Source organism: Pelophylax lessonae (genome assembly GCF_965119305.1).
Source record: "Pelophylax lessonae genome assembly, chromosome: 3".
NCBI classification, from domain to species: Eukaryota; Metazoa; Chordata; class Amphibia; order Anura; family Ranidae; genus Pelophylax; species Pelophylax lessonae.
This window is the reverse complement of record NC_138770.1, coordinates 550,288,828-550,553,775: the sequence shown is the minus strand read 5'-3', so window position 1 is coordinate 550,553,775 and position 264,948 is coordinate 550,288,828. Positions and strand designations below refer to the sequence as shown.

Below are 264,948 nucleotides of genomic sequence, written 5' to 3'. Positions count from 1 at the left end.
CTCTTTCTGTGTATATTCATTTAAACCGTTGCAACCAATTTAACATTTGAATGTCCATGTAAAAAAAACATTTCTGCAGTATCAAATGTGTGATTCTTCATGTCTCCCTCTGGATTTGTGCAAAATCTCCCTTTAATTCCAGCACATCCTACTTGTTGATCCTGCCAATATTCCTCCCGCAGAGGGCTTACGATGCTGCAAGATTGCGCCTGAAATTCCACTTGTCACCCTCTCCCCCAGCTTCTCCTGTGTGAATAACTGGGCTGTATATGCATGTCTTACACTTTGCCTGCAAACAGTTGTGACAGCCTTTAAAGCTCACCCCTTTCTTCCAGTCTCCCCACATCATTGGAACTGGTGCAGTATTGCCCAAGGTTGGGAACAACACCAACAGCCCATTCTGTTATGGAGGAGGAATGAGTGAAGTTGCGGTCCCATGTTTAATGAAAATACATGCATATTGGTGTATTACCTTACATGCTCTACACAGCCATCATGTGGCTATAACATGTGCCTTAACCATAGGAGGAGATTCAGTTATCTTAATTTAGGACAAATTAAAAATAATTACCAACCAGCTCACGATGATGATCTTTTACTTCTATCTATTTAAAAATAGTTTTTAATTCTCATGTTTGTTTTGTGGACATTTTGAGGGCTTTTAGTTTCAAGCAGTGTGCTTAAATAAGTGATTCTAAGATGCAACCCTTTTTTGTAATAGGTTTATAAATGAAATGGTATTTTCACAGATGGCTGAATCCTCTTTCACAATGACGTTCTTTGGAGAGGGCTACAGTCAGGACCAAGATCCCCAGCAAGGAAAGCCTAATATAAAAATATGCACACAAGTTTCAGGACCAGGTAAAACTTTTTTTTTTTTTCTTCCTGCTATGTTTTTAACCACTTTACCACCGGAGGATTTTCCTGCTTTACGTCCAGGCCACTTTTGCAACTTGGCACTGCGCGACTTTAACTGACAATTGCGTGGTCATGCAACGCCGTACCCAAACGAAATTTACGTCCTTTTTTCCCACAAACAAAGCTTCCTTTTGGTGGTATTTGATCACCTCTGCGCTTTTTATTTTTTGCGATATTAATAAAAAAAATAGCAAAAATTTTGTGAAAAAATTGACATTTTCTACTTTGACAGTTAAAAAATATCCAATATATTGAATCCTCAATGAACGTATTTTTAACCGCTTTAAGACTGGAAGATTTTACCCCATTCCTGACCAGGCTATATTTTGCGATTCGGCACTGCGTTACTTTAATGGACAATTGCGCGGTCGTGCGACGCTGTACCCAAATTAAACTTATGTCCTTCTTTTTCCCCACAAATGGAGCTTTCTTTTGGTGGTATTTGATCACCTGTGCGATTTTTTTTTTTTTTTTTTTTTTTTTAATTTTTGAAAAGAGCGACAATTTTGAAAAAAAAAAAAATATTTTTCACATTCAGCTATATAAGATTCCCAAAAAAAATGTAAAAATCTAAAATTTTTAACATTTTAGGCAAATTTGCTTTCTGCTACATATTTTTGGTAAAAAAAATTCACAATAAGCGTATTTAGATTGGTTTGCGCAAAAGTTATCGTTTACCAACTACGGGAAAGATTTGTCATTTTTATTGTTTATTTTTTTTTTTTTACTAGTAATGGCGGCAATCTGCGTTTTTTTTTTTTTTTTTTTTTTTTTTTTTTTTTTTTTTTTTTGAGGGACTGCGACATTGCGGCGGACAGATCGGACCCCTAACTGACATTTTTGACACTTTTGGGGGTACCAGTGACAATACTACAGTAATCAGTCCTATAAATATGCACTGTTACTGTAATAATGACACTGGCAGAGATGGGGTTAACTTTATTGGTGATCAAGGGGTTAAATTTTTGCCTCATGCTTACTGACGTGTGTGGGGGGAGGGGATTGTCTGACACAGACACAGATCACAGGTTCAGCTATGCTGAATCCTGTAATCTGTGACTGTCTGTCACATAGGAGATCCGCCAGCTTTGTTTACACAAGCGGGCGGATCTCTACACTCGATCCCAGACGATCGGGGAAGAGCGGTGGTGATCACCGCCTCTCCTCCCCTGGCCCGACTCCCGCTGTGTCTGAATGCACGCGCCGCCGAGAGGGGGAGGGATCCAGCGACGTAGGTCTATGTCGCTGGACGGCATCGAGCCACTTTCCCGCAGTACCAGCTCAGTGAGCGGTCGGCAAGTGGTTAAAAAATGTTTTTGCCATTCCGAACAGCCAACTAGGAAGTTGAAACTTGCAGATGGCCAAAAAGGGCAAGCAGAGAACAAAGGTCTGATCACTAGTATTGGTTCAGGCTCCTGTACAGATGATCTTTTCCCCATTACTGACTTACTGTGACTCCGGTGCGTCTGTGTGCACATCCCTTTGTGTAACATCACTAAGTCCAACTACAAATCTCCTGAGACTAGCAGTTATTGGCAGCAGTGCCTTGGATTTCACACTGCATATATACACAGCTATGAGACTGTAAGCACAGTAGTGCCTAAGCACTCCCATAGTGAACTGATATTTTTCAGGATGATCTCGAAACAGGTATTTATAGGATGTTTAGATATCGTTAACATGAATGTTCACTAGAACATGGCAAATCTTCACTTCTTGTGTTCAAGTTTACTTTAACACAACTTCGATGCACTGCTAGAGAGAACCCCTAAAATAGGGCTTAGGGGTTTAGAAAGAGGTACATCTCAAAGCCTAAGGCCCAAATTAACACCTATGCATTGTCAGTGCTTTTTGTTTCCTATGGAACATGTTCTGTAGTGCAAATTTGTAAAATGCAAAAAGCACTGTTTTGTTGCATACTCGCCTAGTCCTTCTGTGGAATCCTCTGATGACATGAGGGTCACAATGATTGCATGCTGCATGGAGATCCTGGGGCCAGATGGGAATGGCTTCATCTAGAGGTGCCTGGTATTGTGTAATAGTTTTTGCAGCACTTCAGATACACGTTTAATGAAGTATCGCTGTATCAGCACAGGGTAGGAATGGGATGAGTGCCGCTGTCTTTGTCACACAAGGCTGAGGGATTGACATTGATTGCTCATTACGCCCAATTCAGCTTACTATTTCATTCACATTTGATATGCCTGATGTAAAGAATAAACATTTTGTTCTCACAAAAGTTTAAAATTGCGATTCGGAGCTAATTTCTGTAAGTAAAGGATAAGGCAATATTTTTTATTTTTTTGTTTTACTTTAACCTCCCTGGTGGTATTCCCGAGTGTGGCTCGGGGAGGAATTTCAGTGCCATTAGCGGCACACTCGGGGTACCGCCAGGGAGAAATAACTGGATCCTGGAAGAGGTTATTTACCTTGTCCCCAGGATCCCGCAATGTATTCTGGCAGTGTACGGCGGCCGGATCTTTCGCCTGATGCTCTGTGCCCTGGCTTTTGTTCCCTGCGAGTGCCGCGTCGCAGGGTGGTGGAACCGGCGGCACATTCAAAAAGTAAAACATACAAACACACTGATACATTGTAATCCTAATGGATTACATTACTAAATAAAATAAATTGACCTTAGTTTGCCCCCCCAGTGGCCTTGCCTGCAGTATTACTGTACACACACACACACACACATATATATATTTATTAACTTATTTATAGTTATTTATTATATTATAGTTTATGATTTTGTGTTTCAAACGTTATCTTTACCCAAGATGTTATAAAGAACGCACAGTGAAAAAACAAATCATATGTAAATAGTTGGTTTGGGCTGCTCGTCCTTAAGAATTACATGCAAAATATTGGTACTGCTTTCAGCACCTAAAATCTGAAATAATCATACCGCCATGGAGGTAATATATTTTTATGTAAAGCTTTCCAAGTATGCATCTTTTTTTTAATTGTTTATAAATGTTACCTCACATTACAGAAGCCGGCTACGTTGCCACACCAATTGCAATGGTACAAGCTGGAGTAACTATTTTAAAGGAACCAGACTCTCTTCCAAAAAGGTTTGTGCATAGTCACGGGTAATTCAAATCTTTTCAGTGGCATGATTTTCTTTTACAGCACTGTGCCGCAACATCATTTGTTACTTTTCTTATGTTTAAAACAAATTCTGAATTGAGTAGAGAAACATTTATTGCAATTAGCATTCGTGTGATTTGTGTTTAAGATTTGACAGGAGAAATTAAGCACAGTAAGAGATTTGTTCTATAAATCTGATTTCATAATATGTGTGTGTGTGTATGTATGTGTATGTATTTTCTATATGATGATTGGACGTTTATCCCACTAACTTAATATTTATAATCTAATGCTTTATTCGTCGATGGAGTTGTTTGAGGTTGTCTTAGATGTGTAAGAGGATGATTACAAGGTCTGCTTTTGTAAAAAAAATAAAATACAATAATATATAATATATATATATATATATATATATATATATATATATATATACGTACGCACGCACACACACACACGTATACACACACACACGTGTATACACACACACGTGTATACACACACACACGTGTATACACACACACACACGTGTATACACACACACGTATACACACACACGTATACACACACACGTATACACACACACGTATACATACACACGTATACATACACACGTATACATACACACGTATACATACACACGTATATATATATATATATATATATATATATATATATATATATATATATATATATATATATATATATATATATATATATATATAATGTGTGTATGTATATGTGTGTGTGTGTGTATATATATATATATATATATATATATATATATATATATATATATATATATATATATATATATATATATATATATATATATATATATATATTATTGTATTTTATTTTTTTTACAAAAGCAGACCTTGTAATCATCCTCTTACACATCTAAGACAACCTCAAACAACTCCATCGACGAATAAAGCATTAGATTATAAATATTAAGTTAGTGGGATAAACGTCCAATCATCATATAGAAAATACATAGACCGTTAATAACAGAACTTTAGAAGGCTTTTGGAGGCTGGATGCCCATGGAGAAGCGAAAGTCCTTGCTCAGCAAGGATACAAGTCCTTAAGCCTTCGAAACACTAGCAGTTTGGGTTTTTTTCTTTCAACTAGCAGGCTGAATGGAAAAAAAAAAATGAAGCGATTTGAGAGGAGCCGCTGTACTAACAATACGCTGTTAGTACAGCGGTCCCCTCCCGCTAAGCTATTGTGTTCTGTCAGGGGGATGGCCGCCAGAACAGACCGGTCAATGCTCTCAGCCATTGGCTGAAATCGCTGATCGAATGCCGATCGACTGACCTTTCGGTCATGCCCCTTCGACAGAAGCTGGCTTGGCTGCTGTACACACGGGCTCAATGTCGTCTGGTTTCTATTGAACCATCCAATACTGCCTGTAACAGATCCCCAAATCTTGGACCAATTATTTCTGTCTTAGGTCCCCAGAATCTCCAGTGATGCAGTCCTGGCCCCTCAATTCCTCCCCAAACATCAGCCTCCAACTTGATGAAGGTTAAAACAAATGACACTTTATTCACCAACTCAACTTCCAATATATATCCAGTTTTAGGAGCTTGATTACATCATGCAAATGTATTGGATACAGAACATAATTAACATACCTGGCCATCTGGACAGACACAGGTGAATGAGACTGCAACATTACCATAATTCAACAAACCCAAAACATAGCCGAATACACATTCCTAGAAGTGTGAACACACTTAACCTCTAAACAGATGAAAGCAGGAGACATAGGCTCTCAGACAGCCCGTCTCCAATTTCAACACGCCTTATTAGAACTGTCAATACACATCCCCCCCAGTATACCAAAGCTAAGTCTTATGTCATTAGCATGTTTAGTCTCTCAGCTTTAGGCCTGTAACATTGATCCCAGTCTGAGTCTGTATCTTGGGGTGACATGGATTTGAGTCCAAAGCAACACTACTCCCATTGTCCCCCAGCATATACCCTCACACAGAGGTGTACTCCCCTACAAGCCAGGGCCCATAGTCCTTGGGTAGGAGGCTGGCCTCCACACTCCTCCAGTAGCCTGTGGCGAACGTTCCAGCAAATGGGCGTTCGTCACACTGCCCCATGGTCGGCTCCTGTGTACGGGGCTTCAGGCTTAAAACCGCCTAATGGACTCAGAAACAGAGCAGTCTGTTTAGCAAAGTCTCATTTTAATAACCTAAAATTGTAAACCAACCATTTGTGCTAAATCCACAATTTGTCTATTGTGTGTATATTCTGGAGAACAGGAGAGCATCTGTGATGGGAGAAGGGTTTTATTCCATTTTGTCTCTTGCACTGTTGAAGTAACTGAATCTGACAGCTCTATGTCTGGTGAGTTTTACGAAAGTTGTTTTTTTGTTTTCCAGGGGAGGGGTTTTCACACCTGGAGCAGCGTTTTCCAAAACCAAGCTTATTGACCGTCTGAACAAAGCTGGAATTCACTTTAATGTCATTAGCAAGACTGAGATCTGAGCATTGCTGGCATTGAAACTACATGCATGACTAGAGCACTTAAGCTTGCACATGTATAATGCTTTCTGTCCTTTCTCTGTAAAACAAAGCTAATTGCACTAATGAATGAAATAACAGAATGCTTTCCATATTTTTCATAAATTTGCATTACAGTAATTCAGCCTATAAAATATTGTAATATACGTTCCTGTGTGTGACGTTTGTTTATTTCTCCTGATAAGGTTGGCATTAAACCCCTATTTCCTAATTGGCAATGGTTGGGGAAATCTGTCTGTCCTTGCATATCATGAGACATTTGTTTTCCCTGTTTTGCACTTCAGATAAGGCGCTATAATTGAAAACTGTGCTCCAAATTGGGAGCATTGTTTTTTTTTTATACTGAACCTGATCTTCTACTGACTACACTGTTAATCATTTAGTATGAATAGTGCGTAGCTTTTTTTTTTTTTTTTTTTTTGTAAAATTCTTTCTATTGAAATTTTTTACAATGCATAAGAAGGCAACAGCTTACAAAAATGGTCACTAAGCAAAACATTGAAAATTAAAAGTAAGAAAACAAACTAAAAAAAATACCCGGACCAAACAGTACAAGTAGCATCGTCACCGTATACCAGTGTGTGGTCCCCACAAGGGTAAGAGACCAGTGAAGTACAGGCACCCCGCACAACAAATATACAGAGATAAGTCAGCATTCAAATTCCTGCCGCCCCACCCCCCAACAATCATATTAACCACTTGCTGACCAGCCGCCGTACTTATATTTGGACAGGTCAGCTCTGTCCTGCGAAACGACGTACCTGTACGTCGTTTAGTGAGACAGCTAGTGGGGGCGCGCGCCGATTGGCCACAGGGGGGGAGCCAATCAGCGGGTCCTGCGGACACCATGTCCACCGGGCACCCGCAATCGCTCCCCGTGGAGACAGAACAGCGGTCTGCCGAGATAAACAAGGCAAACCACTGTTCTGTCAGTGATTAACACAGGTTTCCTGACAGACTCCATGGCAGCATACGTATCGGGTTTGGCCCCGCCTCCAAACCTACCCATAGGACCTCACTCCCATAAATCTTTGCTCCTGTTCAGCACACGTGTTCTTTTTTTGTCCTCCAAAGGATTACCTGATATCCTACCTGAAGATGGATTCCGGGTGATGGATGGCTCTACCAGTCGGGTATGGAGCTCTCCAATAAGCCCCAGCTGCTGCGGGGTATGGAGTAGGGGCGAAGATGTATGCAGCCTTGGCCAAAAAGCCCAGCTGCTGCGGGTGGCCGGTACCCTAAGCATGAGATAAGTCCGGTGTGTGCATCCATCCCTGGTGATCTGCGGTCCGTGAGTACAAAGTCCTCCATGGCAGCTATTTTGTTTATATTATTGCTTGCTCGTGCCTTTATGTCTTACCTGGTTTTTCTCCTGCCTTCCCTGGTGGCTAGTGGTCCGGGGCCGGTCAGCGATTCACTTCCTGACCGGCCTCCGGTGCTCGCTACTGCGCATGTGCGGCGCCTCGGGAACAAGGCTTGGTTCTCGCGCATGCGCAGTGTAAGCACGGCGCATGCGCAGTAAGCTGGCGTCGGTGGCGATCGCTGATGACGTCACCAGGCGCCATATTTAAACCCCAGAGCTGTCAGCAGTGTTGTGTTTGTACACACTGCTGATACTGGGTGTTACACATACGAAAATCGTTCGTTTTTGTGGTCGTTTTGCTGTGCGCTGCCGCTCTGCCTGCTAACCTTGGTTCCTGGTGAGTACTGGCCCCAGTTTGGGAGCAACCCCCCCCCCGCTTTGCTGGTTTTTCTGACATGCTGTCCGGCTCATTCTTGTTGTAGGTCAGCATCAGAATGGAAGCTACTTTGCCCTCCGGTGGTCAGCCCGCCCCGAACAGGTATTTGGGGCTTCTTGGTGGGGTTGTGGGTTATAGGGGGTGGGGGTAGGAACTCAAGTGTTCCTAGCTTCCTGTCTGTGTTTTCTGTTTTTTCTCTTGTTCACAGCCCTCCTCGTTCAGAGACTAGGCACTCTTCTCAAAGAAGTGAAAGGCGCTCAAGCTCTCGCCACCGGCACTCTACTGGAAAGTCCCGTTCGGGCTCACATCATCGTAAAGCGTCCACTTCAGCCAGCCACGCACAGAGACCTGACAAAGCAGGTTGCAGGGGCTGTGGCGCTAGTGTCCCGGAGAGGAAGCTTTTCTGTGACAGATGTTTCTCCCAGGCTGCGGGAGAAAGGGATACTTCCGATCAACGCATTGAGGCTTTGGTCAAGAGAGTGGTAAAGGACTCTTTGGCAGAGTTGGGTGTCAGTCGTTCTCAAGACACTGCAACGGCTTCCCCAAGCCCTTCCCCTGTAGCACTACAGGTACAGGAAGATTTCGAGTCGGCCCACACAAGCCATCAGTCGATGCTCTTGTCGGGTAGCGACTCTGAAGATGAAGATCCCTGCTTGGGTTTTGAATATACCTTGGTGCCTTCCCTGGTTAAAGCGGTCAGAGAGACCTTAAATTGGGAAGAGTCAGCTGTTCCCCCTCCCAAGCAGAAGAAGTACTTCAAACAGCTCAATAAGGAGCGTGTTAATTTTCCCTTCCTGGGAGAGTTGGGTGAAATCATCTTGGAGGAGTGGAGAAAGGTGGAACGAAAGAATTCCTTAGTATCCAAGATGGCTAAACTTTACCCCTTCAAAGAGGATGATGTGAAACATCTTGAGTCTCCTCCCCTAGTTGACGCAGCAGTGATGAGACTGGTCAAGCATGTGACCCTTCCCTTAGAGGATACGGTCTCATTTAAAGACCCGTTGGACCGAAGGATGGACTCTGATTTGAAAAGAATCTACCTTACAGCAGGTATGGCCTGTAAGCCAGTCCTGGCTTTAGCCGCTCTATCCAAAGCCATGGAGTCTTGGGCTGATGTGGTAGACGAATCGGTCAGATCGGTTTCGGAGGAGGTGGCCAGAAGCGCTCCAATCCAGGAGCTTAGGCTGGGCGTGTCGTTCCTTGGGGAGGCTTCCATAGACCTGATCCGTCTATTGGCAAGAGTTATGCTGTCCTCGGTCACAGCTAAGAGAGCTCTTTGGCTCCGCCCTTGGGTTGCGGATCCGGCATCAAAGCAAGTTTGGTGCCGTATTCCCTTTGAGGGGTCCTCCCTTTTCGGGAATAAACTTGACGAGGCCATAACCCGGGCCACAGGCGGTAAGTCTGGGTTTCTTCCCCAGGATCGGCGCCAGTTCAACGTCAAGAAAGGACAGCCTACCAGAAAATTTGTGCCTGATCGGGCCAGGGAAGCTCGTTCTTATAGACCTGGTCGGGAGTTCAACCGGAACTGGAGATCCAGACAGTCTTCCAGGAAGACGACAAAGAATGTCTCCTCGGGGGACCGTGAGCCCACTAAGTCCTTTTGAAGGTGGGCCCGCTCAGACATGTCGGGTGGGTGCGCGTCTACGCTCCTTCCGACATGTCTGGGCGGCTTCGATTCAGGACCCCTGGGTCGTCAGGACGGTGTCCTCAGGCCACAAGTGGGTCTTCAAGGAGATGCCAGGCTCAAGGTTTCTGCCTACTGCCATTCCATCCCTAGAAGAAAGGCGTCAGATTTTGTTTTCTTACGTCGAAGCTCTCATGGCTCAAGGGGCTGTCATCTCCGTTCCAGAGTCCGAGCGAGGCCAAGGAATATATTCTCCGCTCTTTCTGGTCCAAAAGAAGAACGGATCATGGAGACCAGTAATAGATTTGACCTTCTTGAACAAATTCATAAAAAAAAGGTTCAAAATGGAGACCCTGTTGTCCATACAGCAGTCAGTCCAGCCGGCAGATTGGATGGTGTCCATCGACTTGAAAGACGCCTACTTTCATGTCCCTGTGGACGAAGATTTTCAAAGGTTTCTCCGGTTCGAAGTGGGAGGATTACATCTTCAGTTTATCTGTCTCCCATTCGGGCTCTCAACATCTCCACGGACCTTTTCAAAAATCTTATTGGCCGTGGTAGCCCTACTGAGATTGGAAGGTATCCGTCTTCACCACTATTTGGACGATCTCCTCCTGTTGTCCCAAGACAGAGACCAACTATTAGTCCATCTGGAGCAGGTCGTGTCCACTCTCCAGAAGTTTGGTTGGTTACTCAACAAGGAGAAGAGTCACCTGACTCCAACTCAGTCCCTGATCTACTTGGGCGCTCTGTTCGACACAGAGAAGGCGACCATTTCTCTTCCAGAGGAAAAGATAGGGACACTTCGAGACAGGATTCGCTTTGCCCTCTCATCCTCTCATCTTCAGGCACATCAATGCCTGAAGGTGATCGGGACTATGGTCGCAGTAGTCCCCATGGTGAAGTGGGCCCTGTGGAGGATGAGACCCTTCCAGAAGGGATTCCTTCAGCAATGGGATACGTGGCATCTGGATCAACGCATCTTCTTAACCCCTTCAATGAGAGCGAGTCTCCCCTGGTGGTTATGCAGAGGCCACCTGCTGAACTGCCACTCTCTGAAGCCAGCTCCGTGGGTAGTGGTTACCTCGGACGCCAGCAACATAGGCTGGGGTGCCCACTGTCTGTCGGAGGTGGCACAGGGCAGGTGGGAGTTTTCCACTCGAGGATTAGTATCCAACATACTAGAACTCCGAGCAGCATTCCAAGCTCTTCGGACATTTTCTCACCTGACAAAAGACCAACCTGTCATGCTGCGTCTGGACAACACCTCAGCAGTGGCATACATCAGGAAACAAGGGGGAACACGCAGCTGGTCCCTATTGAGGGAAGTGGAGCCGATTATGTCCTGGGCACAGAGAAATCTCTCGAATCTTTCAGCGGTTTATGTTCCAGGAGTCCAGAATGTCAAAGCAGACTTCTTGTCCAGAGTGGATCTGGACAACAACGAATGGTCCCTTCACAAGGAAACGTTCGACTGGATCCTAACATTGGGGCTCTCCCCAGAGGTAGACCTCTTCGCCTCCCCCTGCAATCACAAACTGCCGAGGTACTATTCAAGATTCAGAGATCCACAAGCATCAGGGATAGATGCACTCTCGGATCAGTGGAGATTCCACAGGGCGTACGCCTTCCCACCGATTCCGATTGTGTTACAGTTTCTTCGGAGACTCAGGTCGGAGCCAGTGGAGGTAGTGGCGGTGATTCCCTTCTGGCCGAACAGGCCATGGTTTCCCCTTCTGACGCTACTCAGTGTCCGAGACCCAATCCCGCTACCCTTCAGACCGGATCTGTTGTCCCAGGGGTCTGTACTCCATCCGTGCCCAGACCGTCTACATCTCAGGGTCTGGATGTTGAGAGGAGGAGGTTACAGGCTTTAGGCTGTCCAGATACGGCAATCTCGACATTGCTTAGTGCTAGAAGAAGCTCAACGAATAGGGTTTATCAGAGAATCTGGGAAAAATTTTCTGCACAGCTGACTACAAGGCCTGATCCTCAATCTTCAATTAAGATCCAGGATGTGTTGAGTTTTCTCCAATCAGGACTGGACTTGCCTCTATCAGTAAGTTCGCTCAGAGTCCAGGTCTCGGCTATTTCCGCTTTTACAGGGATCTCCTGGGCCACTCATGCCCTAATTCGTCAGTTCTTCCAAGGGGCAGTGAGAATCAGACCTCAGAGAAAACCCAGGTTTCCCAAGTGGGATCTGCCACTAGTTCTGGATTTCCTGGCGGGTCAGATTCAAGACACGTCTGATTCTTTGACCATAAGAGAGCTTACACTGATAACAGTGTTTCTGGTAGCTATAACCTCAGCAAAAAGAGTGTCGGAAATTGGGTCCTTTGGGACACAAGAGCCTTTCTTAACTTTTTTTCCTGACAGAGTGGTGCTCATTCCCATGCTGGATGCGAGACCAAAAAGGACCTCTGTCTTCCATGAAAACATAGAAACAGTATTACCAACCTTTAGACAGGAAGAGGAAGAATCTTCGGTTCATCCGCTGGATGTTGGAGAGTGTATTAAGAAATATTTAGATGCCACTTCCTCTTTCAGAAAATCAGAACATCTTTTTGTTACCTTCTATGGAAAAAACAAAGGTTCAAGAGCCTCGACGAGATCCATTTCCTCTTGGATCATCCAGACCATCCAGTGGGCTTATAGGGCTAAGGGCTTGACCCCTCCAGCAGTAGTTACAGCTCATTCGACGCGGAGCATCTCTACCTCCTGGGCAGTATCCAGACATGTGGCTCCTGAAGTCATCTGCAGAGCAGCATCGTGGTCCTCTATTAACACTTTTTTATCCCATTACTGTGTTGAGCCAGCGGCTCTTTCTTCTGTGAATTTCGGTTTGCAAGTCCTGTCTGTTTGACAAAATGCATTAAACTTTTCTGTTCAGCACCTGCCCACCCTGTGTGTACGGCGAGTTATTTCCCGATACGTATGCTGCCATGGAGTCTGTCAGGAAAACGGAAAATTTATATCAAATTCTTACCGTAATTTTCCTTTCCTGATGGACTCCATGGCAGCAGGAGTTCCCTCCCGGATTTCTGTGGAGGATAGTTACAGAACACGTGTGCTGAACAGGAGCAAAGATTTATGGGAGTGAGGTCCTATGGGTAGGTTTGGAGGCGGGGCCAAACCCGATACGTATGCTGCCATGGAGTCCATCAGGAAAGGAAAATTACGGTAAGTATTTGATATAAATTTTCCGTTATCCTGCGTTCCTCCTATTTAGGAACACAGGTCTCTTTGTTCATCCCCCACAATTAGAAAGAACCCCCTAGGGACACATTTAATACTTTGATCGTCCCTGGTTTTAACCACTTCCCTGTCAGTATCGTGAGTACAGTAACAATGCATATTTTTAGCACTAATTACTGTAGTAATGTGACTGGTCCCCCCAAAAGTATCAAATGACAGGTGTCTGATCTGTCCACTGCAATGTCGTGGTCCTGCTAAAAATCGCCATTACTAGTAAAAAAAAAAGACCTCTTTCCCCATTTTGTATACGTGATAACTTTTGCTCAAACCATAAATTTTCGCTTATTGGGATTTTTTTTTTTTTTTTTACCAAAATATGTAGCAGAATACATATTGGCCTAGAATGATGAAAAAATTTTATTTTTTTTATTTTTTTTACAATTGTCGCTCCTTTTTTTTGTTTATAGTGCAAAAAATAGTCACACAGGTGATCAAATAACCACCACAAAAAGAAAGCTAAATTTGTGGGGGAAAAAAAAAGACATCAATTTTATTTGGGTACATCGCTGCGCTGTTTGTCAGTTTAACGGTGCCCCAGAACACCTGTGCAGTGCGGCGATCGTGGCTGCGCCGTGTTCTAGGACATGGTGCAACCTCGATCTTGGTAAAGAGCCAATGACGTGGTTCTTTACCCATGTGATCAGCTGTGTCCCATCACAGCTGATCACATGTAAATGGGGAAATGCCGTTTATCGGCTCTCCTTGCCACACACTCAAAGCGGAGTCTAGGACAGGTAATCAGGGCACTGATCATCAGTGCCCTAATTACAGTAAAGTAAAAAAAAAAATTCTTTTTTTTTTAATTTATTTATTTTTTTTAGTAAGAAAAAAAAAAAAAAAAACCCCATTGGTGATTAAATACCATCAAAAGAAAGCTCTATTTGTGTGAAAAAAATATAAAAATTTCATTTGGCTACAGCATTGCATGACCGCGCCATTGTCATTCAAATTGTGACAGCGCTGAAAGCTGAAAATTGGCCTGGGCAGGAATGGGGTGAAATGGCCCAGTGTTGAAGTGGTTAAGTAATGCAGTGCCAAATTGCAAAAATGGCCTGGTCAGTTAAGGGGGTAAATCCTTCCGGTCCAGAAGTGGTTAACCACTTGCCGACCGCCGCACGACTATTTATTGCGGCAGTCAGCCGCTCCTGGGCAAAGTGACGTAGACCTACATCGCTCGCCCACGAGCCTGTAGGGGGCGAGCAGCGCACTCCCGCCCCTGCACATTCCCTGCCTTCCCCACGCATATGACTGGCGGCTCCGATGTCCGCCGGCCACTCGCGATCTTCCACAGGAAAGGGAGAAAGACGGACGGCTGATGTAAACACAGTCGTCTGTCATTCTCCCTGAAGTAAGCACAGAGGAGAGGCTATGCGATCCTGCTATGAAGGATCGTATGTCTGTGGTTACATAACAAGCCACGCCCCCCACAGTTAGAATCACGCCCCTAGGGACACACTTAACCCCTTGATCACCAATAAAGTTAACCTCTTCCCTGCCAGTGTCATTTTGACAGTAACAGTGCATATTTATAGCACTGATTACTGTAGTAATGTCACTGGTACTCCCAAAAGTGTTTAATTTAGGTACAGCGTCGCACGACCGCGCAATTCACGCAGTGCCGAAACGCAAAATAGGGCCTTGTCTTTGAGCAGCTAAATCCTCCTGGGCTAAAGTGGTTAAGAAACATACAGTAAATTTGCATGACAAAACAATTGGAGATCATATCAACCCTCTGGAAAAGGGAATATATCCGAAGTCTACAGCAAAGGACTTAGGGTTTCTGATTAATGAGTATATAAACCCATCAACTGAGAGCCACCTACCCACCGCTTTGTTAAACTTGGTAAATGCACCCCTACTCAAATATGTAGCTTTCTTCAGATGGACTGCTTTTTTAACCAATAATTTCCATGCCTGTAAAGATGGTGCTGATGTTTTTTTCCCAGGATGATGTAATCCTATTCCTGGCATAGAATAATGACGATGTAAGGAGAGTATGTATAGTTTTAGTAGTGGCAAGTGAATCTGCCAGGCTCAATAAACATACCTTTATAGAAAGTGAGACAGAGATGCCAGTAATTCACCTGATGCAGGCCATGGCCTCCCTGCAAAAGGGAACAATGGCTGGACGATTACAAAAAACATGTAAGAAGGGGGGCGCATGTGCGCGATCATGGAAGATGGCCGCCTGAACTCCGTGCTCCGTGCCACCGGACAACGTCCATCCGGCTTCTCAAGCACTGCCTTCCCTTAGCGACGACCCCGCTACCTCACCTGATTGCAGACATCACCGGGCACCTCAGGGTATGGGCGGCTTGTCTAAATACGGGCAGAAGCATCGATCCCATACTAAATCCGCCCAGACCGGTGGGAGGGGCAAGATGGCGCCCGAACCTCCGGAGCCAGATGATACCATGTGGCTCTCCTCTCCCCTGGCAGACAGTCTGCAGCAATTCCCCGTGGACTTGGTAAGCCCCACTCCCCCTGATCCAGAAGCCCTGCTGACTAAGTTCCGTGCCAGAGTCCACGATGAAATCGCCACGGCCTCCCGCAAACTGTTTTCTGACCTCATGCAAGGCCTTAAAGAAATAGGCCCCCGCACTAATCAGCTAGAACAGAGAATGGAACAACTCTCTGCCACCTTTAAGCAATCCCCCACCTCTGCCAACCGCAGGCTGTTGGCCCAGTGCTGTGCGGAGTTAGATTTATGTCTTACTGACGAAGCGGAGCGGACCTTGCGCTGGTCCCGCCAATTATGGTACGCCAAGGCTAACAAACCAAATGCCATGCTGGCCAATAGGTTGCGGACATTTGCCCCTAAATTGTCCCCTATTACCCTCCGCACTCGCCATAACACCCTCACAAGCAACCCCCTTTGGGTTCTGGAGGAATTTCGCAGCCGCCTCGCCAAACTGTACTCTGCCCCTGTGCAGGATGGCTCTCAGGCTGCGGAAGCCTTCTTGCACCATACCACGCTTCCTACTCTTTCTGCGTCCCATAGGACACTTATGGATCGGGATATCCAGGAATCTGAGCTGTTACAAGGAATTAAGGAATTGAAGGTGGGCAAAAAGCCGGGCCCGGATGGCTTCACTGCATTGTACTATAAGAAATTTGCTTCAGTACTGTCTCCCCCTCTAACGGCGATGTATAATGCGGTTAAGAGTGGCCAAACTCTGACCCCTGACCTCTTGACGGCGAACAACGTTATGATACCTAAACCAGATCGGGATCATTCTTCCTGGGCCAACTTTCGCCCTATATCTCTTATTAACATTGATATGAAACTCCTTAGCAGAATCTTGGCCACCCGCTTAAAACTTTTTTCTTCCCCACCTGATCAAAAAAGCCCAGGTTGGTTTTGTACCCCGATGCCAGGGAAGCAACGCTGTTAGGAGGATTATACAACTCAAACACCTCGCCCATCAGCGTAAGCTACCTGCCATGTTGCTGTCCTTAGATGTCACCAAAGCCTTTGACACCCTTTCCTGGCCATATCTCATGACTGTCCTCTGCCATTATGGGTTTGGTTCCTCCTTTTTGTCCTGGTTGGCGGCTCTTTACGAATCCCCCCCCCCCCCCGGGCCAAAATTAAATATTATGGGTTTGAATCATCCCCCTTCTCTTTTGGAAGGGGCACACGCCAGGGGTGCCCATTGTCCCCTGTCCTATTTATCCTGGCCTTGGAGCCGTTCGCAGAGGCTATCCGTTCGCACCCCAAAATTTGAAAGTTGCAGGCTCAGTACACAAAGTATCTATGTTCGCGGATGACATTTTATTGTCCCTCATCTCCCCTAGAATTTCCTTGCCCAACCTCTTGGCCCTTCTAGACTAGTTTGCTACCTTTTCTAGTCTGCATATTAACCCTGCCAAGTCTAAGGCAATGTCTGTACCCCTCCTCCCCCCCCCCCCGCTGATATCGAGGCCCTTTAAATCGGCCTTCTCTTTCCAGTGGCATAATACCTTACCGTATTTGGGGGTCAAACTCTCACCGGCTTATGGCGACCTATACGTTGTCAACTACCCACCCCTTTTTCAGCAATTGACTGATCTGCTTTCCTCTTGGTCCCACCTGTCCATGTCCTGGTTTGGCAGAATTACTGCTGTCCATATGACTTGCCTTCCAAAATTTTTTATTATTTTAGGGTGCTACCGGTCCCTATCCCAGTGCACATTCTGCGTATCCACCAGCGCAAACTCCTGAAATTTATTTGGGGTTCCTCTAGACCTCATATTAATAAAAAGATTATGTATGCCCGTAAGATATCTGGCGGTTTTTCAGTCCCCAACTTGCACGCCTATTATACCGCGACGACCATTGTCCCACTATCCCATTTACAGGACACCTTTCAAATGCCGCTGTGGGCCACGATTGATCTAGTCGATTCCCATCCAACCCCCCTTGCTTCTGTGCCCTGCCCCGGCTAACCCCAGCACCGCCCGCCGCACCTCAAACCATGCTTACTCCATTCTCTTCGTCTCTGGGACTCCGTTAAATACTCTGCCAATCTAATTTCCCCTCACCTGCCGTTACTTCAGCTTTTCCCATGCCCTATGTTTCAGCTTGGCTTTGAGAACCCTCTGCAGTTCTCTTGGTGGACGGATCATGGCTTCAGGGGGATGTCCATTCGTTATTTACCCCCACTAGGATAATTCCTTTTGGTGCTCTCAGATCTTCTCACGATATCCCCTTGCGTGAACACTACCGATATCTTCAACTTTACCACTTTTTGCAGCAGCTTATCAAACCCAAACCCTTGCCCTATACGTTAACTCCCTTCAAAAGCCTTTGCAGGGCTAGGCCCCATTCACCTGGGCTTATATCGCTCTTATACGGCTCTATCATTTCTTGTGACAAGCCCTCACTTTCCACCTACCATTCCCAATGGGAGGCAGAACTGGGGAGACGACTGGATGCAGAGGACTGGCAACACATAACCGCTCTCTAAATGTTCCCGTAATGTCTTAATTTTGGAAAATGTCTATAAAGTGTTTTACAGATGGTATTATACCCCTGCTATACTGGCCAAATTTATACCAACCTACTCTCCCTTATGTTTTTGGGGATGCTCCCATGAAGGGGCAATGGTGCATATCTGGTGGACCTGTCCTAAGGTGTGTAGACTTTTTGGATCCGGGTCTACACATTGCTTCGTAATATTTTTCATCTTAACTTGAAAAGGGATACGTATGAAGCTCTTTTATGTAAACCTATAATAGAATTGTCACGCCGACAACGTATATTGGCCCAGCATCTGTTTACTGCTTTGAAACTGATTATAGCCCAGTCCTGGAAAACCCCCCCTCCTCAGTTTCGAGGCAGTCAAGAACCGCACGAATGACATTCTGACCAATGAAAAGCTAACCGCTATAGCCAGTGATTCACATGATAAATTCCTTAAGGTGTGGGATCCCTGGATTTCATTTGTTACTCCATGCAGATTCCAAGTTGCACTTCTCTTCATTTAATTGCTCCCCGGGTGCTCGCCCGACAGGACCTACCCCTTCTCTCCCCTTTCTGCCCTCTTGTTCTCCTTTCCTTCTTCTTTTTCTCCTTTCTTTTCTTGCTCCATATTCTTCTTCTTCCTTTGTGCCTAGTCTGTCCTGGCATGTTCTGTGTCTTACGTTCAATGAGCATGTCTATCCATAGTCAGTGGAACCCTTTTTGTTCTTTTTTTTTTCTTTCTTCTTTTCCCTCGGTATGTTTCTTATGCCCTCATTTGCTTGAAGGGAAAAGTAATGTTTGCCACCTGCAGGTGGGAGACTATTTGTCCCCACTCATTTGTCCTTCATTATCTGTATACCTATGTTGTGACATCTTTGGTGCAGTTATGCCTTGCATTTGTTTCTCATGCACTTTTCTATTTTTGTTTGATGTGTTCCATTTTTCTATTGTATTCATCAACATGGACTTGTTGTATGCCTATGTTTGACATTCAATAAAATCTTTGTAAAAGAAAGGAAATTTGTTTAAAAAAAACATGTAGGAAATCTGCAGCTGGTGTGGAACCGTGCCAGCAAAGAGAAGATTGGTTTCTAAACACTTGGCTAGTCTAGCTGGTGTAAAAAATACCCTATGCAAAATTTAAAGTGTATTAAGTGGTCTCTGGTAGAGACTAATCTTAGTGAAAGGGGCTTCCCAGACAGCTTATTACTTCTCCTGTTCCAATTCCAAGCCTGGAGCCACTGTTTTTCAAACCATTCTACAGAGTCATAGCAGCAAAGCAGTTTCTGGAAAGAGGTCTCTAAATAGTGGATAGACTAATTAATCACCCCTCACCAATAACTCCATGCCGCTAGCTTCTAGGGTTGTGTGACCAGTGCCAAATTGGGACTGAAACAAGTGCCGTAGTTGTAAAAACCTGAAGAAATGGGTATTGGGTAGATGATAAAGCGCCTTTAAATCATCAAAGGACCACAGGAACCGATTAACTACAATATGCTACAATGTCTTGATGCCATATTTTGTACAGCCTTTTGAATCAGGGTATGAGTAAAAAGTTTGGATTCTTCCACAGCGGTAAATGGGGGGGGAGCTTAGAGGAAGTTTTCGATGTGCAGCCAGAGCCCACACCCCACACTTTTAATCCAGAATGCATAGAACTAGTGAGATAGGGGTTCAAAATCTCCCCCTTATCTAGTAGATGTGTCAAGTCTTCATAGGATCCCACGCAAGCCGCTTCCAGGGACATGGTGGTGTCATCAAAAGGGGTAGTTAACCAGTGATGCGCAGAAACCAATGGACGTGCCAGGAAGTACTTTAAAAAATTTGGAACTGTCAAACCTCCCTCCATGGCTGCTGTAGAATAATTATCTTCAGATGGGGTGTCCCACCATGCCAAAAAAAAAAATGAATACGATTAATGGATCTAAAAACTGTCTTTGGAATCCAAATTGGGAAATTTTTAGGTAAATATAAAAATAAAACTTTTTATCCTAATGAGTTTCATTTTACCGATTTAATGAGTGGGAGATTCTGCTAAGCATTTATCCTATTCTTAAGAATGGTAATAAGTGGGGAAACATCAGAGCAATATAACCTTGCACTGAATTAGTCACAATCAAGCCTAAGTATTTAACTTGAGACCCAATGGAGAGGGGTCTTCAAAACTGCACCCCCCAGGGCTGGATGTAAGCCGAAGAACGTAGGGCTAGTTTCAATGGCTCCATCAGGAGTGCAAATAGCCCTGGGAAGAGGGGGCATTCCTGCCTGGTGCCCCTGGAAACTGAAAGGGCCCCAGAGACCTGGCCATTCTAAGAGCTGCAACCGGATGGTCACGAAGTATGGAAATCCATTTAAGAAAGAAATACTGGACTGAGCCCCAATGCGGCCTAGAACCTGCCCCATGTAATAAAGGTTTTGGTTTTATGTTTAAAATGTATATGTAAAACCAAAACCTTTTTTTTTAAATGTGGATAGAGTATCAAAAAAAGCCTTGTTTATGTCTATGGCCCAATTCAAAGGTTTCTCTTCACTTCCTGCACCAGACTAAGGGCTCTTTCACACACTCCGTCCGCTGGACGGAGTCCGTTTTTCTCAGCGGGGGATCGAGCCGCCGATCCCCCGTTGAGCAGCAGGAGGACAGCTGTGTCTCCGCGCTGTGTGCGGAGACACAGCTGACAGTTCCCCATGCATCTCTATGGGGGAAATCGGATGTCAACGGACCGTCAGTCCGTTCTCACCCGATCCCATCCGATCCGATCCGTTGGACGGATGGAAAATAGGGTTTCCATCCGTCCAGATTTGACGGATCGGATCGGGTCGGATGTCAGCGGACATGTCTCCGCTGACATCCGATGCCCCATAGGGATGCATGGGGGGACCGTTCAGATCCGCCAAAAAAACGGACAGGCGGATCTGAACGGTCCGCCTGTGTGAAAGGGGCCTTAAGTGGAAGTGAGAGGAATACCTCAAAGCTTCCCACATCCAGGAAATTTCTGTATTACCATGCTAGTAAATACTGTCATGTTTTAAAAAATTTCCATCACTTTCTATCCTATTGAGAATAGTCACCTGGGCAAAAAGAGAGTGGATTCCCCCAGAAGGAACACATTGCAATAAAAACCTGGTAAGGATTCTGAGGGAATGCTGCAGCATGACTGCTATTCCATACAGAACAGTTTGCAAAGTGCTTCTGTCTATCCATCAGGTTGAATTCACCTTATCGCATCCCTCTTATATTTGAGAAATGCTTGGGAGTCGTTGGATATCACATTTGGTGGCCCTAAACAGAGATTTGCATCTTGAATGAACTAACACTGTCCCTTCCGTTGTAGCTACAGCTATACTAGGGCTAATTTAGAAATTAGGTAATGAGTGTGACCACAGATGAAATGACAAGTTTGCCTATCCCTGTATTATTTGTGGCATAGTTAGGAGGTTTGGCCGTTTCAGGAAGCTGCAAACATGTTCCCGAATCTTCCATCAGTTCTGTGATTCTTGGGTGCATATCGAAGTTCTTGTGCACACTGGTGTGTTTATTTAGGAATTAGGAATTGCTTTTGTCCTTCTACAAGTCAATAAGAATGCAAAAGCAGCTTGATGCAGTTTAGGACATCACAGGCATCGCACACTGATCTCAAATGCGAGCTTAATGCACCTGAAAGAACCTATCTTTTGCCCTTCTACACAAGCCCTAAAGCAAAATATCTTTGTTTAAAACCAATATAGACATTTATACGATGTCTCAGTTGCTGCCAGCTTTGGCTAGCAGCTTGCTTAATTCCTAGCCAGACACTTTTAAAGGAAAGACCCAAACCCAGTTAAACATGAGAACATTTACAATCAGCCTGAGAGACAGTCTACAGTACCCTTTATTGTCACCACCAGAAATTAGCACAGATCTTGTTACTGCTCCTCCAGGCTTTTTCATCAGAGTTGTTCTTTCCACTTAAAGAATGCCATGAATAAAACAGCTAAAAGGCACACAGTAGACTATTACCTGAAGGGAATTTGAGACCATTGGACTAAATAACATACTTTTATTCTAAACTCAACATCTGCTATATGCAACCTCTTGCCTTTTTTTCTTTACAATGGCTGCAACATCATTTTTCAGCTTGCAGATACAAGACTCAAGTTGTTGCCAAAAATCTTTAAACATTTGTGACTGCTTCTCTGTAAATAGCCGCAGCAGATAAATGTTCTCTTCTTCCTGTATAGAAAAACAAAATGCTTTGATTTCTATACACATATTGTCCATATATCATTCTGCATGTGAATGCATTACAGTATAGTTTGTATACGTACAGTTTACAAAGTGTTGATGTTTTGTTCATTGTGGATGCAGTCTTTTTGCTATAGCTCAAAAAGTGCACTGCTCGAAAAAATTAAAGGAACACTTTTGAATCAGAGTATAGCATCAAGTCAATTAACCAAATAAGGACCAGAAGGTTTTACCCCCCCCTGAATGACCGGGCCATTTTTTTGCGATATGGCACTGCGTTACTTTAACTGACAATTGCGCGGTCGGGCGGCGCTGTACCTAAAATAAAGTCGATGTCCTTTTTCTCCCACAAATAGAGCTTTGTGGTTTTTATTATTTGCACTATAAAAAAAAAAAAAAGCGACATTTCAGTAAAAAAAAAAAAATTTTTACTTTTTTGCTATAAAACCTTCCCAATAAAAAGGTTTTTAAAAATCAAATTTTTTCATCAATTTAGGCCAATATGTATTCTGCTACATATTTTTTGGTATAAAAAAAAAAATCCCAATAAGTGTATATTGATTGGGTTGGAGAAAAGTTTATCGCGTCTGCAAATTAGGGGACAGATTTGTAATTTTTATAAAAAAAAATGTTTTACTACTAATGGCGGCAATCAGCCATTTTTAGTGGGACTGTGACATTGTGGTGGACAGATTGGACACCTAACTGACACTTTTGTGGGGACCAGTGACATTACTACAGTAATCGGTGCTAAAAATATGCACTATTACTGTACTAATGACACTGGCAGGAAAGGGTTAAATGTGTCCTTGGGGGTGCTTTCTAACTGTGTGGGGGTTGTAATCACTGGATGAACACAAAGGCCTGTGTTCCTATATAGGAGGAACGAAGGATCCGGAACAACAAAGGATCCCTATGTTCACCACTGACAGAACAGCGTTCTGCCATGTTAGAACGGCAGTCTGTCGATGTAGCTTCTATGAGGAGCGATCGCGGGTGCCTGGCAGACCCGCTGCCTGGCACCTCCTCTAGCCAATTGGCGCGTGCGCAAGCCCCCACTATCTGCTACACAAAGCGACGTACTTGTACGTCGTTTCGCGTAGCAGAGCCGACCTGCCGCAGTATAACTATGGCAGCTGGTCGGTAAATAATTAAGCTCCAGGAATATTGATCTGGTCAGTTGAGTAGCAGAGGGGGTTGTTAATCAGTTCCAGCTGCTTTGGTGGTAATGAAATAACAACGGGCACTAGATGGGCAACAATGAGACAACCTGCGAAAAAAAATGTTTTTACAGATCCAGGCCACTGAAATTTTTTTCCCTACTCATCTTTTCTGACTGTTTTCAATAGTTTTGCATTTGGCTACGGTCAGTGTCACTACTGGTAGCATGAGGCTCTATTCCTGGACCCTATAGAGGTTACACAGGCAGTTCAACTCCTCCAGGATGGCACATCAATACGTGCCATTGCCAGAAGGTTTGCTGTGTCTCCCAACACAGTCTCAAGAGCATGGAGGGGATTTCAGGAGACAGGCAGTTACTCTGGGAGAGCTGGACAGGGCAAAAGAAGGTCCTCAACACATCAACAGGACCAGTATCTGCTCTTTTGTGCAAGGAGGAAAAGGATGAGCACTGCCAGAGTCCTACAAAATGACCTCCAGCAGGCCACTGGTGTGAATGTCTCTGACCAAACAGAATTCGAATTTGGTGGCCTGAGAGCCGGACATCCTCTAGTGGGCCCTGTGCTCACTACCCGGCACCATGGAGCTCAATTGGCATTTGCAATTGAACACCAGAATTGTCAGGTCCACCACTGGCGCCCTGTGCTTTTCACAGATGAAAGTAGGTTCACCCTGAGCACATGTGACCGATGTGAAAGGGTCTGGAGAAGCAGTGGAGAACGTTATGCTGCCTATAACATCATTCAGCATGGTGGTGGGTCAGAGATGGTCTGGGGAGGCAGATCCATGGACTGACGCACAGACCTCTACATGTTAGACAATGGCACCCTGACTGCCATTGGGTTTTGGGATGAAACCTTTGGACCTCAGATCCTACGCTGGTGCAGTGGGTCCTGGGTTCCTCCTGGTGCATGACAATGCCCGGCCTCGTGGCAAGGGTATGCAGCCAGTTCCTGGAGGATTAAGGAATTAATACCATTGAAAAGCCCCCACGCTAGCATTACCTAAATCCAATAGAACACCTTTGGGACATTATGTTTTGGTCCATCTGACGCCACCAGGTTGCACCTCAGTCTGTTCAGGAGCTCAGTGATGGCCTGGACCAGACCTGGGAGGAAATACCCCAGAACACCATCCGTCGTCTCATTAGGAGCATGCCTCAACGTTGTCAGGCATGCATACAAGCATGTCGGGGTCATACAAACTACTGAGTACCATTTTTAGTTGCTGCAATAAAATTTCAGCAAAATGGACTAGTCTGCTGCATAATTTTTTCACTTTGATTTTCGGGGTGTATTTGAATTCAGCCCTCTGTAGGTTGATAATTTTTATTTCCATCAAGCGATTAGGCATTCTTTCATTACTAACACATTACCCAGTCCATATCAGTATAGATATTCAGCATGAGATTTTTCCCCATTGAGATCTGATGTGTTTTCAAAGTGTTCCTTTAATTTTTTTGAGCAGTGTAGATGAAATATACAAAGGTGTGTGCATATAACCCTATAGTAAAATCACATGCATACACTAACCGCGCTAAAAGACATGTATAAATAAAATCTCAACGTGTAGTAGTCCAAAAATCATTCAAACTAAAATTTGAAAACGTCACCGGATGTGACGAAACGTGTCAGAACGTGGAACGCACAACGTGACGTGCATTGGAACGCAAGCCGGATTTACCTCCGCTCGCCACTCTGTAAGGTTTATACCATAGAGTCACGGAAACCTGTAAAACGGTCTTTACCGATCTTTGCCGAACTGTGCTTATTTGATTTTTGGAAACTTTGTCCTATCCTTATGGAATAAACCCATTTTAAAAATATTATTACACTATCTGGAGCCTTTTTATCTTCCCTTTTTATAACAACACCATACGCTGTCCTATGGAGTGGTGAGGAGGAAATTACCAACAGCACAGCCAGGAGACATTTAAAGGGGACCTACCGACAGGCTTCATTGGTCTCAGTATCGTAGGGTATATGAGACCCACGACATTCGGTAAGTCACCCATCTTCTAAATTACACTGGGAAGAAGGAATTCAGCACCTGCTCTTTATATATCACCATTGGAATTTTATTGTTGAGCACTTTTTCACTATCCTTGAAAAAATAGGAAACAACAGAATTTTGGACTTTATTGCACTTTATATACTTTATATATTTATATCACAAAGATGAACTCTTATTAACTACATATATAATTTTAAGTTTCTAATTTTGGAAGTATTATGATTATTGTTTGCACAATATTTGCACATTTGCACAAGATGAAATTTAAATGATTTAATTTCAGTCCTAGGAATATTAAGAATATATAAATTTTTATACACAATTTTGCACAATTTGCACATTTCAGCAAGCGCTGTAGATAGCCCCTACCAGGACTATATTTTTTTCAAACTAAAATAGTGCTGTGAAGGATCCAGGTGGGAAAAAACTGAAAAGGCTAAAGTGCAGGCAGTGAATGGCCGTGTGAAGAGGAGAAATCCCCTGTGATTTATACAATTATGGGATATGGCTGATAGGTGTAATTCCCTCTAATGACATATATACGGCCGTATGTACATTATTGCATGGTGGCCTGAGGAGGCTAATAGTGCAGTTAATAAGTGGCAGGAGGAAGGGGAGAAACTCCTGCATATCAACCATATCTTTAAATATGAGTATTATTTTGATATATATATGTCCATGTATGTGTATTTGGAAAGTTGTATGGTATATGTATATCTAATTATTGGTCTAAATGGCAGGTATTGTTCCTTTAGTATTAAGTGTGGGGATTATGTACTTGACCGTTTATAGAAATGTTGCGGTATTAGGTAGTACGATCCACATATCATTTGTTGCCAGACTAGTGATATGCTGGCGTTCATGCGGAGCGGTGATGAGGTTTTTTGCCCATTTGCTTCTGTCTTCCGGTGTCACTGTGGCCCCGGGAGGGATCGCCGATCGGCAGGCTTACTATAAAGAGGAGTGACGGCATTGCATGCTCAAGCCCTCCGTAGAAGTCCGCTGCGACGAAACGCGTAAGAGCGTGAGCACGCGGTGACCATAGCAACTGAGCGCCTTCATCAGACCGCTACCCGGAAGTCCGACGGCTGTATCCGAGCCACGAACGCTGAGAGCAGGGAGGGACGGTACGGCAGTAAGGAGCTCAGGGATATCAAGTAACGGCTTATTTTCATTTTAACATTGTGAGTGCATATGATTTGGGTTTTATTTAAATAAACGTGTATATATGGATTTACACTATGAGTCCTCACCATTTATTTACATGGTACGTGGCTTACTATTCATGAGGATTGACCCAAGTTCCAAGCTGATCGGTTGTCCAGTGGGGGCTGATTTGGAGTTTTGTCTTTGGCGCATATTTTTCCTCCTATAGGTACGTGGGCAATACCTGGGGGGACACGTCGGTGAGGTGGTGGTGCATGCCTTGGATGGAACCCCTCTATAAACACTTTATGAACTCATTTACAGAGTGTGTTTTTTCCCCACCTGGATCCTTTACAGCACTATTTTAGTTTGAATGATTTTTGAACTACTACACATGTTGAGATTTTATTTATACATGTCTTTTAGCGCTGTTAGTGTAATCTCTTTTACAGGATCCAGCGATGCTTCTGGCGGTACCCCGAGTGTGGCTCGGGGTTACTGCTTTTGGCTCTGAAATGTAACCCCGAGCCACGCTCGGGAATACCGCTAAGAAGGTTAAGGCAGTCTTCCTGTCCAATATTTTCTATTGTTTTGTGACTAGAAGATGCTGAGTAAATAAAACTAACAATAGGAGGAGCTGAGCTCTACCTCTAACATCAGCCAGGAGTCACGTGACCGCTGAGCTAGCCACTTGGCCCCTCCCACTGTAGCCCTGGATCATAGTAGCAGAGCGGCCAGGAGGCACGTGACTGGCCTGAAAATACAGCACAAAAAGGTATTTCGAGGATTTGTTTCTAACAAACACTTATACAGTGCAGGATGGGGGCTTAAAAGAGAGGGGCTGGCAGCAAAGCATAATTAAGGGTTACAAACCCTTTAACAATAAAGTGTATACAGTAGTACCTTTTTTACCCAGTTATTTAGAGCATTTGCAAAATTTGTTTTAAATGTTCTTACTGGTGGCTTGTAGTGTTTCAGCCGTAGGAAATGTCCTCGGATAGTGTTCATGCTTTGGTAGAAAACTTTCAGAGCTTTAGCAAAGTCTGCATCATAGCTGGCCCTGTGCACTGGAGTTCTCACTACTTCTTTTGAAGAACCTTCAGAATGTGAACTTTGAGCAGAGCTGTTGTAGCTTCTAACAACCTTTTCACAACCTAGAAAACAAGCACATTTTAATAAAATCCAGAAAGGAAGAAAATGTTACTGTATATGAGAAATATTGAAACAAATTGTATTGTAAGTACTTTTTGTAAAGTCTAGTGAATTTCTTTACATCAAGAAGGTCAGCTACCAATTTCATTGCAGTCTTGACCAATTTGACTTCTAAGGATTACTCACGGCAATCCTTACTCCTGCATTCTGGTAATGATCCTTCTATAAAGTCTCTTCCCACCTTTTTATATTAATGTTGATTTAGTACCTTTACATTCTTCTCCCCCTCCAACCTGCACATACAGTCAGACATTTCCTACCTGTCAAATAATAAACCCCTGATAAAACATAGGCTGGCCATACAATTTTCCTTCAGATTTACCAAAACCATATAATACATTGCTAAAAAAAATTAAAGGAACACTTTAAAAACACATCAGATCTCAATGGGGGAAAAATATCATGCTGGATATTTATACTGATATGGACTGGGTAATGTGTTAGTAATGAAAGGATGCCACATCGTTTAATGGAAATGAAAATCATAAACCTACACAGGGGTGATTTCAAAGACACCCCAAAAAAAATTATGCAGCAGGCTTGTCCATTTTGCTTAAATTTCATTGCAGTAACTCAAAATGGTACCTCACATGCATGTATGCATGCCTGACAATGTCAGGGCATGCTCTTGAGACAACAGATGGTGTCCTGGGGTATTTCCTCCCAGATCTGGACCAGGGCATCACTGAGCTTCTGAACAGACCAAGGTGCAACCTGCATTGGATGGACCGAAACATAATTTTCCAGAGGTGTTCTATTGGATTTAGGTCAGGCAAGTGTGGAGGCCATTCAATGGTATCAATTCCTTCATCGTGCAGGAACTGACTACAAATGAGGCCAAGCATTGTTGTGCACCATGAGGAACCCGGGACCCACTGCACCAGCGTAGAGTCTGACAATGAGTCCAAGGATTTCATCCCACACCTAATGGCAGTCAGGGTGCCATTGTGTAGCCTGTAGAGGTCTGTGCATCCCTCCATTGGTTTATGCCTTTCCAGGCCATCACTGACCCACCACCAGACCGATCATGCTAAACGATGTTACAGGCACCATAACCTTCTCCACGGCTTCTCCAGATCCTTTCACGGCAGTCACATGTGCTCAGGGTGAACCTGCTCTCATCTTTGAAAAGCACAGGGCACCAGTGGTGGACCTGCCAATTCTGGTTTTCAATGGCAAATGCCAATCAAGCTCCACGGTGCTGGGCAGTGAGCACAGGGCCCACTAGAGGACGTCAGGCCCTCAGGCCACCCTTGTGAAGTCTGTTTCTGATTGTTTGGTCAGAGACATTCACACCAGTGGCCTGCTGGAGGTCATTTTGTAGGGCTCTGGCAGTGCTCATCCTGTTCCTCCTTTCACAAACGAGCAGATACTGGTCCTGCTGATGGGTTAAAGACCTTCTATGGCCCCGTCCAGCTCTCCTAGAGTAACTGCCTGCCTCCTGGAATCTCCTTCATGCTCTTTAGACTGTACTGAGGGACACAGCAAACCTTCTGGCAATGGCACGTATTGATGTGCCATCCTGGAAGAGTTGGGTTCAAATAATTTGCTCTCAATTTGCTATATTCTTCCTATACCTCTATAGGGTTCAGGTATCTATAGTCCAGGTAGTGACACTGATCCTAGCCAAATGCAAAACTAGTGAAAAACAGTCAGAAAAGATGAGTAGGGGAAAAAAATGTTAGTGGCCTCCACCTGTAAAACCATTCCTGTTTTGGAGGTCATCTCATTGTTGCCCATCTAGTATACCTGTTGTTAATTTCATTAACACCAAAGCAGCTGAAACTGATTAACAATTCCCTCTGCTATTTAACTGACCAGATCAATATCCTAGATGTTTAATTAACTTGATGCTATACTCTGATTAAAAAGTGTTCCTTTCATTTTTTTCAGCAGTGTATAAAGGTCAAACCGAAACATTTTCAGTTTGTATGTAATCAGACAGGCCCTTGCACTACATAGTTGAAGGTAAATCTAAAATTAATTGAATAAGAAAATTGTATAATGTATGGCCAGCCTTAGTTAGATGTATTTGGCCTGATCAGCTCGAAGACACATCATTTTATTCTGTACATTTGAGGTTGTCTAATATTCTGTTTGTGAGTACTGAAGCCTTGAAAGGTTACATAGTTTGTGAGGTTGAAAAAAGACATCAGTCCATCCAGTTCAACCTATGATGTGTGTGTGTGTTTGCCGTTAACCGTACATTGAATACCCCTGTATGTTGTGGTCTTTAAGGTGCCCATCTAATAGTTTTTTGAAACTATCAATGCACCCTGCTGATGCTTGTGGAAGAGAATTCCATATCCTTACTGCTCTGACCGTGAAGAACTCCTTACATATTTTAAGGTTAAAACGTTTTTCCCCTAATTTTAGTGAGTGGCCACGTGTCTTATTGTATTCCCTTTCCCTAAAAAGTTTGTTCCTTATGCTAGGGTCATCACCAGTACAGTATTTGTACATTGATATCATATCCCCCCTCAATCGTCTCTTCTCCAGAGAGAATAAGTTCAGTGCTTGTAGTTTTTCCTCAGGTGGTGGCTAGCCCAAGTGGAATAGATAAGTTGATATGGCTAATTCTCTTTTCATAATGCTGGCTGCTTCTGACTTACTTTGATTCGCTGTCCTGGAAAATGCAGGTTAGGCTTCTCTTTACCTGCACTGTTCGCAAACCTCTTCTAAAATTGATGAAATTGGAGAAAGCCAGGAAACCAATACATTCTGAGTAACTGTCTTAGAAGGTCAACAATGACAGCTTATGTTTCTGCTAGCACAGCGTTCCTTTTAATAGTAATGTAACATTGTTTTAAATATCTGTTTCAAATTAGCGGCAAAATAATGATATCCTGGCACAGTTACAGCATTTGCATTCTGATGCGCTGGGCAGCATTGTCCAGTACAGTCCCAATGCAAAGACAAGGCAATTTGCTTTGCTTCCTATGGTGTCAGCTCATACCACTGCATTGTTGTGGTTTACATTGATAAAAAAAAGTACTGCATGCAGTACTTTTTACAGCGCAGCGGGCTGATACAGAACCCACTAAATCCCAATGCCACTGTGTGAATAAAACCTTATGAAATATCACTTGTGATATTTCAGTCAAATATCTCTTTATTCAAAGGGTTTTGAGGTACATAGTTTGATTCAGACAGTAATGAGAAAGCTGTTTTGTACCACATATAAATCTGCAGTGCAATCAAGCATAATAGGAAGAATACTAAAACACTGATCAAAGTGTAGAATCAAAAAGATATTCTAAGGCTGTTCAGGGACAATTCCTGGAAGTAACAAACGGGGCTTAAATATGGGATATGAACAAAATCAACAAAGAGGGGCAGGGAGGAAGACATCGCTAGGTAATTTTGAGAGTACCGAGGACGCTCGAAGAAAGGAATTTTTAGGAAGGCCTGGACAAGTTAATGTAATAATACTAAGGTGTGAACAGCAGCCGAGTCACAATAGGCTCTCCAACACGTCCTTGTAGTACAGACTTATTTTGGGTCTGTGCCATCTTCTGCTGCAAGGGTTTCCAATACCATAATGTTGTTGAGTTTGGGCTCACTCTAGTATGATTAGGAGAATTAGACTTCCAGTGATGCGAAAAAGCAATGTGAGCCACTAGCAAACAGTGTCTCAATGCCCTTTTTAATTTTGGAGATAGACCCAGCAATCATCAACAAAAGGGCAACCCTGGGAGTGGCCTGCACATCAGAGATAAACATGGAATTGTAAGAGGCAAAGATTTGCCACTAAAACAATGGGATCAGGTGACATCCCCACCATATGTGTAGGTAGGAGCCCTGTTTTTCTCTATGCACCTCCAACAAGTTTTAGGCGATGGGGGATGTATACCATACAAATTAAAGTGTAGGTTTACCTTTACAGAAAATCTGTAAGGTGAACTTACACTGGAACTCCTCAGCATCCCTCTCAGTCCCGCTGTACCATATCCCACGATCCCCTGCTGTCGGACACCAGGTCGCCGCTTCACCGGTCGGGGGATTTAAAATCCCCCTGGCTTAATCTCCTATCCCTACCTCCCGGTGTGTATGGATAGGAGGCATTTTAATCGTACGCACTATTGATCGACCAATATAGTTTTTTTACCGCCAATACCGATATTTTGTTCATCGGCTATCGATGTCAGCCGATATTTTTGTCTACAGGAACTTTGGTGGAGCGATTTGGGGTTCTGAAAGACCCCAAACCCCTCCTCTGCACTTAAAAGCATTCAAAACGCCAAGTTTGGCTGTTTTGAATGCTGTACGTTTTTTTAAAGCGGAGTTCCACCCTGGATTTTTTTTTTTTTTTTTTTTTTTTTTAATACCCCCGGGACAGTCAGGGCTAGTACATTCCACAATGGCTAGCCTCTGATCTGTCCCGGGTTGCACTTACCTGTTAGGACAAATACTTACCTTGAAAATGTCTTGTCCAGCGCTGCCATCTCAGATGTGGGCAGCTTGAAGCCAGCGAGATCCCCTTCGGCGTCTTCTTCCACCTTCTTTGGTCCCACGATGCTCTGCGCCGGCCCCGACGTCACTTCCGGGTCGCGCGCGTCATCCTTCTACAGCTTCTGGGCATGCCCAGAAGCTGTTTAGAAGGGGATGACGCGCGCGACCCGGAAGTGACGTCGGGGCCGGTGCAGGCGCAATGATTCCTGGGAGCTATGACGTTCAGCTCCCAGGAATCATTGCAGAGCCAGGAAGTGACGACGGGCCTCGGCCGAGGAAGGAGGAAGAAGGAAGTAAGGTAAGTATTTTTTCTTCGCTACGAGGTAAGTAAAAAAAAAAAAAAAAAATATGCGATTATCCATTTCTTTTTCAGGTGACCCGGAGCGAGAAGATGGAGGTAAGTATTAAATTAGGGTGGAACTCCACTTTAATTTGGCGCCGCCAGTACCCATGACATCGCTTCCGGGTACTCGGTGGCACCAAATTCAAAGAAATGGACACCCGGTCAGGCGGCGGCAGTGCAGATTATGACCCGGTCAGACGGTGGCGGTGAAGGTAGGATGCCCAGTGGGACAGGAGACCGGGGCGAGCCGCGGAAGGTGGCGGGAGGGGGGAACGTCCCCTCCCGCTCCTTGGAATGACAGCCGAGCGGCTTCTCAGCTGCATCGCTTGTCATTACAAGACAGCCGACCATCAGCTATCAACACCGGTACTGAGGTGATGCCTCTAGCAGCAGGCATCACCCCGGTACAAGCACTTTCCCGAAATATCGGCAATATCGGTAAATCAAAAGGCCGATTCCAATATATCGGGCAAATTCCAATATATCGGCCCTCGATATATCGGCTTTGCCGATAATCAGTCGATTACTAGTACGCATGCAAAAGAAATTACCAAATTTGAAGACAATCCATAAATAAAAATGGGGATTTGGTCCCACCATATGGCCATATAGTGCTCAAGCCCACCACTACGTCAAAGTACCCCATTATCAGTGGGTCCTACACTATCCATGAAAAAGAGATGAATCCAGCCTTTCTAACCCTTGGAGACAAAACTCCTTGCTGGGAAAGATGTGCAAATGCACTACAGGGGACTCCTCCTATATCCACTTGATAGTGGACACAGATGGAGTACAGGTGTGTGTGGGGGGTGGGGTGGGTTGCTCAACTTCGGTAGTCTGGTCAGACCGAATACATAATAAACAAGCAAAAAATTTGGGGGAGCATACCCATGTATTTCTAAAGCTGGTGCAGCTATGAACCAAAAGACATGTATTTGGTAATTTCTTTTGCATGTGTGCGCTATTCTTTTTTAATATACATGTCTTTTGGTTCATAGCTGCACCAGCTTTAGAAATACATGGGTATGCTCCCCCAAATTTTTTGCTTGATTGCTAGTACGCACCATCACATGAACGGCGCTAACCAATCAGAGTCCGCCTAGCCTGTCTTGTTAGCGCTGGAGGAGAGGAGAGAAAATCAGGAGGATTTCAAATCCCCCAGTCCAGTAAAGCAATGTCCCAGTGCCTGATAGCGGGGGATTATGGGACTCCAGTACAGCGGGCCCCAGGGAGATAGAGAGGGGGTCCAGTGTAAGTTCACCCTATAGATTTTCTGTAAAGGTGAACTTACCCTTTAAGCGGGGTCCTATACCATAATGAGATAGACAATCTTGTAGCTCTTTTCATGAAATTAAGATGGCATTGCAAGTTTACGTATAAAAATGAAACATTTCCCCCAATCGCCAGCAGGGAACGAAGTGTGCAAATAATTTTATTACTTTCAAATGCAGGGAGGTTCTGCTTTGGAAGTCCCCTCCCTCAACATGACATACAACTGAGAATAGGTATGGATAAGGGGGTGTTTTGGGAGATAAATGTCTCTAGAGGAATAAAGTATGGATCAGACTGAGGGTCAGTTCAAAGTTTGTGGAGAAAGCTTGTCAGTTGGGTCGAGGAGAGAAAATCCTGGCTACTGAAGAGGCTGAAGGAAAGTAGGTCCTGAAGGACAGGCTCATGAAGGAGTAAAGTCAGGGAGAAAATGGTGTAGTTGGGGCCAGTCTTTTCAGGATAAGAATAATATTGTGGCTGGCCGTAGACCTGGACTAAAAGGATTGTCAGCCTGCAGTGTATGATATAGAAATATGGATTTGCTAGAGAAAGGAGAGATTGGGCAAGGTAAGGGAAGGAGGAAGAAAGGGGATGATGGGGAGGAGGTAACCAAGGGAGAGCCAAAAATCTAAAGTGGAAAGATTTTGCTCCAGTTGGACCACTCATTTGTCCATTCTATGGTAGAACCAGTCTGACAGTCTATTTAACAAAGCCGCTTTACGGTATAGTTCACAGTAGGGAAGGCCTAGCCCCCTGCTGATTTAGGTTTTGTAAGGCCCGCCATTTGACTCCAAATAAATTCAGCCATCTGTGTAAGTAGTTAAATAAAGATGTTCTTAAGGAGAATGGTAGGGATTTTGTTGAATATATAGAGAAGACGTGGAATGATATCCATTTTCAACATATTAACGTGGCCAAACTAGAAAATATGTTTTGATTTCCAGCTTGATAAATCTTAAATATTTCAGTCAGGATTCTATAATAGTTGAGGTGATAAAGAGCTGAAAGATCAGAGGGGATACGTGTTCCAAGATAGGTAATGAAATAATTTTTATTTTTAAAGGGGAATTCCTGCTGGATTGCGGCCTTCAGTGATGAGGACAGCGATATGTTCAAGATTTCTCACTTGTGACATTTCAATAAAGTTCAGACAAAAAAAAACAACGGTGCAATACACAGGGGTTGGCACTTCAACACTTTGTCCTCCCAGCGCACACCAGCAGGTGTGCTTGCAAGGCGACTGCTGGTGTAAATCACCCCTTAAAGTACAAACTTTCTATTTATAATTACTAGTATTATTAGTGTTAAGTACACAAGCAACTGCTACCTATATGTAAGTGTAAATGATTTGCAAATTGCATTTTGTGAAAATAAACGGGACAAAATATTTAAACCAAAGAAAATATGCTGACCATTTGTTTGGATAATAATACATGGACTTTGAGACCTTTAACCTTCTTTGTATGTGTAAAATTAACATAACCATACAGGTCATGTGCTATGCTGGGAACTTATATAACAGACTTAAAGTGGCTGTAAATCACTACATATACCCAGTAGAGACTAGCCTAAAGTGATACATAGACATGAAACAAATCTTCCTACATAAGTTGTACCTCTATATATATGCTACAATCTCTTCTCTACAGCCATTCAAAGTGCAGAATTTATACAGCTCCTCTGAGCTTTCAGAAAGCTGAAGTTGCACTCTGCATTTTTTGTATTTCATGTCACAGAATTACAACCACTTTATTGTTTCAGCCATGCTCACATGAGCTAGGCAACTTTAACCGCTTGCCGACCGGCCAAAGTAATATTACTGCGGCAGAGCTGCTAACCTGCGTCCAGTCACGTAGTACTACGTGACTGGAGTACATGTGATTCCGGCGGTCCGGGAAACAGGGAGAAGACCTGCCTGCTTATGTAAACAAAGCAGGCAGATCTTCTGTGAGACAGGCAGGGACAGATCATCAGTTTCAGCTAAGCAGAAACTGCGATCTGTCTGTGCCTGTCACAGAACCCCCCCCCCCCCCCCACTCGCACACAAAGTTAGTAAGCATATAAGCATACATTAACCCCTTTGATCACCCACAGGGTTAACCCCTTCCCTGCCAATGGCATTATTACAGTAACAGTGCATATTTTTAGCACTGATTACTGTAGTAATGTCACTGGTACCCCCAAAAGTGTCAAAATGTCAGTTAGGGGTCCGATCTGTCCACCGCAATGTCCCAGTTCTGCAAAAAAACGCAGATCGCCGCCATTACTAGTAAAAAAAAAAAAAACAATAAAAATTACATAAATCTTTTCCGTAGTTTGTAGATGTGATAACTTTTGCGCAAACCAATCAAAAATATGTAGCAGAAAATTGGCCTAAAATGTTAAAAATTTTTGATTTTTTACATTTTTTTGGGGGAATGTCCTATAGCAGAATGTGAAAAATATTGTTTTTTTTTTCACAATTGTTGTTCTTTTTTTGCTCATAGCGCAAAAAATAAAAATCGCACATGTGATCAAATACCACCAAAAGAAAGCTCTATTTGTGAGAAAAAAAGGACGTAAATTTTGTTTGGGTACAGCACGACCGTGCAATTGTCCATTAAAGTAACGCAGTGCCGAATCGCAAAATAGGGTCTGGTCAGGAAGGGGGTAAAACCTTCTGGGGCTGAAGTGGTTAATATAACATTTAACAGTAATAATTCAACAGAAAAAGGTCAAAATGGACAAGCTATGCTGTATATGTTGGAAAATGTAACTAACTAACTATATAAATGGATTTTTGTAAGATCTTACCGTAAAATCCTTTTCTCTTAAGCTCATTGACAGACGTAGTCTTCTTGATTCTCAAGAGCTGGGTTATGTTGTCTCCGCAGGAGTAGGACTAGGCAGAAAGACAAAACGTTCTGGCTCCACCTTAGGGGCAGTCCCTGAGGGTATATCCTCCCTCTCTCTGCTACAGGGAATCAGTTCTGTTTTAAAGCAGTACAGAGAATTTAACCCAACCCAACTCAATGATAGAGGGGCGGGTACTACGTCTGTCAATGAGCTTAAGAGAAAAGGATTTTACGGTAAGATCTTACAAAAATCCATTTTTCTCTATCGCTCATTGACAGACGTAGTCTTCTTGATTCTCAAGAGCTGGGACATCCAGAAGCAGTGCCACAAAATGAGGGGTGGGATTGACAGAATCAAAATCCAATCTATAAGGCCCAACCGGAGCCAACCAGAAGTATCAAAGGACTCATCGAGTAAACAGATGAGACCTACCCCACAAATCCTCGAGGTAGACCAACAGTCTCCTCAAACAGTGGCCTGCAGGAACCTTGCGGCCAGAAGAGGCATCTGACGATGCCATCACATAAACCTTATACAATATTGTAAAGGTATGCACCGACTACTAAACAGTCGCCTTGAAAACCTGAACCACTGACACCTGATGGCGGAAGGTCCAGGAAACTCTAAGCGCCCGAGTAGAATGCGCCTTAACAGGGAACGGGGGATCCCGACCCTTAGATAAAATAAGCCTATACCACCGTCTGTCTGATCCATCTAAAGATGGTCGCAGCAGAACAGGCAACCCCTTCTTAGGGCCATCCGTGATCACAAACAGTGAACCCGTCTTACAAATTGAATCCGTAGTATTCAAGTATATCCTGATCGCCCGAACTACATCCAAGGAATGCCATGCAAATTCTCGAGGATGATTGGGCTAAGGACATAGGAAGGACAATACACTGTCCTTATTCAATGAAACTTTGAAACCACCTTAGAAGGAAGGATGGATTCGGATGAAGAACAACCTTATCCCTATGAACCACCAGATCTGGGGAACAACAGGATAATGCAGCCAGTTCTGACACCCTGCGTGCAGAAGTGATAGCCACCAGGAAGACCACCTTCTGGGATAAAGTAAGCAAGGGAATCTCCCTGATATTTTCAAAGGGAGGTGTCTGAAGAACCGACAGCACCAAATTAAGATCCCAGGATGGTAACGGCGCGTGCACTGGCAGAGCCAGGTGTCGCACCCCCTGGATGAAATTCCGCACCAAGGAATGAGTAGACAAAAGCTTCTGAAAGAAGATAGCAAATGCTGAAACCAGACCCTTGATAACACTCAAGGCCAGCTTCTGCTCAACTCCTTGTTGCAGAAAGCCAATATTCGGACTACCGAATAAAGATGTAGATGGAACCCAAGGGATTCACACCACACAATATAAGACTTCCATGTACGATGATAAATCTTTCTGGAAGTCGCTTTCCTTGTTTTAACTAGAGTAGGAATAACTGAAGCTGACAATCCCTTGTCCTTCAGCACCTGGGTCTCAATAACCAGGCCGTTTAAAAACCAGCGATCGTAAAGCAGGATGGAAGATCGGTCCCTGAGACAGTAGATCCTCCCTAAGAGGAAGTCTCCACGGGACGTCCGCCATCAGTCTGACCAAGTCGGCGTAACAAGCTCGACGAGGCCAGTCCGGAGCTGCCAGGATTACTGGAATTCCTTCCTCCTCCATCCTGCGAAGAAGTCTTGGCAGTAACCCAAGAGGAGGGAAGGCATACATTAGCTGGTATAGCCCCCACGGGGCGATCAGTGCGTCTGCGGTTTCTGCTAGAGGATCGCGGGAGCGAGCCACGAATCTCTGAACTTTCCTGTTGAATCGAGATGCCAACAGATCCATATCCGGGGTGCCCCATCGTAGGCACAACTGGTTGAAAACGTCTGGATGGAGGGACCATTCCCCCTGATCCAGAGTCTGACGGCTGAGATAATCTGCCTGCCAATTCTCCACCCCCGGAATGAACACCGCAGAGATTGCTGGAACAAATCGTTCCGCCCAGCGAAGAATGCAAGCCACTTCTTTGGCCGCTCGGACACTCTTGGTGCCCCCCTGGTGATTGACATAAGCCACGGCCGTGGCGTTGTCCGACTGGATCCGAACCGGGCTGCCCTGGAGCTGCTCGGTCCAGTGAATCAGACAAAGTCTGATTGCTCTCAGTTCCAATACATTTATCGGTAACCTGGATTCTTCCGGGGACCAAAGTCCCTGGACAGATAACTGACCGAGAATTCCTCCCCATCCGGATAGACTGGCATCCGTGGTCACTGTCGTCCAATATATTGGCAGAAATGACTTTCCCTGGCTGAGCATCGGAGACCGAAGCCACCAGACCAGAGACTCTCTGGTCTGTTTACTCAATCGGATCTGATTGTCCAGGGATTCCGGATTCCGATTCCATCTGAGAAGAATCTCTTGCTGAAGAATTCGGGTATGGGACTGGGCAAATGGGACTGCTTCGAAGGAAGCCACCATCAACCCCAGAACCCTCATGCAAGTCCGAAGGGAAGACCAGCTGTTGGATAGTAACAACTGGACTGCTGATTGAATCTTTCGGAGTTTCCCTACCGGAAGAAAAAAACTCTTGTCCTGACTGTGTCTAGAATTAGACCCAGATATTCGAGCCTCTGGGTGGGAACCAGAAATGACTTTTGCTGGTTCACCAGCCACCCGAATTCCTGTAAAGAAATCATAGTAATTTCTATGTTTTGTAGCAAGGTCTGAGGAGACTCTGCATGAAGCAGAAGATCGTCTAGGTAACCTAGAATCGATATGCCTCTTTGGCGCAGAAGTGCCAACATTGGGGCCAACACCTTCGTGAAGACCCGCGGAGCCGTGGCGAGACCGAAAGGTAACGCCACAAACTGATAGTGGTTCTCTTCTACGGAAAAGCGTAGAAACCGCAGATGTCCTGCGAAAATGGGAATGTGAAGATATGCGTCCTAGATGTCTATGGACGCTAGGACATCCCCTGGATGCAGAAAGGCTGCTACTGTGCGAATGGACTCCATTCTGAATCTTCTTATGTTGACAAAAGAATTGAGTGCCCTTAAGTCCAGAATTGGACGCACTTTGCCCTCTTTCCTGGGTATTGTAAATAGGTTTGAATAAAACCCTTGAAACCGTACTGTCCAAGGAACGTGGACTACCACTCCTTGTTGTGTAAATCTGTGACTGCTCTCCGCAGACCGTCTAAACGATCCGGGGATAGTCGGCTATAGGAAGGGAAGAATCGCGCCGGTGGGAGAGATCGAAACTCGATCTTGTACCCTGACCTTATGACTTCACAAACCCATCTGTCCGGGATTCTGGAAAGCCATGGATCCGGGAACCGGCGAAGACGTCCCCCCACCCCAGTTATGGGTGGGGGCGCACCTTCAGGCTTCGGACGGTTTATCTTCAGGTCTAGAGGGGGCGGGCTTTGCTTGCCCGACCAACGACCCCTGACGCCTCCGGCAGGAGCTTTGGAGGACTTAATTTTTGCGGTAAAAAGGTGCTCTTTCCACCCGTGAGATCCTTAATGATCTCATCTAAGTTGGCTCCAAATAGACGCTCTCCTAAAAAGGGGATATTAGCCAATGCTCTTTTGGAACCTTGGTCGGCTAACCAACCTTTTAGCCACAGTGTACGCCTGAGAACCACCGCTGAGACAGATGCTCGCGCCAATAATGAAGTGGCGTCTAACGCCGCATCACACACAAAACTGTAACCCCTGTATCATTTGTTCCAATGAATCTGATACCGCCTGAGGGACCTCTTCTAGGTCCCGGCGTAACCACTTGGTCCATACAGTTACAGCCTGCGAAACCAGACCAATAGCAATTATTGGTCTGAAAGCTGATCCAATCAAGGTAAACATGGTGCGAGACATAGCTTCTATCTTGCGATCCACTGGATCTTTAAAAGACGGAGCGTCTTCTAGAGGAATAACCGTGGCTTTATTACAATCTAGCAATTGGTGAATCCACCACAGGTGGTTCTGTCCATTTCTTAATGAGGGTTTCCTCAAACGGATAACGCCTGTTAATGCGTTTAGAAATAGTAGAAATGCGTTTTGGCAGACTCCATACTTCTTTGATTGGATTGCCAAAACATTTGGGCAATGGAAAAACCTTCGCCACTTTGATGCGTTTTTTAGTCCCAAAAGGGATTTCAGTTTCCGCTATTTCTGACGGAATACCCTGTAATCTTAAGGTTTCTTGAACAGATACAATGAGTGCGTTTACCAACGCTTCCTCTCTGGCTATGGCTGATGCCGAAACATCCTCCTCACTGTCTGAAAGGCAGTACATGAGACACCAATACCAGATGAAGTACCTGCAACTGCAGAAATAGGCTCAGAGTCTGAATCCGAGGTTTCAGATAATAAGGGGTTAGGCGGGGGTCGCTTACTTGCGCCCTGTCCCTGACAAGCCACTTCCACCCGGGACAAAAAAGTTTCCATAATAGCGGACAATGATTCAATCGTCAGTGGGGTGCTGGAGGATCCCGCAGACCCCTCGAGGGGATCCGGAGGAGATACATGAGTGGCAGGGTCCATGTAAATTCAGGACACCTTTGCCATAAAAACACAAAAAAACTTTTTTTTTTTTTTTTTTTTAATAAAAAATACCTCTTTTTTCTTTTTTTTTTTTTTTTTTTTTTTTTTTTTTAAATTTTTTTTTTTTTTTTTCTTATGTGTCTCCCCCTAGCGCAATAGCGCCCCTCAGAGTACCTGCTTCTCGATCCCACAGAGAGAGAGAGGGACCCCCAAGGCTCACCAACCGATGCAGTGCAGTTTCCAACCAACTGCAGTCAGCGTCTGTCTTACACAGACTGGAAGGAGCTGTTTGCTTTTTCCCGGGTAGAAGGACGTGGCTCCGCCCCCTGTGTACGCCTTCCGGCGTTCCCAGCTCTCCACGAGGTAGCTGGGCTCACAAAACATGGCCGCCCCCATAGAAGAGACATAAGACTCCAAAAACATGGCGGCCGGCGTGACCTGAGGACATACATGCATTTGGTCTACGGCAAAATGGCGGCGGACCGCCGAAATCGTTTTCCCAGCACATCCACCTGCATCTCTGCTAAGAGGCGATATATGGATCTACAGGAGATACACTACACATAAGGTAGGATTATACCTCCTATGTCTGCTGTAATGTTACAGTCTGCTGGGTAGAGTGTTAGCTCTTAAACCAAGTCCACTTCCCACAAACACATGCTGTATTACAAGGGGGACTTGTAAGTATCAGATATATACTGACCATATATGGAGGGGCCCATAATACATACTGCCTCATAACGAGGAAAAAAGGGAACGTTTACTCACCATACCAAACCGACAGGCACCCTCTCTTCACAATACCCTCTCCACCGGGGTGGGGGTTTGTGGACCACTCCGGACGCCTCGACTCTCTGGTTCCTGGCGTCCAAGCGAGACTTTTAACTCGCAAGGTCAGTCCCTCCACTGGGACTCCGTCGCGGCCGACCCAGCGCGGAGCTCTGGTCTGCACGCGCTCGTAGGCAGAAACCGGGATGACCACTGGATCTCAACATCCAGCCCGTCGCCCGGCCCCGCATACTTACTTGAATGTGTCGCGGCCGACCAAGCGCAATGCCATGGTCTGCGCGCGCTCGTAGGCCGGCTGGGGTGACCACAAGTGTCGCCCAGTCCGGCATTTTTGCTTGAAGATCTCACAGGAAAAAACACTGGAGAAAACTACCTAAAAAATGTCTTTTTCTTAAAGAAAAAAGTCTTGCCAGGACCAAAAGATCCCAGCAAGGAACTTAGGTCCTTACTCCTGACTAGACAGAAAAAAACTGATTCCCTGTAGCAGAGAGAGGGAGGATATACCCTCAGGGACTGCCCCTAAGGTGGAGCCAGAACGTTTTGTCTTTCTGCCTAGTCCTACTCCTGCGGAGACAACATAACCCAGCTCTTGAGAATCAAGAAGACTACGTCTGTCAATGAGCGATAGAGAAATATCTTTTTATATATATATATATATATATATATATATATATATATATATATATATATATATATATATATACACACACACACACACACACACACAGGTATATCTCAATGACCAAGACAGCACGCAGAGATACAATATAACTAACCTTGAAATTTCCACGTCTCTGGTTGCTTCAGTGACTCTTTCAGGAAGATATTCTCTTCTCTTAGGGCTCGGTTGATGTCCCTTAAAAGCTCAGACTCTTGTTCCAATTTTAATAATTTCAAATAGAGCTCAGACACTTGGCTATCTGAATCCTGAAATCCAGAAAGAGAAGTATTCTTATACTGAGTGTCTTGAATAAATCACAGCTGACATGCTCCAGGACAGAAACTAAAAATAACAAAAACATTATTGCCAAGTGGTTATGTGTGTGCAATATCTGCAGCCTGGATCATGTCAGATGGATAATTCTGCCCCTGCCAACACATCAGCAGCAAAATCATCAAACTGTGGGGACAATTTAATGGAGTCGCTCCCTCCTTGGTCTGGCTCTGGAATGCTGAACAATCTTACTCACTAGTGAGGGTAGACACCTCACTGGTTCAGCTTGCGAGTGTAGGAAAAAGTAGTTGGTCTGATGACTTGTTACTGGTGAGTTGTCACTGGCGGCAGGATCGCTTGTCTGACATCAGTCTGAAGCTGACTATACACCATACAATCCTTTTGTACAATTTAATTTGGATCAACCACCAACTATGTATTTTAAGGTTCTTGCAATCAGGAAAAAAAAAATGAATGAATTGTTTAGGTTTGTCTTCGTACTACATCTCAAAAAATTAGAATATCATCAAAAAGTGATACACATATATTATATAGATTCATTACACACAGAGTGATACATTTCAAGCATTTCTTTTTTTAGATTTTGATGATTATGATTTACAGCTAGTTAAAACCAAAACATTTTATCTCAGAAAATAGGAATATTGTGAAAAAGTTCAATATTGTAGACTTATGGTATCACACTCTCATCGGCTAATTAACTCAAAACACCTGATACATTTCCTAAACCTTTAAATGGTCTCAATCTGGTTCAGTAGGTTACACAATCATAGGGAAAACTGCTGACATGACAGTTGTTCAGAAGACAGTCATTGACACCCACCACAAGGAGGGTAAGTCACAAAAGGTCAAGTAAATCAAGAGCCACTACATACAGACATATCCAGGACATGGGCTACAACTGTCACATTTCTTGTGTCAAGCCACTCCTGAACCAGAGACAATGTCAGAAGCGTCTTACCTGGGCTAAGGAGAAAAAAGACTGGGCTGTTGCTTGGTGGTCCAAAGTCCTCTTTTTGGATGAAAGTAAATTTTGCATTTCATTTTGAAATCAAGGTCCCAGAGTCTGGAGAAAGGGTGGAGAGGCATAGAATCCAAGTTGCATGAGGTCCAGTGTGAAGTTTCTACGGTCAGTGATGATTTGGTGATCCATGTCATCTGTTGGTGTTGGTACACTGTATTTTATCAAGACCAAAGTCGGCACTGCCCTCTACCAGGAAATTTTAGAGCCCTTCATGCTTCCCTCTGCTGACTAGCTTAATGAAGATGCTGATTTCCTTTTCCAGAAGGATTTGGCACCTGCCCACACTGCCAAAATTACCAATACCTGGTAAATGATCATGGTATCACTGTGCTTGATTGGCCAGCAAACTCGTCTGACCTAAACCCCATAGAGAATCTGTGGGGTATTGTCAAGAGGAAGATGAGAGACACCAGACCCAGCAATGCAGACGAGCTGAAGGCCACTATCAAAGGAACCTGGGCTTCCATAACACCTCAGCAGTGCCACAGGCAGATCGCTTCCATGCTACGCCACTTTGATGCAGTAATTCATGCAAAAGGAGCCCTGACCAAGTATTGAGTGCATATTAAAAAATGTTCAGGGTTTGCTCCCCCAATTTTTTGCTTGTTTATTAAGTATTGAGTGCATACTATACTGTACATGGACATACTTTTCAGTAAGCCAAGATTTCTGCATTAAAAATCCTTTTTTTAATTGGTCTTATGTAATTTTCTGAGATACTGAATTTTGAGTTTTCACTAGCTGAAAGCCATAATCATCAAAATAAAAGAAAGAAATGCTTGAAATATATCACTCTGTGTGTAACGCCTCTATATAATGTAGGAGTTTCACTTTTTTAATTGAATTACTGAAATAAATTAACTTTTTGATGATATTATAATTTTTTGAGATGCACCTATAGTTGTGATAAATTCAAAGGATATTATGCAGAGAATGTGCAATTAGGTTGTAATGTGCATGGCAACCCCAAGACTTAAAGTGATTGTAAAGTCTTGTTTTTTTTTTTTATTAAAATAACAAACATGTTATACTTACCTGCTCTGTGCAGTTGGTTTTTGAACAGGGCAGCCCACATACTCCTCTTCTCTGGGCCCTCTTCGGTGTTCCTGGCTCCTCTTTCCTATTGTGTGCCCTAAGGAGCTTGCTATGGGGGCACCCAAGCTGAGCTGCAGCTCCGTGTTTCCATTCAGACATGGAGCTGCCTTCAGCACAGCCCCCTCTCTCTCCTTATTGCTATCTGAGTTTGATGGACAGCAGTGGGAGCCAATGGCGCCACTGCTGTGTCTCAGCCAATCAGGAGAGAGAGTCACGGACCGCTGAGGCATTCCTGGACAGCACTGTATTAAGTATTAGGAGGGCAGAGGGGGGCCTCTGCACACAGTAGGCTTTTTATCTTAATGCATAGAATGCAACCTTCTGACTTTACAACCCCTTTATTATTCTTTCAGTTTACATTAATAGGGCATAAAGCAAAAAAGCATAGTGTATTGTATACAACTGGTGCATTATCCCTTTAAAATATAAACATATAGGCAAAAAATCAATAATAAAAAAGCACCCCTTCACATCAGTATAAATGTAACTTGTGTAACATAATCAGAGATAATCAGTGCAATGTCCATAAACAAGTGAACAAATGTTTAACGAAAGGTTAACATACTGTATATATCAAGTGCAAAAAAATCATTAAAAGTCCACATGTTTTGCTCAGTTGTAATCCATCTCAGTGTTTCAGAGCCAAATACTTTTAATAACCACCAAGTGCACACACTCCTTACCAGAAGGAAGAAGGATAGTAAAAGTAGTAAACCAATGCGTTAACCAATAAGAGAGTGAATACAAGTGAAAGGACTGTGTAACAGAACTTAATAGCAGCTAATTTTTGCACCACATACAGTATAGAATACATAAAAATATATATAAACAAATCAGCGCTAAAAAATACACAGCAAATAACATATATTCAATCCAATAATAAAATTATGTGCATAAAATCAATTAATAATAGGCAAATCTTAATTTTATCATAAAGTGTCCATAGTGCACAAGAATGTGTCAATTCCCAAAAAAGGTTTTTGCAGTGAAAAAAAAAAATGAGTGGGTTTCTTCCATGGGATAGGTGGGGGGAAATCCCAAAAAGCCAGCAAACTGTAAACACCAAATGTGTGCAATGGCCGCTCACCATAATAACAAGGTGATACTCGCAATCTGATAGAGCTTGAGGTTATATTAGTCCTTCGCAGAGATGACCATAGAATCAATCACGGAATAGATAGCTTCTAACCAGGTGAATCAATCCTCCCCAACAACGCGTCTGAAGGAGCCGGATGACGTCACTTCCGGTTTTCGGCCGAAAGCGAAAGTATAGGATCATGATGCTGTACACATCTGGGGACCCCGCGTTCCCCTATTTTATATTGAATGCTGCAATTTTAAGTGTGAGTTACTATTTTTTAATAAATATTTGATGTTAACATACTACACTATGGAGCCGTTTATTATCATTTCATGAGCGGAGTGTTGTTGGGGACGATCCATTCACCTGGTTAGAAGCTATCTGTTCCATGATTGATCCTAAGGTGTTCCGAAACATCCCTGAATAAATGTTTGTAAATTGTGGACAATGCCTTTACCAGGGGATCCCCCCTAAGCAGGGACTCCAACCCACTTGCCCGGTCCTGGGGGCCGGCTGTGCCAAATTGAGCATTGAACGCGTGTCGAAGTTGGAAATAATGGAACAGATGTGAATTGGGGAGATGGAACTTAACCTTCAAAACATCAAACTGGTTCAAGAGAAGGGGTTCAAACTCTTGAGCAGATGGTATAGGTGCCCTTCCTCGATTACCTATATTGATCCATTTCAGTCGGACCAATGCTGGCGTTGCACGTCATCTAGGGGAACACTTCTTCATATTTGGTGGGAATGTCCACAGATCCATGAATTGTGGACTGGAATTCTTGCTCTGTACTGCAGTCTCCAGGCAACCACAGTTTCCGCGATACCGGAACTGGACCTGTTGTCTCTGTTACCCGGTTCCTTCCGGTCGATCAAGAGAGACGTCCTGTGGTTTTTCTTGGCAGCTGTTAGGACGGTGATACCCAGGCACTGGAGAACCAAACACGTATCCTCTAAACTTGAGTGGGCTCTGGAACTAGATAGACTTAGGGACATGGAAAACCTGCTGGCACGAGAGGGGGGCAGGGAAGAACGGTTCTCTGCTGTGTGGATGTCCTGGGACATGTTTCAGTGTTCGGATGCCTTTGGACCCTGGCTGGAATCACCTGTGTTGCCGGGTGCTGGGGGGCAGTAGTGGGACGCGGGCGGCCTCTCCTGATTTCCTCTACCTTCTTCACCCTCTTGGCTTACCTCTATTTTCATCCTCCTGCTTTACCCCACCTCCTTTCTTTCTATCTCTTTGGCTATCCCACTGGCACCATGCGGCAATCCTTTTTGTGTTTACTTGTTGTTTTTGGGCGCTTCTTAGCGAGACGCCTGAGTATTTATCTATGCCTTGCACACTTCACGTCTTCTTCTAATGAGACGCTTGCTATGACGGTGTCTCTACCAGTGTTATCCTTTGTTTGTCTTATCTTTTGCCTATGTTGACCCATGTTACACCACGTTGCTGTTTGTTAAGCTGCAATACAACCGTGACCCAATGGACTTGGTAGTTTATGTTTCTTACTAACAATTATTGATATTGATTGTTGTATTCACTCACTCGAAGTTCACTGTCTGTCATGGCAGGAAAAAATTTTCTGTATGTTTCTTGCTCCCTCGCTTTTCCACATATTCTGTAAAACCCTTCTTTCTCAATAAACTCAAATTGAACTAAAACATCAAACTGGAGAAGCCCCCATCCCCCGCAACATCACCTGCCTTCTAAATGTTATATTTCGTCCAGAAGGCTGGGTCAGGGTGGACCCAGAAGTGTGGCAAACAACCTTACCAGCTACCAGCCATGCTCTATTGCCCGGATTGATATAGTGAAACTATATGGTGCCCTGGGACCAGTGTTAATTTTGGCAGCAAATTTCAATTTAGTTTTAGTCTTAGTCTTAGGACTAAAATGGCATTTTAGTTTTAGTCCTATTTTAGTCTTCTGCAAGTGTTTTAGTTTTAGTCGTATTTAGTCGACTAAAACTCCAGTATATTTTAGTCGACTAAAACGCCCTACATTTTAGTAGACTAAAACTCATTTTAGTCATCTATAATCAAATGGGTGTGGTTCAATTGTAATTTGTAATGCATTATTTAAGCATTTCTCTACAATTTCCAAACTCATTATATACTACTGCTGGTCCTGGAGTGAAAAATCTAATATGTTATTATTTATGCTTTGAGCATGCACCAGTGTTAATTTTTGGCAGCAAATTTCGATTTAGTTTTAGTTATAGTCTTTTGACTAAAATGCCATTTTAGTTTTAGTCGTATTTTAGTCTTAAGACTAAAATGCCATTTTAGTTTTAGTCGTATTTTAGTCATCTGAATTGTGTTAGTCGACGAAAACGTTTTAGTCGGTTTTAGTCGACGAAATTAACACTGCCTGGGACCCCGCAGCTCTAGATGTGACAATGCCTCATAGGAGCCAACAATAGCCGCCTCTAGGGCAGTGGCCGCATCGTCGTCCGGCTATTTAGCCAACTGTGCAAAGACTAGCTGTCCTGCAAGGAAGTAATGATGAAAATCAGGAACCGCCAGCCCCCCTTGCCTCCAAGGCTGTTGTAACGTTTTTAGCTTAATTCTAGGGTTGCGTCCCTGCCATATAAAGTTTGTGATAAGACGATCAATAGTTATAAAAATATATTTTGGAATCCACACAGGGGAATTTCTAAATACGTACAAGAAGAGGGGCAAAAATGTCATTTTGAGTAAACTAATTCTGCCTTTAAGAGTCAGGGGTAGCTTTTGCCAAAGTTGTAGCTTGTGGCGAAGTTGTTGCAACAGTATAGTGACATTTAGCGTTAAAAAGTCTGAGACTGAATTGGAGATGTGTAGACCAAGGTATTTTATCCTGTCCACTGGTGGGCAATTAGTAGGGATTCTACAACATGGGGATGGCGTTCTTAGGGGGAGGATCTGGGATTTGCTCCAGTTGACCTTTAGTTCTGAAAATGTTGAAAAGAAATTCAGAATTTCCAGCACTGCCGACAAGGAAGGCTCAGAGTCACGTAGGAAAAGGACCATGTCATCTGCATAAAGTGCAATTTTCTTGGACTATTTACCCACCTGTATCCCCTGTACCTTTGTGGAATTTCTCAATGTTACCGCCAAGGGTTCAATCATCAAGGCAAAAGGCCCGGGGACAATGGACAACATTGGCGAATGCCCCTCCGTACAGGAAAGTTATCCGATAGCATGCCATTTAATTGTATAGCCGCTGTGGGATGTTGATAAAGGATATCAATCCATTTCCTAAATTCAGGGCCAAACCCAAATTCCTGTAATACGATTCCCATATACTGCCAGTCTATGGAATCAAAGGCCTTTTCTATGCCCAGAAAGACCAATATTCCACCGCTGGAGATCTCAGGTCCCAACTGGGTGTGTGTAAACACTCTTCTCAGGTTAATGTCTGTAGCTTTTTTGAGCATAAACCCCATCTGATCAGGAGAGATAAGGTGGTGAAGGACCGTCATCAGTCTGGTAGCTAGGGACTTGGTAAGTATCTTGATGTCCACATTGAGCAACGAAATAGGTCTGTATAAGGTGCACAATAAGGGATCTTTGTCGGGTTTAACTAGTAATACAATATGTGCTTCGTACATGGAGTGGGAAAGGGTACCTTTCCGTAAGCAGTCCGCATAAAGCCCAAACAACTTGGGAGCCAGGAATAGGGCGTACTGTTTGTACCACTCCACTGGCAGACCATTAGGTCCAGGCGCCTTGCCAGTGGGGAAGGATCCCAACACCAAAACCACTTCCTCCTCCCTTAAATCAGCATCCAGAAACTCCCTACCGCCCTCCGGCAAAGTAGGCAAATGAAGTGCACTGAGAACACGTGTCAAGTCCTCGCTATCGTAGGATGGTATGGGCGTATATAATGTGTTATAGAAGGACCTGAAAGTTTGTGATACATCGTCTCTGCCTGTCAATGAGTGTCAAGTGAGTGGAGCGGAATACCAGAGGGTGAGAAGGTAGCGTTAGGAAGCCAGGAAATAGCCACATAGGATATACTTAAATCGCTGAATCCCCATTAGATTAGATAGTAGGTACAATGCCCGGCGGGTGTGGAGGTGCGACTCGGTGTACATCTTGTGATATGTATGCGTTCCTCAGACATGTGATTGAGGGCGAATACAAATGCGCAAAATGTAAGCACGTTGCTTCCCTGGAAGCTCAGGTCCTGAATCTAGGGAAGCAGCTGGCAACACTGAGACGAATGTCCATACCGGAGGAGAGCCAGGATCGTACCAGTCAGGTGCAGGCAGGGGTCTGCACAGAGGTGGGCAGAGTATTGGAGGTGCAGGCATCAGAGCAGAGTAGAGGGGTGACAGTTAGGAGGGGTAGAAGGGGACAAGGCAAGGAGGCTGATCCTGGGCTGGAGCACCCCAATAGATACGCCTCGTCGTGTGATGTTGGGGAAACCAGTCAGGGACCAGCATTGCTGGAGCAGAGTGACGCCCCTAGCTACTAGGGGAAGAACTCCTCCAGTGAGGCCGGGAGAAAGGGAAAGGAAAGACAGGTGCTGGTCGTAGGGGACTCAATTATTAGAAGGACAGATAGTGTAATCTGTGACAAAGACCGTGTGCGCCGAATAGTCTGTTGTTTGCCGGGCGCTCGGGTTCGGCACATCGCGGATCGGGTGAACAGATTATTGGGTGGGGCTGGGGAAGACCCAGCTGTCATGGTACACGTGGGTACCAATGACATAGGCAGAAGAAGATGGAGAGTCCTAAACGATTTCAGGGACTTAGGCGCTAAGTTGAGGACTAGGACCTCCAAGGTAGTATTTTCCGAAATACTACCTGTACCTCGAGCCACACCAGAGAGGCAGCGGGAGATTAGGGAAGTTAACGAGTGGCTGAGGAGCTGGTGTAGTAAGGAGGGTTTCGGGTTCCTGGAGAACTGGGCCGACTTCTCAGTCGGTCACCGGCTCTTTGGTAGGGACGGATTGCACCTAAATGGGGTGGGTGCAGCCGTACTGGGTGAGAGGATGGCCAAAAAGTTAGAGGGGCTTTTAAACTAGGGAATGGGGGGGAGGGTACAGATGTAGAATTAGCCAGTGGAAAGCAAGTTTCAGAGGGCAGAAATGGGGGCATTAGCGGTAGGGTGTTCGGAGCTCCTAAACCCAGGGTGGGTACGGGGAAAAAATCAAGAGAGCAGCCTAAAAACATCAAATGAGGATAAATGTAACCGATCAAAATTACGAGGCTTGTATACCAATGCCAGAAGCCTGGCCAACAAGATGGGAGAGCTGGAGCTGCTGATGTTTGAGGAGGACTTCGATTTTGTGGGGATAACTGAGACTTGGTTTGACAGCTCTCATGACTGGATGGCGACCATTCAGGGGTATTCCCTTTATCGCAGAGATAGAGAAGGTAAAAAAAGGGGAGGGGTATGTTTGTATATTAAGAACAGTATACAGGTAAATATGAGGGATGATATTAATAATGGAGCTATAGACGAGGCAGAATCCCTATGGGTAGAGCTTCAAAGGAAAGGCACGGTGGGGAAGGTAATATTGGGCGTATGCTATAGGCCCCCCAACCAGAGAGAGGAGGGTGAGGCGGACCTCATGTTACAGATAGGATTGGCAGCAAGGATGGGAAATGTCATTATAATGGGGGACTTTAATTATCCTGATATAGTGTCACGTACCTGGGAGGAGTCTGAGTTGACGAGGTCGGCCTCTCTTATATCTCCGGCCCAGACCCCACTGAAGGTGAGACAGAGGGTGTCAAAGGCCAGGAGGGACACGAGTGCCTGCGGTTGTTGATGGATCAGGATAGGCTGCTTGTCCGGATCCTGGAAACTGGAACATGCAATGCTGTATGGAACATGTGCAGCAGATAGCCAGACAAGCACTCGGGTATTTCTGAGAGACGGAGTCAGAGTAGTAGGAAAGCCAGGGTCATCAACAGGCGGTGCAGCAGGGTACCAAATCGTAAGCAGAGCCAAAGTCAGGGACGGAGCCGGGTCAGGTTTAGCAGAGAAGCAGAAGCAGAATCCAAGTCCAAGTTCAGAACAAGCCAGGTCAGCAACAGGGAAGCATACAGGTATCATCAGGTCACAGGAAACAGCTGAAGATCAGTCAGCACAGGAAACAGGAATGAACTTCCTTTAAATAGCCTGTCTGGCACCACGCCCATTAGTCATTCTTCTGGGAATAGCCGGTGTACGGCCACGCCCCAGACGTCTCACAGGGATTCCCTGACATTGCCCCCCCCTTAAGGGCAGCCTCCGGATGCCCAACATAGACCGTTTATCCGGATGTTGTAGAAGGTAGGCTCGTAACAATCGAGGAGCATGGACGTTTGAAGCAGGCTCCCAGGAATTATCCTCAGGGCCATAGCCCTTCCACTTGATAAGAAGCTGTGTCCGACCACCCCTTCTTCTACAGTCCAGAATAGACTCCACCTCAAATTCTTCATTACCTTCGATCAAAAGGGGAGCAGGAACTTCAGATCCACGATCTGGAAAGGGGTTGGGAACTGCTGACTTCAGTAAAGAAACGTGGAACACGGGATGGATCTTCAGATTACCTGGTAAGATTAATTCGAATGCCACAGAATTAATCTTCTTCCTGATAGAAAATGGACCTAGGTATCTTGGGCCAAGCTTTTTTGAGGGACACTTTAATCTCAGGTTTGCTGTAGATAGCCAGACCTTATCCCCCGGTTTTAAATTCAAATTCCCTCTCCTTCTTCTATCAAAAAATTTTTTATTACCAGCCTGTGCCTTCAAAATGGTTTCCCGCAAAAGCTGACTGTTGGTATTAAGAAAATTTAGTCTTTCTTGTACAGCTGGTACAGCAGATTCCATAGGTAACTCAGGTAGGAAGGAGGGGTGATATCCATAATTGGCGTAGAAAGGAGACTGCTTGGTGGCGGAATGAACGGAGTTATTATAAGCAAATTCCGCTAAAGGGAGGAGTAACACCCAGTCGTCTTGAGAAAAAGAAGAGAAGCACCTTAAATATTGTTCAAGAGTTTGGTTTGTCCTCTCGGTCTGTCCATTTGTTTGTGGGTGGTAGGCAGAAGACAAACAAAGTTCAATGTTTAATGCTTCACATAAAGCTTTCCAAAACTTGGAAGTGAACTGCACCCCACGATCAGAGACAATGCTGGCTGGAATGCCATGCAATCTCACCACTTCTTTGATAAACGTGGAGGCAGTTTCGGAGGCAGAGGGAGTTCCTTTCAGAGGTATAAAGTGTGCCATCTTGGAAAGACGATCAACTACGACAAAGATAGTTGTAAACCCTTCAGATGGAGGAAGTTCCACAATAAAGTCCATAGAGATCATACTCCATGGTTTTTCAGGTACAGGGAGGGATTCCAACAGGCCCCAGGTCTTGGCCCGATCAGACTTGTTTCTGAGACACACAGAGCAGGATCTGACATAGTTTTTACAGTCCTTTAACCAATCTGGCCACCAAAAGGAACGGGAGACCAAATCAGAGGTTTTATGGATACCAAAGTGTCCAGCCAGAAGATGATCATGACACTTCTTAAGAATGGTGACCCTCAGTTGTTCGGGAATAAAAATTTGTTCCTTGTGGAAATAAAGTCCATCCCTCTGCTGGAGATGCAAGTTCACAGGAGGTGGGGAGTTTGCAACTGTCCCCTTGATCTGTGACATCAAGTCTGTTTGCAAGAGTAGGAAATTCTTAGCTGGCAAGATGGTGTCAGGTTCAGGAGGTGGAGCTGGTTCAGGAAACATGCGAGAAAGGGCATCAGGTTTGCAATTCTTAGAGCCCGGACGAAAAGTTATATGGAACACAAATCGAGAGAAGAAAAGTGCCCATCTTGCCTGTCGAGGTCTTAATCGTTTCGCGGTTCTTAAATATTCTAAGTTCTTATGGTCTGTAAAAATAAGTATAGGGTGTGCAGCCCCCTCCAGTAGGTAGCGCCATTCCTCCAGGGCAGCCTTTATGGCTAACAGTTCACGATCTCCTACGTCATAGTTCCTCTCAGAGGAGCTTAATTTTCTGGAGAAAAAGGCAATAGGGTAGAGTAGGGACTTGGCTCCTTGTCGTTGGGATAGTATAGCCCCGACCGCATTTTCAGAGGCATCCACTTCAAGTACATAGGCTAAAGCGGGATCTGGGTGTTTTAAAATGGGAGCGGAAGTAAACAGAGTCTTTAAGAGTTCAAAGGCGGCTTGAGCCTCTGGAGTCCATTTGAATGGGGTAAACTGTTTGGTCAGCTGTGTGATGGGGGATATGATGCCAGAAAAGTTCTTTATAAACTTCCTGTAAAAATTAGCGAAGCCCACAAAGCGCTGTACTGCTTTCTTGTCCTCGGGGGCAGGCCATTCCAGTACGGCAGATACCTTTTGCGGGTCCATAGCAATGCCATCCGCAGAGATAATGAGTCCCAGAAATTGGATAACCTGTTTTTCGAACTCACATTTCTCCGCCTTTGCGTAAAGATGGTGTTGGCGAAGTCTGTCCAGTACCTTCTTTACATGGTTTCTGTGTAGGTCGAGAGAACTGGAAAATACAAGGATATCATCCAAGTATACGATGATAAACAAATCAAGATAGTCCCGAAATATATCATTAACAAGATGTTGGAATGTGGCTGGGGCATTACAAAGACCGAATGGCATGACCAGATATTCGAAATGCCCAAAGCGCGTTCGAAACGCGGTTTTCCATTCGTCTCCTTCACGAATTCTGACTAGGTTGTAGGCACCCCTCAAATCAAGTTTGGAGAACACCTGTGCCCCTCGTAACCTCTGGAAAAGTTCGGGAATTAGGGGAAGAGGATAACGATTCTTGACAGTTATCTTATTGAGATCGCGATAATCCACACAGGGCCTAAGGGTATGGTCCTTTTTCTCAACAAAGAATATGCCCGCTCCTGCGGGTGAAGTGGAGGGTCGGATGAATCCTTTTTCCAGGCTTTCATTAATATAGTTACGGAGAGTCTCTAATTCGAGCTCAGAGAGAGGGTAGATCCGGCCAAAAGGTATTTCAGCCCCTGGCAACAGTTCAATGGGGCAATCGTATGTACGATGAGGAGGAAGAGAATCAGCGCTCTTTTTATTGAAAACATCCAGGTATTCGTGGTAAACTGTGGGTACCAGTTTCAAGACTTCGGGGTCCGGGTGGATACCAAGGAGAGAGGCAGCAGTAAGAGACTCCTCAGGAACACAGTGTGCCCGGCAATAGGGAGAAGAGAAGGAAATCTCGCCCGTGAGCCAATTGATGCTAGGGTTATGGGCCTTCAGCCAGGGTATACCAAGAATGACAGGAAACATGGGTGATGTTATAACGTCCAGGCAAAGGAATTCTTGATGACCAGAGGAGGAAGAGCAGAAAATTGGAGCCGTCTCTTGTGTCACTGGACCAGACTTGATACCAGAGCCATCAGCCAGGTGAACAACAAACCCTTGTTTCTTGGTACAGAGAGGAAGATTGTGTTGGGCTGCAAATGTCACATCCACAAAACAGCTACAGGCCCCAGAGTCTATAATAGCAGGAACAGAGATAGTCTTTTCAGGAAGTTTCAGATGGCAAAGCAAGGTGAGATGTGTTTGATCAGTCCTGGGTGGATGCATCATAGAAATCCAGTTAGAGGAGGTTCTGCAAGGCCTCACAGGACAAGTCTGAATGTGGTGACCGGCATCGCCACAGTAGAGGCAGAGATTGGAGCGATACCGTCGAAGACGTTCCGATGTGGACAGAGGGGATCTCTGGAAACTCTTTCGTGAAGGGTAGTGAGGTACCTCTGGGGGGTTAACGGTAATGAGAGGAGTATCAGCCCCAAACTCCGGGCGGACCAAAGGAGCCTTGTTAGTTCTTTCGGCTTGCCTCTCACGTAGCCTCCGGTCAATCTGGATGACAAGGTTCACCAGGTCTTCTAAGGCCGTTGGTACCCCCACCCTGGCAAGTTCATCCTTTAGGGCATCAGACAAGCCAAGACGGAACTGATGATGGAGGGCCGAATGGTTCCACAGAGTATCGGCACTCCATACACGGAAATCTGTCACATAATCCTCCACAGGCCTTAGGCCTTGCTTTAACTTGCTAAGCTTTGATTCAGCAGTCCGATGACAAAAAGGATCTGCGTATAGCTGGGACATGGCAGAAAAAAAAGAGTCCATGGTTGTCAAGGCTGGATCGTGTTGTTCCCGAAGATGGAAAGCCCAGGATTGGGGCTCATTCTGAAGGAGCGAGATAATAAACCCCACCTTGGTATCTTGTGAAGAGAATGTTCGAGGCAACAGGGAAAAGTATAGTTCACAAGAATTACGAAAAGTCCGAAATTTTCTTCGATTTCCAGAAAAACGTTCAGGAATGGGAACTCGAGGTTCCGGGTGGAAATCCGCCGCACAGGATGTGCTGGGCTCCGTCAGAGAAGAGTCATTTTTGCGGGCCGATAATTGATCTTCGATGCAATCCAATTTTCCTTGCAGGCTTTGTACAATGTGGGATAGTGCAGAGATCGATCGGCAAACGTTCTCCAGTGGAGAGACCTCCCTTTCAGACTCCATAGTTGGCTGACTGATACTGTCACGTACCTGGGAGGAGTCTGAGTTGACGAGGTCGGCCTCTCTTATATCTCCGGCCCAGACCCCACTGAAGGTGAGACAGAGGGTGTCAAAGGCCAGGAGGGACACGAGTGCCTGCGGTTGTTGATGGATCAGGATAGGCTGCTTGTCCGGATCCTGGAAACTGGAACATGCAATGCTGTATGGAACATGTGCAGCAGATAGCCAGACAAGCACTCGGGTATTTCTGAGAGACGGAGTCAGAATAGTAGGAAAGCCAGGGTCATCAACAGGCGGTGCAGCAGGGTACCAAATCGTAAGCAGAGCCAAAGTCAGGGACGGAGCCGGGTCAGGTTTAGCAGAGAAGCAGAAGAAGAATCCAAGTCCAAGTTCAGAACAAGCCAGGTCAGCAACAGGGAAGCATACAGGTATCATCAGGTCACAGGAAACAGCTGAAGATCAGTCAGCACAGGAAACAGGAATGAACTTCCTTTAAATAGCCTGTCTGGCACCACGCCCATTAGTCATTCTTCTGGGAATAGCCTGTGTACGGCCACGCCCCAGACGTCTCACAGGGATTCCCTGACATATAGACTGGGCAGAAGGAACCGCGCATTCAGCCAAGGCTCGGCAGTTCCTAAATGTTTTGCAGGACAATTTCATGGGTCAGATGGTGAATGCACCGACAAGAAACAATGCGGTACTTGACCTACTGATTACCAACAATACAGACCTGCTCACGGATATAGAAATACGGGACAACTTAGGGAACAGTGACCATAGGTCAATTGGTTTCAGTATTAATTACAGTAATAGGAAACACAAGGGTAATATAAGGACACTGAATTTCAAAAGAGCCAATTTCCCTAAACTGCGCTCGCTGCTAGAAAATATCAAATGGGATAGCACCCTGGGAACAAAGAACACGGAGGAAAAATGGGAGTGCTTCAAGAGCATACTTAACAAGGGGGTGGGCCAGTGCATTCCACAGGGAAATAAATTTAAAAGAGCAAAACTAAACCCTGGGTGGCTAAACTCCAACATAAAAATGTATATTAGAGCTAAAGAAAAGGCCTTTAAAAAATACAAGACTGAGGGGTCATTGGCAGCATTTAAGCACTACAAAGAGTGTAATAAGAAATGTAAAGACGAAATCAGGGCGGCTAAAATAGAACACGAGAGACATATAGGGGAGGAGAGTAAAAAGAACCCCAAGAAGTTCTTTAAGTATATAAACAGTAGGAAAGCGAGGCCAGAGCACATTGGCCCCATAAAAGATGATAAAGGAAAAATGGCCACAGAGGACAGAGAAAAGGCGGAAGTGTTAAATAATTTCTTTTCTTCAGTCTTCACAAAGGAATCGGGGGGCTACACGAACCCAGCTTGTAAGGCCGAACTAAATAATACACCTCAGGAAGTGCCGCCATGGCTAACAGAGGATAGACTTAGAGCTAAACTAGAGAAACTTAACATAAATAAATCCCCGGGAACGGATGGCTTGCACCCAAGGGTTCTTAATAAGCTCAGCCAAGTCATTGCCAGACCATTATTCTTGATCTTTAAGGATAGTTTACAGACGGGTATGGTGCCAGCTGATTGGAAAAAAGCCAACGTGGTACCAATATTTAAAAAGGTGCCGAGATATATCCCGGGTAACTATAGGCCGGTCAGCCTAACATCAGTAGTCTGCAAAATTTTGGAGGGGATGATAAGGGACCACATACAAGACTTTAGTAATGAAAACGGTATTATAAGTAGTAATCAGCATGGATTCATGAAAAATCGTTCGTGCCAAACCAATCTATTAACCTTCTACGATGAAGTGAGCTGCCACTTAGATAAAGGTAAGCCTGTGGATGTGGTGTATCTGGACTTTGCAAAGGCCTTTGACACCGTTCCCCACAAACGCTTACTGTACAAACTAAGGAAGGTAGGTATGGACCATAAGGTGAGTACCTGGATAGAGAACTGGCTCCAGGGGAGAGTACAGAGGGTGGTGATTAATGGGGAGTACTCGGATTGGGCGGGTGTGGAAAGTGGGGTCCCCCAGGGTTCTGTCCTGGGACCAATTTATTCATAAATGATCTCGAGGAGGGGATATCTAGTACAATCTCAGTATTTGCAGATGATACTAAATTAGGCTTGCCAATATCTTCTATGCAGGATGTAGAAATCTTGCAAGCAGACCTGAACAAAATAACGGGGTGGGCAACTACATGGCAGATGAGATTTAATGTTGAAAAATGTAAAGTAATGCACTTGGGGGCCAGAAACCAGAAAGCAAGCTACTCACTAGGGGGGGAACCTCTGGGTGAGTCTAGGATGGAAAGGGACCTGGGGGTACTGGTAGACAACAGGCTTGGCAGTGGCATGCTATGCAATGCCAAGCCGCCGCAAGCAAAGCCAACAGAATACTGGGTTGTATAAAAAAGGGGATTTACTCCAGAAATAAAGAGATTATTCTTCCACTCTACAAGACTCTGGTCCGGCCACATCTGGAGTATGCTGTCCAGTTCTGGGCACCGGTCCTCAGGAAGGATGTGCTGGAACTGGAGAAAGTCCAGAGAAGGGCAACAAAAATAATTAGGGGAATGGAGGACATCAGCTATGAGGAAAGACTACAAGCACTGAACCTATTCTCTCTGGAGAAGAGACGATTGAGGGGGGATATGATATCAATGTACAAATACTGTACTGGCGACCCTAGCATAAGGAACAAACTATTCAGAGAAAGGAGATACAATAAGACACGTGGCCACTCACTAAAACTTGAGGAAAGGCAGTTTAACCTTAAAGTGCGTAAGGGGTTCTTCACTGTAAGAGCGGTAAGGATGTGGAATTCTCTTCCACAAGCAGTCGTATCAGCAGGGAGCATTAATAGTTTAAAAAAACTATTAGATGGACACCTTAAAGACCACAACATACAGGGGTATACAATGTACGGTTAAAAGCAAACACACACACACATCATAGGTTGAACTGGATGGACTGATGTCTTTTTTCAACCTCAGAGTCCAAGCTGGGGAGACCGCTCCAGGTGAGACTGGGATCAGGTGCTGGTCGGATCCGCAATCCAGGATTACATCAAGCAAAAAGGAATGACCGCACTTCCGATGAAATTCAGAAAAAGGAGTGTCTTTATTCCACATCAATTAAATGGCAAATACAGGTACACACTGTGAGTGCAGGACAAAAACGGTAGACGCGTTTCACGACTGGATGTGTCTGGTGACTGGTAATGAGTAAGCGACACATCCAGTCGTGAAACGCGTCTACCGTTTTTGTCCTGCACTCACAGTGTGTACCTGTATTTGCCATTTAATTGATGTGGAATAAAGACACTCCTTTTTCTGAATTTCATCGGAAGTGCGGTCATTCCTTTTTGCTTGATTTTTTCAACCTCACTAACTATGTAACTATGTAACTAATAACTCGCCGGTCAGGGAAGTTATGCACTAGACCACCGTCTGAGGACTGCCAGTCGCTGTGAGTAGGGCCAATAATTTACCGTTCTTGTCCCCCTTTTCAAACACGTTGCACGATTTTTGTTGTAAGGAGGTAGAGGTGAGGTTTTTGGTAATAAAGATGTAATTCCTCTGTTCCCCACCCCCATGATCATGTGTGTGTGTGCTTGTGGGGTGGCCCCAGTAGTAATAACTGATGGAGTCTTATTCCCTGCCAGCCACCCCATGTGATACACACCCTGCTGGGACGTGAGGGGCAGGTTTCAAGTGGGGCGAGTATGATCTATACAGGGAGTCTCACTGCCAGTCTATTATCAGAATACATATGAGCCTTTAACTTCTGAATGATACCTGCAGGCTTTGCCAGAGCTTTCTAAATTGCTCCACCCTCTGATCTCACATTGCAGTGGGGAGAAGTTACGTTATGTCACGTGACCATGAATATCGCAGTGAAAAACAGTATTTTGGAACATTTTTTTTTTCATGTGTGCTAGAAATTTTTGATAATAATGTTAGGTTTCTTGATGTTCCTCATGACATTGTTACAGTGAGTTTAATGACATTTTAAGGCCATGTCAGATGGGGTGGCCATTTTCCCTATGGAGTTGCTTCCTTGCTGGCCTAGAATGCTGCAAAATCTCACTCACTAGGAACTCATTGGTCAGGTTAGCGAGTGAGCCTCTTGGAAATTGTAATTCGTCTCTTTGACTGGCCATACACAGTGCAAATTTCTTTCCTGCAACCACATTATTCCCTTATAAACACAGACAGTGTTGACAGGGGACTCAGCAACTGTCTTCTTCTGGCAGGGGAAGCCATCCCTGCTGGGAGAAGACAGTGATTATTGCTAGCGGCACAAGAGAGTCCAGCAGGCTGGTTGTGCCCAAGTTGATCAATCGATCAACTTGGTACATTCAGTCTGCCCATTAACAGTTCCAATCTCGGCCAGTTCCTGTTTAACCGGCCGAGATTCGAACTGTGTATGGCCGGCCTTAGTGATCTTGTCACTAGGGAGTTGTCTTCAGAGACAGGATCGCTCATCCCCAGAGGCCCCAACTCTTACTAAAGGACAAAGTTCTAACCTTCACTAGAACACCATCTCCAGGCAGTGTGTTGGCCCTGTTATTGTGTGTTGGATGTACTCTAGGCATTTAGGTGCTTGTGAAAAATGACATTCTACTAGAAATCCATGTATGCAGCAAGAAGTAGTATTATGGTATAACAGTAATAATTTAAAAGTGAATTTCATGTACATACCATCAAAGTAGATGCAGGGAGTAATGTTTTCATGTAGTCAATTAGAATATAGCCTTCCTTGGTACTTTCTATATCTGGCAGTGACCAGTCATGTTCAGTACAGCCTTCTGCAAATCCATAAGAATATGTGTTTCAGTTTGAGTCTGTTAATTTTAAATCTGGAGAAATAATGAAGTAGACAGAGAATGTCAAGAATTTTCTACAGCCTCATCTCCTTTCCAGTTAGAGATGAGTGAATAATTACATTTGCAATATATACTTCTGTGATATGATCTCCTGGTTTCTAATTTACTGGTATCAAAGTATATGTAAACCGTCACCTTGTAAAACAACCCATTCAGTTTAAAAACAAAATGGAAGGCAAAACATTTGTGTATATAGCCATGGCCAAAAGTTTTGAGAATAACACAAATATTATTTTCACAAAGGTCTGCTGCCTCCATTTTTATGATGGCTATTTGCATATACTCCAGAATGTTATTAAGAGTGATCAGATGAATTGCAATTAATTGCAAAGCCCCACTTTGCCATGAAAATTAACCTAATCCCATAAAAAACATTTCCACTGCATTTGTAAAGAAGCCTTCATGGCATCCAAGAAAGTCGAGCAAGCGTCAGGAGAGTCTCCTATAATTGATGCAGCTACGGGATCGGGGCACCACCAGTGCACAGCTTGCTCAGGAATGGCAGCAGGCAGGTGTGAGTGCATCTGAACGCACAGTGAGGTAAAGACTTTTGGAGGATGGCCTGGTGTCAAGAAGGGCAGCAAAGAAGCCCCTTCTCTCCAGGAAAAACATCAGGGACAGACTGATATTCTGCAAAAGGTACAGGGATTGGACTGCTGAGGACTGGGGTAAAGTAATTTTCTCTGAATAATCCCTTTTCCAATTGTTTGGTGGAATCCGGAAAAAAAACTTGTCCGGAGAAGAAAAGGTGAGCGCTACCATCAGTCCTGTGTCAAGACAACAGTAACGTATCCTGAGACCATTCATTGTGTGGGGTTGTTTCTCAGCCAAGGGAGTTGGCTCACTCACAATTCTGCCTAAGAACACAGCCATGAATAAAGATCTAGATGGTACAAAAACATCCTCCGACAGCAACTTCTCCCAACCATCCAGGAACAGTTTGGTGACAAATAGGGATGGGCTTGATTCGAGCATCAGCTGTTCGAGTGTTTGCTGAACACACGAACGAATGGGGCGCTCGACGGGAAGTTTGCCCACCGATGAGCGCATAATGCACTGTGCTGGTGCAGTGAATACATTACTAATGACTGGCCAAAGCATGCACATGACCTGTATGCTTTGGCCAATCACAGCACAGTGTCCTGTAAGAGCCATGATTGGGCAAAGGCAGGCTGCCTTTAGCCAATCATGGCTCACGGGCTAAGTCCATGCCCAACACTATATAAGGCTGCTGCTTACATGGCAGCCGTTTATAGTGTGTTATAATAGAGGTTAGGTAGGTAGTTAGTGGATAGTGAGTTGAGTTAGTTTAGTGCAGTCAGTGTAGTGAACAGGCATACCCAACTTTTATAATGTATAGATATGTTGTAGTCCTGGGTCCCCTTTCAGTGCTCCACAAGTTTTGTGTCCCTGTCACTTATAAAAAAGGAAATACTCTGCGCTAAGGAAAAGGTAAATTAGGCTGCAGCCTCCCTTATCTATAACCAAAAAGACTATATAAATGTAAACAAAAGGAAAAGAGGGAAATGGTGCTGCCTAATAATAGGTCCAATGGATGGAAGTATGCAAAGAGATAAGTAATAAGTGGTGATGGCAGGGATAGGTGGTGAGTATATGAAGTGTCTCACTGGTATCTGAGGCACATGAATCAAAGCAATAGACTAGAAATAGCTAGTAGCATAATAAAACCAGTAGATGGCGGTAATGGATGAATATACAATAAATCCAGGCAATAAGCTAAAAAAGTGACTAAAACAAAAGCACAATATGCAAAGATATAAGGTGTCACGTGCTGTGAAGTAATAGTGCAAAAATTAACAATGGATACAAGTGCAAATAAAAAATTAATATCACCTTAAAGTGCTGAGTGGCAAAAAAAAAATATATATATATATATATATGCTTGGTAACGAAATAGGTAATTGATAGTGGCAATAAATATCAGGTACAGTAAGTGATAAGGTACAATCTAACGGTAGAAAATAAAGAAGAGAATATATAATAAAGTGACGCTGTGCACATAAGTATCAAAAAGTGACAATATGTCAGCTGGTAGATTGGCTGACAGAAAGTAGTTAAACCAATAAAGTGACACTGTGCACTAATAAATCAAATAAAGTGGCAATAAATCAGCTAACGGAAACAGTCCATATATGGTGTTAAATTTCCATGCGGCAATCCCAGTGGTGATCCTGTGGTGGGTGATATGGTGAGGTGCTTGGTGGCCCCTAAGGTAAGTAGCAAACTCACCAGAAATACCCACCCCACACAGGGGTATAGAGCGGGTATATATAGTAGTAAAAGCAATCCCTCTGGTGGATCCTGGTTCCCTCAAGTTATCCTGATGTAAGGGTGGACCGGGAGATCCCTGTAGGGCTCCGGGATGTTCAGGGGGTTCCTCTAAAGGATATCCAAGGATCCTGTGGGGTCCACACTTGGTGGGTGGAGTAATACCTCCGGTACTCCAGGGATGTCAGTGGGTATCAGCGGGACAGTGTATTAAGTGGAAGAGCCATGTGAAGTAGGGGGAGGGCACATAGTGTAATACTGTATGGGTAGCCTTTATTTCAGTTAGGTAAAAATGGGTACTCACAATTAAGCAGACAAGTTAAAAGCAATAAATCGGGTCCCTGGAATGCAATGCGTTCCACACGAAAGCCGGAACCGGAAGTGATGTGACGGCGCCGTACGCGTTTTGTCATCAAATGTCTTCAGCAGCAAAATGGGCTTTTGTTTTCCCTGTCACTTATAGTTCATGAGCAGTGCTATGCCAAGCTGACTGAGATTTCCCATAGACGCCAATTTTAAAGACAGGGAGCAGTGCCATGTCAAGCAGACCGAGATTTCCCATAGAGGCCAATGAGCACTGAAAGCTGAAAATTGGTCTAGGCAGCAAGGGGGTGAAAGTTCCCTGTATTTAAGTGGTTAAGGGGAACCCTTGGACAGAATTTAAAAAAAAAAACGGGCATGGGGTCCCCCCTCCAAATCTATACCAGGTCCTTCGGGTCTGGTACAGATTTTAAGGGGAACTCCATGCCAAAATGAAAAAAAAAAAACTGCGTGCCCCCCCAAAATCCATACCAGACCCTTACCTGAGCAAGCAGCCTGACTTGCCAGGATGGGGGGGGGGGGATGAGCGAGCGCCCCCACCTCTCTTGAACCTTACCAGCTGTTTGCCTTCAACATGGGGAAGGTGGTTTGGGGTGCACTTTGTCCCCATGTTGATTAGGACAAGGGCCTCTTCCCGACAACCCTGGGCTGTAGTTTTGGAGGATCTGCGGGTGGGGGCTTATCAGAATCTGGAAGCCCCCTTTAACCACTTAAGCCCCGGAAGATTTTACCCCCTTCCTGACCAGGGGGTATTTTGCGATTCGGCACTGCGTGACTTTAACGGACCATTGCGCGGTCGTGCGACGCTGTACCTAAACGAATTTAAAATCCTTTTTTTCCCACAAACAGAGCTTTCTTTTGGTGGTATTTGATCACCTTTGCGATTTTTTGATCAAGCGCTATAAACAAAAAAAGAGCGACAATTTTGCAAAAATAACAATATTTTTCACATTTTTTTATATGAAATTCCCCCCCAAAAAAAATGTAAAAATCAAAATTTTTTAACATTTTCGGCCAATTTGTTTTATGCTACATATGTTTGGTAAAAAAAAAAATCGCAAAAAGCATATTTTGATTGGTTTGCGCAAAAGTTATTGCGTTTACTAACAAAGGGAAAGATTTCTGTCATTTTTGTTGTTTTTTTTTAACGCGTAATGGCGGCGATCTGCGTTTTTTTTTGCGGTACTGCGACATTGCGGCGGACAGATCAGACCCTTGACTGACATTTTTGACACTTTTGGGGTTACCAGTGACATTTCTACAGTAATCAGTGCTATACATATGCACTGTTACTGTAAAAATACACTGGCAGTGAAGGGGTTAACTTTATTTGAGAGGGAGGGGCTGTGTGTGTCCCTAGGGGCGTGATTCTAACTGTGATTGGCTGTGGCTTGAGGTGTAGGAACAATGATCAACGATCCTACTTAGTAGAACCGTGTGATCATCGTTTCTACACCGGGGAGAATGACAGGCGGCTTGTTTACATTAGCCGCCTGCCTTTCTCCCTCTCCCCCGACGATCGCCGAGTGACCGGCAGACATCGGGTCCGCCGGTCACACGCGTGGGGGGGGGGGGGGTCCGTGACCGAGCGGGAGCCCGCCTCCGGCGGCGCGCACTCGCTCCCCAGAGCCTCACAGGCTAATGACGTAGACCTAAGTTGCTCTGCCTGTGAGGGGCTGACTGCCGCAGTAAGTATACTGTGAGCAGTCGGCAAGTGGTTAACAAGGGGGCCCCCAGATCCCCCCTCCCTATGTAAATGGATATCGGATAGATCGTACCCCTACCCATTCACCAAAAAAGTGTTAAAAAAAAAAACCACAAAAGCCAGTTTTTGACAAGTCCTTTATTAAAAAATAAAAAAATAGTGTCGCCCAATGTAAATCTATCGTCAATCATGTCGCCCGCCGCACCCGAAAAATAGAAAAAAAAAAAAAAGATGCTCCCGCCTCTTTAGACCCCTCCCGGCTAATGAGCCACTTGAGCGCCGGGAGGTGTGTGAAGAGGCGGGAGCATCTTTTTTATTTTCTATTTTTCGGGTGCGGCGGGCGACATGATTGACTATGGATTTACATTGGGGGACACTATTTTTTTACTTTTATTTTTTAATAAAGGGCTTGTCAAAAACTTTTGTGTTTTTTTTTTGTACACATTATTGGTGAATGGGTAGGGGTATCTATTCACATGGGGGCGGGATCTGGGAGCCCCTTGTTAAAGGGGACTTTCAGATTCCGATAAGCTCCCCACTGGCAGACCCTGACAACCACAGCCCAGGGTTGTTCGGAAGGGGCCCTTGTCCCAATCAACAAGGGGACAAGGTGCTTTGCTCACCCCCCCCCCCCAACCCTATCTTGGCCAGCCAGGCTGCTTGCTCGGATAAGGCTCTGGTATGGATTTTGGGGGGGGACCCCATGCCATTTCTTTCAATTCTTGCACGAGGTTCCCCTTAAAATCCATACCAGTCCCTTTGGACTGGGGGGGGGGGGGAGAACCCAACGCCATTTGTTTCATTTTTTTTAAATCTGTATTGCTGGGAGCCGACAATACATTACAGCAGCGAGCAGGTTTAAATTACATTTTTTCCTTTAGGAATGTCAGTATTGCTGCAGCAGGCTACATACATCATGCAAATGCGCTACTTTACAGGCACATTATGGGGACCCCCCAGGCACGATATTTAAAGGAATTTTTAATTTTTATTATTTCACTTTAAGCATTATTAAAATCACTGCTCCTGTAAAAACAATGTTTTAAAAACATTTGTTTGCATTGATACTTGTCCCCCAGGGCAGTACCCAGGTCCCCATACACATTTTATGGCAATAACTTCCATATAAGCCTTTAAAATGAGGACTTTTTCATGTTCGTGTCCCATAGACTTTAATAGAGTTTGCATGTTCGCTAGAACTTTTTTCCTGTTCGAGATGTCCTGGTGCGAACCGAACAGGGGGATGTTCGGCCCATCACTAGTGACGAACATGCCTTATAGCAATGCATTTTCCAGCCTGATAGAGTACCTTGCTTTAAGGCAAAGTGATACCGAATTGGCTTGGGGAACAAAACATCGAAATGTTGGGTCCATGGCCAGGAAACTCCCCAGACCTTAATCCCATTGAGAACTTGTGGTTCTCAAGAGGCGGGTGAACAAAACAAAACACACAAATTCTGACAAGCATCAAGCATTGATTATGCAAGTATAGGCTGCCATCAGTCAGAATGTGGCCCAGAAGTTGATTGACAGCATGCCAAGGTGAACTGCAGAGGTCTTGAAAAAGAAGGGTCAACACTGCAAATATTGACTCTTTGCATAAACTTATTGTAATTGTCAATAAAAGCCTTTGACAGTCACGTATGAAATGCTTGTAATTATACTTCAGCATACCATAGTAACATCTGACAAAAAGATCTAAAAACATGGAAGCAGCAGACTTTGTAAAAATGTATATTTGTGTCATTCTCAAAATTGTTGGCCACGGCTATAGATATAAAACAGCATTATAAGTATTTTTTTTCTTTTTTATAAGTGATCACATTCCCTCAGTCTCAGCTGCATAAGAGCTGGGGAGGAGAAACATCGGCACCCTAAGCTTTCCAGTGAATGGCTGTGCCGGGGGAGGGGGGGCTTTTGGGATGTCAAGACAAGTCTGATGATTGGAGTTCCCAACATGGCTAGAGAACCGACCACAGTGTGGTGTTCTGCTTAGTGTGGTCAGTTTTTAATAGGTAAGCAGAGGGATGGGCAGGAACACCAGGGATTTCACACAAAAGAAGCAAGACAAAGAGAAAAGGATACTTTCATGATACATAGTACAGCAGGCACATATCAGCAATATGAAATGTTGGGTTTACATATTCTTTAAATATTTCATTCTTTTTATTTATTTATTTATTTTTTTAATAAGTTAGTCCCAGTTTTGATGATACCAGCCCTTATGCCCTCAGGATCAGGTTGGTAGTTCAAAAAGGGGGCCCAGGTAGCTACTTTCCTGTCTGGTGTAAAATGCGCGCAGGCGGCAGAAAGAGGTTAATCAACTGATAATCCCACTGAGATTTAGCTTGGAAAATATTAATTAAACATAGCTAGTGTTTTGTGGTCAAAAAGTAAATTTGTCTGGTCAGGAAGAAAACAAACATTTTTTTTTGTACTATACTTGTGTGTATATTGCACCACATATGTGTATGGGACGGTTCCGTCACATTGGTTGCAAGCGGTGGGATAGCTTCCTTACTGTGAACACTTCCAAACCACCACCGGGATCCAAGATCGGGCTAGCAGACTAAGGTCACCCAACGGAGATATGGACCTGGCATCAGAGTTGCAGGGGCTGCTGCGGATCGCCCTTCCAGCAATCCCCAGGACTGTGTCTGTGGAACAATACCTGGAGATCAGGCAGCAGGATCGGTTGGAGGTCTGGGTTTGAGCCCTCCAGGTCACTGGTATACACCAGGGCAGGTGCTTTCCAACCCCAAGGCAACGGGCCATTTCCTGGGAGAGCGTCCCCAGGAGCATTGGGTGTCCAAGTTGGACAGGCTGGTCCAGCAGGAGATAGAGCTGGACAATCGATATTGGGCTCTGCAATGGCACGCAGAGCAGGAATATTTAGGGGAGACAACACAATACTCTCTGGAGGGATATGACTTTGGTGGCCCTGGATTGCTGTGGGAGAGCCTTGCAGATGGTTTTGTGTTTGGCGATGAAGGGGAACCTACCCTTGAGGACCTGCAAGAATACAGAGAGGCAATGCTTGGGCTTGCAGGGGTCTCAGAGCTGAAACCTGATCTGGAATACTTCCTAAGGAAAGAACAACAACTGGAAAGGGCATACAGGGAACAGCTAGAACACATTCAGCAGCATGCCCCAGAATCGGCAACGGAAACTCCAGAGATTGTCGTCACCAAAGCTGAAGTGCTGACAACAGGGCAGAGCTCTGCTAGCCTCTGACCTGCACCGATTACATCTGGGTTCCACAGACAAGAGGTGGTGAACCTCGATGCCCAGACACTAATTCCAGAGACTGGGGATTTAATAGATTTTTCTGCTGAGGTAGAACAACTTGGTGAGCCTCCAAGTGAAGAGCTTGCATCAGGGCCAATTGTCACTGAGTTCTGCCCAGCACCAACAGCAGCTTCAACCTTCTTGAGAGAAGAGGCAGACGGCTTTTCTCCCACAACACTGACAGGGACATGGGATTTCCAGCCAGCAGCATCTGTGGAGTTACAAGAAATTTCTCCAGCTGAAGCGCTGACAGAGGGCCAAGACCTCTGCCCTACACTCATGGCAGTTCCAGAGGTCCAGTGTGAGAAGGTGGCGGTCACCAGCAGCAGATCATGATCCAGGGGGAGAAGGGAGAGGAGGTGTTGGTCTTCCCTCCCCAACAGTTAGCCAGGGTGGAGGAAACTGTCTTCCCTCCCCAGCAAGGATCTGTGCACCTGGGAGACAGTACCAGAGACATGTCGTCCCAGCAGCAAAATAATGGAAGGGAGATGGAGCAGCCAGCTCCCCATCCCAGCAGCATACGGCACCCCAGAATGATGTCACCAACCCATCAGAAGAGCTGGCAACAGAGAACGTGATGCTGGCCTCTGCCCTCAAATAAAAAAAGATGGATTTCTTGTGGTAGTGGATGGGACTGAAGTCTTTACCTTTATATCCCAGGGATGCTGGGCAGTCGGCCCAGATCCCCAACAGCATGACGGAGTGAGTACAGCCACCCTGACTTCTCTCCAGCGGTTGAAAGGACTCCAGGGAGAAGGGCCAGTCCACGCTTCTCCCCAGCGGCAGGTATGTTCTATGAGAGAGGCAGAGGATGGCTGGGTGAGTAATGCTCTGTTCGGGACAATTTGTTTGGCGTAGTGTGTGGATACGGGCATTGGGGGACTGGAACTATGAACTAACTTCGAAGTCAACCCGTTTGGGGTCTCCTTCTGTGTTTCCTGCCGAAAGGGGAAATATGTGATGGGAGTTGCTTTGGGCAGGTAGCTTGTGGAACCCAGATTACCCTAGAGAGAGAGGGCTGGCCCAAGATATTGTGCTGCCTGGGTCCAAAAATAAAATGCTGCCCCCCCCCCCCCGCCCAAAAAAAAAAAAAAAGATGCCTATCAAAAGGCCCCCGCATCCATCATTTTATATCATAAAAAAAACTAAAATTTAATTTTAAACACTGCACAGGGTTCAGGAGTGCTTTGCGCTCAGATTGCAGAGTTCAGGAGTGCGTTGCGCTCAGAATGCAGGGTTCAGGAGTGTGTTGCGCTCAGAATGCAGGGTTCAGGAGTGCGTTGTGCTCAGAATGCAGGGAATCCGGGGGGGGGGGGGGCGGTGATGTAAAGGGTGGAAGAGGACACTACTATGGGGGAGGCCCTGCCCATAACAGTGTCCTCGGGCCCCCTTCAAATCACTTCCCCTCCCCCCACACACACAGGAGTTTCCTCTGCCCCCCTTTTCCCCTATAGCAGGGCTAGGCACACAGTTAACCCTTTGATCACCCCTGATGTTAACTCCTTTCCAGCCAGTATCATTAGTACAGTGGCATTGCATATTTTTAGCACTGATCACTGAATAAAGCCCCGTACAAACGTACCGAATGTCGGCCGAACGATCGGCCGTCTTTTGTCCGGTGCTGTCCTGTCGGCTGAAAAGTGCTAAAGACTGCACACGAATTTTGTCGGCCAACAACAGCCGACTGCAGAAGTGATGTCATGTGATGGTTAACTTTCCGTGTCTTTTTTTTTCTCAGAGCATGCCCAGTCTTGCTAATCTGCTGTTTGTCGGCCGAATTCTGTACTGACTTGCGAACAATCGGCCGTTCTGGTGACGGCCAACAAAAATTTTATAGCCTGCACACCCGATTCTGTTCGGCCGAAAAGTCGCTGTCGGTTGTCGGAAGCATCATACTAACAAGCCGACAATCGGCCAATCGTTCGGCGGCCGAATATTTACGGCCGACAATCGCTACGTGTGTACGGGCCTTAAGTGTCACTGGTTCCCAAAAAAGTGTCAGTTAGTATCCGATTTGTCTGCCGCAATTTTGCAGTCCCACTATAAGTCGCTGATCGCTGCCATTACTAATAAACAATAAAAAAATAAATAAAAATTCCATAAATGTATCCCATAGTTTGTAGATGCTATAACTTTTGCGCAAACCAGTCAATATAAACTTATTGGGATTTTTTCACCAAAAATATGTAGCAGAATACATATTGGCCTAACTTGATGAATAAATTTGACTTTTTTTCAATTTTTATTGGATGTGTTTAATAGCAGAAAGTAAAAGTTATTATTTATTTATTTTTTTTTTTCAAAATTGTCGGTCTTCTTTTGTTTATAGCGCAAAAAATATAAACAGCAGAGGTGATCAAATACCACCAAAAGAAAGCTCTGTTTATGGGAAAAGAAGGACATAAATGTTATTGTGCAATTGTCATATAAAAGTAACGCAGTGCCATATAGCAATAAATGGCCTGGTCATGAAGGGGGGTAAATCTTCTGGAGGTCAATCTTCTGAAGTGGTTATTTGAACAACCTGAAGTTAGAAGCTGATTGGCTACCATGCACAGTTGTACCAGACTTTGCATCCTCCAGTTTTAGTAAATCAACCTCAATGTCTAGGCTTTTCCATACATGGTATATTATTTATGTATTATGTTCAGGAGTGAAAAATGAAATAGTGGAAAATATTTTTATTATGTGTTTTTTTTTGTTTGGGTAAAAATGAAATACTGTATATAACTATTTCACATTTATTCATTTGCAGCAATCAATTGATTTGTGTGAGTCCAGTGACAATCTAGAATTTTGAGTAGCTGGTTCACTGCTGTGCTGTGACTGAAGACCTGACTTCCGAATCTCAGGTTACATACACAGATCTTTACTCTGTAGTAGTCAAAGAATGCAGCGCTGCTGCGGAGCTCTCTAATAGGCAACTCAGCATGCACTGCACACATGAAAACACAATGTATTAAATATTAATTTGTACAATAAAGGTCTTTATACACATTTAAAAAAAATCTATATCAATTTATAAATGTATAACCTTTTAAAAATTGTAAAATCATATTGATTAAAAACCAACAGAGTTTCCATGTAAACCATAAAATCCAGGTGTTGTGGGATTACAGGCTAGGAATATATGTTTTTAACTTTTATATGCAAAAACATGACATGAAATACTATTGTACAATGCTTGAGAATAGTGTCTGCAGAGACTGTGAAGGTATAAGACTAGGGTACATGCAGACTGCATTTAGCTGGACTTGACATGTTCTCCTCAGTTTACTTCATTGTGCTAATCAAGAGATTATTTGTTTCTAATGAGACATGTATAGTATATCCTGAAGGGTAAATCTTTAGTTTACTCAGTAAGTAGTAAATGTATTTGAACCGAACACGCCAAGCACAGGTTGTTTTGCTATAAGGTAAAGTTGAATGCTTGCTAAAAAACTGGATTTTTGACTTACCGTAAAATCCTTTTCTCTGACGCTCATTGACAGACGCAGCTTCATATCTTCTTAGCCATTGGGTTATGCTCCTCCCATCTGGAATAGGACACGTCTATGGGGCTGTCCCTACAGCCATAGCCCCACACACTCTGCTACAGCCCTCAGTTTTGTTGCAAGCAGTGTTTAGAAGACAACAACCCCATTCCACTCATAATTAGAGGGGAGCGTGCTGTGTCTGTCAATGAACTTCAGAGAAAAGGATTTTATGGTAAGTCAAAAATCCAGTTTTCTCTATCGTTCACTGACAGATGCAGCTTCATGTCTTCTTAGCCATTGGGACGTCCCAAAGCAGTATTATCATGAGGGGAAGGAAAAACAATGCACAAGCTCAACCAGGAACAACTGAAACTCACCTAGAAAAGAGATTCACCCTCAAAGAGAAAAAAGATCTATTTTAAACAGAAGCATGCAAAACCTTGTGGCCAAAAGAGGCATCTGAAGGAACCAACACATCTACCTTGTAGAATTTTGTGAACGTGTGCACTGGTGACCACGTTGCCACCTTGCATCACTGGTGCCTGATGGCGAAAAGCCCAAGAGGCACTTAGCGCTCTAGTAGAATGTGCCTTCACCGGGAAAGGAGGAACTTCAGTGAACTTCACTTACCTTTAAGTGAATAAGCCTGAACCACCGTCTGCCTGATCCATCTGGATATGGTCGCAGCAAACACAGCCAATCCTTTTCAAGGTCCTTCGGTAAGGACAAAAAGAGAGTCTGATTTGCTGAAGGATTCAGTAGCCACCAGGTAAACTCTAATTGCCCGAACCACATCCAAAGAATGCAAAGCAAATTTCTTGGGATGCTTGGGCTTAGGACAGAGTGAAGGCAACACAATGTCTTCATTCAAATGGAAATCAGAAACCACTTTAGGAAGAAAAAATAATGGAATGGTCTCGTGCTGTCCAGTGTAGATACCTCCATCCCTGATCAAATGCGAAAAAAAGAAGGGGGTGCCCTTGTGGTGGGACTTTGAGTGAGGCATTTACACTATGTAGCTCAAAGTTGTAGGGTGGCAATAAATGTCAAATTTAATTGATACAGACGTACAAAGTATGACAACAATGTAACAGCAATATTGAAATACAACATAATGGGCATATGACATGTAACATCAATAGTACAAATAAATAAACAAACATATGTTGAACTCATATACTGTAGGAACTCGACGCGTTTCGTGAGTCTTAGTAAGCTCACTCATCAGGAGTATATATGAGATAAATTGTATCTAGGAGTAAAGCAGTAAACAGCATGTTAGTATACATGATTGTATCAGTGAGTGTGATATTGCAACATCTGTATGTGCGAACCGTAATAGGAAAACCACACTCACATGTCGCCCAAAGAAAGATGAATGGATTGATGCTCCCATAAGGCGGCGGTTGCCATGGTCTAACGGGGAGCTGACAGGACTGGTGAAAATGGTGAGCGCGGTGGGGAGCCAGGAGAGGAAACAAGAGTAGTGCGGTGGAATTTCTGGTTGGTAATAAGGCATGGGCTGAAAATACATCAATATATATCTCTCTCAACGAAGTATAAAAGTAAAAATATAATAATATAATAAATATAATAGGATAATTAAATCACTGGGTGGTATCCGAAGAGTATGAATGTATATCTATGTAAGAATCTGAGTGACTAAATATATGGGTAATAGACAGCCCAGGCACATGCTATATATAAAATAATGGATTGGATCTTGATGAATCTGTTAGAGTATGGCAATGTAGCTAAGTGTGTGGAAATGTGAAAGAAAGAAGGGAGTACGGGAACATGAGTAATGATGTGAGGACCAAAGAGAAAAAACCAAGTAGTGAAGGATAGTGGTTGAACAGAATGGGAATGGTGAGTCCACTCAGAGTGGATTCAAGGATGGAACGGAAGACAAACTTCATCTGATGCAATGAAAAAACAAAGAAGATCCTTATAAGATGGGACACCATAGTGAACATTTGAGAGGAAGATAAGGGGGGACACTAGGAAGAGGAAATGGGATGAGAATCCTCACCTGAGTACCCACAGCGCAAACACATGATTGCAGTCCTGAGCACCATGTCGTGGTGTTGGGAACAAAAGGTGTGACAAATACACCCATGTCATCCAGTGGTAATGAGGCCGACAACCACAGCCACAGATAAAAAAAACACCCGCCAAACCGTGCGGGCACCTAGCCGGCGTTCACACGTGGGGGGGGGACGCATGGTGCCGATATACAGGTGGCCCCGCCCCTAACGGGGGAGGGGGCAGCCAGAGAGAAAGACTCTCTGTTCGTATATCGCAGCTCCCGGATTAGAAACACAAACACCACCAGGGGGAGCACAACCATCATCAAAGTTGTATATGGTAGAAAATGTGTAGCCAAATAGCTGTGTGTATACAAATAGGACAGCTCAGGACCAAAGGCGGGCATGGGTGTCTTCCACCCGGGTTAAAGTTAAATAATGGAATGGTCTCGTGCTGTCCAGTGTAGATACCTCCATCCCTGATCAAATGCGAAAATGCCCGCCTTTGGTCCTGAGCTGTCCTATTTGTATACACACAGCTATTTGGCTACACATTTTCTACCATATACAACTTTGATGATGGTTGTGCTCCCCCTGGTGGTGTTTGTGTTTCTAATCCGGGAGCTGCGATATACGAACAGAGAGTCTTTCTCTCTGGCTGCCCCCTCCCCCCTTAGGGGCGGGGCCACCTGTATATCGGCACCATGCGCCCCCCCCCCCCAAGTGTGAACGCCGGCTAGGTGCCCGCACGGTTTGGCGGGTGTTTTTTTATCTGTGGCTGTGGTTGTCGGCCTCGGCCGACTCATTACCACTGGATGACATGGGTGTATTTGTCACACCTTTTGTTCCTAACACCACGACATGGTGCTCAGGACTGCAATCATGTGTTTGCGCTGTGGGTACTCAGGTGAGGATTCTCATCCCATTTCCTCTTCCTAGTGTCCCCCCTTATCTTCCTCTCAAATGTTCACTATGGTGTCCCATCTTATAAGGATCTTCTTTGTTCTTTCATTGCATCAGATGAAGTTTGTCTTCCGTTCCATCCTTGAATCCACTCTGAGTGGACTCACCATTCCCATTCTGTTCAACCACTATCCTTCACTACTTGGTTTTTTCTCTTTGGTCCTCACATCATTACTCATGTTCCCGTACTCCCTTCTTTCTTTCACATTTCCACACACTTAGCTACATTGCCATACTCTAACAGATTCATCAAGATCCAATCCATTATTTTATATATAGCATGTGCCTGGGCTGTCTATTACCCATATATTTAGTCACTCAGATTCTTACATAGATATACATTCATACTCTTCGGATACCACCCAGTGATTTAATTATCCTATTATATTTATTATATTATTATATTTTTACTTTTATACTTCGTTGAGAGAGATATATATTGATGTATTTTCAGCCCATGCCTTATTACCAACCAGAAATTCCACCGCACTACTCTTGTTTCCTCTCCTGGCTCCCCACCGCGCTCACCATTTTCACCAGTCCTGTCAGCTCCCGGTTAGACCATGGCAACCGCCGCCTTATGGGAGCATCAATCCATTCATCTTTCTTTGGGCGACATGTGAGTGTGATTTTCCGATTATGGTTCGCACATACAGATGTTGCAATATCACACTCACTGATACAATCATGTATACTAACATGCTGTTTACTGCTTTACTCCTAGATACAATTTATCTCATATATACTCCTGATGAGTGAGCTTACTAAGACTCACGAAACGCGTCGAGTTCCTACAGTATATGAGTTCAACATATGTTTGTTTATTTATTTGTACTATTGATGTTACATGTCATATGCCCATTATGTTGTATTTCAATATTGCTGTTACATTGTTGTCATACTTTGTACGTCTGTATCAATTAAATTTGCCATTTATTGCCACCCTACAACTTTGAGCTATATAGTGTAAATGCCTCACTCAAAGTCCCACCACAAGGGCACCCCCTTCTTTTTTTCGCACTTTAGGAAGAAACGACTGATTAGGTCGAAGTACCACTTTATCTCTGTGGACCACCAGATAAGGTGAACGGCAAGACAACGCCACCAGTTCAAACACCCTGCGGGCAGAAGTGATAGCCACCAAAAAGGCAACCTTCTGAGAGAATGTAAGCAGGGGAATCTCCCTAATGTTCTCAAAAGGGGGTTTTGGAAGAACCGATAACACCAAATCCAGATCCAACGGAGGTAACAGGGATCGTCTCGGAGGCGCCATATGACACACCCTCTGAATAAAAGTGCGAATCAGGGCATACGTAGCTAAAGGACATTGGAAAAACACAGCCAAAGCCGACACTTGGCCTTTGACAGTGCCCAAAGCCAAATGCTGTTCAACCCCTTTCTGAAGAAAAGTCAAAACCCTAGCTACCGAAAACAAGCGAGGGTGCACTTTCAAAGATTCACACCATGAAATGTATGATTTCCACGTACGATGATAGATCTTCCTGGAAGTCGACTTCCTGCCCTTCAACAGTGTAGGAATCACAGAGTCAGAAAGACCTCTATCCTTCGATACCTGGCTTTTAACAGCTACGCCGTTAAAACCAGTGACTGTAAAGAAGGACGGAAGATCAGCCCTTGAGACAGCTTTCTGCTTCAAAGATCTTCCCTGAGAGGAAACCTCCAAGGAGCATCAGCGACCAACCTTACCAGGTCTGCATACCAAGACCAGAGAGGCCAGTCTGGGGCCACTAGAATGACCGTAATCCCTTCCACCTCTATTCTGGGCAACAGCTTTGACAGGAGTTTCAGTGGAGGGAACGCATAGATCAGTCGATACTGACCCCAAGGAGCTACCAGTACGTCTGTGGCGTCGGCCAGAGGATCCCTTGACCTGGCCACAAACCTCTGAACCTTCTTGTTGAGACAAGAAGCAAAAAGGTTGACATTGGGTGTCCCCCACCGAACACACAGGAGGTGAAACACCTCCGGGTGCAGGGACCACTCCCCCTCATCCAACACTTGACGACTCAGGTAATCTGCCTGCCAGTTCACCACTCCTGGGATATGCATGGCGGAAAGGGCTGGAACAAAATTTTCTGCCCATTCCAGGATCTTGGCAACCTCCCGAGCCGCCAAAACACTCTTGGTGCCCCCTTGATGATGGATGTATGCCACGGTTGTGGCATTGTCCGATTCAATCCGGACCGGGCAACCTTGCAGATGAGCTGTCCAATAATTTAGGCAAAGCTTTATCGCTCTGAGCTCCAAAATATTTATCGGCAGCTTGGACTCTTCCATCGTCCAAGATCCCTGGGCACAGAGTTTCCCCAGCACTTCTCCCCAGCCTGACAGGTTGGCGTCTATGGTTACTACCGTCCAATACAACGGCAGGAAGGACTTGCCTTGGCGAAGTGACGAGTGAAGCCACCACAGAAGAGCAGACTTGGTGTTGCGACTCAACCGTATCAAAGTATCCAAGGATTTTAAATCCTTGTTCTATTTTACGAGAATCTCCTTTTGTACGGGTCTCGTGTGGAACTGAGCAAACAGAACCCCCTCGAAGGTTAATACCATCGGATCCAAGGCCCACATGCAAGTCCGCAGAGAGAACAGATTGTTTGCTAACAACAACCAGATCGCCCCCTGCAATTTTTACAACTTGTCCGTGTGGAAGAAAGACCCTCACCAAAGTGGAGTCCAGAGTCAGGCCCAGATAATCCAGTCTCATTGAAGGTATCAGAGCGGATTTTTTTAAATGGATGTTCCAACTGAACTCTTGCAGTGTTCGGACAGTGACAGTCAAGTCGACCAACAGAGCTGAGTGAGAGTCCGCCCTCAATAGGAGATCGTCCAGGTACCCCAGTACCGAAATCTCCCGTTGGCGCAGTAATGCCAACACCGGAGCCAGCACCTTCGTGAAGACCCTGGGGGCGGAGGCGAGACCAAAGGGTAACACCGCAAATTGATAATGCTCCTCTCCTATAGCAAAGCGGAGAAAACGCTGTTGTCCAGCATAGATAGGGATGTGTAGATATGTGTCCTTCATATCTATGGAGGCCAAAAAGTCTCCCTGGTGTAGGGATGCCACTACCGAATGGACATTTGAAACCTCTGCACCCGCACAAAGCAGTTCAAAGCCTTGAGGTCCAGGACTGGACACACTTTGCCTTCCTTCCTGTGCACTTGCCCTTAGAGGATTGAGGGAGAAGAGTACTCTTCCCACCCATAAGGCCTTTGATCAACTCATCTAGGGCGGATCCAAACAACCTCTCCCTGTAAAGGGAAGGTCAGAAAGAGCCTTTTTGAAAGATTGGTCCGCAGACCAGCTTTTTAGCCACAGCATGCATCTAATAGCAATCCCCACCACGGACACTCTGGCTACCAGTGGAGCCGCATCCAGCGACGCATTGCATAAATACAGAAGGGCTTGAGCCATTTGATCCAAGAGCTCAATCAGCCCCGGGAAGAGCTGTTCAATTTCCAAGACACCTTTTAGTAACTTCACCCATTCAGCGACGGTCTGTGACACCAGGGTGGTCACAAAAATTGGTTTCAATATGGAGCCCGCTATCACATGTAAATGGCTGGACAGAGACTTAATCCGTCTATCAACGGGGTCAGTAAAGGCTGGGGATTCTTCCACCGGGACCACAGTAAACTTATTCAGTCTGGAACCTGGATGATCCACCTTTGGTGGCACGGTCCACCGAGTGGAGGCTTTATCTGCGAAGGGATAATGGCGTTTAAAATGCTTGGGCACCACTAACATGTGCTTGATGCGCCCCCACTGTTCATTCACAATATTGTCAAAAAGTTCTGGACAGGGGAACACTTTGCCCGATTTCTGGGATTTGTGGGTGCCAAAAGACACCTGCGTTCCCGACACTGTAGACTCATCCACCTTTTTTAAAGTTTCTCCCACTGAAACTATAAGTGCTTCCACCAATGCGCTTTCCCGCGTAGCCATCAGAATGTGATGACACAGAACCACCAGGGTGGGGTGCCTCTGCGGCGGCCACATCTGCCTCTGAATCTGAAGATACAACAGAGGGGGAGGAAGGTAAAAGGCGCTTATGGCTAGTGTTACTTTTTAACACTAAATCCACTTTTGACACTAGGCCTTCCAAAACTGCTGTAAGAGCTGACAGGGGCTGCAACCCAGAAGGTTCCGCAGTCGGACCGAGGGAGTCTGTAGGTGAAATTTTGTCCTGGGACTCCATGTTCACTAAATTTAAAAAGATGTAGTGTCACTTTAAAAAAGTCGCATAAACGCAATTGCACCGCTGCACTGGTGGTACAGCAAGTCCCAGCCTAACACAGTCTGTTAGCAGTGTGTGTGAGGAAACCCACAAGAGACCCCAAAGGATGCTTGCAGGAACGATCTGTACAGCAGAAAGAAACGATCCGACATAGAAATTGAAAGCACCTGGGTCATGCCTAGACTGTGTGATGCCTTGCCTATGCTGTCCAGCACCGTGGACCGCAAGAAAATGGCTGCCCTATGCATTCCTATGGGCAAGATTCAGAAAATGGCTGCCCATAAATTACAATGAGGGATTCTGACATTAATGCAGGGCAAGTCTACAGCAAAATGGCGGCCCCCACGGCCCGCCATGCGGTCTCCAGGACCCTCAGGGGGGTCAGTGACAAAGGCATCGGATGGTCCCCAGGAGGGGACACCACCAGAAAAAACACCCTCCCCCCGCAGAACCGCCACAGCAGCTGCAATTTATCCGCCCCCCAAGGGTAGGAACCTGTAATGAGAGGGGGGGGACAGCTGAAGGGGGGCCAGGTATGTCCGAAAGGCCAGGGGAACCGAGTGATGCCCCTAGGGTCTGACTATTCCATGGAGGGGGCCCACGTCCACCCCGAGAACACCAGAAAAATGGGGGGACTCTTACTCACCATACCACGAATCATGTGGGTGCCACACTCCGAGCAGACTACCTCCCACCCGGGATGGAAGTGCTGCCAGCCAAGGGGTACGCTGTGACTCAGGGAATTCCAGGTTGTTTGCATCCCAGCGAGATGGTCCACTCGCGGGCTCGTCCCCGTCCATCTGTCATAGCGAGGGGGACCTTAAGGATCTAGAATATCCAGTCCGAAAGCCAACCGACTGTTGCTTGTAGTTCTCCAGGAACTCTACTTAAAAAATAAAGTACAAAAAAAGGTTCCCAAAAAATAACAGCTAAGACCGAAGTCCCAGCAGGGAACTAGGTCCTACTCCTAAACTAGGCAGAAACAAACTGAGGGCTATAGCAGAGTGGGTGGGGTTATACCTGCAGGGACAGCCGCATAGGTGCGGGGAAAGCTTTTTCCTGCCTAGTGTCCTATTCCTGATGGGAGGAGCATAACCCAATGGCTAAGAAGATATGAAGCTGTGTCTGTCAATGAATGATAGAGAAAGTATAATTTTAGTGTTAGATGTAGTAATGAAGGGTTAGAGGAGATTTCCTCCCCATTTCCTGTGTGGTTAAACCGACAGAGTTTTTAACAGTTTCTCACTTTAAACAACACAAAAATAAATGGTTTTAGCTGGCACCAGGTGTGACAGTAGAAATTAGGTATCTCTTTCTTTTTAGTTTTGCACAGAATAGGGAAAGTATATAATCCTGCTAACCGGGACTGTTATAGGGCTATCCCCTCACTTTCTGTTCAGGGGACAATGTTTCACATAAACAGGAAGTGAGAAAAAAATCTGCAACAGGGAAACAGACAAAAGAAAAAATCTTGCAGAGGTGCCAGTATTCCCTAAATAAGCTACCCCTGACAAAAGTAAAATCTGATAGGAGTTCTAATGCTTCCCCACTTTATCCAAGAAAAAAAAAAATCTTTTGGTTTAGATACAAACTCGTTATCACAAGATCCTCCATCTCATGTAACAGCAACTCTGTTTAGTTAAAGCAGCAGCTACAATAAGGGTACATGCACACAGATGTTTTCGGACACAAGGGGGCACTTGAGTAAAACTGATGACTTTTCCCACTCCCAGGGAGCTGCAAGTGGTGTGCATGGCTGTGTGGACATGTACTCCTGTAAATGTTGATGCTCTTTTGCATCAGCATTTACCCACCCATGCGTGTATGACATATTTGCTGAATTTGGAAGTCTTTGGGCAAAATACATTAAACACACATGCATGGGTAAATGCGGATGCAGAACAGCAATGGTTTCTTACAAGTACAAGTAAGTGTGTAAGCCCGTACACTTCTATGGCCAGCAGTATGACCCAGCTTCGGCTCCCTGAAGCTGGAAAAATACTGGAGTTTTACGCAAGGGCTCCTATGCGCCTAGAAATATCTGTGTGCTGGTACACTAAATGAAGTTGAGTAGGATTCTATCTGAGCACAAATCAGAAACACGGGATACATGGGCAAGACAGCAGTGACTGTCTCTCTTCTAGGCTGCTCAGGATGTGCTATTGATGACAGGTAGTCACTGTTCTTAGAAAGATTTTTTTTCTCATCTGAAATGCATCTCTAATAATAAGAGGTTAGCTGTTCAGGGATTCCCAAATACCAAAGAGTTCTGGGCACATCTGAAGTTGCAATTTAGAGACACATGGGCTATTACATCACTTGATTATAAATTATATCAATGCAACTAATTTATTATTTCCCTATCACTTCTAAGTTAAACATTATTGAAGTTAATAATAAGCAGCTAATACTAAATATCTAGAAAATAGCTTTACCTTGAAGGCCCCAGAGATCTACAACCAGTGCATTCTTCTGCATGTAGTTAAGAAATTCATTAGACACATTCAAGGCAACAAACTGCAATTTGTGATCAATCACAGGATTTACTGTTTTCCAAACTGGCTTTGTATACAGTGGCTGAGGGACATCATAAAAGCAATACCTTAAAGATAAAATTAAAATAGGTATTAGTCCAGATCATCAAGCTGCTAATGCAACTTAGGACACCTTGAAGGCAGCCGATGCATTCTAAAGTGGCCTCTCAATCAATATTATTTCATGTCATTTTAGTTTTGACTTTAATTTTGACCTAAGCACTTTTAAAACAGCTTAAGTGCTATAGCAGTTTAATGAACCATGGCCTTTGCATCAAAGACATCATTATTAATATTATTAATATAATAATATTGTTATGTTCTGATGCTGAAGGCATCGATGTAGGCTTATTAGCACATAGGGTTGGATTTCTATCACTGTAGCTTGTGTTACTGTTCAATGCAATATAATCTGCCAGGATTTATCAAAAGCTGAAGAGTGGTGCCCAGTGGTGGGAAGCTGCAAATCATGTGCGGGAGTTGCATCATCAGAAGGGGGGAAAAATGTACACAAAGATGTCACCAGCGGCTCTGGAGCAGCCTGGATGCTATCATTGATAGAATAGGGCAAATGCAGAGGTTTGTTCATATTACAAGTGCCCCACCCACCCTCATTCAGTTTTTCTCCAGGCAGCAAACCAAACCACAAATGTATCCTTTTGATGACACTGCTATATTTCCTTTAATAAAAAATTAGGCCACCAAACATCTCACACACCCAAGCTGTATCCCTCGGTTTGTGGCTTCCTTCAGCCATCGAACTCCTAGACACTGTTGGATATGAATTTGAAAAACTATGTTCCTTCCCAGCAGTTCCAAAGGATCGATAACAATGTCTTCTTCAGTTAAAGGCCTATAAAAATATGAGATGAAAGTTTAGGCTAAAGCCATTTATTTTTAGTTAAATCCACCTTATATTATTGATGGTTTTCAGTTGACATGTTTTGTTACCAGTCTGCCAAATTCAAATAAATCAAATCTAGAATTTACAAGTTTCCAGTTGTGCAACCTGGCTGAGCACTGTGCAATCAACCAATTACATCTACAATTTCAGGGTCAGAAAAATGTCTTGAAACTGTCTCCATAATTTCTTTTTAGCTGTTTGTAGGACACAGGTAGCAAAAACATGTTCAGACAAATATACAGTGTAATACTAATTTATTTATACTAATAATAATTTTGTAAAATATGTGGATTTTTCCTAAATTATTTTGGATGCTTAAACAGCAATAACTATGAATCTTTTGCTCTCAGGCTGGAAATTTTGATTGTTTTCATCCACCATTGCATATTTCAGTATCACCTGTTGCTTTCTCCATATTATAAAATACATGTAAAATCCAGACAGAGAAAGAAACCCTGATAGTGACCATGTCATAAAATACTGTAAATCAGTCAGAAGGTCAGACTGTTTAACTCTAAAACACCTGCCAAAAACTCAACTAGTGGGCTGACCCTTGAATGCATTTGGTAAAATAGTTTTAGATGCATTAATCGAATAGATATTGGAAAACATTTAACAATTATGAGCTATTGAGGAGGCACTGTTACTTTGCCTGAATAGACAAAGAAACACTGGGGCGGATTTACTAAAGACAAATAGACTGTTTGCTTTGCAAGTGAATTCTCCCTTAGCTTAGTGAATGTGATCAAATTTACTTTGCAAAGAATGCCCAATCATGTGCAGGGAAAAAAAATCTAGTTTGCTATAGAACAAATCAGTAAAAGCTAGATCCTGAATAATTGCTATGGGAAGGTCACTATTCTTTTCCCACTTGTAAGTCTCCTGCAAATATTGTATCTTTAAAATTATTGGTAAAATTAGTGCTAAAAATAGTGTCCATTTGGGAAGCACATGTCACTTTATGGCTTTTGTACAAGAGCATCTATTTGCTTTTCTCCTCATGCAGATCAAGTTGAATGCAAAAGCAACTTGAATAATATTTGAAGATGGTCAGAAACCAAGCTTTGAAGAAGCAAGAACCATCTAAATGTAAGCTAAATGCACTTGCATACTTTATTTGCCATCTAAAAAATCCTTCAGCTGGCCATACATCAGTAGCATTTCATTCACAATTTTTCGTTTTAAGTACATTTGTTTTTTTTTTTAATGGTTATTGAATGTAAAAGCAAATACAATTTATAAGTACTTTTTGAATATCATTCATTAAAGTGGTTGTTAAGCCACTGTGTCATATACCTACAATTTCCTCTGTTATGTTAAATGATGTACGTGAGCGCTGAGCGGTGCTATGAAAAAACGTGTACAGTGGCGTATTTTTAGAAAAACACATATGCTGGGGCACATCATTTAATATAACAGGGGAAATTGTAGGCATGAGACACAGTTATGAAAGCAGCAGGAGGGGAGGACCAGGGAGTGGATTGGAGTTGACAGGCAGGGAGGGGGGAGAGAGGATAGAGGAGAGCAGCATATGACGGAGGCACGTAAACTGACCACAGTGTCAGGGCTCAACAGCCAGGATCAACCAGGTATTTTAGATTATACAAAGTGCCAAATTACACAGCACAAGCTGTATAACATGCTTTAAAGGAACAGGATCAATAGTTTTTGTTTTTTAGAGTTACAACCACTTTAAGTCTCTAAATGTACTAAGAAGTTTTGCATGAATGTTTGTTTAAAAACGACTTAAACTTTAAAGTAGTGTATTGCCAGCGTTAGACATATGTCTCATATGTATGCCCTGGTATGGTGATGTGATCAAAATGTAGTACTGACTAAAAAAATAATGTATAGTATGTAGTCTTACTTCTTCAGGTTTATTTAAAATTAGACAGACTGATAGGTATTTATTGGTTGCTGCTAGCAAGCAACATTACAATTTATTGTTTGGATCAACTAAACAATATTCACTGCTTGTATCCCCAAAGCTTTTGAAACATTTTAATAATTGTGCCCACCAATATGAGCATAAAAGTACCTTCCACAGCTGGAACAGGGGGTAATATTTATCATGAGAACGGCTTCCTCTGCCCCTTCGGAATCCAGAACTTCGGTCTGTTCTTCCAACTTCATACTATAAGCTAAAGACTGAAGCCAGATGTGAGAGGATCCTAAATGTATAACCTCTACCGGGTCCCAGAATGGATCACATTTACGGTCAAAGTTGATGTCTCCATCCAGAAATCTCTGATACAATTCTTCCATCAGAAACTTCCTATTAATGAACTTGGATTTTGACCACATCCATACCTCAAATTAAACAAATATGATATTATTAATCTGAGAAAATATAAAAGATTGCCTCTGGGTATGTAGACTTATCTACGAAAATGAAAAGGTTTTTTAGAGGTTTATGTTCTATCTGTATTGGACAGAGTGTTAGGAAGTGAGGCAATTTGGAGTTAGGAAAAATGGTACAATAAAAAGAGGAAAATGTAAAAAAATTGAAAATTAAAGCTTTATTTTTTTTTCTTGGCATTCTACTCCAATTTAAATACATCTACCCTTCCATAATAAGAGAAACAAAAACACAAGAGAAAACTGAAATATAGATTTGGGGCACATTCAGTTATGTAATTTGCAGTAAAATTACACCCCGACGCAGGGCCGTCTTTTCCACTGGGCATACCCGGCGGTTGCCCGGGGGCCCCACTTGCCAAGGGGCCCCACATGGATCGATGGATTGGTGGCATGTGATGTCCCACTCCCTGGTGGTCTAGGGCCCCCCCTGTTCCGTTGTCCGCCGGGCGTCCGGGCCCCCCCCCCCCCTTGTTGCTTCCTCCCCTCCGGTCCGGAGTTCGGCGGCGGCCGTGGGTGGCTCGAGTCTGCACTGCACACACTGGTTGCTAAGGCCAGCCCGATTGGCATCTAGCAACCAGTGACGTAAGCAGCGGAGCAGACCCAGGATGCACAGCGCCGCCGCTGCAGCCGAGGACTCGGAGGTGGATCCTCCTCCTCGTCGGCTCTCCTCCTCACTCTCCTCTCCTCCGGCTCCGTCCGTCGAGTCGACCCTAGAAGAAGACTGGCTCCACCTCCGCCTCCTCCCACCTCCTCCCATGCCATGTGCAGCCGTGTAAGGTAAGGTAAGTCTGCCAGACTGCCACAGCCTGCCAGTTTTTTTTAACTCATTCTCAATTCTCATGGCATGATGTGAAGTGATAATGATGGCAATGTATGATGATGGGATCTAATCGATGTGACAGTGAGTGACACAAGAGACAGTCAGACAACTACTACCTGTCCTGGCTGGCTGGAGGATATACTACCTACTATATATTGGTCCCTGGCCTATATGTATATAGTAAGGTATATATTATCCTCCAGGTAAGTAGTTGTACTCTCTTGTAGTATAGTGTTCCCTGTAATGTGTATATAGTCTATATACATATTACAGGGAACACTATATACTACAAGAGAGTACAACTACTACCTGGAGTATATACCTTACTATATACATATTACAGGGACCAATATATACTACAAGACAAGAGACAACTACCTGGAGTATATTATATACCTTACTAACTATATACATATTACATGGAACACTATATACTACAAGAGACTCTTGTAGTATATATTGGGCCCTGTAATATGTATATAGTAAGGTATATACTCCAGGTAGTTGTCTCTTGTAGTATATATTGGTCCCTGTAATGTGTATATAGTCTATATACATATTACAGGGAACACTATATACTACAAGAGAGTACAACTACTACCTGGAGTATATACATTAATATATACATATTACAGGGACCAATATATACTACAAGATCAAAGATATAAATAACCGCGCTGAGCATGCATTCTCGTGCATGATTGTGTAGCCAGGGGGGCCCCAGTGCACTGCTTTGCCCAGGGGCCTATAAGGCTCTTAAGATGGCACTGCCCCGACGCATTGCATGGTAGTGGAAATGACAACAATGCGTGTGCATTAAAGAAGCACAAACACAAATATGGTATGAAAGACATGAATAAAAATTGTACAAAAGATTATAAGCATTATATAGAATATTGAGCAGTGTGCTGTTTTCTTGCATGCAGAAAAATACTCATACATGTATTGTACTGATACCTGTTGGGTTTTTGTGCTGGTTACTTTTACCACAATGTCTTTCTGAAGATCATAGCCTCTGGAATCTGTCAGAGCCAGATTTTTTACCTTTAGCTCAAATTTCAGGTCCTGCACAAAATGTAAAAATACCATCAAGCATAGGATTTGAGTTCTAAATGCACACACAATATTTTCATCATTCCTTCTTTGAAAATCTTCAAAACTTGTGTCAGCCTTTCCTGAAGTCTGGCTGTTCATAAATGTTGTGGCATTCAGATGTATCGTATACTTTTGTAATGTCCTCCAAAAAATACAAATGAAGGGAAAAAAGGTTAATATTACTTCCACCAAAGTTTTCAGTAGAACTATAGTTAAAAGCAAATAGTCTAAGGAGCTATTTGTTGTCATTGGGTTCCATTGCTTACCTTCGATAACTCTTCACTCATCTGATTTACTTCAGCTACCAGGGGCATCAGTTTAATATAGTCATGAAAGACAGCCAGGACACTTGGGTCAGGTTTGCCATCTTTACTGCTTATAGCACCTGGATGAAAAGAAGAATTAATCGAACCAGAAAGGCTCATATTTAAAGCCTCTCTCTTGCTATTAAAAAATAAATACATAAAAGACCAGACTGCAAAGACTATGTATAGTCAAGCAAAGAATGTGTGAGACAAGCAAGTATTAATGCTTTTCTTTTCCGACTGGGATTCTTTTTAGCTTTTTATAAAATAGCAACAAAATTGTTTTAAAGGGACTGTTGGGAGTACCTAAGACATATAAGCCAGGGGCTCATTCAGCCCACAGATTCCACCTAATACAACCACAGTCTAAAATCACTTACAGTTGTGAGACCCAGATTGAAAAATTCCAAACAGAAGGTACTGGGCATAGCTATAGAAGGAAAGAACAGTGTTTAAGAAAGAGAATGAAATCTTTCACCTAAAACCATTTCAGGGCTAATGTTAATGTGAACAAATTGGACAATTTTTTTTGTTAAACTTCAACAAATTGGACAATTTTACAGGATCCCAACTCTCTGCAAAGCCCCGGTCATGTATGTGCAGATCTCAAGGCAGCATCAGAAGAGAACATGCGCGTGCATCAATGTACAGAACAAGGTTTTTTTTTTGTCAGACGGTTGTGTGTGCAGGCATGTTTGTGGGAACATACAAATTCATATGCATTCTAATTCACATGGGCAAGCTGCATGGACAAATGGGCATGCAGGCACATGAGTACGCACACCTTATACCAGTCTTGGTGCATAAAAAAGCCTATATAAGAATAGAGCTAAGCCAAGATGTTGCTGAATGGTTTTCAGCTGTTACCCTACAGCCTGTTCCTGTGATCTGCTTAACTGTTGCTGCCTCGGCATGCTCCTGCACTTGTCTCTGCTCAGATTCCCTGTTGTAACACAGCTTGATTCTGATCTCCTCTTCATTTGCCTGCTTGTTGCTGACTTGGCTAGTGCCTGACTACAGCTCTTCTCTGCTGAATTCCTGGTATGACCTCAACCTGCCTCAAAACCACCACTCCGCTTTCTGCCTCCGGCCTGCTTCCAGACCACAACTCTGCCTTCTGCCTTTCTTCCTCGGCCTGCAGACCACAACTCTGCCTTCTGCCTTTCTTCCTCGGCCTCCAGACCACAACTCTGCCTTTCTTCCCCGGCCTGCTTTAAAACCACAAATCTGCCTTCTGCCTTGCTTTCTGCCTGCTTCCTCAATTGTTAATCGTGGTCTGTCTCTGACCACACTTTTAGCCTATCATGGGTTCAGGAGTTCTTGCCAGCTGCTGTCCAGCCTGTTTTATGACAGTGACCCCTCTTGCAGCCCTGCCCCTTGTTGATCCTCATATCAGTCTGCATGTGCACCTCAAACACACCTCTCTATGCCCACTTCCTTCACTTGTTTTCCATTACAGGGGTATTTGTATGAGAGGTGTAAAAAAAAAGCCCTTATCATCTTGGCATCTAACCAGGCACATAATATCAGAATGGCACCATATGCCAGATGTAGCAGCAGAACACTACAGGCTAGGGTGGGAAATAAGGTGAAAGAAGTGGGCTTAGATCAATGAGAAACATGATAAATATTAAGACCGCTGCCTAGGGGCTGCAGATTTGCTGCTCCCCAACAAAGTGACAGACTGTTAATCCACTGCTGGGATTTCTGAGATAAGCATGGGAGAGTTAAGAAAAGCAGTTAGCCATCCACATGAACAGGAAATCATATCTGTGGAATTGTTCTATACACAGTTTACATTATTGTGTAAAGTGAATGGTGCGCCTTCCAAAATAGTGTAAAGGTGATATACACTTAACATAAACAGTTAATCATAATATAAACCTCCTTGTGACATGAGAATGGTGATATAAAACTCAATAAGATAAAAAATCAAAATTGAATCAAAATATATATCACAATGTGTAGTGAATTATCCACAGTCCTTATGCGCAAAAAGTTCACAAATAAAAAGAAAATATAATAAAGTTCTTCGTAGGTTCCTGTGGTAACAAATATGTGAAGTGATGGAGAATCCAAAATATAATCAGTGTAGTGATGAACAACTGGTTAAATCCCTCCACCTTGTGAAATGCCTCCTTACCCGGCGGATATAAGAGAAGTGCCTTAGAATATATTCTTGTGTATTAGCTCTACAAATCTCAACATAAACACCTCCACTCATGCACCAATCCACCAGTGTGAAAGCCAATATAAGCCTCTTACCAGACACAGGAAAATAGACAGCTTTATAACGAACGGCTGAAACTGGCAAAAAATCCTCCTGTCTCTCTCAATGAGGGTAGATGGTTAACGGCTCACACGATGATTCGGCAGCATATGTAAAAAGTGTAGGGAAGCTGATAGTGCATTACCTCAAATGATTTTTATTTCACAAAACAAGATTGCACTTACATGATTCAAGTTGGTACAGGCAAGACGAATATTCTTAAAGGCAGAGGATCTCTGTATTGACTCGTGTCCGGCTGCAGCACGGACTGCGAGTGACGCAATGACGGCACGCCTACCGCTGACGCATTTCCTCCAATAGAGCTTCGACTGAGAATGGGAATTCAGTCGAAGCCCTATTGGAGGAAACGCGTCAGGAGGGAGGCGTGCCGTCATTGTGTCACTCGCAGTCCGTGCTGCAGCCGGACACGAGTCAATACAGAGATCCTCTGCCTGTAAGAATATTCGTCTTGCCTGTACCAACTTGAATCATGTAAGTGCAATCTTGTTTTGTGAAATAAAAATCATTTGAGGTAATGCACTATCAGCTTCCCTACACTTTTTACATATGCTGCCAAATCATCGTGTGAGCCGTTAACCATCTACCCTCATTGAGAGAGACAGGAGGATTTTTTGCCAGTTTCAGCCGTTGGTTATAAAGCTGTCTATTTTTCTGTGTCTGGTAAGAGGCTTATATTGGTTTTCACACTGGTGGATTGGTGCACGAGTGGAGGTGTTTATGTCGAGATTTGTACAGCTAATACACAAGAATATATGTCGAGATTTGTACAGCTAATACACAAGAATATATTCGAAGGCACTTATCTTATATCCGCCGGGTAAGGAGTCATTTCACAAGGTGGAGGGATTTAACCAGTTGTTCATCACTACACTGATTATATTTTGGATTCTCCATCACTTCACATATTTGTTACCACAGGAACCTACGAAGAACTTTATTATATTTTCTTTTTATTTGTGAACTTTTTGCACATATGGACTGTGGATAATTCACTACACATTGTGATATATATTTTGATTCAATTTTGATTTTTTATCTTATTGAGTTTTATATCACCATTCTCATGTCACAAGGAGGTTTATATTATGATTAACTGTTTATGTTAAGTGTATATCACCTTTACACTATTTTGGAAGGCGCACCATTCACTTTACACATATTATTCATCACTATTCTGGGAGCAGCCTTTCACACATCAGCGCACCCTTTTTCTTTTACACAGTTTACATTATTGTCACAGTTTACATGGGCACAAGGAAACCAGAGTTGGCTGCAAAGCAGTTTTAAATGTGTAGCTGACTACAGAAGAAATAGGTAATTTTTGTGTCTGCAGAAAATACCAAAATTGCTTATGTAGCAACTTGATTTCATTTTATGTAGGTGGAATAACTTTTTTTTTTTAAATGTAATAATAATTATTGTCATATAAATGTTACAAAGTAGATAAAACATTGCATCATTGTAGCATAGAACCAACAGTGAATCAAAAATTGGTTGTATAAGCGCTTGTTGTATACAGAACAATCGCTATTACAAGATCAGTAAAGTAAATGTAAAATAGCCAAGATGCATAGTGGGGTGATGGGTATTAACCAAGAAGATTTAAGGTTTGGATAGTAGTCCAGATGCCAGGCATAGTAAAGTGAACTCTCTTGGGTCTGACGGCTTGGGAAATGCCTAGGAATCATCTTTTAAACCAGTGTATATTTATTTAGGTTTGGTGCCTGAGTTATGAACCAATGATCTCAATCTCTATGGAATTAGATTTAGCCTTCCAAGTTGGAAAGCTAAGCAATGCTTTTAGGTGACTGTAAGGTTCATCTGAGTCTTAGCATTGGAAATGTTAGGTACCAAGGAGCCTCTCCACTTCCTAAGAATTACCAATCTACCAGTGAATAGGATATGGAAGACCATGGGCCTAAACTCTGTTGGGAAGGTGCCTAATCCTATGCGGAGTAGTGCTAATGCAGCCTTGGGTTTAGTGGAACCTGTAACCTCAGATATGAGTGTGAATGTCTTATTCCAGAAACTTTTCAGCTGTGGACAATCCTGCAATGTATGTATCAGGGATCCTACTCTTTGACAGCCTCTCCAACAAAGGTCGCCATCTATGTTTGTAAATTTCGCTAAACATACTGGGGTTAAATACCACCTATGGATTATTTTTCAGAGACTTCCCAGAAGTTTATACACTTGGTATGAGATGAATTGTAGTATATGGCCTTTAGCCACTCCAAATCTGAGAATACAGAACCCAACTCTTGCTCCCATTTTAGTAGGGAAGAGGATTTCACAATGCTGCTTTAGATTGAATGAGATTATATAGGATAGTGATACCCTTTCCTTAGGATAAGTTGAGGTCCAGTAAGACCAGGCTAAAATGGGTAGCCCAAAGGAATGGTTTGAATTTCGTTGTAGGTAGGCTTAGATTTGTAGAAGTGTGAATTGGTCTAATGGCAAAACTTTTAGAGACTTTCTGAGAGTACTGAGGGGGGTGGTGGAATTACATTTTAAAAGACTAGTCCCCCCAGAAAAGACATTAAGATATATCCAGAGTCTGGTAGTCTGTGTCACCTGCTGGTTTCTTATATCTCTTGGTTATTCCAATGGTGACACATCCCTCTCATATTTTCTGTCTCCGTTTACTCCCACTTTGGAATTTTTGGTGTTCCCACTGAACTTAGGGTGTTCCTATTTCTGTTGCATTCTGCAAAATATAAAATACATTGGACAATCCAACTAGGAGAGAGGGCTCCACTTGTGATGGCCTTATCTGGAGTACAGACTTGAAAACTTTAGCAGAGATATTTCTCCAGAAAAGTCCCTGAGAGGCACAAAATGTTGTACTTGTCTAATGTTTCTGTTTTAGGGGAAGTGACACGGAGGAGCAGAAATATGGGTTACACTTGTATTGTGGGTCACAGGACTGCCCTTTTTTTTGCTCTTCTGTGACCCAGAGTCAGCTTATAGCGGGCTATTGCCCCTTCCAGTTGACATGGCAGAGCCTATCCAGGCTAAAAGTATCCTGACAATAATAAAAGGATCCACCCAGCTGCCTAATTGACAGCTGGCTCCTCCTTTCAGCACACGTCTGAGAGCCATAGCCAGCTGCTCCCACCCCATCTACAGCCTGGTACTCAAGTGAGTGCTGGAGGAGCAGAGCAGGGAGTGGTGACTGACAGCCACTCCTTTATGCTACAAACAGACTGAGAATTGAGTGATCAGCAGTCATATGATCACTCAGTTCTCAGTTTTAGAGCCTGCATGGGAAAGCTGCAGCATCACACCAATGGATAGTACAGCGTGCAGCGCTATCAAATAAGTGATGTGAAATTATTACAAAAAAAATTAAATAAAAAGCATCACCATAACAGGTATATATAGTATAGTGACAATCTTGTGACCATAAAATAACAAAGTACTGTATTTTTTGGCGTATAAGACTACTTTTGAAACTCAAAAAAATCCCCCAAAAATGGGGGGTCATCTTATACGCCAAGTATAATATCTCCAAAGTAACCTAAGTATAAGTATTACCGGTAGATCATGTAATAGGGGGGTCGTCTTATACGCCCAGTCGTCTTATACACCGGAAAATATGGTACACAAATAAAGAAATAAGAGTCCATAACCAATGAAGATAAAACACCCAAAAGATGCACCATAAGTCCCAGCAGATGTTAGCAGTCCCGGAGGGGTCTTCCCAGTGTGAGGTAGGAAAAGGACAACACCCCTGGTCAGAATGGTATATAAATAGCTGCTTACCAGAAGTTCATGGCCATTCAACCTAATGAACTGGCCGCAAACACAACTCACAGAGCCGATGCACAAGATCCAGTAAGGTCACTCATCAGATAGTCTCAGGCAAGACAGAAGAGGGAGACCCGTGGATGGCATATAAATGAAGGCGACAGGGGAAAAAGCCACATAGCATAACCCTGATTTTAACTAAAAAGGCTTTATTAAAATTCCACTTACATAAAATCCAATATACAGGTGCATATCAACAATCGTGAAGGCTGTGGAGAGAGTGTGTCTGAATCGTGAAGGCTGTGTCTCTCCACAGCCTTCATGATTGTTGATATGCGCCTTTATATTGGATTTAATGTAAGTGGAATTTTAATAAAGCCTTTTTAGTTTAAATCAGGGTTACGCTATGTGCCTTTTTCCCCTGTCTCCTTCATTTATATGCCATCCACGGGTCTCTCTCTTCTGTCTTGCCTGAGACTATCTGATGGTAGTCTCATCTGATAAACCCCATACTTCCCCTTTATTGTCCAGACTTTGTAACCACTTTAATCAGGCCAAAGTCATAATATATAAATTACTCTGATTATGAAAGGAAGAGATGCATACCCAGTTTATCTACACTAAAACCCTCTGCTGCTGCCAGTTCAGACTGAAAGAAATCATAGTCAAACTTGCTGATGTCCTCAGAGCCACGTTCAGCTGGAAACCCAATGTAAAGATATCCACTGTTTGAACCAAGGATTAGACGGTCCTGGGGACATAAGAGTTTATATTAAAGAAAACCACAGTAATACCCCTTAACCAATGATCAAATATCAACAGGTTTAAATAATAAACATTTTCTTTTCCAGAATTGCAGATATTTTTCACTGTAAACACAAAAACCTTACCCGTGTCACATGATTTCAATAAACATACAGTATGTCAAGTGATTTATTTATTTCCATTCCATGACATATCCAAATCTATATGACAAATAAAAAGGCTGAAAAAGTAACCTTATACCATCCACAGTATCTCAGTGATACACCCCTCACATTTTTGTAAATGTTTTATTATATCTTTTCATGTGACAACACTGAAGAAATTACACTCTGCTACAATGTAAAGTAGTGAGTGTACAGCTTGTATAACAGTGTAAATTTGCTGTCTCCTCAAAACAACTCAACACACAGCCATTAATGTCTAAATCGCTGGCAACAAAAATGAGTAGACCCCCTAAGTGAAAATGTCCAAATTGGGCCCAATTAGCCATTTTCCCTCCCTGGTGTCATGTGACTCGTTAGTGTTACAAGGTCTCAGGTGTGAATGGGGAGCAGGTGTATTCGATTTGGTGTTATCACTCTCACTCTCTCATACTGGTCACTGGAAGTTCAACATGGCACCTCATGGCAAAGAACTCTCTGAGGATCTGAAGAAAAGAATTGTTGCTCTACATAATGATGGCCTAGGCCAGTGATGGCGAACCTTGGCACCCCAGATGTTTTGGAACTACATTTCCCATGATGCTCTTGCACTCTGCAGTGCAGTGGAGCATCATGGGAAATGTAGTTCCACAACATCTGGGGTGCCAAGGTTCGCCATCACTGGCCTAGGCTATAAGAAAATTGCCAAGACCCTGAAACTGACCTGCAGCACGGTGGCGAAGACCATACAGCAGTTTAACAGGACAGGTTCCACTCAGAACAGGCCTCACCATGGTCAACCAAAGCAGTTGAGCGCACGTACTCAGCGTCATATTAAGAGGTTGTCTTTGGGAAGTAGACTTATGAGTGCTGCAAGCATTGCTGCAGACGTTGAAGGGGTGGGGGGTCAGCCTGTCAGTACCCAGACCATACGCCGCACCATGCATCAAATTGGTCTGCATAGCTGTCGCCCAGAAGAAAACCTCTTCTAAAGATAATAGACTTTCAAAAAAGCATGCAAACAATTTGCTTAAGACAAGCAGACTAAGGACATGGATTACTGGATCCATGTCCTGTGGTCTGATGAGACCAAGATAAACTTATTTGGTTCAGATGGCGTCAGACGTGTGTGGCGGCAACCAGCTGAGGAGTACAAAGACAAGTGTGTCTTGCCTATAGCCAAGCATGGTGGTGGGAGTGTCATGGTCTGGGGCTGCATGAGTGCTAAACTACAGTTTATTGAGGGAACCATGAATGCCAACATGTACTGTGACATACTGAAGCAGAGCATGATCCAGAGACTGGGCCGCAGGGCAGTATTCCAACATGATAACGACCTCAAAAACACTTCAAAGATGACCACTGCCTTGCAAAAGAAGCTGAGGGTAAAGGTGATGGACTGGCCAAGCATGGCTCCAGACCTAAACCCTATTGAGCATCTTTAGGGCATCCTCAAATGGAAGGTGGAGGAGCGCAAGGTCTCTAACATCCATCAGCTCCGTGATGTCATCATGGAGGAGTGGAAGAGAACTCTAGTGGCAACCTGTGAAGTTCTGGTGAGCTCTATGCCCAAGAGGGTTAAGGCAGTGCTGGAAAATAATGGTGGCCACACAAAATATTGACACTTTAGGCCCAATTTGGACATTATCACTTAGGGATGTGCTCATTTTTGTTGCCAGCAGTTTGGACATTAATAGCTGTATGTTGAGTTAGTTTGAGGGGACAGCAACTTTACATTGTTATACAAGCTGTACACTCACTAATTTACATTGTAGCAAAGTGTCATTTCTTTAGTGTTGTCACATGAAAAGATATAATAAAATATTTACAAAAATGTGAGGGGTGTACTCATTTTTGTGAGATACTGTATATAATAGGATGGCATAAACATGTCATAATTTAAACCCAAAACTCCTTCAATAGCTTACCAGGTGTTGCAGTTTAGTGTCCATGACAATAGGGACGCCATTAACAACAACCTTAGCCTTGCCATAAGGTTTTATTAACACCTTGTTTTCAAAGTTTGTCAAAGTAGCGTGCTTTGGTAAAATTCTAAGCGAGAAAAAAAGGTACATGTAAAAATGAGATAACCATTAACCATTACCTTTTAACATCACATGCACCACATAAAAGACTTGCACATAATCTCTTTACAAGGCACCCCGAAAACTAGACTCCCAACTTGAGATGCTGTGCAACAACAGAACTATACATTCTCCTATAAGAACAGTCCAAGCTTCTGAGCAAACAATGTCTAAACTCAATTCAATGTGGGTTGATCTGCAAATTTCTGGAATGGGAAGGCCTTAACAGCCTGGTTTCACGAGTCCCAGTGCAGAGAAAGTAACCATAGGGTCTTTCACCTCCACCATTACCAGCCAATATTCAAACCATGCAGTTCTCTTCTATACCACTTAGGTCAGTGGTTCATAACTCCTGTCCTCAGGACCCACTAACAGGTTTTCAAGATAACTGAAATACATTACAGGTGATATAATTTGCTGCTCAGTGATTGCAGTATTCTAGTCTGCATCTCCCCAAGGTAATACTTAAAATCTGGCCTGTTAGTGGGTCCTGAGGACCGGAGTTAAGAACCACTGACTTAGGGTGTTGCATCCCACTTGTTATCTTCCAGACACTGATTCATGTCCTTCACAGAGCCAGGATGCCCAACACAGCAGACAGCTGTACTATATCCCTTTCCACTTTTCTAGAATGCTAAAAAAAAAAAAGAACAAAAAAAGTATCACTTTATAGAGTATATATACAGATTATCTCACATGAGTGCCCACCTTGCTTAAAAAATACAATTACACACATACAGCGAATTGAAAAAAAAATTCATACCCCTTGAAATTCTCCACATTTTGTCATGGATTTTATGTGATACACAAACACAAAGTGGCTCATAATTGTGAAGTGGAAGGAAAATGATAAATGGTTTTCAACATTTTTTACAAATAAATATTTGCAAAGTGTGGCGTGCATTTGTATTCAGTCCCCTTTACTCTGATACCCCTAACTAAAATCTAGTGGAACCAATTGCCTTTAGAAGTCACCTAATTAGTAAATAGAGTCCACCTGTGTGTAATTTATTCTCAGTATAAATACAGCTGTTCTGTGAAGCCCTCAGAGGTTTGTTAGAGAACCTTAGTAAACAAACAACACCATGAAGGCCAAGGAACACACCAGACAGGTCAGGGATAAAGTTGTGGATAAGGGTTGGTTATAAAAATTATCACAAGCTTCGAACATCTCACGGAGAACTGGTCAATCGATCATGCAAAAATGGAAAGAGTATGGCACAACTGCAAACTTACCAAGACATGGCAGTCCACCTAAACTGACAGGCCGGGCAAGGAGAGCATTAATCAGAGAAGCAGCCAAGAGGCCCATGGTAACTCTGGAAGAGCTGCAGAGATCAACAGCTCAGGTGGGAGAATCTGTCCACTGGACAACTATTAGTTATGCACTCCACTCTGGACTTTATGGAAGAGTGGCAAAAAGAAAGCCATTGTTGAAAAAAAAGCCATAAGAAGTCCTGTTTGCAGTTTGCTGGAAGCCATGTGGGGACGCATATATGTGAAAGAAGGTGCTCTGGTCAGATGAAACCAAAATTGAACTTTTTGGCCTAAAAGCAAAACGCTAGGTATGGCATATGCACTAACACCGCACATCCCCCTGAACACACCCTCCCCACCGTGAAAAATGGTGGTGGCAGCATTATGTTGTGGGGATGCTTTTCTTCAGCAGGGACAGGGAAGCTGGTCAGAGTTGATGGGAAGATGGATGGAGCCAAATACAGGGCAATTTTAGAAGAAAGCCTGTTAGAGTCTGCAAAAGATTTGAGACTGGGGCGGAGGTTCACCTTCTAGCAGGACCCTAAACATACAGTCAGAGCTACAATGGAATGGTTTAGATCAAAGCATATCCATGAGTTAGAATATAGAATGAACCAGTCAAAGTCCAGACCTAAATCCAATTGAGAATCTCTGGCAAGAAAATTGCTGTTCACAGATGCTCTCCATCCAATCTGACAGAGCTTGAGTGATTTTGCAAAGAAGAATAGGCAAAAATCTCAATCTCTAGATGTGCAAAGCTGGTAGAGACATACCCAAAAAGACCTGCAGTTGTAATTGCAGAAAAAGGTGGTTCTACAAAGCATTGACTCTGACTCAGGAGGGCTATATACAAATGCACGCCACACTTTTCAGATATTTAATTGTAAAAAATGTTAAAAACCATTTATCATTTCCACTTCACAATTATGTGACACTTTCGTGTTGGTCTATCACATAAAATCCCAATAAAATACATTTACGTTTTTGGATGTAACATGACAAAATGTACAAAATTTCAAGGGGTATGAATATTTTTTCATGGCACTGCACATTCTCATGTTCCAATATACCCCATGGAAATGCATGGAGAACATACAAACTCGATGCAATGTTTTTTTAAGAGATTGTTTAAAAAAAATGAAATATCATCAAAAGCTCTAAGCTCTATACTGTATGTCTCAAAAATTATATAAACTTCATATGGGTACAGTGATGCATGACTGAGTATTTGTCATTCAAACAGTGACAGCACTGAAAACTGCAAAATGGCCTGTGTGGGAAGAGGATGAAACAGTCAACTCTTCAAGTTAAAGTATAACTAAAGGCAATTTTTTTTTTTAGTTTTTGGAAAAAGTGGAGAGTGATTAGAACCTCTGTCATTTTTTTTTTGCTGTGTGTGTACCCGTTAGGGGAGATTCACCCTCTCTATTTGTACTGTTTACCTTTATTATTAAAAGTAAAAGAAAATACTAAAATTTGGGTTGTCCCCAGAAGAGGGGAAATTGTCCAATTGGGACACTAATTCTGGTGACCTGGGGGTCCCCAAAGAATTCTCTTAATTTTCAGGGATTTCCTCTCACTACCTGTGTGGTTATGGGACGGGAGGTGAAGGGGAATCTCAATGCAATGGGACACAGATGTAAAAAAAATTCTGACAGAAGTTATAACCATTATATCCAAAATAAAAATAATGGTATGGTATGTACTGTACCTGGAATGCATATTTATATTGCGTTACTTGTTAAGCTGAAACCTGGGCTTGCAATGGAAGCGCCTGCTGTGTAATCTATTCATTCAGCAGAAAAGTCACTATATTCTGCTTCATTAAACATATTGGGGGGAGAAGGAGTGGTTTGAAGACAGTGGCTCCACAATAGATCCAGGCACCCATCATTTTCAGAGAAGGACAGTGAAGAGAATAGTGTATCAGGTTTTGACTAGCTACTTAATACATACCCTAGTCCCCTCAAGGTAATTGCATTGGAAGGAGCCTGGCCAACATCAGATGACCCTGAAGCAAGAGAATGCAGTACATTTTATTTTAGATTTGCTGAACTACAACAAAGGGTATATTCTCTTACTAACTATGATAGTGAAAGTGAAATGGGATGGTGTACACTTTTAATATCAAGTCATTTGTAGGAAACATTTGATTTTTGACTTACTGTAAAATCCATTTCTCTGATGTTCATTGACTGACACAGCTCCTGAGCTTCTTGACCATTGGGTTATACTGCCCCTTCAGGAGTAGGACACTAGGCAGAAAAATAACTTGACTATGCCTATGGGCAGTCCCAGGAGGTATACTCCCTATCTCTGCTATAAGTACTCAGTTTTGTTACAAGCAGTGTCAGAACTTAGAATTACAACTCCACAGAGGGGTGGGTGCTATGTCCGTCAATGAACATCAGAGAAATTGATTTTACGGTAAGTCAAAAATCCCATTTTCACTTTTGTTCATTGACGGACACAGCTCCTGATCTTCTTGACCATTGGGACATCCCATAGCAGTGTCAAACATGAGGGGTGGGAACAGCAAGAAAAAATTCCCAAAGCTAAACTGTAGCCAACCAGGTAACAGGAGCTCAACCAAAACAACTGGAGCCCACCTGAAAAACATTACACCTCCACAGAGGGAACAAGCCCCCTAAACAGCAGCCTGCAAAACCTTGCAACCAAAAGAGGCATTCGCAGATGCCAACACATCCACCTTAATAACATTTTGTGAAAGTGTGCACCGACGACCAAGTACCCGCCTTGCACACCTGCGTTACTGATGCCTGATGACGGAAGGCCCAAGAAGCACTAAGCTTCCGCGTAGAGTGCGTCTTCACAGGGAAAGGAGGAACATGACTCTTAATCGATTAAGCCTGAGTCACCGTCTGTCTGATCCATCTAGAAATGGTCACAGGTGAAGCTGATAGTCCTTTCCAGAGGCACATCCGTAAGCAAAAACAGTGAGTTTGACTTCCCAAAAGACTCCGTAGCTGCCAGGTACACCCGAATAGCCCGAACCACATCCAGGGAATGTAACGCAATTTCCTTAGGATGTTTAGGCCTGGGACACAGGGAAAGCAACACAATGTCCTCATTCAGATGGAAATCAGAGACAATCTTCAGAAGGAATGACGGACAGGGGCGAAGAACCACCTTACCTTTGTGGATCACCAAATAAGGGAAACGACAAGACAGCGCCGCCAATTCCAACACCCTGCGCACAGAGGTGAAAGCCACCAAAAAGGCTACCTTCTGGGACAGCATAAGCAGGGGAATCTTCCGAATATTTTCAAAGCGAGGCTTCTCTAGAGCTGAAAGCACCAAGTTGAGATCCCAAGGCGGTAGTGGGAACCGCAAGAGTGGAGTCAAATGTCGAATCCCCTGAAAAAAAGTACACACCAGGTAGTGTGTGGCCAAGGCCCAAGGGTCATTGAAAGAAGACTGCCAAGGCCAAAACCTGGCCCTTAATAGTACTCAAGGTCAATCTCTGCTCAACCCCCTGTTGAAGGAAGGTCAAGACCTGAGCCACCGAAAAAAAGTGAGGGTGAACACCAAGTGACTCACACCACAAAATATACGCTATCCACGTACGTTCCCAGAGCAAGATCTTTTGGATCCTCCAGAAGAGGTCTTGAAAGGCTTTGAATCCCTGTCAGCCGACCCTGAGGGACGAAAAAACTTCCTATGAGCCGAGAAGGACGGGCCATGTCTGCGGCGAGGTTCCTTTCCCTTACTAGCCTGCAGAAGAAAGGTGCTCTTCCCCCCTGTGAGACTCTTAATGATGTCATCCAGTGTAGCTCCAAACAGTCAATCCCCTGAAAAGGTAGATCAGTTAAGGCTTTTTAAAAGTCTGGTCCGCAGACCAACATTAGAGCCACAAAACACGCCTAAGGACTACTTCCGAAACAGACAGTCTAGAAAGCAGGGGAGTCGCATCCAAAGAGGCTTCACAGATAAACTGTAGACCCTGGACCAACTGGTCTGCAAGCTCAGCAAAGGCCGGGGGGAGATGCTCACCTTCCAGGTCATGGCGTAAAAGCTTAGGCTACTAGGTCAGAGTTTGTGACACCAGGGCAATGGTGAAGACCAGTCTGAGTGCCGAGGCAGCCACAGTGAACATACTTCGGGCCACACCCTCTGCCTTTCTGTCAGCCGGATCCTTAGAAGCCAGCGATTCTTCTACTGGAATCATGGTTGCCTTATTCAACCTGAAAACTGGGGGATCCACCACCAGTGGAACAGTCCACTTCTTAAGGAGGGATTCTTCAAAGGGGTACCTCATTGCGAAAACGGAAACACCTTAGCCGCTCTAGACGGCTTGTGAGTGCCAAAGGGTACCGGTGCCTCCGTCGCAGCTTCAGCTGTGTCCTCAAGTCTCACTCACAAACACAATCAGTGCGTCTACCAGCGCCTTTTCGTGCATGGCTATAGGAGTGGAGGAATCATCCTCACTATTTGAGAACTCAGGACGCGTGGCCGCAGGGCCCCTCAGGGTGGGCCCTGTCCATGGTGGCCAAATCAAATTCAGTATATGAGACAGATAAAACAGGGGAAGACAGGAAGCAGTTTTTACTACCCCGTCACCCAAAAGCCACCTCCACCCAGGACACAACGGACTCTGGGACTGCCGTCAGTGCATCAATGGATGGTTGGTATCCGGAGGGCCTCGCTGGCTCTGAGAGAGGATTAGGTGGGGAAATGTGCTCCAATAACTCATAAGGGTACCTCACTAAAGTGCAAAAGAACACTGCCAAGGGATATCCCCACCATGCTGGTAACACCACCTGGTCGCCAGCAACAGAGCACCCCCATGAACCTGCAGCAGAGAGAGGGAGAGGACCCCACCAGACTCACCACCCCACCAGGCAGTCACAGGCAGCACCAGGATCAAAGCACTCCCCATGCGGCGTCCAGGAAGGAAAGAGGCCCAGGAATCAGCACCAAGGGATAAGGTGGGGCTCCCACTGAAAAAATTGCCGCCCAGAAGGCTCCAGAGTAACGGCCGCCATTAATTTCAATGCCGAACTAATGCAAAATGGCCTGCCGAGGCTACACAAATATGGCCGCCAGCCTACACAGAAAATAGGCTACAACAAAATGGCGGCTCAACGAGGCTCTCAGGGACCCAGGAGGGATCCCTTGGCCCAGATAAGACACAGAGCAAGAGGGGGGCATGGCAGGAGCCCCCCACCAGGTACAGTCCCCCCAGTCAATCGTCTGGTCACTGGCGGCACACCCCCCAGCCCCATCGCCGGTACAGCACCCTGCCCCAGCCCCAGGAGGTAGCCAGACCACCAAACAACCCCAGTACAGGTGAAGGGGGAATTGGAGGGCAGGTGGGGAGCATAGATGACCTACAGGATCATCAGACTCAAGGTGGGGGCCTAACAGGAAGGAGGGGAACCGGGGTCCAACCGTCCCAGGGAGGGGCCTGCGTCCACTCCAAAACCCTCCAGGGGGGGGGGGGGAACAGCTGCTCACCTACCAGGAACCAGGCGGGCACTGCTCCAGACAGAACCGCCATCGAAATGGGGGGGCTGTTGGCCTGAAGGAATGCTGCGTCGCAGGCCGAGACCTGTCTGTATGTGACCTCGCGAGGCGTGTAACCCACAGGACAGCCCTCTTCTGGTGGGGCTACATCGCAGCTGACCTAGTGTGGAGCTGAGGTCTGCGTGCAGTCGCTGGCCAGACTGGGGTGACCACTGGATCTAGATTATCCAGCCCGTCGCCCAGTCCGGCAGTTGATTGTAGATCTCACAGGAAAAAAACAATCTAAAAGGAAAAAAATTGCCAGGACCAGAGCTCCCAGCAAAGAACTAGGTTCTTACTCCTGACTAGGCAGAAAAAACTGAGTACCTATAGCAGAGTTCTTTTTCTGCCTAGTGTTCTACTCCTGTAGGGGGCAGTATAACCCAATGGTCAAGAAGATCAGGAGCTGTGTCCGTCAATGAACGAAAGAGAAAGCTCTGTTTTTAAAAATTCCGATATGATGGAAAGTTTTAAGTAGTTAACTTTATAAATTAGACTAACATGAATAAATGAACATAAATTAGAAATAGGACAACTTCTCCACCTGGCTGCTTTCCACTATCAATTTGCCTGAGAAAGAAGTTTGATATTGCAAATGAGAGTGAAATGCTAGTTCATCTCATTTTATCCCTCTACTGCAGATGACAAGAAGAATCTCCGCTAACTGGGAAGATAATATCCTTATTGTTACTTTTTTCTTCTATTTTCAAATTTTTAATCGCTCACCTGCTTGTGTACATTTTTTATAGTTTTTTTTTTTTTACATTTTTTATAGTTACTGATTTAATTTCATTCAGTTGTATTCTAATTTATGTTTCATATCTGTATGTTCTGTTGGTTTCTTTCTATTAGGGTTCTAGTTTCTAATTTATTGGTCGATTTTTATTTTTAAAATGTTTCAAAATAAAAAAAAATTCTGTATTTTGTCTATATTCTTTAATTGATTCAGTGGTCAGTAGACATAACAAATGTGGTCAGCAGGGGGAAGGGCAGATAATGCTACTTTGATGGTGACAGGATTATTGCCCCATTGTTGGTATCAGTGAGAGGGATAGTGTTCAATCATTGGTGACAGTGGATCAAATAGTGGCCCATCAATGGAGTCATATGGAGAAATTGTGCCCCTTTGGCTGTGTCAGAGGGAGGAATAGTGCCCCGTTGTACAAATGATAAAATTACTGAGGCTGCTGTGCTAACACATTAAGCAAAAAGCTGTGTAAATATTAAGTTCAAATATCCAACCATGTGCAGATGAAATAAGAAAACGGGGATATTCTTTTTAAATGATTGGATAATTGAAATTCATCTTTACACAGTTTATTGTGTGAACATTCTCATATCCTTAGTAAATCAGTATTAGAACAGTTTACCCCACAATTGGAAAAATGTTCTTTACACATACTGTAAGTGGTCACAGGAACCTCAACATAGGGACAATTTATTGGGCTGTTATTTAGGAAACCTTTTTATAATGTTTATTTTTCTATTTTTTCCTTTTATATTGGACAAAGAGGGTCAATAAGACAAGTTTGGGTCAGAACAACATGTGCATTATAAAGAAGCAGTATATTACCTTCTTGAATGAAGTATTTCAGCACTCCAGACAGCTGTGGGTCTTCATTTATATTCAGGAGGTAAGGAAATGACTGTATCATTCTCCTCTCCTTGAAGAGATGTAATCAAAGTTTGACTGAGAGTACAAGGACTTATTGCATAGAGCAAAGAAGGTGAGCAATTTCAATGATATTGTAGTCTAGTACCAAGTAGGGGTTCGGCCTATATTTCTGCTTTAAACTACATTCCCCTCCACAACAAAATCTTCTAGGACTCTTATAAGAACTTTTCAATGGACTCCTCAATGAGCTGTGAAGTTTGAAGAGAAGAGTGCTGGATACACATTGAGGTGCATGCCTACATATTATGAGGAGCTTATTTAGCCTGCTGACCTGGACCTGGACGCCTATGGCAGAGTAATGGGCCATACACACTATAAGATTTTCTGAAGACTTTTTCCTTTAGACTTACCAAAACCATATAATATGAGGTCAAACCTAAACACTTTCAATTTGTATACAGTCAGGCAGGCCCTTGCACTACATAGAAAAGGTAAATCTGAAGGAAATCTAACCACAAAAGTTGGATAGTGTGTATCCAGCTTAAGTAAACAAGAGGTCGGGAGGATCACAGGAAGCTCATTCACACAGCTTAGCTGGAAGCTACTGCCCATACACCAAGGGGTCCAGGTCTTTGTGAGATGCTGATATTCTTAAAAAAATTGCACCATATTAATGGGTATTTAAAAAAAACATATACAGTGATGCTAAAATGTTATGTAGTTGATGTGATCACAATTTCCTGGATGGGAGGTACCTTCTTTTGCTGTGTTACTCTTGGCCCGTTATATGGTGCATCAAAGCTAGACTGTGTGCTTTTGATGTGTCCAAAATAAATAACAATAAAAAGATACTAAAATGTAGTGCACATTTAAAAGAAGAATAATGCAAATCTGGACATGAATTTCATGATTTACACAAGGTAAAGCAAAACACAAAAGCCCTAAACCTTGAAACCGAATGTGACAGGTGAACGTCATCCAGGTGCTTTTTGGTGAACCTCCCTGTTCTTAGGTAACTAATCATACTAATTTTCGCCTTTTCTATTATACTGTGTATATGCAAAAATCTCTTCAGTAAGAACAGGTGCAATATAAAAGAGGACATCAAAAGTGAAGCATACAAAAAAAGTGCACATTGTGTAATAAAGGTGTCTTCTCTGAAGAGAAAGGACCTAAACCCTGAACCCCCCAGGGCGCAAGACTCCTGTCAGGGGTAGAGTACTCTTGATCCACACGGCCAGATATACCACATTCTCCAGGGGCCAGCTGAGGCAAGGTCTACTTGAGTACTAGTTGGTATCACCACCCCACCTCTCCACTGCATCCAGTCAGAGAAAACTTTGCATTCATTGAGTGATTTATTGTGATATTCACAATGCAGCAGGGCATCTGCTTGGTATGGGACCCAGAGTCTAGGAAAGATCTCTGTAGTAGCGGTGCATACTTACCAATCATGGTTAACCACGCCTTTCAAAATCGTGTGAAGCTTGTCATTCGAAAAGGAGCAGGAGCTTCTGTTTTTTGAGCGACAAACACGCATAGGCAACCTAGTCAAGAGAATGGGCTGGCCCTATGCGTCACACAAAATCGTGTGCAAATTGCTCTTTAAAAATCACGTAGCGGGAATGCTTCTTCCAACTATGTGATATGTAAATGGGGCCTAAGAGAGGGAGGGCATCCCTAGTGGCCAATCAGGTGTGTTGTGTGAAAATGTGGTTAAAAGGACTGTGCTGGCAGTAGGAGTGAGCAGCGGTGAGCTCATCAGTCTGCTGCTGGTTCCTTATTGTCCCATCACACTGGGTGCAGGGGGTACAGGTCACCAACCTGGCTCTGCTTTCTAGCAGAACTGTATAAATCACTGGATTTATACACTGGCTGCACAGAAATACAAATGTTTTGGAATATATGAATTTCAGCTGTGTATTTAGCAGTTCCCTGGAGTTTGTCCAGATTCATTACATGAGATTTTTAAGACGGCCACAGTTCAACCTTGAAAGATAGACAAAAAGCTAAAATGATGTAGTATATTGACCTGTGTTATTGCAGCAAACTGTTGCTCCCATTCTTTCCTGGCTTCTTGTAGCTGCATTTCCCATGTATTTTGAATTGCCTGTATTCTCAACTCATTTTCTGCAAGCAGTCGGCGTAGTTCTTCTATGATTTAAATACAGTTTAGAACGTATCAGTTACAGAACATGTGTGGCATGACAAGCAGGTGTGGTCTAAATTGTAGGTGTGGCTTAAAGGGGATTTCACCAAACAAACTGGCAGTTTGCAACTGAAAGCAAAGCAAATTTAACTTTTAGGCCAGGCATTGTTTAAAGGTGTAAATGTTTCTATTAAATTCACACCAATTTTTTTTACCACATCTATCATTTTCACAGCAAGGACAGTCCAATTCCCTTACATGTATTTATCATCAGCACTATCTAGAAAAGTGCTTTTTAGTAGATGAACATGTGGCTATGCATTCTTCTTTCCCTTCTACCTTAAGACAGGAAAAATTTGAGCAAATACGGGATGAAAAGAAAAGACAAAAGAATGTTCTAATTCTAGTTATATGAACTGCAAGGTGTACAAAAATACAACATATCAATCATACCAAATACAAGTTTATAATAATGTTTCTAATACATTTTTAATAAATAATTGTGCACATTTTAACATACTGGTCTCTTTTTCCACCCTCTTTCCTGAGCTCCCGAGTCCTGCCAGCCTTGATAAAAGCTTGTTATTTTCTGCTTTCAGCTCCTTAATAAGGCGCTCTGTGGGACTAGCATTGATAACAGCCTTGTTCTTAATCTTCTTTGCTCTAGTGCATGAGCAGAAACACAAATCAGTAAACTAACAAAAAACAATTAATTAGAATGTAAAGCTGTAACAATACAATGAGGTAGTTTGAAATAGACAATGAGGACACTGATCATGCGGCTTGCTTTTAAGCTTAGTACACACGGGCCAAATGTCAGACGGCATTGGCTGGTTAAACAGAAATCGCCCGACATTCAGCCAGTATGCACCGGAGTCGGTCCGTCAGAAGCCGGCCATTCAGCCTGCTTCTGTCAAAGAGGCATGACCGAAAAGGGTCTGCTGATCGCCTCCCTATCAGCGCTCTCAGCCAATGGCTGAGAGGGCTGACTGGGGTGTTCTGGCGAGAGGGACATCCCTCTGTCAGAACACAATAGAGCAGCAGGGGAGCTGGCTGTACTAAAGTCCAATAGTTAGTACAGCAGCTCCTCCTGAGCTGTCAGATTTTTTTTCGTTTAGCCCTGCTGGTTGAACAAAAAAAAACAAAAAACGAGTGTGTACGAGGCTTTGCTCAGCTTTGAATTGTTTCAAACTAACAGTAACATTGGTATGGAAAATGACAAACAGTTCTGTGATCCTACAGGGTCTTGTTTGCATTCCTTGCCTGGTCAAGAAGAATATTGTCCCACATCCCCCCCCCCTCCCCCCTTTTCTTTATAAATACAAGTAGTATATAAACAGCAGTCTCCAAAGTGACAATCAACTTTATTGACAGTTCTAGGTCACTCTTGCCAAGTCGGAGTAAGAGAAATGTTCTTAAGGTGAACCTGTCATCTTATTAAAAATATAATTAAAGATGTTTTTTTCCTGAGACCTTCCCAGTATGATGGGAATCTTTAGGTTCCATGTTTCCCATTCAGACAAGACAAGTTCTTTGGCAAATATAAACTTTTGTCTTCAGGCCCGGGGACAGATCATCACTTGTAGAAAGCTGTGTGGGAGTCATGCCTTCTCTCTTTATATATTATATGTTATGCTAGTCAAAAAGTGATGCTAAGCAAGAAGCAATCAGGAACCTTGATTTCCCATTTGGCAGAACTTTTAAGTGTCCAATATTTCAAGGGGAGAGGCTCAGTTTATTATCATCAATAAGATGATAGGTTTGCTTTAATACAGCATTTAGCATACCCTCACACCGACCTCTTACTGAGGCTCTAAATTAGAGGGCAAAAGCACAGCATATGAGACACATTTCCAATGTTATCAACTTCAGGTAATATGTTTCATGCTCAGCCTTCTCAAAACTCGGTAATTTACTCTGTCTCTCACCCAGTCCCCACAAACTCAAGGGATTCCCGGGTACCGCAAGCCTAGCAAAGGTCTACCCACACTTACATCAAGTCATTTGAGACACCACACTCTGCTTTTATGTGTTTTGGGTGTCAAACTACTTTCCCACATGCAGCAAACATACCCAACATTACAGATGACTGTCCTGTGTTGCTTCCAGACATGCACTTTATACTGACCCATATTCTAAGCCAGGGGTGTCCAAACTATGGCCCTTGAGCTGTTCAGGAACTACAATTCCCATGATGCATTGTAAATTTCTGACATTCAGAGACATAACTAGGCATGATGGGAATTGTAGTTCCTGAACAGCTGGAGGGCCATAGTTTGGACACAGCTGTTCTAAGCCAACAGTCTAAATGTCAGATTATCCATTAGGGACAGTTTCTTGCATACCTGGAAACTGGCTGTAGTAACCAAAACTTCTACCTGTGAAGAATATCTTACATTTGACATGAATGTAATACCTTTCAGCATATCTGAGTGTTGACAAAGTCTCCTCATAGCAGATGTCTGCTGGACTCACTGCAGCAATCTATGAAAAAAAAAACATATAATGGGTATTAAAGTTTATATTAGGGTATTTTAAAAATGCAGAAAGGAAATATGCATTCTACATTCTGGAAAGATTATAAGATTAAGTTGCATAAGAAAATAAGAGATGATATCAATAAATCTGTTGTAGCATTTACTTTTTCTTCTAGAATGTATTAAGGAGATCATGTCACCAACCTAAAAATTGCTGATAAAAGCACACACAAGTCAAGTATTTTAAATGATTACTTGTCGCATTTCCGCTTTTATAACCATTTTTATTGATCTGCAATATGTCTGTGAACTTACTAGGGAATTTGACTACTTCAGAAAGAGCCAATGCACCAAGCACATCCCCGCTAAGTTTCAATCATGTGTGAGGGATATTTAAAAATCAAATATACAAGTGCAGCGCAATCAAAATATAACTTTCCATGGATACAATGGAATAACGGATAATATACATATATCAGAGGTAAACCGTGATTGGTGTAAATACATTGAATAAGGCAATATATGTACAAAGCAAATATATATCAGTCCATAAAAAATCCTAATGGAGGAATGCAGTCAGATAGAGGAGGGGATGATCCCAGGAGTGCAGTCTAGTTGCCTTTAATCAAATACGTGATGCTCAGAGTGCTCTTAAAGACCCACCATCATGGAATGCATATGCGTTCACCTCAGGATCAAGACCCCCCCAGGGTCAGATAGCATGTATGATCACTCAAACCGCAATCTTCAAGACCTCATACAGGCTGCTTTTAAACATCCTCATGATCAAGATTCCACAGGGTCAGATAGCATACATGCTCACTCAGACCGCAGTCTTCAGGACCTCAGACAGGCTGTTATTAAACTCCCTCCGCGGTACATAGATGAATAAAGGAAGCAGAATCAATTGCTCTCCGTATGATATTTTATTATAAAAAACAAAGCAGTATAAAACTCACATTTAAGCACACTTTTCCAGACATGTACAACAGCTGCTAAGGTGTACTTCAGCATCGATAGGTGTAGCAAGATGGCCACCGGTCACGAGGTTCCCCGTAGGCGTTACGTCCAGTTGTGGGCGTGGACTTCATCAGCGGGGATTCCCACAACCGGACGTAACGCATACGGGGAACCACGTGACCGGCGGCCATCTAACTACACCTATCGATGCTGAAGTACACCTTAGCAGCTGTTGTACATGTCTGAAAACGTCTGCTTACATGTGAGTTTTATACTGCTTTGTTTTTTTTTATAATAAAATATCATACGGAGAGCACTAGACTCTGCTTCCTTTATTCATCTATGTACCGCGAGTGAGTTTAATAACAGCCTGTCTGAGGTCCTGAAGACTGCGGTCTGAGTGAGCATGCATGCTATCTGAACCTGTGGAATCTTGATCATGAGGATGTTTAAAAGCAGCCAGTTTGAGGTCTTGAAGATTGCGGTTTGAATGATCATACATGCTATCTGACCCTGTGGGGTCTTGATCCTGAGGTGAGCGCATATGCATTCCATGGTGATGGGTCTTTAAGAGCACTCTGAGCATCACGTATTTGATTAAAGGCACCTAGACTGCACTCCTGGGATCATCTCCCTCCTCTATCTGACTGCATTCCTCCATTAGGATTTTTTATGGATTGATATTTATTTGCTTTGTAAATATATTGCCTTATTCAATGTATTTACACCGATCATGGTTTACACATTTGATATATGTATGTTATCCGTTATTCCATTGCATCCATGGAAAGTTATATTTTGATTGCGCTGCACTTGTATATTTGATTTATTTGGAGGCTTTATTGAAGATTGACCTTTAGTGTTCAGCTAGCAATCTAATACACCTGTTGATTGTTCAGCGCTGAGTATATCTGTGTATTTATATTTAAAAATCAGCTAGCAAAAGATTGGGCATTCAGAGTGAGCACATGATACACAACATTACTTCAACCCATTAATACAACAAAATACGCTTAGAAAAATAGGAAATTCATATCAGTTAATTTCTAGAAGAAAAAAGTTCCACTTTAAGGACTCCTCACCCTCTTACATGCCACATTTGGCACGTCATTTTATTGGGGGGGAGCTGGTACCTAGTTTTGACAGGTACCAAGCTCCCACTTCTGCTAGTAGCGCCGCAGCGCCCCGAGCAGAATTTTCCTCTCCCCCTCCCTCTCTGCAATCTTCTAGGACATGTCACAGGTCCCAGAAGATTGCCCGGCCATTAAGGAGGTGCAGTGCAACTCGCGCATTCATGCAGTTTGCATTCAGCTGTGAAGCCTCAAGCCGTCACACCTGGGTGCCCACACTTGTAATGCCGGCTGCTGGGAAGAGGTGAGGGAGAGAACCGATGGTTTGAGCGACCGCATCGCTGGATCATGGGACAGGTAAGTGTATGTTTATTAAAAGTCAGCAGCTACACTTTGTAGCTGCAGACTTTAAATAAACACAAAAATGACTGGAACACCGCTTTAATTAAATGTGCCCTCTGCCCAAAAAAAGAATAAATACACCTTTCAAGTCCTCAGATGTGAAGGAATGCTAAAGCTTTTATTTACACAAATATTAGTATTGGAAAATGTATATTTTGCATTCATTTCTTTTATACTGTATTATATTTACAGTAAAATAATAGACAAATTTTGGTTGGTATGACAAGAACTCTAAATTTTAAAAAAGCTAACTTCAGTTAGCTGAAATTCTTACTGCATAACACTCAATGGGACCAAATATTTGTAACAAAGAGCAAACAAGGCAAGTGAAAGTGTTTAAAGATGAATTAAACAAGTGCATTAATCATTGTATTCCACTGGGCAACAAGCATAACAGAACAAAATTAACTACCTTCTACTATAAAAAGACAAACGCAGAAGGGACACGATCAGCATTCCAGATTTACAAGGAATGCAGCAAGAAATGCAAGGGAGCAATCAGGGCAGCTAAAATAGAATAGGAGAAACACTTTGCTACAGCAGGTAAAAAACACCCGCATTTTTCAAATATGTTGACAGTAAAACGATTATTAAATAACAGATAAACCCCATAATGGACAAACATGGCAAACTGGTCACAAATGACAGGTAAAAGGCAGATGTACTGAATATTTTTTCTCTTCAGTTTTTACTGATAAAAAAAGACAGCTTTGATAGTCTTAACAGTAATATTAATGTTGTTTCATCAAAGATGTTGTACCTCTGTGGCTGACTTAAAACCAGGTGCAAAAGAGACTAGAGAAACTTAATATAAACAAATCACCAGGTCCAGGTGGCTTACACCCAAGATTCCCTAGAGAGCTTAGTTTAGCTTAGTTATAGCCAAGCCACTTTTTTTTTTTTTTTTTTTACTGACTGGAAAGGTACCAACTTATTGGCATAGAGGAAATGTGGTAGCAATTTACAAAAAGGATCAAAATGTATACCAGGAAATTACAGACCAATCAGCCTAACATCAATAGTATGTATGTAGGTAAGGACTCTATGAAGAAATTTGTCTGTAATAAAGGTATCATATGTGACAAACAGCATGGATTTATGAAAGACCATTCTTGTCAGACCAACCTATTATCATTCTTTGAGGAAAAATGGACATCCAATGGTAATAGTTTTTAGATTTTGCTAAGGCATTTGATACTATACCTCATAAAATGTTTAATCTATAAAATAAGGTCTATCGGAGTTGATGAATTTAGGTGTATGTGGTTAGGAAACTGGTTACATGCGTACTTCCTCTTCCACCTAGTGGACAGATATCCCCCTGCTCTTAGGCGAGCTGATGGCCTCACTCTTTCCCCCCTCCTTTTTCTCTCTTTACTTTCTTGCTGTTCCACCTGCTCTCTCTTTTCCCTCCCTTTCCTTCTTTCTCTTCTCTAAGTGCCCAGGACATACAGTCCTGGTCAGCCGTTTAAAGCAGATTTTTCACTGCATCTGAGAACCACAAACCAAAAACACTATTTTATGATTTTTAAATATTTATACTTTTATAAAGCAAATTCCCTTATCCATCCAAATCTCCATGCTCTATTTTGATGAGAAATCAATTTGAAAAACACCCCTTAGCATTTCTTGCCGTGGCCATCTTGAGTAAGGGCAAATGATTCATGTCGCATTTACTTCCTGCACTTTGCTCAAGTATGCATGCAGGAGAGTGTGCTGAGCTGTGAAAATCCCTCCTCCCCTCCTGAAGACTCCTGGGATGTATGACATAATTTGCCTAGGCATGAAACCAGGAAGTAACTGACGAAATGTAAAAAAAAATTTTTTATTATAAGTAAATATTTTATACTTTCTTATCTATTTACTGATGTTAGCAACATGAGGATTAAAATGTTCAATGTTGTTTGGGAGAGTGAAGTTCCACTTTAATGTTGTATGTATCTTACTCACTATTTGGAATGCTGCACACCTTAAGATGGCACTTGTAACTAGATTAGGTGCTTCTTTTGGTGGGCTGTTCTTTCCCGATAAACCTTCTACTCCGGTATACTGTTAAAATTTCAGAAGTTTTGTATCTTTGTACTGTGCTAAAATACTTTAATATACTCCTCTATGTATATCTATGTCAAATTTCTGTAAGAAGTAAACTGGTTACATGAACAGTGAACAGGTACAGAGAGTTATGATAAATTATTCATTCTCTGAATGGTCTAAAGTTGTGAGTGGTGTGTCCCAGGGTTCTGTCTTGGAGCCAACGCTGTTCAATATGTTTCTTAATGATATAGAGATTACAGGAAGATTTTAATAAATAGGGGGTTGGGTAGCTACATGGCAGACGAGGTTCAATATTGAGAAAATTATGCACTTGGGTGCCAAAAATACACATGCAAAATACACATTAGGAGAGTCTCCCCCTGGGAGAATCAGTGATTGAAAAAGGCTCTGGGGGTGTTTTTTAATTCACAGACTTAGAAATAGCATGCAAAATCATGCTGCAACTAGGCTTGTGACGGTATCAGATTTTCATGCTGCGATTAATTGATTAAGGTTTTGCCACGGTATACGGTATTATCACGGTATTCTATTATTAAATTTAAATTATTAAATTTCTACCTCACTTGAATTTCATTGCTGAATTTAGGGGCTTTGGTTCACTTTTGCACATTATTATATAGTCAGTCAGTACAGACTCTGTGAACCAGGCCTAAAATAGGTCATCAAGCAGTGTCTGGCCTAACTGGTGATAACTGGTCCTGGCGCTCGGCTCCGATCCGATGGCCTGGTCATTAAGAGGGCAAATCCTTGTGGTCAAGAAGTGGTTAAACCTGAAGCAGGTGTTGTTTATAAATTACTTTACTATTGCTTTAGGCCTGGTTCACATGTATGCGGGTTGTGGTTCACATGTATGCGGGTTGGCGGTTCACATGTATGCGGGTTGGCGGCCCACATTTGCACAGGCATAGCAGCCCATTGATTTGAACGGGCTGCTATGCCCTCATTTTCCGCAGAAAAAAGGTGCATGCAGCATTTTTTTAAAATTCAGTGGCCTTGAAATCCATCCTGCTTTTGCACCATGCGACTAACCTGCAGTTCCTGCTCTGGCAAGCTTTCTGCATTTTTTGTATACATGGGCACGGCATTTAAAAACAGTTTGCGTGTGCAGCAACGGCAGGTAAGTCGCATGGTGCAAAAGAAGGATGGATTTCATGGCCACTGCATTTTTTTAAATTCTGCATGCACCTTTTTTCAGCTGAAAACGCAGGCATAGCAGCTCAAGCCCATTCACATCAATGGGCTGCTATGCCTGTGCAAATGTGGGCCCCCAACCCGCATACATGTGAACCAGGCCTAAAGCAATAGTAAAGTCATTAATAGATAAAAACACCGGTCCTCCTGCAGGTTTAACCACTTCTTTCTGGATCGCAAGGATTTGCCCCTTTAAAGACCAGGCCATCGGATCAGAGCGCCAGGACCAGTCATCACCAGGTAGGCCAGACACTGCTTGATGGCTATATAATAATGTAATGTGGGCTGCTATGCGTGTGTGTGTGTGTATATATATATATATATATATATATATATATATATATATATATATATATATATATATTTATTAGAGCTGCACGATTCTGGCCAAAATGAGAATCACGATTTTTTAGCTTGGAATAAAGATCACGATTCTCTCACGATTCTCTGTGTAAAAAAAAAAAAAAAATTGGGATAACTTACTGTTACGTTTTTTTTTTTTTTTTTTTTTATTCATTAAAGTCTATTAATTGCGTTTGAAAGACTGCTGCGCAAATACAGTGTGACATAAAATATTACAACAATCGCCATTTTTTTCTGTAGGGTCTCTGCTAAAAAAATATATAAAAAGTTTGGGGGTTCTAAGTACTTTTCTAGCAAAAAAAAAAACTGATTTTAACTTGCAAGCAACAAGTGTCAGAAAAAGATCCAGTCTTTAAGAGGTTAAACTTCCTTTCTCCCTGGCAGAGGGAAGGAAAAGATACAATGTAAACATTTTTGTTTATAGTTACTGGGAGAGCTGTGTGAGTGAATGAGTCATCCAGCTCACTGAAATGTATCAATTCACAAGTCAGACCCAGGAGCAGAGAAACTCGGTATTTTAAAAATGCCACAATAACAATACCGTGGCTATGCAATACCGCGATATATCGAATTACCGAAAACCGGCATATGTCTAGCTGCAACTAACAAAGCAATCAAAATACTGTGATGCATTAATAAGGGCATACATACAGTAGATAAATCAATAATTCTACCCTTTTACAAAACACTGGGTCAGCCTCATCTTGAATATGCAAACTCTAAGAACTGTGATAAACTGTTTACTCTAAAGTCCCTGAAGAGGACATGTGACTATGATTTGAGATTAGAAGAAAGGAGGTTTAACTTTTGATTGAGAAAGGGGTTCTTTACTGTTAGAGAAGTAAAATGTAGAATTCCCTTCCTCAAATGGTGGTAATTGCCGAGAGTGTTGACAACTTCAAAAACCTTTAGATGTCTTCCTCAGGAGGCAGAATATATAGAGCTTCGTGTTTTTAAAAAATAATATACAGGGCTATTTAAATTGCTAGAAGACAAAAAATTACTCATGCATACACACATATACACTATATTGCCATAAGTATTGGGACACCTGCCTTTACATGCACATGAACTTTAAATGCAATCCCAGTCTTAGTCCGTAGGGTTCAATATATATATATATATATATATATATATATATATATATATATATATATATATATATATATATATATTATAGACAGTGTGTCTAAGGGAATGTTTTGACCACTCTTCCAGAAGCGCATTTGTGAGGTCAGGCACTGATGTTTGACGAGAACACCTGTCTTGCAGTCTTTGCTCTAATTCATCCCAAAGGTGTTCTATGGGGTTGAGGTGCAAGCCATTTGAATTCCTCCACCCCAAACTCACTCTTTATGGACCTTGCTTTGTGTACTGGTCGAAATAATTTGGTGGAGGGGGGATTATGGTGTAGGATTGTTTTTCAGGGGCTGGGCTTGGCCCCTTAGTTCCAGTAAAGGGAACTCTTAAGATGTCAGCTTACCATTTTGGACAATTTCATGGTCCCAACTTTGTGGGAACAGTTTTGGGATGGCCCCTTCTTGTTCCAACATGACTGTGCACCAGTGCACAAAGCATTCATAAAGATATGGATGAGCGCTGAGCAATAGAACACCTTTCAGATGAACTAGAGTGGAGACTACGAGCCAGGCCTTCTCGTCCAACACCAGTGTCTGACCTCACAATTGCACTTCTGGAAGAATAGTCAAACTACCCATAGACAAGCTCCTAAACATTATGGACAGCCTTCCCAGAAGAGTTAAAGCTGTTATAGCTGCAAAGGGTGAGTCAACTCAATATTGAACCCTATGGACTAAGACTGGGATGCCATTAAAGTTCATGTGCCTGTAAAGGCAGGCATCCCAATACTTTTGGCAATATAGTGTAAGTTGAACTGGATGGAGCTGTCATTTTTTAAACTTGCAGTTGCAGACTATATAAAGGGATGTTAGACAAACATGTAGGTGCAAAGGAGGCTATAATATACCATGACAGTTCTACTGTTTCCTCCTAGAGCAGACTGCAGAAGTTTTGTCAGAACAGAATCTCTGTATGGAATGTGAAGAACTTTCTTTCCCATGGCAGCCTCTGCAAGTGCACTGAAAGAGATGATTGACAGATTAGCAGAATAATTTTAATGACAGTGACACATAAGAAAGAGAAAAAAAAAACAACAAAAAAAAACTGTGTAAATAATGGTATGTTTTTCTGACCAATGGATATGTTGAGACACTTGACACAGACACTCAAAGAAGAACGCTCCAATTCTCCAAATCCCCAGTGTGCAGAAGACAGAAGACTCAGGACCCAGGTTTAAAAAAAAAAATCTAATTGTGGGATTAGATAGAGTTCACTAAGCAGCAGAAGTTCAGAATGGGACTCGGAAGCCAGCGCCATTCGGATATTCAGGTATGACTCATGCATACTTACAATGGTCCAAGCTAGACCAATGTAAGTACAATAATCATACCTGAATGTCAGCTTTAACATTACATGCAATTCATACAGTATATTATTTTACTGGCTTTCAAGCAATAATAACCTGATAACATTTCCCAGAGTGGTCAAACTGAGGTTAACACAAGCTCCTTCTTTAAGACGATCCCCTTCAGATCCAGATGATTTTTGTCTCTCACTGCCTGCAAGATCCACCAAGTGTATGGTTGATTGTTTAGTAATATCATCTTCCAGGAATATCTGAAAAAACAAACCAAGAATAGGAAACTTTTTACATTTAAAAGAGGATTTAAAATTTATGGTACCTATAGCTTCAAAAATGTAAAACTACAGTGTAAAAAAATTAGATAGATATATAGATTATGAGATTTTCTTTCCTTTCACGTGCATGTGGAGTATCAGCGCATCCAAAGGCGTGCTCACCAATGCCCGGAACCAGAAGGAGACTGCAACCATGTGAAAATTGACTCAAGAGATGAGCCACTTGTGTGTAGCAATAATGTGCGGAGTTCATCCTTAAGGTGTTTCGTCCCAACTACACACTTGTACTGATGTATGAGTTGCATTCAGAGGGACATGCAGAGCCCTTGCTCACTCCACCAGTCCAGGGTACCTCCGCTACCTCACTCGCAATAACGCAATGAAACCCCGCCGGTCACATAGCGCGGGTCTCATACGTGTCCATGTAACTCTTTCCTTCCCGTACCTAGTGATCAGGCCCTGTACCTCCGTAACACTAGTGTGTTCCCAGTGACCGGAGGAGATGGACGCCCAAGGAGGGAGTTAGAGCACTGACCCCCTTGCTCCCGGAGGACCTGTCACCTAACCAGGTACCACACCAATGTCTGGTTGCTGTAGCTGTTCTTGCTTTCCGTTACCCATGGCAACTACCTTTTCCTCACTCATTGCCTTGCAAGTTAACCTTTCACAGCGATTATGCCTCTATGCTATAAAAAAGTGTTAAACACCTCGATCATAGTACAATCCCAGGGCCGTCTTTTCCACTGGGCATGCCCGGCGGTTGCCCGGGAGCCCCACTTGCCAAGGGGCCCCACATGGATGGTGGCATGTCCCTGGTGGTCTAGGGCCCCCCCCGTTCCGTTGTCCGCCGGCCCGGGCCCCCCCCTTATTGCTTCCTCCCCTCCGGGGCGACGGCGGCCGTGGCTCGAGTCTGCACTGCAGTGCACACTGGTTGCTAAGGCCAGCCCGATTGGCATCTAGCAACCAGTGACGTGAGCAGAGCAGACCCAGGATGCACAGCGCCGCAGCGGAGGACGATCCTCCTACTCGTCGGCTCTTCCTCCTCACTCCTCTCCTCCGGCTCCGTATCGACCCTAGAAGACTGGCTCCGCCTCCGCCTCCACCCACCTCCTCCCATGTGCAGCCGTTGTAAAGGTAAGGCTGCCACAGCCTGCCAGGCTGATTGATTAAATTATATTTTTTTTAACTCTCTCATGGCAATGATGGGATCGAATCGATGACACAAGAGACAGACAACTACCTGTCCTGGCTGGAGGATATGCCTTACTATATATTGGTCCCTGTAATATGTATATAGTAAGGTATATATTCTCCAGGTAGTAGTTGTACTCTCTTGTAGTATAGTGTTCCCTGTAATGTGTATATAGTCTATATACATATTACAGGGAACACTATATACTACAAGAGAGTACAACTACTACCTGGAGTATATACCTTACTATATACATATTACAGGGACCAATATATACTACAAGACAAGAGATAACTACCTGGAGTATATACCTTACTAACTATATACATATTACATGGAACACTATATACTACAAGAGACTCTTGTAGTATATAGTGTTCCCTGTAATATGTATATAGTAAGGTATATAGTCCAGGTAGTTGTCTCTTGTAGTATATATTGGTCCCTGTAATATGTATATAGTAAGGTATATACTCCAGGTAGTTTTACTCTCTTGTAGTATATAGTGTTCCCTGTAATGTGTATATAGTCTATATACATATTACAGGGAACACTATGTAGCACCACCCCCGCAGGAGCTGCTGATTATATTATTGGGTCTACACCCTGCCTAACAACCCAATCAAATTGGCTCGATCCCTCCTCAGGCACAACTGACCCAGAATAGGACTGGACTATCAAATAGATACACAGGTTGGAATACAATACTTCACTATGCAACAATACCTTGTTACCTTCTTGAATAGTAGTCCTTCTGGGTGACACAATGGAACAACGCACAAGATTGTAATTAACCAAACTTAGTTTACTATATATCAAATTGAATAGGGGAGATACAATACAATACAATACAAGTCCATAAAAGGTTATTTAAAACAGCTTTAAAAAGGTAAAAGAATACCCCCACACTCCTCCTGCATTAAGGCTAGACACAGTACCAGGTAGGTGGGCCTATCTGAGTCCCTCCCCCAGAGTTCTCTTCTTTCTTGTTGATCTTCGCTAGCAAGGTTATTGAATAGAGCTCATTTGTAATCCAGATTAGGAATAAAGATCAAGAGAGAGAAAACAACGAGCTGTTAGTTGTCACCGCAGGGTGTCTGCGTAACTGAGCAATAACTTCTGCGAGAGAGATAAGCCTCTGGCGACTCCTTTACAGACCTTATTGTTTGTCTATGAGTCTCCTGAGAGAGTATGGTGATAAACCCCGGGGTTTTATCACCTCCTGCTGCGCTACCGCTATCTGTAGATAAAACTGTCTCTTCAGCAGATAAAGTCAGTTATTGGGCATGTGCCCTCTCACCAACAGAAGTTTCTCCTTCGCGCGCTTCCACTGCGGTCTCAGTCCTTTGGCTATATGCCAGCCGCGCGGGGTCCTTCTGGCGGATGACTTCCGGTCTCGGCAAACAGCAGTATGACCTCCAGGAATGTGCCTCGTGCTTGAGATGGGACGGTTCCACGTCGTCCCTCCAGGCTAAAAGGCTCTGGCCCAATATCCAGTGTCAGTCCTTCACTCTCGCTCACTGGTTCCTCAGAGTCCAGCGCAGAAAGGCCCCCCTTCGCGCGCTTCTCTCTCCTTTAAATAACCTCCCCCATAGTGCCGTGCGGTGCAGCCGTGCACCCTGGATCTTGCAAAGCAGCCTGGGAGATGTAGTTTCTTCATCTTGTGAAAAGGAAGTCACAGCCCGGGAAATTCCATGCAGCTACCACTAGAGGGAGCCTAGTTCCTGGATCTTGCAAAGCAGCCTGGGAGATGTAGTTTCTTCATCTTGTGAAAAGGAAGTCACAGCCCGGGAAATTCCATGCAGCTACCACTAGAGGGAGCCTAGTTCCTTCCCACATATCAAACAGTGTCTTTAGGCATGTTTAACCCCGCTACACACTCCCCCCACTTGAGAAACTTTGGTCCCCAAAGAGGTCAACAGTATGTACCCTAGTGCATAGGTTGGCATTATACAACAAAAACATTAACATTTTGCTGAAATAAGTCAATCTGAATACATCCAATTTTGTATTCTAATAGCAGTGCAACAGTAAAACGATAAAGTGCAATTAATAAGCAAATAAGTGATTTCTACAGTGTTAATATAGTGCTGATTTCTAGTGCTTTTATATAGTGCTCCTTTAAAAAGCACATGTGCCTTTGCAATTTCTTAAACACTTACATCTTAAAGTTTGTGTTGAAAAAAAAAACATCAAAAGGTGAGAAAGAGAAAAAAACATATAGTGAGGTCAGAGCAACAAAATGTGCGCAAACATTAACTCACAAAGTAAACCAAATTGTGAACATCAAAAACTGTGCTTATTATAATAACCAAACCCAATATCCTTATGTACAAACTTAAATGCAAACGTTTTCTACTTCAATACTTTGTTCTCATGATCTCTCACAGACCCCCCAAAACTTGGGTGGCTTGTACAGTTGTGCCTGGGGGTGAGCTAGGGTTGTCCCCCACCAAATCTACAGTGGAGGAACTAGGCTGGTCAGGAGACCTTTTGGAGATAAAAACAGCTTCTTCCGAACATTCACCCAATTGATCATAGGTCAGTCTCTTAGGTGGGTGAATGACTCTCCTTTCCCTCTGTTCCCGTGGAGGCATGCTCTCAGAGGTACTAGGATCAGGCACTTCTGAGGATTCTTCCATGTCCCCCTCCTCATGTTCCAACACAGAGGCACCTGATGGTTCAAGAGAGGTCAGTTCTTCTTCAGAGAAGGGTGCAACCTCCTCCTCAGGATCTTCATCCTCAGCTGCTTCTTCTGGAAGCATATGAAAGGGTATGAATTCAGGGGCTTCTGCCCGAAGGGCTCCTCTATCAGCCAAGTCAGACGAAGACAGGGAGGCAGGTGTGGGTTCTGGCAACTGAGATGACCACAACCAGTCGGGTACCTCCTCTTCATCTTCCAAATCTTCAGATGGAGAACTTCCCTCTCCCTCATCTGGGAGCATCGTCTGAGATCTGGTAACTGGTCTGGACCGGCGAGAAGTCGAAGGGGCCGCTGACAAGTCTTCCACAGGGGGCATACGAACCACTTCAGAGAGAGGCAGCAAATGGTTCCGATGCCAAGCCTTCAATGGACCCACACTTCCCTCAGGCCGAATTTGGTACACAGGAAGGTTTGGCAGTTGCTTACAGATAACATAAGGTTGGGACTTCCAGCGGTCTGCCAACTTGTGTTTTCCCGGGACACCCAAGTTTCTCAACAAAACCCTGTCCCCTGGTTGCAGGTCATGGATCCGAACTTTTAGGTCGAAATTTTTTTTATTCCGCAGTCCACGTTGATCAGATGTGGCCTGAGCCTTGTCATAGGCCGCTTTCAGACTCTTCCGCAGTCGGTCCACATATCCTCTATGCGATGCTGAAGAGGTATGATCAGGCGAAATGCCAAAGGCCAAATCCACTGGCAACCGAGCCTCCCTTCCAAACATCAGCCGATAAGGGGAATATCCAGTAGCATCACTGACAGTGCTGTTGTAGGCATGCACAATGGCAGCTACGTGCCTGCCCCAATGCTGTTTCTTCTCTGAGCTCAAAGTCCCCAACATATCCAAAAGAGTCCTGTTAAATCGTTCAGGCTGGGCATCCCCCTGTGGATGGTAGGGAGTGGTTCTAGTCTTTTGAATGCCTAACATATCTAACAGTCTCTTGATCAGTCTGCTTTCAAAGTCCCTTCCCTGATCAGAATGGAGGCGCTGTGGTAACCCATAATGTACAAAGAACTTCTCTACAAGAACTTTGGCTACCGTTGAGGCCTTCTGATCCCTTGTTGGGAATGCTTGAGCATATCTGGTAAAATGGTCTGTTACCACAAGGACATTCCCCTGGCCACTCAGATCAGGCTCTAAGCAAAGGAAATCAATGCACACCAGCTCCATGGGTCCCTGACTTTGTAGATGGCCCATTGGGGCTGCTTGACGTGGCAGAGTCTTCCTCTGTATACACCGGACACAAGAATGACAGTATCCTTCAACTTCGGCCCTCATACAAGGCCAGTAGAACCTGTCCCTGACAAGCTGAAAGGTTCTTTCGGGCCCCAGATGGCCATGATTATCATGAAGAGCGGCCAGAACTCCCTCTCTGTATTTAGCTGGTAAGAACAGTTGCCACTTCTCCTCCAGATCTTCAGATGGACCTCTCCGGTAGGCCACTCCTTCTCTGATCTGTAACCGGGTCCACTCTCTATGCAACAGACGGGCCCCCTGAGGGGAGTCAGTTAGAAGCAACTCAGGGCTCTGGATCTCCAGGGCTTCCAAGAGAAGTTTTCCCAAAGGGTCTTCCAACTGCTCCTTCCGCAAGTCCCTTTTGGACAGCCGGGGCAAACCCTCCCCTTCAACTTGGGTCACCTGGCAGTAGCATTTGGGTACTCCGATAGCCGAAACCCCAATCTCTTCTGCTCTTGACCCTCCTCGGGATCGAAATTCAGTTCCCTGATATAGGGCACGCACCCCTTCTGGAGCCAAATGAGTCCATTCTTCCGCAGGTTCCTGTGGAACATGCAACCTTCTGGATAGGGCATCTGCATCCCTATTTCCGATTCCTGGCCGATACTTCAGGCTAAAATTGAAGCTAGAGAGGGCAGCCAACCATCGATGTCCTGTTGCATCCAGCTTGGCCGTAGTCAACAGATAGGTGAGGGGATTATTATCTGTCTTGACAATGAATTCAGCTCCGTACAGGTAGTCTTTCAATTTGTCAACCACTGCCCACTTCAAGGCCAAGAATTCAAGTTTGTGAGTAGGATAATTCCTTTCAGCAGGCAGTAGGCTTCTGCTCACATAGGCAACAGGTCGCAGATGACCCTCATGCTCCTGATAAAGTACCCCCCCCAGCCCATCTCGGCTGGCATCAACATGCAGTTCATATGGTTTTGTGGGGTCCGCATAGGCCAACACAGGGGCAGTGGTTAGGGTTTCCTTCAGCTGGACAAAGGCCCCTTCGCATTCCGGGGTCCACTGATCCTGGATGGATTCCTTAGCCTTCCGGGGGCCTATGGTGGACTTCGCCGGCTTTACCAACTCAGGGACATCATCTTCTTCATTCTTCAGGAGCTCATTTAGGGGTCGGGCAATCTGGGCGAACCCCTCCACAAACCTCCTGTAATAGGAGCAAAAGCCCAAGAATGACCGGAGTTCGGTCACATTTGTGGGTCTCGGCCAGGAAGCAACAGCATCCAGCTTGTCCGGGTCAGTGGCCACCCCTTCTTCAGACACGATATGGCCCAGGTAATGGACCGAGGACTGATAGAATTGGCACTTCTCAGGAGAAAGTTTCAGACCTTCTTCATGTAGCCTCTTCAAGACCTTTTCCAACCTCTCCTCATGTTCTTCTAAAGTTCTGCCAAACACGATAACATCATCCAAGTATACCAGTACCTCTATCAAATTCATATCTCCAACGGTCCTCTCCATCAGCCTTTGGAAGGTAGCAGGGGCCCCGGACAACCCCTGAGGCATGCGATTGAACTCAAAGAACCCCACAGGGGTGATGAAGGCTGTTTTCTCCCGATCTTCAGGGTGCATGGGGATCTGATAATACCCACTCTTTAAGTCCATCACACTGAACCACTTCGCCCCTGACAGACTCTGTAGGGCATCTTCGATTCGAGGAGTGGTATACTGGTCTGGGATGGTTCTTCTGTTCAGCGTTCGGTAGTCGATACAAAGCCTCAAAGATCCATTTTTCTTCCGGACTACCACTATCGGGGAAGCATACGGGCTCCTGGATTCTCGGATAATCCCGATCTTTTTGAGCTCTGCCAGCTGTTGACGTAGATCTTCTAAGTCACCTAAGGGGACTCGCCGGACTCTCTCCCTGAAAGGCTTGTCCTCACTCAGGCGGATCTTATGAGTGGCGCTCCTGGCACATCCCACGTCAAACTCGTCCTTAGAGAATATTTCCCTCCATCGAGCAAGTTGTGCCTTGGCCCTCTTCACCCATTCCGGCGGGAGGGCAGCGTTTCCAGAGCAAAGCTCCTCTATAGCCGCTTCACCCTGTTCCTTTTCTTTGAAATCAATGGGGGCAACTGGGGTAGCCGGGTTGACTTGGCCCAGGAGCACTCTGGCCGGTACCTTCACTGGTGTAATAGAGGTGTTTCTGACACTCACTAAAACCCTTCCACGGTTTTCCTGTAACACCTTCAAAGGGATCACCTCAGGGATCACTTCTATCCCTCTCTGTCTCTCCTTTTGACCTGATTCAAAGATAATGAAGGGACCCGGCTGTTGCCATGTGAGTTTAACAGAAGCCTTAAAACAGGCCACCTCTCCTGGCTGTAAGACCTTTTCTGCTCTATCCAGCTTCCAGAGTCGTCCAACTCCTTCTGCGGGGGTCTCTTGCTCCAACACTAATCGTTGGTAGGCCTGCCGTAGCATGGGATGGATCCTTGGCGCCTGAGCATCTTGTCCCTGGACCAGTTGTATCAGAAGGCGCCTTACCAGGTCAGTGTTTGTTCCTACGATGAGAGAGCTTTTGTTGGCCCCTGGTGGACGAGGACAGACCACCGCTAAGGTGTCGAAGGTTTCCGCTTCACCAGCCACTGATGGATCAAAGGTCAACTTGATTGGCAGATACCCGTCATAGGGAAAACTTTGGGTCCCAATACCCCATATCTCCAGATCTTCCAACTTCTGCAAAGGTAGATGGGTAAGATATTTATCATAGAAGTCTCTATACAAAAGAGTCACCTGGGCCCCTGTGTCAAGGAGGGCTCTTGTGTAAATTCCTTCCACCTGAACCGAGACCACTGGGGAGGGCCCGACCAAGTTAGTTGGGAATTCTCTTGATGTAGCCTTGTTATCTGATTCAGTTCTCTGTACCCTGGCCCTCTTCTCCTTTTTCTTCCTTGATCTAGGCCCCCGCCGAATCCGGTGTGCATTGACTTTCCTTCCCTCAGTAACCCGGAGTCTAGAACTGGGGGTGTTATATTTGGGTCTGACCCCCTGACTCAGTTTCCCTGATCCTGCACCACTTCTGGAGTCCCTTAAGACTGGCGGACACCCGGTTGACTCCTTCACCGGTGTCCTCTGAAGTTTCCCGCTGGCTCGCGAGGTTTCGCGGCAGCATTTCCTGAGCTGGGACATACCCTTCTAACATGCCCAACTCCCCCGCAGTTGAAACAAGTTAACAATCTTGCAGGCCGTGGCTCTGGATCTGTGCTGAGACTAACAGGTTCATCTGGCCTCTCCGATATACTCCCCTTGGGTAGAGTGGATACCTGACCAGTCAGGATGGACACCATTTCTATCAACTGAGACACTTGGGTCTTTAGGAGTTCAACTTGAGAGTCACCCTCTTCCACACTTATCACTCCAACCCGGGCAGTTGAGTCAAACTGCCGACTTTTCTTCTTGTTGTCCAACATGACCTCTTCCTCTCTGACCATTCGAATCAGATCGGGGTATTCTAGAATGCCGCCATCTCGACGAGTTCGTAACAGTATGGCAATGGGATCTAAAGGTTGAGCCCCTTTCAGAACCTGTCGTGCACGAGTCTCATCTATTTTCCGGGGGTCTATTCCTTTCTTTAACAGAATCTGGTGGATAATCCTATCCAGACGTTTAATGAATTCGGACAACTTCTCCCCCTCTTCTTGATAACAGTGGTCCAACTGGTAGAGAAGTTCAGCCGCGTTCTCCGTCCGACCAAACACATCTTGCAGAATGTCCAAATAATCCTGTGCAGTGCAGTTCTTCTTGCTAAGCTTTAGATTACGTACAGCCTCTAATGCAGGTCCCCTTAAACTCTCTGTGATCCTCTGCTTCTTGTGCTGTTCTGGTACCTCCCATTCCTCCAAAGCCTGAGTGGCGGTATCTAGCCACTCTTCGAACCCATCTTCTGCTGAAGGCACAGGCTGTTTCCCAGAGAATGTCCGGAGCTTCCTATATCCAGTCATCAGATAGCTCGAGGAGTCCCTGCTACATTTTGCCACAATCTCCCCTAGAACAGCACACAGTTCTGAGCTAAAAGTCGACAAAGGTGATGACTCAGGATGCCCTTCTTGGACACCTTTTTCTTGGCTGGATACCCCAGGGGTGGTGGATGAGGGACCCGCAGTAGGAACTCCTGGATGTATCAGGAAAAGTTCTGTTTGGTCAATAGTTTTTACACTGTTTCCATTGAAATAATCAGGGACCCCTTTCCTCCACTCACACAGTGCATACGTGTGTGGGGCAGTGGTGTCAGTTTTTATGTCAATCACCCAGAATTTCCTGTCTGTGGATAGTGCCCTTAAAACAGGGAGGAGCTTTTCTTCAGTCCAGGCTTCTCCCTTGATTTCAACCACCAGGCCATTTTCCACTATGACATTCTCTTCCTTGCACCACTCAGCAGCAGCGACAGGATCCATTTCTGCGTGGGAGGGGATTCTGGGGCTGAGAGGGTTGTGTTGCAGGACTGTAGAAATCCCGGACGAGCCCCCACGTGTAGCACCACCCCCGCAGGAGCTGCTGATTATATTATTGGGTCTACACCCTGCCTAACAACCCAATCAAATTGGCTCGATCCCTCCTCAGGCACAACTGACCCAGAATAGGACTGGACTATCAAATAGATACACAGGTTGGAATACAATACTTCACTATGCAACAATACCTTGTTACCTTCTTGAATAGTAGTCCTTCTGGGTGACACAATGGAACAACGCACAAGATTGTAATTAACCAAACTTAGTTTACTATATATCAAATTGAATAGGGGAGATACAATACAATACAATACAAGTCCATAAAAGGTTATTTAAAACAGCTTTAAAAAGGTAAAAGAATACCCCCACACTCCTCCTGCATTAAGGCTAGACACAGTACCAGGTAGGTGGGCCTATCTGAGTCCCTCCCCCAGAGTTCTCTTCTTTCTTGTTGATCTTCGCTAGCAAGGTTATTGAATAGAGCTCATTTGTAATCCAGATTAGGAATAAAGATCAAGAGAGAGAAAACAACGAGCTGTTAGTTGTCACCGCAGGGTGTCTGCGTAACTGAGCAATAACTTCTGCGAGAGAGATAAGCCTCTGGCGACTCCTTTACAGACCTTATTGTTTGTCTATGAGTCTCCTGAGAGAGTATGGTGATAAACCCCGGGGTTTTATCACCTCCTGCTGCGCTACCGCTATCTGTAGATAAAACTGTCTCTTCAGCAGATAAAGTCAGTTATTGGGCATGTGCCCTCTCACCAACAGAAGTTTCTCCTTCGCGCGCTTCCACTGCGGTCTCAGTCCTTTGGCTATATGCCAGCCGCGCGGGGTCCTTCTGGCGGATGACTTCCGGTCTCGGCAAACAGCAGTATGACCTCCAGGAATGTGCCTCGTGCTTGAGATGGGACGGTTCCACGTCGTCCCTCCAGGCTAAAAGGCTCTGGCCCAATATCCAGTGTCAGTCCTTCACTCTCGCTCGCTGGTTCCTCAGAGTCCAGCGCAGAAAGGCCCCCCTTCGCGCGCTTCTCTCTCCTTTAAATAACCTCCCCCATAGTGCCGTGCGGTGCAGCCGTGCACCCTGGATCTTGCAAAGCAGCCTGGGAGATGTAGTTTCTTCATCTTGTGAAAAGGAAGTCACAGCCCGGGAAATTCCATGCAGCTACCACTAGAGGGAGCCTAGTTCCTGGATCTTGCAAAGCAGCCTGGGAGATGTAGTTTCTTCATCTTGTGAAAAGGAAGTCACAGCCCGGGAAATTCCATGCAGCTACCACTAGAGGGAGCCTAGTTCCTTCCCACATATCAAACAGTGTCTTTAGGCATGTTTAACCCCGCTACAACTATATACTACAAGAGAGTACACCTACTACCTGGAGTATATACCCTACTATATACATATTACAGGGACCAATATATACTAAAAGAGACAACTACCTGGAGTATATACCTTACTATATACATATTACAGGGACCAATATATACTACAAGACAAGAGATAACTACCTGGAGTATATACCTTACTAACTATATACATATTACATGGAACACTATATACTACAAGAGACTCTTGTAGTATATAGTGTTCCCTGTAATATGTATATAGTAAGGTATATACTCCAGGTAGTTGTCTCTTGTAGTATATATTGGTCCCTGTAATATGTATATAGTAAGGTATATACTCCAGGTAGTTTTACTCTCTTGTAGTATATAGTGTTCCCTGTAATGTGTATATAGTCTATATACATATTACAGGGAACACTATATACTACAAGAGAGTACACCTACTACCTGGAGTATATACCCTACTATATACATATTACAGGGACCAATATATACTAAAAGAGACAACTACCTGGAGTATATACCTTACTATATACATATTACAGGGAATCCTATATACTACAAGAGACTCTTGTAGTACATAGTGCTCCCTGTAATATGTATATAGTAAGGTATATACTCCAGGTAGTTGTACTCTCTTGTAGTATATATTGGTCCCTGTAATATGTATATAGTAAGGTATATACCAATAAAAATAAATATCGCCTTATCGATAACTTGCATTTTTATTCTCGTGCGTGATTGTGTAGGCAGGGGGCCCCAGTGCACTGCATTGCCCAGGGGCCTATAAGGCTCTTAAGATGGCACTGTACAATCCACAAGGGAAACAGATACGTAAATATCATGACAGCTAAGAAATATCCCCTCCTTGAGGAAATCTCATGTACCCTACAATCCAGGCTCAATATGGGCACCATTTTTCAAAAAATACCCTTTAAAGTAAATCAGACATTTATTAAGATAATAAGTCATCCTTTGAATTTCACACCCTCATTGCATTTGAAGTTTTCACCCCAATAAACACAGACAATTCAGATATAAGTCTACAGGATTACACAGACAATTCTGTAATTCCTCTTCCTTCTCTCTACATCACACATAGAAAAGGATTGGTGCTTTTTTTTTTCCTACACAATTACTCCCAAACCAATAAATATAGAAATGGCTCTGCCCTCCTTCAAACCAGTGCTCATCATATCGTCACAAAGCATATTGTTATAAAATTAAATTTTATGGTCCTGAAACATTAATATGTAATGGAAAAACGTATATGATTATCTGGAGTGTTCTTCTTCTAAAATGACAGAAAAAGCCTATCCTCCTCATTTTTTTTTAATGGTTTTATTCTGATTACCCTTTTAAAAGTCAAAACTGAGGAAGGCAACAAAGTGGACTTGCTATGCTAACAAATACCACGCATATAGTGCAACGTTAGCCTTGTATAGTAACTAATGAGAATCTCATATTTTGTTTTAAAAAATCAAACTGCTTAGAATATATAAAACGCATTAATAAATTGATCGAATACTGGAATAAGGCTTATCCTTTACAGAAAGTCTACCTTTTACAACCTCAGGAAAGCTAAAGTATACTGGAAACAAAAAAAAAAAAGAATTTCCCAAAATTTGCCTGGTCACCCAAAACTTATCCCCCACTTTCCCATCACATTACAACATTTACTTTATGTCTTGATGTAATTCTTATATGTTGCACCAGACATGCAGATAATTTGCTGCAGTAAGTGAGCTGTACCTGTTTGAAGTGAATGGTGATGACCATATGGGAACGGCTGCTGCTAGAGTTCATGCTGGTTGAAGCTGTTGTTCTTGTTTTCTTCCCTTGTTCCATCAACCTTTCAATTTGTACATAGCTTTCACAAGGCACCAGTTTTAGACCATCAACATAAAACCCTTGATGCTGGTCTTCTCGCACCTTCAGTCCACCGGCTTTCTTGGTTTTAGACAGTAAATCTGTAACCTAATTAATAAATTAGTGAACATACTTTGGTTAATGAGCAGATTATCAGTATAAGTAATACCTGGGAGTAAAGGGTTTACAGTAGATCATTCTCAGACTTGTATAAAGTACTCGAAATTTCTACTTGAGTAAAAGTACAAGTGCTCGATCAAAAAGTGACTTGAGTAGAAGTGGAAGTGCTCGCAGAAAAAGTTACTTAAGTAGAAGTACTAAAGTATTCAACATTTTTTTTACTTAAGTATTGCAAGTAGTTTTTTCAAAAAATTTGCTACTTAAGTACTAAAAGTAAAAAGTACCAGTAGTTTTGAAAAAAAAATTCTACTCAAGTACTGAAAGTAGAAGTACAAGTACTGTGTTATGTAGTTATTAAAGAAAGAAGTCAAAAGTTTGAACATCATATTGTTTTTTATTATTTCAAATGATTTATTCAAATGATTAACCTGTGTTTGTTAGTAGTTTCTTGATGCACTTTAAGCGCTGTAGCACCATTTATTTGTTTGTTTCATATTTTCTTTTTATTGGAAAGATTTGGTATAGCAGCTTTTATTATACACAGCCTTTATTTTCGTATGCGCTGATTTACAAATGACATTATACACATTTTTTTGAGCTTTATGCAACCTGCCATCTACTGTTCTGGCAGTGGTAATATTTTTAAAAGTAACGAGTAACTATGCAGCACAAAAAAAAAATACTTGAGTAGAAGTATCGAAATCATCGAAAAAATGTAGTGAAGTAAAAGTAGAAGTAGGAGAAAAAAATTCTACTCTAGGAAAGTACAGATACCGCATTTCGGTACTTAAGTACAGTACTTAAGTAGTTCTACTTCATTACTATACATCTCTGATCATTCTTACTAATATTGCCTACAGTAACCAGCTAATGTGGTGGGCAGTGTTAATTTCGTCGACTAAAACCGACTAAAACGTTTTCGTCGAATAAATTAACACAATTTTAGTCGACTACAATACGACTAAAACTAAAACCATTCAGATGACTAAAATACAACTAAAACTAAAACGGCATTTTAGTCAAAAGACTATAACTAAAACTAAATCGAAATTTGCTGCTCAAAGCTTAATACCATAAATAATAACATATTAGATTTTTCACTCCAGGACCAGCAGTAGTATATAATGAGTTTGGAAATTGTAGAGAAATGCTTAAATAATTCATTACAAATTACATATGAACTACACCCATTCGATTATAGATGACTAAAATGAGTTATAGTCGACTAAAATGTAGGACGTTTTAGTCGACTAAAATGTAGGATGTTCTAATCGACTAAAATGTACTGGAGTTTTAGTCGACTAAATACGACTAAAACTAAAACACTTGCAGAAGACTAAAATGGGACTAAAACTAAAATGCCATTTCAGTCCTAAGACTAAAACTAAATTGAAATTTGCTGCCAAAATTAACACTGGTGGTGGGTCAATGCAGTTTTTTTTTTATAGACCAATATGTCTAGTTCATAATAGCAGGCATGTACAAGAATCCTTATGAGCAACATTATAGGTGACAGGTACAGTAACATTCATAAAGCAGTAAGATAATTCAGAATCTGACAGTCACCAAACATTAACTGGTGGTGAATCAATCATTGTCAGCTTTAAGCAGGAACCAGATTGGAAGGCACTGAGCATGTGAAAGATTTTTCTAGTGGCTAATCCAAAAATCTCTGCTCTTAAAAGTATAAAATAGATAACAGAGTTTGCAAAAAATGGGAATGTTATATTATTAATTCCGTTAAAGGCATTACAAACCTTCTTACCTGCACTTTGTGTTTTTTATCTGCATAAAATGTGCATTTATCATGCAGTTTCATGGTGTCATTGTGTCATTTGCTGCCCGGTATATTGTACAGCCCATAGTGGTAAATCTTCACATTCCGGTGTCAGAAGGTTTTTTTCAGATTATGGTGTTCAAACATGAGGCATGCTGTATGGCACTGCACAGGTTAGGAGCAGCCTTACATTGATTCATATTTTATACATGTAAGCGCAGGCTGGTTTTACAGAAGTCAAGCTACCAATCGACTCCTGGACACCAGCCTGTTGGATTTTTCCCTAATGATCAGTGCCGCCAGCTAACTGTATTCTGATGGCTAGTTAGGTCAATACCAGAGACATGCCCTCGTAGCCTACAATAATGGACTATAACGGCCATAGATTGGAGACAAGATTGACCAAACAGACTATAACACATCACATACATCCAGGGGATGACTGGCAACTTTTGGCCCAGGGGGCAAGTACAAACCAGAGGCCCATGGTGTAGCAACTCCAATTTGGCCCCCCTCCCACTCTCCCTCTTCCCAGCCTCCTCCTGATCCAATTCCAGGCTGAAGCTCCGCTCCAAGTACTCTCTACTCACCAACCGAATCCGGGTTCCTGACCTGGCCAGCAGGGGGCGGTTGGGAGGGGCTGGGGGAGCTGAGTTGGGGCTGGGGGGGAGGAGAGTATCCAGTGGGACATGGAACCAGCCTCTGCTCAGACACAGTTTACACAATCCATGCTGGGGGAGTGGGGCCTGCGCTCTGTTCTTGTCTTCATCCCGCACTCAGTAGGTCAGTGGCAGGGACTTTTTACTTCCTTCACCAGGAATCTTTTAGGCATGTCTTTGGCAGAAGCGGTGCAGCCTTTTTCTGGGGCATCACAGAAGCCCAGGGGGCAATTGCCCCCCTGCCCTCTGGCCCAGTCCTCCCCTTCATACATTGTATGGATTGTACCAATGTACCTGTATGTAACCTAATGCATTCATTTTTTATCTTTTATATTTCTATGTTTGGTGTGCTACTTTTCCCCTATGTTGTGGCAACACAAGTATTACTCCCATACTTTTATCTTTTTGTATAATAAAAATATGTGAATTTAATTATCTTGTCTCCAATCTATGGTGGTTATAGTCAGCTATTGTAGGATAGGGGGACGTGTCTCTGGTATTGACTTTTTGTTTGTACTTTTGTACGAGCCCAAAGTCCTTCATTGAACCTATCTCTGTATTCTGATGGCAGGGAAGTCTCCCCACTGTCAGAATACAATAGCTAAATGGGAGTGATTCCCCCATCCACATCGCTTGTTGAAGGAAAAAAAAAATTAATGTATAGCGAGCTTAAAAGAAAAGTGAGGGGATATAAAAAAAAAAAACAATCATACTCACTTAGGTGGATGCAACATTGTTCCAATGCTGCATCTGTCACCTGTTGCCTTTAAGACCAAGTACTGCGCGATCAAAGACCACTGATTGCTCAGTTCTCCGTCCTCAGTGAGCAAAGAGCCACTGACTGTCAGTCACCGCTCTCTGCTCTGCCCCTCCAGGGTTCACTGGAGTGATGGGTTGTGGAGGGGATGAAGCGGCTGACTCAGGCTCTCAGCAGAGCACTGAGAGGCTGAGCCAGCTGCCGGTCCAGGCATCTGGGTGGAACCCAACATTAAAGTTTAGATCCCTTCAGTGTCTGGACTGGCTGAGTGATGTAAGGCGACAGGGGACTTTAGCCTGCTGTTGGCTGCATATGGGTCACAGGAGTGCAGAACTAAGTGCACTCCTGTGACCCACAAGATAAGGATGGCAAAAAAAGCTTTGGCCTTAATCTATCAATTTATTCTGTATTAAATAGTGTGCATACTCACTCAGCCACTATGGAATTCATTTTCTGTATTCTGCAAAAAAAAACCTGGTTGATCCTGCTGTTCTCCATCTCCCTCCTCTGTCCATGTCCCCAGCGCAGTTGGGGATTCTGCAAAGCAATGTTGGCAGCTAGTGCACATGCTCAGTTTTCAGTGTATTTTCAAACCTAACCATTTCCTCGATCACATCTGAGCAGCCCATGTGACTATAAAGTCACACATGTGGGCATATACGCAATGGAAAATGACAGCCCACTCCCTCCCCCCTTCTTCATGCCCACTAATCAGCTAAATACAATGGGGGTGGGATATTACATTTGATTGATGGAGGCTTCACCTCCCTGTTATTCTATTGCTATTGCTGTAGGGGTGTGACACTGGTATAAATCCACTCACACTATTTTATTGCCAAAAAATAATAAAGATTTGAATTCAAATATATATTTGACAATGATGATAATAATTTATTTTTACACTGTATTCCAAAGGTTGTTGTTTTTTTTTTTTTTTTTTTAGACAGTCCAGCAGCAGAAGACTAGGAGCTTCTCCTGCTTATGTTTTCCTACAGGCAGGCTGGGAAAGAGCTGGGTCATGTGACAGCTGTATATTAATTAGAAAAAAAGGTACTTACATTTTTTCCTTAAAATAATTACAGTGCTATCATCCACATACAGAAAGAGAAAGCATAATGTAAATTGAACAGTGTGTGTTTAGTGTCACTTTAATACATGCCCTCTATAAAATAACTCCACGAAAAGCAGCACTTTAGAAGAATGTGGGTTTGTTCAAAATATGGGTAGAACACTTTTATTTTGATATGGTGCTAATGCCACACTAATAAATAAGGGCAAATACAAAAGACAAATTATTATGCAGCTCTCTTGACATGGCAGTCCAGACATCTCAAGTCTCCCGCAAATCGCGGGAGACTCCCGTTTTCTGCCCTGAGCTCACGGACACCCGCGAGCTCAGGGTGATATCCCGGCAAGCTGCGAAGCCGAGTGGAAGCAGCTGAGCTATCAGTGAGAGTGACTCATCTGTGAGTCATCCAAGCTGTGAAGCCGAGTAGAAGCAGCTGAATTGTCAGTGTGGCTCACTCACTCTGTGAGTCATCCTGACCAGCTCCGTGAAGTGAGACAGAGCCACTACTTCTGCCTGTGAGAGGAGGAGGGATACAGAGGAAACAGTAGCTTTCTCTCTACTCCTGACAGTGAGCCACGTATTTCACTGCAGCAGTTGGCCACAAGACCACATGTAACAGTAAGTATGCTAGATACATGCAGATTGATTCCTCTATGTCTCCCACTAACTGTGCTTCCTAAAACATCTGCTTTAGCACAGAAATAAATGATGGGAAAAAAAATAACAGGAGATAAAAATATTCAGCACTACAGCGGTTGTCCATAGCAACCCCTTCACTGATGTGTACTGAGAGCACAGGGGGCTTCTGGAAGCTTCTCCTCACTGCTTCTCGAACATGTGGATCTATGGTAAAGTGTTCCTGTAGACATTCTTCTTTTACATTTTGATGAAGGAATAAAACTTCTGCCATAGTCATTTTTTGTGGTCTATGTGTCTCTGGGGAAATATACCCATTATTCCACTACCAGAAAGCCAACAGGAAGTCACTGGGCTTTTCCTGAAGGGAGGGGAATTACCCATTACCTAGAGATGCACTGTAAAGTACATAGCTAAATTCAAAACTTTTTTTTTTTTGTAAACCTCTTCTGTATACTGATTCCATTTCATTTGATCATCCTTTAGTTGTGTTAAATTAGCGCCGGAGGGGGTGCGCGGCAGCGCGGGAAGAGTGCGGTGGCGCGTGTGGGGGGATTCGGCGGCGCGCGCGGGGGGATTCAGCGGCGCGAAGTGCCACCTCCCTGAAATGAGTTTTTGCAGGTTGGGATGTCTGGCAGTCTCTCGTATATACACTCACCAGCCACTTTTTTGGGTACAACTGTTCAGTTGCTTGGTAACACGAATTGCTAATTAGCCAATCACATGGCAGCAACTTAATGCATTTAGGCATCAGACAACAATCGGTTTGCATAACCAAAGAATTGCTACACAAACTGTCAGAAACTGTCTCAGGGAAGCTCATCTGCATTCTCGTCGTTCTCATCGGGGTCTCGACCCGACTGCAGTTCATCATCATAACCTACTTGAGTGGGCAAATGCTCACATTTGATGGGGCTGGCCCTTTGGAGAGGTGTTCTCTTCATGGATGAATCCCGGTTGTTCACTGTACAGGGCAGATGGCAGACAGTGTATATGGCTTTGTTTGGGTGAGTGGTTTGCTGATGTCAACGTTGTGGATCGAGTGGCCCATGGTGGCGGTGGGGTTATGGTATGGGCAGGTGTATGTTATAGACAACAAACACAGGTGCATTTTATTGATGGCATTTTTAATGCACATATCGTAACGAGATCCTGAGGCCCATCATTGTGCCATTCATCCACAACCATCACCTCATGTTGCAGCATAATAATGCATGGCCCCATGTTGCAAGGATTTGTACACAATTCCTGGAAGTTGTAAACATCCCAGTTCTTGCATGGCCAGCATACTAACTGGACATGTCACCCATTGAGCATGTTTGGGATGTTCTGGATTAGCGTATACGACAGCGTGTTCCAGGTCCTGCTAATATCCAGCAACTTCGCACAGCCATTGAAGAGGAGAGGACCAACATTCCAACCCCCCAATACATTAACTACTTGCCTACTGTGCACTTAAACCCCCTTCCCATCCAGACCAATTTTTAGCTTTCAGCGCTCTCACACTTTGACTGACAATTGCGCGGTCATGCTACACTGTACCCATATGAAATTGTTATCATTTTTTTTAACACAAATAGAGCTTTCTTTTGGTGGTATGTAATCACCTCTGGGTTTTTTATTTTTTACAAAAAAAAAGAAAAAAGACAGAAAATTTTGAAAAAAAAAAAAAGTTTTTCTTATTTTCTGCGAGTGAATTTTGAAAATAAAATTTTCTCCTTCACTGATGTGCGCTGATGAGGCGGCACTGATGGGCACTGATAGGCTGCACTGATGGGCACTGATGAGGTGGCACTTATGGGCACTGATGAGGAGGTACTAATATGCTGCACTGATGAGCACTGATAGGCGGCACTGATAGGCGGCACTGATGAGCACTGATAGGCAGCACTGATGAGCACTGATAGGCGGCACTGCTGGGCACTGAGAGGTGGCACTGCTGGGCACTGAGAGGTGGCACTGCTGGGCACTGAGAGGCAGCACTGACGGGCGGCACTGATGGCCACTGCTAGGCGGCACTGATGGGCACTGGCGGATGGCACTGATGGACACTGACGGGTGGCACTGATGAGCACTGATGGGCGGCACTGATGGGCGGCACTGATGGGCAGCACCATCAGTGCTCACACAGTGCCCATAGTGCTGCCAGTCAGTGCTCATCAGTGCCTAGATGAGCAGGCACTGATGGGCACTGACTGACAGCACTATGGGCACTGATTGTGGGCATTGATGAGGGCACTGATGGCGGGCACTGTGGGCACTGTGTGTATGTTTTTTTTTTACCTCTTGTAATCAGGGCACTGGTGATCGGTGCCCTGATTACATTTGTTCTGTGTTCCCGGCGCTGGGCAGCTCTCCCTCCTTCCTCACACTGCAGGCTCCGTGTGAGGAAGGAGCGCTGGCGATGAGAGATTATCTTATATGTTTACATATGAGATCATCTCTCATTGGACGGTCCGATCACGTGGTGAATGGCCGCTGTGATTGGCCATTCACCACGATCACACAGATTTTCCCCGATGCACGCTCGCGGGAGCGCGCGGGGAGACTGTTTCTGGGAGGCCGTATAAAGACGGCCTCCCGAAAATGTGAGTCCGTGCTGCAGCCGTATATAGGCTGTAGCGCGGATGGGAAGAAGTTAAAACTGCATATTTTAGAATGGCCTTTATTGTGGCCATCCTAAGGCACACCTGTGCAAAAATCATGCTGTCTAATAATTAGCATCTTCACATGCCACACCTGTGAAGTGCATGGATTAAAATAAATGTCAATGGAGCATGCTGTGCATGGCTCACTGAAAGTGGAAATGCATTCATAAAAAAGCCAGAGGGTTATAGGGACAGTGGTAGAGTCAGGAGAGTCTGGCGAAGGACAGAGGGAATGTAAAAGATGTGGGGATAAGTGATAAAGAATTGGCCAGATACCAGGGTGGAAAAGACATGTGAATGATTAAAGAACAGATAGAAATATAAATAATGTAGTGAGAGATAAGGTTGAAGTAAGACAGGCAGACTGGTGGAGGCAGAAAAAGGCAAGTGGGAAGACAAATATGAACGCAGTGGGGAAATATGGGCAGCGATATGGCAGATGCACAAAGGTTAGTGTATAATGAATTGATGGGATGATGCAGGACCAAGCCCCTGTACATGGGACAAAATTTTGGAAAGTCCCACCCAATCCAGGACAGTTTGGAGGTTTGAAACAAGCATTTATTGGCTTCTGTTTTTCTATAGGTTAAATAGTAAAGAAGCTGTATCAATCAAGGAAATTTTTTTTACATTTTGCATAGGTCTGGGTAGAAGTAGGTGAAACAAATTATCATGTATGGCACCCAATCTAAGCTAATATAAGAAGCTACATCTATGCTCACAGTTTTGGAGCTAACCCTGATCAAGTCATCAATGCCCTAAAGTACACTGAAGCTTTGTCCAATTTTGCTGGGGCCTGGATAAATAATGTGTATCAGGTATGAAATAGCTACCTTTCCTAGAAATGTGTCCCTGCCAAGTATTAAGGCTTGGTCTGTTGATCTCTTTTGAAGGGGAAGATCAGTCAATCTGAAATCTAATCCTTTTCCCCAGCAGAGATTAATGTGCATATCATTTTTTAAACAACTCCACACCAATGTATATATAGGGGAAAAAAAACAGTAGTTAGTGTACCAAAATCATTCCAAGGAAATACAGCTGAGAGTGACGTTTACCTGTTCATAGTATATTTCCAGCATGCTGAATGTCACCTGAAAAAAAAGGGACAATATCCATTATTACATAAAGGTATATTGTGGAAAGTGCTTTACATTAACTGGGTTCACAAGTGGATAGTTATAAATAACATAGTGAACAAAAAACATATAATGGTATATTCTCCAAAAAGTTCCTGCTACAATTTCTAAATAATAACAGCAGCACATGGAAGCTTCTCTTTCGCTGTCCTGGACGGTCTACACAAACCCAAACCATATAACATGTGACGTCTCCTTCAGGGCATTGAGAGAGATTAAGTAAAGTAACATCAAACTTACTTGCACAGCCATGCAGGTTGGTATTCACCACTAAACCACTAATGATTTTTCAAATGGTATTGCCCCCCCCCCCCCACCCACACACACACTTTTCCATGCTGGGCCTTCCTTTACCCATAGAATTTAGTTACCAGACCCCATAGCAATCAACTGGGGTGTTATGATTGTAGTTGTTTTGTTGATCTAATTTAGGCCTGCATTATCATGGCAGCAGTTACATAAAGGAGTCAAAGTGTCTGAAGTAACTGCAAAAATCGAATCACGATGATTCTTAACCTGGCCATACAATAGTAGATTTTCGAATGAACATTCCTACAAATGTTTAAAAATTCCAAGAACATTTAATGACTTGATAAATGCTGTTTAAATGTACATTCAAATATAATGTTCAAAAACTGTGCATAATAATCCCCACACCAGGTGAAACAAATGTTTTGTACTTTGATATATGTTCTTCCAGTAGTGCACCAACTCACACCACCACCAAAAATGCACACTCACCGCCAGTCCAGTGACCTTTTAATTATTTAAAGTCAATAAGCACTGTGGGATTGTCCTTATACACCTCCAAATCAATCACACCATTCCTCAGCACGTCTTCTGAGATATCATCCTATCATCTTTTAATCGCTCCAGGAACACCACAACATCAAACCACCAAAAAGAAGTAAACTAAGTGTAGTATTTTATAGCTTTGGCCATACTTCTTATTTAAACTTCCTAAATAGTAAATAAGCACAGCAGGGACTGGGGGATTGGGGAGGGTGTTAAAAGGTCACTTTGCCATATCTTATTTTTCATATTTTCACCAATGAAAATGCAATTTTAAACAAACCTATCCATTGCCTTTTTTTTGCATTATGTCTGTCCCAGTTGAGATTACTGACCTGATAACGTCTGTTATTGTCTTGGTTACTTTCAATTGCTCTGAACAACTCCTCACAGACAACTGGAATGATGCCTCGATTTGCTCCATAGCCAATCATGGAGTAGCTTTTCCCAGAACCCGTCTGCCCATAAGCAAGAAGTGTGGCATTGTAGCCTTGCCAGGCATTATCTAATACACTCTGGCCAAGGTCACAGAATACAATTTTCTAGGAAAGGAGAATAATTGCATTTCAGAAATCTAAACTTTAATTTAGAAAATTATTTTTTATTTGACCATGTTATTGTCAATTTACACAGACAACTTGCAATATGAATGATATTTTTACACGTGTACTGATATCAATATCTGTTCATGTTGTATACTGTACATACAGTGCCTTGAAAAAGTATTCATACCGCTTGAAATTTTCCACATTTTGTCATGTTACAACCAAAAAAACGTAAATGTATTTTATTGGGATTTTATGTGATACACCAGCCCAAAGGGGCACATAATTGTGAAGTGGAAGGAAAATGATAAATGGTTTTCAAAATTTTTTTACAAATAAATATCTGAAAAGTATGGCGTGCATTTGTATTCAGACCTCTTTAATCTGATACCCCTAACAAAAATCTAGTGGAACCAATTGCCTTCAGAAGTCACCTAATTAGTATATAGAGTCCACCTGTGTGCAATTTAATCTCAGTATAAATACAGCTGTTCTGTGAAGTCTGAAGAGGTTTATTAGAGAACCTTATGCCCCGTACACACGTGCAGATTATCTGCAGACTTTTGTCTGCAGACTTACCTTTTCTATGTAGTGCAAGGGCCTGCCGGATTGCATACAAATTGAAAGTGTTTAGGTTTGACCTCATATTATATGGTTTTGGTAAGTCTGCAGACAAAAGTCTGCAGATAATCTGCACGTGTGTATGGGGCATTAGTGAACAAACAGTGTCATGAAGGCCAAGGAACACACCAGACAGGTCAGGGATAAAGTTGTGGAGAAGTTTAAAGCTGGGTTAGGTTATCAAAAATATCCCAAGCTTTGAACATCTCACAGCATTGTTTAATCCATCATCCAAAAATGGAAAGAGTATGGCACAACTACAAACCTACCAAGACATGGCTGTCCACCTAAACTGACAGGCCGGGCAAGGGGAGCATTAATCAGAGAGGCAGCCAAGAGCCTCCTGGTAATTGATGGGAGAATCTGTCCATAGGACAACTATTAGTCGTGAACTCCACAAATCTGGCCTTTATGGAAGAGCTGCAAGAAGAAAGCCATTAGTGAAAAAAGCCAGAAGAAAGCCATGTGAGGGACACAGCAAACATGTGGAAGAAGGTGCTCTGGTCAGATGAGACCAAAATTTAACTTTTGGGCCTAAAAGCAAAACTCTATGTGCGGCGGAAAACTAACACTGCACATCACCCTGAACACACCATTCCCACTATGAAACATGGTGGTGGCATCATCATGTTGTGGGCACAGGGAAGCAGGGACAGGGAAGCTGGTCAGAGTTGATGGGAAGATGGATGGAGCCAAATACAGGGCAATCTTAGAAGAAAACCTGTTAAGCCCCGTACACATGTACCGAATGTCGGCCGAACGATCGGCCGTCTTTTGTCCAGTGCTGTCCTGTCGGTTAAAAAGTGCTAAAGACTGCACACGAATTTTGTCGGCCAACAACAGCCGACTGCAGAAGTGATGCCATGTGATGGTTAACTTTCCGTGTGTTTTTTCTTCTCTGAGCATGCCCAGTCTTGCTCATCTGCTGTTAGTCGGCCGAATTCTGTACTGACTGGCGAACAATCGGCCGTTCTGGTGACGGCCAACAAAAATTTTATAGCCTGCACACCCAATTCTGTTCAGCCGAAAAGTCGCAGTCGGTTGTCGGAAGCATCATACTAACAAGCCGACAATCGGCCGATCGTTCGGCGGCCGAATATTTACGCCCGACATTCGCTACGTGTGTACGGGCCCTTAGAGTCTGCAAAAGACTCGAGACTGGGACGGAGGTTCACCTTCCAGCAGGACAACGACCCTAAACATACAGCCAGAGCTACAATGGTATGGTTCAGATCAAAGCATATTCATGTGTTAGAATGGCCCGGTCAAAGTCCAGACCTAAATCCATATGGGAATCTGTGGCAAGACTTGAAAATTGCTGTTCACAGACGCTCTCCATCCAATCTGACAGAGCTTGAGCTATTTTGCAAAGAAGAATGGGCAAAAATGTCACTCTCTAGATGTGCAAAGCTGGTAGAGACATACCCAAGAAGACTTGAAGCTGTAATTGCCACAAGAGGTGGTTCTAGAAATTATTGACTGGGGGGGGGGGGCTGAATACAAATGCATGCCACACTTTTCAGATATTTATTTGTAAAAAAAACTTTGAAAGCCATTATTCATTTCCCTTCCACTTCACAATTATATGCCAATTTGTGCTGGTCTATCACAAGGATCTCCAAACTAAACCCCTTCGGCTGTTGCGGAACTATATGTCCCATGAGGCATTGTAAACTAAACTCTGACATTCACAGACATGACTAGGCATGATGGGAAATGTAGTTCCTGAACAACTGGGAGGGCCATAGTTTGGAGACCCCTGGTCTATCACATAAAATCCCAATAAAAATGGTAATTTTGACTTACCATAAAATCCATCTCTCTGATGTTCATTGACGGACAAATCTCCTGATATTCATAACCATTGGGATATACTGCCCCCTACAAGAGTAGAACACTGGGCAGAAAGGAATTCAGGCTACACCCTGTGGCAGTCCCAGGGGCTATACTCCCTCTCTTTGCTATAACTACTCAGTTTTGTTACAAGCAGTGTCAGGAGAATTATAACTCCACAGAGGGGTGGGTGCTATGTCCGTCAATGAAAATCAGAGAAATGGAGTTTACGGTAAGTCAAAAATCCCATTTTCACTTTCGTTCATCGACGGACACAGCTCCTGATATTCATAACCATTGAGACGTCCCAAAGCAGTGTTAACCATGAGGGGAGGGAACAACGAAAAATTTCCCAAGGTTAAACATTAGAAAAACCAGGCAACAAGAGCTCAACCAAATAACTGGAGCCCACCTAAAAAACAACACACCCTCAAAGAGGATTAGGTCCTCTTAAACAGCAGCCTGCAAAACCTTACGGCCAAAAGAAGCATCCGCAGATGCAAACACATCCACTTTATAAAACTTTGTAAAAGTGTGCACCAATGACCAGGTGGCCGCTTTGCAAACCTGCGTCACTGACGCCTGATGACGGAAAGCCCAGGAGGCACTAAGCGCCCTAGTAAAGTGTGCCTTGACAGGGAAAGGAGGAACCTGACCCCTGATGGAATAGGCCTAAACCACCGTCTGTCTGATCCATCTGAAAATGGTCGCAGAAGTAGCGTACAACCCTTTTCGAGCTTCCTGAAAGACACCATAGCTGTCAGGTACACCCTAATTGCCCTAATTGCCAAGGCATGCAAGGCAATTTCATTAAGATGTTTAGGCCTGGGACACAGGGAAGGCAACACAAAATCTTCATTGAAATGAAAATCAGAGACAACCCTTGGAAGGAATGACAGACAGGGACAAAGAACCACCTTATGCCTGTGAATCATCAGATAAGGTGAACAACAGGATAACGCCGCCAGTTTTGACACCCTGCGCGCAGAGGTTATAGCCACTTAAAAGGCCACCTTCTGGGACAGTGTAAGCAGGGGAATCTCCCGAATATTTTCGAAGGGAGGCTTCTGTAGAGCTGAAAGCACCAAATTAAGATCCAAGGCGGCAATGGAGCCTGCACTGGAGGAACCAAATGTCGGACACCCTGAAGAAAGGTACGCATCAGGAAGTGTGTGGCCAAAGGTCATTGGAAGAAGACCACCAAAGCCGACACCTGGCCCTTGATGGTACTCAGGGCCAATTTCTGTTCAACCCCCATCCCCCACCCCCCCGTTGATGGAAGGTCCAGATCTGAGCCACCAAGTAGAAGCGAGGAAGAACACCAATAGACTCACACAAAGAAATGTACGTCTTCCACGTACAATGGTAGATCTTCTTAGAGGTAGATTTCCTAGCTTTCAACAGTGTAGGAATCACCGACTCAGATAAACCCCTATCCTTCAGTACCCCGGGAATGTGTACGGCGGAGTGGGCTGTAACGAACTGTTCCGGATTTGATTGTCCAGAGACTGCGGAGTCTTGTCCCATTTGGTCAGAATCTCCCTTTGCAGGGACCTCTTATGGAACTGTGCAAATGGAACTGCCTCAAAGGTCACTGTCTTTGGTGGTTTGATGTTGTGGTGTTCCTGGAGCGATTAAAAGATGATAGGATGATATCTCAGAAGATGTGCTGAGGAAGCCGTCACAGCCAGCGACTGTAAAGCAGGATGGAAGATCGGTCCTTGGAAAAGCAGATCCTCCCTGAGAGGAAGCTGCCAAGAAACGTCGGCAAACAGCCGCCCCCAGATCGGTGTACCAAGCCCAGTGAGGCCAGTCTGGAGCCACTAAGATGACCGGAATCCCTTCTGCCTCGATCTTGCGTAGAGGTCTTGGTAGAAACTTGATAGGAGGGAAGGCGTAAATCAAACTATACTAACCCCACAGAGCCATAAGCGCGACTGTGGCATACGCCAGAGGATAACTTGACCGAGCCACAAACCTCTGCACCTTTCTGTTGAGCGGAGATGGCAACAAATCCACCTCGGGGGTGCCCCACCGGAAACACAGCTGATGAAACACCTCCGGATGAAGGGACCACTCCCCGTGGTCCAACGCCTGCCGACTGAGGTAATCTGATTGTCAATTTTCCACCCCGGGAATGTGTACGGCGGAGTAGGCTGTAACGAACTGTTCCGCCCACCTTAGAATGCTGGCTACCTCCAGAGCAGCCAGAAAAATTCTTGTGCCCCCTTGGTGATTGACATAAGCCGTGGCATTGTCCGATTGAATGCACACTGGACAAACCTGAAGACGATCCGTCCAATGATCCAGACACAGTCTGATTGTTCGGAGTTCCAAGACATTGATCGGGAGTCTGGACTCTTCCAGCGTCTAGATTCCCTGAGTAGAATGCTTGCCGAGGATGCCTCCCCAGTCGGATAAGCTGGCATCCGTGGTGACCACTGTCCAAAACAAGGGGAGGAAGGAATTTCCCAGCCGAAGCTCCTGAGAATGAAGTCACCATATTAGGGACTCCTTCGTGCCCTGACTCAGCCGGATTTGATTGTCCAGAGACTGCGGAGTCTTGTCCCATTTGGTCAGAATCTCCCTTTGCAGGGACCTCTTATGGAACTGTGCAAATGGAACTGCCTCAAAGGTAGACACCATCAGGCCCAGTACCCGCATGCAAGTCCCGAGAGATGACCATTTGTTGTACAGCAGGAGGTAAATTGCAGCCTGCAATTTCTGGAGTTTGTCCAGAGGAAGAAGCACTCTTCCTCTCGGCTAAGGCCTAGTCAAGAGTCAGGCCTAGATAGTCCAGCTTTGTGGACAGAATCAGAGCAGACTTCTGAAAATTCAGAATCCAGCCAAACTCCCGAAAAGTTTGTATTGTGATCTCCACCAGAGTAGAGAGGGACTCTGCTCGCAGAAGGAGATTGTCCAAGTAGCCCAATACCGCAATCCCCCATTGGCGTAACATAGCTAGCACTGGGGCTAACACTTTTGTGAAGACCCAAGGACCAGATGTGAGACTAAAGGGTAACGCCACAAACTGATAATGCTCCTCTCCCACAGAAAAGCGGAGAAACGCTGGTGACTGGTACATTTTGGAATGTGACGGTAGGCATGCTTGATATCGATAAAGGCGAGGAAATTCCCCTGATGCAGGGATGCCACCACCGTTCGAATGGACTCCATTCTTAACTTCTGTACCCGCACAAAGCAGTTTAGCGCCTTGAGGTCAAGGATTGGACGCACTTTGCCTTCCTTCCTGGGAACTGTGAACAGGTTTGAGTAAAAACCCTGAAAACTGCCCGAGGTCGGAACCGGGACAATCATCCCTTGAAGAAACAGGTCTTGTACTGCCCCAAACAGGTCCTGTAAGCGGTCCGGGGACAGACGCACGTTGGAAGGAAACAACCTTGCAGAGGGACAAGAGCAAAAAACTCAATCATGTAGCCGGGCCAAATGACTTTGTGGACCCACTTGTCTTGCACCCAGGAAGTCCACGGGTCCGGAAACCAGTGAAGACGTCCCCCCAGATACTTCTGAGGGTACACCTTCATGCAGAAGGAGCCTTGTCCCTGTGTCTGGAGAAGCCCAATCTTGGCTTGCAAGACCAGGTTCATTTGAATTGTCCAGAAGAGGCCTTGAAAGGCTTCGAGCCCTGGTCAGTCAACCATGATGGACGAAAAAACTTCTTATGAGCTGAGAAGTAAGGCCTGCATCTACAACAAGGTTCCTTTCCCTTTATAGCCTGCAGAAGAAAAGTTCTCTCCCCTCCGTGAGACCTTTAATACTATCATCCAGGGTAGCTCCAAACAGGCGATCTCCTTGAAAAGGAAGATCAGTAAGGGCATTTTTTGAAGTCTGATCCGCAGACCAGCACCCGAGTCAAAAAACACACTGAAGGACCACTGCCAAAACAGAGAGGCGAGCCATTAGGGGAGCCGCATCCAAAGAGGCATCACAGATAAACTGCAGCCCCTGGACCAGCTGGTCTGCCAGCTTGGCAAAGGCAGGGGGGAGCTGTTCCCCCTCCAGGTCACGGTGTAGGAGCTTAGTCCACTCGGTCAGAGTTTGTGAAACTAGGGCAATGGTGAATACCGGCCTCATTGTCGAACCACCCAGAGTGTACATAGTACAGGCCACAGCCTTCGCCTTCCGGTCAGCTAGGTCCTTAAAGGCCGAGGACTCTTCAACCGGAATCATGGTTGCCTTGTTTAATTTGGAAACCAGAGGGTCCACCACCGATGGCACAGTCCACTTATTAAGAAGGGACTCCTCATAGGGGTAATGCCTAGTAAAGCACTTAGTGACCCCACGGGGACACTTTGGTCGTCCCCACTCTTTAGCGACAATTCTGTCAAAATAGGCAAGGAAAGGAAACACCTTTGCCACTTGGATGGCTTGTGAGTGCCAAAGGGCACCTGCGCCTCTGTTGCAGCTTCTGCTGTGTCCTCCATCTTAAGGGTCTCACGCACAGATACAATCAGTGCATTAACCAGCGCCTTTTCGTGTGCGGTCGCAGACGTGGAGGAATCATCCTCACTATCAGAGAATTTCAGGCGCATGGTTGCAGACCCAGCAGGGTGACCCACGCCTGCAGCAGCCGAATCAGGTTCAGGATCTGATGAATGAAAGGAGATTATTCAGCGCTCAGATCTGACACAAAATGGTGAATAAGCAGCTAAACACCGGTATAGGTCAAAACTATCAATACCCAATAAGACAAATATATATAAAAAAGGTGCAGCGCTAAAATTGCATACAGTGAATCGCATTAAATGCTCGATGTATACAAAAAATGTCCATAAGTAAAATACATATGTATTAGATATAGTAGTCCCTTCAACTTCACAGAAGTATGCACAAAGATGTATTTAGGAGACCCGTGCTGTAAAGGATGAATACATGCACCAATTCAAACGTGAGTCCATCACCAAAGTAAGTACAAGCCTCTCACCTCCATCACTCGACCATTAAAGGTCATTGCACTTTAAATCAGGGTAAAAACCAGATGGACTTCTGCCAAACCCAATCTCCTGTGCTCTGCAGCGAACTCCAAGATCAATCAGCAGTTGTGCATCCCATAAAGGGAGGGGAAGAGGAAGAGGCCAGAGGTTTAACCACCAATCTTCTTCCAGGGATAATTGGAGTGGTAATGAGCAATACCAGTCCAATTACCATTGGCAAACTGTACCCTATCATAATAAGGGATACCAGACGAGCTATAGAGGCCACGGAGGCCATAGAGGTACCTTCCCATCAGGGCATCGTCCCATTCCAACTGAGAATAGGTACTTACCACTTCAAAATCAGGGAGAGGACCCCCATTTTTTAGGGGCACAGAGGACCCCTTGGAGGGACCGTCAACTGGGCCCATCAACTCCGACGGGAATCAGACCTTATAGCCCCCTCAGCACCCTCCGAATCCGTCCGGAAAACCAAAAGAAAAGAAAAAAAAAAAAAAAAAAAAGGAGGATGCAGGGGAGGTAAAAGGGTACAAAAAGCCAAAACCCCTATAGGAACAGGGATATTCAATTTGAGTGGAGTTACCCTCACAGATGATGAGATTAGGGTTTTAGACAGGGGACAAAAATATGAATAAATTTGACACATATATCAATCTTCAAAAATTTACTAGAACTCTAAGCATTAAAAAACACTTTGTGTCAAATCCAATACAAGAAAAAGTGGGGGTGGGCACTTCACACCATTCCCAGTTAAAAAACAAGTCAGTGTTTAACCCCCCGAATGTGGATACTAAAAACATTGAAGTGTTTAAAAATATGGTTTGTAGGGATCTTGACTCCCTTAAGATAAGGAAAGCTATTGATCCACAGCAGATTAGAAAAGGAATTAGGTCACTTGAGGGCAGAAAAGATCTTGTAATCCGCCCCGCCGATAAGGGGGGGGATTGGTGGTATTGAGTGGTACTTACTACCGACAAGAGATGCAGAGGTTATTAAGCGATAGATATACCTATTCCCCTCTTCCAGGTAACCCAATGTTAAGGTTTAAAAAGGAACTGGGAGCATTGATTGGCAAGGGAGAAAAATCTGGAATTTTGAGCTCTAAGGAAGCCCAGTATCTTAACCCTTTGTTTTGTAGGACCCCATCATTTATTTTCTTCCAAAAGTTCATAAACACCAGACATGTCCACCAGGCCGCCCTATTGTAAAGGGTATAGACTCCGTCACGGCAAGGCTAGGCCAATATATCGATTACTTTCTGCAGCCGTTAGTGTGTGGTACCTTAGCGTACCTTAAGGACACTAAGCATGTCATACAACTGCTCGCTGGCCTATTAGAGACCTCAGACAGTATATTGGTGACAGCAGATGTAGGGTCGCTATATACCATTATAAATCATGAAGATGCTCTGAACTCTGTGAAATGGGCTTTAAGAAAATCTGATCTACCATATAGACAACGGAAATTTCTGGTAGAATGTCTGGATTTTTGTTTGCTAAAAAATTATTTCTGGTATGACCGGGAATACTTTTTACAAGTAAAGGGAGTAGCTATGGGTGGACGGTTTGCCCCCAGTGTGGCAAATTTATTTATGTCACACTGGGAGGAGGAGGTCATCTTTACAAACCGTCCTCCCCAATTGAGCTGCTACCGTCGATTTATCGATGATCTCCTTCTTATCTGGAGAGGAGATATGACTAGCTTGCAGCAATTTATGAACCATCTCAATTCCAATAATAGAAACATTCAGCTGACATGGAATGTGAATGTCAACAGTATTGTATTCTTGGATTTAGAGATTTTTAAAGAGGATGGTTGTTTGAAAACCCACACTTACTTCAAACCAACCGACCGAAACTCGTACATACCCACTGGCAGCTGCCACCACCACCTGTGGTTGTATAATATTCCATGGGGGTAATTTTTGCGTATGAACCGTAATTGCTCCTTGGAAGAAGATTTTCGGGTCCCAGTCAAAAGTGTTAGCTTCTAGATTCTTGGAAAAGGGTTATGATCCTTCCCATATTGACAAGGAATTGTCCAGAGTCAGTGACATTGAACGAGAGACTACTCTCACAACATCCAGGAAAACAGCCCCCAGTAACGAATTCGGTTTTGTACTGGACTATAATGTCCAGTGCAGGAAATTTGAAAATATTGTTGCTAAATACTGGCCTATTTTACAACATGATAGGATATTAGGTCCAGCCCTCCCTGTAAAACCGAGATTCATTTATCGAAGAGCACCGACACTTAGAGATCGGTTAGCCCCAGGGGTGATTGATCCACCAATTAAAGCTGAAAATAGATTATTCCCGTCTTTAAAAGGATTTTATGCCTGTGGAAGGTGTGCTGCCTGTAAAACCTCTAAAGGCAACACCAGAAAAAGAAAAGAGTTCATTGCCACAGCTACGCAAGAAGTCCATGTCATTAAGGATTTTATTACCTGCGCAACAAAGGGTGTAGTCTATATGCTTGAATGTAAATGTGGGTACCAGTATGTGGGTAGAACCACAAGAGCATTACATGTACGTGTTGGTGAGCATATGAATAAGATCAGACAGGGCAAAGATAAGCATAATGTCCCAAAACATTTCAAAAGGTACCATCATTGCGATCCGACTGGATTGAAATTTTGGGGCATAGAGAAAACAACTCGTCACTGGAGGGGGGAAATTTTGTGCGACAATTAAGTCGCAGGGAATCTTTCTGGATATATCTCACAAAAGTTTTGGTTCCAGGAGGACTTAATGTAGATTTTGATTTAAATTGTTTTATTTCTAACAGATAGACTCGTTTTTTTATGTTTAAAATGTATAAATAAATAAATAATAAGGCTACCTTAGAATAGTTCGAGGCTACCAACTTGGCTCCAAAACGGCCTATTTATATATATATTATATTGTATATATTGTTTCTGTATTGGTGCTTCAAGCTGTAGCGATCATATTCGGAGTCTCGCGGGTATACGTCTTTATTCACATTATAGAATGTGATTTTTTATCAAAAAGTATTGACTTTTTGTAACAAGTTCTTTTTTAAAGAACAATTGTTTATATGTATGTTTTACATTTTTATGTTTTAAATTTTTATGCTTTTTCCTGCAGTGTGTAGGTTTTTGTACATAGACGAAGGTCATGTGCAATATTATTAATATATATTTTATATATAAAAAATTTGCTGTTGGATCTGGGGTGCCTTGTTCCGTGATTGAAAGCCCCCGGGTTCTGATTCAACATTTATTGGCTTTTTGTCCATTCCGGTGCCTCCCGGAAGCTGGGTGGGTTCCTGGCTCATAGGTGGAGATGAGTCTGTCTCCACTTCCGCCATCGGGGGAGCGTCCGGTTGCTAGGCAATAGAGTTAAAAGCGTGCGGGTGCCGCCTTCTCCTTACCCCGCTGAAGAAGTCACGCCCACTGACGCAACGCGCACGGGGAGGAGTTGTGACGTCACCCGTGACGCTCCGGAGGGATCGATGCATCGGAGCACATCTTGGCTACATGTTTACATGTTTCCCTAATGCACTAGGAAAGTGATATATATGTGAGTAGTACCTTTTAAAGCTTACAATAAAAGTCGTTTTAAAATGGAGAGCACTAGATGCACAACTGCTGATTGATCTTGGAGTTCGCTGCAGAGCACAGATCATCGGGTTTGGCAGAAGTCCATCTGGTTTTTTACCCTGATTTAAAGTGCAATGACCTTTAATGGTCGAGTGATGGAGGTGAGAGGCTTGTACTTACTTTGGTGATGGACTCACGTTTGAAGTGGTGCATGTATTCATCCTTTACAGCACGGGTCTCCTAAATACATCTTTGTGCATACTTCTGTGAAGTTGAAGGGACTACTATATCTAATACATATGTATTTTACTTATGGACATTTTTTGTATACATCGAGCATTTAATGCGATTCACTGTATGCAATTTTAGCGCTGCACCTTTTTTATATATATCAGGATCTGATGAGACAGATGAGGCAGGGAAGGCTTTTTGCTATCCCCTCGCCCGCAAGCCACCTCCACCCGGGACGCAAGGGACTCCAGGACCGCCGTTAGTGCATGGATTGATGGTTGGGACCTTGAGGGCCCCGTAGCCTCAGAGAGGGGATCAGGTGGGGAAATGTGCACCAAAGACTTCATGAATCACCAGGGGCATCCCAGAAAAAGAGTAAAACAAAGCTAAGGGACAACCCCCACCACGCTGGCAACACCACCCAGTCACCAGGCACAAAGCACCAAACGATGCTCAGCAGAGAGGGAGGGGAACCCACCAGACTCACCACCCACACAAACAGGCACCTGCAGCCACCAGGAGACTCTGCACTACACGTGCGGTGATCAGGAAGTAAAATGATCCAGGAGTCAGCACCAGGTGATGAAGAGGGACTCCCATCACCAAAATCGCCACCCACAGGACTCCACTGTCATGGCGGCCTCTATTTCCAATGGCAAACCACAAGAAAATGGCTGCCGGACTAAACAAACATGGCTGCCGTGTATAGAAACATACAGGCTACAACAAAATGGCAGCCCTGCGTGGCACCACGAGGCTTACAGGGAACAAGGAGGGAGACCAGGCCTCAAGGACAGATCCAGACAGGACGAGGGGCCATGGCAGGAGCCCCCACCAGGTACAACCCCCCCTCCGCACAATTGATCGTCCAGGCGCTGAGGACAAACCCCCCTGGCCCCCATCGCCAGTTAGCGCCCTGCCCCATCCCAGGAAAGTGGCCAATCTACCCAAAAAGCCCCAGCATGGAGGGGGGAGCAGGATGTGGGACTTGGCAAGGGGGGGTGCCTGTGGGAAGAAGGGGAACCCGGGGGTCTGACCGTCCCATGCAGGGGCCCACGTCCACCCCAAAACCCTCCAGGGGTAGAGGGGGGACAGATACTCACCATACCAGGAACCAGGCGGTCACCTCTCTAAACAGAACCCCTCTCCATTGAAATGGGGGGCTGTCGGCTGGAGGAACACTGCGACTCGGGCTGAGATCCGGTCGTATGTGACCTCGCAAGATGTTTAATTCACAGGCAAGCCCCAATCCAGTCCAGCTATGTCGAGGCCAACCTACTGCGGAGCTGAGGTCTGCAAACGCTCGCTGGCCAGACTGGGATGACCACTGGATCTAGGATTATACAGCCTGTCACCCAGTCCGGCAGTTGATTGTAGATCTCACAGTAAAAAATCTAGGAGAAAAAAAAATTATATTTAAAAATGTTTTGCCAGGACCAAAGATCCCAGCAAGGAAATAGGCCCTGACTAGGCAGAAAAATAACTGAGTGGCTATAGCAGAGAGAGGGAGTATACCCCCTGGGACTGTCCATGGGTGTAGCCAGAATTATTTTCTGTCTAGTGTCCTACTCCTGTAGGGGGCAGTATAACCCAATGGTTATGAATATCAGGAGCTGTGTCTGTCAATGAACAAAAAATAAATACTTTCATGTTTTTAGTTGTAACCTGACAAAATGTATGCATTTTTTTCAAGGCACTGTATACAATAGTGGGTACGAAAGACTTCTTTTAGGTATTTTATTCTTGGCACTGTTATCACTTAGACTATCATTCAATGTAGTGTACAGCACAGATAAGAGCAGGCATCACATTTTACATTACCATTGGATCTCTTATTGTGTTTATTCAAATAGTGATGTTATACACTATTTTAGAAATCACTGAGTAGCAGTTTATTTTTAAGTAAAAAAACTTTAATGATTCCAATTTTATTTGTTGCTTTTGTTTTTGCAGTGAAGCTTATTGAAAAAAACAGATTTACCTGGTCGGCATATCTGCTGTCTGGACCATTTGGAACTAGTGTGCCATCTGTGTTCCTCAAGAACCCACTGTGAGACCAATATGCAAGGTCAAACCTAAAAGTCTTTTCATGGCCAAGGTTCCTTGGGTCACAAATGGTAGTGCAGTTGGCTTTCATGGAAATAACACATTTACTTCCGGCATCCTTTTCTCTCTGAAGCAAAAACAGAAATGAAATAAAAATCAAGATTTTAGCTAGCTCTAGATGTGTAACACTATCTGTAAGGACTACAGGTGTGGAGATAGCTGATGTAGAAAACATTCATGATCAATTCCAAGAGGGGACCTCTATATACAGTAGATCAATGCTATACCAAATGTAGCCATCTGAGTGTTGGATTTGGGTGGGAATCTGCCACTTTATGGCCATCCAAACATTCTTTTTTTTCTTTTTGAGGAATATGTTTTATTTTCAAAGTATAATGCAGTACACATAAGAACAGGACAACAGCAAGTATCTACTCATGTTTAAGCAGCATTACAGTTCAATAATAGGTCACAATAATAGTAAGTAATAGGAAATACAGAAAATATTCAATCTTTACATACCAAGCACCATTGTGAATCACACATACAAAGGAAAATAAAAAACTGTATTGTTTTCACTGTGACCAATAAAGTTAGCATTTTATAAATTGTTCCTGTATCACTCCTTACGGTCATGTCATCCCTTATACATGATAATATTTTACCTCATATATAAAAGTTACAGTATAACAAAGGGGGATATATTCAATGATAGATTGCTATTTCAGCCAGGGATTTACATGGACAACTGTGTGCCTTGTAGGTCAGTTTATATAAAAGGATGACTTGATTGATAAGCCTTTGCCAGTGAGTTTGTTTTGGAAGATCAGGGCATTTATTTGCAAAAAAAAACAAAATGCAGAAGAAGTTTAGTGCAATAAGGCAAATCAGATTCTTCCAAATAACCTAATAAAAATCTAGCAGGTTTACAAATATTAGGTAAACTTAAGAGGTTGTCTGTGAATTCAGACCAAAATGCCCATGTAGTTTACAGTCCCAATTCATGAAAGAAGCTACCTGTGTTGGGTAAATATTTGGGGTATGAAGGATAAGGCAGTTTGGTCATTTTCTAATTCAAGTATTTTATTAGACGATACAAGAGCGATCAACAAGCTACTGATCAGGTAATGTAGATGGCAAAGTTCTCCATGCCAGGAGAAAAATAAGAAAGAAAATTGTTGACAGTACAGAACAGGGTAATGGCTCTTCTTTCAGGGGTTAACAGTGTTACAACAACTGAAAGAATCCTGGCAGGTGATGGCTGTTCACATCATTTTAAACAATTTGCCCCTTTCAAATAATATGTATGACATACAAGAAAAATGGTGATGGTATTTTTTTTGGATTACTTTGTCTCTAGAGGAGGATAAAGGTCATATGGAAGTCTAATATTTCCTGCCGGCATTCTGGTGTGGTATATACCTCTGCCACTGGGGCTTAATTCACGCAAGTTGTGGTCTTACGGTTTAGTAAAGCCATGTAGTAAGTAGAAATGAGCTTATAGTAGGGCCTTGGCTGAAGAAGCAACTGTTCTAATTAAGAGACAGATAAGGTTACACCACCAAACCTAACTGTGCGGTTGCTCCGTGCCTTATTTGTAGATAACAAAATAATGCAGACTGCGGAATGTCATATCTTTTTGGCATTCTGCAGAGGATCAAAAAGTTCCAATTTAGTATAAATTTAAAACCGATTATCCATATATTCGTATGTACAGTAAATTAGCAGTTTCTAGAGCTGCTCTTTCCATGATGTTGAATAAAGAGATATATTTATTTAGTCAGAAATTGATGCCAATGAGCAAAAAACGTAAACATTTCTGGAAGGTGATAATTCAAGTTAAAAAGAAACTGAACTCTGGAAGCTGCACCCAAAAAAGCAAGGAGATCTTATTGCTGCGCTTTATACAGCAGCGTCAACATATTTTGCAAAGTCTAGGGAAGTCACAATATTTGCATACAAAATGTTAAATCAGTCTACCCAAAAGAGTCATTTTAGTTATAGTTGGAGCCTAGTGGGCTGAATTACCCCCTGTCTTTTTAAATGTCTTAGATACCATGCCAAAATTCCTCGATGTAGGATACCATGCCATAATCCTTTGATGTCTGTCTACCGCAAAGAGTTTAACCACTTAAGGACTGCCCACCTGCAATGTACTGTGGATGGGCAGCCCATACACGCAAAGCGACGTACTGGTACATCGCTACCTGTTTTGGGTTTAGGGCACGCTCATTCACATTCCTGCTCAACCAAAGCTTCATGGCTGGGACCTGCTGATTGGCTGTGTCCAATCACAGCCCAGAGCCCTGTGTTGACAATCAACACAGGGCTCTGTACAGAGGGAACGATCTACGTATCTGTTTCTCATCCCTGCAAAACAGGGATAAGAAAGAAAGAGATCTTTTGTAAAAAACAGAGCACATTACACATTGTTAGGCACACATTTAACCCCTTGATCGCCCTAGATGTTAACCCCTTCTCAGCCAGTGTCATTAGTACAGTGACAGTGTATAGTATTATCAATGATCACTGTATTAGTGTCACTGGTGATGTCGCATCAGCCTTCCCCCCTCCCCCCTAGCATCAGTTAGTATCAGATTTCCCGCTGCACTATTGCAGTCCCATTATAAATCGCTGGTCACCGCAAATAAACATTCCAATATATGAGGGGTCTTCAAAAAGTTTCCGAACTTTAATTTATTTTATAGAGTTTAAAAAAATGGGGAAAAGAACCCTCGTATATACCATAGTTTGTACACGCTATTATTCATTATTAATAATATAATACTATTATTAATTGAATTTTTTTTTACCAAAGATATGTGGCAGAATACAAAAATTTGTGAAGCAACTAGATTTTTTTATTGTATATGTTTTATAGCAGAAAGTAAAAAATATTGTTTTTGTTTTTTTCTCAAACTTCTCGGTCTTTTTTCGGTTATATAATAAAAAATAAAAAACCCAGTGGTGATCAAATACCACCAAAAAAAAAAAAGCTACATTTATGTGAAAAAAATTATTTAAGTGCCGGTTCACACTTGTGAGATGCGGGAACGCTGCGAATATGCAGCGTGTTCCCGCATCGCATCCGCACATCTGGCAGTTCACACTGTCATATGCGATACGCAGGGGGTGTCAATTAAAAGTTAACGACACCCCCAGTTGCGATCGCATATCGCAGTGCGATCTGCAAATTCGTACAGAATCTGATGCGGCTCAAAAAAAGCCTCATGTGCGAGTTTACTGCGGATGCGCTGCGAATTCAGCCATACAAAGTGTATGGCTGAACTCGCATCCGCACAGGAGAACGCATGTAATGAAGGAGCAGTGCGCTCCGAATTACATGCGATCTCGCAAACCGCACAAGTGTGAACCGGTACCTAATGTTGTTTAATTACAGCGTTGCATAACCGTGCAATTACCAGTTAAAGTAGTGCATTGCTGAAAAGCAAAAAATGCCCTGGTCATGAAGGCGGTAAAACCTTCTAGAGCTGGGATGGTTAAACTCGAAAAACAAAAAAAATCTACAGTACGCCACATCTGGTTCCATCCATATCATCTAGAAAGCTATCCAGGTTATATAAAATAATTCTTATAACCCGTTTTAAACATGGCAATAGATCCCATCATGTACAAATGAACTTTTTAATCCAGCCTGAAAAATATCTTGCTTTAAAAAACCTATAGGATTGACTAGTTATTAGGATTTTCTTTCCACTGTCCTCCATGATTGTCTGATAATTAAAAAGTTCAGAAGGGAAAGGATACATATAAATCCTCCTAGTTTGTTTGGTTATTTTAAGGATAAAATTCTCTCTATAATAACACTAATTTATAATTAATCATTGTTTAATCACATAATGCAAAATGTATACTTACGGGAGTACCTGAAGACACTACAGAAATTCTTAGTAGAAGGCATAATTATAATATAGGGCATTACTTTAGAAATACAATATTACTTTTATTCCAATACTTTTTTTTAACTAACAGAATTGCTCTTTATTGAACACATGAATGACACATAAACATCAGGCATCCAAATGATAGAACAAAGCAGATATTTATTCCATTACTTAGAGGAAATAATTTTTTCTACATGTCACATCAGGCAGAAAAGAAGGTTTTCAGAGCAGTAAAGGAAGATAAAATAAAGGTAAGATCTTACCTTACTGAAGGGCCTCACACGTACAGCAACTTTCACACTGTCACAGTTTGGCATAGCTAAAAATTTTCAACTTACAGCAGCTGAAATAGAAACAGTAAATATCTCATAGGTCAATGTGCATTTAAAACACCATCCATGAATGCCTTTATGTCACTTGTCTAGGATTCCTTCTGAATTATTTAATGGTCCATTCATTTAAACTGTGGTATCCAATGAATGTCTCACATTACACCACTTTTACTATTTCAAACAATATATCTACTCTTGGATATTTAATTTATCAAGTCTATAATTACAGTTATTTGTAAAGTTATTTTAAAGGGAAGCCAAATATTTACTTGGCTGCCAGGTATCAAGGCCTTTCATTGGCATGTTTATACACAAAGGTAATGTAATGAAAATCACTATGTAGGTCAGCCTTAGCATTGTAAATGTATCTATCCTGTTCACACAGACTAAATGGATAACTGGGACAAAGTTTCTAAAAAAAAAAATACATCCCTCAAAGTGCATGTTTTCCAGTTCTTTTTACAGACTTACAGTCATTTTTGGTTTTCTTAAATTAGATATAAAACCGATCACCAAAATCGCATATGAGCATTAAAGGATAAGTCCACCCTAACACTAAAATCCCCGCATCTAAAGATCTCCACAATCTAACACTAAACTATCTAGCCCTGTAAAGAAGAAATCAGTATACATACCTTTTTTTAAGCCGATCCAACCCGATACCACGCTGAGCTGTCAGCCGCGGCTTCGCTGTGGAGGAGGGTGCAGAGGACACACCTGACAACGGAAGCCCCATAGTAATTCTATGGGTGACGTCACTTCTCATTCATTTCACAGCCATTGTTGGCTGTGTCCTCTGCAGAGCTTCCTCCGCTGGAGCTCGGGTTGGATCGATTTAAAAAAAGGTATGTATACTGATTACAGGCTAGATAGGTTAGTGTTAGATTGTGGTCTATAGATACAGGGATTTTAGTTTTAGGGTGGATTTATCCTTTAAGGCAGCACTCACATGGCTCTTTAGCTGTGGATAGTTTGCTGTGTTCAGAGGCAGCTAAATGCCACCTCTGGATGGACCTTTTGAAAAAAAATATTTGTGCACACATATATACTATCTGACAAAAGTGGTAAACTGCTGAAAGACTTAGAAGGAACCCACATCTCTAATATACTGAAAAAATAAGTATGAACCCCCTATGGGTGGGACTTTTTAGAACATTGAGTCCCCGTTCACACTGGGGCGACCTGTGAGGCGACCTGGTCGCCTCAAAGGTCGCCGTAGGTCGCCTTCCATAGAGAAGCTGCGGACCTGTTCTAATAGGAGAGACACAAGTCACTCCGACTTAGAAAAAGGGTCCCGGAGCTTCTTTGGGGCGACCCGGAGCGACCGTCATAGACTTCAATGTTATGAAGTCCGTGCCGGCCGCTCCGAGGTAGCGGCGCGCTGCTCGCACCGCGACCTCGGAGGTCGCCCCGGGAAGTCGGATCGCCCCAGTGTGAACGGGGCCTGAATGGAAAATGTGTAGAAAATATATAGAAAATATTTATTAAATGGATATAAATAGTAACAACAAATACAAAGGTTAAAAATAACATTCGTAATTACAGAAGACAATTACGGTTGTTACATTGATAATCTAGAATCTGTAGAATAACAGACAAAGCGCACCCAATGTGTTTCAAGATATTTGAAGGTTTTGGTACAACAGTATCAGGGGTGAAGGGTTTTGGTACAACAGTATCTATGGTTCAAAATATACATGTCAATATCTCTCATTGATACACTTGTAATACAGCAAACATTTCAATAAGAAATTTTTTTTTCACATTACAGAAATCAAAAAAAAAAAAAAAGAGAAAAGAAAAAATATATATATATATATACTGACCCACAAAAAATGTACAACCAACAACGGTAACCGCATGTGATTAAAAAGCATGCACAGGACTAATGATACTTCAGGTGCTCGAACAGCGAGAGACACAAAGGAAGGGACCAAGCTAACATGGAAGGAACCACTACACCAAAAGGGCCAGGATGGAACCTAATGTAGTACAAATGATAATCGATAGAAGACTACATATCCAATATTGGGCCACCAAAGAGGGGGTGCCTTCACCCCTGACGAAGAGAAAACTTTCAAATATCTCGAAACGTGTTGGGTGCGCTTTGTCTGTTATTCTACAGATTCTGGCTTATCAATATAACAACTGTAATTGTCTTCTGTAACTCTGCATGCTATTTTTATCCTTTGTAAATGTTGTTGCTATTATAATTATTTAATAAATATTTTCTATATATTTTCTACATATTTTCCATTCAATATACACTATCTGCAACAAAAAAATGGGCATTTACTATTTTTTGCAAAGCATTGCAACTGCGATCAGTGGATTGCAGGTACAATGCAAAAGCTCCTGCAGACTCTTCCTCTAGCTCAATGTCTGCACTGATGTTCGAGCTTTCAGCTACTGGGCTAGAGGAAGTATCAAATTGTTGCAAGTGTGGTAATCACTGCACTTGCATTTAACAGCGAACAACAAGTAAGTCTGCTGACGGGACTTGTAGTGTATTAATTCACAGATTTCTATGGAGTCGATAAGGAGCTCCAATGTTTCAGCTTAGAAGAGTGCTGCAGGCATAAAACCTGTGCCACTCTAGGTTAATCTCGAATTCAAGGCTAGGCTTGCTATCAGCATAGTCAGTACCCTACTAGGGACCAGTGCTGTGAACAGAAGGTATCAGGGAACAGGAAGGCATTAGTGTAACAAATATACTTTTTACTTCATTTGCCTGCTAACTATGGCCCCTTTCACATGGGCGGAGCGATCAGGTCCTCCTGTAAGTTTTTTTGACGGACACTATCAGACCATCCATTGCCCTCTAGGGAGCAGAGGGTATCAAACAACGTCATCTGATACAATCCTGTCTGCTAAAAACAGACGAATGGGGGTTCCATTCCCCATCTGTCTGGTGGATTGAATTGCTATCGCGTCCGCTCTGCATAAGTGAAGCGGACACAGACCTGTCATCTGCCTGCTTAGTGGGGATCAGTGGAGAGATCCCCCACTGAGCAGACAAATTCGCCAGTATCAAAGGGGCTTATGTCTACAAATTTATATTTTGCAGAACTACATACAGCTGTTGTGTAATATTTTTAGGTGATCAAATTTTACAACCTCAAAAAAGACTGTTTTTTGCATACAGGGTTCAATTCAGTGCTGGTCAGGGTGACCATAAATCCACACTACAGAGCAGGGACGTGCGGTGAGGTCAGTGACTGGTGAGGCACTGGCTAGTATAAGAGCCAGATATAACCACCACATTATTTAGTGAATAAACCCCCACATCACCATTTAGTGAATAAACCCCCACAGGGTAGCCAAGAGCTGTGAGATGAAAAATGTCATCTTCAGCCAATTGGCTTAGGCTTAAAAACCGGCATGTCAGGAAGCAGGCAGTCAATCAAATTCCCCCAGACAAATAAGCATCTGGTGAAAGGAATCTATTGGAAAGCAGATTTTTATTTTTTATTTCTGCATTTTGTAACAGCCCTGTAAATGCTGAGCTTTCACATGGCTGTTACAGAATGCAGAAATAAAAAAATAAAAATTACACTGTGCTCAATATAGCTACCAACAGTCCTAACTTTTTTTAAAACAAGTCCTTATGTTGGTTAAATTATTAAAATATGAGAACTAATGAAAGTGCCATATATAATCTATATAATAAAAGAATAGAACCTGAACCATTCTCTGATTACCGTATTTATCGGCGTATAACACGCGCCGACGTATAAAACGCACCTCAATATTTGGAGAGAAATTTCAGGAAAAAAGCTTAACTACCTCGCATCCGCGCTACAGCCTATATACGGCTGCAGCGCGGACTTGAATTTTCGGGAGGCCGTTTTTAAACGGCCTCCCAGAAAGACTCTCCCCGCGCACTCCCGCGAGCGTGCATCGGGGAGAATCTGTGTCGGCCGTGTCCCTTGGACACGGCCGATCACAGATCGTGGTGAATGGCCAATCACAGCGGCCATTCACCACGTGATCAAGCCGTCCAATGAGAGATGATCTCATATGTAAACATATGAGATCATCTCTCATCACCGGCGCTACTTCCTCACACAGAGCCTGCAGTGTGAGGAAGGAGGGGGAGCCTCACAGCGCCGGGGACACACAGCAATGTAATCAGGGCACTGATTACTAAAGGTAAAAAAAATACACAGATTGCCCCCCCATCAGTGCCCGCCATCAGTGCCCCCCATCAATGCCCACAATCAGTGCCCATAGTGCTGCCAGTCAGTGCCCATCAGTGCCTGCTCATCTAGGCACTGACTGGCAGCACTATGGGAACTGAGTGTGGGCACTGATGGTGCTGCCCATCAGTGCTCATCAGTGCCACCCGTCAGAGTCCATCAGTGCCATCCGCCAGTGCCCATCAATGCCGCCTATCAGTGCCCATCAGTGCCGCCTCTCAGTGCCCAGCAGTGCCCCCTCTCAGTGCCACCTCTCAGTGCCCAGCAGTGCCGCCTATCAGTGCTCATCAATGCCGCCTATCAGTGCCGCCTATCAATGCCACCTATCAGTGCTCATCAGTGCGGCATATTAGTACCTCCTCATCAGTGCCCATAAGTGCCACCTCATCAGTGCCCATAAGTGCCACCTCATCAGTGCCCATCAGTGCAGCCTATCAGTGCCCATCAGTGCCGCCTCATCAGCGCACATCAGTGAAGGAGAAAAATTTATTTTCAAAATTTACTCGCAGAAAATAAGAAAAACTTTTTTTTTTTTTCAAAATTTTCTGTCTTTATTCTTTTTTTTTGTAAAAAATAAAAAACCCAGAGATGATTACATACCACCAAAAGAAAGCTCTATTTGTGTGAAAAAAAATTATAAAAATTTCATATGGGTACAATGTAGCATGACCGCGCAATTGCCAGTCAAAGTGTGACAGCACTGAAAGCTAAAAATTGGCCTGGATGGGAAGGGTGTTTAAGTGCACAGTAGGCAAGTGGTTAAATTTAAAATAAACAGCTTTGAACTCAGAACATTTTTTTTTTTTTTAAATCAATCAAATGACATCTCACCAGTGCCCATGAATGCATCCTCATCAGCAGTGTCCATATATGCAGCCCACCAGCAGTGTCCATATATGCAGCCCACCAGCAGTGTCCATATATGCAGCCCACCAGCAGTGTCCATATAATGCAGCCTTTACCAGCAGTGTCCATATATGCAGCCTTTACCAGCAGTGTCCATATATGCAGCCTGTACCAGCAGTGTCCATATAATGCAGCCTGTACCAGCAGTGTCCATATCACGCAGCCTGTACCAGCAGTGTCCATATAATGCAGCCTGTACCAGCAATGTCCATATAATGCAGCCTGTACCAGCAGTGTCCATATAATGCAGCCTTTACCAGCAGTGTCCATATAATGCAGCCTTTACCAGCAGTGTCCATATAATGCAGCCTGTACCAGCAGTGTCCATATAATGCAGCCTGTACCAGCAGTGTCCATATAATGCAGCCTTTACCAGCAGTGTCCATATAATGCAGCCTTTACCAGCAGTGTCCATATAATGCAGCCTTTACCAGCAGTGTCCATATAATGCAGCCTCGCAAGCGCCGTTGGATGATTGGAACTGTCCGACTCCGAATCTGTTTTTAAAAAGGGCGGGAAGCAGCGCCGAGAGTAGAAGGGGCGGGCCGGACCGAGGAGAAGGAACGACGAGATGTCATAAGAGCAGAAGGGGGCGGGCCGGGCCGAGGAGAAGAGAGAACTAGCGAGCGCAGTCATCGGAAGTCCCGCCTTCTCTGCCGAGACGTGTGACGTCTGTCATGGGCGGGACTTCCAATGACTGTGCTCGCTAGTTCTCTCTTCTCCTCGCCCCGGCCCGCCCCCTTCTGCTCTTATGACAGCTCGTCCTTCCTTCTCCTCTGCACGGCCTGCCCCTTCTGCTCTCGGCGATGCTTCCTGGACTTTTTTTTTTTTTTTAATATCGGCATATAACACGCACTGCTGCTTTTTCCTCCATTTTTAGGAGGAAAAAGTGCGTGTTATACGCCGATAAATACGGTATATAGATTATATATAGCACCCTCATTAGTTCTCATAGTTTACTAATTTAACCAGCATAAGGACTTGTTTTAGGATATGTAAACGGCATTCAAACCACACATGTAAAGTACCGCAGCGAACTAGAGAAATAATTCTAGCACTAGACCTCCTCTATAACTCTAAACATGTAACCTGTAAAAAATTTGTAAAGCGTCTCCTTTGGAGATTTTTAAGTAGTTTGGCGCCATTCCACAAGTGTGCACAATTTTAAAGTGTGACATGTTAGGTATCTATTTACTCGGCGTAACATCATCTTTTACATTATACAAAAAAGTCTGGCTAACTTTGTTTTTTTTTTCATGAAAGTTTTTTTTTTTTTTAAATACCGTATGCGTTTGAAAAATTGCTGCTTAAATGCCGTGTGACATAGAAAATTGCAACGACCACCATTTTATTTCCTAGGGTGTCTGCTAAAAACATATATATATATATATATACTGTATATATATATATATAATGTTTGGGGGTTATGAGTAATTTTCTAGCAAGAAAATTATGATTTTTACATGTAGGAGAGAAGTGTCAGAATTGGCCTGGCTGGCAAGTGGTTTACCATAGGTAAGTACTGTAATATACAAATAATTATTATATATTGTTTTTAAGGTAATTTACTATATTTTAAAAACTGTACTCAAGCAGGTGGCTTAATGGACAAATTACTGAAGTTTGAAGGTTTAACTTCAAAACAGTAATTTCATAGTAAAGAGATAAAAAATAAATGACTATGTTATAACATATAGCATAATATTATATTATTTTGCTTGATTAAAAAAGTACCTTTTCAGCAGCAGCAGATTCTCCCTCTTCACTGTGTGAGAAAAACATTGGATTATGGGTAAACCTTATACCCATAAACCCATGTTTTTCCCTTGTAGTTAGGAGGGCTGGGCTGGAAGTGAGCATGTGTCTTTTAGACACATGCCCCCTTCTATGACACTGCAGTGAGAGGAGAGCCTCCACTGCAGCATTTTTATTGGACAGCTTGGGGGAATGGTGCTTTACCATTGGTCCAAGGCTCCAAGCTGTCCATTGAAGTCAGTGCCTCTGACAAGAAGTCAGAGGCTCTGTGAGCTCATCCTCTCAGTCTGCTGCAAACAGATTCTGACAGGCTGCACAAGGAGCCCCGTATCTCTGGAACCATAGGGTGCCTACCACCCAAATTTAGGGTATCTGTGACCCCAGGTTGCCGAGCTATGACCCTCGAAGCTCGATCATTTTTTTTTTTTTAAATGTTATGTTAATGGCAGGTGAGGCTCTGCCTCCCCTGACTGCATGTCCCTGCTACAGAGACAGCTAAACAAATTCTTCTCATGGCCCTACCTGTAAGAGAGACCTGTGACTATCTACAATGATTCTGAACTCTCCATCTGTGTGTCTGACTCTTCTTGAATTTAACTGTTACAGGGGGTACAGGGTCAGTGTCCAATAATAATGAAAAACCGTCAACCTCAAAATTGCATTGGTGAATGTCCTCACTGACTCTGCTCCGATACGTTTTGTCACAGATCATGTGACTTCCTCAAGGGGGAAAACATTATTTACAAATGCAATTTTGATGTTGAAGGTTTTTTTATTATTATTTGTAATTGTTGTACACATTAAATCTCCCCTAATGGGGCCCCTTCCACCTCCAGGCTCCACAGCAGCTGTGATGACTGCTCTGGCTATTTTTACGCCACTGGATGTCAGCTAGCCCCTAAAGTACTGTATATCTACAGTCCGAATTCTTTTTTTCATTTTGGAGTTTGGAAGGGCCCAGTTTTTTTTTTTTGTATCCCCACTGGGGAAATATTCCCTTTCTATTAGGCTGTGTATGTTGGCGCAGGTTTGTGCCGGGGGGTCCGATGAATGTCTGTTCGCCAAATCAGGTCTGAAATTTTGCCTGAATTTGCACCTGAATCGGACCCCAGCACTTTTTCAATTCCGTCTCCGGCTGCCCCAGACATGTGTGAACCAGCTCCACTGAGAGCCAGTCTCACTTGCCTGTCATGTGAATTGCATGTGGGGAAACCTGCATCCAATTCGCATATGTGTGAATCCAGTCTTAGTCCTTGTGACGTCACCGAGACTGAAAGTGAGTAAAAATCTTCAATTTTGAGTTGTCACTGGTAGAAAAATACAGGGACACTTTATGAGGTAACAACTAGTGTTGAGCGAACACGGACTGTATTATTCGTGTTCGTACCGAATAATTGGATTTTTTGTACCCGAACACGGACACGGACACTTTACTGTATGTTCGGGTAAAAATCCGTGTTCGGTCGTTTTATTTCCGGGTTTTGCATGCTTTGGCGCTCTTTTCATGGCGGGCTTTCAACAGCCAATCAACAATCGTTTAACTGGTGTGCCTTAAGCCATCCCAGCCATGCCTGCAAATGTCTCAGTAGCTGTGATTGGCCGTCTGAAGCATGTGACCAAGTCTTTATAAGTTCGAGGCAGCCGCAGCGGCGTCATTATGCTGCTTAGATTCAGGGACAGAGCACACATCAACGTGCTGGCTGCTGATTAGGGAAAGATAGGCAGGAAAAAACCATTTGTGTCCGGATAGAATTGAGGGACAGGTCGGAGTGTTTAGGCAGGGCGAGTTGTAGGCATTTTAGGGATAGAGTCTGCTGAATTATATAGGGTCAGTGTCTTCTACAAACTACAATCGATATTGCTGTGTGGGGGGTGGGGTCTGCACTCAATCCTGATCTACGATCTCTTCTCAATCCTGTTAGGGACAGAGTCTGCTGAATTTTAGGGAAACTGTGTTCTACAAACTACAATCGATATTGCTGTGTGGTGTGGGATTGGAGATAGGCAGGTGTCAGTGATCCACATCCATTTTTCTGTGTGTGAGCTGCAGTGAACACAATCTTTTTGGGCTGCAGTGAACACAATCTTTTTGGGCTGCAGTGAACACAATCTTTTTGGGCTGCAGTGAACACAATCTTTTTGGGCTGCAGTGAACACAATCTTTTTGGGCTGCAGTGAACACAATCTTTTTGGGGTGCAGTGAACAAAATCTTTTTGGGGTGCAGTGAACACAATCCTTTTTGGTGTGCAGTGAACACAATCTTTGTGGGGTGCAGTGAACAAAATCCTTTGTGGGGTGCAGTGAACACAATCTTTTTGGGGTGCAGTGAACAAAATCCTTTTTGGGGTGCAGTGAACAACATCCTTTTTGGGGTGCAGTGAACACAATCTTTTTGGGGTGCAGTGAACAAAATCCTTTGTGGGGTGCAGTGAACACAATCTTTTTGGGGTGCAGTGAACACAATCTTTTTGGGGTGGAGTGAACAACATCCTTTTTGGGGTGCAGTGAACAAAATCCTTTTTGGGGTGCAGTGAACAAAATCATTTTTGGGGTGCAGTGAACACAATCTTTTTGGGGTGCAGTGAACACAATCTTTGTGGGGTGCAGTGAACACAATCTTTTTGGGGTGGAGTGAACAACATCCTTTTTGGGGTGCAGTGAACAACATCCTTTTTGGGGTGCAGTGAACACAATCTTTTTGGGGTGCAGTGAACACAATCTTTGTGGGGTACAGTGAACAGAATCTTTGTGGGGTGCAGTGAACACAATCTTTGGGGGGTACAGTGAACACAATCTTTGTGAGGTGCAGTGAACACAATCTTTGTGGGGTGCAGTGAACACAATCATTGTGGGGTGCAGTGAACTCAATCTTTGTGGGGTACAGTGAACACAATCTCATACTGAAGGTTTGAGGGTGCTGCCTGTTCCATACTCCCCCTACTCCTAGCCTTTTAGGGGTACAAACAATAGTAATTGGGGCCTAGTGTGGTTGTGTACGTGTGATATACATACACTTTTTTGGGATCATATTTTCTATTCCGCTATTTAATCAAAAACCTTTGGGGATCAGTTAAATTGGGGGATAGTCTGTGTTGGTACGTGTGAGAGAGATCCACCTTTCCAAGTTGTTGGGGTTCATCTCATACTTCTGAAGGTTTGAGGGTGCTGCCTGTTCCATACTCCCCCTACTCCTAGCCTTTTAGGGGTACAAACAATAGTAATTGGGGCCTAGTGTGGTTGTGTACGTGTGATATACATACACTTTTTTGGGATCATATTTTCTATTCCGCTATTTAATCAAAAACCTTTGGGGATCAGTTAAATTGGGGGATAGTCTGTGTTGGTACGTGTGAGAGAGATCCACCTTTCCAAGTTGTTGGGGTTCATCTCATACTTCTGAAGGTTTGAGGGTGCTGCCTGTTCCATACCCCCCCTACTCCTAGCCTTTTAGGGGTACAAACAATAGTAATTGGGGCCTAGTGTGGTTGTGTACGTGTGATATACATACACTTTTTTGGGATCATATTTTCTATTCCGCTATTTAATCAAAAACCTTTGGGGATCAGTTAAATTGGGGGATAGTCTGTGTTGGTACGTGTGAGAGAGATCCACCTTTCCAAGTTGTTGGGGTTCATCTCATACTTCTGAAGGTTTGAGGGTGCTGCCTGTTCCATACTCCCCCTACTCCTAGCCTTTTAGGGGTACAAACAATAGTAATTGGGGCCTAGTGTGGTTGTGTACGTGTGATATACATACACTTTTTTGGGATCATATTTTCTATTCCGCTATTTAATCAAAAACCTTTGGGGATCAGTTAAATTGGGGGATAGTCTGTGTTGGTACGTGTGAGAGAGATCCACCTTTCCAAGTTGTTGGGGTTCATCTCATACTTCTGAAGGTTTGAGGGTGCTGCCTGTTCCATACTCCCCCTACTCCTAGCCTTTTAGGGGTACAAACAATAGTAATTGGGGCCTAGTGTGGTTGTGTACGTGTGATATACATACACTTTTTTGGGATCATATTTTCTATTCCGCTATTTAATCAAAAACCTTTGGGGATCAGTTAAATTGGGGGATAGTCTGTGTTGGTACGTGTGAGAGAGATCCACCTTTCCAAGTTGTTGGGGTTCATCTCATACTTCTGAAGGTTTGAGGGTGCTGCCTGTTCCATACCCCCCCTACTCCTAGCCTTTTAGGGGTACAAACAATAGTAATTGGGGCCTAGTGTGGTTGTGTACGTGTGATATACATACACTTTTTTGGGATCATATTTTCTATTCCGCTATTTAATCAAAAACCTTTGGGGATCAGTTAAATTGGGGGATAGTCTGTGTTGGTACGTGTGAGAGAGATCCACCTTTCCAAGTTGTTGGGGTTCATCTCATACTTCTGAAGGTTTGAGGGTGCTGCCTGTTCCATACTCCCCCTACTCCTAGCCTTTTAGGGGTACAAACAATAGTAATTGGGGCCTAGTGTGGTTGTGTACGTGTGATATACATACACTTTTTTGGGATCATATTTTCTATTCCGCTATTTAATCAAAAACCTTTGGGGATCAGTTAAATTGGGGGATAGTCTGTGTTGGTACGTGTGAGAGAGATCCACCTTTCCAAGTTGTTGGGGTTCATCTCATACTTCTGAAGGTTTGAGGGTGCTGCCTGTTCCATACCCCCCCTACTCCTAGCCTTTTAGGGGTACAAACAATAGTAATTGGGGCCTAGTGTGGTTGTGTACGTGTGATATACATACACTTTTTTGGGATCATATTTTCTATTCCGCTATTTAATCAAAAACCTTTGGGGATCAGTTAAATTGGGGGATAGTCTGTGTTGGTACGTGTGAGAGAGATCCACCTTTCCAAGTTGTTGGGGTTCATCTCATACTTCTGAAGGTTTGAGGGTGCTGCCTGTTCCATACTCCCCCTACTCCTAGCCTTTTAGGGGTACAAACAATAGTAATTGGGGCCTAGTGTGGTTGTGTACGTGTGATATACATACACTTTTTTGGGATCATATTTTCTATTCCGCTATTTAATCAAAAACCTTTGGGGATCAGTTAAATTGGGGGATAGTCTGTGTTGGTACGTGTGAGAGAGATCCACCTTTCCAAGTTGTTGGGGTTCATCTCATACTTCTGAAGGTTTGAGGGTGCTGCCTGTTCCATACTCCCCCTACTCCTAGCCTTTTAGGGGTACAAACAATAGTAATTGGGGCCTAGTGTGGTTGTGTACGTGTGATATACATACACTTTTTTGGGATCATATTTTCTATTCCGCTATTTAATCAAAAACCTTTGGGGATCAGTTAAATTGGGGGATAGTCTGTGTTGGTACGTGTGAGAGAGATCCACCTTTCCAAGTTGTTGGGGTTCATCTCATACTTCTGAAGGTTTGAGGGTGCTGCCTGTTCCATACTCCCCCTACTCCTAGCCTTTTAGGGGTACAAACAATAGTAATTGGGGCCTAGTGTGGTTGTGTACGTGTGATATACATACACTTTTTTGGGATCATATTTTCTATTCCGCTATTTAATCAAAAACCTTTGGGGATCAGTTAAATTGGGGGATAGTCTGTGTTGGTACGTGTGAGAGAGATCCACCTTTCCAAGTTGTTGGGGTTCATCTCATACTTCTGAAGGTTTGAGGGTGCTGCCTGTTCCATACTCCCCCTACTCCTAGCCTTTTAGGGGTACAAACAATAGTAATTGGGGCCTAGTGTGGTTGTGTACGTGTGATATACATACACTTTTTTGGGATCATATTTTCTATTCCGCTATTTAATCAAAAACCTTTGGGGATCAGTTAAATTGGGGGATAGTCTGTGTTGGTACGTGTGAGAGAGATCCACCTTTCCAAGTTGTTGAGGTTCATCTCATACTTCTGAAGGTTTGAGGGTGCTGCCTGTTCCATACTCCCCCTACTCCTAGCCTTTTAGGGGTACAAACAATAGTAATTGGGGCCTAGTGTGGTTGTGTACGTGTGATATACATACACTTTTTTGGGATCATATTTTCTATTCCGCTATTTAATCAAAAACCTTTGGGGATCAGTTAAATTGGGGGATAGTCTGTGTTGGTACGTGTGAGAGAGATCCACCTTTCCAAGTTGTTGGGGTTCATCTCATACTTCTGAAGGTTTGAGGGTGCTGCCTGTTCCATACTCCCCCTACTCCTAGCCTTTTAGGGGTACAAACAATAGTAATTGGGGCCTAGTGTGGTTGTGTACGTGTGATATACATACACTTTTTTGGGATCATATTTTCTATTCCGCTATTTAATCAAAAACCTTTGGGGATCAGTTAAATTGGGGGATAGTCTGTGTCGGTACGTGTGAGAGAGATCCACCTTTCCAAGTTGTTGGGGTTCATCTCATACTTCTGAAGGTTTGAGGGTGCTGCCTGTTCCATACCCCCCCTACTCCTCATCTAGCCTTTTAGGGGTACAAACAATAGTAATTGGGGCCTAGTGTGGTTGTGTACGTGCGAGATACATACACTTTTTTTGATCATATTTCCTATTCCGCTATTCAATAAAAACCTTTGAGGATCAATTGAATTGCGGGATAGTCTGTGTCGGTACGTGTGAGAGAGATCCACCTTTCCAAGTTGTTGGGGTTCATCTCATACTTCTGAAGGTTTGAGGGTGCTGCCTGTTCCATACCCCCCCTACTCCTCATCTAGCCTTTTAGGGGTACAAACAATAGTAATTGGGGCCTAGTGTGGTTGTGTACGTGCGAGATACATACACTTTTTTTGATCATATTTCCTATTCCGCTATTCAATAAAAACCTTTGAGGATCAATTGAATTGCGGGATAGTCTGTGTCGGTACGTGTGAGAGAGATCCACCTTTCCAAGTTGTTGGGGTTCATCTCATACTTCTGAAGGTTTGAGGGTGCTGCCTGTTCCATACCCCCCCTACTCCTCATCTAGCCTTTTAGGGGTACAAACAATAGTAATTGGGGCCTAGTGTGGTTGTGTACGTGCGAGATACATACACTTTTTTTGATCATATTTCCTATTCCGCTATTCAATAAAAACCTTTGAGGATCAATTGAATTGCGGGATAGTCTGTGTCGGTACGTGTGAGAGAGATCCACCTTTCCAAGTTGTTGGGGTTCATCTCATACTTCTGAAGGTTTGAGGGTGCTGCCTGTTCCATACCCCCCCTACTCCTCATCTAGCCTTTTAGGGGTACAAACAATAGTAATTGGGGCCTAGTGTGGTTGTGTACGTGCGAGATACATACACTTTTTTTGATCATATTTCCTATTCCGCTATTCAATAAAAACCTTTGAGGATCAATTGAATTGCGGGATAGTCTGTGTCGGTACGTGTGAGAGAGATCCACCTTTCCAAGTTGTTGGGGTTCATCTCATACTTCTGAAGGTTTGAGGGTGCTGCCTGTTCCATACCCCCCCTACTCCTCATCTAGCCTTTTAGGGGTACAAACAATAGTAATTGGGGCCTAGTGTGGTTGTGTACGTGCGAGATACATACACTTTTTTTGATCATATTTCCTATTCCGCTATTCAATAAAAACCTTTGAGGATCAATTGAATTGCGGGATAGTCTGTGTCGGTACGTGTGAGAGAGATCCACCTTTCCAAGTTGTTGGGGTTCATCTCATACTTCTGAAGGTTTGAGGGTGCTGCCTGTTCCATACCCCCCCTACTCCTCATCTAGCCTTTTAGGGGTACAAACAATAGTAATTGGGGCCTAGTGTGGTTGTGTACGTGCGAGATACATACACTTTTTTTGATCATATTTCCTATTCCGCTATTCAATAAAAACCTTTGAGGATCAATTGAATTGCGGGATAGTCTGTGTCGGTACGTGTGAGAGAGATCCACCTTTCCAAGTTGTTGGGGTTCATCTCATACTTCTGAAGGTTTGAGGGTGCTGCCTGTTCCATACCCCCCCTACTCCTCATCTAGCCTTTTAGGGGTACAAACAATAGTAATTGGGGCCTAGTGTGGTTGTGTACGTGCGAGATACATACACTTTTTTTGATCATATTTCCTATTCCGCTATTCAATAAAAACCTTTGAGGATCAATTGAATTGCGGGATAGTCTGTGTCGGTACGTGTGAGAGAGATCCACCTTTCCAAGTTGTTGGGGTTCATCTCATACTTCTGAAGGTTTGAGGGTGCTGCCTGTTCCATACCCCCCCTACTCCTCATCTAGCCTTTTAGGGGTACAAACAATAGTAATTGGGGCCTAGTGTGGTTGTGTACGTGCGAGATACATACACTTTTTTTGATCATATTTCCTATTCCGCTATTCAATAAAAACCTTTGAGGATCAATTGAATTGCGGGATAGTCTGTGTCGGTACGTGTGAGAGAGATCCACCTTTCCAAGTTGTTGGGGTTCATCTCATACTTCTGAAGGTTTGAGGGTGCTGCCTGTTCCATACCCCCCCTACTCCTAGCCTTTTAGGGGTACAAACAATAGTAATTGGGGCCTAGTGTGGTTGTGTACGTGTGATATACATACACTTTTTTGGGATCATATTTTCTATTCCGCTATTTAATCAAAAACCTTTGGGGATCAGTTAAATTGGGGGATAGTCTGTGTTGGTACGTGTGAGAGAGATCCACCTTTCCAAGTTGTTGGGGTTCATCTCATACTTCTGAAGGTTTGAGGGTGCTGCCTGTTCCATACTCCCCCTACTCCTAGCCTTTTAGGGGTACAAACAATAGTAATTGGGGCCTAGTGTGGTTGTGTACGTGTGATATACATACACTTTTTTGGGATCATATTTTCTATTCCGCTATTTAATCAAAAACCTTTGGGGATCAGTTAAATTGGGGGATAGTCTGTGTCGGTACGTGTGAGAGAGATCCACCTTTCCAAGTTGTTGGGGTTCATCTCATACTTCTGAAGGTTTGAGGGTGCTGCCTGTTCCATACCCCCCCTACTCCTCATCTAGCCTTTTAGGGGTACAAACAATAGTAATTGGGGCCTAGTGTGGTTGTGTACGTGCGAGATACATACACTTTTTTTGATCATATTTCCTATTCCGCTATTCAATAAAAACCTTTGAGGATCAATTGAATTGCGGGATAGTCTGTGTCGGTACGTGTGAGAGAGATCCACCTTTCCAAGTTGTTGGGGTTCATCTCATACTTCTGAAGGTTTGAGGGTGCTGCCTGTTCCATACCCCCCCTACTCCTCATCTAGCCTTTTAGGGGTACAAACAATAGTAATTGGGGCCTAGTGTGGTTGTGTACGTGCGAGATACATACACTTTTTTTGATCATATTTCCTATTCCGCTATTCAATAAAAACCTTTGAGGATCAATTGAATTGCGGGATAGTCTGTGTCGGTACGTGTGAGAGAGATCCACCTTTCCAAGTTGTTGGGGTTCATCTCATACTTCTGAAGGTTTGAGGGTGCTGCCTGTTCCATACCCCCCCTACTCCTCATCTAGCCTTTTAGGGGTACAAACAATAGTAATTGGGGCCTAGTGTGGTTGTGTACGTGCGAGATACATACACTTTTTTTGATCATATTTCCTATTCCGCTATTCAATAAAAACCTTTGAGGATCAATTGAATTGCGGGATAGTCTGTGTCGGTACGTGTGAGAGAGATCCACCTTTCCAAGTTGTTGGGGTTCATCTCATACTTCTGAAGGTTTGAGGGTGCTGCCTGTTCCATACCCCCCCTACTCCTCATCTAGCCTTTTAGGGGTACAAACAATAGTAATTGGGGCCTAGTGTGGTTGTGTACGTGCGAGATACATACACTTTTTTTGATCATATTTCCTATTCCGCTATTCAATAAAAACCTTTGAGGATCAATTGAATTGCGGGATAGTCTGTGTCGGTACGTGTGAGAGAGATCCACCTTTCCAAGTTGTTGGGGTTCATCTCATACTTCTGAAGGTTTGAGGGTGCTGCCTGTTCCATACCCCCCCTACTCCTCATCTAGCCTTTTAGGGGTACAAACAATAGTAATTGGGGCCTAGTGTGGTTGTGTACGTGCGAGATACATACACTTTTTTTGATCATATTTCCTATTCCGCTATTCAATAAAAACCTTTGAGGATCAATTGAATTGCGGGATAGTCTGTGTCGGTACGTGTGAGAGAGATCCACCTTTCCAAGTTGTTGGGGTTCATCTCATACTTCTGAAGGTTTGAGGGTGCTGCCTGTTCCATACCCCCCCTACTCCTCATCTAGCCTTTTAGGGGTACAAACAATAGTAATTGGGGCCTAGTGTGGTTGTGTACGTGCGAGATACATACACTTTTTTTGATCATATTTCCTACTCCGCTATTCAATAAAAACCTTTGAGGATCAATTGAATTGCGGGATAGTCTGTGTCGGTACGTGTGAGAGAGATCCACCTTTCCAAGTTGTTGGGGTTCATCTCATACTTCTGAAGGTTTGAGGGTGCTGCCTGTTCCATACCCCCCCTACTCCTCATCTAGCCTTTTAGGGGTACAAACAATAGTAATTGGGGCCTAGTGTGGTTGTGTACGTGCGAGATACATACACTTTTTTTGATCATATTTCCTATTCCGCTATTCAATAAAAACCTTTGAGGATCAATTGAATTGCGGGATAGTCTGTGTCGGTACGTGTGAGAGAGATCCACCTTTCCAAGTTGTTGGGGTTCATCTCATACTTCTGAAGGTTTGAGGGTGCTGCCTGTTCCATACCCCCCCTACTCCTAGCCTTTTAGGGGTACAAACAATAGTAATTGGGGCCTAGTGTGGTTGTGTACGTGTGATATACATACACTTTTTTGGGATCATATTTTCTATTCCGCTATTTAATCAAAAACCTTTGGGGATCAGTTAAATTGGGGGATAGTCTGTGTTGGTACGTGTGAGAGAGATCCACCTTTCCAAGTTGTTGGGGTTCATCTCATACTTCTGAAGGTTTGAGGGTGCTGCCTGTTCCATACTCCCCCTACTCCTAGCCTTTTAGGGGTACAAACAATAGTAATTGGGGCCTAGTGTGGTTGTGTACGTGTGATATACATACACTTTTTTGGGATCATATTTTCTATTCCGCTATTTAATCAAAAACCTTTGGGGATCAGTTAAATTGGGGGATAGTCTGTGTCGGTACGTGTGAGAGAGATCCACCTTTCCAAGTTGTTGGGGTTCATCTCATACTTCTGAAGGTTTGAGGGTGCTGCCTGTTCCATACCCCCCCTACTCCTCATCTAGCCTTTTAGGGGTACAAACAATAGTAATTGGGGCCTAGTGTGGTTGTGTACGTGCGAGATACATACACTTTTTTTGATCATATTTCCTATTCCGCTATTCAATAAAAACCTTTGAGGATCAATTGAATTGCGGGATAGTCTGTGTCGGTACGTGTGAGAGAGATCCACCTTTCCAAGTTGTTGGGGTTCATCTCATACTTCTGAAGGTTTGAGGGTGCTGCCTGTTCCATACCCCCCCTACTCCTCATCTAGCCTTTTAGGGGTACAAACAATAGTAATTGGGGCCTAGTGTGGTTGTGTACGTGCGAGATACATACACTTTTTTTGATCATATTTCCTATTCCGCTATTCAATAAAAACCTTTGAGGATCAATTGAATTGCGGGATAGTCTGTGTCGGTACGTGTGAGAGAGATCCACCTTTCCAAGTTGTTGGGGTTCATCTCATACTTCTGAAGGTTTGAGGGTGCTGCCTGTTCCATACCCCCCCTACTCCTCATCTAGCCTTTTAGGGGTACAAACAATAGTAATTGGGGCCTAGTGTGGTTGTGTACGTGCGAGATACATACACTTTTTTTGATCATATTTCCTATTCCGCTATTCAATAAAAACCTTTGAGGATCAATTGAATTGCGGGATAGTCTGTGTCGGTACGTGTGAGAGAGATCCACCTTTCCAAGTTGTTGGGGTTCATCTCATACTTCTGAAGGTTTGAGGGTGCTGCCTGTTCCATACCCCCCCTACTCCTCATCTAGCCTTTTAGGGGTACAAACAATAGTAATTGGGGCCTAGTGTGGTTGTGTACGTGCGAGATACATACACTTTTTTTGATCATATTTCCTATTCCGCTATTCAATAAAAACCTTTGAGGATCAATTGAATTGCGGGATAGTCTGTGTCGGTACGTGTGAGAGAGATCCACCTTTCCAAGTTGTTGGGGTTCATCTCATACTTCTGAAGGTTTGAGGGTGCTGCCTGTTCCATACCCCCCCTACTCCTCATCTAGCCTTTTAGGGGTACAAACAATAGTAATTGGGGCCTAGTGTGGTTGTGTACGTGCGAGATACATACACTTTTTTTGATCATATTTCCTATTCCGCTATTCAATAAAAACCTTTGAGGATCAATTGAATTGCGGGATAGTCTGTGTCGGTACGTGTGAGAGAGATCCACCTTTCCAAGTTGTTGGGGTTCATCTCATACTTCTGAAGGTTTGAGGGTGCTGCCTGTTCCATACTCCCCCTACTCCTAGCCTTTTAGGGGTACAAACAATAGTAATTGGGGCCTAGTGTGGTTGTGTACGTGTGATATACATACACTTTTTTTGGATCATATTTTCTATTCCGCTATTCAATAAAAACCTTTCTAGGGCAAGATCTTAAATTACAGAAATATGAGGAGACCGTCAAATAAGGGCCGTGGCCTGGGTCGTGGTGCTGCTGGTAGAGCTCCTGTTGCAAGGAGAGGACATGGTCGATCTGTGCCAGCTACACGCACAAGTGAAACACCTTCCTCAAGTGTGAGTAGGCGACAGAACCTGCATCAGTATTTGGTAGGGCATCAAACGCCCCTAGAAGTGATGAGGCCAGAACAAGTTGAGGCGATAGTAGATTGGTTTGCTGCTGACAGTGCCTCCAGTTCCTTCACATTGTCTCCCACCCAGTCTACTGCAGAAAGGTCAGAGTTGGCACCTGCAGCCAATGTCCAACCGTCTTTCACCTCACCCCCTTGCAAATCAGGCCAGCAGTCTGAGCCCCAAGCCATACAGCAGTCTCTTATTCTTTTTGAGGACTCTGTCAGCAGGGTTTCCCAGGGCCATCCACCTAGCCCTGCCCCAGAAGTGGAAGAGATTGAGTGCAGCGATGCCCAACCACTTATTTCTCAAGATGAGTACATGCAAGGATCATCGCAGCACGTCTCCGATGATGACGAAACGCAGGTGCCAACTGCTGCGGCGTTCAGCATTGTGGAGACCGACAAGGAGGGCAGGGGTGAAGACTGGGTGGAAGATGATGTGGAGGACGATGAGGTCCTCGACCCCACATGGAATGAACGTCATGCAGGTGAACTGAGTAGTTTGGAGGAAGAGGCGGTGGTCGCACAGAGCCACCAGCACAGCAGAAGAGGGAGCAGGGTGCAGAAGCGGAGCGGCCGTGCCCTAGACACTACGCCCGCTACTGCCCAACGCAGCAAGGGAACGAGCGCACCAAAGTCAGCTCAAAGGAGTTCTCTAGCGTGGAAGTTCTTTAGAAAATGTGCTGATGACAGGACACGAGTGGTTTGCACCCTGTGCAATCAGAGCTTGAAGCGAGGCATGAACCTTCTCAACCTGAGCACAACCTGCATGATCAGGCATCTAAGTGCAAAGCACGAGCTGCAGTGGAGTACACACCTTCAAAACCAAGAAACGTCTCTGGCTCATCCTGCTTCCTCTTCTGCTGCAGTCTCGGCCGCTCCAGCCACATCTGTAGTGATACCGGCACCTGCCACCCCGCAAACAGACGATCTGTCAGCAACACCACCACCTGGGTCACCAACAACCATCTCCACAATGTCCCGTGGAAGCGTTCAGCTTTCCATCTCCCAAACACTTGAGAGGAAGAGGAAGTACCCCCCTACCCACCCGCGATCCCTGGCCCTGAATGCCAGCATTTCAAAATTATTGGCCTTTGAAATGCTGTCATTCCGTCTGGTGGAGACGCACAGTTTTAAAAACCTTATGTCGGTGGCTGTCCCACAGTACGTCGTGCCCAGCCGCCACTACTTTTCCAGGCAAGCCATCCCTTCCCTGCACAACCAAGTGGGGGAAAAAATCAGGTGTGCACTGCGCAACGCCATCTGTGCCAAGGTCCACCTAACTACGGATACGTGGACCAGTAAGCACGGTCAGGGGCGTTATATCTCCCTAACGGCACACTGGGTAAATGCAGTGGCGGATGGGCCTGAGGCGGATAGCAATTTGGCGCATGTCCTTCCACCACCGAGGATTGCAGGGCGCTTCAGTTTGCCTCCTGTTCCTAACTCCTCCTACTCCGCTTCCTCATCCTCTACCGCCTCCTCATCCGGACAGCGTAACACCTTCACCACCAACTTCAGCACGGCCAGGGGTAAACGACAGCAGGCAGTTTTACAACTTGCCTGTTTGGGGGACAAACCACACACCGCGCAGGAGTTGTGGAGGAGCATGGAACAGCAGACAAATGAGTGGTTGCTGCCAGCGAGCCTCAAGCCCGGCCTGGTGGTGTGCGATAACGGGCGAAATCTCATAGCAGCTCTGGGCCTAGCCGGTTTGACGCACATCCCTTGCCTGGCGCATGTGCTGAATTTGGTGGTGCAGAGGTTCCTTAAAAACTACCCCGATATGTCAGAGCTGCTGCAGAAAGTGCGGGCCGTTTGTGCGCACTTTCGGCGTTCTCACCCTGCTGCTGCTCGCCTGGCAGCGCTGCAGCGTAACTTCGGCCTTCCCGCTCACCGCCTCATATGTGACGTGCCCACAAGGTGGAACTCCACCTTGCACATGCTGGAAAGACTGTGCGAGCAGCAGCAGGCCATAGTGGAGTTTCAGCTGCAGCACGCACGCGTGAGTCGCTCTGCGGAACAGCACCACTTCACCACCAATAACTGGGCCTCCATGCGAGACCTGTGTGCCTTGTTGCGCTGTTTTGAGTACTCCACCAACATGGCCAGTGGCAATGACGCCGTTCTCAGCTTAACTATCCCACTTCTATGCCTCCTTGAAAAAACAATTCGGGCGATGATGGAAGAGGATGTGGCACAGGATGAGGAGGAGGAGGAGGATGAAGAGGTAACATTTCCAAGGCTTTCAGGGCAGTCATTCGCAAGGGGCTCCGAGGGTGGGTTCCTGCACACGCAAACGCCAGGGACGCAATTGTCCAGCAGGGGCACAGTTCTGGAGGATGAGGAGGAGGAGGAGCTGGAGGAGGAGATGGAACCATGTTCACAGCAGGGTGGCACCCAGGCCAGCTCATGGCCATCACTGGTGCGTGGCTGGGGGGATACAGAGGACACGGACCATACACCTCCCACAGAGGACAGCCTTTCGTTGCCTCTGGGCAGCCTGGCACACATGAGCGATTACATGCTGCAGTGTCTCCACAACGACCGCCGAGTTGCCCACATTCTAACTTGTGCTGATTACTGGGTGGCCACGCTGCTGGATCCCCGTTACAAGGACAACGTACCGTCCTTAATTCACTCACTGGAGCGCGATCGCAAGATGCGCGAGTACAAGCGCACGCTGGTAGACGCCATGCTGCTGGCATTCCCATCTGACAGCGGGGCCACAGTGGAAGCACAAGGCAGAGGAGGAGGAGGAGGAGGTCGCCAACGCAACCAGGGCACCGCCAGCACCTCAGAAGGCAGGGTTAGCATGGCCGAAATGTGGAAAAGCTTTGTCAGCACGCCACAACAAACAGCAGCACCAGCAGCTCAGATGGAACGTCTTAGCAGGAGGCAGCATTTTACCAACATGGTGGAGCAGTATGTGTGCACACGCCTACATGTAGTGAATGACGGGTCTGCCCCCTTCAACTTCTGGGTCTCCAAATTGGGCACATGGCCTGAGCTTGCCCTTTACGCCTTGGAGGTGCTGGCGTGCCCTGCAGCCAGTGTATTATCTGAACGGGTATTTAGCACGGCTGGGGGCGTTATAACAGACAAGCGCAGCCGCCTGTCCAGAGACAATTTGGACAAGCTCACGTTCATTAAAATGAACCAGGCATGGATCCCACGGGACTTTTCCGTACCTTGTGCAGAATAGCAATGGATACCGACCTTACCCACCCATTGTTCCATTTTTGCTCTTTCTCACTCTTTTGGGGTGTACCCTCATTTAAAATTTGTGAAAAGAAGCAGTGTTGGCTACCTCGTCCTCCTCCTCAGGGCCAGATTAATGTAGGGGCTATTGGAGCTGCAGCTCCAGGCCCCTACCTTTTATATAGGCCCCCGGGTTGGCCATATTCACTGTTACCGCTCTTCTGTCACTTGTAAACACAGAAGTCTAGCTTCTATGCTCACTTCCCCAGGCAGCACCCTCAGAACCTCCCCACACAGCGCGAAGGCCGGACAAGGAGGGACAGTTGGCGATGCATGGATGTGTTTATGGGCTTCAGAGACAGCATCCCATGTTGAATTAGGCATGCATGGCTGCACCCTTCCTCCTCTGGGTGCATGGCAAGGCACGGCCCTAAGGCCCTTCAAAATCCTCAGCACCAAGCCCATGATGCTGTTAATCCGGCCCTGGTCCTCCTCCACCGCCGCTTCCACCTACACCGCCCATAGGTGTGCGCAGCCTATTGCATTAAGGTGTGCACCCCAAAGTTGAAATACACATGCATGTGTTTGCCAGCAGGGAGAGTAATGTATCGGGGCCATGTACCTGTAGGCAAGGAGAAATAGAGCAGAGCAGGTCCCAGGGAGATCTTTCCCATCTCCTCACTGGCAATGCTATGTGCCCTAGGTGATTAGGGTGTGCCCAGGCACACCCAGCACACCCTGTGCGCACGCCTATGTCACCGCCACATCCACCACCACCTCAACCTCCCTCCTACTCCATATGGGCCTCGTCCTTCAGAGATGAAGAAGAACATTGTTTTATTTTTCTGTTTTTTTTTGTTGTTTTAAGTTATTTCCCTATCCACATTTGTTTGCAGAGCACTTGCCATGCTCTTAATTACGTTTTGCTGCCATTTGCAGCACTCTAGCCCTTTCCTTTGGTGTTTTAGAGCCATTTTAGTGCCTTAAAGTTCGGGTCCCCATTGACTTCAATGGGGTTCGGTGTCCGGGAAAAGTTCGGTAAAAGTCCGGGACACGGACCCGGACTTTTTTTTAAAGTTCGGCCGAACCCGTCGAACACGGACATCTAGGTGTCCGCTCAACCCTAGTAACAACTGTCTAAGGGCCCATTCACACTATATGCAGTTACTGCTGTTTTTCTGCACCAGTTCAATGCCAGGCATTGCAAGGACACATTGAAAACAATTATTTTATTTGTGCCCTGTTCACAACACAATGCTCATCTGATGTCATCGCTGGTCACTGCACCACAGCTTCACGCTGCAGTAGATATGAAAAAAATGTACCTTTGATATTTCAATAAAGTTTGAAAAAAAAAAAAGGTAAACAGTGCCTTATGTTGTTACAATGCAAGGCACTGCTCCCCATCGCCAGCACAGAATGGACAGCAGCCTGCACGCCATAATGGATAGTTTTAGCATGCAAGTGTGTGTGAAGGGGCCCTAAGAGAGGATTTCTTTCAGATATACTTTAACCGCTTCACCTCTGGAAGTTTTTACCCCATTCATGACCAGGCCATTTTTGCTATTCAGCACTGCGCTACTTTAACTGGCAATTGCGCAATCCATGCAACACTGTACGCAAATAAAATGTTTATCCTTTTTTCACACAAATAGAACTTTCTTTTAGTAGTATTTGATCACCGCTGGTTTTTTTTTTTTTTTCAAGACATAAAGTAAAAATAACGAAAATTTTGAAAATTTATTAAATTGAATTTCTTCACAAATTTAAACCAAAATGTATTCTGATACATGTTGTAAGTGCTGGCATTGATGGGGCTGATTCTGCTAACACTGTGTTTTTGGGGACACTATACTATTGTGGACACTAGTTCTGATCATGATCAAGATACTGATTCATACAGACACTATATCAATAATGTCGGTGATCAGCGACAAATAGTGTGACTGTGATGGTGTGGCGGGCAATCTGGCACTGCCACTGGCTGGGAGGCACACTAACTGACACCCCTGGTGACACTAATACAGTGGTCATTGATAATACTGCACACTGTACTAATGACATTGGCTGGATGACAAGAGTGATCAGGAGGGCAATCAAGGGATTAAATGTGTACCTAACAAGTGTGTGCTGCTGCTTTTACTCACTGATCATCTGGCTGGAGACTCTCTTTGCTTTCAGTTCTGAACAGTAACTGAAAGCAGGGAGAAATCCAGCCAGATCTGTTTGTTGTGTTTAGATTTGTGATAGGCTACAGCTGATCAGCAGGTATACACCCAAAATGATTGGCTGTAACCTGCTGACAAGCTCATTCTATGTCCAATCACAGCACAGGTCAGCAGCGGGCTGTGCACATGTGAGCCTCTAAACCAGGAAGTACACCGTGACGTACGGGTACGCCGCAATGCCCGGGCCTGCCAGCAGTGGATGAACTTCTGGCGGTCGGCCAGCGGTTAACTATAAGTTAGTCTACTCCAATTTCATCTCATTATAATCTAAAACATTAACCACTTTTGTACTATGGTACATCCATAAACAGTGGATTGGCAGCCCTTTGTTTAACCAGTGCCATTTATAAACAACACTGGAGAAATAGCCAGCGGTAGATCCAGGCAGCTCAGTATAGAGAGACACTCTAATGAGCAGATCCAGGGGGCTGGGTATCATGTGATCGCTGTGATTGATTATCACAGCGATCACATGGTACTCTTTACAGTCCTCATCCATCCCCTTACCCTACAATAGAGGAAGGACAGAGATCGAGCATTTATGAACAGGCACAGAGTAAAGGGATCACCAGCTGCACATTCATCATACCTCCCAACCGTCCCGGAATCCGCGGGACTGTCCCGCAATTTGAAGGGGGTCCCGGGGTCCCCAGTAAGTGCACCGGTCTCGGGTGGGGGGGGCACAGCGCGCTGGTCATCCTGCATTAAGGGGTAACACTGGTCATTCTGCATTAAGGGGTCACGCTGGTCATTCTGCATTAAGGGGTCACACTGGTCATTCTGCATTAAGGGGTCATGCTGGTCATTCTGCATTAAGAGGTCACGCTGGTCATTCTGCATTAAGGGGTCACACTTGTCATTCTGAATTAAGGGGACACTGGTCATTCTGCATTAACGGGTCACGCTGGTCATTCTGCATTAAGGGGGCACGTTGGTCATTCTGCATTAAGGGGTCACGCTGGTTATTCTGCATTAAAGGGGGCACGCTGGTCATTCTGCATTAAAGGGGTCACGCTGGTTATTCTGCATTGAAAGGGGTCACGCTGGTTATTCTGCATTAAAGGGGTCACGCTGGTCATTCTGCATTAAAAGGGGTCACGCTGGTCTCTCTCTGCATTGAAAGGGGTCACGCTGACCATTCTGCATTGAAAGGGGTCACGTTGGTTATTCTGCATTGAAAGGGGGCACGCTGGCCATTCTGCATTGAAGGGGGCACGCTGGTCACTCTGCATTGAGGGGGGCACGCTGGTCTCTCTGCATTGAGGGGGGCACACTGGTCTCTCTGCATTGAAAGGGAGCACGCTGGTTATTCTGTATTGAAAGGGGGCACGCTGGTCATTCTGCATTGAAAGGGGGCACGCTGGTCATTCTGCATTGAAAGGGGGCACGCTGGTCTCTCTGCATTGAAAGGGGGCACGCTGGTCTCTCTGCATCGAAAGGGGGCACGATGATCTCTCTGCATTTAAGGGGGGCACGGCATGCTGGTCATTCTGCATTGAAAGGGGGAACACTGGTCATTCTGCATTGAAAGGGGGCACACTGGTCATTCTGCATTGAAGGGGGCACACTGGTCTCTCTGCATTGAAAGGGAGTACGCTGGTTATTCTGTATTGAAAGGGGGCACACCAGTCATTCTGCATTGAAAGGGGGCATGTTGGTCTCTCTGCATTGAAAGGGGACACACTGGTCTCTCTACATTGAAGGGGGGCACGGTATGCTGGTCATTCTGCATTGAAAGGGGGCACGCTGGTAATTCTGCATTGAAAGGGGGCACACTGGTCATTCTGCATTGAAGGGGGCACGCTGGTCTCTCTGCATTGAAAGGGGGCACGCTGGTCTCTCTGCATTGAAAGGGGGCACGCTGGTCTCTCTGTATTGAAAGGGGGCACGCTGGTCACTCTGCATTGAAGAGGGCACACTCTACCTTGATTACTGAAGGCCCCTTTTACACTTTTGTGACCTCAAAGTCACGCAATTTTTGACAGCGTTTTTTGCCGCAAAGCAATGCCTATTACATTTTTCTGTTTGCGCCCCCCAAAAGGGGGCATTTGGGTTGGATGGAGCTGGGGGCATTTGGGGTGGATGGAGCTGGGGTGGGCATATGGGGTGAATGGAGCTGGATGGGGGGGGTGGATGGAGCTATGGTGGGCATTTGGAGTGTTTGGAGGTTGGATGGGTGTTTGGGATAGATAGTGCTAGGGTGGGCATTTGGGGTGGATGGAGCTAGGGTGGGCATTTGAGGTGGATAGAGCTGCTGGGGGCATTTGGGGTGTATAGAGCTGGGGGGGTGGATGGTGCAGAGTCCGACCCCTGCATTCTGTACATTACATACTCCCGTCTCCTGCATTCTGTACATTACATACTCCCGTCTCCTGCATTCTGTACATTACACTCTCCTGCACTATATACACAATACTGTACATTATATACTTCTCACCAAAGTGTTCATTGTCTCAACAGTTGCTGGTTGCTATGCAGTCTCTGACTATTTTAATGAAGTTCTTCTTTAAGGTAGACTGAGCAATCAAAGCAGATTTTATGAGTACTAGGAAGTCTGGGTTTTGTTTACCCTATCCCTTAAGCCCCTCCCACTGCTAAGCAATTGGCCACACCCACAATTTGCTGCGGAACGCAACGCGCGGTGCAGGTTTTGTTTCTCTTTTAGTTTCCCTCATTGCGAAGTTCAAAAGTTGGGAGGTATGCATTCATTCATTCTGCTTCAGTAAACACTGATCTTTTAATTAACCCTTTCATGCCCTCTTCCTCTCCCACACATAGTATCTCCGTGCTGTTTCCTGTGAGCTGTATATTAACCCCTTCACCTCCCTTACCCTTCACATCTGAACATTAACCCCTTCATCTCCATACTTCCACTGTATGTGACAAGTATATTAACCCCTTCACTCCCTCATTCCTCTGTGTATAACCTGTACATTAAAGGGTTAGTTCACCTTTACCAAAAAACTGCCTATGTAGGTAAGAGGTGTTTGTAGATAAAAACAAACTGTGCACCTCTAACTGAAGGTAAATAATGCCCTTACTATAGGTGTAGGCCATTTGCGTACCCCGTGAAGCCTGACTGGAATACTCCCAGGTTGTTGCTAGGTGAGGCCTTGTCATTACTGCTCACCTTCACCATCACAGGAGTGAGCTTTTTCTCTGATTCAAATCCCCTCACATGGTTTCTACCCCCTGATGCATTAGCTCTGAGCTCAGCATTTCAGAGCTCACTCCTGTAAAGGAGAAGGTGAGCAGTAACGCTTAGGCCTCATTTAGCAACAACCCAGCAATTTCCGGGGACTATTTCAGTCAGGCTTCATGATGTACGTAAATAACCTACACCTATAGCAAGTGCATTATTCCAAACTTATAGTCAAAGCTGCAGTTTGTTTTATGTACAGACTTTCTTTACGTGTCTTGTGTAATCTGCCTGTGGCACGATCTTTCACTGGCTGTGTCCACCGGACACAGACGATGACTGATCGCTGTACCAGCCCCCGCTGCTGCTACCATGTGATCACTGTGACCAATAACAGCAGATCACATGACAATTGTAAACAATGGATTGCTTCCATTTATGCCATTCATTGTGTACAATTTTGTTGCTAGTTGTGATTGGTCACAGTGATCACATGGTACAGACAGGGCCAATCACAGCCCATCTGTACCATATGATTATCTGGGGCCAATCACACCAATACACACTGAATAAATCAGTTTCAATCAGTAAAATAGTTGCTAATACATTTAAAATTCACTGGTATAAGCAATGTAAAAAAAAAAAAAAATCCCAATCACTTTCCCAGAGTAGTTCAGTGTTACTATGGTAGCACTGTATTGCTCTGGTCACAGTATGTTAAAAAATTGAAAAAATGGCATAGAAAAGAAAAATAAATGTAAAAACTTGAAATAAAATTATTTCTATTTACATACTGTTACCAGTCAGTGTCCCTGATCAACGCCACACCAGTTATATGATGACACTGTATAGCACTGGTAACAGTGTGTAAAAAAAAAAAAAATTGTATTTTCTAAAAAGTTACAACTTAAAAAAAAACTCACCATGCCCCTTTCTAAATACCTTTGACTGACTACTTTCCAAAAAGGGGTAATTTCAGGGGTTTTTTGGTACCTCAAGTAATGAGATAGGCCATTAGAAACATCAGGATTGATAAATTTTCAAAATTGTATAACAGAAATAAAAAAAAAAAAACATGTTTATTTCAAACTTTTCGGTTTTTTTTTTGTTTATTTAGCAAAAAAAATGAAAAATCCAGTAGTGATTAAATACCACCAAAAGAAATCTCTATTTGTGTTGGAAAAAAATTGAAATGAGTAGTGTTGCATGGCTGCGCAATTATCATTCAAATTGCGCCAGGGCTGAAAGCTAAAATTTAGCTTGAGAAGGAATGGGGTGAAAGTGCCCGATATTGAAGTGGTTAATGTATCTAGTGCACCCCTATCTAGCTCTATGTTTAACGCCCTCAGTACCAGCATGTGTTCTAAAGTGATTATAAAGGCAAAAGTTTTTTTTATCCTAATGCATTCTATGCATAAAGATAAAACGCCTTCTGTGTGCAGCAGCCCCCCTAATATTTACCTGAGCCCCATCTAGATCCAGCGATGTTGAAGGAGTGCCTCAGCCGTTCGGGACTCTCCCTCCTCATTGGCTGAGACAGCAGCACAGCATCATTGACTCCTGCTGCTGCCAATCAAAGTCAATCAGCCAATGAGGAGAGAAAGTGGGTGGGCTGGACCGTGGCTCCATATCTGAATGGACACATGGAGCTCTGGCTCGGGTGCCCCTATAGCAAACTGCTCTCTGTGGGGGCACTCAACAGGGGGAGAAGATGAGGATCTGGGCTGCTCTGTGCAAAACCAACTGCACAGAGCAGGTAAGTATAACATGTTTGCTATTTTTAATAGAAAAAAAAAAAAACAAGACTTTAGTATCACTTCAATTTTCTGTGGCAAAAAAAAAAAAAAAATCATCCCTGTGAAGTGTCTACTTTCCATAAATGGCCATTGCTTGGGGGGGGGGGGGTGTACTATTCTTGCATTTTTATTTTAACAGAAAGGAAGTTTTTTTTTCTCCTTTTTATAGTGAAACTTTAACTGAAAAACAAGGAGTATTAAATACCACCAAATGAGAGCTCTATCTTAAAAAAAATTGATATACAATGAATGAGTACAGTGTTGTGTGACAGAGTAATTGTTAGTCAAAAGATCAGTGCTGAAAACTGATAAATGGCCTGGTAATGAAGAGAAATTGCAGGCTGGGACACAGGTGGTAAAATTGTATTTCTAGGGCTGGGAAAAAAACTCTTTTAAGTTTTGTATAAAGTTGGTAAGGGAAGACCGTCGTGTTGTTACTCCTGTGTCCCCATTGGGGAGAGTCATCCCTCCATCTGTGGTGATGATTGTGGTCACTGAAATTGAAAGTGAGGGGAAAATCCAAAATTTTTGAGCTGTCTCCAGAACAAAACATAAAGGGAAAAGCTTCCAGTGGGAACACCTTTTCCAGGGACAACCATCTATGAGGGGAATTCCTCACACTTTGGGTGATTTTCTCTCCTCTTGTCTCAAGGACAGGAAGTGAAGGGAAATTTCCACAATACACAGACGGCATTAGTTTAAACTAGGGATGCACCGATATCAAGAAATTGCGCAAGTATCTGTACTTGCCCAAATGCTCCTTATACTTTGCGGTGCGATTTGCGTCAATACAAAATGAATGGCGGTAAATTGCACTGCAAAGAATCGCATGCGATTTGAACAGGAATGTGGCGTGATTCCTGTCTGAATTACATGTAGTTTCCCCCAGAGCTCCTGTGTGTGTGTATATAGAGAAAGGGAAAATCGCCATCTAGTGGGCAGTTTAAAAAATGTAAGAACTCACAGTACATATCTGGCTACGTGCAAAATAATCTACATAGCTGTCCCAGTCCGCTGATGATAGGAAATCACTGCCGCTGAAGGTGCTCACAGAGCTGGAGGAGATGTAGCTGCGGTCGGCCCCCAAGCTGACATTATTTTTTCCCTATACCCACGTAGTCTCGGAACGTCTCCTCTAGCCCTGTGAGCAGCTCCAGCAGCCCTGATTTGCGATCATTAGAGGACCGGGACACCTATGCAGATCATTTGTCATGTGACCAGATATATACTGTGAGTTCTAATATTTTTTAATCACTTCCCGCCCACCGTATGCAAAATGACGGCCCCAGGGTGGTTGTGTTATCCTGACTGGGCGCCATATGACGTCCAGCAGAATAAGCTGTGAGGGCACGCAGAGCAGTGATCGGTGGTGCAGTGTGAAGCCCGGACACACCGCATCTCCAAACATGGTAAAGAGCATATGACGTAGGTTCTTTACCATGTGATCAGCTGTGTCCAATCACAGCTAGTCACATCGTAACCAGGAAGTGCTGTTTATCAGCTTTTCCCCTATTCGTGCTGACAAGGCATGAGTAGAGGAAAGCCTCTGCGACTCTCCTGACAGGAGGGGTCTGCGCTGATAATCAGCACATTGATTATCAGTGCAGACCCATCAAGGATGCCCACTAAAGACCACCAAGGATGCCAACCAGTGCCCATCAGTAATGCCTCTCAGTGGCTCCTCACCAGTGCCATCTATCAGTGTTCATGAGGTGCGGCCTATCAGTGCTGCATATCAGTGCTTCATCAGTGCTGCATATCAGTGCCTCATCATCAGTGCCTCATCATTAGTGCAGCCTCATCAGTGAAGGAGAAAATGTACTTATTTACAAATTTTTATAACAGAAATTAAAAACTTTCCGTCTTATTTTATTTGTTTAGCAAAAAATAAAACATCCAGTGGTGATCAAATACCACCATAAGAAAGCTCTATTTGTGGGAAAAAAAATGTATAAAAACGTTGTTTGGATACAGTGTTCTATAGCCGCGCAATTGTCATTCAAAATGCGTCAGCACTGAAAGCTTAAAATTGGCCTTGGCAGGGAGGGGGTGAAAGTGGTTAAACTTCCCACTAGATGGCGCTTTTTCCTTTCTATACACACACAGGTGCAGTGGGGGAAATCGCATTTGATTCTTTGCAGTGCTATTTGCATCCATTTTTTTTGTATAGACACAAACAGCACTGCAAAGTATTGGTACACGATATCGGTGAGTACTTGACCGAAAGTATTGGTACACGATGACGGCGAGTACTTGACTGAAAGTATCGGTACACGATATCGGCGAGTACTTGACCGAAAGTATCGGTACACGATATCATGAGTACTTGACCGAAAGTATCGGTACATGATATCAGTGAGTACTTGACCGAAAGTATCGATACACGATATGAGTGAGTACTTGACCGAAAGTATCGGTACATGATATCAGTGAGTACTTGACCGAAAGTATCGGTACACGATATCATGAGTACTTGACCGAAAGTATCGGTACATGATATCAGTGAGTACTTGACCGAAAGTATCGGTACACGATATCAGTGAGTACTTGACCGAAAGTATCGGTACACGATATCATGAGTACTTGACCGAAAGTATTGGTACATGATATCAGTGAGTACTTGACCGAAAGTATCGGCACACGATGATGGCGAGTACTTGACCGAAAGTATCGGTACACGATATCAGTGAGTACTTGACAGAAAGTATCGGTACACGATATCAGTGAGTACTTGACAGAAAGTATCAGTACACGATGACGGCGAGTACTTGACAGAAAGTATCGGTACACGATGACGGCGAGTACTTGACAGAAAGTATCGGCACACGATGACGGCGAGTACTTGACAGAAAGTATCGGCACACGATGACGGCGAGTACGTGACCGAAAGTATCGGTACACAATATCAGTGAATACTTGACCGAAAGTATCGGCACACGATGACGGCGAGCACTTGACCGAAAGTATCGGCACACGATATCAGTGAGTACTTGACCGAAAGTATCGGTACACGATGTTGGTGAGTATTTGACATAAAGTATCGGTACTCGTCGATAAAAAAAAACAGTATTGGTGCAACCCTAATTTTAACCCTTCTCTACTCCATCCAAAAGTATAAAAAAAAAAAAAAAAAAAAGCTATAAATACACACATACATTTAACCCTGTTCTCAATCAAGCTTTGGTCGAATTTGTGCTTCAGTGGGTTAAATACACATGCTTCCATTGCAAATATACTTTGCAGCAATGTTAATCTACGCCATCTATGAACTCGTCTGTCGTAGTTTAGTGAAGTTCCCCACACCCGCCTTTTCCGCGCCATCAGTAAACATGGCGGACTATGCTTCGCGAGATTCTCTACTGCGCATGCCCCGAACGAGCCGCGCTTGCTCTGCGTAGCCTGCTGTCCCATCTCCCCACACGTGGTAGTTGTTTGTGGTGCGGCAGATGGCAGCTTCTGTCAAAGTCATGGAACTGGGCTTCATCCAGGAGGCGGAACCATGGCGGCTGCGCAGCCCGCAGTTCCCCAGTAAGACGGGAGGTCGCCCGGCGTGGTTGGGTGAGGCGGGGGTGCCGGGCCCCGAGGCTGTACAATGCGGACTGTGCGGGAAACCCCTGGCCTTCTTATTACAGGTGTACGCCCCGTGTACTGGAAGCTTCCACCGGACCATCTTTATCTTCTGCTGCCGGGACCCCCAGTGTCATCAGGGGGCGGAGAGACGGTGCTTTAAAGGTAAGCAGAAGGTTGCAGCTCCTCCCTGTACACTCTATTCCAGCAGGCCCCGTGCAAGAGATAGCCTATTACTTTCTGCGTCCCAGGATACACAGCCACTCATTGTAATGAATGTCGGGAGGTGGGTGTACAATGTTATAAACCCTATTAAAGTAGAACTAAGGGCAAAACCTTTTTATTTTTTTTATCCCCATTAGATTTTTTTGCTATCTGTGCCCCACTGGAGTGATTTCCTATCACTTCCTGGCCCATAGCCTAAACAGGAAGTGAGAGAAAATCCCTCAAGTGAGGGAATCCCTGGTTATTCTGTCAGAAAACCCTACCCCATCAGATTTCCCTACCTACATCATTTCCGGTGCGGGTTCGTCATGCACCAGCTGTAGCCGCGTCACACGTCCTACTGTGCATGTGCGGAATAGGTAGGGAATTTTGATAACCTCGTAAGGGCTGAGGCACAAGTCCTACTGCGCATGCGCACCAACGGATCAGGCAGCGGCATCCCTTATAACAAATATACATCCGATCTCCATGGCGCACACTGCGCCCAGCCGACAATGGGACAAGCCTATTCCCTACCCACACACCCACTGTCTCATTGTCGGTTTGGCGCAGTGTGGGGCATGGAGATCGGATTGTCGGGTCGGTGCAGTTTCGGCTCGGCGCACTGTGGGCCATGGATATTGGATGGATGTTTGTTATAAGAGATCCCGCTACCCGACCCGTTGGTGCGCATGCACACTAGGACTTTTGTCTGACCCCTTACGATGCTATCAAAATTCCCTACCTATTCTGCGCATGCCCAATAGGACGTGTGACGCGGCTACAAGCTGCTGCATGACGAATCCACATCTGATCTCAACCGGAAATTACATAGGTAGGGAAATCTGATAGAACAGTTATCAGAACTGGTGTCCCCATAGGAAGATTTCGTCTCTATTCCTGTTCTGGGGACAACCCAACATTTGGTATTTTCTTTTTTCACTTTCGGTGATAAAGGTACATAAGACAAAGGGTGTATGAATCTCCCTAAAGGGGGCACAGACCATAATAACTACTTCCCGACCACCCGCCGCTTTTTTTACTGCGGCAGGGTGGCTCATCTGCGCAAACCGACGTAGATCTACAGCGGTCGCGCGGGAAGCTAGGGGGCGAGCGCTGGCACCACGCTCCCGCCCCCACTCGGCAGCGAGGAAGCCAATGCGCGGGTCAGGCAGCTCAGATTGCCGCGTGACACCCACGATCGCTCCCTGCTGAGAGGACGGTCGGCTGTTGTAACCACAGCTGACCGTTCTTCTCCCTGGAATGATCATAGAGCCCATGTGATCCTGCTATATAGGATCATATATCTCTATGGTCATCTCAGATGCCATGCCCCCCCCACAGTTAGAATCACTCCCTTAGGCTCACATTTAACCCCTTGGTCACCTATACTGTTAACCCATTCCCTGCCAGTGTCATTATTACAGTAACAGTGCACTGATTGCTGTAATAATCTCACTGGTACCCCCAAAAGTGTCCAAAATGTCAGTGGTTCGATCAGTCCACCATAATGTCGCAGTCCCGCAAAACAAAATCGCAGATCGCTGCCATTACTATTAAAAAAAAAAAATAACAAAAATCTTTGCCGTAGTTAGTAGACGCGATAACTTTTGCACAAACCAATCAAAATACGCTTATTGCGATTTTTATTTTTTTTTTACCAAAAATATGTAGCTAAAAACAAATTGGCCTAAAATGTTAAATTTTGATTTTTAATTTTTTTTTGAGAATGTCATATAGCAGAATGTGAAAAATATTATTATTTTTTTTTTTATTATTATTTCAAAATTGTCGCTGTTTTTTTGTTTATAGCGCAATAAATAAAAAATCGCACAGGTGATCAAATCCCACCAAAAGAAAGCTCTATTTGTGGGGAAAAAAAGGACGTCAATTTTATTTGGGTACAGCGTCGCACGACCGTGCAATTGTCCATTAAAGTAACGCAGTGTCGAATCGCAAAGTAGGGCCTGGTCATTAAAGCGGAGTTCCACCCAAAAGTGGAACTTCCGCTTTAGGGAGTCCTGACCCCCCGACATGCCACATTTGGCATGTCATTTTTTGGGGGGGGGAGCGGGTACCTAGTTTTGACAGGTACCCGCTCCCACTTCCGCTCGGAGCGCCGCGGCGCCCTGAGCGGAAGTTCTCCTCTCCCCCTCCCTCCCTGCAATCTTCTGGGACACGTCAGAGGTCCCAGAAGATTGCCGGCCAATCACGGCGCGCAGCGCTACTCGCGCATGCGCAGTGGGTACCCGGCTGTGAAGCCGCAAACTGTAACAGCCGGGTGCCCACAGCAGTGATGCCGGCGCCGAGGGAGAGGATCGAGGCTTCCGGCGGCCGCATCGCTGGACCGTTGGACAGGTGAGTAAATGGCTGGAACTCCGCTTTAAGGGCAAAATCCTTCCAGACTTAAAGTGGTTAAAAAATGGTTAGGTATACAAAACTTTATATAAAAAAAAATAGCGTAAAGCACTTCCCACCTGCCCTATAGTAAAATGACGGCACTTTTGTTCTGGGATAATGTCATATGATGGCGCCCCAGAACCGCAGCACAGCGGCCACGGCACAAACCTGACCTCGGTAAAGAGCTGATGATGCTGCTCTTGACCCATGTGATCAGCTGTGTCCAATCACAGCCAGTCACATTGAAACAAGAAAGTGCCATTTATCTGGTCACACTAATGCCTCGTACACACGATCAGATAATCGGACGACTTATCGTTTGCATTTTGTTGCATGATACTAGTATCGAATTCAACAATGTGAACTAAATGTATGATTTTTTTTTTTTTTTTTTTCGTACAATTCTGGAAAAGCTTCCTGGTTGCGTAGCTACCGTACGTATCGGTGCAAAAAAAAAAAAACAATGGCAGCCAGGCTTTTTCCAGGTTATTTTTGTGTTTCTGATCATGCGTGTTCTTTGTCTATCGGTTTTTAGCGGACGCACACTGTACTGATTAAACGATTGTCGTTCGTTAGGCCATCGCACGACAAAAGTTTTTGTGTTTGTCCCTTCGGACGAAATTATGTGATCGGCTGTCGAAAAGCTGTGTACTAACGATCAGATTATCGCGCGATCAATTCAAAAGCGACTTTTTTCGTACGATTATCTGATCGCGTGTATGAGGCATTAGTGTGAGGAGGGCTGCCAGCGGCATCATCTTGCAGGGGAGACCTGTACAGGTAATCAGGGCTCTGATCTGATTACAGTATAGTCCCATCAGTGACCCCAATTAGTGCACATTAGTGATGCCAGTCAATAATGCCTTTCAGTGCCTTCTCACCAGTGCTACCTATCAATGTCCATTCGTGCCACCTATTTGTGTGGCATATTGGTGCCGCCTCATCAGTGCCCTTCAGTGTGTCCTCATCAGAGCACACATCAGTGAAGGAGAAAGATTACTTATTACAGAAACTAAGAAACCTTTTAATTTTTCAGTCTTTTTTTTTTTTTTTTCAGCCAAAAAAAAACAGCAGTGAATAAATACAACCAATAGAAAGCTTATTGTGTGAAAAAAATGATAAAAACTTAATTTAGGTACAGTGTTGTATAACCGTGCAATTGTCATTCAAATTGTGACAGCGCTGAAAATGGCCGGGGCAGGAAGGGTGTAAAAGTGCTCAGTAGGCAAGTGGTTAATCTGCGTATATGTTCGGGAGTACGACCATGAACCAGACAGTCTGTCCAGGTGAATTTGGCTTTAAAGTTTAACCACTTGCCGACTGCCCTATAGCAGAATTACTGCTACAGGCCGGCCGTTCTGTGGAGAATCATGTGTAGTTATACCTGATTCTGCACTTCCGGGTAGGGGGCGTGCACACAGCAGAAGCTGATCAGCAGGTGCCAGCCAAAGGATGGCCACTGGTGCCCGCTGATCGCAGAGGAGCCACACCAGATTGAGCTCTGCATATGTAAGCAATGTCAGCAGGGATGTAATGGATTTTGTTTCCCTTCAAAGCAGAGAATAAAATCCAACGCATCCCTTACAGCCCAGAACACAGTACAGGCGTGGCCAAAAGTTTTGAGAATGACACAAAGATTAATTTTCACAAAGTCTGCTGCCTCCGTTTTTTATGATGTCAATTTGTGTATACTCCAGAATGTTATGAAGAGTGATCAGATAAACTGCAATTAATTGCTAAGTCCCTCTTTGCCATGAAAATGAACTTAATCCCATAACAACATTTCCACTGCATTTATGAAGAAGGCTTTAGAGCGCCCAAGAAAGTCCAGCAAGTGCCAGGACCATCTCCTACATTTGATTCAGCTTTGGGATCGGGGCACCACCAGTGCAGAGCTTTCTCAGGAATGGCAGCAGGCAGGTGTGAGTGCATCTACATGCATGGTGAGGTAAAGACTTTTGTAGGATGGCCTGGTGTCAAGAAGGACAGCAAAGAAGCCCCTTCTCTAGGAAAATCATCAGGGACAGGCTGGATATTCTCCAAAATGTACAGGGATTGGAATGCTGAGGACTGGGGTAAAGTTTTTTTTTTTTTTTTTTTTTTTTTTTTTTTTTTTTTATATTCTCTGATGAATCCCCTTTCCTATTGTTAGGGGCATGTGGAAAAAACCTTGTCCATAGAAGAAAAGGTGAGTGCTACCATCAGTCCTGTATCATGCCAAAAGTAAAGCATCCTGAGACCATTCATGTGTGGGGTTGCTTCTCAGCCAAGGGAGTTGGCTCACTCACAATTCTGCCATGAATAAAGAACAGTACAAAAACCTCCAAGAGCAACTTCTCCCAACCTTTCAAGAGCAGTTTGGTGAGGAACAATGCCTTTTAGAGCATGATGAAACACCTTGCCATAAGGCAAAAGTGATAATTAAGTGCCTTGGGGAACAAAACATCAAAATTTTGGGTCCATGGCCAGGAAACTTCCCAGACCTTAATCCTATTGAGAACTCCAAAAGAGGCGGTGAACGAAAAACCCCACAAATTCTAACAAACTCCAAGCATTGATTATGCAAGAATGAAAAGAAGATGGGTAAGTGAGCGATGTGGCAGGTCTGGTGTTACTAGCGTACTGTGATGAGGATATGACAATAGTAGAGGAGGGGGCTATTAAAAGTACAGAGTACAATCCAGGTAGTTGTAGTGGAGGTGAGTCTATAAAACGGCAGCCAGCTCATCAGAGTTAAAAGGAGCTCTGTATAAAAAAAGCAGATGGGGAAAAAAACATTGCTGATCTAAGTGTAGTTTGTAAGTAAAAACAGTACATTTAATAAAGGTTCCACTTACAGGACAGATGTAGGTAAACAGCATGTATAGAAGGACATCCTTCAAATCTGTTGGTCTGCACGGCGTCCTCCAGGAAACATGTTGCCGGCAGCGCCGGTGGCTTTCAGCGCTTCGTGTCCATTAGTGGAGGGAGGAACCGGGAGTTGCCCCAGAGACAGCGGTCTTTGCAGGGCGGGTTGACGTCGGGGAACGCGTTCGAGCATGCATGCTCCTTCCTCAGGCCTCCTGAATGGTCATCCTCTTCCAGGCTATAAGGCGGGGCCGGTGGGCAACAACTGACAACTCGCTGCTCCCCCCATTCCCCCGACCCCCCCCCCCCCCCCCGCTGCCTTATAGCCTGGAAGAGGATGACCGTTAAGGAGGCCTAAGGAAGGAGCACGCATGCTTCGAACGCGTGCCCCGACGTCAACCCACCCTCCATAGACTGCCGTTTACGTGGCAACTCCGGGCTCCTCTCTACTCACGGACCTGAAGCGCTGGAAGCCCCTTAGACACTGTTTTTTCCCCCTTTTATGCAAGAATGGGCCGCCATCAGTCAGGAAGGATGTGGCCCAGAAGTTGATTGACAGCATAGGGCAATTTGCAGAGGTCTCGAAAAAGAAAAGGCAACACTGCAAATATTGACTCTGCATTAACTTAAAGCAGAGTTCCACCCAGAAGTGGAACATCTGATCATCTGCTAACTCATTTGGCACCTTTCAGGGGGGGGAACGGGTACCTCTTTTTGACAGATACCCTTCCCCACTTTCGGGAGACAGCGCTGCGGCGCCTTTCCCTGGGAAGTTCGGCCCCCTCCTTCTTCCTCCGCTACTGGGCCAATTAGAAAGCACAGCAGGGAACCAGCTGTGAAGCCGAAATGCTTCACTGCCAGGTTCCCTTAGCCTGAATGGTGGTGGCAGCAGCACCCGAGAGCCTGCATCCCCGGCTCCCTGAACGGGTAAGTTCTAATATTTAAAAGTCAGCAGTATTTGTAGCTGCTGACTTTTAATTGAAATGCTTGTAATTATACTTCAGAATACCATGGTAACATCTAAAAAAAAGATCTAAAAACACTGACTTTGAAGCAGCAGACTTTATGAAAATTTAATGTGTCATTCTCAAAACTTTTGGCCATGGCTGTACACCAAAGCACTGGCTAGGCATACGGTTAACCCTCTGATTGCCCTAGCTGTTTAACCCCTTCCTTTCATTAGTACAGTAACCGTGCATATTTCTCTACCGTTCATCGACAGACGCAGCTCCATATCATCTTAGACCATTGGGTTATGCTCCTCCAATCAGGAATAGGCACTAGGCAGGAAAAAACTTTACCACGCCTATGGAGGCATAACTCCCACACACTCTGCTACAACAGCCAGTTTTTCTGCCTAGTTTAAGAAATAGGACCTAGTTCCCTGCTGGGACTTCGGTCTTAGCTAATAGGGAAGGTTTTTATTTTGTGATTTTTTTTTTTTTTTTCCACTAGTTAGAGTTCCTGGAGAACTACAAGCAATGAATAAGGCTACTGTGGTTCCGGTGGAAGAATCCCGACCTTCCCAAACCCTGTGGATAGACGGGTGGAGTCTCTATCCCGCCACTGAAACCAATCTTTGTGAATATTAGGGTGTCACAGACTGTTACTGAATGGCTGAAGTTACTAAAGGGTAACTTGGAAGCTGAGCAGCTCCCCCCCCCCCGGTGCTGGAACTAATGGACCAGGAGGCTCAAGCCCTGGTTTTCGTGTGATGCGTCTCTGGATGCGGCTCCCCTAGTGGCCAGAGTGTCGTCAGTGGGGATTGTGATTAGACGCGTGGTTAAAAAGCTGTTCTGTGGACCAGGCTTCCAAAAAGGCGTTGGTGGATCTTCCCTTTTTGCGAGAGAGGTTGTTTGGATCCTCTTTGGATGAGTTGATCAAAAGCCTTACGGATGGGAAGAGTACTCTTCTTCCTCAATCCTCTAAGGGCAAGGCGCCACGTCAGTGACAGGGGCCTTCTTTTACTGCTCATAAGCTTGTTTTTTTCGTATCTCCGAGTCGCAAGACAAAGGAAAGACGTTCAGGTCTTCTGGGAGTTCCAAGAAGCTGTGGTCAGTTAAATTAAAGACGGGCCAGTCTGGATCTGCAAACAAATCCGCTTCTGGGGTGGGGGGGACGTCTTTGCTTCTTTCCGGAACCTTGGACTTCCTTGATTCAGGACAAATGGGTTCACGAACTGATCCGATCAGGGTACAAGATCGAATTCCGGTCTCGTCCGTCGGACATATTCTTCCCATCCAATCTGCGCCTATCTCCAGATCAATCAAGGGATCTACAGGAGGCGGTACAAGATCTGCTGTCGCAAGGGGTGATTGTGCCAGTTCCCTCTCAGGAACGCTTTCAAGGGTTTTATTCAAACCGGTTTACTGTACCTCAAAGTGCGTCCAGTTCTAGATCTCGAGGCTCTGAACCGTGGGTTCAGAGGTTTCGTATAGAATCCATTCGCACGGTGGTTGCGTCACTACACCAGGGAGACTTCTTGGCCTCCATAGATATCAAGGACGCATATCTACACATCCCTATCTATGCTGGACACCAGCGGTGTTTCTTCATTTTGCAATAGCAGAAGAGCATTATCAATTTGTGGCATTACCCTTTGATCTAGACTCCGCTCCCAGGCTGGCATTGTTGCGCCAACGGGGGATAGCTGTACTGGGGTATCTGGAAGGTCTCCTGTTGAGAGCAGACACGCCTTCAGCCCTCATGAGCGACCTGACGATCACTATCCGCTCCCTACAGAAGTTCGGATGAAACATCAATTTCAAAAAATCCACCCTGATACCTTCCTTGAGATAGGATTATCTGGGCCCGACTCTGGATTCAGCTTTGGCCAGGGTCTTTCTTCCCCCGGACAAGCTGCAGAAGTTGCAGGGGGTGATCCGGTTGTTGTTGGAAAACAATCTGTCCTCTCTTCGAACTTGCATGCGGGCATGGGTCTGATAGTATCAACCTTCGAGGCGGTTCCGTTTGCTCAGTTCCATACCAGACCATTGCAGAAAGAGATTCTTTTCAAATGAAACAAGGATCCAAAGCCCTTGGACGCTTTTGATTCGGTTGAGCAACAACAAGAGATCTGCTGTTATAGTGGCTTCATTCCCCTGAACTGTGCCAGGGCAAGTCCTTTTGTTTTGGACGGTGGTGACCAGACGCCAGCCTGTCGGGCTGGGGCGGGTTACTGGGGAAGTTTGTTGCCCAGGGAACCTGGACAGTAGAAGAGTCAAAACTGCCGATTAAATGTGTTGGAGCTCAGAGCAATAAAGCTTTGTCTGAGCCACTGGACGACTCCTCTGCATGATTGTCCGGTTCAGATTCAATCGGACAAAGCCACAGTTGTGGCTTACATCAATCACCAGAGGGGCACCGAGTGTCTTGGCGGCAAAGGAGGTAGTCGAGATTTTGGCCTGGGCGGAAAAGTTTGTTCCAGCCGTCTCTGCTGTGCACATCCCGGGTGTGGACAACTGGAAAGCGAAATACCTTAGTCGTCAGGTGTTGTATCAAGGGGAGTGGTCCCTACATCCGGAGGTGTTTCATCACCTGTGTGTCCGGTGGGGGACTCCTGAGGTCGATCTGTTTTCTGCTCGTCTCAACAAGAAGGAGCCAGAGGTTCATAGGCAGATCTCGAGATCCTCTAGCCGATGCCACAGACACACTGGCTCCTTTGGGGTTAGTATCGGCTGATTTATGCCTTTCTGCTGCTGAAGCTCCTGCCAAGGCTTCTACACAGGGTAGAGGTGGAAGGGATCCCGGTCATTCGGGTGGCTCCAGACTGGCCTCGCCGGTCTTGGTAAGCAAACCTAATAAGGTTGCTCGCCGATGCCCCTTGGAGACTTTCTCTCAGGGAAGATCTGCTGTCTCAAGGTCCGATCTTCCATCCTGCTTTACAGTCGCTGGCTTTAACGGCATGGCTGTTGAAAGACAGGTGTTGAGGGATAGAGGTCTTTCTGACTATGTGATTCCTACATTATTGAAGGCTAGGTAGTCAGTCAACTACCAGGAAGATCTATCATTGTACGTGAAAAACGTACTTGTACTTGTTTTCGGTTTCTAGGGTTTTGGCAATTCTGTAGAAAGGGTTTGAACAGCGGTTGGCTTTGGGCACTATCAAAGGCCAAGTGGTGGCTTTGGCTGTATATTTCCAACGCCCTTTAGCTATGCATGCCCTTCTTCGCACTTTTATTCAGAGGGTTCGCCACATGGCTCCCCCGAGGCCATCCCTGCTACCTCTGTGGGATCTGAATTTGGTCTTATCTGTTCTTCTTCAAAAGCCTCATTTTGAGAACATTCGGGAGATTCCTCTGCTTTCATTGTCTCAGAAGGTTGCCTTTTTGGTGGCTATCACTTCTGCACACAGAGTATCTGAATTGGTGGCGTTGTCTTGCTGCTCATCTATTTGGTGGTCCACAGAGAAAGTGGTATGCCTACCAAATCAGTCCTTTCTTCCTACGGTGGTTTCTGATTTTCATCTGAATGAAGACATTGTGCTGCCTTCACTCTCTCAAGCCCAAGCATCCCAAGGAATTTGCCTTATATTCTTTGGATGTGGTTTGGGTGATCTGGGTTTACCTGGGGGTCACTGAGTCTTTTAGAAAATCAGATGCTCTTTAAGTCCTTACTGAGGGACCTCAAAGGATTGGCTGCATCTGCTGCCACCATTTCCAGATGGATCAGGCAGATGGTGGTTCAGGCTTATTTACTAAAGGGTTAGGTTCCTCCTTTCCCAGTGAGAGCACATTCTACTAGAGCGCTGAGTGCCTCTTGGGCTTTTTGCCATCAAGCATCAGTGATGCAAGTGTGCAAGGTGGCAACTTGGTCGTCTGTGCATAGGTTCGCAAAATTCTACAAAATTGATGTGTTGGCATCCTCGGATGCTTCGTTGTTCCGTTGTTCCTGGTTGAGCTCCATATTACCCGGTTGGCTAAGTTTAGCCTTTGAGGACTTACGTTCTTCTTTGCGCGTATCTTCCCACCCCTCATGTAAATACTGCTTTGGGACATCCCAATGGTCTAAGAAGATATGGAGCTGCGTCTGATAGAGAGAACTGGATTTTTGTACTTACCGTAAAATCCTTTTCTCTGAAGTTCGACAGACGCAGCACCTGCCCTTCTGCTTCTGAGTGGGGTTTTTTGTCTTCTAAACACTGCTTGCAACAAAACTGGCTGCTGTAGCAGAGTGTGTGGGAGTTATGCCTGCAGGGACAGCCCCCATAGGCGTGGTAAAGCTTTTTCCTGCCTAGTGCCTATTCCTGATTGGAGGAGCATAACCCAATGGTCTAAGAAGATATGGAGCTGCGTCTGTCGAACTTCAGAGAAAAGGTTTTTTCGGTAAGTACAAAAATCCAGTTTTATGGCACTGATCACTATATTTGTGTCACTTTTTCCCACAAAGTGTCAGATTGTCCGCCGCAATATCGTAGTCCTGCTGTAAGTCGCTGATTGCCACCATTACTTGTATTTAAAAAAAAAAACAAATGATAAAAGTTCTAATATATATGCCTTAGCTTGTAGCGAAAACCAATCCATATGTTTATTTGTATTTTTTTTACCAAAAATATGTAGCCTATACACTGGCCTAAATTTATGAAGAAATTACATTTTTTACATTTTTATTTTTTGGATAGGTTTTATAGCAGAACGTAAAAAATAGTTTTTTTTTTCCTTCTAAACGGTCAGCATTTATATGAAGAGCAATCTTCCCAATGGGACACAGATGGCAAAAAAATAACCAACATGAGTTATAACCCTCCCTTGCTCTATCCAAAATGAAAAAAGTTTTGCCTATAGATCTACTGTAAAGCCGTATTAAACCCAAAAGCAAACATTTCCTATATTGAAGCTTACCAATTCTTGCTCGTGATGGCTGCGTTCGTTTCCTGCCAGTATGTCTGTTGTTTTTCAAAAGAATAAGCTATCCTGCAGATTTAGCAGTTAGGGGGTTGAGACGAACCATTTACTAGTGCTTACAATGATCAGCTTTTATTTATGTAAAACCTTTAAGCAAGAAAGAGAAACTGCTGTAACTAATTAAAAAGTATGAGCAGGAGTTCGACTTAAATTTGTTCATTTTAAATCTGCTGACTCATCTAACACTCCTTTCCCTCCAGACTGACAATGCTGCTGCAAACCCCCTGTGCTCCTTCATCCAGAGTGAAGGTACTCTAATACAGGAGGTGTATTACTGGCTAGATCACCGGGTAAAAACAGAAGGAAAAAAAACCTAAGGCTCCATTCACACTTGTGCAACTTGTCATGCAACTTTGGACACACAAAATCACATGACAAGTTGCAGCCCATATATTTCAATAGAAGCTGTTAAAATCTATGCAAGTTTAAAAAGGTTCCTGCACTACTTTGATTTGACTTGAGTGCCATAGACTGCAATGTAAACTCTCAAAAGTCACATCTTTATGTTATCAATGTGACAGTTGAGCAACAATGAAAGTCAAAATCACATCCAAGTTGAACCCCTCCAAATTTGCAGTGTAAAGTCACAATCGGAATTGGGCGACTTTGGAGTCGCCAAGTGGAAATCCAGCCTAAAAAGATAACTAATGCCACCACCACGTTTAAAGCGGAGTTCCGGGCACAGAAATGATTTTTTGCTGAACATACCCCCGGGACAGTCAGGGCTAGCACATTCCGCAATGGCTAGCCTCTGATCTGTCCCGGTTCGCACTTACCTTTTAGAAGAAATACTTACTTAGAAAATTTCTTCCACAGCGTTTCCATCTCTGTTGTGGGCAGCTGAAGCCGGGGCGATCCTCTTCTCTGTCTTCTTCCGCGTCTTCGTGTCCCAGAATGCACTGCACCGGCCCCTCTCGTCACTTCCAGTGCGGCGCCGCATTCCTAAACAGCTTCTGGGCGGCGTCGCCCGGAAATGACGAGCGGGGCCGGTGCCGTCGCATTGATTCCTGGGAGCTATGACGTTTAGCTCCCAGGAATCATCGCGAGGCAGGAAGTGACGGGGTGAGCCGCGGCTCCAAGGGAGGAAGCAGTCAGAGGTGAGTATTTACGATCTTCAATAAAAAGGTGAGTAAACAAAAAAAATAAAAATAACTATCCAATTCCTTTTCAGGTGAGCTCTACCTAGCGGAGGGGCACAAAAAAAAAATTGTTTTTGTGCCCGGAACTCCGCTTTAAGGAATGGTAAGTTCCAATATATTACATTGCTGGTTTTGGGTTTAATACCACTTGGGCACTTGCGCATGGGCAGGTGTGTGTATATAGCGGCATAAACCTACCTAGAGCTATTCATTCATCAGCTGTCTTATCCCAGGTGTGAAAATACACCCGCAATTTACATTTTATCCCCAGAAGCGCCCTTGGGGCCCAGTCACACCATATGTGTTGAGCTGTTTGCTGTATGTCTTATGTTTAAGTTCCCACCAACACAATGATAAAAAGTAGGCAACTTACTGTTACTGATGGGCATAGTTATTATCAATCAGATGTTACCACTGTTTAGAGGGAAAACCCATTAAATACTTTTTTCTTAAATTTTTAGTTCGAAAATACAAAAATAGGGCAGTGTGAAGGGGTTAGTTTGAGCAATGGAAGGGACAAGCTCTTAAGTGAGCCTGTAACTTTAAATAGGCAAAGTACAGGTTAACTTTAATATACTACTGTGTACTTAGGCCAGAGACAGTGTGGTACAGAACAGTCCATTAGCTTGACAGGAACACCAGCATGAATTGTGTGTGATGTCTCTAAACCTGATTTCTCTTCTTTAGTTTTTCGGAACCAGCTCCCTCGGAAAAATGATACTTATTCGTATGGCCCACCGCCTGATTCACCTCCACCTGCAAGTAAAGACTCCATAAGCTTCCAGCTGAAGTGTGGCCTTCGTCTCTGCAGAGTGTGTGGCTGCTTGGGACCAAAAACATGCTCCAAATGTCATAAAGTCAATTACTGTAGCAGATTACATCAGTTGATGGATTGGAAGTTGCAGCATAAGCAACTATGTAATGAGTCATTTGGTAAGTTGAATTGGTATAATAAGGCTCTAAAATAGAAGTCCAACCTAACATTAAAATCTCTAAATCTGCAGACATGCATGTTCTAAGACTAACTTATCTCCTCGGGTTTTCACAAAGTGTTAGCCCCAGTGCTAGCCTTGTTACACCAAAAAGGGATTACGGTACTGGGCTACTTGGACGATCTCGTTCTGCAAGCAGAGTTGTCTCCTGCTCTGGCGGAAAACCTGGAGATCACAATGCGAACTCTGCTGGATTCTGGATTTTCAGAAGTCTGCTCTGGTTCCATCCACCAAGGTGGACTATCTGGGCCTGACTATGGACTCGGCGTTAGCCAGAGTGCTCCTTCCTCTGGACCAACTCCAGAAATTGCAGGCTGCGCTTCATCTCCTGCTGTCCAGCAGATGGTCATGCCTCCGTACTTGCTGGGCCTTGATGGTTCAGTTTGCACAGTTCTATACAGGGTCCCTGCAAAGGGAGATTCTGACCAAATGGGATAAGACTCCGCAGTCTCTGGACAATCAGATCCGCCTGAGTCAGGGAACAAAGGAGTCCTTGATATGGTGGCTTCATTCTCAGGTGCTTCGGCTGGGCAAATCCTTCCTCTCCTTGTATGGGATAGTGGTCACGAGGGATGCCAGCCTATCTGGCTGGGGAGGCGTCTTTTGGCAAGCATTCAGCTCAGGGGATCTGGACGCTGCAAGAGTCCAAACTTGCCTATCAATGTCTTGGAACTCCGAACGATCAGACTCTGTCTGGACCATTGGATGGATCGTCTTCAGGGTTGTCCAGTACGCATTCAGTCGGACAATGCCACGGCTGTGGCTTATGTCAATCACAAAGGGGGCATAAGAAGTGTCCTGGTGGCTCTGGAAGTAGCTGGAATTCTAAGGTGGGCAGAACGGTTCATTCCAGCCCTCTCTGCTGTAAATATTCCCGGGGTGGAAAATTGGCAGGCGGATTACCTCAGTTGGCAGGGGTTTGACCAAGGGAAGTGGCCCTTTTATTCGGAGGTGTTTCATCAGTTGGGTCTCTGGTGGGTCACCCCCGAGGTGGATCTGTTTAGCGTCTTGGCTCAACAGAAAGGTGCAGAGGTATTTGGCTCAGTGAAGGGATCCTCTGGCAGAGGCGGCCACAGACGTGCTGTTGGCCCCATGGGGTCAGTATTGTCTGATTTACGCCTTCCGTCTTGTCAAGCTTCTGCCAAGACTTCTCCACAGGAGACAGAAGGGATTCTGGTCATCTTAGTGACTCTGGACTGGCTTTGCCGGGCTTGGTACACAGCTGCTGTGGCTTGTTGTGGACATTCCTTGACAGGTTCCTCTCGGTGAAGATCTGCTGTCCAATGGACTGATTTTTCGTCCTGCTTTACAGTCGCTGGCTTTGATAGCTTGGCTGTTGAACGCCAGGTGCTGAAGGATAGGGGTTTATCTGAGCCAGTGATTCCAACGCTGTTAAAAGCTAGGAAATCTACTTCTAGGAAGATCTACCATCATACGTGGAATATGTACATTGCGTGGTGTGAGTCTCTTGGGATTCGTCCTTGCTCCTTCTCGGTGGCTTGAATCTTGACCTTCCTTCAACGGGGGGGTTAAACAGAAATTGGCCTTGAGTACCATCAAGGGCCAGGTGTCGGCTTTGGCGGTCCTCTTCCAACGACCTTTGGCCACACACTCCCTGGTGCGTGGGTGTCCGACATTTAGTTTCTCCAGTGCAGGCTTTGTTGCCGCCTTGGGATCTCAATTTAATGCTTTCGGTTCTCCAGAAGCCTCCCTTTGAGAATCTTTGGGAGATTCCCCTGCTTACGCTGTTCCAGAAGGTGGCCTCTTTGGCGGCCATCACCTCTGCGTGCAGGGTGTATGAACTGGCGGTGTTATCCTGTCGTTACCGGGTTATTCAAAGAGATAACGTGGTTCTTCGCCCCTGTCTGTTGTTCCTTCCAAAGGTTGGCTCTGATTTTCATTTGAATGAAGACGTGTTGCATTCTCTGTGCCCCAGGCCTAAACATCCGAAGGAAATTGCCTTGCATGCATTGGATGTGGTCCGGGCAATTAGGGTATACCTGGCAGCTACGGAGTCTTTCAGGAACTCAAACTCTCTTTGTGCTCACAGATGGACCTCATAAAGGGTTGTCCGCTTCCTCTGTGACCATTTCCAGATGGATCGGACAGACAGTGCTTCAGACCTCTTCCATCAGGGGACAGGTTCCTCCCTTCCCTGTCACGGCGCAATCTACTCGGGCGCTTAGTGCTTTTTGGACTTTGTCATCAAACGTCAGTGACACAGGTTTGCAAGGCGGCCACTTGGTCGTCGGTGCACACTTTCACAATGTTCTGTAAAGTGGATGTATTGGCATCTGCGGATGCATCTTTTTGCCGCAAGATTTTTTGCAGGCTGCTGTTTAAGACGGCCTGATTGACGTTCCTGACGACGTCAATCCTATGACGAAACGCCACGTCGGGCGGTACCAGACGTGTCATGACCACGCCCCCAAGCCGGTTTTTATATGATTGATTGCTGCAGCCTGTGTTTTCTCTACCGTGTATTCAAGATATGCCTGCTTGTCTCTACAAACATGTGAGTGTAATAACTTTTAGAAAATTACCTTTGTTTTAAGCGGTATCACGCTATGTGCCCTGTGTTCCCTTTTACATTTGTGGTTCCCATGTGTCTTCCTGAGAGTACATTTTGAAGGTCTTCTCTGATGATCTCCACCTGATGGGGTTAACCCCTTTATGCGCATTTGGCTTTTCCATTTGTTTGGAAGCCAACATCTGGTATGAAGTCTTTTTTCTTTTTGCTTCACTGGGGGCTACTATTTGCTTTCTCTGCCGTGAGAGGAGCGCTGTCTCCATCTGCATGCTGGGACTTGTGGTTCTTCTATAAAGCACAAAGTTTTTTTTTTTTACCATTGGATTACTATTCATGGACTTTTCATATGGACTTCTCTCTTTCAAAAATGTTTCTGGATTTATGTGCACGTTTATTGAATTTTCTTTGATATTCATTACTATTTAGCGCTACACGTTTTTTATATTATGCTGTTTAAGAGGACCTGATCCTCTTTGAGGGTGTATTTGTTTTTTCAGGTCGGCTCCAGTTGTTTTGGTTGAGCTCCTGTTGCCTGGTTGACTACCGTTTAGTCTTGGGGAATTTTTTGCTGTTCCCGCCCCTCATGTTTACCACTGCTTTGGGACGTCCCAAAGGTTAAGAATATCAGGAGCTGTGTCCATCAATAAAGGAAAGAGAAAATGGGATTTTTGACTTGCCTTAAAATCCATTTCTCTGATGTTCATTGACAGACACAGCAGCCACCCCTCTGTGGAGTAATTCTCCTGACGCTGCTTGTAACTAAACTGAGTGCCTATAGCAGAGAGAGGGAGTTTACCCCCTGGGACTGCCTATGGGCGTAGCCAGACTTCTTTTCTACCTAGTGTCCTACTCCTCCTGTAGGGGGCAGTATAACCCAGTGGTTATGAATAGAAGGAGCTGTGTCCATTAATGATCATCAGAGAAATGGATTTTACGGTAAGTCAAAAATCCCGTTATTTAGACAAAACAAGAAGAAAAAAGGACACAACAAGATCTGACACAGTTCACATATAGTTCACGCTAAAAACTTCTGGCTCCATCTTGTTTTGCATCTCAACAACTCCATTTTGTCTTAAAGTGGATGTATACCCCCAATCTGACTCTGGCACATATATCTGTAGTGTTTACTTATCTCTCTCCAAAGCACTAAGTCCTGTGTCTTTCTGCTGCTCTGTTCCTGTTATCATGATAACTTCTAACAAGCTCTCAGACACACAATAAAAGCAGCTGGAAATTTGTGTTAGGGATTGGCAGAGAGCTGGTTGATTCACAGCACAGTTCTGCAAGTTCCTTCGTTCCTCTGCCAATGTGGAGGTGGAGGGGGGGGGTGCCTTTCCTTCAATCAGCTCATTCACAGTGTATGCCTGGACTCCCCTCCCACTGCTGAAACAGGAAGAACAATTTTTAACACTGTGCACTTTCTGAACAATATAGAAAGCTGAAGACAGCAGATATACAAGTAAGGCTCCATGTACACGGGACGCTGGAAATGGCCGTTTAGGAGCAGTTGGGCGTTTTTTTCAGAAGTCCCTGAACGCAGCTCCATGTTATCTTATCTGTCCATGTACACATGGTAGTTTACAGTCATTTGCAGGCAGTTGCGTTCAGGGACTTTTTTTAGAACGCAATTATATTGCGTTCAAACGTGTGTTTCCCGACGTTTCAAACGCAGAAACGCGGCCGAACGTGACTAAACGTGACTGAACGTGATGAACCTACGTTCAGCCACGTTATACGTTTTTTTTCTTCCATTCAAAATCAATGGTTCCCTATGGGAGCCTATTGATTTGAACGGAAGTCGCACCGCAAGTCGGATCCGACTTGCGGCACGACCTGCACTGTGAGAATCTTGAGGGGGAACTCCACGCCAAAAATGGGAAAAAAAACTGCGTGGGGTTCCCCCCCAGGTTCCAAACCAGGCCCTTCGGGTCCGGAATGGAATTTGAGGGTAGCCCCACGCCGAAAAAACGGCGTGGGGTCCCCCCCAAAATCCATACCAGACCCTTATCCGAGCATGCAGCCCGGCAGGCCAGGAAAGGGGAGGGGACGAGCGAGCGGCCCCACCCCCCCTGGACCACACCAGGCCACATGCCCTCAACATGGGGGGGGGTGTTGGTGCTTTGGGGCAGGGGGAGCTCTGCACCCCCCACCTCAAAGCACCTTGCCCCCATGTTGATGAGGACAAGGGCCTCATCCCCACAACCCTGGCCGGTGGTTGTGGGGGTCTGCGGGCAGGGGGCTGATCGGAATCTGGAAGCCCCCTTTAACAAGGGGGCCCCCCAGATCCCGGACCCCCTCCCTGTGTGAATGGGTATTGGGGTACACTGTACCCCTACCCATTCACCCCATAAAAGATAGTGTATGTAAATAATGACAGGAGACGTTTTGGAAAGTTTATTAAAAATCTTCATCCGGCTCTTCGGGGTCTTCTCCTCTCCGGGGGTCTTCTGCTCTTTTGCTGTCCGCCCTTCTGCTGTCCTCTCTTCTTGTCTTCTCCTCTCCGGGGGTCTTCTGCTGTCTTCTCTCCGTGGGGTCTTCTGCTCTTTTGCTGTCCGCCCTTCTGCTGTCCTCTCCTCTCCGGGGGTCTTCTGCTGTCTTCTCTCGTGGGGTCTTCTGCTCTTTTGCTGTCCGCCCTTCTGATGTCCTCTCTTCTTGTCTTCTTCTCTCCGGTCTTCTGCTCTTGTGCTGTCGGCTGTCGGCTCTCGGCTCTCCTTCTTCCTCCGGTCCTCCTCCGACGACGTCTCCAGCGATTATGCCGGCCTCTGGTCTCTGCAGCTTATTATATAGCCATTAGGGGGCGTGGCCGCCAGATGACGTCATCGGGAGACCACGCCCCTTGTGTCACATGTGACGTCACATGTGACACAAGGGGCGTGGTCTCCCGATGACGTCATCTGGCGGCCACGCCCCTAATGGCTATATAATAAGCTGCAGAGACCAGAGGCCGGGATAATCGCTGGAGACGTCGTCGGAGGAGGACCGGAGGAAGAAGGAGAGCCGACAGCCGACAGCACAAGAGCAGAAGACCGGAGAGAAGAAGACAAGAAGAGAGGACATCAGAAGGGCGGACAGCAAAAGAGCAGAAGACCCCACGAGAGAAGACAGCAGAAGACCCCCGGAGAGGGGAGGACAGCAGAAGGGCGGACAGCAAAAGAGCAGAAGACCCCACGGAGAGAAGACAGCAGAAGACCCCCGGAGAGGAGAAGACAAGAAGAGAGGACAGCAGAAGGGCGGACAGCAAAAGAGCAGAAGACCCCCGGAGAGGAGAAGACCCCGAAGAGCCGGATGAAGATTTTTAATAAACTTTCCAAAACGTCTCCTGTCATTATTTACATACACTATCTTTTATGGGGTGAATGGGTAGGGGTACAGTGTACCCCAATACCCATTCACACAGGGAGGGTGTCCGGGATCTGGGGGGCCCCCTTGTTAAAGGGGGCTTCCAGATTCCGATCAGCCCCCTGCCCGCAGACCCCCACAACCACCGGCCAGGGTTGTGGGGATGAGGCCCTTGTCCTCATCAACATGGGGGCAAGGTGCTTTGAGGTGGGGGGTGCAGAGCTCCCCCTGCCCCAAAGCACCAACACCCCCCCCCCCCCATGTTGAGGGCATGTGGCCTGGTGTGGTCCAGGGGGGGTGGGGCCGCTCGCTCGTCCCCTCCCCTTTCCTGGGCCTGGCGTGGAGTTCCCCCTCAAGATTCTCACAGTGCAGGTCGCGCCGCAAGTCGGATCCGACTTGCGGTGCGACTTCCATTCAAATCAATAGGCTCCCATAGGGAACCATTGATTTTGAATGGAGGCAGAAAAACGCTGCTAAAAGCAACGTGGCCAAACGTGCAATAACGCAAATGGAAAAAGCTACTGAAAGCACGTTTAACAGCTGCTTTTTCCCGGCGTCAGAAATAGCTTTGCAGGACGTTTTTTCTAACGTCCCGTGTACATGGAGCCTAAAACTTTTGTAGGGGGATTTTTTATCTGTGTGTCGTCTGAGGCTGTTCCCTTCACTGGGTTTATGTGTGGGCTTACATCCACTTTAACACGGCTACAGCAAGTGGTATAAAAAATTATTATATTTTCACAATTGCATAGAAGTTACAAGTTAATTTTGACAGTATCTGTTAGGCTGGCTGGCTATACACTAGTAGAATTTTATTCAAAATTTTTTGATTTAAAGTTCGATTTTCTATTTTAGTGGTGTCAAATTGGGTGTTTGTCTTTGACCTCAGTGCCAAAAGAATTTGAAGGAGCAGAATTAAATTCTTTCTCGAGTGAACAAATATCTAACCGTGTGTGTAGTATTTATACAGTAAAGTCTATTTGTTCCAAAAACAAATGTTAAATGCAAACAAAATGTTGAAGTACCTTCACACAACATTCACCAAGTCTGTGAATGTACTGTACTGAGAATTTTTGTGCCCATGTACCAAATACCTTTTGTGATCTAACAGAATACAATTTGAATGTTGTTGGATGATAGAAATCTTTAGAACAGACCTGATGGTGCACATTCATTGGATTTTGTAGCTTGATCCTCTTCCTATTTTTTAGATGTGCAAGGTGTTCAGGTTGCAGATCATGGATTCCTGTTCCCAGAATATGAAATTGTCACAGAACCAGAGGAGACAGATTCTGATGATGACAGCACAGGAATGGAGTTGGACACTTTGACATCAGAGGACACATCCTCGTGTATTGGTAAAATGACATGTGGGGGGAAGGGTGCTTTCTGTTTTGTCCTGGTTTTTTTTTTTTTTTTTTCTTTCAAAAATGATATATCCAAAATACATGCTGTGTATGTAGTGTGAAGAAACTTACTTAGATAAGTGTTTTTTGTTTTTTTTTTCAGTGGCCTTGTTCCATTAAACTTTTGTTTTATATCTTATGTACAAATAAATTGCTTTGCAATCAGGTCCGCCTGTTAGTTTTTCAGCATAAGTTGCCGCAGTGTGAACCAGGGCTTACTAAGCATACAGGTTTTAAAAATACAAAAGTGTCCTCTATTGTAACATTACATAGAGGAAAGAGGAGAATACTAAACCCATCATGGTATCTGCATGCTAGAAAGACACATACCAAGGGAAGCCTTGTATTTCTAGCGGTGCTCTGCTACAATAAATAATCTGTGTTAGCCAGTGGTACATTGGGACATTTGTGAGGTTTTTCAGTTTAAGGCAGATGTAAATCAAGCAGGTGAGGGAGGAATAGGGAAAAAGGCTGGATGGAGGTACAGAAGAACCTTTTTTTTTTTTTGTTTTTTTTTTATAATTTTTGAAAAGACCACAGAAACAATCATTTGTGACAAAAGTAGCTGGGAAATAATAGACTAGAAAGAAACTAGGTGTGCCAAGCGCAGCATTCAGGTCTTTGTGTGTGTTTTTGACCTTTTTTATTGTGATTGAAAATTTCTGCTCATAGCTTACAATTATGTACTTTTAGAATCGTCCTTTGATGAATTAAAATTGGATGAGAATGAACTGAGTGCTATGGCAAAACAAGAAAGTAAAGACGACAAGATTTTTAACAGCTTCAAGAAACGGATTTCATCAGAACCAGAGCAGGTAACTGCGATTTTATTTTTTTTTTCCCCCCAAGGCTTCATCTACTGTATGTGTGCAATTTTAAAGCCAAACTCTAAAAGAGCAGCTAAATGCATGTGTGGAAGATGTTTTTGCATACCAAAGGATTTGTATTCCTGTGCAGCCAGTTTTTGTGATCTAGGAACCTATGCCAGATGACAAAGCAAGGTCAAGAGCCCAGCCTGCTGATTGGACTTTTATATGACCTTTATTATATTCTATGTGTATGTTATATATTGCGCTGCACTTTTTGACTTAGATTTCTCTGTATAGATTTGGTTTAATGTACCTAGAAGTGTCCAACTGGCCATCATTTGACTAGGGTTTTTCTTGAGTTCGAAACGCGCTTGATTTTTTTTGTTTTGGTACACTACCACCTTCCTGAACCATTGGCTTCTAGAGTGCTGCTTAACTACTTGCCACCCATAAGACGTCCATGGATGCCCTCCCTTTGCGGTGCAGGCATAATCCCAGTATTCTATTTTTCAGCCAGCGATTCTGATTGTAGTAGAAGTGATTAGAGTGGTCCCACCCCCTTCCACCGCCTGCCAGTTGTCCGGGGCTCTGCTGTCCGATCGCGGAGCCTGGGAGCCATGAGGCCAGCACCTACGGCTACATGAAACGGAGAGAGAGGAACTGACATTGTTCCTCTCTCTGTTACCCCGGAAACCGAGTGTCATCCTCTTTGAATATCTGGCCGTAGCAGTCAGGAAAGCAAGCTGATCAGACAGATCTGTATCTGATTGGCTGCATTGGAGGTCAGAGGAGATATTTGGGGCCTAATAGACTCCAGATCTCTCCATAAAGAGGACCTGTCACGGCCCATGCTGTCATGAAGGGATGTTGTTCATCCTTTGTGATAACAATAAAGTTTTATACAAAAAAATAGTAAAAAAAAAAAATAATAAAAAATTTGTTTTAAAGCACCCCCATTCCCCTGTGCTTACGCACGAATGTGAACGCAAATATTACTCCCGCACGCATATGTAAACCATGATTGCACCACATGACATGTTGGATATCTAATAACTCCCCCCCCCCCCCCCCCCCCACACACACACACACACAAAGCTTTCTTTTGGTGGTATTTGATCACCTCTGCGGTTTTTAGTTTTTGCGCTAAAAAAAAAAAATTTGAAAGAAACAAACATTTTTTACTTTATGCTATATAAAACGTTGCCAATATAAAAATTGAAAATAATTTTTTTTCATCAATATAGGCCAATATGTATTCTGCTACATATTTTTGATTAAAAAAAAATCCTAATAAGTGTATATCGTTAGGTTTGCGCAAAAGTTATAGCGTCTACAAACTATGGGATACATTTATGGACTTATTTTGTTTTTTGTTTTTACTAGTAATGGCAAGGATCAGCGATTTTTAGCAGGACTGCGACCATTGCAGTGGAAAAATCTGATACTAAGTGACACTTTTTGGGGACCAGTGACACCAATATAGTGATCAGTGCTAAAAAAAAAATGCATTGTTATTGTATAAATGACACTGGTAGGGAACGGGTTAACACCAGGGGTGATCAAGGGATTAAGTGCTCCTATGGATTGCTTTCTAACTGTGAGGGGAGTGGATGCGCTAGAGCAGGTCTTCCCAAACTTTTTTTTACCGAGACCCACTTCTGAATACAGTTTATTTTTCGGGACCCACTTGCAGCCATTTTCACGTCATAGTGCTCCTTTTACACATCGCAGCGTCCCATTACACTGTAGCCATTTTCACGTCATAGTGCCCCTTTACACATCACAGTGTTATTCTAGTGCAGTATGACTTAACTGGTTCCCGACTGTCCATCACAGTTTTTATTTGTAAATTACGTTACTACTGCTTTAGGCCTGGTTCATATGTATCCGGTTTGGCGGCCCATATTTGCACAGGCATAGCAGCCCATTGATTTGAATGGGCTGTATGCCCTCGTTTTCCGCAGAAAAAAGGTGCATGCAGCATTTAAAAAATGCAGTGGCCTTGAAATCCATCATGCGACTTACCTGCAGTTCCTGCTCTTGCCTGGGCAGCTCTGACTGACTGCTCTCAGTAAAATCCGCCGGCGACCCACTCAAATGCAGCTCGCACAGTTTGGGAACTCCTGCACTAGAGGAAAAGAGCGATCTTGTATTTCAGCTTAGCTCAAACACCAGAGCTCTCTTTTCCTCCCTGACAGAAAAGCGGTCTGCCTTGTTTACATAAGCAGACCGCCATTCTGTCATTCCGCCGAACGATCGGCAGGTCCCGGTGGCCATCAAAGCCGCCGGACCTGCTGAATGGATCCCCCGCCATGTCCAATCAAAGGGGGAGCGCCCCGCCCCCCTTCCTCCCCCCCGAAATCTCTTGCACAAAATCACATGCAGCCAGGCAGCCCTGACGCAGTATATGGTGGTTAACCTCCGGAAGATTTACCCCCCTTCCTGACCAGACCATTTTTTGCGATACGGCACTGCGTTACTATAACAATAGTGGGGTCGTGCGACACTCTACCCAAATCAATTTTATGTGCTCCCCCCCCCCCCAAATAAAGCTTTCTTTTGGTGGTATTTGATCAACTCTTCGGTTTTTATTTTTTGCACTATAAACAAAGAACGACCGACCATTTTGAAAAAAAAAAGTTTTACTTTCTGCTCTGAAACACATCCAATAAAAAAAAAAATTAAAAATACAATTTTCTTTATCAATTTAGGCCAATATGTATGTATTCTGCTACATATATTTGGTAACAAAAATCCTGATAAGCGTATATTGATTGGTTTGCACAAAAGTTATAGCTTCTACAAACTATGGGATATTTCTATTTTTTTATTTTTTTTTTACCTATAATGGCAGCGAACAGTGACTTTTAGCGGGACTGCGATATAGCTGCAGACAAATCACACTGACACTTTTTTGGGGACCAGTGACATTTTTACTGTGATCACTGTACTAATGACACTGGCAGGGAAGCGGTTAACATCAGGGGGGATCAAAGGGTTATCTGCATGCCTAGCTAATGTTTGGGGGGGGGGGAGAGCTTTTACTAGTAGAAGGCATGCATCAGTGTTTCAGCTTTATAGGAATACAGTATCCACGCCTTCTGTACTGACAGAACGGCAATCTCCTTGTTTACATGGGCAGACCGCCATTCTGTCAGTGTACCCAACGATCAGCGGGTGCCGGCGGACATTGGATCCGTGGCATCTGCTAATCAGCTCCCGCTGTGAAAATTACAGCAGAAGCGAGTACCGGTGGCACGTTTTCGCGCCCGATACCTGAAAGTGTCGGATCACGTGTGTGTGTGTGTGTATGTATATGTATATATATATATATATATATATATATATATATATATATATATATATATATAATTAAATAAAGGAAATTTCTGCGCTAAAAAAATTGAAAAACAGTGCTAAGGAAGGGAAAAGCCGCTGACACTAACCTACAGACAATAATCCAATAAATACAAATGCAAAATAGAAAATAGTGTAGCACTAATCAAAATACATACATGAAAAAAACATAGTAAATAACATAACATAAAAATTGACATTGACATAAAATGTGACCATCAATATTGCATTTGATAAGTCCAAAAAAGAGGAAACCATGTGAAAAGTCCCAAGATAGTGAAGATGAAAAAATGTGTGTATTTTCCAAAGATGAACATCCAGAAAAGTGACACGATAAACTCCTTCTTGTGAAACCACAGGGAAAGTGTAGGTAGGGGACACCGCTGTGCAAAAAAATGGGAAGCAGCTTACCAGAACATGTTGGCTACTCAAATTAATGAGAAAGCCTTTGCAAGCATGATAAAGCAGATGAACTCCATTATCTCAAAGGAATCAGCAACAAGGCACATCCAAATCCTCACAGCAGGTCCAAAGAGGTCAAATGAGCATGTATAGGAATATATAACAAGAGACCATAGCGTAATCCCGTAATAAAAATGAACATTTATTGATAAAGGTACTCGCAAACAAGACGGTACAAGCAGGCACATCAAGGTAGAAAAAACTGAGGGTCCGAACCGCGGCGTCCCGCGTGTTCCCAGGCAGTATGAAAAGACTAGGCCGGCACAGAAGGGGGCGTGCAGACGTTGCGTCTGGTGCCGCCGACGCGTTTTGTCAACGTCTTTTTGATGACGAAATGTGTCGGCGGCACCGGACACAACGTCCACACGCCCCCTTCTGTTAAGAACTGATGTCTTAAAGAGCCCTTAGTGCTGGGTAGTTTTAGTTTTCTGCATACAGGGCAAGAAGCAGTCAGGAATACCCCAAGGTAGGGGAATTTGAATGGTTTCCAGCGAAAGTCCAATGTCTGTCATAAAGATCCGCTGTAGAATCTGGTAGGTAGATGCTCAGTTCTGTAGACTTACTGCTGTTGAACTGCATGCCTGAGACCTTGCCAAACTCCTGATGGGTTTTATGAAGATTGGGTAGAGTGGCAGTAAGATTTGTGATGAGGAGTAGAACATCAAAGATGCTTGGCTACTAATGTGTACTTGCCAAGTCTCTGCGCTGAATGTTGGAATTGCTTCTAAATAGGTGTGTCTGGTTCCATGGTAGGTGTAAGCAGTAGGGGGGCAGCAGGCACCCTTGTCTGGTACCTCATGATATTGATTTGAGTTCTGTGTATCTGAGCCATGCAGATAGTGTTAATGATTTAAATCTAATTTACTACAGGTCCTGAGGTATTGTAAAGGTGGAGATCCTCTCTGGCTGTCACTCCAACATGTTCCAGAAAAAGATGATATTCCGAAGTGTGAATGTGGAGCCAAAAGGATGTTTGAATTTCAGGTAAATAGAACCTTAGTACCCTTCAGTATATTGGATGGTGTTGCATTGTGTTATGACTTTTTTTTGTACATTTTAATTGTACATTAGTAGTACTCAATGACATCTTGGGTTCAGTCCTTGACTGACTGAACTTCTTTACAAAATGAATAAAATGCTTAAGCTGAAATTTTGAAAAAAAAAAAGCCTGATATTTTTTCCAGTTATTTGACTTGCTTTCTATGCTATTTCTGATTTTTTATAAACTAAAGGTGGCCACACATGGTTCGAAATGCGTCCTGTTCAGCAGACACTGGCCAAGATTTGAGCCATCTGTGGGAAAGCTGATTGTATCAAAGTTAATCCATCAATCAACTTGGGTACTACCAGCGTGTTGGATTTTTATCTGCGATTACTGCCAGCGGCTTTATTATTATGGTATGTATTAAAGCCACTAGCAGTAATCATTGTGTTCTGCCGGCCTGGAAGGCCCCCCCCCCCACCAGGGATTCTGAAGATATCTGGCTGTATTGTCTTGTATGCACATTGCTGGCTAGCAAAAAGCCATAAGCTATATACTTTATCCCCTCTTTGGATAGTGCATAAGGATCTACTTTCTGTTAGATCAGCAGGAGAGTATTGTGGAAACTTGTTCCTAGATTCATGTAGTTTCAGGTTTTATAACTGGGTACTCCTAACGCACCTGTAGAATCTCAACTACTATTGAATATTATAATGTTTATTCTAGGTAATGCCGCAGCTTCTTAACCATCTGAAAGTGGACAGCCTTGAAGAAAGCATTGACTGGGGTATTCTAGCAGTGTACACATGTGCTGCCAACTGCAATGCAGAGAAACATTATGTGGAGGAATTCCTGTGGAAACAAGATGTGCCAGGAAATACCATGTGAAATGTGCTCATTGAAAATACTCACAGCATTTTGGAGAATAATATTTATTTATGAAAGGTGGTGTTTAATATGACAAAGTATTTAACTGCACTTTATTTTATGAAGTTCTGTTTTTAAGCGTTACACCTGTACAGAAAGAGATGTTATCTTTGTATAGAAAGAAGTGTGCTTTTATAGAGTAAGGGCTTTGTTTTCATGAAGGCATCTCACTGGGAGCTAATGCCTTGGATAAAGAAGCTTTCACATAAAAAAGAAGTGTCATCTAATATTGCAAGGTGTAAACAAAAAAAAACCTCTTGCTTCTGCTACCCTCCCTGAAAAGGCTGAGAATCCCAAATCTGGCGAGAATGCCTCTGGAGAATGCAACATTTTTTTTGTTTACATTTATAGCCTTCCCACCTTCAAATATCCATCATATTTATGTTAAAAGTCCACTTTAAGACACAGTTATTCAGTTCTGCCATTTTAGTTGGCTGACAGTTTGGATATTCACAAAACAAACCACATTTGTTGTGCGCAGATGACTATCATTTTTTTAAATTTAAATACAAAGTGATAATCTGACATGCTAAATGAATGATTGTTATGGCTTTAAACATTGACCCTTAAAGTGCCTTATTTTGCATATTTGTACAGACATTTGCTATAGGGGGTGCCTGTAGCTGTCTGACCTGATCTGAGCAGGTGGCCATATATAGTCCAAATACAGCAAGTGACCTTCCATTTTGAACAATGTCCATTTTTGACATGGTTACCCATTGTTATAGATGCTTGTTGATGTACAGGGAGATTTTCCAGCCTATTACCAAAGCTTTCTGCCAGCTGTACCAGTTCTTTTATTTTTTTAGAGAGAAGAGTAAAAGAATAATAGTAGTATAGCTTGTGTATATTTGTTAGACTGAATTATAGCAAGGCCAAGGCCACCATCTTGCCGGAGGACAGGCAAATATATTGTAGCTTGTTGATCTCTGGTAGATACTTGGTTGTCTGTGGCTGCTTTTGGCACATCCAGAACAATATAGGAATGCATCATACAGTAGTGCTGGCTAGTGCAGGTGACAGAGGACACTGAATAGGGTCAGTAAGCTTAACACTTCTTTCATGTTTTTGGCAGCAGTCAGCTCATAATACTTGAGTTACACCAGGCACTATATGGGCACAAGCCTATATGAACCTTAAGATGATGATGCATCTCTTCCTTGACCTTTTGCTTTTCGAAAGCCCAGTTCTCATCCCAATGCCCTTGTTTTTTCTCAGTATGCATTAGTGTACTTTTCCTGCCTTATAATGCAAAATGTCTTAAAGTGGTTGTAAACCCACTCTTATAATTTTTCCCTATAGATAAGCCTTTAATAAGGCGCACCTATAGGTACTGTAAATATCTCCTAAACTTGCACCCTTTAGGAGATATTTACATTTCATGCAGCCTATGACGTCATCGGTGCATGCGCTCTGAAGGAACACATGCGGCATGTTCCTTCAGAGCCCTGTGCCGTGAACGGTGCAGAAAGTGATGTCATCACACCTCCGGCCAATCAGATGGCCGGAGGACAGGAACCAGGAAGCATGACGGCCGAACATGTTGGCCGTGTCACCGGTGAGCGGGCGGCACTGCGAGGGCTTCTTTCTAAGGTAAGTATTTCATAATGAGCTAGTATGTGATGCATACTAGCTCATTATGCCTTTTGTCTTGCAGAGTTTTTGTTTTGGTTTTTTCCATTTTTTGTTTTTTGGGTTTACAACCGCTTTTAAAGGGTTTGAAATATTTAATATGAAAAATGAACGAAGCCAAACTTTCTTCAGTAGCATGAGAAATTGAAATGAAGCCTTAATATGAAGATCTTGGACACTTTATGAGGCCCTTTGCAATTTCTATTGTGTTTGAGCTGGCAAGACTGTTCTACAAGGTCTGTGTAAAACATAATTGTATGTTTTTACAGACAGTGCAAATTGAACTACATAGAAAGAAGAGCCATGTTCCTGTGGTAATCGGAGAGAAAATAATTTCTGTCATATGCTTTCTCATGCTGCAGAGAATGCTGGAATAATAAAGCTATTGAGGACAAATGATACATACAGATAAGTTATATGTAAAGTTTGGACACCCTTGTACAGAAACCATATCCTCCAAAAGTTTCTTGAAGTCAGTTGTCTTCCTGCTTTTGCTTTAGATTTTTACCTGCAGAGTGCTTCGATTTCTCAACTATTACTAGGTTGTCTTGTATGTACTTCATGTTTAAGGTCTGTTTATGAAAATAATCTTTCACTTTTTAGGAAATGTGACAAGTTTTCTTAGGTCCCCCATTGATCCTCGCTTTCCCCCTCCTCTGTTGGAGCCCAGGCCCTCTAATCCTATCTGTAAGCTCCAAATCCATCTATGGTGGAGCTAATGTGGGGTCAATGACCACCTTCCCTGATCCATGCATCTTTATTCAGGCCTAGGCAGTGCGAAAAAGGCTGCATGATACCAATGAATGGGCAAGGTGCAGAAATATCATGTTTATTTTTTGTTACTTTTTTGCTTACTATTTAACAAAATGTGTAATTTGATTAGCTGTATCCAAACTCTTCTTACAATTGTATTGTGACAGCCCTGATATACTTTTTAGTTAGGTTGTCAGTTTGCATATTCCTAAAGGGCTTGTGCCTAGTAGATAAAGCATAATGCTTTTTAATTACTAATGGAACAGTCCTTGGTTAACTGTTTTGCATTTATTCACATTACATATTATATGCTTATAAATAGCTATTGTTTCTAAATACAGACTAGCAATTTCAGTTTAGTTTCATGGTCAAGTCACAGCTTGGCCGCTCCTTGACTTAGAAACATTACAGGAGAGTGACTAAATACAGCACCTGGGCTGTGTGGGTGTTCAGTTTGTCCTTGTTTACAAAGGGTATAAAAACCCAGGCACTACATAGCAATATAAAAATGGACATGTGAAATCTTATGTCTGTGTTCTCATCTGTTAGTGCTATTTCTTGCAGCTCTGTTTAAAGGCTTCAATAAATGTTCTGTTTTATCAGTTTTTTTGTCATTAATTTTTTTAGTAACCTAAAATATACTATCAAGGTCCTTCCTTGCTTTGCAGGACATATACTAAAGCAGTTATAAAGAAAATACACCTACTACAAATCTTAACTAGATTTTTTATTAAAATCACCACTGCACCCAGCCAAGAATGAATACTGTCTGGCCATTAGTCTGACATTGACGTTAACCTCAACTCAAAAGTGAGAAAGTACCTAGAAATTTTTTTAAACACGTAAATTATTTTAAAACCTAGCAGAGCACTGTTATGTGAGTGTCCATGCACCTGCAATCTCATAGCTATATTTCCAAAGTCATCCTCCAGGATGGTCACATGAGAGATAGGCTCCTCCTCCTACAGGAAACACAAGCACAGATAAGTTTAAAATGGCTGCCCCTCTGTTTTTTTTTTTTTTTTTTTTTTTTTTTGTGTTTCCTGTCCTGCTTACACAAGCTTGATGTACATTCATCCCGTTTGTTTTCTTCCCTGTCCACGGCAGGCGTTCCTGGACACCTCCCTTCCTCCACCTGTATTCGGCTGGTGAGGTCACCATGCCCCAGGTGCCTCTTGGGGGTTGAGGGTGGGGGATTTCTTTAGGGGGGGCTACCTGCACTGGACTCCCCTTCTGGACCTTGCTCTATAATGCCTATACTGTATCGGGGGACATGGAGGTGGAGCTTTTGGAGGATGTATTCTCCCTAAAAGGTTTTTTCCGCTTACCTCTGCCCAGGGGGGTTAGATTCTGCGGCTGCCATGGAAGGTCTTTTTCAAGCCAGCTGGAGGTCTATGCAGGGCTGTCCACCGCCCCTCTTCTGATGGCTTTGCATGCAGGGCTCCGGGGAGAGTCTCTGCGTGCTTCACACCAGCCGGCCGCGCCAGTGGCGCGGCAGAAGTGAAGTATTCAAGATGGCGCCGAAACTGGAAGTAGCGCGGCAGCCATCTTAGACAAGGGCACTGCCGCACGTCGAGCAGCGAATGAGGTGAAACAGCTAATTGAAGGGGAATGGAGGCCGGTATCTTTTTATATATAGATAGAGAGATAGGATATACAGAGAGAGAGACAGATATCCACCTTTTTCTTGAGAGCGATACACTGTTTGCCCGGCGACTGGCATGATTACCTTCCCTCCAAACGGTCCTAATGGCGGAGGACCTGGCCCCATTCCAGAGTCTGCTGATTCAGGCCCCAGCCTTTCAATGGTTTGTGGAGGAGAGACGCTTTAGGGGGGAGCTGGACCCTGCAAAATGGGGGGGGGAAGGAGATGTTTTTTTCTTTGGAGGGGAGGGCTTTTCTGGCGGTACCCTTCCCTTTTGCTGACTATGCGCCCCTCCTGAATCCTTTTTTCTTTCTCTGGCCAAAGTCCTCAGAGGTTACAGAACCGGTGGTTAAAGCTAAAAAGTATTGCTGCACCTGCCCTCTACTTCAACAACTTCTCGGGTGGTTCCCGAACAAAGATTACTAGACCAGCAACTGTGCCTCCAGTACGTTTGACCTCCTCCGACTCAGATTCACCGGAGGAGGAGGGGGGAGGTCCTATTTCAGGATAGCTCTGATTCTGAGGACCCAAACAAAGCGATGCCTCCCAAGATAATCAAACATTTGTTTCCAGCAGAGGAAACGGAGGAACTCCGAAAGGCCATTTACATCACCGAGGACCTGCAGGAGGTCGAGGTCCCCAACTGAGTGCGAAGACAGTTTTGTATAAGGGCCTACAAGAACCCAAGACCAGAACCTTTCTGGCCCATCAATCCTTGAAGAGGATAATCAAGAAAGAATGGGAGTGCCCAAAAAATATTTTTACCCCAAGGCAATAAAAGGAAGATTCCCCTTCGAAGAGTCGGAAGGAGTGTCACCCAAATGCCCCAAGCTTGATGCATCACTGGCAAAAGTCTCTAAAAAGTCGGATTTGTCCTTCGAAGACATGGGCCTACTTAAAGATCCCATGGATAAAAAGATCGACGTGACGTTTAGAAGGGCATATGAAGCAGGGGCGGCAGCATTTCAACCTAACATGGCTAACATTTTTGTAGCCAGGAACATGGCCTTCTGGTTGGAGCACCTCAGGGAGCACTTAGAAAAAGTCCCAGGTACAGAGGAAGCGCAGGACTCCCTACTTATTGAAAAAGGAGTAGCTTACATGACTGATGCGGCTGCAGAGGCGTTCAGGATATCAGTCCGCACCACAGGCCTGATCAATTCGGCCAAAAAAGCCCTCTAGCTCAAGCTTTGGGATGGCGACTATGCTTCAAGAAGCAAGCTATGCAATATACCTTTTTGACGGATATCTTCTATTTGGTCAGGAGCTGGACAAGGTTTTAGTGAGATCGGCAGACTTAAAGGTTTCCAATCTAAAAGAAAACCAAAAATGTTTTTTGTCGTCCAAGAGGAGAGGCCCAATCCAGAAGCCGAACTCGCAAAGGAAAAATTGGTCTTCAATAAGTACAAAGGCAAAGCAAATGTTCTTCTTCCCAACACCAGAGGCAATGGTAGCAAACCCTAGTGACGCTAGCATACCAGTGGGGGGGAACCTTTGTTCAAACCCCTTCATCTTGCAAATCATCGAGGGGTACAAAATAGAATTCACTGCAAAAACCTTATCACAAATTCCGGACCATATCCCATTCAGAGCCACCCTATGCAAGGGAAGCCACGGAGATGGCAGTTGAAAATCTACTAGTCGAGGGCGTGGTCAAGGAAATTCATCTTTCTCACCACTCGTCAGGTTTTTTTCTCTCAGATCTTCCTCCGGCCGAAGCCCTCGGGCAAACCACCATTTAATCCTGAATCTCAAAGACCTCAACCGATTTGTGCGGTACAGGAAATTCAAAATGGGAGTCCATTTTCTCAGCAAGAACCTTTCTCCTGGAGGTGCCTCTCCTGGTAACGTTGGATCTGAAGGACGCTTACCTACATTTTCTGATCCATCCAGGCCATCAGGGGTTTTTGAGATTCGCCATCCGTTCAGGAAGGCAGATCCGCCTGTTGCAGTTGCAGGCTCTCCCTTTTTTGTTCCCTTTGGAATCTCTTTGGCTCCCCGGATTTTTACAAAAATTGTGGTGGAGGGAATGCAGGAACTCAGACTGAAAGGGGTACATATAGTCCCCTACTTGGACGATTTCCTCATCTACGGTCGAACAGAGGCAGAGGTACTGGCAAATCGCCATACAGAGAATTTTCTCACCTCCTTGGTCAGAAATCCAACAGAATCCCATCAGAGAGTGGTGTTTTTGGGCTACATAATAGATACTGTAGCCAAAGAATCTTACTGGAGGAAAAAGTGACGAAGCTCACAAAGGCGACAAAACAATATCTCAGTACCCAAGGAGGGACATTATGGTGCTGTTAGGCCTTATGTCGGCCTCCATCCCAGCAGTCCAGTGGGCTCAACTCCACATGAGACAGATTCAGTGCCATCTCTTGGGTCACTGGGATGGGAAAACATCCTCACTAGACGGACAGATTGTGATCTCCCGGGTCATCCGCTAATCTCTAGTGTGGTGGTTATGAGAGGACTCCCTCTCCAGCGGGAGACTCTGGTTGCCTCCCATCCAAATCAGAGTTACCACAGAGGCAAATGCCTTTGGTTGGGGGACACACATATAGCACCAGGTGGGACAAGGTACTTAGTTCCACTCTGGGGCGAAAATCTCTTCAAACGTAAGGGGGCTGGCAGCAGTGCGGGAAGCCCTTCGTGCATTTCAGGAGGAAACAGCCGGCAGACATGTTCAGATAATCCGACAACGTTAGGACGGTAGGCTATATCAACCACCAAGGGGGCACATGTTCAAAACAGCTTATGAGAATAGCATACAACATACTTTCAGGGGCAGAAACCCACCTGCTCTCTCTATCCGCCATCCACATAAAAAGGACGAGCAATGTTCTCGTGGACTTCCTAAGCCGCAAACAGCTGGATCCAGCAGAGTTGGAACTGAATAATCTGATTTTCAGAGTGCTCACTCAGAGATGGGGAGTTCTGGACATTGACCTATTTGCCACTGCAGACAACAAGAAGGTAACAAACTTCTCACTGCACAAGGAAAGGAATGCTCTATGAATAGACGCCTTGGGGTTTCCATGGCAGTTCAATCCTGATTACGCTTTTCCCCCTTCCCAACTCATTCCCAGAACCACCAGGAAAATCTGGTTGGAGAGAGTAAGGGTGATTTTGATAGCTCCGTACTGGCCGAAGCGAGCATGGTTCACACCCTTGAAGAAGATGGTGGAGGAGGACCCCTGGATCCTCCCAATCCAGAGCGACCTCCTAATTCAAGCCGAAGCCCATCATCCACATATTTGAACATTGAATTTAGCAGTTTGGATCCTGAACTGTGCCTGCTACTAAACAAAGTCCTCTCTACCAGAGTTATGGATACCTTTCTCCAAAGCAGGAAGCCGGTAACCAGAAAAGTCTACAACAAAGTATGGAATGTATACAGGGCCAAAACTCAGCCCAAAGATAGGAATTTGGAAGACATTGGCACCATCTTAGATTTTTTACTGGACGGAGCAGAAGGGGGTCTAGCCGTGAGTATGCTCAGGGTACAGGCAGCCGCCTTGTCAGTTTTTCTTTTAAGATATCCTGGTTGGAGACAATCCACTAGTTAAACGGTTTTTCAGATCTATTGAAAGATCTCGTCCCAGTAAACACTTAGAGTGGCCCCCTGGGATCTCTCATTAGTGCTTCAGGCCCTCACAAGGGCCCCCATTTGAGCATCTAGTACTCTTCCCTGAAACATCTTACTTTAAAACTAGCACTCCTGGTCGCCATCACTTCAGCCAGACGTATGAGTGAGTTGCAGGTACTTTCCATAAAAGAACCCTTTTTGATTGTCTTTCTGGATAAATTGGTGCTCAGAACAGACCCCCCCCCCCCCTCTTTCTTCCAAAGGTGGCTTCAGCATTTCATTGCTCACAGGAGGTGGTCCTTTCCATCCTTTTGTCAAAACCCGTCTTCCCAGGGGAAAGAGCCTCTCCCCACATTGGATGTTAGAAGGTGCGTTTTACACTATTTAGAAGCTGCTAAGTCGTTTAGAAAAACTTCCAGCTTTTTTGTACTGTTTGGAGGTGCTCAGAAAGGTAAAGGAGCCTCAAAGACCTTCATAGCCAGATGGATCAAGTCGGCTATTAGTACAGCCTACGTAGCTCAAGGCCAGGCAGGACATTCCGTCGGATATCAAGACACATTTCACCCAGTCAGTATCTACCTTTTGGGCAGAGAAGGCTGGGGCTTCTGTCGACCAAATCTGTCGAGCAGCCACCTGGTCCAGTGATTTGACTTTCTCAAAGCACGGGTCAATCTGGTCTCCGCCCAAGAGCTATCCTTTGGATGCAAACCTCTACAAGCTGTAGTCCCACCCTAGGTACGCATAGTTGGGGTCTCATGGGAGCGTCTTGGAGGATGACTTGGGAAAGTGTGAGTTATTACCTGATAACTCCCTTTCCAGGAATCCTCCAGGACGGTGGACCCCCGCCCTATTGTTTGGTTTAATTATTGGTGTGTTGTTTCAGGCTTAAGCCTAAGCTGTTCAGTTCATCTTTATACAACTGAGGGGCAGCCTAGGGGTGGCTATTTTAAACTTAACTGTGCTTGTGTTTCCTTTTAGGAGGAGGAGCCTAGCTCTCATGTGACCGTCCCGGAGGATTCCTGGAAAGGGGGTTATCGGGTAATAACTCAGACTATCTGCACTGTGAGAGTTAAAGCGTTTAACCCAAAAGAAAAAAAAAATCCTGTTCCCTTAAAGCATGTTATACAGCATAGTGCCTATTCATTTACATGAGTAAATCCTGTCAAACAGGATGGGGGATCATTTTTGCCGTGCATGTGTATATCCACACACAGTTAAGGAAGTGGGAGGTAGTAAAAACACGGCTCAACCTCCTGTTTCTACCATCCATCTCGACTGAACAGCAAGTGTAAGCAAGACTTTAGGGTTCGTTCACATGGGTGGTAAAAGCAAGCAGTTGAGCCATTTTTTCCACCCACCTGTACAAGGAGATGCAGCTGCTCAGGGCTGTACACACGCCATGGTCTGATGGTTTGCTTCACAGTCGTGGCAAAAATGATTGGAACAGGGGCACACTGCAATTGCATGCAATGCAGTCAGCTGCAGCACAGTGGGTCAGTGAGGTTAAAACAGGCAGCCAGGAGGTGAAATATTGCCTCTTCGCTGCCTATTAAACACCCTCTGAGAAGTGAACTGCCATGGATCATTTTCAGAGGAGCAGGAAATCAAATCTGCACACCTGAATGAGCTTTTTCAGCCCCCTATCCTGCCTGAGCCTCCCTAGATTCTTATAGTTCTATGCACCCCTCAGAGCCTACCTCTCCATCCGAGCAACCAGACGGCGTGTCTGCTGGCTGGTTGAAAAGCCGAACAAAGCCAGGATCGGATTTGATTGGCTCTGACCTGACATCACTTTCAGTTTACCCAGATGTAAACGACACCGTTTTAAAATAGTCAACAGCATTCAAAAACACCAATCTTGGTGTTTTCAATGCTTTTAAGGGCAGAAGAGGGATTTGGGGTTCTAGAGACGCTATATTTCTACATAAAGAAGACCTGTCACATGCCTAGTGCGGTTGCAAGGATGTTTATTTTCTTTGTGACAGCAATAAGCCCCCGTTCACACTAAGGCGACCTGGTCGCCTCACAGGTTGTCGTAGGTCGCCTTCCATAGGGAAGCTGCGGACCCGTTCTAATAGGAGCGACACAAGCCGCGCCGACTTAGAAAAAGGGTCCGGAACTTCTTTGGGGCGACCCGGAGGCGACCGTTATAGACTTCAATGTTATGAAGTCCGTGGCGGCCGCTCCGAGGTCGCGGCGCGCTGCTCGCACCGCGACCTCGGAGGTCGCCCCTCTAAGTCGGATCTCCCCTATGTGAACGGGGCCTAAAAGGGATAGAAAAAACAATGTAAGCAAAAGTGTAAACAGAAAATAAAATAAATGAATAATTCAAAATTAAAGCGTTTCGTGCTCACGCGCAAAGACGAACGTGCGCGTTGGCCATGCACGCACGCACGCAAACAGCGTCCCACACATGTTGGGTATCACCGCAAACCTCAGATCATGGGCAGTAATTCTAGCTCTAGATTGTCTCTGTAAATCTAAAGTGGTAACCTGTAAAGGTTTTAAAATGTCACCTATGGATAGTAAAATTTACATAATTTGTGGCTGTTGCATGGGCGTGTGTGGCAGTTTGGTACCTGTTTACACAGCATAACATCATCTTTTTTTATATTTTACAAAAAAATGGGTGATCTATTGAGATCTTTTGCATTAAAATTTTTAGAAAATTAAAAGAAAAGTGTACCCCCCCCCCAAAAAAAAAAATAACCGCTATGCAAATATCGTGTGATTTTTTAGGAGGTTCTAAGTAATTTTCTGATTGTCATATGTAAACAGTGCCAGGAAAGGCCTGCTCTGGAAGTGGTTAACAGTGGTTATAACTCTTCTCCAATCTGCCTAAGGCTAAGAAAAAAAGTTAACTTTTTTTTACTCTTTACGCTTGGCTTGACAACATCATGCTTGACCTATTATTCCAGTATACTTCCTGGCCTTCAGAAAAGGCAGAATGGGGGGCAGTGTGGGGGATGCACTATGATCTGAGCATGTTCAGCAGAAATGTCATTGCTAAATGTTGGCAAAAAAAAACTTTGGATGAGGGAGAAATGTGACAGACCCAACAAGGACAGGACTTTTGGAGGGGACTGCAGGCAGTTCAAGATAGCTTCTTGGCTACTGACTATGGGCCTTGGCTTTTGAGGGGGCTCTGTTCTTGGTAGGTGTGTGCCTGGGAAACCCTTGGAGTGGTCTTGCGTCAGATTTAAGTTCATGTCTCCCCGAAACACACATACTCTGGGAATCTACGCCCGGGGATACAAGTTTTGGGTCCTTTGTGCCCATACCAGCAATGACTGCTTTAGACTGTGAGACTAAGGGCAGATGTTAATATAATCAGCTCAAACCAGCCTGATACTGGGGTCCCCTACTATAATCTTTTTAAGGTGTTACATGTGTCTTTGCCCCATTGTGTGCCTCGTAGGTGTGCATTCCCATTGTTAATTGAGTCACCTATTGTTTCTCTCTGTTTGCTCATCTCTTGGAGATGTGATTTAAATTTTGTCCACTTTACCTTCTTATCGAACCATTGTGGGATGTTATGTGTTTATGCATATAACAAGGTGTAATGTACTTTGAATCCAGGGTTGTGGGGTTGTTTCCAGTCTGGGCACCTAGGCTTGTTTAGGTGACTAGTTATTATTTAGTTTAATTACATCACTGTCCGCTTTTAGTTGCTAGATGGGGATTAGCATACTTTTTATGTTGGCTATTTCTTAGATGTGTTAAATGTCTAGGATAAGGTGATATAGCTCATAGGTGTGCGGGGTGTGTCTGTCCCACCCTAATCACCCAGTGCGCCAGGGCCCCTGATAAGGCAATACAGCTGGTCCTCCTGTACTGGGTCATCTCATGCCTTCCCCTTCAGAACTGCTGGCTTCTCTTCCTCTCCCTCCCTCTGCCTGTGCTGCAGTAGGATCAGTCCTAGTATCTGCGCCCCCTTGCTGTCCCTCCCCTGCAGCATTGCTGGATTCCCTCCTCACCTCTCTTGACAGCAACTGCTGCTGGCACACAGGTGGACATTTCAGTATAAAGAGTAGGGGAAAGGGCCAGTAGATGTGTCCTTTTCTGGATGAACACAGTGAGCAATCGGTACTGATCCTCTGTCCAGTCACAGAAAGACTTACACAAAGAGGCTACACCAAAACCTCTTTAAGAAAAAAGAACAAAGTAAAAAAGAGGGATAGACAGGAAAAATCTATTCAAAACAAATAAAGATGCAGAAATCTCGAAGGAACAAGAAAAACAAACCACACGAATAATTATGAGATACACAAATAAACACTAAAGGATTAAAAATATCCTCCAAAAACACTGGCCTATCCAAAAGAGGACCCCAGCGTAAAATATCGAATACCGAATCATCCACCTGTCCCATACAGAAAAGCAGGCTCAATTAAACAAGACCAAGTACACAATACCTAGTACACAGTGAGTTCAAGAAGAGACAAGAAAAGATCCTTGTAAAGATAAGGGCACCTTCCCCTGCGGGAGCTGTGCACAATGCAATGTCATTCAGAGATGTACGACCACAATACTCCCCAATGGAAAAAACTTCAAACTGAAACATTTCGTAAACTGCAGAACAAAAGGGATAGTCTATTTAATGAGATGCGAATGCTGAGCCTTTTATGTGGGCAAAATCAAACAAGAACTGGGAAAAATAATTAATAAACCCCTTCATAGCATACAAATGGGCAACTGTTACCTACCCCTAGGAAGACATGTTGCCTATAACCACAATTCCAAAATGCCAAAAACCACCTTTATGGCTCTGGAAAGGATCCACATCCCACACAGGGGAGGGGACTGGAACAAAAGACTTTTACAGCTAGAGATGCGCTGGATAAGACGCCTAAGAGCAACCACTCCTCCCGGACTTAACGAAGTAGAACGTTTCCGTCCATTTCTAGATGGTTTCTCATCAGGAAAAACTGATTGAAAACAATCTTAACCACTTGCCTACAGTGCACTTTCACCCCCTTCCTGCCCAGACCGATTTTCAGCTTTCAGCGCTCTCACACTTTGAATGACAATTACTCAGTCATGCAACACTGTACTCATAAAAAAATTGTGTCCTTTTCTTCACACAAATAGAGCTTTCTTTTGATGGTATTTAACCACTACTGGGTTTTTTATTTTTTGTGCTATAAATAAAAAAAGACTCAAAATATTGTGAAAAAACGCATTTTTCTTTGTTTCTGTCATAAAATTTTGCAAATTAGTAATTTTTCTTCACAAATTTTGGCCAAAATTTATACTGCTACTTATCTTTGGTAAAAATAATCCAAATAAGTGTATATTATTTGGTCTTTGTGAAAGTTATAGAGTCCACAAGCTATGGTGCTATTCATTGAAAATTGATCACACTTGATCACACCTGATGTACTGAAGGCCTATCTCATTTCTTGAGACACTAAAAAGTCAGGAAAGTACAAATACCCTCCAAATGACCACTTTTTGGAAAGTAGACATTCCAAGGTATTTAATAAGGGGCATAGTGAGTTTTTTGAAGTTGTAATTTTTTCCCACAATTTTTTTTTTGTACAAATTGACGTATTAACAGGTTATTGCTCTCACACAGCATATGTATACTTGGAACTACACCCCAAAACACATTCTACTACTCCTCTTGAGTATGGTGATACCACATGTGTGAGACTTTTTCACAGCCTGGCCACATACAGAGGCCTAACATCCAAGTAGCACCGTCCGGCATTCTAGGAGCATAAATTACACATATAATTTCCTGACAACCTATCGCACTTTTGAAGGCCCTGGAGCACCAGGACAATGGAAACCCCCATAAAATGACCCAATTTTGGAAAGCAAACACCCCAATGTATAATTTTTGAGGCATAATGAGTCTTTTGAATGTGTCATTTTTTTCCACAAGTTTTTGGAAACTGTGGAAAGAAAATGAAAATGCATTTTTTTTTTTACACAAAGTTGTCCATTTATGAAATATTTCCAACACATAGCATGTACATATCAAAAATTGCACCCCAAAATACATTCTGCTATTCCTCCTGAGTATGGCGATACCACATGTGTAACACTTTTTTACACAGCCTAGCCACATACAGAGGCCTAACATCCAAGTAGCACTTTACACAAAGTTGTCCATTTATCCACTTTTAAGACTGGGCCTATTTTTGACACTTGGTGTTTACAAGCTAAAATAATTTTTTTTTGCTAGAAAACTACTTAGACCCTAGAGAATAAAATGGAGATCGTTGCAATATTTTTTATCACACCATATTTGCGCAGCAGTCTTCCAAACGCAATTTTTTTGAAAAATATTCACTTTTTTTAATTAAAATATAAGAAAACAGTAAATTTAGCCCAATTTTTTTCCATAATGTGAAAGATAATGTTACGCCGAGAAATTAGATACCCAACATGTCATGCTTCAAAATTGCGCACGCTCACGGAATGGCGCCAAACTTTGGTACTTAAAAATCCCCATAGGCAACATTTTAAAAATTTCCACAGGTTACCAGCTTAGAGTTACAGAAGAGGTCTAGGGCTCAAATTATTGCTCTCGCTCTAATGATCGCGGCGATACCTCACATGTGTGGATTGAACACCGTTTACATATGTGGGCGGGACTTGCGTATGCATTCGCTTCTGCGCACGAGCTAACGGGGACAGGGCGCTTTCATTTTTTTTTTTTTCCTATTTATTTTATTTATTTTTTTATTTTACACAGTTTAAAAAAAAAAAAAATGTTTTGATCATTTTTATTCCTATTACAAGGAATGTAAACATCCCTTGTAATAGAATTAGGCATGACAGGTCCTCTTTATTGTGAGACCTGGGGTCAAAAAGACCTCACAACTACACTAAAAAAGAAAAAAAAAAACGGCCCTTTAAACCGGTTGCTAGGCAACGACTTTTGACGTAGCTCCGGTCCTCCAAGACCATAGAGTCGAGTTAGGGCCATCTTGCCCTAACTCGACTTCCTGTCTCTGAGGATCCGGGACCGGATAGTTTTCCCCGCTGCCAGCGGGTCCGGTAAGCTGGGAAAACGTCTGGGACGCGGCGGGAGGGGGGGGGGCACCTCTTCCCCTGCACCGTAAGGGTAATTCCGCGGCGATCCGCCACTGGGACCACCCTTATCTGAAAGCCAACCGCCCGCCGTTTAAAAAAAATACCGGGTTTATGGCAGCTATCTGCTGCCATAACCCCAGTATTTAGCTTTTAATGACCGACGTATATAGTCGTTAGGCGGTCGGTAAGTGGTTGCATGTATATAGCAAAAATTGCACCCCAAAATACATTGTATAAAGGAAAGTGTACAGGAATAATTCGAGTCCATCTCAGATCCGCTACTATTAGCGATTTCAAATTCCGAATCGGATTTGGATATGGATTCGGATACTGATGAGAGCTCCCCGGTGCTCTCATCAGTCATGGAGAGGACCTGAAGGGCCTCCTCGCTGCTGTACATCCTTTTTGACATGCTGGCTGTGATGGGCTGTGTGACGGTTGACTGCGGATGATCACTGATGGGTGGCAGGTGACAGTCACTGATGGGTTGAAAGATGACGATGACTGATGGGTTGACAGGTGACGATGACTGATGGGGTGACAGGTGACGATGACTGATGGGGTGACAGGCGACGATCACTGATGGGGTGACAGGTGACGATGATTGATGGGGTGAGAGATGACGATCACTGATGGGGTGACAAGTGACAATGATTGATGGGGTGACAGATGACGATCACTGATGGGGTGACAGGTAACGATGACTGATGGGGTGACAGGTGACGGTGATTGATGAGGTGACGGGCGATGGTCACCGATGGGTGACGGGCGATGGTGCACGGCGGTACTGATGGCAGTCTCTGGTGACAGGTGCACTTTAGGCTACGTTCACATGTGAGCGTAGCGATCATGGGCAGAATCACAGCGATTCTGCCCGCGATCCGGAAATCATTGCAAATTGCGGGGCACCTGTGCATTGCCGTGATTTGCAATAGCACCCCAAACGCTGTGCGATGTTGCCGCGATTTCCGCCTGCTGAATCGCGGTAACATCGCGCAAACAGCGCATGACGCCCCAAAGAAACTCTTGTACCTTTTTTGGGCGTCATGCGATGTTTGCGTGATGTTACCGCGATTCGGCAGGCGGAAATCGCGGCAACATCGCACAGTGTTTAGGGTGCTATTGCAAATCACGGGCAACGCACAGGCGTCCCGCGATTTTCAATGATTTCCGGATAGCGGGCAGAATCACTGTGATTCTGCCCGCGATCGCTACGCTCACATGTGAACGTAGCCTTATGGGTGTCAATTTCTGGGCACTGATGAGGTGACTGTTGGGTGACAGGTGCAATTTGGGGGGGGGGGGGCTGAGGACTGTGTGGGGACAAGTTTTATTTGTGTGATTTTACATTGTGACATGTTTACAGAGCAGTAACTCCCTGTTTCTAGCTCTGCTCTCCTCACACTGGAAACTGTATGAGGAGAGAAGAGCTAGTAACAGTGAGTTACTGCTCTGTGTTTACATTTTGTGATCGGCTGTGAATGGATTAAACAGTCACTGTCAGTGATATGACGGCGGGCGGGCGGCAAGTGGTTAAATAACATATGTTTTCAACCATACTATGGCAACTGTCATCCATTCACAAAAAAAACTTGGAATAGTGAAATAGGGTAAAATATAAAACAAAATGGAACATGAAGAAGTAACCGAACCCCCCCAAACTTAATCTAGGAACAAAAAATACCAAGCCAGGAATTACTAAACTATACCCTAAAAATCCCTATTCATTAATAAGCAGAAAAATGGACAATCATCTCCCTCCTTCACCACTCTTTCCTTTTGTATAAATACTTTTCAACCATAAAACGGTAATAAATAATTATCTCTCATCCAATCACCTAAATCCTTGTTCTATGGCCACATGTTTTCCCCTCAACTTCAAAGCAAATGTACCACATAGGAGACATCCACAGGCCCCCTGAATAAGGGGAGACAACTCCATCCTCTAAAAACCAAAAAATTAACCACACCCCCATAGAGGATCATCCTTTAAATACCCCCTTCTTACCGAGGTCCTCACTCTAAATTGATATCCCCTATCCTACATTTATATGTATTCTTTTTCTTCCAAATGTTTTTTCACTGCTGTTAAAACAAAAACAATGCTTTGCAACTATTATGAATGTATTAGTTTTATTAATATATACCAAATCTATTTTTGAATATATACTGTATTGTAAATGCCGCAACCATGCCAAGATCCTAAGTCACACTCTCCCACCCGGCACGGAAAGCCCCGGTCCAGAACCGGGGCTTCTTAGGAGCGAAAAGGGGCCCTACCATCTACAACCCGATCTGGTCCCCCATGTGGGATATCGGCTCCAAAACTCAGTGTCGGCGGCCAAAAGCACGCCCTGACAGCCACCCGATGCATGCGCAGCCTTGCGGCGCATGCGCAGAAAGGATGCAACCGCGTGATGGCCGTCACGTCCAGTTATGTGCTGCCCCTGTGCGCATGCGCAAACGGACATAAAAAGGCCAGGGAACCTCACTAGTCCTCACTTCCCTCGCAGAGAGGGAGAAGGAAGGACGCAGGAAGCGCTGGCCAGGACCCAACTAGGAGACCGCTCTAAAAGGACCTCAACTGTGAGTTTAACAGTGGAATCATGTCCATTCCTCTCCACCAACATGGAGAAAGTCTTTTTCAGCAATTGGCTGATACATTTGTTCACAATAAAATACTCACGTACCTAGATGTAAATTGTCTCAATTTTTGAACAGATAGAGATATTCATCCTCATTCTTTTATAGTGCCTTTGGCAACTACCCGCTGAAGACGGGAACTCAGGGGCTCCCCTTTCTGGAGCTTTACCAGCATAGCTGCATCCATTTGCAGCACAAGTCTGTGAGTTGAAAGTAATCACTTTCCTAGTACATAAATTCATCCATCTGTAAATACGCCGTATTTATCTACATTATGTACCATTCCAGGAACAGCACAGGTTCCCGCTGCGATTCAGTGACATAAAGAGAATCTTACATGGAACAGGCAAATAAAAAAACATTATGTATGTATATATATCTTTTTTTAGCACCAAACAGCATAATTTCTGTGGGTTGCATAATTATATACACTGAACCAGTATTTCATTACCGTTTCAGATATGGTGATTATAAATCCTTGATAAAGGCTTAGATAGAGCCGAAACGCGTAGGATATTGTCTGGGAAATTCTCTGCCTATATTCCAAACCCACCAAGCATGGAAGAACAGAGAAACACATCCCAATAAGTCACCATACCACTAAATGTCAAAAAAACTTTCCAAATCTTTATTCACCTATTCACCCTAGGTCTCTAACCCAACACTAATGAATGTAATGAATGTATAATTTATTTACTTTTCAAAATAAATTATTTTTATTTATACACCTGTATATAACCTTACTTGCCCACAAACTCCCCCTTGGTCTGAGGCACCAAACAACCTTACAATTTATATAAGGGACGGAGGCAAACACATACTTCTCCAGTTATCTAGAGATCAAAACCCTTCAAAAATTGGATTAAACATTACCTACACGTCATAAATTTTTCTTTATACAACATCAAATTATAGAGAGAAATCTCTAGGTCCAGGGACAATAAACTCTACATGACAGTGACACAGGGTCAACTATTGTTGGCCTTCGTAAAAAAAATGCTGGTTGCCTGACAGTTATGCTGACCTACTAAAGTTCAATGACTCAGGAAGCCGGCAACAATTATTTTTTTTTAGAAGCGTGATGATGCACTTTCACAGTTAAATGAGTGGGCGGGTCACAAAGGAGGTTGCGACAAGAAGTAGTGTTGTCACCTGCCTGGCTGTGCATTGTGGCAGGGGTTTGTGAATCATACCAGCTTATTAGACCTGAGACCAGCTAATATATTTGCATTGGCAGGGAGAGAAAACAACTGAATAATATAGTAGGAATATTTATGTATGGTTTGGGGGTGGGTTTATGTGGGCAGATGGGTCTGTCCAATCACAAGACTAATTCCCAATCATTGGTGGGGACCGACTGTTACTATGCTGGGAGTGTGCTAGCTGCACAGAAAGCTATGACGCCCATGGATGCATATGTGCTGCTTGTGGATGTTAAAGCCATTGTGCCGCACATATGCATACTTGCCAACTGTCCTGGATTTGCCGGAACGATCAAACTGTTTTGTATGCTGTCCATGATCCAAAGCTCAGTCCTGGCCTGTGTGTTTTATATTTGTTATATTTTTTTATTTAATTTTTCAATTTTAGCACAGTTTTAAAAAAAAAAATCTGATCACTTTTATTGCTGTCACAAGCATGTAAACATCCCTTGTGACAGTAAAAGGCAGTGACGGGTACTCTTTATAAAGGGTTAGGGGTCAAAATGTTGACATTTTTGAATACTGACAGTTTTTTAAACTTTTTCTTTAGCCGCCGAGTAACCTAGCTGTGACGTCATCACGTCGCTTCCTGGTTACTAGATCGGAGACCTGATCAAAGCTGAATTCAGCTTTGTTTGGGACTCCAACCTGCCGGCGGACGTGGCGGCTGGTTGCTCGGATCTCCCGGTGGGACGGGAGACCCGGGCAGAGCCGCGGAAGGCAGCAGGAGGAGGGGAATCCCCTCCTGCTCCCTGGAATAATGGCTGAGCGGCTCCCGAGCCGCATCCACTGTTATCACCTGAAAGCTGACCGCGAGATCTAAAAATATGGTACCGGGTTGATGCCTCTAGCTGCAGGCATTATCCCGGAACAACCACTTCTCTGAGCCGACGTAGGGCTACATCAATTCGTGGGAAGTGGTTGAAGTGATTGTAAAGCTTGTTGTTCGTTTTTTTTTTTTTACCATTATGTCAGAATGTTTATACTGCTCTGATAAACAGTGTCTATTTATGCAAATAAGCAAAGATCTGTCAAGTGAGGAGATTCTCAACTTATGTCCATAAATCAATAAAAATGCAAGATGGCTTTAAGTGACGCTAACTGAAGATAAGGAGAATACAATTCTGTGCAAAAATATATATATTTATGAAATACTTCAGTGCAAAATACAATGTCAAAAATCTAATTGGTGATGAACACAAAGTTTAGAATAAAATATATCACACAGTTAATATGAGAATATAATCAAAAAAATATTATCTCAGAATAGTAGGATAACCATAACCAATGACTTCTAGAATATGATTAATAGTCTACCAGGAGGACATAAAAGATGGCAACCAATATGACAAATTTGACACGTGACTTCTCTCATCCAACAGATATTCATAATTCCAATATTTTAAATAAAGTTACATGGATACAAATTGTTATACCGTGTACTGGGACTTATTGAAAGTCCAAAAATGTTTGGTAAAGTAAAATTCTATTTAGTCAATCTACCATAAATAATATCCTCATAACTGAACCATTTACTAAAGCCAAAATTAGCTCAAATTCCCAGATAAGAAGAATTAAACCAATCATACTGCAGTTAGCATCAAGATTTGAATTTAAATCATTCTAACAGTTTAGGTGTGAGAATGGATCAATTAGGATTATATAGATAAGGCAATTTAGATTGTATACTTTACCAAAATCTAGAGTGTCTGTTGAATGGGATGTTACGCTGTCTTGGCTTTCATGATCAAATGCCACCCATCAGTGTCCCATAGCTTCCTTCAAAGCATCTTATTCCTCTCACGATCTCTTCAAAATCTCTCCCTTCTCTCTAGCTGACTAGAACTTTATGCTACCTGAAGTGTGGGCGGGAATCTCATTACCATGTAATTCTCACGTCACTAAGGGATACAATTCCTAATTTTTAATGACTTGGACCCAAAATTAAGCAATCACCAGAGGGCAGTGTTGTATTACGTACGGATTTGTAACATAGAATATAATAACATTATTTTCCCAAAGATAACCCTTTGACCTTAGTCTGGTGAAAAGATCTAAATTTCACAGATATGTCAAACCCGTCAAGACATTATGGCAAGAGTAGAGTATTTATGGTGACCATAACAACTTACAGGACCTTGCATAAACATTTTCTCTGTAAGTGGGTAATTAATGCCACCTATACAAAAACAAAATATAGTATACAAAGCACTCTTAGAAATATGTAATGCCACACATGTATAATAATATTGTTGCTGATATTTTTCTCACACATAATCATAATGTTTCTTTAAAACTTGTTTTAAATGAGCCCTACAAGAAATATACTGAGCTATTGTTCATTGTTACACACAGATAAGATTATACTCTAACATTCAGTAGTATCTGGTATGGCGTCAGGATGATTGACTCTTATCTAAAAAAAAAGGCAGGAGACTACTTATTTATGATCTAAAGAAAAACAGAATTTTCTATTGAAACTCCAAGACTTTCTGTAAAAGACATTTTGTTTAAAAAAAAAAAAATATGAACTTTCATTCACCCCCAAAACAAAATGGATGCCAAGCTGCTCAAAAATGTCTATGTATATAACTGAATATATAAGGCCTTTATATAATTCCATTTTTTTTATAGTCTCCCCAATAATCCTGACGTGCATAGAGCAGGTAAAAGAAAAAACACAAGCTTTACAGTTAGTTTAAAGTATGGAATTGGTTTAATAGAATAGAGGGAATAGAGGAATCCTCTAATGGAGACACTAGTTATGGTGACAACCATCCCTTTGGAGGGATTTCCTCTCACTTCCTGTTTTGGCCATGGGACAGGAAATGAAGGGAAATCTCCTCAATGGGGACACAGATGGCACAAAAAGCTGACAGGGGTTATAACCCTCCCTTTTTCATTCCGAACTGAAAAAAAAAATACTATTTATTTAATTCTGTTTTACTTTTAGCTGGTATGCAGGGAATGATGGGTACTTAAAGTGATTGTAAGACTATATTTTTCACTTTTTTTAAACAACAATCTGGTACAGCCCTAATTCTCCTCTTTTAGCTCTCTCACTGGCGCTCCTGGCTCCTCCTCTTCGTCGGGCTCCCTTGACACAGACAGAGGGACTCAGCCCTGACCCCACTCCCCCGTCACTGGTTTTGATTGATATGAGCGGCAGCCAATGGCTCTGCGGCTTTCAGCAAACAAGAATAAAATGGACCTGCAATGCCATTTCATTTTAGAGTACACCTCTATCCCAATTGAATACATATAAAAGGAGAAGATTTCCCGGCGGGACTTTATATGAGGTGGACCCAATAGTCACAATACTCAAGTTGAAATTTATCTGGTTTATTGTTTAGAACCAATATACAAAAGTAATACAACATGAATATTTGACATACAACACAGGACACAAGACAGGACATGGTCATACAAATATATTAAAATATCTCGTAACAGTATGCACATCAATACAAATATCTTGAAATTCGACGCACGTTTCGTGGGTTGCATTGCCCATTCGTCAGGAATGTAAGTGTGCAGGCAAGTCTGAAAATAAATTATTATTATTGTATTGTAGACATGCAGGATTGATGGCTATTGGAGTATGAATACTCAAAAATAGAACCCATGTGGGGAGACAACATACTCACAAATATAGCCGTGTCATTGTGATTAAAACCAGTGCTTCCATACGGCGGCGGCCAAATAGTCCGACATGGGAGCTGAGGGGGCAGGATCCAGAGGCATTGTGTTCGACTCAAGGAGAGCAATGATAATGTGTTGCAAGTATATCAATAAAACACCTGGCCAGTCTCTAAATGATAAAGTATACATGTGGGTAAGTGAGCAGCTACTTCCTGTAGGATGGCAGCCAACAAATGATAATGGTCATATATATCAAATGTATCAGAGACATGAATATGGACCAGGGAATGAAAAGAAATAACCAAAGGGTAAGGAAAGTGCCCAGGTAGATAAAAGGATGAAAATATTTGTTGTAAGACTGAGTAAAACCAATAAAAAATGAAATCACCATAGAGTGCATATGTGAAGTGATGAAATAAAGACATGAGAAGAAAAAGAAAAGTGGAGAAAAGGGGAGAAAAAGAGGTGGAGAGTGAATGAAAAGTGCTGTGAACAAATATAGCAAGGTGGCTGTGTGCTTACCATAAAGAAATTATTGCTGTTGTTTGGTATCCACCCTGTGTTCAAAGATTGGACTGTCTGTGATCACTCATCCTCACCTTAAGTGTCTTACAAAGCATCATGGGTCCCCAACGTCATGTCTCAGGTGGTTTGATTGCAGACAATTGCCTGCCATACAGCATGTGGAGCCATATGAGGACACCTGCGAAAAACGCAGGCATCCATTCACCTGGGTGATGGTCTCTCCGCAAGTAACACTGCATGACGCCGCATAGCGGACATACTGCATGCATTGCGGGACCATGACCCCGATGAACAGGTGGCCCCACTCGAATTGTCAGGAGGGGACAGCAGGGGAGCGATGCTCCCCTAATAGTGCATCCCAGCTCCCGGTCAGGCTAGAGGCAACCACCATAGGGAGCACCTAAAGCCAAGGACTGTATCCCAGCATGTATGAATGACAATGTTGAACAATCATCATAATTGTTGATAGTATAATGATGCTAGTGTATGAAATGTCCATTTACCATGCTGGGGTGTGGCATGGCAAAATTGGGCAGTGTAGGACCAAAGGCGGGCATGTGGGTGTCTTCCACCCGAAAATGCAAACAAGAATAAAATGGACCTGCAATGCCATTTCATATTAGAGTAAACCTCCATCCCAATTGAATACATATTAATGGAGAAGATTGCCCGGTGGGACTTTATATGAGGTGGACCCAATAGTCATAATACTCAAGTTGAAATGTATCTGGTTTATTGTGTAGAACCAATATACAAAAGTAATACAACATGAATATTTGACATACATTCAGCAAAACTTGTGAGAGCGGGGAGAAGAGAGCGCTGCTCTTATGCACAGAGCTGGATTGAGAATGGGTTTAAGGAAGTACAAGGGGGGTGAGGAGGGCAATCTGCAACACAGAATGTTTTTTACCTTAATGCATACAATGCATTAAGGTAAAAAAAAAAAAACCTTTAGGCTTTAGCAGGGCCGTACTGTGTTGGGGGGGGGGGGGGGGGGGTGCTGGCTACATAGCCACTTGTGCTGCTTCTCACTGATAGGAGTGATTCACTTCTGTCTCATGGATCCAGCAGCCAGCTTCTGCTGCAGCAAGGGATTCAGCTTTTTCCTCCCTCCAGACTGTAGGGGGAGATAGAGAGTCTGCACTGAGACAAAGATCTCAAACTGCCCTTCTTCCTCTCACGTCCATGACTGGAGAGTACAAGGGGAAAGGGGGGGCATCTAAACTTTAGACCCCCCCTTTTCCTCAGATGCTCCTCTTTCTTACACTAGGTGGACGTGTGCATTGCAGGAACTTGCACAAAACACACAGCTTTTTTGCAGGTGTGCGATCATGGCCTAACAACAGGGGTGCCACACACTGGGGCCAGAGGCGTAACTAGAACCTTCAGGGCCCCGGTGCAAGAAACCATGAAGGGCCCCCCCTGGACCCCTGGCCAGGGCCCTTCCCTTCAAGCCCGGGGCTCCTCCCACTGATCCTGGGGCCCTTTACTTCCCTTGTGGGGCCCTTTATTACGGTCCCACAGCGGGTCCCTTTCACAAGTTTTGCAGTGGGCCCCCTTCCTGCCATCTTGGGGCCTCCCCACGGTGGTGGAATGCCAGGGCCCGGTTGCAAGTGTGACCTTTTGCGATCCTGGAAGTTCACCCACTGGTGTCAGTAGTTTTTATTTTTTGGTATTTTAATTGTATTTTTTTTTATCATTTTATTTTATTTTTTTACAATGTCACTGACTATGACTCTGTCCATTTAGAGAAGCAAGGAGCTGGTAAATTACATATTTACCGACCCCTTCCTGGTTCTCTATTGTGACACATCCCCTGCAGCACCCGGCAGGATAGGGAAGGGATCACAGTGGGGGGGGACCAGGGGAGCACACAGGGGCCCAGAGACAGCATAACACAAGTGAACTGGATAGGAGGAGTGGCGGGGACAGCATACAGAGGATGCAATCTCCTCCATTTTCTTTCTGCAGCTACAGGAGGAAAAAGGAGGACAGTGATTTCTCTACATGCTGCCCCCGCCGCCCCTCCTATCCAATGCCGGGCCCCCTGGAGCATTGGGCCCGGTTGCAATTGCAACCCCTGTAGTTACGCCCCTGACTGGGGCGGTTTCAAGCCAGTGCCGCCGGGCCAGCCCGCATGTCCATGTGAAAGCAGCTACGGTAGCTGCTTCTTCAGCCCTCGCTGCTCACCCCCATACTGTGAGCACATAGTGTTGTTCCCCTGTGACTCTACAGGTAGTAAATCATATTCCCTGGCCGGGGGGGCCACATCTCTCCATCCAGAGGGCCCCAGGTGCACACTGAGTAAAGGGAGAGGTGCACAGCCTCTGACAGGAGGAGTGACAGCGGTATGACTGCTGCTGTGGCTGGCATGCCTGGAGGGATGCTGGGGTAGCCACTGCAGTGACAGCTCAGCCAAATAAACAAAGAGCAATAGCAAAGGAAGACTTCCACCACTGGCTTCCTCTGCTGGACTCTGCAACAGATGAGTTATCAGTCAGAGCTTGGCAGAGAAGTTAGTAGAGGAAGTTTTCTTTTGCTTTCGGCTCTTTGTGAGATCGTCACTGCACTGTTATACCAGCATCCCTTCAGACAAGAAAAATCTGCAGACAATAAAAGTGAGGGGATGAATCTTCCACAGGATTCCAGATGGATCAAGCAGCCAGGTATTGAGTACCAGTGCCCCCAATCTGCCCCGACTATAAGGTGACCAGATTTTCTAAATTAAATCTGGGGACACATTTTTTTTTAAATTGGCGAATAGTAAATTTTATAAGCATATTTCCCTACCATTACGGTACAGGATCTCTGTCATCTCTTTCTTTACCATCCATTATTATTCCCATTACTGTCCATGACAGTCCTTATCACCATCCTCGCCATCACTTTCTTACTCTCCTTCCATTATCTCCATTATCTTCCTTACCGTCAGCCTCATCCTCATGACGATTCTTCTCTCCTACTCTCTTCTTACTTCACTCCTTATCCTTATTACTTTACATTGCCATTCATAGGTGTGCGCAGCTCATTGCATTAGGGTGTGCACCACCCCAAAGCTCAAACACACACACACGTGATTGTGACGTGACAGGATCGTGTGGCAAACTGCTCCTTTAACCATTTTATAACCCCGCTATAGCCGAAATACAGCTACAGAAGCTCTGTTGTTTCAGGAGGTGATCCATGGATGTCCCCCCGAATCTACGCCCCCCGAGTGCCCGCTGGGGTGCACATCTGGGGGGGGTCCGTGACCGAGCGGGAGCGTGCATCCGGCGGCGGCGCGCTCACTCCCAAAACCCTTACAGGCTAGCGACGTAGCCTTACGTCGCTCTGCCTGTGAGGGGCTGACTGCAGTTGTAAATAGTCGTGCGGCAGTCAGCAAGTGGTTAAAGTTCATCCCAAGGGCTTCCTTTAACCACCTCCCACCTGGGCCATTGTACATATACGGCCGGGTGGGAGTCTCATCCTTCTGATCGGACGTTCCGGAACGTCCTTCAGAAGGAAAGAGATCGCGCCGCTGCGGGCACGCGCAGCGGCGCAATCTCGATGTGCCTGTGTCCCTAGGACACAGAGCAACAAGATGCGGCAGGAGGGCCCTGTGATTGGCCCTCCTGATCACATGACGGCTGTGTCCAATCACAGCATTCATGTAATGTCAATACAGCCGTTGTAACGGCTTCGATCTCTTCTCCTCCTGACAGATCCTGTCAGTGAGGAGAAGAGGAGAGGATCGGTGCTGCAGCCGGGGGGATCAGTGAGTATTTCTAATTACTCACTGATCACAGGGGGGGTCTGTGCTGGTAATCAGATGATTGATTACCAGTGCAGCCCTGGGGGGAGGGGGTGCCACTAGAGCCACCAGGGATGCCCACCCATGACCACCAGGGATGCACACCATGGCCACCAGGGATGGCAAACAGGGCTCAGAGAGCCTGCCAGTGGTGCCCCCCTATCAGTGCTGCCCACCAATGCCATCTATCAGTGCTGCCCACCAGTGCCCGTTATTGCCATCTATCAGTGCCGCCCACCAGTGCCCATTATTGCCCACCAGTGCTGCCTATCAGTGCCCATCAGTGCCGCCGATCAGTCCCCATCAGTGCTGCCTATCAGTGCCCATCAGCGCTGCCTATCAGTGCCCACCAATGCTGCATATCAGTGCTATCTATCAGTGCCACATATCAGTGCCCATCAGTGCTGCATATCAGTGCTACCTATCAGTGCCCATCAGTGCTGCATATCAGTGCCACCCCATCAGTGCCACCCCATCAGTGTCTCCTCATCAGTGCCTGTCAGTGCGGCGTCATCAGTGCAGGAAAAAACGTATCTATTTACAAAATTTTATAACCTAAACAAAAAAACTTTTTTTTTTTTTCAAACTTTTCGGTCTTTTTTTATTTGTGCACCAAAAAAGAAAAAACCTGGCGGTGATCAAATACCACCAAAAGAAAGCTCTATTTGTGGGGAAAAAATGACATAAATTTGGTTTAGGTACAGTGTTGCATGACTGTGCAATTGTCATTCAAAATGCAACACCGCTAAAAGCTGAAAATTGGTCTGGGAAGGAAGGGGGTTTAAGTGCCCAGTATTGAGGTAGTTAAGTACAGATGCCTGGATGGAGCAATGACTCTGATGCGGGGAGAAGCCTGCAGATAAGCTCCCAACCTGAACTGCGAGCAGGTGAGGGAGAAAAGAACAAGAAACAGCATTCTTCTCTCTTACACAGCTTCATGCACTGTACTGTGTTTAGATGGTGACTACAGCCAGAGAATTCCACAGGTCTGAAGTGCAACATAGTTACCAGCTACATCCAGTGCACATAGCTGTGTGAGAGAGATTTAGATTTCATCTCTATGCTATGAGTAGCCGAGGAGGAGATCTTGCTGTCTGTGCTTAGCCTTTGTATGTACAGTGCAGGGATGGGAGCTATGCTGAGTGCCCTGCCAGCGGTGACCCCTGTCCTCTTTCCTGCCAGCGGCGACGCCCTGTCCGCTTTCCTGCCAGTGGTGACCCCTGTCCTCTTTCCTGCCAGCGGTGACCCCTGTCCTCTTTCCTGCCAGCGGCGACGCCCTGTCCGCTTTCCTGCCAGTGGTGACCCCTGTCCTCTTTCCTGCCAGCGGTGACCCCTGTCCTCTTTCCTGCCAGCGGCGACGCCCTGTCCTCTTTCCTGCCAGTGGTGACCCCTGTCCTCTTTCCTGCCAGCAGTGACCCCTGTGTTCTGCCTTGGCAACGGTGACCCCTGTCCTCTCTCCTGCTAGTGGTGACCGCTGTGTTCTCTCCTTCCAGCGGTGACCCCTGTGTTCTCTTCTTCCAGCGGTGACCCCTGTGCTCTTTCCTTCCAGCGGTGACCCCTGTGCTCTCTCTTTCCAGCGGTGACCCCTGTGCTCTCTCTTTCCAGCGGTGACCCCTGTACTCTCTTTCCAGCAGTGAACCCTGTGCTCTGCCCTTCAAGCAGTGAGCCCTGTGCTCTGCCCTTCAAGCAGTGACCCCTGTGCTCTGCCCTGTGCTCTGCCCTTTCTATTTCCAGAAGTGACTCCTGTCCTCTCTCTTTCCAGCAGTGGCCCCTGTCCTCTTTCTTCCCAGCAGTGACCCCTGTCCTCTCTCTTTCCAGTGGTAATCCCTGTCCTCACTCCTGCCAGCGGTGACCCCTGTCCTCCTGCCAGAGGTGACCCTGCCCCTTAAGCCTCTCCCACTGGTAATAGTTTGACTATGCCTTCTTTGCTTTCCCTCATTGTCAAGTTCTAAAGTTGGGAAGTATGATACTGTGTTCCAGCAGCAGGATGCAGACTTCCCATCATACAAAATTGAGTCAGATTGAGTGCTCAGCCATTCACAGGACACCTTGTATTTTATCAAGGAATACAAAGCTTCCTTTGATTAACTAAGGTGAGTGGAAAATGGCACAATCTCCATGTCAGTTAATTTATTCATTGATAAACTACAAGGTGTCCTGTGCATGGTTAAGCACTCAATCAGACCTTATTTGGTTCTGAGAGCAGGGATGGAAGTCCCCATCCTGCTGCTGGAACACAGTGCTTTATCCTGTATGTAGCTGATTCTACATACAGTTTAGCTAGCTCTAACAGCAAGCACATCTATTAGTTAAGAAATTAGTTAATTTGTGCCACACCCACAATTTGTCACAGCGTGGCAGACGTGCTGATTATTGTCCTCGGGGTACCCAAGCCTGAACCCCCCCCCAGGGAAAAAAATTATCTACAGCCCTGGCTATCACCTAAATGTGTTCCCACATTTACAAGATAAAAATATATATGTGATAGTGCTGCTACATTATTATAAAGATTAAAACAGTGCTAAACATACGATGACATAACCTATATTAACCTCTTGCCGACCGCCGCACGACTATATACGGCGGCGGTCAGCCACTCCTGGGCAAAGTGACATATATATATATACGTCACTCGCCCACGAAGCCAATAGGGGGCGAGCGTGCGCCGCTGGAGGCGCGCTCCCGCTCGTTCTCGGACACTCCAGCGCGAGTGACCGGTGGCTCGGATGTCCGCCGGTCACTCGCGATCTTCCGCTGCAGAGGGAGAAAGGCAGGTGGCTGATGTAAACAAAGCCACCTGTCTTTCTCCCCTGTGTAACTGCAGAGATCATACGATCCTGCTATTTAGGATCGTATGTCTCTGTGGTTACATGAAAAGCCATGCCCCTTTACAGTAAGAAGCACGCCCCTAGGGACACATTTAACCCCTGCCTCTCCAATAAAGTTAACCCCTTCCCTGCCAGTGTCATTTTTACAGTAACAGTGCATATGTATAGCACTGATTACTGTAGTAATGTCACTGGTATCCCCAAAAGTGTCAAAAATGTCAGTCAAGGGTGCAATCTGTCCGCCGCAAAGTCGCAGTCCCGCAAAAAAAATCCCAGATTGCCGCCATTACTCGTTAAAAAAAAAACACCAAAAATGACAGAAATCTTTCCCTTAGTAAACGCAATAACTTTTGCGCAAACCAATCAAAATACGCTTATTGCGATTTTTTTTTACCAAACACATGTAGCAGAAAACAAATTGGCCAAAAATGTTAAAAAATTTTGATTTTTACATTTTTTTTTGGGGGGGGGGGGATTTCATATAAAAAAATGTGAAAAATATTGTTATTTTTGCAAAATTGTCACTCTTTTTTTGTTTATAGGGCATGATCAAAAAATCGCACAGGTGATCAAATACCACCAAAAGAAAGCTCTGTTTGTGGGAAAAAAAAGGATTTCAATTTTATTTGGGTACAGCGTCGCACGACCGCGCAATTGTCCGTTAAATTCATGCAGTGCCGAATCGCAAAATAGGCCCTGGTCAGGAAGGGGGCAAAATCTTCCGGGGCTTAAGTGGTTAAATATATAAATAACAAATAATGTGCAATTCAAACAAAGAAAACCTGGTAAAGTGCAATAATAATGCATTGACTGTGTCTCTGATTGAATAAAGTGCAAGTGAAGAAAGCACTTCAGGACTTATTACTTCACTTGCACTTTCTCATAGTTTTTCACTATCACATAGTGTTATCTATTTCTATCCCTAGGGGGGAATTGTGGTGGGGGACACAGTGGTTATTTAAATAATCGTCTATTGGCACCTCCCCCAAAAAGAACAAAAATTGTATGTAGGGAGTGAAGGCATGTGCTGGTCTACACACAGAAAGGGTGCAGTCCAAGCATCAGGCCTGGGGGTTTAAATGTGCCACATATACTAACAAAGGAAATTATTTTCACACTTCCAAACCATGTAAAAGGTAAAAAATATAATTTTATTGGGTTTATGTTGACAACAATAGGAAATGTAAGAATAAAATGTGGTACAGCAATCATAAATACATATTATTACATTACATAAAGCCCCAAAGTGTCCGGGCTACATAGATAGAATGAAGAGCTGGAACTACGCGTTTCGCATGAGATGCTTCCTCAGGTTCCAGCAAGGTAGAAATAACAATATGTTCTATGAAATAAGCAACATATACATTAATTTATAAATAAACAAAGATATATGTTAATATTATTCATACATGTGGAATATATAGAATTTTAAAAGAAAATTGCCAACTTTACATTGTTTAGATCTTATCAATATATCAAAAATTATTTATCTCTATAAGATTAAAAAAATATTTTATACCTTTATTCTGACCAGTCTTATATCAATGAATATTTATTTCATATTTTCTAAGTTCTATATTCTAGAAAAAAATAAATTAATGTTATTTCTTTAATTAATATACTCAAAATAATAAAAGAAAAAAAGGAAAAATAGAATAAAAGTAAGAGGAAGAGAGAGAGAAAAGAAAAAGAGAGAAAGAAAGAAAAAGGGGGGAGGGGTACCTATTAGCATATATAGTAATCCATCGGAGAAACTTAAGGGGGGGCATATTAGCCATATCCCCGGTCACCCCTGGATGGGAAATCCGGGGCGTCCTGGGGAAAGGGCCAGACAGGAAGAGAGATGAAATACAGATATTGTAGAAAACTGATTTGTAGATGTTTTTCACACGATAATGTATATAAATGGCAAAGATAGCTTACCTATATACTTTTATTAGCGTTGGTTCTTACTGAATATATAGATCTCAATCAGCTGACTGAAGATCTATCCTTCCACATAGCATTAGAGTGGGGGGGGGGAAGGAAAAGGAGAGGGGCAAGTTTTGGAAAAAACGGAAATAACAAGGATGTTTCATTAAAAACCTAAAAATAAAGAGACAATTATACTAACATTAATTATTTCTTAATTTAACAAACAATGTGTAAATAAATAGAGAGGATAAGATATCCAGTATGTTGACAAGTGAAAGTATACTATCCCAGCTAAAAAGGGAAAGGGTTACTAAAGAAGCTAGGCAGTGTTACAGAATTCCAAAATGGTATGTCAGGGAACAGTGCTGCTTATAAGTAAAGGAGTAGTGATATAAGTGCAGAATGTGCATAATAGAGGAAAAAGGAAAAGAAAGGTGATTAAAAAGTGCTTAAAAGTGTGAAAGTGTTAATGAGGGTACATGCTTGAAAAGAATTTTTTTTTTTTTTTTTTTTTTTTTATAATTTGTTTTTTTAAAAAAACCAATTGTTTAAAGAGAGACTTACCCAATGAAGCTGGGATGAAATATAACGGATATATATATATATATATATATATATATATATATATATATATATATATATATATATCAGGGTATAGATGAATTACCCAAGGAAATAGTGAATATAGTGTATTTAAAAGATATAATAAATCACCGGGATATAGACTTGGAAGGATATGACCATATCTCTCAATAGCGCTGTATGGGGATGCTTATGACTAAGAAGTCAATTGTAGACATCCAATCTAAAGGAAAAAAAAGGGGGTTTTGTATAGAAAGATTTATCAACTTTGTCCTTAAATGAAGCAAAGAAGGTCAAACAAGACCAAAAATAGAATTTCTAAAGTTTTTTTCTTTTTTTTCTCCAAAGAGGAATGGACTAGAAAGTGTATTTAAAATTCATAAGTTATTACCTGGTTCCATCAGCGTTCAATGAGAGAGTATGTCCATCGTAGAGTATAAAGGTTTGCAGGTAAGTATAGTCCCGTATGTTACGCTGGCCATATTTATTTGCACATTTGTTTGGTGGTTAAATAGAGGTCAGTTTGGCGCCAATTTCAGCCCTCTTGCGTCTCCTGCCCCCCACGTCCGCCCGTCAATTGTCCAGAACGGACTTGCGGGAGGACGTTCCTGTGTATCCGATGCTTGCGTCAACTTCCGGTCATGTGGACCGGAAGTGACGGTAGTGCTCCACCTATAGTGTCAGCAGAGATGGTACCTTCAAGGAGTAAGCAGCGAGCCATCAAGTTCAAAGATTGTATATGAACCGATTTAGCAGATCGCTCCAAGGGCGGCATTCGGCTGCGCTATATGCATAAAGTTTAAAAGATTTGTCACAGGAAACAGCAAAAAACAATTAAAGTTTCTAAAGAATAATCCGAGGGAAGCTCGTTTCTCATTTGATCATCAATTGTTTTCCAAAGAGAAAATGTATCTGTAATAGATCATTTAATATTATTAAAGAGATTATATATATATATAAAATAAATGTTATAAAAATTCAAAGGCAGAATAATATGTTTAATTCACTAGTATTAAATTAATTTATATATCTTTTAACCTCTCAAAGGTATATTCATTAATACATTTAATACTCTGTTGTTTGTAAATATTATGCATAGAAGAGCCTTTGTATCTTAAGATTTCAAGAAGTATAGGGTGGATTTGAAGGATAACAGGACAAAAGGTACCCCGATAGTTAATTATATGCAAAATGGGAAGAAAAAAAAAAAAAAAAAAAAAAGGGGAAGGGATGGGAAGAAGGGGAAGGGAAAAAGGGGGGAGGAAAGGGAGAGAGGGATAACTTTTTATCCCCAGGAGCATCATGACCGACGAGCCAGGGCAGGAAGTGGAAGAAATAGGATGGGGTTTAATCCATCTACCGTTATAGGTGGTTAGCCTCTCAAAGTTACCCCATAAAGACAGGGACAATGCTATTTTTCCAAGAACGGTGCGTAGCTCAGATGATCGTTTAGGCCTGGGGGACTACAGGCCTCTAAATTGAAAATCCAGCGAGATTCTCTTTGAAGAATAACATTGTCGAAGGGTCCTCCCCTGGGGCCTGGGTGGACCCTTTCTAGGGCAAAAAAACTAAATTTGGGCCGTTTATATCTGTGTACATGGGCAATGTGACGAGCTATGGGGCTTTCAAGATCCCCTCCTTTTATGTATGTCACGTGGTCTTTAATGCGTTCCCAAAAATGACGTTTAGTTTTGCCTACATAAAAGGCTGGGCATTCGCATTTCCACAAATAAACAACACCAATTGTCTCACATGTGACAAAATGTCTCGATATGAAGATTTTTCCATTTGGTAGTTTCTGTTGCGTTTTAGTGGCTATGAATTGGCAGTATGTGCAGGAACGACATGGAAACGTCCCATGTGGTAATTTTGCACATGGGTCCTTTTTTTTTTTATTTCTCTCATAGTGGCTAACTGTAACTAAGTCACCAACCGATTTATTCCTCCTAAATATAAGGTTGGGTTTGGTTTGTACAAAGTGATTTAGAACCTTGTCTTCTGTTAGTAAATGCCAGTGTTTTTTTACAATTTTTTTCACCTGGTCCGTTTGGGAACAGAATTTAGTTATTATCCTAGTTTTATTTGGAATTGGAGTGGGCTCTCCTTGGAATAACAGGAGATCCCGGGGGCTGTCTCTTGCTTTTTTGTATGCCCTTTTTGTACTTTTTTTGCTATAACCCCTATTGAGAAATCTTGTTTGAAGTTGTTTGGCCTCTTGTTCAAAAGTTGTGTTCTGTGAACAATTCCGTTTTATTCTGTAGTATTGGCCTTTAGGGATTCCTTCAATGACGTGTTTGGGGTGACTGCTGTTAGCGTGCAGTAAGGAATTAGTCGCTGTAGGTTTCCTATAAAGAGTTGTAGCAATTGTATCGTTGGAATCTCTATAGATCTCCAAGTCTAAGAACGGAATTTTGTATTTATCGAAGGTGTATGTGAAATGCAAATTGAAGGTGTTAGTATTTAGCATTTCTGTGAAGGCCTTGAGTTTGTCAAGGGGACCCGACCACAGAACAAAAATATCATCGATATAACGTTTCCAGATTTCAATATATTCCATGTATGGTAGAAGGTGTTCTTGGGAGAACAACCATCGTTCCCACCCCCCCAGGTACAGGTTAGCGTAGGATGGGGCACATTTAGTCCCCATCGCTACTCCCTGTACCTGGAGGTAGTGGGACCCATCAAAGACAAAAACATTATGTGTGAGAATGAAAAATAATAAATCTAAAATAAATTTATTCAAACGTCTGTGGTCGAGTCCCCTTTCGTCAAGAAAGGTCTCCACTGTTTCAACCCCTAATACATGGGGTATATTTGAATACAAGGATTCGACATCTATGGAGACTAGGAGTGTGTCTTTGCCTATTTGGATCCCTTCGATTGTTAATAGCATGTGCATCGTATCCTTAAGGTATGATGGTAATGCTTCTACGTGTGGACGTAGATAAGCGTCTATGTACGAGCTAGCATTTTGTGTCAGACTATTAATACCGGACACAATGGGGCGTCCGGGAGGATTCGTTTTACCCTTATGCATTTTTAGCAACGCATAGAAGGTAGGGGTGGTCGGTTCCTTAATGATAAGGAAGTCAGCTAGTTCTTTAGTAATGATACCCCATTGGAAATATTGATTGATAAGTTGTGTGAATTGTCTTTGATTTTTCTGTAATTCGAGACAGCTTACTCTCGAATACCAGGCTTGATTGTTGAGAATATCCATACACATTTCTGTATATTGTGTATCGTTTAAAATAACTACATTGCCGCCTTTGTCGGCTGCCTTAATAATAATATCATTTCTCGTCTGCAGATCTTTTAAAGCCTGGTATTCGGTTTCAGAAAGATTTTTAGTCTTTTGTTGAGGTTTCATTTGTTTTATGTCTCTAGTTACTAAGTGCACAAATAAGTCTACTTTTGGATGAGTTTGACTTGGAAATCTTTTTGATTTTTGTTTGAAAGATTGTAATGTATTCTGCTTAGTTTTAACAATCTCTGCTGATTCAGAGGTGGAGGGTTCATCCAAAGAGGGACCTGATTCGTCCTCTAGTTCGGTGAGGATTTTTAAGGCCTTATAGTCTTTTTTTGTCCAGTCCCGCCAATTAGATAAGAGGCCTTCCATTGGGGCCTCTTTTTTCTTTAGATCTGGTCCTTCTATTAAGTTTCTGAAATTTAGTTTCCGTGCAAAGAGATTCATATCTTTAATGAACTCGAATTTATCGAGATCATTGGATGGACAAAAGTTGAGTCCTAATTCCAATACTTTGATTTCCTCAGTTTTGAGTTCTATTCCAGATATATTGATCACCTGTAGGGTGTCTTTGTCTAGTTTTTGGTGTTCTCCTCTGGTTGTGCGATTTTTATTGGACCTAGTAGTCCTAGTGTCATTTGCTCTAAAAAAGCACTGTCATGTGGTTTTGTGGAATGACTTTTAGGAATGGCTCCTCCTACTGCCCCTTGTGTATTGGGTAGAGGGGTGCCATTTATATCTTTTGTATTGTTGGTTGCTAGTGTTGCCATATTAGATGCCAATCTAGGGGCTTTTGCGGTGTGTGTGGTTTGATTAGAAGTTTTTGGGTCATTATAAGAATCTCTAGCCTCATCTTTCCTTTTATCAATTCTATTTTTAGTGGTCTTCTCGGAACGTGGATCGTAACGAGTGTTCCAAAGGTTGGATGAGGTTGAAGATGCGGCAGAGGAATCTGACCAGTTGCCATCTTCTTGAGCTTGGGGATTAAAGGTTCTAGGTCTATTATATCTGTTGGAATTTTTATCCCATTTGTAGGCTCTGCCTGATCTAAATGCTTGTTGGTCTCTATCCATTTTTTTGTCTTTTCTCTTGATGATCTCGCCGCTGTGTTTTTCCACTGCATTTTTAATTTCTAAATTTTTTTCTCCTTGAATATTGGTTTGTTCTGGAAAACTGCTAACTGATTAACAATCTCAACAATTTCCTTGTCTAAAATTAGAGCTTCGGCCTCATAATATTCTTTTAATATTTGCATCATTTCGATCGAGCATCTTGTTAGACTATCCTCCCATCTACCTCTCATTTCTGAAGAAATAGAGTGGATCGTAGGGAAGATCTGAATTCTAAGACCAAAAGGAACGACTTTTGACTGAATGTATTGAGAAAAATAAGTAGCATGCCAGAAAAAGGTAGTCTTACGAATTAATAGCTGTTTCAGGCGATTTGTAATTTGTGAAATCTCAGAATCTTCTTTGTTGGAGCCTCTGATTTCTGTTTGAATTTGTAGCATATAGTTGGACCACATATTGCCCAGGTAGTCAGCCATGATGATCCTAGGGAGAAGAAGAAGGGAGAGAAAAAAAAAAAAAAAGGGGGGAGGGGGGGAGGGTTGGAAGGAGAGGGAAGGGAGGGGGAGGGGAAGAAGAAGGAAAGGGAAGGGGGAGGAATGAGGAAAAAGTAAGGACCTGCACTTAGAGTAGCGTATAGAAAAAGGTGAAAAGCGAAAGTTTAGAAAACAAATAGAGAGTTTAAAATATACATAAGTATTTCAATAATAAGAATTTCGAACATTTCATATTAGTACTAAACTCGATTGTCCCTAGTTGGAAGGGGCGATTATTAGTATCGCATCCCTGCCAAGGGAGAAAATTCTATTTAAAACTATACCTCTATATATGACAATTAGTTTAACAAACAGGATTTCAAAAGTCTGAAAGTGTGAAAAACTTTAGACCACCGTCTCCGCCCAAATACAAATGGGAAATTATGAAATAAATATTCATTGATATAAGACTGGTCAGAATAAAGGTATAAAATATTTTTTTTAATCTTATAGAGATAAATAATTTTTGATATATTGATAAGATCTAAACAGTGTAAAGTTGGCAATTTTCTTTTAAAATTCTATATATTCCACATGTATGAATAATATTAACATATATCTTTGTTTATTTATAAATTAATGTATATGTTGCTTATTTCATAGAACATATTGTTATTTCTACCTTGCTGGAACCTGAGGAAGCATCTCATGCGAAACGCGTAGTTCCAGCTCTTCATTCTATCTATGTAGCCCGGACACTTTGGGGCTTTATGTAATGTAATAATATGTATTTATGATTGCTGTACCACATTTTATTCTTACATTTCCTATTGTTGTCAACATAAACCCAATAAAATTATATTTGTTACCTTTTACATGGTTTGGAAGTGTGAAAATAATTTCCTTTGTTAGTATATGTGGCACATTTAAACCCCCAGGCCTGATGCTTGGACTGCACCCTTTCTGTGTGTAGACCAGCACATGCCTTCACTCCCTACATACAATTTCTATTTCTATCCCTATCGGTGTTCATCAGTGAAGGAGAAAAAAAACCTTTTTACAAAATTTTAAAACAGAAACTCACCTCCTCCTGGCATGTGACCATTACATTCTTAGTCTGTAAACTCAATTCATCAAGGCAATCCCGCCCCTCTGGACTACATTGCCCCTAATTCCTTGCACTGCTTGTCATACATCATCAAGGAGGGAGGGAGAGGGAGGAACACTGCTCTGCTCTCTCTCTCCCATCTCCCCTATGTATTGCCACTGCACAGATAGAGATGGGAGGAGGTAGCAGAAGTAGGAGGAGAGGGGCGAGATGCTGAGAGAGGGCAAAGACATGTCACAGGGCAGGATCGCGCTGACAGATACAGAGAAGGAGTGTGTCTCACACTGTGAGACTGACAGTGCCTCCGCCCACTAGGAAACTGCCTGGCCAAGTCTGAAAAATGGGGACGAAACCGGGGACAGTGTCCTCATTCCGGGGACTGTCCCCGGAAACCGGGGAGTCTGGTCATCCAACCCTACTAAGCATCAGGACCCCCATCTCCCCCACTAGACGGCAAGACCCCCATCTCTCACCATAAAGAACCAGGACCCCCATCTCTCTCCACTAAGCACCAAGACCCCCATCTCTTTCCACTAAGAATGAGGACCCCCCTCTCCCACACTAAGCACCAGGACCCCCATCTTCCTCCTACTAAGCACCAAGACCCCATCTCTCTCCACTAAGAACCAGGACCCCCCATCTCCCACACTAAGCACCAGGACCCCCATCTCCCCCACTAGACACCAGGGCCTCCCATCTCTCTCCACTAAGAACCAGGATCCCCTATCTCTCCCACTAAGCACCAGGACCCCCCATCTCTCCCCACTAAGCACCAAGACCCCCCATTTCCCCCACTAACCACCAAGACCCCCATCTCTCCCCACTAAGCATTAGGACTTATGGCTATAGCCATCATAAAATTCACTTTCTAGATTTGGAGATAGAGATGAAGGAGCTGTGTTTTTCATTTAAAACTTATTTGAAACCTACAGATCGCAATAGCTTCATTCCAGTAGAAAGTTGCCATCATAAAACTTGGTTGCAGTCGGTCCCCCAGAGTCAATTCTTGCGTCTAAGACGGAATTGCTCCAACACTCTAATCTTTTTACAACAGTGTCAAACTTTGAAAGGAAGGTTTGTAGCTAAAGGGTATGATCCAATTAAAGTAAATCAGGAAATCATTAATGCCCTTAATGTTGATAGGCTTTGACAACCAGAGTAAAAAATAGGGATGATGAAGGTTATAAATGGGCCTTTTCTACTTCCTACTCAATTAATTATTTGTTGTATGTGTCTGTGTTGAATAGACATTGGGATGTTTTGAAAACGTATTGATCGCATTCTGGGTCCACTTTTACCAAATAGAGCTAAAGTAATTTACAGAGATGTACCGTCATTGAAAAATAGAACTGCTCCCAATGTCATTTCCCCGGCTATTATCCATGCAAAAAAGCAATACATGTCTACACAACACAAGAGTGGAGTTAAAACACAAAGTTTTACATCAACTGTTACCAACCATACATACCCCATTAAGCAGTTCCATACCTGTTCAACCAAGGGCGTAGTTTATTTGTTGACCTGCCCATGCAAGAAACAGTGTGTTGGTAGAACCATCCATTCTTTTAACGTTAGGATGAACGAACACATTGCAAACAAAGAAAGGGGAGACCAATCATAATATTTCCAGACATTACCGGGAATGCCACAACAAAGATCCACAAGGTACAGAATTTACCATTATTGATCGTTAATTGGCCCCATGGAGAGGAGGAGACGGAATTAGAGGGGTTTCATGTCTTGAAACTTTTTGGATTTACAAATTACTGTCCCATTCCCCATATGGGTTAAACATAGAATGGGACATCAATGCCTTCATAAAAAATGCGTATTTTTAGGCCTTGTTATACCTGCATTTATCAAACCAACCATTTTGGTTCTATTCTCACATATCTGATACTACAAGGTTAGGAATGTTTTTATAATTTATTTTTTATTTTTCATTCATTTATCATGCTCCAGTTACTTTTATACTCTTATGTATTGTATTTTATTTTTGAATCTTTTGTTTGAATTTGTAGCTTTTTATGTCCATTTGATGTTAAGTTCCTTTCGGGTGTCGTTTTCATAATGAACATTATTTTCACTAAACATATGTAGATTTTAATTACAACATATGAGTCATTATTCACATACTCTTTCAAGGAGTTTAGAATTCATATATATTTCCTTGTTCTTTGTTCTGTCGATTTATTTATCATAACTGGTCTAATTGCCAGTCACTGGTGCTATTTCCACCCTTACTAAAAGATGGGTCGGTCTATTTTGGAGACGATAGTTCTGATGGATTATTCACGTCCGTTTTCTATCACTCCCATAACGAGGCTTGGCTTGCGCCTCCTCTCTGTTGTCCCTTATCGTGACCGATCGAGAGGTTTGGAACGCATGTCTACAGCCAGTGTTAACTTCCTATGTTCTCCAAAATGAGGTTTGGAGAGCATGCACCGCCCCCATCTTGATACACACAGGAAGTGTCAGTAGGCACACGACAGAACCAAATTCAGGTGTTACAATTTAGTCTGATTGTGGGAGCCCCCCTAAAGATATTTATTACAGCAGCACCAGTAGCTTGACACCCTAGATGGTGTCTTATGAGACGAAATGCGTCAGTTCAGCTACAGGTGTTGCCTTTACTTTGTCCAGGATTCTACATACTACTTACAAGCGCTTTTTCTTTTTGGATACTGTAAGTGTTCCTACTTTTAACCATTTGCCGACCACCGCAAGTACATATACTGCGGTGGTCAACCCCCCCTGGGCAAAGTGACGTAGTGGTACATCACTCGCCCGCGAGCCAATAGGGGGCAAGCGCGTGCCGCCGGAGGCACGCTCCCGCCCCCGCCCGTTCACTGCCACTTCCGCGCGAGTGACCGGCGGCATTGGTACATCAAAAGACATGCCCCTTTACAGTTAGAAGCACGTCCCTAGGGACACAGTTAACCCCTTGATCTCTAATAAAGTTAACCCCTTCCCTGACAGTGTAACTTTTACTGTAACAGTACATATGTATAGCACTGATTACTGTAGTAATGTCACTGGTACCCCCAAAAGTGTCAAAAATGTCAGTCAAGGGTCCGATCTGTCCGCCGCAAAGTCACAGTCCCGCAAAAGAAATCACAGATCGCCGCCATTACTAGTTAAAAAAAAAAAAACAATAAAAATGACATAAATCTTTCCCGTAGTTAGTAAACGCAATAACTTTTGCGCAAACCAATCAAAATACGCTTATTGCGATTTTTTTCACCAAAAATATGTAGCAGAAAACAAATTGGCCTAAAATGTTAAAAAAATTTGATTTTGACATTTTTTGGGGGGGAATTTCATATAACAAATGTGAAAAATATTATTTTTTCAAAATTGTCGCTCTTTTTTTGTTTATAGCGTAAAAAGGAAAAATCGCACAGGTGATCAAATACCACCAAAAGAAAGCCCTGTTTGTGGGGAAAAAAGGACGTGAATTTCATTTTGGGTACAGCATCGCATGACCGCGCAATTGTCCGTTAAAGTCACGCAGTGCCGAATCGCAAAATAGGCCCTGGTCTTTGAGCAGCCAAATCCTCCGGGGCTTAAGTGGTTAAAATAAATGGTTCCTTTATTGGTAAACACTATGTGAGCTTTTTGTTTTATTGAGCTTATGTGGAGGACATCCCAGTCATGATCCCAAGAGGACATCCATTGATTTTTAAACATGGTTGATGAGAGGTGTTTGGGGGTTGTTCATGAGTTCTGAAGGCATTCCAGCGTCACAGACACAGTCAACTATCCATCTTTATATGCGTGAGTGACCTAAAGAGTGTAAGCTCTATTGGGTCCTATTTCTCTGGTAAGCCCCCTCCTTACCTTACACATCGGTGGTGGTCACACACACCAGTGATAACACTATTAATATTACATCTAAGGGAATTCTGCACTTTGGTGGATTTTCCATAAGCTACAGAGATCGTTTTATCAACTTTCTTTGAACTGGATGGACTTTATTTTATTATCATATTTATTAGCATCATGCATTTTAACGATCACGGAAATGGTTTATGTTACAATGCACTTTAATATAGATTTGTAATATTTTTGCACAATTTGCACATAGTGACTTTATTGTCTCGATTATTTTTCACATATTTTTTGTATTCATTTATTTATATTTTCATACTCAATACCAGCGTTGCACTATCTTTATTATTATAAGCATTAGGACCCCCCATCCCCCCACTAAGCACCAAGACCCCCCATCTCTCCCCACTAAGCACAAAGATGCCCCATCCCTCCCCACTAGGCACCAAGACCCCCATCTCTCCCCACTTAGCACTAAGAGCCCCCATCTCTCCCCACTAAACATCAGGATCCCCTATCTCCCCCCACCGAACACCAAGGCCCCCATATCTCCCCATTAAATACCAAGATGCCCCATCTTTCCCCACTATGCAAGGCATCTCTCCCCCTCTAAGCACCAAGACCCCCCATCTCTCTCTACTAAGCACCAGGACCCCTTATCTCCCCCCATGAAGCACCAAGATCCACCTTCTTTCCCCACTAAGCATCAAGACCCCCCCCCCCATCTCTCTCCACTAAGCTCCAAGACCCTCCATCTCTCCTCACTAAGCACAATCACCCCCAATTTTCCCCCACTAAGCACCAGGACCCCCGTATCTACCCAATAAGCACCAGGGCCCCCCATTTCTCACTAATATGCACCAGGACCACCATCTCTCCCCACTAAGCACCAGGGCCCCCCATCTCCCCTGATTGCATTTTTTTAGGCAGGTATGCAGGGTCAGGGAGTGGGTTTAGGGGCCCCATCAGGTAGGCTGTAGGGGGCCCCATGATATCTAACAGCGGCCCTGCCGAGGAGGGGAAAATGGCTAATTAGGCCCAATTGGGACGTTTTAACTTAGGGGTGTACTCACGTTTGTTGCCAGCGGTTTAGACATTAATGGCTGTGTGTTGAGTTATTTTGAGGGGACAGCAAATTTACACTGTTATACAAGCTGTACACTCACTACCTTACATTGTTGCAAAGTGTAATTTCTTCAGTGTTATCACATGAAAAGATATAATAAAATATTTACAAGAATGTGAGGGATGTACTCACTTTTGCGAGATACACTATATATATATATATACATACATATATATGTACACACATATATATTTATACATACATACATACATACATACATACATACATACATACATACATAGGTGTATCTCCTAAAACTAGAATATCATCAAAAAGTTAATTTATTTTAAGTAATTCAATTCAAAAAGTGAAACTCATATGTTTTCATATAGCTGTGTTACACACAGAGTGATACATTTCAAGCATTTCTTTCTTTTAATTTCGATGATTATGGCTTACAGCTAGTGAAAACCCAAAATTCAGTATCTCAGAAAATGTGAATATTACATAAGACAAATTAAAAAAAGTATTTTTATTACAGAAATGTTGGCTTACTGAAAAGTATGTCCATGTACAGTATAGTATATATGCACTCAATACTTGGTTGGGGTTCCTTTTGCATGAATTACTACATCAACGCAGTGTGGCATGGAGGCAATCAGCCTGTGGCACTGCTGAGGTGTTATGGAAGTCCAGGTTGCTTTTATAGCGGCCTTCAGCTCGTCTGCATTGTTGGGTCTGGTATCTCTCATCTTCCTCTTGACAATATCCCACAGATTCTTTGTGGGGTTTAGGTCAGGCGAGTTTGCTGGCCAATCAAGCACAGTGATACCATGATCATTAAACCAGGTATTGGTACTTTTGGCAGTGTGGGCATTGCCCCCTACAAGAGTAGGACACTAGGCATAAAATAATTCTGGCTACCCCCATTGGCAGTCCCAGGGGGTATACCACCACTCTCTGCTATAGCCACTCAGTTTTTTTTCTGCCTAGTCACGAGTAAGGACCTAGTTCCTTACTAGGATCTTTGGTCCTGGCAAAATTTTTTTAGATGGAAAATGTTTTTCTCCTGGATTTTTCCTGTGAGATCTACAATCAACTGCCAGACGGGCAGGATAATCTCGATCCAGTGAGCACCCCAGTCTGGCCAGCGAGGGCGCATGCAGGCCTCAGCTCCACACTAGGTCGGCCGTGACATAGCCCCACTGGACAGGGGCTGGCCCTGCGAGTTAAACGTCTCGCGAGGTTGCATATGACCTGGCTTTGGCCCATTTTGATGGAGAGGAAGATCTGTCTGGAGCAGTGCCTGCCTGGTTCCTGGTATGGTGAGTAGCTGTCCCCCCTCCTTCCCCTGGAGGGTTTTGGTGTGGATGTGCGTTCTCCTCCTTCCTGAAAAGTGGTATGAAGGGTGCACTGATGTGTCTGTAAGCCCAAATGAAGGTCCTATTTACCTGGTATGGAATAATGTGTGAATAAATTGTCTGGTGGGCTATAGATAATAAATAATATTCAAATGTGGTAAACACAAATAAGGTGAAAACACAAAAACAAACTTGTGTTGATCTATACACAGAAATCGTTGCCCTGCATATATATAGGGTATATGTGTTAAATGTGACTGATATTCAAACAAAGTCCATAAGTGTCCATAATGTATAAATATAGAAAATGATGATGGATCCAAAACGAAAAGCAACAGGTGCTCAAAATAATTCCAAAAGAAACATCTGTGATCCCACCACCTGTGAGGTATCTTCCTTACCAGAAGGGTAAAAGTAAGGTGCAATAATCTCCCCAAAATCTCTGTGAGGTGAAAGAAATCCAATGCTGTGTTTACCACGTGAAAAAAGCCAAATATCCAAGCCTCTTACTCTTAGGGATGACTATATTACTCGGTGTGTTCTCCTTCTCCCCTCCGAGTAATATAGTCATCCCGTATGTAGATGAAGTGTCCGTGGTTATAAGGAGAACACACCGAGTAATATAGTCATCCCTAAGAGTAAGAGGCTTGGATATTTGGCTTTTTTTATCATTAATCTTAACTTTTGTCCTTGGGTTGGTATATAGCAATTTCACCCATTTTATATGTAAGTTTTTTTACACTTACTGTATTCTGTGGATCCCCCTGGTGGCTAATAGAGTCTTTGGAGCACATCTCCCCACCTGATCCCCTCTCTTGAAGCTGCCAGGCCCTCCGGGTCCCGACCATCCATTCATGCACTGACAGCAGTTCTGGAGTCCCTTCCAGAGGCTACTAAGGGCAAGGACCCTTGTC

The 264,948-nt window shown here is 43.9% G+C and overlaps 3 protein-coding genes across 3 annotated transcripts in view; 2 read left to right on the top strand and 1 right to left on the bottom strand.

Annotated features, from left to right (window-relative positions):
- The window catches only part of LOC309549447 (saccharopine dehydrogenase-like oxidoreductase), a 93,172-nt gene extending 86,480 nt beyond the window's left edge, over nucleotides 1-6,692 (top strand). Inside the window, exons 9-11 of the mRNA XM_082249746.1 lie at nucleotides 722-861; nucleotides 3,911-3,992; nucleotides 6,405-6,692. Coding sequence (XP_082105872.1) covers nucleotides 722-861; nucleotides 3,911-3,992; nucleotides 6,405-6,510 — 328 coding nt within the window. The 3' untranslated portion in view covers nucleotides 6,511-6,692. The remainder of the gene's footprint in view (nucleotides 1-721; nucleotides 862-3,910; nucleotides 3,993-6,404) is intronic.
- A 15,214-nt stretch (nucleotides 6,693-21,906) lies between these two features.
- LOC309551420 (kinesin-like protein KIF28P) lies at nucleotides 21,907-141,644 on the bottom strand (the record flags this gene model as incomplete). The annotated part of the gene is made up of 21 exons (XM_082251994.1): nucleotides 21,907-22,319; nucleotides 27,627-27,823; nucleotides 42,885-43,035; nucleotides 61,473-61,579; nucleotides 82,421-82,587; nucleotides 83,238-83,372; nucleotides 85,462-85,733; nucleotides 87,562-87,669; nucleotides 87,966-88,084; nucleotides 94,651-94,795; nucleotides 96,878-97,001; nucleotides 100,247-100,301; nucleotides 105,390-105,480; nucleotides 107,464-107,585; nucleotides 108,101-108,243; nucleotides 109,997-110,064; nucleotides 118,086-118,197; nucleotides 118,641-118,795; nucleotides 131,500-131,724; nucleotides 140,338-140,373; nucleotides 141,546-141,644. The coding sequence occupies 21 exons, from the start codon at nucleotides 141,642-141,644 to the stop codon at nucleotides 22,158-22,160; spliced, it is 2,793 nt and encodes a 930-aa protein (XP_082108120.1). The 3' UTR covers nucleotides 21,907-22,157.
- Nucleotides 141,645-192,600: 50,956 nt separating this feature from the next.
- PDCD2 (programmed cell death 2) lies at nucleotides 192,601-220,262 on the top strand. Its single transcript, XM_082251993.1, has 6 exons — nucleotides 192,601-192,951; nucleotides 205,967-206,212; nucleotides 213,349-213,495; nucleotides 214,237-214,358; nucleotides 219,042-219,155; nucleotides 219,880-220,262. The coding sequence occupies exons 1-6, from the start codon at nucleotides 192,666-192,668 to the stop codon at nucleotides 220,039-220,041; spliced, it is 1,077 nt and encodes a 358-aa protein (XP_082108119.1). The 5' UTR covers nucleotides 192,601-192,665; the 3' UTR covers nucleotides 220,042-220,262.
- The last annotated feature ends 44,686 nt before the right edge of the window (nucleotides 220,263-264,948 follow it).

Bases quoted from the DNA above. Each gene is read 5' to 3' on its own strand.
- PDCD2 (XM_082251993.1), top strand. From the start codon at position 192,666: ATGGCAGCTTCTGTCAAAGTCATGGAACTGGGCTTCATCCAGGAGGCG. The intron at 206,213-213,348 runs GTAAGTTGAATT...CCTATTTTTTAG, and splicing joins ACTATGTAATGAGTCATTTG to ATGTGCAAGGTGTTCAGGTT. The intron at 213,496-214,236 runs GTAAAATGACAT...ATGTACTTTTAG, and splicing joins GGACACATCCTCGTGTATTG to AATCGTCCTTTGATGAATTA.